Source organism: Nymphaea colorata, chromosome 1, assembly GCF_008831285.2.
Source record: "Nymphaea colorata isolate Beijing-Zhang1983 chromosome 1, ASM883128v2, whole genome shotgun sequence".
NCBI lineage: Eukaryota > Viridiplantae > Streptophyta > Magnoliopsida > Nymphaeales > Nymphaeaceae > Nymphaea > Nymphaea colorata.
The window spans coordinates 33,296,799-33,536,668 of NC_045138.2; the positions used below are offsets into that span (position 1 = coordinate 33,296,799).

The window sequence follows — 239,870 nt, forward strand, 5'->3', positions numbered from 1 at the left end:
CTATACATTCTTGGAATTCCATGTAACATGTTATCGGTACATGGGCATCCAACTTTTTACGTGTGAACGATAAAATTTGCTAGCATCTTAGCGTGCATGTTGATGTCGATATCTCTATCAGTGTGTGTGTTGCTTCTACTTATCTTATCTGGATGCAAGACTCTTTATTGCTATGCACTTTATGTGAATTTTGTCGTGCATACGTGTTTGTGTGGACCTTGTTTGATGTGTCGTCTCTTAAAATTTTATGATTCTGAAGAAGCCGGTTACTGCATAAATTAAATGGCACAGGGTTAATTTCTGAGGAGTACAATCACTGTAAATCTTCTGTTCCTGAGCTTTGCATGCGCTTTTGCTTGGACGTGTCGCATCTAAAGAAACCGCATTTCATTGAAAGCAATGTGTCGTCTGATCAATGTCGAACCAGTTGAAAAGCAGCATATAGAGTGCTGTATATATCTGCACCTGTCATCAAAACAGATGTTCGCTTAAATAACTCTGTGTTTATGGTTGGAATGCCAAAGCCAGAATGATAAATAACTCTTGTGTTTATAGTTTTCATCACCCAGCATCTAAATGTGCCATAGTTGGAATGATTGGTTAGGTATACTTAGCAGAAGTTAAACGTGACCTGGCAAATGGGGCTGTTAACATGGTGTTCTCGAATATCCTTTAAGTTGGCCTACCCAGATGCATAAAATTCATTTCAGACTATAATGATTAATGTGCATTGAAATAATGAATTTAATAAAGTAGGTCTACGTTAGTTAGATTTTTCCTAACTTCAACTACTTGCCATGGCTTTTGCATGGTTGGCCACGAACATTGATTATTAGGCTGACTTATCTTCTTCCAAACTTCTGCTGTGGTTTTTTAATCAGTCAAGATTGATCAGAATCAAGTTTTTTATTTTTTTATGTTTTTCTGCTGAGAATAATCAAGGGTCTGATAACTTATTATATATCTTTATGGATGACAATATTCGAAGTCAGACCTTTACTTCATTGCATTTTTTGTCACCTAACTCAGCGCCCCTATTCCTATTGTCCGTTCCACTGCGATAAAAAGTGATATCTCCTGTTCAGCTTCATACAGCGTTTGGTAAAGGGAAAACAACCTGTTAACAAGTGTTCGATCAATCTACCCCTAATAACAAACTTCTACTAAATCGTGTTCGTGCCCCTTAAGTTTACACTTACTGTTGTACCTCTATTTTTAGCATTCTTTTAGTATAAAGAGTAAAACTATTATCATTATTTTAAAATTGGATTTGCAAGTCCAGTCTCATTCTTATGAGTTCACTCATTTTAGGTTGGGGACAAGGGTGAAAAATATAAACATAGAAAGTGTTGGAGAAATTGACAATTGGATATCTATTGAAATAACTCAAACATTATTTATTTACTTCTCTCTTCTCATTAAACCGTCAAAAGAAGCCAAATACTACTAACTATTTTCTTTTTAGAATTTTTCATTCAACTTCTTTTTATGAACTTTCACCATTGATCTGTGTTTCTATATTGTAATTACACATTTCTATACGATTGCAAATTGACTGTCTACCTTTTTGCTTTCACAATAGTAAACAGTCGTTTTTGTAATTAAAATCACTATAAAAGCTCGAAAATTTCATTCACTTTAGAGTCATGGCAAAACCCTTCTGTCCCTTCTCGGATTCAGACTTACATCGTGGCATTTTCCTGTGAACAAACTGGGGCTCGACAGAACTCGTCAGGGTCCATATTAAAATGCTGATCTTGGTAACTGCAACGCGATCTTGAACAATAATTCTTGTTTTGCAGCTGAGGCCTATAGTTCGCAGTTGTAAACATCATAAGAAAATTCAGAAACATGAGATCTGTCGGATCGAAGCTTACATATAGGACGTGGATTCAGATGCTCCGGATATATGAATAAATTGGAACACCAGCGTAATTATAGTACGCTTAACTCTTACAAGAACCTACGGAAGCTAAATCTCCAACTGTTCACCTACTTATCCTGTTTGATTTGCCTAGCTTCTTGCAGTTCTTGTGAGAATCATTATAACACCAGCGCAATTATTACTGCTCTTAAAAGAAGCTATGGAAGCTAAATCCCCAACTGTTCACGTTGTTATCCCGTCTGATTTGCCTAGTTTGTTCCGTTTTATGTGAGAATCTCTTTCCCACCCGAGGAATGAAAGGCTGGAGATAAGATTAAACCGGGAAACCTTACCACCAATGAAGTGAAACGTACGTAGGAATCCATTCTCATTATTTTGTGTTTTTGGGGAGGTTGAAGGCTCTAGGATAGGGCCTCTCATGGAGAGAGAGAGAGAGAGTCTGAATCTTCGATGCTTTAATACTGACAAAAAAGAAGGAAAATTGGTTTTGCAATTTCCCGAGATAGAGGTCAAAATTCCCACTTCCGGCGATGCTATGGCCTGCCCCCTTGCCTGTGTGACAGCGACAGCAGATGATGCCCAAGATCATCCGGGATTCCATGGGAATCCCAACTTCAACAAAATCCTAGGGATTCAACTCATTTGTCCCTCACTTTTTAATATCCTGAAACCGCCAATGACACATTAAATAACGCAAATGGACTCCTCCCAAGTCCACGGCAAAAGAAAAAGGAAAGCGCTAGCTGCCTGGCTGTGACATGAAACCAGAAGTTCTTAAATGGTAGCTTTTACTGGAAAGAGTTATCAGCTTTGTGGGGCTCATAAAATTTCTCCATAGTGTTTGGTCAAATCATCACAATGGGTGTGAATGGTTTCAAAGAGGCAAGCTACACTGGCCTATAAATGTTGCCAATTTCTTATCATGGTTGAAAATAGATGAGGATGAACATCAATCACATGCCCATCTTAAATTTGTCAACTGAGTACATGATAGCTAACAAAAAACTATTCTATATTGTAGTCATGATTCTCATTGCCATAAGTATCTGTGGTGTGTTGATGTGTAATTTGGGAAAACATGAAATTGGTTTTTCATGTGAATCAAGTTGGAATGTGGACATATTTACTAGCAGATTGCTTCCAATGGTTGTGGTGGCTCAGAAATCTCAGCTGTTTGCAGAGGACATGATCTTCTTCAGCTAGCTACTAAACCCTATTCTAGCCTCTAAGAAGCATATGCCTAGGGCTGGTTAGGTTAGTGGAGATGCAACAATAGGACTCTCATTTATAGATTTAGCTGGTGGAGACCTCAACACTGTAAACAGATGATGCCCATAAGCTTATGGGTTTGGCTGCGGGGGACTTGCCTCCCGGAAAGGTTCTGCACTACACTGATCGGATCGGGTAGGCTTACATGACCTGATCCGTACTGAAATACTGTGCGTCACTTGGATACCGATATTGATGAGTTTGGAGCCCCTTACGAAAAGTTTATATTAAACTTTCGCAATAAAAGAAAATCTTTTAATGAAAAATAGCACTCAAATATTTCTGTGTCTGTTTTTCTTAATTATGTGCATTTTCTAGTAAGTAATATACGAAATATATAAGTTCAACAACGTTACAATCTCATGGATGGGAAATGCAGTTGCTCCTGTGCTCGTCCGATAAATTGATTGCGTGGATATTATATGAAGTATTAAGAGTAAATTTATTTTCTTTAAAATCAGACGTACTAATGAACATCTTTTTTCTTAGTGAAATTATTTTACTCAATAAACATTATAAATGATTAATCCAATCACTCAAGGGGCATATAATTTATTTGCAAGGACATATATATATATATATATATATAGCTATCAGTCCTTTATATGTATGCCATATTTTAACTTTGAATCCTATCCATCATCGATTTTAAAGAGACCATATGATAGATATTAAGTTGAAAAAGATGAAACCAAATTGTAATTTTTCAAATTCTTAAGCTGTTCGGATGGTCGCTTAACTTGCAGCTGGATTCACATATGTAGAACCATACGTCTTTGCACTCAAGGGCAGAGTTAGCACTTTTTTTATTTCAAAAGTCCAACTACAGTTTCAAATTCTTAAAAAGGAACCAAAATATAATTTTTCAATTTTTTTTATATAAATTAAAATAAATTTTTTAAAATTTACATGTAAAATTTTGATTTTTCCACGGCATTTGGAGTATTGAGTAACAACCCCAATGGAGAGACAAAGGGAAGGGCTCCTCCTTCAAGATATCTCTCCCCATCAAGAGGGGGTTGAGAACGGATGTCAAATTTGAAACACGTTTGATCTGCATTTGCAGTATAAGTAACAACCGCATTTATGACCACGGAGATCAAATTGCTGCTAGTGAGTAAACCTGGAACTGTGTGAATTTAACTGGGATAACACGTGGAGACGAACTTAACATCTTAATACAAAAATGAGCCCACGGTTTATGGGAAAAAGGAGATCATGATTTTAATTTTTAACGACAGCTATATGTAGAGCATGACTCGGTGGCGGCAATCCGTGGTACTCTCTTTTAGAATATAATTTAGTACAAGATGATTTACCGACTAAGAATGTGTCAACTACTCGATTAGAGTACAGGCCATTAAGATAAATAATGATAAAAAGCTATGCCCAGTGGAATGTGGATGACTTTGAATTTCCTACTATTCACAAAACCAACCAATTTCCTTGCAAGGTTGGTGTTACAAGAAGCTCTCAGTGGCTTCCATCGGCTAAGGAAAGACTGCCTCAGGGCTCAGGTCTCTCTATACGGCAAACTTCAGGTGACTTGGTAGTCAGCACCGCTGGAGTTTGGCGGAGTTCAAAAGAAGTACCAGTGCCTGCTCCACTACTTCCTATGCATATTGTGTCTCCTCTGCCATGCCAAGTTCCATCTCTAACATTGTTCAGATTCAAAGTTCTGGTTTCCTGGAAAAACGAGACATTCAGAAACTGGAAGTATTTTGTCAACATATGGAGGACCTCAGGTTACCACAGCAATCTGATCTGTCAGAAAGTAGCTCCTCAATCAAAAACTTCTAAAGGAATGGCAAATACGATTGACTTGCGTTTCTCATAAGGACCACGCATTTCACATTAGATAGAAAAGCATAGCAAAAGCTTTTATAAGAAATTTGTCCCTTCAAAAACCGCACCAACTAGCCACTCTCTCATTTGCAATTGAAGAAGAAAATTGCCAGGGAAAAGGTTGTCAGCTATTAGCAACGACCATACAAAGTTCATCTTCTCAATCCCACATTAATTGGTTAGGCAATCGTTTTGTTTCGATCGTAGTTCCATCATGCATGGACAAGAAGCAGCTCCAGAGACTCACCTGGCACAGTGTACAACAAGGACAAAGAAGATGATTCAGGCAATCGTCCACTGGACTGTCACTACCCTGCAAGTATATCACTTCATAATATGAGAACCGACTGATAGGTACAAAAAGCACAAACAAGAGAACTGACATACAGATAATGTGGACACAACCACCCAAGAATTCATGCAATAAATATGAAGTGCCTTGTGATTTATCTGGAAATGGAAGGCAAGCTGCGTTATTATAGAACCTATGGATATTGTTTCCTCAGAGACTTTGTGCACAAAGTTGCTCACCGCTGTAAGCATTTCAAATAATCTAGCATGGCAAATGCAACCATATGAATAGAAAATAACGGTCCAAATTTCCACGCTCAGGAGGGTGTGGTGACCGGCGCTGGCAGATTGGAGATGATGGTTTTAAGCATAATCAGAAAGCTACTTCGGGGTTTGAATTCTTAAAACCAAGACTCTCATGTGCAGTGGGCCCAGATTAGCCATTTCATAAGTGAACCAGGCTAGAAATTAGGACAGTATCTAACCATGTTCTTAGTTCCCGCTATAAGATACTGATTAAAATGCATATCACATATCAAGAGTTTTATTCTACTCTCCTGAATTGGCTCCTCTAACAGAATATCAACACCCAATATATCACAACTCAGTGACTCTGATTTCTGCCAACTGTTTGTACTGCAAACTTTACTTACATCTGGCATGATTAGCCCACATGAAATCTTTGTGTCACCTTTTATCTTCCATGTCATCAAATTGCAGGACCCACGATAAACAGAAGAAGGCAATTTGTTATCAATTAAATTAGAAGAACAAAAGTTTATAAACAGCAGATATCTTGGGCCATCAAATCCATGAAATTTCTTCTAATCCATGAAACAAAATTGTTGAAAAATAAATGTGCAAATAAATGGCAATATAAACATTTATAGAGCAGCCGCGTGGTGAGCACAGAGCGAACCATTCTTTCGCCTTTTATAGAGGCAAAGCTTGGAAACAAAGAAACTTGTGTATTTTTTCAGAGATTGTGAAAATTGTACAGTAGATGTTGTCTAAACAAAAGCATGTACATACATACCCTGATATTGAAGTGTTGTCGCATTTTTCGTCGAAAATAACCGAGATATAGTGAGACTGAAATGGTCAAAGCAATAGCTATATACAGAAAATAGTATTGCCTGGTGACGCCGAATGCAACATAAGCAAGGAAAGCTGCAACAGAAAGGAAAAGATGCATGGTTCCCTGCACAGGCGGAAAACAAGTCTGTAAGTTTGTTATTAGGCGTGTAAAACAGAGTTTCGTAAGTCAAGCAATCATTTTTTACCAGAGAATGGCGGCTTCCAAAGAGGGCCAGTTAGATAAGAATCATAAGATACAGTTGGCTTTTATTCGTTCATTTTATATGCAGCTAAAAGATAGACAGAAGTTGTCAAAATGAAATCAAATGATTAGCAGGCCAATCTGCCAAACAGAACAACCATGTATTTTTGGCCGATGCAACCACAGAATACTAATTCTACTTTACATGATTCTCCAACCGGTATGGCAGTTTGCAACCAAAAGCACGATAAGGAAAAATGCAAAACTGGTTCCTTTTTGAACTGCATAGAAAAAGATTATTTCAATCAGAACGTTTGACAATATATACAAGCTGAACTACGAAACCCCTTATAAATTCTCACACTTGAATATCACCTCACTGTTGCAAATTAACCAGTTAATGGTATCAAGAGTTGTTTTCTCCCATGAACTAACCAAATCACCAAAACAAATTAAACAGATTCAACAAGCTCAAACTAGTTCAACAGAATTCAAAGAAAACGAGGCAAAATTCACAAACTTCCGAACGCAAAAATACTACACCTGAAGGAGACATGAGCCAAACCCCGTCTTCTTCATGTTCTTCCCAAATGTACAACAAGGACAACTGCCACCCCAAATAAAGGCACATGAAAACCACAGAATCGTAAAAATAATGATCCCAGCAGATCAAAACTCAGAAACAAAAAGAAGAAAGAAAGAGAGATAAGAGCAAACCAGAAGGAGTCAATGGCGATGCGCTGATCCTGGAAGCAGTCGAGGACATCGCCCTCCCACATCCTTTGCACACCTCCTCCTCCTCCCCCTTCTGCTTCCCATGCTTTTCCCCCTTCCCCCGGTGCCGCCAAGAAACCCCGCGTCTGTAGCGCCACTGTGGCACAGAGCATGTCAAAGTCTATCACCGCCATCTCTTCGAGTAACCTCTCCTCTTCCTCTTCCTCTTCCCCTTCCTCCTCCTCCTTCCTCTCCCTCAGCTCCGCCATTTCTCTCTCCCTCTCACTTTTTAGGTCTCTCTCTTATTAATAAGCCACTGGTTAAGAGAAGAGATGCCGGGTGGGTCACCAGACCTCCAAACCAAAAGTGCTCACCGGAGGGGAAGCGCAGCGGCACCATGATCCCCTGAAAAAGAGTATTAGGTGGGCCCCACCTTCTTCCTACCACCGCCCACCGGCCAACCAACCACCATCTTTTGGTTCATGGATGATGCACTGGAAATGTGGGTATTAGTTGGCTTCGGCGAAGGCCCGCCACCAGTGGGCCAGTAGGCCGCCGACTCGTCGTCAGGTGGATCTCCGCCGCCAATGACGGTCAAGTGAGGCGGCCCCGTGGTGCCGAGTTGGCTAGAGATTCTCGACCGGCGGCGCTTCCATTGCGAGCTGCCATTCCGGTGCGTATCGGGCTTCCCGTAAAGAGGGTGTGGACTAAAGTGGGGCTCGTCTTGAAATTCATGGTTCATGAAAAGCACGCATTTGGATCCCCATACGTCTGAAATCTATGACTTCACTCAAGGGAGAAAAGGAGTGACGTGAGGTGCATGCATTTTAAGATGCAAGGAAACCAAATTCATGATGATTTGGTTCATGCATCTTTCAGACGAAATACTTCAAATCCTTATTAAAAGTAAAAAATATGAACCATCATAATCTACGATCTTCAAATCTCATTTTACTTCAAATCTTAAATCCAAGGCAATTAAATACCCTTTAAGAACCCAAAACGTGTTCTATTCCAAAATAAATGAGCAGACTCAGGCTCAACTCCTATAAACTTGGCTCAAGCTCTACGCGTAGACCGACTTGCAGAATAAACATGTCTAGATCGAGTCTGTAGGTGAGATTTCTATGGTTAAAAAATCGAGTTAGAGCAAAACCTAACTTGAGCTTGTTTAACTCAGACTCGCCATGAGCAACATATGTGTGCTATTTTCAGTCTTTACTAACTGAAAATTGGAATAGTATGCTGATGCCTTTTCATTTTGGAAAGCGGAGTGTTGGTTTGAGTTATTATGGTCTCATTTACATTATGGTATGGGGCAGATGCATGGAGCAAGAACATATTGTTACCCAAACATCCCCTTGGCTAGTAGTGGACAAATTTTTTCCAAGATAAGGTGCTATAGTTTGTACCGGACTCAAGATGAGGTGAATGCCTATTGCAGGTTTAGTTAAACTAGTTTCATCAGGTCATTTGAAATGAAGCTTTTTGGTTTAAACTGAAACAACACTATGGAAATATTTATGAAGGAGGCAAAAAGTTGTTTAATTGTGACAAGAATCGGATTCTTTGTGGTCTACAGTTAGACGTAGACCCGGTTTTACATGTGAAAAGGGAAGCCAAGTGCGAACCCCCTAAATCAGAACTATTTAGTGCGTGAAACTAAGCTTTCTCAGCACTGACTGAATCGTCTGTGAGACGATTCGGCTGAGTTGACGTTCTGATGAGCCGAGTCGCGAGAAGGAAATTGTCGAGGCCCCCGGAGATTTCAAACAATCGCAAAAATATAGTTGAAAAAAAGACAGCAAGGGCTGCTGACAAGAGAGTGTGGGCCGTCGCGTTCGCCGGTGGCAGTTCGGATTAGGAAGAATGGCCGGAAGTTGAGGTGGTTGGTGGCATCACGGATGACGATGAGAAAACAAGAAAAAGAAAAACAGACGTTGGGCTACACGATCATTCTTGACGGCGAATCAGTTGCGGCTGCTGTCATTTTTTTTATACCGTTTTCTTAAACTGGTCCATTACTCATGAGCAATTCACGTATTCGTGCTATTTTGGTAGGAGGTCCTACACGATCTTATTGTCATACGCTCAGGAGGGCGAGATGAGCTTCCCCTTCGAATTTCACCAAAAAAGTATCATGTTCTATGCGCATGAGAGATTAATTTAGTTAGTCTAGTCTAGTCTACTGTTAATGCATAAGAATTAATAAGACGAACAAACAGCCAAACACAGACGAAAGATAGAAATCATATTTCTTCTGAAGTCTAACCATGACATCTTCGGCTCTCCATTTGCAAGTTTCAGTTAAAAATTGGATCCTGAAATGACTCCAGAAATAAATGAGAGATATTTTGGAGTATCAGGCAGATAATGATACGTGTCCGTAACTGAAAATATCGCTTAAAAGAATGAAAAGGAGATCGCAAATGCAATTTCCTGACCTGCAAGTTAATGCATTAAGCATGTAGGTGCTCTCTTTATTTTCACATTGAAGAGATGGAAGTCAATTCCCCTGTTCAAGATTCTTTAGCATACGAAATGCCTATCATCATGTATTTCAGGACCGAGAAGTATACGCTTCGATTAATTTATTCAGCAGTCTAGATAAGATCTAAAAATTCCAGAAAATCCTTATAGAAACATATTTATAGAATTTAAGAGTAAAGGTTTAGTTTTAGAACATAGAAATTACATCTGCATTGTTGGAACGTTGAAAAAAATATGTGCAACTTTAATTTCTCATGAGTAATTTGTGACGTTACACGCACACAGTATGCTCATTGCTTGTGCTTGAGAATCTGAGATACATTCTGCTGGAACGGAAGCAATAGACGCAAATAAGGCATGTGCACTAAACACTAGACTCAAATGAACATCACAACTATGTAACAGAGATGATCACGTAGGAGCGACCAGACCAAATTGACGAAACAGGAACAGATCATATCCTGTATAATTTCTACTTATATTTTAACAAGGCACAGATTCTACAAACTTCAAAGTATACATTCACTAGTTTGCATGCACTACAACTTACTTTGATAGTATAAGAACCTAATCTTCCAAGAACATGGACATTTTTTATTTACAGCATAATCTGTTTATATAATTACAACCCTGGCTAGGAAGTCTTTAAAAACGATGAGACAGAATCATCAGTACCACATAGTCAACAGGCTTTTAGCAACATGTGGGCCAGAGAGAAAATTGGATGCTGGTCATACTGAAAAGGAACTTTTAGCCTGACAAGTGCTCGAGTCTGTGGTCTGCAGTTTAGAACTTCTGTCAGATCCGTCAGAGAAGAAGACAATGTTTTCTTGGTGGCTCACGAGAACCTGAAGAGACCTCGGCACAGGTGGCTTGCCAAACTCCAAGAGTTTCTCAAAAACCTGAACTACTTGCCCCATAGAGGGCCTAGAATTCTCTTCATCCTGAATACACCATATAGCAATTCTACAAGCTATGGTGAGCTCTCCCACATCCGCTTCACCTCCCAATCTAGGATCAAGCAACGCAAACTCTTCGCTCTCAAGAATTTTGTTCGCAGCCCAAGTAGGAAAATACCCGACCTTCCCATCCTCAGAGTGCTCCACATTTCTCCTCCCTGAGATCAACTCTAACAGCATCATTCCATAGCTATAAACGTCAGCCTTAGCCGTAATTGGCAAACCGGAGAGCCATTCTGGTGCAAGGTAACCCCTTGTGCCTCTGAAAGTTGTCAAGACCCGGCTAAATTCTCGACCTAAGAGCTTGGCCAACCCAAAATCAGCGACCTTGGGGCAGAATTGAGCATCAAGAAGGATGTTTTCTGGCTTGATATCACAATGTATGATGCAGTCTCTACATTTTTCATGAAGGTAGCTTATTCCTCTTGCTGTCCCAACTGCAATTTCATATCTTGTTCTCCAATTTAGTGGTTCAGAATTGAAATTAAACAGATGGAAATCCAATGATCCGTTCTGCATGAAATCATAAACAAGCAACCTTTTCATACCTTCTGAGCAAAACCCACGAAGGCGAACAAGATTGACATGTTGGATTGTCCCGATTGTGCTGACCTCAGTTCTGAATTGCTTCTCCCCCTGCCTCGGGCCTTCTAGTTTCTTTACAGCAACAACTGATGAATCAGGCAGAGTTCCCTTGAAAACGGAGCCAAAACCGCCTCCTCCCAACTTATCTGAGAAATTTTTTGTCGCAGTTTGCAAATCTTTATATCTAAAAGATACTAGCATTCCCTGCATCTTTGAATCCTGAGAGCTTGAGAGCTTTCTGAATATCCAAACCAACAACCAAATGATCACTAGAATAGCCAGAACACTGCCTACCGAGACTCCAATAATCACAGTAGCAGCATTTTTCTTATTAAGCACTCTGTCGAGCGTCTCCAAATTAGAAACACGAACATAAATACTGTTTTCATTACCAACAGACTGCTGCCGGAGATTCAGAAGGCCTCCTTTCCATATTAAGCACCCACTATTTTGATAAGAGTAGGCAGTACATGAACAATCTTCTAGGCAAGCTGATTTACAACCCTCGGCATTGTTCACTCTCACTGTACTATTATTTGCAGGAGAGTTCAGCCCCGGTTGCAAGGAAAATTGATCTCTCTCACACTGCAATGCGACCTTTCTCCTGCAACCTCCAGACCAATCCGACAATCCCCAGACTTGAGGAGATGCTGGTTCAAACCCGTCAACGCAATTGCAAGGATTCTGCTTATCCTGATCACAAACCCCAAAATCTCCACAGAGACCATATACTTCACATTGATCTCTTGGCTGTGCCCAGAACACGATCCATTGTTGTGATTCTTCGACCCATGTCAATTGCTTGATCTGCCCAGATAGGTCTATGACAAACTTTGTCAAGATGCTGCTATTGTAGACCGAATACGTGAAGTATCTAGCTGTGTCATTTTCAACAAAGCTGAAATTATAGAGGTAGTTGGCTCTCATCTCTGGCACTCCACTGAAAGTTTGATTGTTCCAAACTCCGCTGGTCCAGTACTGCTGGGTCCTATTCCAAACTATAAAATATTGAGCAGATCCATTTGGGTCGAGCTCTAGAGAGAATGGCCCAGGAGAGGGATCCTCTTTATTCTTCCACGAAGTAAGTAGTTGATTTTCATTTGTTACCTTATTAAGTCCCAGACTTCCACCAGGCAACCAAGTATGCGTCGGGTGACTGAAACTGTCCCACAATTTGTCAGAAGAATTAGCATCTCTCAGGACAAGATTACCACTGTCTTCAAGGACAACAATTCTTGAAGGTGAACTTGGAGTTGAAGTCACGTTCGTAGACCAAGAGATGACTTTTGATTGTGTCAGAAGGACCAAGTTGCCATCTTCTGAGATCTTGAACTCCGCTGTGTTGTCCTGGAGAGGTTTGTCTCTATTGGCTACCCACACCACGTTGTCGGTTGGAATTTGCTTGTACCGGATGCCCAGGTAGTATCTTTTTGGGTTGCCAAGGAAGACGTACCCCAACTCAAATACGCCTTTCGAGGAGGTAATTGTCTGGTTCCCCGTGAGAGCTTGGCCTGAAGAGATAGTGTTTGCTGCAAAAATTTGACTGCCGTAACAGCAGAAGAGCAGGGAACAAAGGAGAATTCTGAGCCATGGCAGCAACATCCAAGAACCCATTGGGCCTCCTCACGGTCTGCAAATGGTAACAGGTAGTGACCTCACAACACCGACTTAGTAGCCACCAAACCTGCATAACAACAGAGAGTTTACCATAGCAGTCTATGAAATGGTCAGCAGGTAGGAGGAGGCCGTGGAAAAAGAAAGAGATTCCAAGAAATATCTTAATTCCAACAATGACCTCATAATTTCTATTTCTTTACAAGAATTGATCGTGTTCAATTCGGCCAAGTCCACTATCCATGCCCATTTGTCGGTTAGAAATAAACCAATCGCTGCACTTTCAGCCAAATCTGCTTGTAGAATCGATTCTTTATCGGGTTCAATCTCATTTACTTGAGCCCTTCCATAACTTCACCCCATTCAAGTCAAATCTATTAGGCAACAAGGGTTGCATTCACTAGGACTTCCAACTTGAAACAGGTTACGAGTTCAGTAAACAGAAATGTTTCTCTCTTGACATAATCTAGTAAGGGAGTGTCTAACCTCAGATTGCCTAACATCCAAAAGAGATTGGCCAAAGCCAACTGCCACGGATTTGAGTGTCTGTAATGAACCACAAAACAAAAGTAATCTCGAGTTGCGTGTTGCAGACGTCTATAGGGCGATCACCAGTAGACCAATTATGGACAGGGGCAATAGGATAAGGCAGAGCATCATGGTTGGTGAGTGATTGAGGGTCGGAAGGACGAGAGATAACACGGTCGAAGTGGAGGAGGCAGCACCGCTTCCGGTTTTTCCGAATGGCCATCATCGACCAACAAGACCACCCTCAGGTGTGAGAAGGGGTCTGCCTTGTGGTGAACAACAGTAGCCACGGTCGAGGGCCGAGGAAGAGGGGCCGAGAGGGCATTGGCCCTTGAGGCCAGAGTTGGAGCTGAGGGGCTGGCCAGGCCGTGGGACCTGTGGTGCCAGTGTCGACGCTGAGTCGAACTTAGGTCGGCAAGCTGGGAGTGCAGGACAGCCTCCCTGCCAATTCAAAGATTGTGCAGTCCAGAATGATGCCGATCGTTGCAGGAGCCTCCTACTTCTACGACAAGAGGTCAAAGGAAAGTGGGACACTCGGCAGCTTACCTGGCACGACCATAACCAGCCAGTGCAGACGGAGCCAGAAATTTTACGGTCAGAGACGCCAATATAGTAAATAAAATAATCATAGATCACGCAAGAACAAAAAGCATTTAGTGCACGAGACACTGCTTTGCGTTGTTACAGACGCGAATTGAACTACACTCACCACCGATATAACCTTTAACCTCAAGCATTTGAATGGCCCCATAATCCATTTGCAACAGGTAGAATCAACATGAAGGAAAACTAGAACAGCCGGAATGCCTTTCAAATTTGCAGTGCTTACCATGTCAAAGTTTACAGCTACAAGAAAAAAACAAAGTTTCGACACCGAAAATCCAGAATAGCTGCATGCTTTTAGTGTTCAAACTGGAGAACAAATCCAAGACATACAGTTTTGCATTCAAGTGGCATATATAGCCCAACTTTTAAGGGCATCAACACGCCTGAATGACCTTCACAGTCAAAAGAAGTAGTTCCCACCCATTATTTTATAAGAACTTTCTAGACCTCTAGTAAATAACACCTACACAAGCATCTAAAAAATAATATTTTTTACCATGTCTCTAGTGCTCATGCAAAAATTATTATAACAGAAAAATATCATCATCAATCTCACCAAGTAAATAACTAATAACGGTAATTAGTTTTAAACGTAGACAGCATAAATGTCAAATTACCATTAAATCAAATTCTCCATGTTTCAATAAGAAGCCAATGACCATGATTAAACGTTCTTCTAACCAGAACTTCCATCCGGTAGGTATGTTCAGAGACCAGGAAAGGTGTCTGTAAACAAATGCGTAAAATAATGGCGCGTACAGTTGAAAAACAATTGAATGACACAAGCAAGAGCAAAAGTAGAACCACCAAAAAGTCCATAATAAATGAAGAAACACCCAAATAAAAGATCCTAAAATGGCCAACTTCCCCAAATCAAGAAGAAGAAGAAGAGACAGAGAAAGGTTACATGGGTAGGAGGTTGGCACCCATTTTATGGAATTTCAGGACTCCGACAGCGAATTGAGTGGTTCTCAAAGCGGATTATGTGCCAATTTTCATGAAATAGGAAAACTGAGATTCCTACAGGCCGGCTCGGAAATTTCAAGAGGAAGGGAGAGAGGCTCTCACACGGCAGGCGTCAGGTGGCCAACGGTGGGATGTGGTTCATGGAGGAAAGGAGGGAGGGAGAGAGAGAGAGAGCGCGAGAGAGAGAGACTCACGTTGTGGCCGACGGTGGGACTCCTCAAGCTCGTTGGGCAATGGCAGGACTCCTCAAGCTCGACACTTCATGGCGGTCTTGGGACGATGAAGCCGAATGAAGCAGTGGCGGAACTAAACGAAGCAGCGGAATTAAGCGGCGCCGGAACTAACCGAAGCAGCGGAATTAAGCGGCGCCGGAACTAACCGAAGCAGCGGAATTAAGCAGCGCCGGAACTAAACGAAGCAGCTTGGGGCCGGCTCTCGACCCAGGTTACAAGTCAAGCAAGTGCCAAAGAACAAGAGAGGCACAAGCAGCACGGGCTTTGACATGCTGTCCATTCCCTCCATCTTTGGCCGCCAATTTTCAAGATTTTTATTTGGGAACGGACCAGAAGGCGAAGCCCCAAACTTTTTCTGTACAAGTCTACCTCAACACCGTCTTCTGTTTACACTTAACCGAGATCTAGTTTTGGGTAAAGTTCAGTTAAACTGATAAAGACCAAGACTTTTTGGCGGTGAAACTTGGCTAACATAATTTGGCAACTGTGTTAGATCCTGGGACACTTATCACGCGGAATTATCGCGATGTAGGACCCTCTCCCCTTCGACTCACGTAGCTCCTGGAAGAAGCTCTCCCCAGACGATTTATTGTCTTGTCAGAAAGCAAGACTGAATTCCAACTTCCCAAGTGATTTATGTGGACATACGGGAGGAAGAACGCAAGAATGGGTAATCTGTCAATGGTTGATCGCACGCAGGTCAAGAGATATTTTTTGCAAGGGAGAAATGTATGCCTTATAAAAATTGCGTGCCGTATGTGGTACTCTCTTTACAGGTCTTTAGGAACTGTTAGAGTCAGTCAGCCTATCAGCTTTTACTTAGTTCAAACCGGCTCACTTTAACTCAAGACAACCCATTGAACCAAATCACCTGTTCTTTATAAATCATCATGACATCTTTAGATCTGACCAAGCTCACGCCATGATCGCCTTAGTGCAACCTAACTTAAATCTAAGTTACTTCGAGTTACAGGATCCAGATTTTTCAATTCATTTTGGTAGCTTTCTTTCGCCTAGATGAAAACTACGTGTAAGTTTGCTTTTTCGAGCAGGCCTTTCCTGGTCTTGACAAAGGCATGACAAATGGAGAAAAATAAATTTAAAAAGGTCGCTTTATTCAAGGAAACATCGTGAGTTATCTCTCTTTTTATTTAATGCATTTCCATTTTGTCCGCACAAGTGGATGTCGCGGACAGGGCGTTCTGTAGCACAAAGGAACAGGATCTTGGCGTCTCTTGTTTTGCACCTCCTTCCACCTGCATGCCCCTCCGGGTAAGCACGCAGGTGTTCCTCACCAGCTTGAAGGATATCAATCAAACGTCATCTAAAGCCACAGTGATGACGACGTAAATAAAACATATTGGTCTCACAAAAATTCTTATTAACCGTGCACCTCTCATCTTCCACATTTAAGAGGACAAATAAATGAACATGAAACGGACATCTCCACCTGAGGTCATAATTTGCTGGATGAACTACCAACAATTAATATATGATGGAAAGGTAGTTGAGATTGCACATCCTTCATAACTACAGCTGATTAAATTTGTAAGTTTGAGCATCCTATTTAGGACACAGCGCTTCAAATAGATCGGATCTAATTCAGGTTGAACCCGAGTCTAACCTTTAAGCAAAATGGGTCTCAGTTTACTAGCTTCTCCAGGAATGAGTCCAAAGAAAACGCTTTAAGCAACCATACTTTCAAACCTGGATGTGCACATTTTTTTTTGTATAAAATAAGGTATATTGAATCAACAAACTTTAAAAAAAAAAAGCCAGCGAGCTAAACAAAAACAGCTAAATAGGAATTTTTAAAACAAGTGATTTTTGTTTTTTTTAAAATATGATGCTATTCTTAAAATTGTTTCAGCCTTCAGAATCTGATATTTGTGAGGGTAGCCAACAACAGAAACGACACCTGGAAAACCTACCTAAGCGTGTCAAATCAAGGCCCAGTTCAACTACCATTCAAGTCCTGTGAATCTAGTTTAGCAGTTGATGGATTTCAAGTTAAAAATAAATTAAATTGGTTAAAGGGAAAGCATAACTGGAGTCATCTGTTGAAGTCCAAGTTATTTGTCAATTCAAGTAACATTGAAAATTCTTCGATTTACTGGTAGGTGCAAGGAGATGACGGTCTCGAGCGAAAGCGTTGTAATGTTCAATTGCCTTCAGGACACGACACTGAAGTCCTCCAATCAGAAACCTGAACAGTTCTTCATAGGGATGCAGAAATTGGGAACTTGCGGGCTTCGCTAGATTTTAGTTCACAACTTTCTAACTTCCTTATATTACTTTATCAGTCAGAGAGCAGATATTCAAATAATGCCAACCTTTCAGCCATCCTGGATTCTAGACTTCTGGAGAACAAAACCAGTGATCAACTTGGATCAACAGAATACATCCTACACCACACAAACTTCTTAATTTTCTTGTCAGACTCCTCTGAAATACTAAATCTTTCAGTGATGCAGACCATGCTTTTACAGCCCTCTTAACTCTCCAGATATATGTATCTGTTCATCAATCTCATAGGCCTTACGACATCTAAGACTGATTCAGATTTCCAAGTCACAGATAGGCCTAAGATTTCTCTTGAACCATTGCAGGAGAGGTCGCATCATTGGTCTTCTTTGCACACAAGTCCCAAGTTGTTGGGATAAAATGGATTGGACACTAGTTTACTAAAATAATTCAACAACAAACTATAGCCCAATAGATCATGCAATAAACAACGAATCAACGACCAAGCACTCCAACCAAACGAATCACAATCACAAACTGCACGAGAAATTTTTTACGTGAAAAAACCTCTCAAAACAATGAGGGTAAAAAACCACGGGGTACTACGACCCAAACTCAATCCACTATAATCAATGATAGAAGTTATTCGACGAGGGGCTACAAAAAGCCAACCCTCAAACAATAATATCTCATCAAAACAATATAAGATAAACAAAGAGAATATCACCGATGGAATGCAGAAATCGTGGATTGAGAGGAGATGCATCTAGCTTCCTCCTCGATATCAAATCTTGCTCAAGCCAAATGCTCGCACTCTTTTCTTCCTTGCCTTCCTCTTCTCCTTCTCTCCTCTTGTTGTGCAGCCACAAGATCTCCCCTTTCTTTTTTCCCCAAAAGAGAAAACCTAAGAGAGAGAGACGTGTGCAAGATGGGGGGGCACCATCAGGTGCCCTCCCTTTTCCTCTGCCCATCACTTAAGTGACGGGCCGGATCGGGTCCTCTCAGGAGGCTGGACCCGACCCAACAAACTCCTCCTCTAGCCTCAAGTGAGGGAAAATACCTGCAAAATGAACAAAATTAATATACTGTCTTAAAGACAGTCATCTCAACTAAGTCTCTACACATATCATTTTCTTTTTAGGTAGAGACTTTGTCATCATATCTGCAGGATTATTATCTATTTGGATTTTATCAAGAACAAGCTGCTTCGACTCTAAAACATCACGTATCCAATGATACCTCACGTCTATGTGCTTTGACCTTGCATGAAAAGCAGAATTCTTTCCAAGGTGAATAGCACTCTGACTGTCACAATAAAGCACATACTCGTCTTAACTAAACTTAAGTTCCTGCATGAACCTCTTCATCCATAGTAACTCCTTGCTTGCCTCTGTAGCTGCAATAAACTCTGCTTCAATAGTAGATAATACTACATATTTTCGAAGACTGGATTGCCAAGAAACTGTACCACATGCATATGTCAATAAATATCCAGATATAGATCTTCTCCCATTAATGTCTCCTGTCATGTCTGAATCTATATAGCTAACAAGAATGATTTTTTTACCCCAAAACAAAGTGAAAAACTGCTAGTCCCATGATGATATCTCAAAATTCATTTTACTGCTTCCCAGTGTTTATTTTCTGGATTTGAGACAAACCGACTAACAACTTCAACTGAATGAGCAATATCACGTATAATACATACCATAACATACATCAGACTACTTGTGGTTGAGGCATAGAGAATCTTCTACATATCTTTCTTTTCTGAATCTGTCATTGAACTCTGCTTGGTGCTCAACTTGAAATGCACCGCAAGAGGGGTGGTAATAGGCTTTGCCTTGTCCATGTGAAATCTTTGAAGTACCTTCTCGATGTACTTCTCCTTAGATAGCCATAACTTCTTCGACTTTCTATCTCGCGTGATCTTCATACCCAAAATCTGACTAGCAGGTCCCAAGTCCTTCATAGCAAAAGATTTGCTCAACTCCTTTTTCAAGCTTGAAATTCTTGATATATTATTGCCAACAATAAGCATGTCATCAACATAAATCAACAAAATGACAAAATCATTACCTGAGAATTTCTTCATAAAGACGCAGTGATCTGAGGTAGTCTTAGTGTAGCCATACTCCCCCATAAATGACTCGAACTTCTTGTACCACTGCCTAGGTGCCTGCGTCAGACCATACAAACTTTTCTTTAATCTGTAAACATGGTTTTCTTTATCTTTCACAAGAAAACCTTCGAGCTGCATCATGTAAATTTCCTCATTAAGATCACCATGAAGAAAAGCTGACTTCACATCCATCTGCTCGATCTCCAAGTCAAGACTGGCTGCCAAACTGAGAACAATTTTGATAGACGACATCTTGACCACCAGTGAGAATATCTCGTCAAAGTCAACTCCCTTTTTCTGTTAAACCCCTTCACAACCAACCTAGCTTTGTATCTTGGGTTTAGAGAGCTTTTATCATGCTTCACTCTAAAAACTCATTTGTTTCTCAATGCCCTCTTGCTTTGGGGCAACTCTACAAGCTCGAAAGTGTGGTTGTCGTAAAGTGACTGTATCTCATCTTTCATGGCTTCCATCCATTTTTCCTTGTGCACATAATGTATAGCTTCTTCATAGCATTCAGGCTCACCACTGTCAGTCAACAAAATATAGTCACGTACGAGATATCTAGTTGAGGGATGCCTCTCCCTCGTGGATCTCCGCTGCCGATTTGCATCTGAGGAAAAACCATCCAAATTCTGATCGTGATCTGAATTAGGAATATCTGGCATGTTTATTTATCCTTCTCTATCATGTATCTGCCCAACAACATCATCTGGCACTGTTTTTGGAGTATTCTGCAAGAGAATAGGTTCCACATCAACTAGCTAATAGCTACTATAAGAAAATCCTTTACTGCTTTCTGAATATTCTCAATATTCTGATCTTCAGCAAATACCACATTCCTGCTTCTGACAAGCTTCTTTTCAACTGGATCATACAATCTGTAACCAAATTCATCATGGCCGCAACCCAAAAACACGCACTGCCTGCTTTTTTATTCTAACTTCGAACTCTCATCCTTTGGTATATGCACAAATGTCTTGCATCCAAATACACGTAAGTGCTCATAGGATATATTCTTCCCATACCAAACTCTATTAGGAACATTACCATCCAAAGAAATATGTGGAGACAAGTTAATCACATAAGCAGCAGTATGTAAAGCTTCACACCAAAAAGAATAAGATAACTTAGCTTCAGATAGGAGACATCTAACTCTCTCCATGAGTGTCATGTTCATTCATTCTGTCACGCCATTCAACCGAGGAGTCTTAGGTGAAGTCTTTTGGTGTCTGATGTCATGAGATCTGTAATACTCATCAAATGGACCAATATACTCTCCCTCATTATCGCTGCGAACACACTTCAGCTTCTTTCATAACTGTCTTTCAACCAGTGCATGAAAGTCCTTCAAAATACCAAGGACTTGGTCTTTCCTCTTCAAAGAATAGACCCAAAATTTTTTAGAAAAATCATCAATAAACGTGACAAAATAAAGTGCACCACCATGTGAACTTACTTTCATATGACCACATACATCTGTATGAACCAACTCAACTGCTTCTGACTTTCTGGAAGGTGGATGACTCTTGAAAGAGACTCGCGTTTGCTTCCCTGTAAAACAATGACTGCATTTATCAAGTTCATCCTTCTTTACATCTAGGAGAAGATTCTTCTTGATCAAGAACTGCAGTCCCTTGTCACTCATATGTTCCAACCTCTTATGCCACAACTCAATAGATTTCTCATCTTGTGTCATATGCACAATGTCTTTGAAAATCGATGCCTGCATAGTAAAAAGATTATTGCTGCATTTCTTGCCTCGAGCAATAATCAAGGAACCTCCGGTAATCTTCCATTGGCCATCACCAAAAGTATTGTGGTACCCTTCTTCATCGAGTCTTCCTGCAGAGATAAGGTTCAGATGCATGTCTCACTTCTGTCAACTTCAATAGGGCTCCATTTGCATTCTTCAGAATAACGTCGCCTCTGCCTATAACCTGAGACAAAGAACCATTATCCATTTTCAAAGTGCCAAAATCACCAGACATATATGAAGAGAAAAAATCCTTATGAGAAGTAACATGAAGAGCTGAACCACTATCAACAAGCCAACAAGTATCATATCTGGCAATATTAACCATGTCAGCATCACAAACCATGAACATTTCATGTTGTGCAGCAATTGTGACATTATCATCTCGGTCATTTTTCTTCTCTTGTTTCTCTCCAATTCTAACTCATTCTTCAGTTGAAAGCAATACTTCCTTATGTGCCCTTTCTTTCTATAGTGGTGACATTCCAAATTCTTATATTTGGATCAGGACTTGCTTCTGTTTTTATCTCTGCTCCTGTCACTCTTGAATTTACTCCTCCCCTTGTTCTTTGTGAAAAGAACCTCTGTCTAAGAAGAACAGACCTGAGATTTTCTTCTCATCTCCTCATTGAGAATACCCGACTTAACAATCTCTAAAGAAACAACCACATTAGCTGCAGAATTAGTAAGCGAAACTCTAAATATCTCCCACGAATCAGGCAAAGTAGCAAGCAATAATAATCCCACAATCTCATCTTCAAATTTAACACCCATACTGAATAACTGACTGGTGATCCCCTGAAAATCATTTAGAAAATCTGACATTGAACTGCCCTCTCTGAATATCAAATTCATCAATCTTTTCAGAAGAAATAGTTTACTACTTCCTGTCTTGGAGGCATAAAGATTTTCTAATTTTATCCACAACTACATGCATGATTTTCATCTTGGATATGGTTGTAAACATTTTCATCCACAAATTGTCGAATGAAACCACAAACTTGTTCATGTTCAAATTCTCATTCCTCATCAGACTCAAAATTGGGCTTTTCTTTGGAAAAAACTGGAAGGTGCATAGCCTTCACATATAAGAAATCTTTCATCTTATTTTTCCATAGACTATAATTAGTCTCATTTAGGTTAATCATACTGCTAGTACCAAAATCAATTTTGTTATCCACCATGTTGGCTCTCATACCACTTTGTTGGGATAAAATGGATTGGACACTAGTCTACTAAAATAATTCAACAACAAACTATAGCCCAATAGATCATGCAATAAGCAACGAATCAATGACCAAACACTCCAACCAAACGAATCACAATGCATGAGAAATTTTTTACGTAGAAAAACCCCTCAAAACAATGAGGGTAAAAAACCACGGGGTACTACAACCCAAACTCAATCCACTATAATCAATGATAGAAGTTGTCCCACGAGGAGCTACACATAGCCAACCCTCAAACAATAATATCTCATCAAAACAATATGAGATAAACAAACAGAATATCACCGATGGAATGCAGAAATCATGGATTGGGAGGAGATGCGTCTGGCTTCTTCCTCGATATCAAATCTTGCTTAAGCCAAATGCTCGCAGCCTTCCTCTTCTCCTTCTCTCCTCTTGTTGTGCAGCCACAAGATCTCCCCTTTCTTTTTTCCCCAAAAGAGAAAACCTAAGAGATAGAGACATGTGAGAGATGGGGGGCCACCATCGAGTGCCCTCCCTTTTTCTCCGCTGACGGGCTGGATCGGGTCCTCTCAGGAGGCTGGACCCGACCCAACACAAGTAACGGGGTGGGTTGATTACAACAAAAAACTGAAAAGATGCCACTCATCCTGAAAGAATTGTCAAACTCGAGAAACAATTCATCCCTTCCAAGCATGAATGCTCCCAGTAGGAGACAGCAAGAATATACTGGTGCAACTTTCTTGGGGAATTGTATGCTTCACTTGTGTGGCCAGTTTCAGCGTAGATTTTATTGTTTTCCTTCTATCATGGCATCCATTAACTGCTCAAGCCTTTTTTGCTCAATTGATTTTTTTCCGACGGGAAAACTTTAGGCAACGTCCATTAGTGGTTCCAACCGTGTTTAAAGGCTCAAATGTTATATTTTAAAGAGGGACAACTCTCACACGAGTAAGGCAAATTTTCATAGTGAAGGAATCCTTGAAGGTGCATCAATCGTAACCGTTTAGTCCTTATCTTTCATTTTTCAAGGAGCAATACTAATGCTCAATCTTCAGTCCAAAAGGCAGGAAGAGAGGACAACAGAAAATATCAGACGACAATATCCAACTGTTCAGGAAGAAAAGACTGTCAGACATTGTGCCTGTGAATGAACTGCATATAACCAATTTAGTGATAAAATGTTATACAAAAAACAGAACGAACTCGGATACATTAGAGAAGCCAGATAAGCAAGAGATTGGTAGTCCAGTCGAATGCTCTGAGATGGGGTAACTGACGCAAAATCCATAGTGTAAAAACCAGCCCTTATTTCGGGGCAACACCAAACAACTGAATGTGGAACTTCCTGATTGAAAGACGATCTGTGAATGGAACTCTGCAACTTTGAAAGCACCCAGTTGTTATGGAGAAGAGGCAAGTAATGCATGGGCAATACCCACTAGATTCAAATGAGTGTCACAACCACGCAACCAAGATCACCATGTAGGAGTCGAGCACACAAAATTCACAAGATAGCAATAGACCATATATTGTCTAATAATTAACTTCCATTTATATTTTAACACAAAGCACGGATTCTTCAATATATAAACTCAAATGTTTGTATATAGTTCTACTAGTATAAGAATCTACAACAACGTGAAGCTTTTTTTCTTTTTTTTTTTAGCATAATCTATTTATTAGAATCCATGGTAAAAGGGAAATCATTAATAATGATGAGACACAATCATCAGTACCGCTACCACACAATTGAAAGCATGTCGACTAAAGTTGGTGGGTGGTCATACTGAATTGACCGATGAGCTTTGAGCATGAGAAGTGCTTGAATTAATGGTCTGCGGTTTAGAACTTCTGTCAGAACCTTCAGAGAAGAAGACAATGTTTTCATGATGGTCGACAAGAACCTGAAGAGACCTCGGCACAGGCGGCTTGCCAAACTCCAAGAGTTTCTCAAAAACCTGAACTACTTGCCCCATGGAGGGCCTAGAATTCTCTTCATCCTGAATACACCATATAGCAACTCTACAAGCTATGGTGAGCTCTCCTAAATCGGCTTCACCTTCCAATCTAGGATCAAGCAACTCAAACTCTTCGCCCTCAAGAATCTTGTTCGCAGCCCAAGTAGGAAAATACCCGACCTTCCCATCCTCAGAGTGCTCCACATTTCTTCTCCCTGAGATCAATTCTAACAGCATCATTCCATAGCTATAAACGTCGGCCTTAGTCGTAATTGGCAAACCGGAGAGCCATTCTGGTGCAAGGTAACCCCTTGTGCCTCTGAAAGTTGTCAAGACCCGGCTAAATTCTCGACCTAAGAGCTTGGCCAACCCAAAATCAGCGACCTTGGGGCAGAATTGAGCATCAAGGAGGATGTTTTCTGGCTTGATATCACAATGTATGATGCAGTCTCTACATTTTTCATGAAGGTAACTTATTCCTCTTGCTGTCCCAACAGCAATTTCATATCTTGTTCTCCAATTCAGTGGTTCAGAATTGAAATTAAACAGATGGAAATCCAATGATCCGCTCTGCATGAAATCATAAACAAGCAACCTTTTCATACCTTCTGAGCAAAACCCACGAAGGCGAACGAGATTGACATGTTGGATTGTCCCGAGTGTGCTGACCTCAGTTCTGAATTGCTTCTCCCCTTGCCTCGGGCCTTCTAGTTTCTTTACAGCAACAATTGATGAATCAGGCAGAGTTCCCTTGAAAACGGAGCCAAAACCGCCTCCTCCCAACTTATCTGAGAAATTTTTTGTCGCAGTTTGCAAATCTTTATATCTAAAAGATACTAGCATTCCCTGCATCTTTGAATCCTGAGAGCTTGAGAGCTTTCTGAATATCCAAACCAACAACCAAATGATCACTAGAATAGCCAGAACATTGCCTACCGAGACTCCAATAATCACAGTAGCAGCATTTTTCTTATTAAGCCCTCTGTCCAGCGTCTCCAAATTAGAAACACGAACATAAATACTGTTTTCATTACCAACAGACTGCTGCCGGAGATTCAGAAGGTCTCCTTTCCATATTAAGCACCCACTCTTTTGATAAGAGTAGGCAGTACATGAACAATCTTCTTGGCAAGCTGATTTACAACTCTCGGCATTGCTCACTCTCACTGTACTAGAATTTACAGAAGAGTTCAGCCCCGGTTGCAAGGAAAATTGATCTCTCTCACACTGCAATGCGAACTTTCTCCTGCAACCTTCAGACCAATCCGACAATCCCCAGTCTTGAGGAGATGCTGGTTCAAACCCGTCAATGCAATTACAAGGATTCTGCTTATCCTGATCACAAACCCCAAAATCTCCACAGAGACCATATACTTCACATTGCTCTTTTGGTTGTGCCCATATTGCGATCCACTGTTGTACTTCTTTGCTCCATGTCAATTGCATGATCCGCCCAGAGGGGCCTATCACAAACTTTGTCACGATGCTGCTATTGACCCAGTACGTGAAGTATTGACCTTTGTCGTTTGAAACAAAGCTGAAATTGTAGATATATTTGACTGCCATTTCAGTCACCCCAGTGAAAGACTGATTGTTCCAACGTCCAGTCGTCCAGTATTTTTGGGTCCTATTCCAGAACAAGAAATATTGGGAAGCTCCATCCCGATCAAGCTCTAGAGAGAACGGTCCAGGAGAGGGATCCTTTTCATTTTTCCACGAAATGAGCATTTGATACTCGTTTGTTACCTTATTTAGTCCCAGACTTCCACCAGGCAACCAAGTATGCGTCGGGTGACCGAAACTGTCCCACACAATATTGTTAGAAGAATTAGCATCTCTCAGGACAAGATTACCACTGTCTTCAAGGACAACAATTCTTGAAGGTGAACTTGGAGTTGAAGTCACGTTCGTAGACCAAGAGATGACTTTTGATTGTGTCAGAAGGACCAAGTTGCCATCTTCTGAGATCTTGAACTCCGCTGTGTTGTCCTGGAGAGGATTGTCTCTATTGGCTACCCACACCACGTTGTCGGTTGGAATTTGCTTGTACCAGATGCCCAGGTAGTATCTTTTTGGGTTGCCAAGGACGAAGTACCCCAACTCAAATATGCCACCGGAGGAAGCAATTTTCTGGTTCCCCGTGAGAGCTTGGCCTGGAGAGATGGTGTTTGCTGCAAAAGTTGGACCTTGGTAGCAGTAGATAAGTAGAGGCCACAATAGCAGAATACGAGAACCCATAGCCCCACCCCAAACCAACACCGCCTCCAAGTAGCAAATAGGTAGTTATCTCTGTATCCAGACTTAGTGGACAGCAAACTCCAACTATCAGAGGGTTTCTCACAAAAGAGTAGGAGTTGCTCAACAGGAGGGGAGGTTGGCAAAAAGCAAGAAGTACAAGGAATGAGTTCCACCTGATTTCAGTAGTGCCCCAAATTCTATATCTTGGCGACAATGTACTGCTATCAGTTTGGTCAAGTCTACTACCCGCAACCCACGCCCGTTGATCAATCTTTTGTTAAGTCCCAAGTCGACTAATGTTACAAATTGCAGGTCAAGTGATATTCTTTTGGAAAGAGAAGTGACTACATCAAAATTGCCTGGCGTAAGGGTAATACGGTACCTTGTGGGGCCAGTACCTCAATGAAATCCGATACTGAGCAATCAAAGGCTTTGGTATGTGTCGCTCCTCGGTCTCCTCGTACGTCATCTGCCGTCCATAAAAAGGAGTTATAAATTTTCCATTGATAAACATTTATTTATGCCGCGTATCATTATTCGTGGCTTTTATTGTGGGATGCTTGACTCAATTACGTAATTTTCTTCTAATTAAATTGGCTAGATCCGTAAAAAATTAAAATGTATGTGTTAAGACGTTCAAAAGCAGGCTGTCCCAGTTTTCGTACAAATGGTAATGAAAATAATAAATCTAAAAGGTTGTTTGATTCCACGGAACAGAAACGGACGACCTAGGACACAGTCTTCTCTTCCACAGTTCCACTGTCCCACCACCGTTTGAGTGGAGGTTGCCTGCAAGGCGTTGTGTAGGACAAAGGAACGCGATATTCGCCTCTTGTTTTTCACCCCAACCCTATGTAAGCTCGTAGGTGTAAGGTGAGTATTCCTCAACCTCACCTTGGATGATGCCAATCAACGTCAAACTAAAGACGGAACAAAGATAAGGTCAATAAATAGCATAGTTGTAAGAAACTTTTGTTCACCACCTCTCGTCTCACATTTAAGATGACAACTTATTGAACATAATACTGACGTCTCCGTTTGAGGTCATAATTGCTCTGGATCGATAACGAATAACGTCAGTCATCAGCATATGTTGAAACATAGTTGAGATTGCACATCCTACACTAACTACAGTAACTAAATTTGCAGGATCGGACATCCAATTTAGGATATGGCACTTAAAATAGAGCGGATCTAATCCAAATTGAACCCAAATAAAAAATTTACGTAACATCGGCCCCTTTGAGTAACTTTTCAATGTCTTGGAATAAAGTAGGACCGTCAAATGAAGGTAGCGTCCCTCATATTTGTCTAACTGTGTTCGGAAAAGAGAAAAAAGACAGATTGCTTAGAAAGCCCTTATGGCCAACACATAATGGTCTATTTGGTGGTTCATGTGAGACAAACGGGGACACAGGCCAATGGACTGGAGAATACATACGAACAACAGGTGCCCAAAGATCTAGAAGTTTAAAGGAACCACACTTGCGGACCTGGATGTTCACTGTTCAGTCTCCTTATAATATATATTACATTAAAAAACAAGAAAAAAGGGCCGCGAGTTATCCGAAACAGCTAAATAGGCATACGAATTTTTAAAACAAGTGAATTTTGGAAATATCATGCTATGCATGAAACTGACTCAGCCTATGGATAATTGCGACGCAGGTTCAGTCGAACATATGAACCAGAAACTAGAGCTGGAAAACCTAACCGAGCCTGCCAATCAAAAGTCAGGTTCATCTACCGCTCATCTCATGTCTCGTCAATCGTGCTTAGCAGTTGATAGATTCCAAGTTACTAAAAAATAAATTAAAATGGTGACTGGGAATTTAGTGTTGGACTTACTTGTTGAAGTCCAAGTTATTTGTCAATGAAGCACATGTGAACTCGTCGATCTGCACTTCTATACGAGGCAGTAGAAGTTACCGGTAAGTGCAAGAAGACGACAATCTTGAGCAAAGCATTGTTCTGTTTCAAGCATTCAGGACACGAGTCAACTTCTTTAGTAATTAGTGAGGAACATGCCCAACATGCAGAACCCAAGCTTCTATAAACTGCATGACCAACTACTCAATCTTTCACAATTTGAGTCACTGCGATGGAGCTCAACATCATCGTGCCATGTTGCAAGACGATAGAAGCTCAGGTCCTCCAATCAGCAACCTCAGCTCTTCATAGGGCTGCAGAAGTTGAGAATTTGCGGCTTCACCAGATTTTAGTCCATGAGTTTCGTCTGTTACCTCATCAATCAGAGAGAAGAAATTCAAATAGTGCCAACGTTTCACCAGTCACCTGGCTTTTAAACTTCTATGCACAGGTTAGAGACCAGGTTGTATCAATAGAAGTTATCATTGTGGTCAATCTTCACACCACGCACTCTTCTTCTTATTTTGCTTATCATGCTCCTCTGGACACCCAATACTTTTGGTGAGTCGGCCCTTAGTTTACATCCCTTCAGTAGTCCAGATATGTTTATCTGTTTATCAATTCCGAAGGCCTTATCGCACTCTAAGACTGATTCAGCTTTCCAAGCCACAGACAGGCCCAACTTTCCCCTTGAATCTTTGCAACAGAGGTTGTCTGACTCGTCTTTGCACAGATGATCCAAGTAATGGCGTGGGTTGATGCAACAGAAAGCTGAGGAAACGATGCCACTTATCCTGGAAGGATTGACATACTTAAGGAACTCTTCAATCTCTTTGAAGCATGAATGCTCTGAGTAGGAGACAGCAAACATATGCTGGTGCAACTTTCTTGGCGATTTAAATATTTCACTTGAGTGGCCAGTTTCAGCAAAGATATCACTGCCTTCCTTGCATAATGATACGCATGAATAGCTCAAGCTTTTTTGGTCTAAGAATTTTTTTCCCCATGGAAGACCTGTAGGTAGTATTGCGATAGTGGGCCGCACTGTGTTCAAAGACTCGATGGTTTCAAATGTCAGACTGTAACGAGGGACAGCTCTCACACGAGTAAGGCAAGTTTTTGTAGTGAAAGCATCCTCGAAACCTAGAAGGTGCATCACTCGCAAACGTTCAGGCCATACCCATATCTGTGATTTTTCAGAAAATGCATGTTTTCAGTCCAACGGCAGGAAAGTAAAGGACTAGAGACACCGAAAGATAACAATATGCAACTGTTTACAACTGGAAGGACAGGCTGCACCAGACATTGTGCCCACAAATAAACTGTACAAATCAATTTAATGATACATACAATGGCGATCAACCCAGATATGTTAGAAAAACCAGACAAGCAGGAGAATCGTAGGTGAGTTGCATTAAGTGGGATGCAGTAACTGAGACAGAATTCAAAAGGGCAATAAGTAGACTCTACTTTAGGACAGATCAAACAAGCAAGACAACCTCAGACCCCTATGAGCAGCAATCAAGCTTATGATGGCAGAACTTTCCCATTTCCAAACAATTGATGTGTAACTTCCTGACCCAAAGATGGTTCCTGAATAGAACAACTTTGAAAATTGAAATTACCCAGTAGTTCTAGAGGAGAGTTTGGGCTTATTTGTGAAGTGATCCGCGTGGGGAAAAAATGTATATGCATTCAGGGGAGAATGGAAACCAACCTTTGTGTTTAGCATCTGCGAGATGTGAAGCAGCAGGTCCTCTTTACCAAGATTATCAACACCAATGACAAAATCATGATGAGGGTGGGACGTCATGATATCAACTACCTGTTGATCACCAGAGACCAAACCACCATACACATGGATTATCCATCGAAAGATAAATTTATCAGCAGTTTGCAATTAGCAAAAATGTGTTCACCATCCTGTCATGCATTATACAGATAATTTCAGGAACATAAAGTATCAAAAGCAAACAAAACAAAATTATCTGTGACAGGCAAAGCTAATCGTTTTGAATTGTGAAGTAAAAAGTGATATTTTGATTAAATAACCAAGGCAGAAATATAACATATACCAACGGAACCATTAGAAAGACAAGACCTTGATTTGACAAGTGCTCCATGAGTTCATCTGGGGATGACAAACACTCATAGGCATGGGCAATAAGTAGGAAGCGAGGTTTTTACAAGCACATGAAGCAACAATTTTTCAAGTGAATATCGAAACTTCTTTTTTCTGCTATTACATGGGAAGAATTTGATCACAAGAAACCTGTTGTAGGAGAAGACACTAAACAAAATATACGCAACTCACCAAAAAAGAAATCATGTTATAACTCAATGACTTAGTCAAATTTTCCAATAGCACAACGTTTAGACTTCACCTCTTGTAAACTTTCTTTACAATGATAAACAAAATAAGGCAAGTTTTTTTTCTAATAGTAATAGTCATCTTGGGATGCAACTTCCACATTGACAAAATATCAATCCAAATTATCTGTGCTCTTAGTAATCTTATCAGCCGATGTAGGAATGCAACCGTATATCAAATCACTAAAGAATAAGAAAAGAACAGTAAAGAATATTTTGTTCACATTAAGCAATCAAATATATTATTATCTTCAAAAGCATGTCAGATTCTATGAAGTATGATCGCACCTGCTGAGCTGCAACTTTACGAGGGGGAAATGAAAATGATGGATTGCAATAAGTATTATCCATGTAAAGAAGATCCAGTTTCTTATCACCAAGGGCATTAAGGAGAATATTTTTCCCTTCAACAGCCTTCATATCTCCGATCTCCCAACGAAAATCACCAGTGTATAGCACAGAACCAAATTGTCCACGAAACAAATACATTAGAGCACCTGCATAATCCAGAAATTATGCAAAGAAAATACAGTTACATGTTTAACAAAATAAACAACAGCTGTTTTCAGACGTAACACAAAGATCAAACCCTACATAAGACCAACCAGGGTACAAACATAACTTCATATATGAAAAAGAGAAAAAGAAATGGATGGATGCTCGAGCCTATGCATCCTTCAAAGCTGCTTCGTAAACCTAACGCTTCTGAACATGACAAATGAAGCTTCATATGGAAGCAGCAAAACTTCCAAAATCAAAGAACGATGACCACTATAGAAGGAACCACACTTTCTGACGTAAAATACACACATGAACATGTCTCTCTACACAGATTCACATGAACGAGCGTATGCACACTGCTCACACCACAAAGACAAGCGTATATATGCGCCCACACGTGTACACAGAGAGATCGCATGAACATTACTTTAATTGGTAAAATTATGACATTTTTTATTAAGTTAAATGCATTATCCCACGCGAACTTCTACCAATTCCCAAGCGGTAAAATTTCAAGTGAACCGACCATGACCATTATCACAAATATCATTTACTGCGTTTTCTCAGGTATAATAAAGCAAAATTGAAAATCTCGGCAAGTTTTCTTTTTAAATAAATAAACCTAAAAATAAAATGTGAAAATGTGAAAAGAAGATGCAATAATAAGAAATGCGAAAAAAAATGCCAAAAAATGCGAAAAAAAATGCCAAAAAAACGTGAAAAATGCGTCTGTTATTTTTTTAGCGTCTTTTTTAAAAAAGACAGGTTGTTTCGATTAACCTATTCTTGAAGTATAAAATAGGGTTTTCTAAGAAGAAGACAGTTCTATGTGACAACGGAAACGACTACAAGGCCCACTATCACGTGAAGATCCTAGTAAATTTGGGAATTCTTGATATCTTCGGTTATTGTCAATATATGCGAATAGGATTCTCTATAAACACATTCAGCAATCTAGTTTATTATCCTCACTCGTAAAACGTACTGAACGAAGCGAAATATATGGGTGTCAGATATCTCTTCCAAAGGAAGACTGCTTTGGCACCACAAGCTCCACGCGTATTTAACCGGGACTATTCCCACTTTGAAACGCATTCCCACTTTGAAACGCATATCACACAAAAACAATATATGCGCCTAATTTAGATTATCGCCAATCCTCAAATCCACGACAGGCCCCAAGTTCCACAGAAATGATGATCACAGACGATTAGGTCATAAAACGGCGAGATGAAGAATCGTGCACCTGGGCAATGACGAGCATCGATAGCAGTTACTTCAACAAGAACCTTCGAATGTGAGCTCCTCGATACCAGAGTTAGGGTCTGCGGTTTACCGGCCTCAAGAACGCGAACCAGCAACATATCGAAGCCCGGAAACCTCACCGGGAACAGCCTCGCGGTGATCGGGGAGCAGTAGAGGGGTCCCTTGCTCCATTTTGGTGTCAAACCCTGGGTGTGATCCGAGTGAAGGTGAGTGAGGAAGTAAACCTGACTCACCGTCGTCCATTTGTCGACGGAGATCAACCCTTCCTCCATTTATACGTCTGAATCCGGCGACGGCATCAGCAAGTCGCCATGGGGAAGAAGCCCGTCGGATCTAACCGCTCTGGCGGGAATGGCGCTGCAAATGGCATTAGAAAAGCGGAAAAATGGCGGGCTGGGGTTTGAATTCTGATTAATCTGGCCTTTTATAGGACCGCGAAAACAGAGAGCCCCCCCGCCAACTTCCCTGCCGCCGGCGCGCCTTCAATGGATCGAATCACTGTTTGTCAGAACCGATTTCCGCATCCTACCTACATTACCGCAACCAGATCCAATCCGTATCCACTATCGAGTACCATAATTATGGACCATAAACCCACCACGCATCGATCGGTACCCAAACCCATAATAGATTCAATTTGATCCGTGTATTACTTCGAATTATGGTGCTTGGCCTACCTGTCCAATGAAATATGCCGGACTCTGAACCAAATCCTAAACGTGGTTTCGAATAAATTTCGAATTATTGAAACTTTATCAGAAGTAAAATGCACGCACATATCTTAACATTTTAGTTGGATCTAATAATACTACAAGATCCCATCTTATCCAGGTTTATGTCGGAGACAACCACGGGTCCCGTTGTATATAATACAGATTTTCACATGATCCTCAAAGTCTTTGCGGGGATGAATACGACTAACCTAAAATGGATCCAATACATAATCCCATAGTAACGTTGGGTTCACAGACGGACTGGGAAGGTCCCCACCCGAAACCCAAATCCATTTACTGCGACCTACTTCTTGTCATTTATGACCATGTTGGCTGAAACCGGAGGTGTTATTTTTGTCGTATCGCCCGCGAGGAGGGGAGCGGGCGGAGGACAATTTTGTCATTTCGTCAGCCTCTAGATAAGCCAGACACCCCGCCGCGTCCTGCCCGGTCCAAATCCTCCCCTCGGATCTGATTCATGCTTCCAACAAGAAATCAAAAAACTGATCCATAAATTCGAGGTTTGAAGTGCTTCCAATGAAGCCAAATCCACTTGGGAGCATCTGATTAAAAGACCTTATTAAAATTAATTCTTCTTTCGTACTTTTGCTTCTTGGAGACAGGAAAATATTGCTTTCGGTAAAATTTTAGAGGCAAAAGAAATTCTAAATCTGTGGGTAATTACTGAGATCTGAAACTTGGTTGAATTTGGATATTTGACCCGGTTTACATGTGGCTTCATTCTTTTGTAGATACGGGTTGTTAGTAATCCAGACCCGAAAAAAGCAGCGACGTGAACGGGGGACGGACGGCAATTTTGTCGTTCATGAAAACAGGAGGGGGCTTTCGGTCATTTGACAGGAGGCCTTGCGTTTCCGCCGCGGGAAAACCTGCCCTTCGTGAGCGTTAGGGGCAATCAAGGTGGGCGGTCAAGAAAGTCAGAACCCGAAACTCCCGGAATTGTACCCCGTGGATTCCCCTGTCATTTTCCCCCAAACTGACGCTCGGAGCGAAGTGGGAGAGCAAAGAGGGAAGGGGACAGGAAGAAGGAAGAAAGAGGAAAAAGAGAGTGAGGAAGGAGAAGTATCGCGCACCGGAAAGCCGAATAGAAACTCACTTCGACGACCGCGGGGATTCAATTTCGCCCTTTGGTTTTCGCTTGTGTCGGTCTGATTTCTTTCTCTTTCCCAGTTTACGTTTCCGCGGTAAATGCATACCCCGTCGGAAGCCGACCGATCGCCTCGCTCCCCAAGGGCGCCGTTTCCCGGAGGTCTCGCCGTCGTTGGGGCCACCGGACAGCGAAAGATCGCGATCGCCGTCGATCTGAGCGACGAGAGCGCGTACGCCGTGAAATGGGCGGTCCAAAACTATCTGCGACGGGGGGACACCGTGATCCTGCTGCACGTGCGGCCGACGAGCGTCCTGTATGGCGCCGATTGGGGCTCGATCGACCTTACCGTCGACACAGATGAGGAGTCGCAGCAGAAACTAGAGGACGACTTCGACGCCTTCACGACGACGAAGGCGTCGGACCTCTCGCAGCCGCTCGTTGAGGCGCAGATCCCGTTCAAAATCCACATCGTCAAGGACCACGACATGAAAGAGCGGCTCTGCCTCGAGGTCGAAAGGCTGGGCCTCAGCGCGGTGATCATGGGCAGCCGGGGGTTCGGAGCCTCGAAGCGGACCAGCAAGGGCCGTCTCGGCAGCGTCAGCGACTACTGCGTCCACCACTGCGTCTGCCCGGTCGTGGTCGTCCGCTACCCGGACGATAAGGAGTGCGGAGGGGCAGGCGCTGCCGGGGAGAAAGCGACGGCGAAGAAGGAGCCAGAGTTGCACCCTGTCCCGGAGGAAGAGCCGGTGTGCCTTCCTGCTTCCGACGTTCACAAAGGTTAGGGCTGTCTTATTCTTTGAATCGAGTCTGCCGTTTCCGGCTGCTTTTGTTTTTTCGTTAGGGTTTTTTGTGTTCTAGTTTGTTCAATTCATGTATATGACGAATTGCAACGCCACAGAAATCTAGGTCTAATACCGCATTGCGATTCTTCTGCTTCTTTTCTTCCTTTTCGTTTTGGTGCTCGTCTTTTTTGGTGTCATTCTTCATTATTGGTAACGTGCAAGTGTGCAACGCCATTTGTGGGAATGACTTGAATTGTACAATTTGCATGTGTTCTATATTTTGGATTTTTAGTGTTATCTCAGTTGTTATTTTGGTTCTTTGGATGTAGAAATGCAGTAGAATTTGCTATGTCTTTGTGAAATTCATGCTCGATTTGGTGTTTTATTAAGGATTGGTCGATTGAAGGTACCTGCTAGTTCCAGAAGATTGAGATGAACCACGGTTTGTGATTGTTTTGCCAAATTGGACGTTCCAACTTCCCATTTATATGAATGAAATGGCCTCTTCTGGAGGCGCCCTAGAGTATCCTCTTTCTTGGACTCTGACAGATATTTGATAGGCCAGAAAGATCGGTTCACTTAATAAAGTTTTCTGCATTAAACATTTTGTCATAAAGATGAATGAGATGAATTCAGGGGCAGTTTTGTAATTGATGTTCTTGTGGAGATTAATCCAGAAAATGATACACTATTCGAGTTCTTCTGTATCTTTCTAACCGTCAATTTCAGCTTTCTTTCGGGCTTTTCACAAAGTAGTCATTCATTCATTCGCCATAACCTATGATGAATATGTTGAATCAGCGACTGTTTTTATCATTAACTGTTCATTTTTCTACGCCAATGTAGTTCTTAACCTTTTGTGGCATGGATGGCAATGTCATTATGTTGACATTTCTTTCAACTGTGGTTTCTTTCACCCACTCTTTTCTATCTCTCTCTTGATTACTTGTTAGTTGCCTTCTTTTCATGTAGGTGGTTCACTTTAAGGTGATGTTTGATTGAATACTTTTTCTTTGTGTTGGTGCAGCACTAGCAGAGGTTTGTTCAGTCTTCATATTGTAAATACTATAAAATATTGCCTATTGGCCTGAGTGTCATGATTTTCTGGGGAAATTAAGAAAGACGGTGGCATGCTTCCTGGAAAATGAAAAGTCGATCCAGTATTCTTCTCCATTTGGGAAGATTCTTTGCTCATTCATTTTGGTTATCCATTTTATTTTCCCAGCAACTGCTTAAAGCAATCTTCTCCTTTTGCACTCAATGTCACCGTTATGCTTTCCCTTTCCAATACGTTCTTCAAAACATCCAAGATATAGAACTCAGTTGTTTGTGACAAAATTCCTGATTCAGTGAGAAAATATATGTTATAGTATCATTATTATTTATTATTTAATCATTTTAGACCAATTGAAGGGAGTATTATGTGATGGATGATGAATTTATTCTTTTCATGGGGGAAGACCCTGTAGGGACTGTTTAGCAACAAGAACACATTGTTACTATCCTAAGCAATGTTGTAAAAAGTGTATCGTAAGTCGTATCGGTCTGGCTTTAAGATACGCTGTATCGTAAAATATCGTGACTGTATCGTTTTTTTTTTTAATAAATCAGAAAAAATAGGAAAAAATTCATAAAAAATCAGTAAAAAAACAAGAATAATATGTTCTTCATAAAAAACACATAGATTTATAAGTCATAAGGTCCATAAGTCTATGAGATACCACATCAAAAAACAAGTTTTAGATGTTATGTATTACATCACAAGATGCTAATGAAATTGTGAAAATGTTCAATGTCAATACATATAAAATGAAAGCACTCTCAACTTTCATTCATAATATTCATCATATTCATTCTCATCCTCATCTCCATCTTCTTCTTCATTTTTATCTTCACGATTTAAAAAAACCTCTTTCCTCTTAACGAGAATCAGCCACCCACGCACAAATCCATGGTTTAATTGATGATTTCATTTTGAAAATCGATGATTTAACGATGGAAATCGATAATTTCCCTCCACGGCAGCACAATTTCTAGGTTAAAAATGAAGAAGGGCCGGGTTTTTATAAAAAAAAAAACTCGAAAAGGGGGCTTCCAGCTCCCATTTTTTGAAATCAGCCCGTATCATACGATACGGGGCGTGTATCGTATCGTATTTTATAAAATATACGTATTATATCATACGTATCGGCCCCGTATCGTACAACACTGATCCTAAGAATCTGCCCCAAAAAATGGGGCAGCTTTATGCCACCCTACAACACACTTTTCCATGAATCTATCCCATTTCTTACAGCAGATTCATTGGACAATAACAATGTTTTACTATTGCCAAACAGCCCCTTAGAGTAACATGATTTTGGTTATGGCATCTACTTTTTGGCATCTATGTCTTCGCATGTTAGAGAAGCCCACTTATATAAGGAATATGCCAAACAAGTTCGGATGCATGATTACTTAATGTTGCTTGGAGGGAAGAGTATGTGGTTCCAGCTTAGTTTGAAAGTCTAACATTTTGTTATATCATCTGCTATTCTCGAGCTAGTTTTGTTACTGAAGTGAATTCTGATTATACAATCTTTGTGGTGGGAATAGCTGTTTTCTCAAGCTTTCTGTTGAAGTGTTCTTGAACTGCCCTTGAATGCCTTGCATTTTCAATGAGATCATGCTTTGCTTTTTTCCTGATATGCCTTGAGATCATGGATTATAGCAACGCAAATTTTTTCTGGAATATAACTAGGCAAGCTACTAATAGTATGCCCTGATATTACCGCATGGGAAGTTTGATTCATGAGTTAAATCCGTGTTTCCAAGGTATTTTGTTAAGGATTTCTGTGCAAATTTTGATTTTAAAATTGATTTTTGTTTCTTTTTAAAATCTATCCATTTAGTGAGATTATTTAGCTATGTAACAAGCCTAAATAGTTGTTGTTCAAAAAGTGGGACAGGGGTAGTTGTTGTGTGAGGTGTATTTTGAACTTTTGATTTTAAGAAATTTGATTTTCTTTAGCGATCTTAGAGGCATGGGCTGAATTTATCATTTCCCCTTTTAGGCATGGAATAAAGTAAAATTATGTACAAGTTGAAACTTTGTTACAAAATCGACCTAAAGCTCAACATGTTGATTGATGAGGTCAGTCTTGGGGATGAGTTCAGCTCCTCGATCAAGTTTAGTTTATGTGGAGGAATGTGAGTTGTGGGACTTGAAGAGCTACTGAAGGATGGCTGAAGGAAATACATTTTGCTAGATTTGGTCATATTTTTGTAAATAATCCAGTAACTATCTTGTCTGTTGGGTGTGCAATTCACATCCAAAAGTCTGAGAGTAGGTTGCCTAGTAGCAAATATATTAGTTACTTGGAATAATAGCATCTCTGGGATGAAAGTTGTTTAGTTACAAAGGTTGGCTATGTTATGAACATATTGTCAGTTAAGAGCAGTCCTCAGCACGGCTTTCATTAGCTTGCAGAATTGTTTATCCATGTGTTGTAGTACAGCATTCTTGTTTTCAAGAAGATATGTAAGGGAAAAGAAGGAATCATGTAGGATAATGGATCCTTAACTAATGCCACCAAGTCAGAGATTTATAATTATGTAGATCATGGTTTTGAAGACTGACAACAAGATCAGGTCATCTTCTGGAGAATCATAAAATGCTTTCACTAATAGATGTCATACTAACAAGATTTCAAGTTATTGCTAAATGAAATTTTTTCATTTTTTTTTTCAAAATTTTTCATATTTTTGTCACTATTTTGAAATATGAAAGAACAACTAAGTCACACGGGTATGGGTTTGAGTACATGTACAGAGACATGGGCACAGGCACGGCAACTTTAGGAAACGCGGGTATGGGAGTATGGCTGGGTATACATATGTTTATATGAAAGGTACCACAAAAGGTTCAAAATGAAAATAACATTTAAGTAAACAAGTAATATAAATAAAAATAATACATGCTAATTACCGATAACTTGTAAAAACAGAATGAAAACTAAGTTAGAAACAAGCTAAATCAGGTAAAACAAGCAGTTTGGATCAATTTCGATCCAAAAAGTACTCAGTTGTGTCTGGGGCCCTTTTTGCCATGTCGGTACGACAACACGGGTATGGGGACCTTATTAAGGTACCTGTATGACATAGAAGAACAAACACTACTATCAAAAGCAATGATGCCATGCTCTCACATGTGATCACCTTATCTGTGGGAAACTACAAAGTTGACGGCATGACTCTTGACTTAATTAAATCTATTGTATCCATCTCCTTATACCTGCAGAAACCATGTATCCTCTACACAATGTTTAGTATTGGTGAAAACAAGATCAGCAGATACCTTTGTAATTAAAAGTGCTAGGCTGTGTTACTCCAAAAAGGCCTATGCAGCACCTAGGCAGAAAAACATTATGTGGAAGGACAATGACATGGAAGAATGGGAAGAAGGAGAAGAAAAAGGAAAAGAAGCAAGCTTTGTGAGTTCAAAAAAAGTAAAAGTAAAAGAAAAAAATAGGAGTTTTTTTATTTTTTATTTTACATTAGTGCTCAGGTGGCCCAGCTTAGTTGAATAGATGGGCGCCTAGACGTGCTTTGGCTGCTAACGGCAGATACGTGAAGTGGGAGGCCTTTCAGTAAGCAGCAAATTAGTCTTCCTTCTTGATCTGCAATAGACTCCAAACTCAGAAAATATGATTTTGTGTTTTGGACTAAGTTAAAAGTTCTTTTGGACTAGATTAAAGGGAAAATAGGATTTACATGCTTATTTTTTCTGGACTAAATTAACAACTTGCTTTTAAGCTGGCTGTCGTGACTGGCTTCCTTAGTAGCCACCAGCCATCTCTTGTATATTGAACTAGTGTTGCATGTATTAGTGTTTAATTGCAAGTATTAGTGTTTAGCTATTATGTCTGACAGTACATTATGCTTGTATTGTCCTTCATCGAAGAAAATGTACTTCAATCTGGCCGATTTTTACCACATTTTACCACACTACAAATCAAATATCATTACTAATTATTGGATTAATATGCAGTTCATAATAGACCACGAGTACATTTTTGTTTATGTGGTTTGACAGTATCATTTGCCCTCTTAGTTCTTGTTTGGGTCACATTGCAGGAATGTTTGGTCAAAATCCTATTGGATTTGATAATTAAAGTAGTCATGCTTCTTAGTTTTCTGGTTGTTATTTTCAGTGAAGAGGGGTTCTGGTATATCTGGTTTTTCATTTCTGTAGTTCTGTTGAACTTCCAGTGCATTGCGTGTCTCAGAAGATTTGTGGGTGTCCTGCAAATAAATCCTTTAAGGAAATAAGTCATACTTTCCATTTTGTCTGGTAGGCACTGTTGACGAAAATGTTGGCTGGTGCATAATTTGATGCTTCATTGAGTTTATGTCTTAATATGAATGTCAGATTGACCATATGTGACCACAGTTTGTGGATCAAAATGTGGAAACTGGAAACTTACATAGAGATTGGCTTTAAACATCGCTTTGCAGCATGCATATTGGTTATTTTCTTGGATGGCTTGTTGCATAACCCTTAGTTATTTGTCAATGCATAATTGCATATGTTAATGGATATGGCAGCAGGCTCAAGGATGCAGCAATTTTTATGGAGCTTTACAACATGACTGGTGTATAACAAGGGTGGCAAAGGGGAGTCAAAATGAAGAATCCATAATGATATGAATCCATATTGATATTTCTAAGTACTTGATTATGTCCTAAGAAACGTTTGGAATGACTCATAAAAGACCTATTTAAGATAGAAGTTAGTAGGGAACTGCAACACCGTCGAGTGGTCATTCGGTCTTTAATCAGATTTAGGGTTTGAGGTTTCTTGCTAATGTATGTTCTTCAGTTGCTCTCTTTCTGCATGCATAGAAAGTAAGATACAGATTTCTGCAATGTTGAGATGCTAAGATATGTATTTGTTCTTAAGAATTTGGGATCCTTATTGCTTTCTATGCTTGTTGGTATAAAAGGGGTAGCCAGGTAGCTAATGTTGCTTTCTAATTCTTCTATCTAGTTTATGACCGGCATTGTGTCAATTCCTAACACCAGCTCATTCCCCTCTCCCCTGTGTCTGTGTGTATATGTTTGTTATGTTTGTGGAACAAAATGCATGTTTTAGTTTAGTTGGCTAGTAGAATCTTGTTTTCCTTGGTGCTAAACTTTTTTCATATTTCACCTGGTTAAATTTCCGCTTCAGTTTGGTCTTTTTAGGCCATTTCCATTTGAAATGTGTCTGTTGTGCTGTTCTACCGATAATGGAGTGAGCTGCGACTGTCATTTTCCCTTTTTTTATTCTTAGCTCTTGATTATTGCGAAGCCATGATGAATAGTATGAACTTCTGATGATGATGGTGGGCTCTTCTTTTTTTTTTTTTCCTTTTACAGAAAAAGGGAATTGAGCTCACATTAAGTGATGCTTAGCCTGATCTTCGTCGGTTAAATCACACGTGGAGTTATGAAAGCGTTGCATCTTGGTGCTGTTTGATGTCGATGCTGAACTTTGGATCAAGTCGTGGGTAGTTTTTGTAGTCTCAAGTTCTCAACTGCACATCAATTACTTGTGGTTATGAAACCGGAGGCAACGATGCTGTTGATGTATCTTGTTTGGATTAGGTTTTCCTTTGATTCTCAGTTCTAGACCTTTTACAGTTCCATACATGTGCCTGGTTGGTTTCCTGAGTTCGCATTCGTACTCTCTCTTTCTCTCTCTTTATATATATATATATATATATATATAAGCTGGTATTTCGGGCTCATTTTTTCTACACATTCAACACTAGATGTGGTGCGTTTTAGCATCAATGGCTTTCTTCAAAAAGGAAAAAAAAATATGATGCTTATGTAAATAGCCGTTATCAGTTGCTTCACAGGCAACTTGTAGGCCTACAAGACTATAAGAGTGGTGAGGAGGGTTGGGCAGCCCAAGATAAGACGGACTATTGCCTTTTGATGGCAATAGTTAAATCCTGAGTCTTGATATCCTAACTGCTTCCACAAGTTTCCTCCCAGGGGCCTAATGTCTTGTTTGAAAAGGATTTTTTTCAATTCATTTCTTGTTTATTTGAGTTGATTTTAAAATTCTTCAAATGTGTGGTGGAATGAGTTAAACACTTTCCTTGTTCTGAAGGTATCATTTCAATGCAACGGACGAAGTTTTTCATGTCAAAGTGTCGGTAGTGGTTTGTCAAATCGGCGGCCCTGGACAGCCGATCCCGGTAAACGCCCTCCCATTGACATCATCGCGATGTGCTTGTCGAAAAGTTGAGGTAAACCGTAAGAACCACCTCACTTTCTGATCATGCTCAGGCCAAGCGTGCAACTTGGCTAGTCATTGATCAGCAAAAGTTTGACCCAACTAGGTCGAGGTTAGAAGTGGGAGGTTCCTGCCGTCAAGCCTGTTTGATCCATTTGCCCCCCTAGGTGCCCAAGTATGTGAACATGTAACGTATTTATAGGCTCATTCCATACTTGCAACTTTGCTAGTTTCTGATTCATATGACTCCGAAGCAAGCAGGTACGTTACAGAAGAACCGGACTCGTGCCTACCCAAGTGAGCCAGAAGCTTTTTGTGATCCTCTGTTGTCACCAGGTAGGAGTATGTGGAGAATCAAAAGATTGTCGTGTTGGTCCTCGTGCATATAACCATACCACTTCGTGAAGAGCAAAAAGGGGGATCGTCTGAAAAACGAAAAGCTGGGATATCAAATGCTTTCGCAATAAAAACCTAAACAGGGGAACATGTGAAGTGCCGTCCTTACTCAATTTCACGAGTCACGAACTCGTCTCTGTTGACGTCTTCACATGCAGAAAACATCTTGCAAAAATACCTTCTTCATTTCATAAATCCTGTAAATATGTGAGACGAAAAGAGTGACATGTATAACTTGGCATCATATATGCATCTTTAAAAGCCAATTGGTTTGAAACCATATAGAACACTTTCGCGAATTTGAATGACTATAAATTGTGAAGAAAAAATTATACAAAAAGGCATGCAACTAAACAGATCATGCAAAATTGTAAGCGAATTATTAAATGCTACTATTGCTTGCGAAGGCCCCTCGTACCCACTGATTAACACCCAGTTGATGTAGCCGTTTGATCTAGGAATTGATTAATTCGAATTAACAAAAGAATAAGAATGGTCAAGCATTTCAACGGCGGATTTCTTTCAACTCGCATTCCTGAAAGGAGTCCGGCTTCTGATTCCAAACCTTCAGGCTTCAGCCCTCCGTACCAGTTCGTTACCTTGGCAAACTAAGATGCAAGCATATTTTTGAGCGGATTTGGGCTTGGATCCTCGAATTATAACTCTTTGAACTGCACTTCACGTCTAAACGAAGTCATACGGCGCAAACCTCACCCCTTTATTTGTTTCTTGCCTGAAGACCGGAAACTGAGGATCGGAACGAGTAATATAAAGTGCAAGTTTCCAGAAACCAAACAAAAAGGTATGAGACCAAGGCGTGCTTGGGAAGACGCCCAAAACTAAATTTAGGAGCCTATGGAAAGATCAGCAAGAGACACGAACCAACGTTAGACAGACAATGTAAGCTGATTCAAAACCTAGCTAGACTATTTCATGAACATATTAACTCCTATAGCAAAACCATATTAAAAGTAAATAGCTCAACAGCCCACAGGAGCAAACTCAATGCCACTCTCAAGTCCCTCGACAACTTATTTTAAATCGACCACAAGAACACACAACGGACTATCTAAATCTGTATCCGTCCATACGCTCATAAATGAAATACTTTGGAGGCTACTAGATGAAAATCAATGAAACTGAATGAACATGTTCCGAAGCTGCTTCGCATGACACGACAGCCACTTTGTAACTGCGACTACAGAATGTTCATGGTTCCTTCACTTCTGCTGCGACGCATAGAGCTCGTCAGTTGTAAACCAATGAGCCTGCTGTCCGGGTTCACCTGATGATGGGTTACCTTGGATCGGCTCGGAGGAAGACGCCCATGAAGATGGCCTTTGGACTGCTTGGATGAAGTCACCGCCTGAATCAGAGCACCATTTCCAGAAGCCTTGATGAGAGAACTATGGCTTGCTTTCCGGGCAATCTTATGATCAGACCTTGCCCCTCTTTCAAACTGATGCATAGATACAGATCTAGAAGCACGGTCACTAGCTTCCTTTGAAGAGCTCGCCTTTACTGGCTGGCGATTGAGGTAGACCAGCTGCGGAAGGAGGCTCATGAGAGACTTCTTTAGCTGCTCGTCTCCTACATTTTTTTGGGCAGGGTTACCCTCCATGTTAAGCACTTGTAATGAGCTATAATTAGCTGCGAGTTGGCCTAGACATTTTGCTGTTGAAATCTTATTGTAACTGAGATCAAGAATGTTCAGTTTGAGAAGACGGTGAAGGCCTTCCACTTCACTTATCTTGTTCCCAGCTAGATACAGCTCCTTCAAAGATGCACATGAAGCCAAACCTATGCAATAGCAGAGAAATATTAGAAAAAACCAACTTTACCTTAAATAAGAGAAATTTAATGCTTCCATGGATCAGGACTGAGATCACGAAATAAAAGGAAAAATTCCTCTTTCTTATCAAGATATGACAGTCAAAGAAGTAATGCTACAATTCATTATCTAATTTTTAAAGATCATTACTGTAGAATGTAGATAAAATTAGTTATGACATACCACGTCCAATTCGAAATATTCGGTTGTAGCTAAGGTCCAAGACACGCAGGCGTGTCAGCTCACGAAGACCTTCAATCGTGGAGATATAGTTCTTTGATAAGTTCAAAACATGAAGGCCTTTTGGAAGAGCTCCTGCAGCTATGCGCACTAAAACACAAACAAAACCAACAGTCATTACATATAACAAATTGTTGTTCTTTAGATCTAAAGAATACATATCAGTTACTTAAAATACATACCTATTGCATTCCCAGAGAGATTGACGACACGAAGACTATGGAAAATGCTAAGTTGGGGGATCACAGGCAAACCAAAATTTGCCATCTGTGCTGAAGCAGATGAGGTGCCCAATGTGGAGATATAACGATTTGCCACTTGCACCACATGCTGAATTCTACTGTCCAACTTGCCAGAAGATCCACCAGTTTCAGTGGAATCCTCTTTGGCCTCAGGAGAGGCAGTCGAGCATTCCCCAACCTCATCTGAAGAGTTGCAGTTTTCAATATCTATAGTGTTAACCCAGTGTTCAATGCGCTTAAGGTTGAACTCTTCAGAAGACAGTCCATCCCACCAATTTCGTGGATACCTCTTACAATCGTGAGTTTGTGTGTCTTCATTCTCAAGTTTTTCCATATTCTCTGTGCTGATTTCCTGAATGATCATGTCATCCTTGAGAGATGAAGCTGAGCGTCCATCATGCAACTGATTTTGAGCATCAAAGTTCCCGCCATCAGTATGACCTTCAATATGACCAATTACTATGCCAGAATTATCACTTTGAACAGAGTTTGCACAATCTTCAGCTTTTTCTTCAAACATATGCTGGTGTCTTGTCAATGACACTGCATCTGATACATTAGGTAGAGACACATTTCCTGATTTAAGAGAAGCAGGCTGAGAACAATACCCACTATTATCATCAACAAATGCCTGTTCACTTAACTCTAGAGCAAGCAAATCACCATAAGATCTAGAGCGGCTCCCAGCTGGTCTTTGACCTAAAGTAGTTTTTGCTCTTCGTCTATTATCTTCTATATCAGTTGAGTAAGAGGGTCGCATGATAACATTTTTCTCAGATGTGTTGCTTTCATCTACATACACACAACGGTCATCTTGATTTGAGCCCATGTGCATTTTACAGGGTTCAACATTTTGGGCATCCTCATCATGTTGACTGAAGCCAGATAAATCATCCAACACATTCTCACGTTCTTTGTTTTCTGATGATTCTGCAGAGTCATTGTGGTCAATAGTTGAAAAAGTCCTAGGAGGGTTAACCTCATGAATGTTTTCACATGACAGACCTTGATCAATTTCATCTTCTGTATCGCAAACGTCAACAAACCTCCCCTTCCTATCTAGTGCACTGCCCAAAGACTTACTTTTCTTAAGACAAGAAGTATGCAGACGTTTCTTGAGACACAATGCATGCGAACTGTCAACCTTACTAGAATGAATATGTACCGACTCTTCAAAACTACTTCCACTCACAAGCTTTGGATCAGGCGACATAACAGCTGATGCAGTGACAGGCATATGAAAAGAAGATGAGCGAGTAAGCTTTTCTGCATGGCTGCTGGCACATGGATTTTTTGATAACCTTGCATGTGTAGCATCTGAAGTAGGAGAGTGGCTGGAACCCCCTGATACCAATTCTTGAGAATGGTCCTGAGCCTTTTTATGCATGCATTCAGCAGAGTATTGAAATACTTTCTGCAAGATGGGCATGGGATATCCTATTCAGCAAACCATTGTGAAAGACAGTTATAGAGAAAGAAGAAAGACGCAGTTCAGAAGAATCCTTTGTGGCTGTACCTTTGGCTTATGGCAAGGGATGTGAGCCGGAAAGCAAGAAAACAAAACCATGGTGATCAAAATAGGGCACCTGAAACTTCAACACATCACCAGCAATGCTACATGAAGATATTCTAATCCAAAAGCAGTACTCTTTTACTAAGCTTTGGAAACTTATAGCTAATCAGCAGAAACCCAAGTTCCTGCTAAAAAGCTTACATATCAGATTTCTCCCAATCTTAGCCGTAATCAACTGATAAGCCTTCCAAAATGCGACATAATCTCCAAATGTGAGAAGACTCTGATCTCCACAGTGAACATAAAATAATTATCACTTCATAATCGCCCCACACCCACCTAGAGGGGCGAGAAAAGTGTTCTTCTGTTATAGCGGCCAGAGTGGAAGGAAGCTTTATCAACTAAAAAGTTCCAATACAGGAAGTTTGGTGTGCGTCCTTGCCTGCAACAAATAAATTTGATACAATAATTTTAGAAGATAAATGATATAACCATTTTGACATAAGCACTTTTGTTTTCGCTTGCAAAAGTAAACTGATATAAGTACCAAATTTGGAAGGAAAGAAAACTGATATAAGAGTAGACTAGTGGGCTTGAACATAAAGTCAAGAATGAGAGAATTAGTTCCGGAATGTCCCTTAGTCTCCTATCTTGATGTTGTACATTCACTTCCTTTTGCATCTAAGAGACCTCCCATCAGACTTCTTCCTAACACTTAACAAGACAAGGCTTGTCAAAATGGTTAACATATTTAACATCTCCATTTATGTTCATATGATAAGAACCATGTCATAGCATGAATGTGAAAAGGCAAGCTGGACGGTTCCATAAGTATGATACCAGTATAAGCAGAAGCCCAACCACGACCACCACCCACCCAAAACTTCTCTCTTGCTTTCGTTGGTGTACCTTTTATTCTCTTAATAGTTAAAAAATTAATAAACAATTCGAAACACCATGAAAAATAAGCAACCTAACCCTCCTTTGCATGTAGTTCGAGGAAAATACAGTATTTCTCTTTCAAATTAGGATGCAGCTCATTCCAAAACAACTTTTCTCCAGTTGCTGATGTTCCTTCCGCTGTCATGCTTCAAGAAGCCAGCAATGCACTTGCGAGGGTGCGCTACTTTTAAGAAACTGTGCAGACATGAGATATAGGCATCCATTATCGAACTACTCCAAGTTTATAGCCCTTTAATCTGGACCGTAATATTTCCATCACTCCTGTTCCTTATCCTTCTTTCTGTTGGGTTCTGGAGCATTTTGGTTAGAACGAAAAGAACTGTATTCTATCTGTGGATATAACGCAAAATAATATAAAGATGAAGTCCATTCTACTTTCTAGCCTTGCAGGAAAGCGAATATTAAAAATTTTGATAAGCAAATATAACTGAACATCATAACTTCGAGAAGGATAAGAGCAGTTCCTAAGAGGCGCCAATCAGTTATCCATATTTTCGAATCACGCACGAAACCAAGAAGGAACTGAGAATATGGCAAGCTTTGCGAAGCTAAAGGCACATAAAAGAAGGAAGCCAATTCAAAAATTAACCAGAAGCAACCAAACATCCGTATGAGAAAAAGATCGGGAAAGGCGGTTAGTACATAATCCCGTCTCCCAATAGACCTATTAAAAAAAAGTGCAGAAGGAAAAACTCAGAAAAGAGGCTTGAATTTTCACATACAAATTATGCCTCCACTTAAAGTAAAGAACAAGAGAGTTCAGTTTCAATCACGAAAAACGACAAAATGAAAGACAGTGAGCAAATTCATAAGACATAGGTCAAAATCCAATCTGAGATTGATAGCATCGCGTCAAAGAAAAAAATGAAAGAGAAAATAAACAGTCGTTTGAAGAAACCACAAGACTTGCCAAAAAAAACGAAGGACACAACGTACAAAAAGAAGAAGAAGAAAAGCCGTCTCCGTGTCCGTACTCGCTCAAAACCAGACGAGATTCACAAGAAAAGGAGGAACAAAGTAATTACCCTCTCGTCCTCTAGAAATTCATCCACGCAAACCTCGACTCGCACCCCTAGACGCCCTCCACGAATCTCTCATCAGAAAACACAGATCCAAGGAGGAAGTCGATATCTCACCTTCTCCCGGCCAGATTGGCACGAAGCGCAGCTCCGTCAGCGATCTGCAGCGGTGGAATCTGGCTGGAAAACGTCGTCGGGCAAAGAACCGATCGGAGTCCGGAAATTGCGCACCTCCTCTGCGTGCTTCAAAATTTCCCCTAATTCCTTAGTTTTTCTTCTGCCAGACAAGTGGCGCGTCGATTGCTGGATGGCTGGGAGAGAGAGGGCGGCTCCGGGGATTATATAAGGGCGGAGGAGGAGGGAGAGGGTAGGCGTGAACGCAGGCGCCACCGCCACCTGCGAGATTTTTGACCCCCCAACTTTATTTTTTTAGGGTTCGCGAAAATAAATGCAAAGATTCGACCTGCTTGCTGCAAATTTAACACACACTTGAATGAAAAGATTTGAAGAGAGAAGGTTCTACCCCTGCGATGATACAAGTTTTTACGTTCCAAAGTACGTAACGAGAGTTTTCCGGTTTAAGCAACGCGTTGAATAAGAAATGATATATGTTTTTTTGAACTATACAAAATAACACGGTCGTGAATTTACAAATTATGTCGGCCATATTTGTAGGGCGAAAATTATTGCATTGAACAGAAAAAGGTGGAAAACATGGAGTGCAGATCATATTTTTGTGAATAAAATCTGATTTATGTGTGACATGCAAATTTTTTTATTTCTTATAGATTTTGACTTTTTTGATATGGCTAGATTCATTGAAACTCATTTGGTGCTGGACGCAAAAGCATGTCAGCCTCATAGAAGAAAAATTATATAATATACATTGTATTGTATATATATATATATATATTTTTTTTTTTTAAAAAAGAAAAAAAAAAAGCAGCTGCCCATTTGATTAAGAAAAATGGGTAGATAGCTCGTTTTGATGCCCAAAACGCAATGCCGTAGAACACTATTCCAGTGTTGCATAAATCCGTGATAAACTGAGACCGATTTACGAACATAATGTTATATGAATCTTTGAGACAGATACTGTGTATATATATCAACAAGTATCGTATTTATTGTCTTTCCTATGTGAAATCATTTGCCATTTATCACCCATTACAAATGGATGAGCTGTTCCAGTAAATAGAAAAAGAAAAAGAAATAAATATGAGAAGATATTGTTGACATTATAGACTGTATTTTTCTTTGGAAAGATGCACATTTCAAGGGAGGCAGACATGTAAAACCAAAGGCAGTAGCACATGGGAAGGGTTTGAGACTTGAATGGCTTACAATTCGTGAAGCGAATCACCCCTAGTGCAAAGATAATTACTTTTTATTTTGGTTTCTTTGAAGATCGATCACATCTACGTAAATCAACTTCGAGTATAGCGAGTGGTACGTAACATACACTAATTAATGTGATCAAAAGGGTACTCTCTTCTTCAGGAAACCAGATTTTATATTCACGTCATTTCATCTACTTGCTACACATTGAGTGTTCAAATTATCAAAAAAGAAATGGGAAGAGGTTGAATAAAGCACTGCTTTCAATTTTACTTAAACAAAAGTTGAACAACTGCTAAGTCAACTGCAGAGCTACCACACTGTGGGCTGTGAATTTTAAATGGAAAATAAACTTAGGTCCTAGCTCCAGCCATATGAACTGCCCCGGAAGAGGGCCTGCCCTAGTGAGCATAAACTTCTGGCTGTGCTACAACCAACCACCTTTCTTGTGCAATTATGGGTGGGCCTAGTTCAGCTCAAGCTCGGCCTGATTCAACCTCCACCAGGCCCCCAGGCTTGGGTTGAACCTACCCCCGGACCGGGCGGCCAACAGACCCCCGGTCCGATGCTTACCCGTAATTGCAATCCAAAACTATTTGGTGGCAATGGCCTAGAAGTTCACCTACTAGGCTGGATCTCTCTCCGCATGTTGCTTGGGGCTTTTAATGTTCATCAAGGGGCTGGTTGCAATGGAGGTTGACTTTGTGCTATGCACTTTCCAGGAAAGTCATTTAACAAGAAATTTCATACAGTTTAGGTCAACTTGTTAAGAGGCATTGAGTGGTGGAGCAAATTCTAAAACATTATAGTAGGCTTAATCTTGCAACTGTTCAAGGCAAAGTTGCTCTTAAGTGCTCCTGATCTTTCTTCAACTACCGAATGTTTAGCTTCATTTGGACATATATTTTAAATACAACCTATGAAAAAGGATTCTCTTCATCGGAAGAAACTTGAGGCTTGTTGGACTACTTTTGAAGCCAAGGTATGGCATTTAACCAAATTAATCCAAGTTGACGATGGCAAGACAAAAGTTTTCTGATTAAAAAAACAAGTCAATGGATTGAATCTGCTTGAGCATGTAAACCCCCCCCCTGTTTTCGCACCTAGATTCGAGGTTGTGTTAATCAACCCTAGCTTAATTGAAACATCTACAAAGAGATCTGCCTATGTCATTGGAGCCAAAGACCATGTCTTAATTGCTAAATATTTTTCTATTGAACATGGAAAAGCCATATTATTTTTTTCTTTTGTCAAACTTTGTATATAGTGACATCAAGCAAACTATGGGTCAAAATGTTCCTTCAAGGTTTCAAAAGACAGATCATAACCAGCAAGGGCATAACTAACTTTTCCAAATTTCACATAAATGAGGGTAGTAGTTGCTCCTTAGATCAATGTTAAATGGGCAAGCACATAGATCCGAAGTTTTTGAACGTAGTTCAGGACACCGAAAGCAGAGGGAATGAGAGGGCCTTTGGGCTTCTTTTTTTTGGCGACAGAAATGAACTTTCCGCTCGTCCAAAAAAAAAAATGTGAAGCAAGACGCGCACTTTATGTAATTTAAAAAGTGACAGGGAGAGAATAGTGAGTGTGGAGTTGAAGAAGAACATCTTAGGTTCATTCAACAATATCGAGACACTCTTGGTTAGCAACGCCCTGCGCATTACTTTATATAAAGCGATTATTCTTTTGAATGTGATTCGAAGAAAAACGCGCCTCTTTTTGCTCATTCCTTGCATAAGCATCCAAGTAACATCGATTAACAAATGCTCCATGCGTAAAGCAGTGGCTCTTGCATCTCCATGGAGCATCATTATGCTTAGGGTTTGTAGGAAAAGGACGTGTGATGCAGGCCGACGTTTTCAAGTTAAAAAAAAATATATATATATTCGGACAAGGACATAAAGATATGAAATTTTAAAATAATAATAATAGTAGTTAATAATAGGGTTTTAGCAACTTAATAGCTAGAGCTATCATTATTCAAGTAGATTTATGATACAATACCACAATGTGTTCCATGCATCTCATCCAATTGGCAAACGAGCCCTAATCGGATCATATGACTCATACTTACAATGGCGTGCGACCGGGCAGCAAAGATTTTAGGTCGCGATAAATTAATTTCAAAATATGTTTACATGTTCTTGTTTTTTAAAAAGATACTTATAATAATAATTTGTCATGGAGCCATAACTGATTCATTGGATCACCAGCTGGACTCGAATTGATGAGTTATGTTTACCCACGCAATTCACTGAAAGAACTACAAAGAAGAAGGAATTCAGATAGAGTTTACTTTTGGTTAAAAAATTTAGAACTATTAGAAAGGTAGAATGCCTGAGCACGCCCGTGTCTGGTCTTCCAAGTGACACTTTTCACTGTGCACTTATATGGAAGAAAAAATGTTTGGTTGGTCTTGGGCGTTATAGTTTCAAATGATGCTGCTAAACACTCCCACCACATATAACTCCACCTACTTCTCTTATGTGAAAGGAAAGGACGAGAGAAGACGAAGATACAATGATCCTTTTGAGAACAGTAACACGTGTATAAATGTGTTGCTGTCTTATGAATCTGCTTCAAAAAAATGAGACAGGTACATATCATATAGTAAACTCACCCAGAGTATGCTGGATGACTTCTTGGTCGGCCTATTTCTGGCCTTATATAAAGTAAAGTCAAATTTAATTTATCAATTCATTTAATAATCTACACATGTAAAAAAGCTTGAATATATAGCACCCACAGGAATTCAACTACCAATTTGTCTTTTAACCAAACCAAGTATGTCATGCCCCTTCAAGCAAAAAAAAAAAAAAAAAAAATCTTTTGTGCCTCATTTTTTTTAGGGTTTAGGGCTTCAATACATTTTGTTTGTATCAAGATGCCATGAAAACTCAGCCCCTTTCTGCTTGAATGGAATAGGGGTGATAGAGAATGGCAGTGGTAGAATGAAGAGGTCCAATGCAAATCTGCTAAGAGAGACTGCTCCCATTTCCTTTTATTGAATCAAAGGACTGCTAAGTTATAGTTTATACAAAACTTTTTGGTCATCCATCTACCGGTAGTAATATTTTATTGTCTCATCTTTCCCTTCAAGGTACTAGACTCGCTTTTAGTGTCTTAATATGATCACATTGCAATAGTGGAACCAGAAAATTTTCATAAGGAGAGCCAAATTAAAGTTTTTAAATTTTGATTTGAATAGAAATATCATTTTTCAAAATTCTTATATCAAACAAGTAAAAATTTTCAAAATTCTTATATCAAACAAGTGAAAATTTTCAAAAATTTATCTGTAAATTTTTTTTTTTTTAAGGTAGGGCCATTGCCCTTGCTCGCTCTACCCTGGCTCCGCTTCTGCTGCTTTATGCTTCGACTTATATATTGGTGTCCCTATGTACTAACTCTTTTCGAGATCAATAACCCCCCTTTGCAATAATAGAAACAACCCCCCATTTGCAATAATAAAAACAACACCTGAACTTCAATTTAGAGAAAAGAAGAAAGCATTGTTAGGCCTTTTTTTAGACAGTATCTTAAATGTTGGAAATGACAAAAAAAAAAAAAAACTATAGTTGTAAGACCCGTAAATTTTTTATATTTTTGAAGCTGCAGGTTTCAATTTATGGATTTTGTTTCGTGGTTGTGAGGAAAAAAAAAATAATGAGACCGGATTTCAGAACTCATGTTTTGTGTATTTCTATTTTTTGTAAAATGTGATTTTCTCAAGTTCTGCTTTCCTCTTTATTAGAAGGGGGGGGAGGGTCTTCACTCTTCTGGTTTACTATCAAAGGCATCTTTCTATTTCAGCTCTGTAACATACAGTCTCGCTGTTGGGTAGTAGAAAATAATGCCGGTATTAGAATATTAAAAAAATTACGATACACTTAAAATTACGTAAGAAAGGGTGGTCCGGATCGAAATTTTTTGTGGCTGCTTTCTTTTTGGGGTTTTGGGGAGGCACGTGGCCGCAAGGGTTTTGTGGCTTGTTTTGTGAGTAGTTATTTGGAGGCAGAAATTTGGCGGTGGATTTCCCGCGGAGCTGTACGGTCCCACCGGATCGATGCTCTTCTAAGTTTTCGTATGCCAATACTTCTCCCTCCTAGCTCCGTCCCTCTGGGATGGCCGCTTTCGTTCCGTCTAGGCTGATCCGGCGGCTCCCCCGACCGATTCGTTTCCTCCATAGGTGCCTTCCCTCCGTCTCTTTGCCTCATGATTCGTCCAATAGCTCCAAATGCGTCTCGGAGAGACGACCTCCACCTCCGGGCGACAAGCGGATCGACTTCTCGACATTTAGGGCAAACTGTAGGGTTTTCTGCAGCAGACCTGCTAATTCAGGGAATTTGCAGGCGCCGGCAGCGATCGACTACAGGTGCGGGCGGTTCTTCCGTTCCTTCCCCCCGTTTTCCTTTTTCTTTTTCTAGTATATATGGATCATGTCGCCGTGCAAACGTTGTCGGAAATGGAGTCCGTGCTATATTTTGTAGCTTTTGGTAACTTTTCTGTGAATCTTCTGTCGGCGGTCTATGTTCTGACTTCTGGGTAGATTCTCTCTATCGGTTGCTTCGTGTGTACCTTTTTCTCCTGGCCTTTATTTTCGTTTTCATGTCGAGAAATTGCAAAGGTGTCATAAAACCTCAATGGTTGTGCATTTTGTTCAACGTTTCAGTATTTGGATCAATGAAGTTCCAGGTTCCTGTTAGTACATTTCTGTTGTTATTCACGATCGCTGAACTCCGTCCAACGTGTCCTTGTTTTTGTTGATATCGAGTATCCAAACTGTGGAATGTCGTAGTTTTGAGTTATTTGATAGCAGGACAAGCTGTTGCTTAATTTGAATTTAGCCTCCTGAAAGCGGTGAAGTGAGTAAGTTTGAAAAACTGTTGACTGGACAACGGTAGAGGGTCTTGCATAAAATTGATGATGTAAAGCTCGTAAAAGGCACTATTTGAGTCACATTATTGAGTTGTTTCCAGATTATTGTTTCAAGAAATAACAAGAGATTTAGAAGATGCATGAAGAGTTCAATATGTTATTTTGTTGCAAAACTGATGCTATCGTGGTATGTACTAGGCTAGACTCTAGAGATAAAATTAATTAGTTAGTAAGCTGGCATATGATAAACAATGGACAGTGGTGATCTCTTTGATGAGAGGCAATAATAATTGTGCTATTATTTGTAGCAAAAGTTTTACCTACAAAAAACATGCTATATTATGAGGAACATGGACAGTGATTTTGATGAGGTAATTGTCCAGTAGAGAAATATTTCTCTATTGGACCTTAAATAAGTCACAGCTTGGTGCATCATCGAACCTGTGTAGGACATAATAATAGAACAAGCTAGTGATGGCACAAGTTCAAGATTTGGCAAGTGCAATTATTTATGCATTTTGAACAGTTGATCTCAGTCTGTTAGTTTGTGACTATATTCTAAACGACAATATCAGTGACAGCAAGTCCATGATGTAGTGAAAATTGAAAAAGATAAGGTGGCAGCACTGCAAGGTTGAATTTTGTAGCAGTTAGGAGGTATGTTAGTGAAGAGGGAGAGTTCTCTTAGATAAGGTACAATGCCCATCTTCATATTCTTTTAGACTGGTACCTGTATTTACTTTATATTGTTGTTAGGGTTATTTTGATTCGTAAAAGAGAGAAATTAGTGAAAGTGGGCACAAGAGTGATTTCTTATAGTGTCTAGCAAGTAAGGAGGAGGCAAAACAAGATATGTTCTCAATGCCTAGTCTAAGTCTACGACTCTACATATATTGCTATGGGTCAATATTTTCTGTCATTGCGCAAAATGAGGTGAAAGATGTTTTGCATGACAATATTTTCTGTCGTTGTGCAAAAATGAGGTGGAAGAAAACTAAGTCACACGGGTGCACCAAATATGGTGGTGCACCTATGTTGGTGCAGATGTGGGTGGAGCCCTACATGGCACCCAACCCGGTAAAACGGAATTAGATGCTATTGACCGCACCCGTTCTTCTTTTCTCTTGTTTTTTTTTTCATTTTTTTCCTTCTTCTATCTTTTTCTCTTCTTTTTTCCCTCTTCTCTCTCTCCTCCCCTATTTTATTTAGTAAAACTTTGAATTTTGTATGAGATTAAGGTAACCTTGATAAAAAAGAAGTTTAAAAATATAGACAAATAAAATTACTTAGATAACAGATAATATTATATATAATATATATATATATATATATATATATATATATATATATATATATATATATATATATATATATATATATATATATATATATATATGCTCTCGCTGCACTCCACCCAATTTTTTTGCCACATCCCGCAGCGGCACCCTCAGAGCACCTGCACCCTGCACCCACGTATAGAAGAAAATAACAGATGTGGTTTTGGTAGCATGATTTTGGTTGGATTTTGGCTGGATTACATATTTACCAGATCTTTTCTCCAATGTAACCTTATATAAGTAAATGATAACAGTTAGCTTTTGAGTTCACTGACATGCCCATGAATGTGGTATGTTTTTGTTGAAAAGTGCATAGAGTTAATCATGATGTTTTCATAGCATTTTTGCTGTTTCTGGATTGCTATGATATTGCAGTCAGACTAGGCCATCTCTTGAACTGCTTAAATAGTGATCTTGTGCATTGGGGTTAGTTTTGTCCTTCAATTGGTGGTGGCATCAGGCATGGCTTTAGTAAGTTCAATATGGAAGATCACAGCAAAGAAATATTCATCTTTGATTTAGATTATCACCATGTAGAATCTGTATCCCTACGACAAAGGGTAATGGACATACTTTAAAACCACAATTTATGAAATGTGAAGACCATTGTGATATGGATTTCCAGAGGAGAAACATAACTTCAATAGCTATGCAGATATGGGTGAGTTTTATGATGAGAGACATCTAAGTAGTTTGACATATTGTGTCTCCTTTCTGGTTTGGCCTTATATTCATTGTACACCTGAGTGTGCATCTTCTCCGTGAGGCAGCATTGGTCTTGGATACTCATCTGGACAAGTGGTAAGTGGGTATCTTTGCTCATATTTTGGTGATAAATTTCTGAGATTTTTCTTAAGCAAATGCCTCAGGCCGTCAACTATAACACTTCATTTTTGCCAGCATGCCATAGTCTTTTTTGTTTTGTCCTGCTTTGGCCTTTGGGCTTATACTGTATAGAAACTTATTTGGATATGTCTAATAGTTAATGTTGCCTTTCAGTTCTTTATTGCAGGAGGATGAATTTCATAAGTTAGCCGATGCGACAATCCATGCACTGCAGGAGAAGTTGGAGGTAAGATTCCATCCCTGCTATAGTAGGAGGCTTTTCTTTTTGTGATTGAGGTCATGCATTCTTGTCTGAATTCTCCTGCATCAACTATTTAGGGTGCAAATCATGCGTTGCATAAAACTGGTGTATACTTCAGTGCCTTGATGTTGTCCAAGCATCACTAAGTCTTGCTAGTCTTTTAGGGAATTTCAAGATGAATATGACTGTATGCTTATGGGTATTCAAATAATATCTTTTGAATACAAAAAATATCTCTAGAATTTGATAGTCGTCGCAATGCATTCTTATCTCCTAGATTCCTAATGATGTGTTATATATTTCAGTTTTCTTGTATGCAAAAGTTAGGTATATATCACTATCTCTTATGCTTGCCTGTGTTGGTAACTTTTAAACTTGAACTTGAGGAGAGCTTTCAAAGCTGAATTAATATGTTAATTATTAAACAGAATTTATTCATTCTTATCAAGTCTTCTTGTGGTGGTTAATTTTGTGTAGTATTGACCACTGTGATCTTCTCATCTAATTGGTGTAAAGGCGAATTGTATTTCACAATCTTGATATGCATAACAATTTCCTGTATATGTATATGTATCATTGTATATATAGATGTGATGAGGTATGTTCTACTCTTAGTGTCTTGTACTCTTTGTCCAGAGGGTCTCTCACTTTTTTCTGGCCTGTAGGTCCCCACATATGTATTATTACCCACTTGCTCTCTGTACACCATCTGAAAATATTATGGGCGGAAAATCTACATGGGGACAAAAAGAAGTGTGGTCTCTTATGTTTAGCTGTGAGTGGAAGTGAATGGAGAAGTATGATCTTTTTTATATAATGCAAGGCACAATTGAAATTGAGCATGATGGTGCAAAATGACGAGATTACGGTTATCTTCTGTGACTACTGCATTTGGATAGAAACTAAACCACTATTTCAAAAAATCATGTCATTTTGCTATCTGAGAAGGGTTTTAGATCTTGCAGCAACCAAAGCTTCTTTTATGTCATGATCTGAAAGATATTTTTCTTCTTAATTTGTCTTTTGCAATTAACATCTTCTATGTGTACTTAACCATAACAACCTTTCGACAGGAATATGGTGATGGCTGTCAGATAGATGGTTTTGATGTAGATTATGGGGTAAACTTCCTACTTCTGACATTGCAAACTTCTTTTGGTGTTCAATGTACAGTTCTTTAATTATTTTTTGGTTTCATTCATTTTGCAGAATGAAGTTTTGACCTTAAAGCTTGGGAGTCTTGGTACCTATGTGATAAACAAGCAAACTCCAAATAGGCAAATATGGTTATCCTCTCCAGTAAGGTATTCCTGATGAAACTTTTTATGAACAAAAAAAAGTTCTACAGTTACTGATTATTAATGTATTATTGGCACACTGTTTATAGTTTACCACTGTGAAGTAAAATTTCCTACATCTTGAGTAGTTTAGTTCTGTTGAAGGATAAACTCTTGCCTTGTGCTTTGCACACATTGTTGTAGTTAAGTTGGGTGTTCATATGTATGTGTGCGCAAGTGGCCTTTGTTAGTGATTAAGGAAATTTGAATGCTGCCTAATAAGTAACTGAAACACATGAAATGAGCTCCTTGTAAGCAGTTTCGTGATTGCAACATGCAAAACTATGCATTTCAGTGTCAAAACTCTTTTTTGAGGCTGCTTACCAGCTCCACAGGTTGAAACTTGATGTTTTGAGTTTGTTTGGCTTAAGAAAACTTCAAAGTTCTGGTGAGTTGGGAACGATTTTCTGGAGACGTGTATTCAAGGGTGTACATTGATAGTGAAAGGAACTCCATTTTTACCTCAAGTGCTGCCTCCAAAACAAAAACATTATCAGCAAAACTATCTGTTTTTACCTGTTATTTTTTTTTAAATCTAGTCACTTTTTCATAGTTGCTTCGGATGTTTAGACTGTTTTGATCTTCCGATGTCAAGTTACATCTTCCACCATAATTGCTTAACGTCTTTTGCTCGTCATTTTGCTCACAATTGATTTACTTGCAGTGGGCCATCAAGGTTTGACTGGGATCAAGGAAGTCATGCATGGATTTACAGGCGAACGAAGGCAAACCTGTTGTCTCTTCTGGAAAACGAGCTGGCTGAGCTCTGTGGTGAACCCCTTAGTCTTTCATAGAAACATTGAGACATGACTCAGCCAGGTATTTAGCTGGAAACTTATGGCTCTTCCACATATGACAACATCTTTGGAGCTGCTGCCTGAAATATCAGCCTTGGGCTTCCTTGATGTGACTGGTCTCTACCACTTGATTTATAACTGAGCTTGGTGTTTTAGCTAGATAAGATTTTGTTTGTCTTTCTGCTTTCCTGATTGTAAAGGAATTGTCGTGGAGTGCAATTGGTTGGCAATGAGATAAACCTGCTTTCTGATATTTAAATGCTGCAGTTGGTGCTTTGGATTCGTGTTACATGATGTTCATTGGCGTAAGAGGTAATCATGTGGATGCAGTACCAAACCGTTACTCCTCAGGTCGTGGGACACGTCACCATAGCCCACTTTAGGAACGGATGGCTTTTTGGAATTGGAGGGAAAGAAAAAAGCCATTTTCAAGTCGTGGCACCCACTTGGACGGTCTTCCTTTGGTGTTTGCCATCCATCCACTTCTCAAATGGCTGCTGGGTACCCAACTCCAAGGCTATCTCTACTTTGTTCTTCTTCCCGGCAGGCAATTTTGTATTCTTTTTTTACCACTTTGTTTCCTTTTTGTTTTTCTCTCTAGTTGTTTGGTTGTGGTGTGGTTAATTTAAAAGCCGTCGGGGACAGAAGCAGGTTTTAAAAATCTTGTAATTTTCACTAAAATGTTTCTGGGCAAAAAGAAATGTAAAGGACCTTCTCAAATCTTATTATCATCTTATATTTCTCATATATTTATCATATATTTATACTTTAATATCGTCTTGTTTGTTATAATTGCATTTAAAAATTTGAGTTAACTGCGTCATTATATTCCTGAGAATCTCTTGAGAATAATATGCATGGTTTTGAATGATTGGTAACGAGACTTGTCTATCCCTATTACTCCATACTATTATTTCGTAGCCCGTGATGCTGCGTGCAGTTGTGTTCCATCCACCAGGTGTGGCAATCTGTGATATATCCTGAAATTTATTGTAACTATGAATAATCTCCCTTTTTTCCGAAGGGTTAAGGTGAACTGTAAGGATAAATTCTCATTTCAGGCTATTTTTCCAAAAAGGCCTGTTATATATATTAAATTCCTAACATATCGGTGTTTTCCATTTACACGGTTCGGTCCTTATTGAGTCCATAGTTGAGTGTATCGTTGATGCGATATGCTGGTCCTTATGTCGTTGTTTTCTCTGGGCACGGTACCTAAAATAAGTAGTGGTAGTTTTTGTGACTTGAAAAATCTCATGTGAGTTCCAATAATGAAAACAAGTGAAGTTTGCCGTGCAACAAACAGTACTATCTTTGCTGTCTTTTGTTTTACGTCAAGAGGGATACGGATTAGTTGCTAAGTCACTATGCCTACTAAAACTTGCACGCTTTTGAACCTCCTAACGCTGGTTGGTGCTTTTACTTGTTTGCCTTTATATGAATGTTTTGTTATATTTCACTGTTGTCAAACAACTCGTTAAGACCGATGGATATTCTAATGGACCAATGTAGCAGTTGGGCCCCTCAATTTGTTGTGAAGGGTGCATCCATTATGCGTTTTAAAATCCACGCTCCATTTTGTCCATGCCTATAAACTATCAATTATTTAAAAAAAAAAGTTCGTTTTGAGGCCCACCAGAGCTCCGCGCAAACAGCTATGTGATGCAGTCAAGGAAAACAAATAAAGAGAGGTGTAGAATTGAAAAGACGAAACCGAAGTGAAGAGAAAAAGATCGGATAAGATCTTTGGAGATGGTCTACTTGATTCTTTGAATCCAAAAGTTTCGTTCTTCATGGGAATTTAGGGCGTTTTAGGACAGCATTCTTAAATAGCATTTCGAAGACAAATGCCATTTGAACTTCAAAACATCATTTTAAAGCGTCTTTGGGTGATTTATTAAAATCCAGTTTTACTAAAAAAAAAAAAAAAGCTTTCAAAAGAAAGCGAATAACTTTACACCGCTTTTGGGCTGTGATCCAAACACAGAAACCAGGTTTCAATGACTACTAAAAACGACAAGCTTTTTAACAGAATCTAATATTAAAAAACAAAAGACATTTTTTTGTAAGGTATCATCCAAAAACTACTTAGGCCTTTCTTTCTAATGAAGCAACCAAACCTTGGGTCTTTATTTCTTTTTTCCAAAGATTTTGAAGGAAAACCTTTTTCAAAGAACCGTTGCCAAGAGGTGCAATGCATCTCGGAAGTTTCAAAGTCAAAATCATATGCGAGTTGCGTTCTCGCCGGAACCTTTGTTCATTTCGGTTGTCATTATTGAGAAGTATGCAGACAACTTGCCCAAGTCGGCGGAAATCGGGGCATTACGCTTAGGAGAGAGTGGCTTTCATGGGCGAATTGCCGCTGCTTTCATTGACCGTTGCGGACTCCCTTGGAATTGCTTTTTTCTCACGTTGATGCTGTGTTGAGAATTGGATAGAACATGAAGACGCCTTTACTTGTTGCGGAGGCAAAGCCATGGAGAAATTGATTTTCCCAATTGGCAGAGAAACAATCTTCACAGGTTTTACAGCAAACAAGAAGTTGTTTTGCCAAAAAATGGTTCATGCTGAAAATTAACTCTCAACCAACTGATTGGGCGTTGGTTTCCTTGGCAAATTGAGGAGAAAAGTAACCAGGAAAACAAAAAAAAGATTGGGAAGCCAATTCCTTATCAAAAAACGGAAACCAGGCGAGCCAGACAGTGGGGCAAAGTTAAAACAATAAGTGCTGCCCGAAATAGCGGAAGGCGCTCGGCAATGATGGACATTTTTTTACATTAATTTACCGGGAAACAAGGAGGAAGCATTCATGAGGTTAATTATTGAACCATCATATGTTTTTTTTTTTGGACTAAAATTAAATTGGAGTTGCAAATTTTATCAGCGGAAAGAAGCCAAGATGGACCAATTTTGTGGCTGTAGTTGCTCGAATTTGGATAACCTAAACATATATTGGAAAGCAAAGATATGGTCGAAGTCGGTGTTGCGAAAAGAACAAATAAAGTTTGTTCACATCCTCACCTGCCACTCTCTTTGCGGTGAAAAAGTAGCCCAAGAAGAGGTTTTCAAAATGTCTACAATCACGGCCGAAATTCTTCTACTCAGTGCAGTTTTACTTTTCTTTGCTTCTCATGCCAAGCAGAAGTTCCGTTCTCCTAATTCAATTATTCTGAAGCCGCATCCCAATTATCATTGGATGCAGAAGATGCGCCACCATGGATCTTTTCATAATCGTTTTAGTAATTACAAAGCCTGTTGGATGCTTTAAGATATCTAGAGAGAACTTTGTAAGGAATTTTATCAAAAATTATAGATTTACTAAAAACCAACAAAACAGCAGCATCTGGCTGCCTATAAGCTTGTAATCAGGAACACTGCCAAATTCATGAGTTCCACTAAAATAGCCGCTGCCTTTTCTTTTTCCTGCATTTCCCCTTCGTTTGTGTTCTTTTGGTGTCCTTTCAGTGAGAATTAAAATGAGGAACTCTAATAACTGCGTCAGTAAGACCCAAGCCAAGTAGATCTTCGACCTACTTATGGCCGTCTTCATATTACTTGCCGTTGCTCGAGTAAAATTAAATTGGTTGAAGGAGCCTTCACATCAAAATTCATTGTTATAAACGCGACAGTAACTTCTCAGAGAAATCTTACTCATTTTTGTTCATATACATATCGTTTGTCGAATTGTCTCCTTCTCTCTAACTAGAGAGAGAGTGAAGTGGCAAGCAGAGTAGGTATAGTAAAATGCATTCAAGTCTGAAATTAAATTCATCACACTAAAAATTGAAAAATCCTCAGACCAGATACAAACCACTTGCAACTCTTGGAGAAAGCAAAGGACAACAGCTTCATAAAACCCGCATTGCTTGGCCGCATCCACAGGCTCCTGGCCCCCCATGCATCTGTTATCATGTCGGTCATAGCCACACCAGCGAGCTGAAAGCTCCAGGACGCAGCAGTTTTTAGCTTGTGGAGGAGCTCAAGCTGATCAGTTTGTGGTGGCTCCGCATCTTGGGCTCCACCAACGTCGGTCCCCTCTTTTTGTTGTTCAGTTTTGGCTTTCATCATAAAGAAGAAATTATATGTCAGTAGGCTGTGACCCACAACTTGGATTTCCAGAAAGTTGACTGGTTCACATTCATCACGGCGTCACCGCCGAATCAAAACACAGAAGCAGAAGATTTCTCCCGCAAGAATCAGGCCGGGCTGATCTCTATCTATATAAATATCTATGGGTTCCACGAATTTCTCCATTCCATGCATGCCCCTATCGATGTCATGGCAGAAACAGCGAGAGTGAGGTGTACAAGGATGGATATCCATATTTCCTGTGCCTTCAATGCTAATGAGTTCCACGCGATCGGCTTTTCCTGTTTGAAATTCCTTTTTAAGAACAGCCGCTGCACCTTGTAATTGCATTTCTTTCAGTTCCGTGATCAATTTGCTTCTCTGTGGACTATAGCCAATCCGTTCTTCGAGTTTATCCAACGATAAAAGCAACCATAAAGTCCTTCCGATGGCCGATTTGAATTCAAATTCTGATTTTTACAGCAGTGGGGCCTCCAAAAAAGATGCGCTCGGGAATCAAGAAAAGAAAGATGATCATGAAAAACAGGTTATAGAATAAGGAGAATTATATATCTTGGACGATTTCTCGGTGCGCCAGTTGATGTTATTGCATCCGACCACAAGGGGCCCAGCACCACCAATCTAGAGCGAGGTTGGCTTCATGGTTCACATGTAGCTCTTCATCCTACTTGAATAAATGTTTATTAACATGTACGTGTGTTAACATTTAGCCACATGATTCAGACGTGAGCATGTGCTCATGGTGGGTTCAGACCTCAATTAGGCATGCACTCAATAATTGAGAACGTTTGATGTTCTGCATAATATTCTTTGGCTCATATATAGGACATGCACATGTGAAGAACACAGGTGAGATTTGTGAGTATGATCATAAGGCAAGGCAAGGACCCATGAAGCCTTGGTCTTCAGCATTAGGATTATGGGCACGGGAGATTGCATGGTACGCTTGGAATTTCATGATCAGCATGGCCCAGTGGTGGAGCTACTACGTTGTGGCTAGTCTGCCCACACCATCAGCCCACAAAATTTATTATATATATATATAATCTTAATTTTCAGTTTTCTACATATGAAAGTTTGAAATTTAAACTTAAGAGTACTCCTTAGCTAAAAATTTCTGGCTCCGCCATGACTGGTTTGCTTTCGTTGAGGAAATATTAGCCCCTTGTTGGTAGGAGGAAAAGAAACTGATATGATAACATACAGCCATGGGGAACATCACCACATATATTTACTGAATGTTTATATCAACTTTTCTTTGGATCTAAAATTCATATACAGTATCCATACGTATGAAAATTATCCATATACTCTTAGAAATGATAATTAGACCTCACCCAGTTGACCACAATTATGGATCTGTCCCGCAGAACGAAATGTATAAATTGATTACAAGACACGCAGACACAAAATTAGATTTGAAGTAGTCATAACAGTGATTTTCAACCCCTGAATTTGGTATGTGATAAGCGCTTATCGAAAATTGTGAATCTTCCTGCCGGAAAAAGAAGAAAAGTTGCAGATCCGGCGGTCCTTAACTTTCAAGGGACACATATCCTTGAGAGACGCATACTATACTTTAATCGGCTGTATATTTGTGCTGGGGATAAAGTCTTAGAAAATGTTTCAAGTGTCTCCAAAGTATCTCCTTCATTCATATGCTTTCTGCAGAGAGACAGAGAGAGAAGCTAACAGAAATAGGAAGCTTAGATGTGGAGCAAAGCAAGGAAGGTGGGAGCACTCAAATTTGCACGTCTCGACAAGCAAACTTTATCAAAGGAGAAAAAAGGACACGGCAAAAGAGGGTAGATGCTGTTGTGGGACAATGGCTACAATAAAATTTACTGCCCATCGCTCAGGCAATGCCAGCACACGTTACGGAAACCTACCATTGAGGCTCTCTGCAGGGCCATCTGTCAAACTTAGGAATTAATCAAGATCTTTTTCTAGTCCCATCATAGCTATCATCCACAGTCAAGCCCCCTAGATGAATAAGCAAAGTCTTGAAAAGAAGGTGAACCACATACCTAACTAGAATTTGTGGCCACAACTAAGATGTCCGGACCAAGTTGGTCAATAGGGCCAAGCGTAGGTCCACAAGATGGTGGTTCCACGAACCAAGCAGTCGCCTATCGCTTCATGTCCAATGAACACAAGCAGATATGAGGGCTAGTTGCAACGAATGTAAGCTGCCAATCCGTCCAACTTCCCCCTTTTGAGCATTAAAAGTATCTCAGAATTGGTGGTGCTTGATTTGCATTGAGGAGACAGGAATAATATTTTAGAACAGAAAGAACAAGGCGAGCCACATGGTAGTGAGCCCACATTCACATTTTTATTTTCTTGCATCTCGTTCATTCACCATGTTTAAGAAAGTTATCATTACAAGGCACTCATCGTGGCTGGAGAAATGAGCAGCAAAGCTAAACGGGCGAAGCCAAATATAGACGATGACACGTCCCTAGGTTTGTGTGACGAGTTGCAATGTTTGTCCAAAAAACTGGAGAGGCCGATGCATTTCTTTTGTTCACATTTTTAATCAGAAAACTATTGTAGTTGCACCGTTCTTTGAAGCACTGAAATTGAGCAAGGATTCAAAAATAGTGACTCAATGTATCCATGATCTGTTCTTGTAAGCATGGGCGCAGCAGAAATCTATGAGAGGACGAACACCATTTAGATACATGTTCATCTTTTCCCTCGAGAGGATCTTCGATCGTTTTAGCAATCTCTTAACCAGGGGCCTAAAATAATAAAATTTATTAATCTTTCTGGAAGAAATGGTATCATCCCAGAGAAAGAAAAAATTGTTCAAGTTGATCAGTTTAATAAGGGAAGCAACAGTACCAGTTCTTAATATCAGCCACAAGTTTTTCCACGGATTTAAATAACAAGGGACAAGTGGTCAAGGGCTGTCATACTCTCTCCCTGCCTTTTAAAGGGCATCTTAGGATCACTCATTTTCTTTACACATACACATATGCTTCTGTTTCCAATTCGTACAATAAACATGTAATAAAAGAATACTTTTTTTTTGAGGCCCAAGAGATCAGAACTAGGACTCGTATATATATATATATATATATAACTGTGTTGTTTGACGGGATAAAATATAAGAAAGGAAGAAACCAACGAGGACAAAAATATTCCAGTAGATGAGCACCAATTAAACAATATAATTTTTCCTTTGGAATAAAAATAAATCCGTGTACTAAGGCCCTAGCTTTACAGTTCCTAAACCGGCTTCAAATCCGAGTCCAAATTTACCGGGCGAAAGCAAATGCTCCACAGAAACTTAAAGGGAATAGACAAATTTTTTACTGGCTGAATAGAAACACAAAAGAATTCTCCCGCCGAAGCCCTTAACGCCTAACGGTTCCAGCTCCTGCCCTCGTCGCCTCAATCATTAGATTCTATAGAAAAAACGCATGGTTCCCATAACTCCAGGTGGCCTCACCCATACTTTTTAAAAAAGACGCATCCCGCATGCGTCTTTACGGCGCCCATACGGTTTCTGAAAAAAAAAACTGTAAGCAATCTTATCTCATCTTAAGGAAAATAAAATTAATTATTAAAAGCTTGGATTTCTCCTCATAAAATGGACCCTCTTAACCTAAAACCAATTTATCATGGATAAAGCCACTAAACCGAAGAAAAAAAAATTCCAGAAAGAATGAAAATTTTGAGGGACCACGAAAGCCACGACGATAGAGGAAGAAAAAAGAAAGGCTTCTCAAAAGACGCGATCTAAAATCGTACGCTAGACAGCAAAAACAGAAAAACCATAAACCGAGACAGCCAAAAGCATCCGTCGCTCATTTCCCAGCCATTTATGTCAAATCTCAAAACCACGATGACATCAGAGTCTCGAACATCCCACGAAACAACCAACAGCTCCTCGACCGAGTCAGACCGAACCTACCCGCCTACATTACGAATTTTACAACTTAGCAACTCCTGAAATGGACAAGCCAACTGCTGGAGCGAAGAAAGCAAACCACGAATTGTCCCGACTCCCGAATGCCACACAAAGACGAGGATGGTTTGCTCACAAATGAGAGAAACACAGACAGAGGTGACGTGTTCCCGCGAAGACACACGAACATTTAAGGGGGAGAGAGAAGGGAGGGAGCAGTCAATAAAAATCACCAGTCTGGCCCATGATATAAAATCGAAACAGAGCGAGAGGCAGGAGACGGAAGGTGCAGGCAAGTTGTGACCTGAAATCAGTTCAAGAATCTACCCCTAATTTTAGCGACAGCACCAATCCCACCACCAAAACGGACAAAAATTAAAAGGAGAAAATGTGAGCCACATTCAGAGGCCTTCACTTTTTCACCCCCAGTGAGCAAAGACTACTCACCTAAAGAAGGTTAGGTAGATGGAGGTTACTTCCTCCGTCCTGCTTCAAGACATTTCAAAGCGATCAAAGGCCCACAAGGGACCAGCTGGAACAGCGGCAGCCACATCCTTCCCACCAGAGACATGCCTCACCTGCAGGACTCGGCATTTACTGACACTGACAAAAGAGTACCCACTTGGCTTCAAAGTGCATGCATGAGCTGCACACTGCAATATTTCTCTCTCTTTTGGCTGGTGGAAGTCGAACTTGAGATCTCGCTTTCCTCAAACTTAACTCTCAATGCATGCACAGTCAAAACAAGTGAAGACAGCAAGGAAGATGATGTAGAACAAGAACAAGAGGAATGATCACTAATTCTTTTCAAATTCTTCTTGATAATATCAAACTTGGCCGCAAATTTACTTTAACACTGTCAGTGGTAATGAGTGAGGTTAGATATCGAAGACTTAATAGCAAAAAGACGAAGGCGAATGCCTTCCCCTTTTCCTTTTTTTCTAATTTTTAGGTCTTTTTACATCGGACGACTTTCAGAGCCATCGGAGACCAGATCGACGGCGGAAAGTGATTCTTCTCTGCGACTGCAGGTGCCGACCGCGCTGCTGGTCCTTTCGACTCTTTTCCACCTCTCGTTCTGCGTGATTCTCAGAGTGCCCGCCAGCTTAGTCCTCGAAACAGTCACCGCCTCTCTCTCGCCGGAAGTTATCTTCCGATCCTTCGGCGCCCTAGAAGGAGTAGGAGACAGCTCACCATCCTCACTTGTGTCATAGTTAGCCTGAGACGATGAGCGTCCGACCTTTTCCTGCAGATACAATTTCTGTCAGATAGACGTCTATGGGAAAATCTCAGTGAATTCCAGATTGTGATCAACAATCTCAACAAATCCAGCATTTCCAACGCGACTTACAGAATACGAATAAAGATCGCAACGAAATGAGCACAAAAATGAGGTAGAGAAAGTAAATAAAAATATAGGTTTTCCTTCTTCCTCTAAGGCCCAAAGGTAGAATTGAACTTGAAGACAAAAGCATCCGAAAATGACGAAATCAGGAATGATAGTCAAAATCGAACGATGAAAACCCCTAATCTCCACAAAATCAATCTATCCATCGTCCATCATCCACTTCAACTTCCAAGATCTATGATCGAAAATGAAACAATACAGAGATAAGTACGAACCTGATGCAGGAAATCCTCGTCCTCACGCCTCCGTTTCATCGAGACGGTCGTAGAAGTCCGGAAGTAGCCCCGACCGTGGCCGGAGGACTCGTCTTCACTGCTAAGGCTTCCTACCGGTCCGGAGAGCGACAAAGACGGCGTGGACGTCCAAGGCACCACCTGGTTCTCCCCGTCCTCCTCCTCCTCCGCCTCGTCCTCATCATCGTCGTCGTCGTCGTCGTCGTAGTCGTAGTCGTAGTCGTCTTCATCCTCGACCGTCTCTATCTCATCCGCCCTGCCGATCGCTCTTTCCCCGCTGTCGACCTCGACATCCGACGCTTGCCGTCGGCCGCACCTCCCGACGCACTTCTGGCACACGGAGACGGTCGGACCGAGCCGGGCTCCGGCAGCCCGCCACGGCGTGGGCGCCTGGCAAGCCTGGCACAGGAGGCTCCTAGTGTGCCTCGCCACGAGGAAGTTCGCCGAGTGTACCTTGGCGTCGCAGGTCCAGCAAAGGCTCGCCTGATCCGACTCGCAATACATCCTCGCCGGTCTCTGGCACAGCTCGCACTCCTTCATCTTCCCCGCTCTCAACTTCTCACTCCGCTCAGAAAAACCCTTACCTCTTGCTCTCCCTTCTTCTTCTCCTGCTTCTTCTTCTTTCAATTCCCCCAAAAGAAATCCCATCCCCGTTTGTTTATTCCTGTTTGTTTCCCTATTTCAAAGAAAGGACTCCGCGCTGGAGAGATGGTTTCCATTTAAGGCCAGGCGCGGAGCGCGGCCTATCAGGCTCGGCGTCCTCGGGTGTCCACGTGGCAAAATCGGCAGCGTTGGTGTGGAAGTCTATCCAACATCCCGCTGATCTTTTGTTTTCTTTCTCGGGTGGCAGTGACGTGGCGCCCAGCTGGGAGAGAATGATCGCGCGGTCCGACGTGGCCGTCGCTCGTCCACGGCAAGGCCGGAGCACGTGAAGTGCGCATGGGAATTATCGTTGTTGCGGCTGCTTCTTTCCTTTCAATATTCTGCAGGCAGGCACAGGCAGGCAGGCATGCTTAGTTTGTTGGAAAACAAACTTCGCCTTGATTTCACAAGTAAACCTCGAGTCTCTGTATTATTGTTATTATTATATGTATACAAGCTGTAGGAACGCACCAGATGCGTGAGTTGATCCAAGTCTGGGCTGGGCGGAATAAGGAAGGGAAACAAACGGTCCACAGGGTTCGTGCGGACGGAAGCTTAGCTTAGGGAGCCGCAAAGGTGGGGCCAACAGGGCCGCGTGGCACGAGGAGCGCCAATGGTTGAGGCCTTCAACCCATGTGAAGGCTCGCCGCTCCGCTGGACTCCACACCCCCCCCCCCCCCCCCCCCGCCTTCTGATGACGTGGCATGCCTTACTGGAGCGAGACTATTTTACTGAACCGCCCCGGGTCTTAAGTTTCTGGAACGCAAGCGAAGGCGACAGCTGAGGTGAGGCCTCTTCTCTTCTCGTCGTTCAAAGTTGTGAGAAAGGGGAGCATATCATATGGGTTGGACAAGTAATCCAGAAATGTTGAACGCAAAAACGTGGCTGCTCCCAGAATGGTAAAACTTATCACCATGAAAAAAATTCGTCACCCATCCCTGTATAACTGTGGATGGGAACATGGTTTTTGTTTTCTAGTGAAATTTTTTCGTGTCGAGAAGTTTCCGGCAATCGCAAGGTCGTCAGGGAAAATACATGCACATTTAGCCTCTCGAGGGTCTGAAAGGACGAGACTCAGAGTACGCCACCAAGAAACGAGTTGATGATTAGGTAGGTGCGTTTCTCGGCAGGACGCGCAAGGGGGACTGTTTCCTGACCGGGTTGCTTCTTCAAAGCCCCGCCGATAGCGCACCTAGAGCCATCAAGTTGGTTGGCGGGCTCGAATCCATGAATAGACTTGGGAAGAGTGGATGTAATCTTCTCCTAGACTTGGACCATAAACGCCGTTCCAAAGATACTTCGTTCAAAGCATATGAACATCTGCACCTATAAACAAAAAAAAAAAAAAAGTTGTGTTAAGTCTCCATTAGTTCAAGACACTGCTTGTCAAATAATTGCTACTAATCGAGCGGTGGCATACTTTAGTTTTGACAGCAGCGATGTGACTGTGAATCTAATTTAACACAGCTCTGTTCATCATGGTGACTTGAAGCTTAAGCCGGACCACGAATCCAAATTATTATAAGTTTTTTTTTCTTTCCCTTAGCTAATGTGCACCAAGTTTTAAATATCTAGACAGCTGCCACGGGGATTCAAGAGCTAGAAGCAGCTGCCAATACGAAGGAGAAATACGTTAAAAGATTAAAGCTGAAAACGAAGGGCTTACGTAAGGGTTAAGCTACTTACCGTCCGGGAGATTTTTATTTTTTGCCAGGCAACAAACGAATAAAAATGGTAAAAAAATTTTTGGCTGAATTTGAGTTGACGTATCGTTCACGTCTCGGTGGTTGTCGAGTGTACTCCAAGCGGTCGATGGGGGCCTGCTTTGGACTGAAGCTCAATCAGACCAAGCACTTGTCCAACTCAAGTCGCACTAGACGGAGACTAGGGACGCAATTTTGCTCGCTTGTTTTTTCTTATATACTTCAACATCCTTCCTTACTTCCACTTAATATGGGCAGAAAAATTCAATTAGCAGCGGCTCGCCCCTTGTTTTCTGACCTTTGTTTGATCGATTACTAGATGTCCGTTGTTTCGACTGCTCCTTCAGGTGCGCAGCGTGGCGTTTGCTGTGGACCTCTGTCACAAAGGCATGGGCACCCGCCGCTATATGCTGCGATATCATCCAAATCGGGATAAGATTCCTCAATTCATTATTTATTTTCACATTCAATGTGATACATATATATATAATATTTTTGATTGTCGACACTTGATAATAGATCGTTTTGTTGAGCTAAAAAGGGAGTAGGATTAATGTCAAATAGATGAAATATGAAAATTCATGCCTTGAACTCGTAGCTAACTTTTATGACATGATACAAGAGATAGGTTATCTTACTCGAATCGAGAGGTTTGAGTATCTACCTTTGAATCACAATACTCCATCCGCTATGGAGTGCTACGCTTGTACAGGAGTAATTTGCATAACTCTGGTTGAGTCAACTCTGGTTCGACTCAAACTCGCTTGAAAAAACTTAGCTCGTGCTCGACCCGTTTAGAAACAAGCTGAGTTCAAACTTACAAAGATATTCGAAAAGATAAACAAGTTCGTTTATATTCGATTCCACTTGCAAACCGGTACTCTATATAATCTTTATCAAAATCGATTCATTGGTTTTTTTAACTTTTAGGGTAAAAACAAATTTTCACAAGTAACAATGAATTAACGCTTATACGAGTTAACGCTAACATGAGTTAAAATTCAACCATTAATGCCTAAATGAGTTAAAATAGTTACACGAGTCGAGTTCAAGTTTAATTTTATTTAGTCGAGTCGAGTTCCAGTATGTTATAAAGAGCTCAACTTGAGTCAAGTTCAATCTAACAATGCTGGGGCTCAACTGGTCTCGTGTGCAACCTCGGGCAAATAAAAATTAAAGTGGTTGAATATGGAGAGTAGGAATAGAGTAGATGTGAGGTAAAAGAGAGACAGTCAATCTCTCGCTGGTTGAAAAGAGAGTAGGAGTAGACGTCAGGTGATGGCATGGATACTGGAAAGCGACCAGTCTGCTCATGGCAGCCAAGTTTTTGAAGGCCACCATCCGTCTGAGCGTACATGTGCAGCAGCAGATGACTCTTCTCTTTGAACCTATCGTTCAAAAGCAGCCGATCGAGATATTATTTGCCCCTTGTTTGCTTGTGGAACAAGCATGACTTCGCGATCTACCCACAATAAGGGTACTACGTGCTGATCATGAAATCACTTGGTTGAGTTGCACAAAATTGCCAAAAATCAAACTAAATTGGACCAAGGCAAACTAAACAGAACCACTCATTTCGAACTAACTATATATTCTTCATATATTATTATCATTCTTAATAAAATATAATATCCCCTTGGCAAGAAGAACTTAAACGAAGAGGATGCTTGACAAGAAGAAGATTGTGTTTTTCTAATGCACGTTTACAGAATACGTGGTTTAAGAACACCAAGGTCCTGTTTTAAGAAATGTAGTATAATCACGACCAACATTTGATTTTTGAATCTAAAAACAACATCCATATTCAAAAGGAACTCTTTCCTATAACAAAGATCATATGCAACACACTATTCATTTTACCAACTTCCATTTGAAGGTGCAATATCACATATTTATACAGGTTTCCAATGACATTGAAACTTTAGGCATACTTTTTACTATCACTATAATTTATTATTATTATTTTTTTTAAGAACATACATGTAAAGTTTTCTAAAACATGCCTCTTGCGCTTCTCTAGAAGCTTCGCACTGCAACACTTTTCATTGAAGGCCACGATATAAAAACAAGTGTTGATCATGTGATATTAGAATGGACCCAATCATGTGGTCAAGAGCGGAGATTTATTTATTTATTTATTTATTTTTTGCAATTAAAGCAAAGGGGTTGAGACTTGTGGCAAGATGTGGTTGCTAGTGATCCAATAGTCATATAATAAAGATGGCACATAATATATGGTGAAGGTCCCATACATATCAAGTGGGTGGAATTAAGTAATCATATAAGTAAACAAAAGTTAGGGTTACAGGCGCACATCGATGATCACAAACGTAAAGTATGAAAATCAAGGAAGAGCTGCTGATGATGTCCCTTGCAGTATACCGCAAGAAAATATTTTTTTATGAAAGGAGATCTCATGTGGCAAACTGGGGACATTTCTTTCACTGTCAACGTTTCATAGGCAAATGCCAAGATGACGATCTATGGAACAAAAAACAAGTGGTCGTATATGGTTGCTGTTGCATTAGTTGCAGTCTTGGTGCATCAAAAAATTTTTTTTTTTTTCCATTTTGTATTGTTTAATTTTATTTTTCATGGTTGAAGTGTGGCTGGAAAGGGGAGACCGATTGAGACATGGGCGAAAGTTTTTTCTTGTTGCTTATAGACAGCATTTTCATTAATTAATTATAGATGGGTGGTTCGGACATGTTTGTTTAATTTATTCTCTTTTAAAATATGGATCATTGGTAGTTGTTTCAATATGTATATTGAAACTTCTAGGTTCTTAATATTATTATGACTTGTTCCAAGGAAAATCATTTAAAGTTGGAATTGATAAAAGGGAGTGGGACGAGCCTCCTTAGCTGTCAGATAAGGGCACCAGTGGCTCGACGCTCATGAGCATCGCTTCTTTATCAAACAAAAAGCGGGTTCGAACCTTCTTAGATCGGGAAACTCTTGGAGGCTGTCGATCACTATGGATCTAACAGCGACTTTTCCATATTCAATTGAAAAACAAAACGCAAAAAGGAAAAAGAAAAGGTGCAGAACATTCACTTTTCCATGGCATGGTTCTCCACCAGAAGCATAATTCTCAAATTTCGGCCGCATAGACTCTAAATCTTATGAACAATTCGACAAAGAAGCTGGCGCTAGAAGAACATGGGCACCTGACGAACTTATTTCAAACTTCACATAGAAATGCAATTTGGCTCGTCTTCGGTCTTAGTCCACTGGCACTACTAAATTGGAAACTTGTGCTGATGAAATCTGACTTCAAAATCTGTTGCTTGTTTTTTCCCTCTCTTTCCTTTATCACCCGGAAGAAGGCAAAACCTTCGCCAACGATATCTCTTCAGGAATTTGCTACTTAGAGGTTTAGAGTTCATACGTGGGGCAATTTTCCTGGCTATCAATCTCAGTCAAGCTTCAGCTTGACGACAGAAAAAGGGAGTATGCAAAGGAAATGGCAGAGTCGGATGAGTATTTGTTTTTATGCATAGATTCATCGTTCAAACCCCATCAGCATCGCCTCCATGTGCAAGCCGATGCTATAACCATACAACATGAGGTCCAGAAGAACATACAAGCGGTTTTCATCGCTTCTACCAAAAGCATCATAGCAGAGTTCGCTTCATCTCATTGGAGACATTAAAAGGAGAACTGCCCGTTAAGTCTCTCTCTCTCGCTCTCGCGATGTCATTGTTGAATTCGCTAGACATTTCTCAACATATTCCACCATTTACTAGCTGGACATTGCAAATGTTTGATGTTTCGAGATGGCCCAGATGGCATCTGTCTCCCTGCTAGCTCATGATATGTCGCAGCATCTTCTCCTGATGCCTAAATTTGATTCCTTTGTGCTTCCCCTTTGCTGTTTTTCTTTTTTTGATTCATCCACGTTATGGACAGGAAATTCAGTTTAGACTCTTTTGTGGACATGAATTCTGATTGAATTTTGAATGGATTCCTTTTTAATCTCCCTTAGGGTAAGGGTTGGTAGCTGAGTAGTTCAGACATCGACTCCGCTCCCAATGAGTAGCCTGTTCAATTTGCTCTGGTGTTTAATATTTCCAAAAGCTGTTACCACAACTGTGGAATTAAAATATTGTGCCATTGAATTGTTCCAAAGCAAAAGTTAAGACAAATTGTTCAGATGGTAGGATCGTCAATGGTTGTGTTTGTGTCAGCTTACAGCTTTCTCATGTCTTCCAAGCAACAATTTGTTGGGTCTTGGAATTTGTCTGGTGAAAAGGGCAGCCAGGGTAGTGCATTTAAGATTAAAAAAAAAATATGCATATAAAATTCAACGCCAACCAGATCGAGTCAGAAATAACCGAGAAAAATGGCATGCCAAACCAACGCCTATATATTATCAGGTTCAGTATTAGAGAATCTGGCTGATGTCAAGATCAGAATAAAAACAAATTCATGGCTACTCTCAAGAGGAGTTTTATGCTAATACCATGGGGATTATTGAGAGGGGATCTCCTTTGAGTTTGCCTTGAAATCCTATCCATTCAGAACACTGAAGTCGAAGACATTGTCGTTTTCAATATTGACTGTAACAGGGTTGTCCAACTCACATTGAAATTCTGGAATAACAACCTGCTGCTAAACCTGCATTTGTACAAGCCTTTGGTTAGAATTTATGTGTTAGAGCGTGCATAAATTCTATCTACACCTGGATTAGTATCAGCAAGCATATTCTATCTACACCTCGATTAGTATCAGCCAGCATACAGCTATTCAGGAAGTTTAATTCACTAGATCATGAAAGGGGCAACTCAAATACAGCAACTGCAGAACACACTCAAACACATGAAAGCTCCAGATTTACAGTGTAGAAGGCTGTTTTACGACCTTCGATCCCAACTCATCTGAGATGCCTCCCATCTTGAGATCATCAGAAAAGAAAGCCCGAAATTTCATAAAAACAAATACCAACCAGATATTAATCACAGAATTCTTGACATTTCGATGGTTCTGTACATGCAGCAAAGGACCAATTCATGCCAAATGCATTACAACTTGTTACGCGATGAAAGTCACCTGCTTGACAGAAGCCATACAGAATTTAGATCATCATTATCATCTGACAGCCTTATCCAACTATGTGCAGTTGGCTTCACGGGTTCTATTTCTTCACAGTTTGCTATGAATATCATCCATCCTTGAGTGGCAAAAGTTGAACTTGTGAGGACGATGCGCCAGACTTTTCACTTTCGCCGCTTCAGTTGAAACGTTTGTCATCATCGAGTTCAATAAAAAAAGAGTCAGTATATCACAAATTAAATTCCACACTAGCAAATCACCAAAGACAATGAGTGTTCATTTCAGAAGTTAATATTTCCATGAACATGACTTTTGCAATAATTGATAGCCAGGTTGGAGAGTAACCCTCAAGAGGTTGAGCTACCGCCTCTAGCTCTTCCTGTCAAAGATCAAATGCCGAGAGCTAATATATACTTGGTTATTCTTTACGCTTTGCCCAAAGTTTTTCCCATCCTCAACTCCGTCAAGAACTCGCACTACTTGAGTGTGTGTAGACCTCAGTCTGTAGTTTAGTCTGTCGACAGTCATAAATGACACTATAGAGCACTCTGTCATGCCAAGTAAAGAGAGTCGGTGGCTTCTAGTAAGTGCTTTAGGTATGCTTGAAGAACGTTTGCTTGGACAACAACTCTACACAATCACCATCAGAAACCAAAAAGGTAAAAGAAGATCACTTCAGGCATCTTGGGTGTGAGAAAGGAGGAGACCTCCATGCAGTACAAGGTTGCTCAAATTTAACCATCTTATATCCCTATAAATCCCCCCTGACAGATTTTTCGTTCTCCAGTATTGACACTATCGGCAATTATAGTACAGTGTACTAAGAAACCAACGAATTTCATCAAAGAGATAGCAGTTCAAGAAAAAGACCGACCAAAATCTCCGCTAGCGATTTTTCAAGAAGTAAACAGGATGACATACAAGAAAATTATGGGAATGGTAAGATGTACTAGTTGTCTGAGCCAACTGAATGACACCCAAGCAAAATTCTTCAGAAGGTTTATGTACTGTGGTCGCAAGGAGGTTGGTCTTCTGTCCTATGGACGATGTAGAAGGAGAGAGACAGGAGGAGCCTAATATACCGCGCACGAGGCGGAGGAGCAGAGAAGCTGCGGTCTGTCATTAGGAGAGTCTCGAAGCTTCACTCATTAGGTTCTTCAAACTAAATATGAACCTTTTGACAGCCAACTTTGTTACCGTGCATTTCTTCCCCCTCAAGTGATTAGACTCCTTGAAACTGAACAAATCTGTGAAATAAGAAGACCAATCTAGCAGTCTCAAAGTCCCACTATCCATGTTTGTTGAAGTACCAGTCACTTGATCAATCCAATCTAATTCCTATATACCGAAATTCTATCTATCTCAGATTCCCATATGGTTATTTTGATTTCAAAGAGCATAGCCCCAAATTTGTCCAAGTAGAAACAACAAAAAACTGAACTAACAAAGTAGAAAACAGAAAGAAGAAAAATATGGTCTTAAAAAGAATGGATTTCATATAATTTTTTCCGTTCTTCCCCTTTTGGCAACAAAAGGAAAAACAGAGAGATGTACAAAAAAAGAATCAGCTACTCGTAGTCGAATTCGAGGTTCTCTTCCAGCAAGCTCCACGAGTACTCCATCAATTCGGGGCTTAATCTGATCATAAGGACACAAAACTCCATTTGATTGAGCGCTCCATCACCATCCGTGTCCCCTTCCCTCAGCATCCCCATCACCTCCTCATCGCTCATCCCCTTCAACCCCAGCACCTCCGCGTTCCTCTTCAGGCTCTCGAACGTGATGACCCCTCTCTGCGGGTCCATAAGCAAGTTGAACCCATTGCATAGCTCGTCCATCAGCCCCTCCGCCCCCAACTTCTCCGCCATCACAGGCAAGAAATCCTCGAAGTTCTCGACCATGTTTGAGGCCATTCTTGCGCCGCAAATGATAATCAGAGGCAGTGGTGTTGGACAGAAAGAGGAAGAAGGTATAAAATTAATGAGAGGTATCACCAAAAATTGAGGAGGAGGAAGAGTTGATGGGGAGATGGGGAGGGGAAGGGAGGGGAATATATAAGGAGGGGTGTGAACCCTGTGAAGTTCGAGGAAGGAGAGAGGTTCTTAGATGCCAACAAGGGGACAGAAGGAAGGAGCATAGCTGTACAGTGTTGAGCTTGTCTCCCTCCCCTCGTTCCTTCCTTCCTTCCCATCTTCTGCGAAGGGTCTGGCGCGTGCTGACCTCCGCAGGAATCCGATAATTTCTCCTCGCAGCGAAGTACCAATAACGCCCCCCTCTTTCGTCAGAATTCATCTGCGGCGGCCTTTTCTCGGTCTTCGTCTTTGATTTGGTCAGAGAGGGCCGTTTGGCGATGCGGCGTTGAGGGGGACCGAGTTCATGAACTTCAGGCTTTTTGACGGTCCATTCGCGACCAAGTTCGTGTTCCGAAAATAATTATTAGGAAACCTGTTTTTCTTGATTTTTTTTCTTCTCGGAAAGTTCCCTACCCACTTCACAAGGCTAAAACATGGTGCCTGTGCTTGTCGTTTTAGCTTTCACATCAGCGCTTCTCTCCATTTACTCGTGCACTATGTATGGTTTGACCGGTCTTATAAAAAATCGAACCGGCTAGGCCAAGTCGGTGCATCAGCCGATTCATTGGTTCGGCTGACCACTTTTGTGAATCATTTAATGGTATTATTGAATTTACTTTTTTGTAAAAAAAAATAAATACGAAAAAAAACCATGTAAGATGATTAATTAAACATAAGAAAAACCTTAAAACATCAATAATAAACATGAACTGCAGTGGCACATAACATCCCTGTGATGACCAATGAATTCTAACGACCCTGGTCTTGACATTAGATAGTTTACCAAGTTTGGCTAAGTCTGGTTTTGATGCCTACCGGGAAAGAGGTCTCTTGAGAAGGGATTCCGACCAGAATTCAGACCTATTTAATAACATTTGGTCAAATGAAAATATAGTCAAACGGTAATCAAATTCAGATTCACTATGTGCATCGGATATAGTTTTGTGATTGAACCTTCATCGGAGTTCGAGATTCAACAAAGCACGGGACCTGATCACATGCAAGTGTATGATCTGATTCAAACTACGTTTAAAAATTCATGCCCGAGTCTTATCTGGCCGTCAAATATGACGCAAGAAGATGTGAACTGAGTGAGAACCCTAAGCATGCATGGAACGTGAACAAGTTCCAAACGATCTCAACTCGCTTGCCGGTGGAAACCAGAGCAATTTCTCATCCGCAGACGTTTACAACGTGAATGATATATTGTAAGAAAACGACCACATGGAGATCTTAGTTCTCTTTGAGAAGATGATCTCTTTGAGAAGGGTGATACATGTGCAATTTGAAGCAGTGGGGGTGGATCTGGCCTTGTGCTCTGTGCCGAGGCAGCCAGGGACAGCCTAGAGTTCTAAAATGGACAGATAAACAAAACTTTTTTTGTTGGAGATTCATTCTATTACTTAATTACTTAATGCAGAAGAGTGGCTGCAAATTTTATCAGGAACAGTGAATGTGGCTGGCTGGAACTTGGTTCTGCTCCTCCATCACGTTCCCGATATACTAACTATTTTAGTGTTCATTTGCTAGCTGGTTCTAGCTGCATCGTTCCGTCTGGTACTCCTCAGAATATTAAAATCCTGAGATCTGGCCTTATTGCCTCTACGTTTGTGGACAGGTCGGAATTGTGTCCGATCAGGTTGCCTTCCTATTCATTCATCAAATAACAGATATATCTGCTAATATCTTAATTTGTCTTCTTTTCTTTCGATTCCCAACCAATTGCAAGAGCCAGAAACACATTAATCAGTCGGCATCTCTCTTCTTTTCTTGTGCTTGACACAGATAAGCCAGTCTGGAGTTGAACTGGCCTGATAAAAATAAGATCATTAATCTTGAAATTCTTACGAGATCTGCTTATGTATGAGATTTTCGTGTTCTCTTTGATACTCATGTTTATGTTTAGAAAAATCGATGAACATGAGCAAAGTGGTAAGATGGCTGCAGATTTGTTGAATGACGGGGGACATGCTGAAGTGGGAGCAGCATCTAGGGGACAACACTAGCACGTGAACAAGCTAACTCGCTCTGCTGACACGAATTTAATAGTTAAGATCTTTCAATTAGTTAAAGTAGCAAATGAGATTGTTTGCTGGTTGAGTTACACTTATCTTGCAGCTCTGTACTGGAAGATGTTAATTTAAAATGACTTCTCCCTGGTGTCCAACTTATTAGAGATTTTATATAGTGACGTCACAACTGATCTTTATCTTTTGAAACAGTACCTGCTAAACTCGGCTTTCCAATTACTTTAATTCATTTTGGCAGACCAACACAAGATAAGGTCGAAGCGGAAACCAATCGAATTTGAATAAGATAAACTGGATAATATCGTTCTAGATTAAAAGCTAAAAGTTTCCGGGGTAGAGAGTTAGAGAAAGATCATCTTCTTGTTCAAATAATATTGTAAAAAGCACCTCTAGAACTTGGATCTTGAAGCAGCTCTAGAACCTGGATTTTGAAGTAAAACTTTGGCCTCTTCGAAGTACCTCCAACATATTAAAAAATATAAAAAATGATGAGTGAAACTTGCACAATATCGGCAACTTAATAAAATTGGCCGATTCAGCCTTCATTTTTATAGAGTTGGCTGCATTGTACACCTGGGTAGGTGACTGGAGCTCATGGAGCCGCTAAGCTTAGGGAGGTCCACTGCTCTTAATACCCGTGGAATACAGTCACATCTGCCGTTCGTAGCAGACACGCGACTTCTTTGACAAGACAGAAAGAAACTACAGTACCGTGGAATGAGTCCTCCTCCCTAGCAAATGCGAAACTTCTTTGACAAGACAAAAAGAAAACTCCACAGAAAGAAAGTTGAGAACTACAGGACCATGGAATGCGTCCTTCTTCACAGCAAATGGGGGACTTCTTTGACAAGACAAAAAGGAAGACTCGCGTGTAAACTTTTCATTGGCAGAGCCGAGGAGGAGGTCCGTTGGTTTCTGCGTTCCAGTAGATATGAAAGTTTTGATTTTTCTGATAATAGTAGGTACTGATTTGAACTTGTGTTAGGGATGGGTTCTCACTGAAATTCGATCAATCGAGTGCCGGGTCTCCGTTTTTTCCAAAGCAAAACAATGTTTTTGAAATTATAAAGCATTGCCATTCTTCTTGCATCACGCAGCATATATGAACCTTTTTTAAAAAAAAAGGAGGCGGTAGTTTAAGATTTTTTGTTTTTAAATGTTCTTTTAGACTTTTAATTTTTTTTCACTACATGTTTGTCTTTACAAAGAAATGTTCCCCTTTTTATGATCAAAGGTATTATGATCATTATGTAGGATGGTGCAAAATTTTTTGTGCAGCAGAAGGCACATATTATTAATGATCCCTTACAAATGACCATGCTTTATGGGTTAGAAAGGACTAAAGTATTTTTATTTAAGGGGTGTTTGATGGTTTGGAACTTTGGTTGAAGAATCAAAATTTTAGTATCACAATTCTTCCTTAAACTGGAATAAAATCAAAATTCCAGGTTTCAGTATCTTAATTCTAAAACCAAAAATAGCTCGTTTGTTTAATAATTCCAATTTCTTAAAAAATGCACATTTTGAGATTCTAAAATGACATGGTTCTAAATAAGTCAAACGTCCACTTAGTTAAATGGAAGACTCTCTCCATAGGTGTGAAAGTGGGAGCAGAAAAGTTTCCTTATCAAACTACCATGATGCCTTGACGTGTCCTCGGCTGCGCCACCAATTGTGTCACCAGAGCTCGACTTGGGCTCAAGCTGTATAAGTTTGGCCTCAGCTAGCTCAAGCCTTGCTGATCATATTATCATAAACGAGTCAAGTTAGACCTATTATATTGATCTCCATGGAGTGGTTAATAAATCGAGCTTGAGTTGCCTTTTGCAATAAAAACTAGCTTTAAGTTCCACTCCACGCAGATTTGTGCATCTTTCTCCAGAAATTTTTCTTTCTTCAAATTCAGCTCGAGCCTTGTTCAGCTCTATGGAACCCAGCTTGAGCCGAAGGCTAAAGCCCAGCACGAGCTCGATCGGCTTGCGCTCAGCCAAGCCAAACCTCCAAGTATGTCCCGATCTCAATGGCCGGAACCTTCACGAGTCTTGGTTTGGCTCTGTTGTGGGTCCCGTATTGCATGTATCCAATCAAAAGATTTTGTAAATATTCAAATCAATGTGTGGCCGAACGCATAGAAAAGTTCTACTGCACAATCCATTGGACCAGCACGTCTCTTAATTATGAACATGACAAAGCTGAGCGCGTTTTTAGCAGGACTAGTTTCACCAACATTGTTGTAACACGCCGTATGTCTGCAAACAGTATAAGATCTTGACGTTTTAAATATTGGGATATGAGCGAAAATACATTTCAACTTCTATGTCCTTGTAAAATCATGTAAGCACATCCATATTTTTGTAGCCATGGGGATCGAGAATATTATATTTATTTTTTGTTTTAATGAGATTAATTCAGAATATATTAAAAATATGGCGATATTAATTCAGAAGTGATACTACTTCTTTGGAACCAGATCGAAGTGTAGACAACTGTGTGGATCGAAAGCGAGACGTGAATTGGAAGCACGCGTCGATTCCAAGATTGGCACGTTGCCGTGAAGGACATGTGTCCGCGTGGGGACTTTTCAAATATCTTTGTCAACCACCAAAGTTGGTCGAGAATAAGGTTTGAACTTAGAAACTTCAAAGATCAAGTGGAAAATAACACCACTGTTCTTGATTTTTCAAAGCCCGAGTGGAGACGTTCAGATTTCGACAGCCGTGCAAATCGATCCTGGATTGGATTTAACAAAATATCTGCGTCCTCAGATGTGTTTGGATTTGGACAACCTCTTTACAATTGGTTTGGTCTGCAGCCACCTTTTTTTCATCAGACATAATATGTTTTTATAGCCACACTTTATTAGATCCAATACTATTATAACCTTTTTTTTTTAAAAAAAAATCTTCGGATTACATCAGAGTTAATGGTCAGATTTTCTGGATTTGGTTTGAGATTCGGCTGAGGTGATGGTATATTGGATTGGCTCTTTGATCTATCTGTACAAAGCTTTAATATATTTTATTTTCTGATGACGCCTCTTTGAACAACGATGACGTAGTTTTTAGGTGGAGGCCGTCTTTATTTTCACCAACTCTAAGTTACGTACCCCTCGACTTGTACCCAATGAGCGAACATGACTCTTGGTTAAGTTGAAGATTCGAATTATAATTCAAACGAAATGCTTCTGCTCGTAAAACAATCCGGGAACTGCGATCCCGCGGCCACAAATTCTGCAGGAAATTCCATTATATCCAAGAGAAACATGAAGTCAAATAGGAGACGTGTGACCAAGAACCGAGTTTTTCGGTAATCATGAGTCGTTGTCATCTAAATTGGCCGCGCGGATTAACCTCCTCCTACGGCATTCATGTCTATGACTCTATATAACTCTTTCCCACCTGCAGATGCAAACCTTTTTTGTGCAGAGAAGAATCAGCCTCAACAGACTGCACGCCTTGAGAAGAGATCGATTTCCTCGTTTCCCGGTGCTTCATTTCATCAAAGAGATTGAAAATGGGAAGTACAAGAACAACCACCGTCAAATTACGGGCAGCTTTGGTTCTATCAGCGCATTTCTTGATTCTGTCATGTTCAGCCTTCCGTCTCTGCTCTGCATCAAGTTCCATCACTCCTGGACAACTCCTGAGAGAAAACCAGACCTTGGTATCAGAGAACAAGAGTTTCATCTTGGGGTTCTTCTCCGGTAGCTCCGGGAACAGATACTTGGGGATATGGCATGTGCAGAACTCGATACAAAGGGTCATATGGGTGGCTAACAGAGAACGCCCACTCACGCGGAATGACTCAATTGGAGTTTTCAAGATCGATGACAACGGAAACCTCTTAATTTTAGATGGACGGGGAAGGACACTTTGGTCTGCCAGGTCTTCGTCGTCGACGCCGCCGCCGGCTCAATATGAGAACTGGATTGCTCTTCTGCAGAACTCCGGAAGCTTGGTGGTGAGTGGCGGGGATGGGAGAATTGTATGGCGGAGTTCGGACCAACCACCGGAGCTTGCCGGCGCGGGCCGACTGGAGAACGGCCGGTTGCATCTTTCTCGTCGTTTGGCATCTGCAGGTTAGTCTTATCTATCCGTAAGACCAAGTTCTTCAGCAATATTGGTTCTGTAAAGATGGCTCAAATGTTTTGATTCCTCAACGTTCAGGCCAAGGACAATAAATGTTTGTTTCATCAACTTGGTTCAACATTTATGAAAACAAATTCACGATACTGAAAGGAAAAGCAAACAATCACCGCCTCCGAAAACGTTACGTTCCTGCTGTGATATTCTCCGAGAAATTAAACATTTCGGGGCACATCATATTCCATGTATTGTTCATATGTTTCTGCGGTTTACGATTTTAGACGATTTAATTTCAAAGGGAAAAAAGAAAACCCACAAACGAGGAGGTCTTTACACGCAGATACATTCAGAAAATCGAGATCTCCTTTCAGCTGTGGAGCTCGTAGGGACGACCTTAGCAGTCTATTTCTGCTGCCATTTTTTAGCGACACATATGGATACCGAAGCCATGTTAGGTAGGAGGTGCGAAAAGGAACTAATTATCCCCTAATTAAGTAAACGATCGCCTTTCTAGAAGAATATCACACCTGGAACTTAACATAACTTTTTTGTTTGACTCTGAAAAAAAAAGGACATATTATGCATTGTTATTTGTTATACTTGAAGTCTTTAGCCTTGGTGGGTTCATGCAATGACCTTAACTGGGAGGTTGTTTAATACCTGTGACTTGCATTCTGAAAACTAAGAACTAATACGAAATTTGTGAGTCTTCTTACATATAGAGCCTGCGGTATCCTTGAATAATTGATTTTCGTTTGTTCATTCTTCATTTTTGGTGTTCAGGAAGTACGACAAATACAGGGAAGAAGATAGCCATTGCAGTGGTTGTGCCCTTCGTGGTTGTTGGCTTGGGAACACTCTTCCTCTGCTTGTGGTGGTCCAAACGAAGAGAAAAAGGTATCTATTATATTACTTGTAAATAGTTCTCGCCATTGCTGACTCAAAAAGGGGGCAAGAAAAAGGAAATTTGGTCTAGGAAAGAGTTTGTCTCAACTTTCAATTAAAAAAGAGAAAAAGGCAGATAGTTTGACTGTCTACATCTTATTAAAACATCTTTTACAATCACACCGTGGAAATAAGATTGTGTGCTTGGAAGATATATTCCAAGAACACAACATTACTCTTGTCATATATAGACCCTAGTTTAATTAAACATTTGTGTTTCGACCATTCAATACATCCCCGCACGAAGCAACAAGAGTAGTCAATGCTGCCAAAATTAAATTATTCCTTCTCTCTCCTTTTGCAAATTTGTTCTTTTCATACCTTATCATTATTATTGGTGTAAATGGTCGGTTTGTGGATATCTTAAAGAGAATCTAGAACTAGTTCTTGCTGACGCATAGATAGAGATGTAGTTGTTAATAACAAATTAAGTATATGCGAGACTACAATGTTATATATTATACCCTTCATCAGACCCAAGATGATGGATTTATACGAAAAGCCGAAACTCCTTACTACGATTGTTTCCAAAACCAGATTAACTTTAAAGCCACAACACGGTTTCATGAACCATTCACTAATCAACTTAAGATCAGTTTGTAAGGGAGTTCATGAGATCGCAACATCTTGCTGGCCATGTCTGACCATATTTGGAAGCCGGTTCGAGTCAAACCTTGCACGATATATGTGGATAGTTTTCATATACCAAACCCGATCGAGTTGACCGGGTGCAATTGGCTAGTCACCTAACACGGGGCAGTTAAATTGCCCAACAAGCACACAAGACCACATCCCTCTCTGCCAAGTCAAAACTGAGATTACTAAATGATGGGTGCTAAGCTGCCAGCATACACCATTTTGCCCTGGCCAGACAGAAGGCAACACCCTTAGTCCCAAAATCAACACTCCCCAATATCATTAGGATACCATGCTTTAAGTATCTCATAATCTCAAAGTCAGTGCTTCTCAATACCATAAAAATACAACACTTCCATACTCAAAGCGAGGACATGGTTACTACATGCCACCCAGCTTGATTGGTTGGTTGTCCTATATATATATATATATATATATATATACATAGTGGAGAGAGATAGAGAGAGAGAGAGCAAATGCATAAAAAAAAAATCGCAAGTGGATGAATTTATAGGATAATCCAAGAAAAGCAGGTCGATGCACTCACAAGAATCAGAAAATTAGCCACATGCACATGCCATTTCGGGAGACTACGACCTTGTTGATCAAACCATATTTAGCAGAGAAATCAGCAGCTGAAGAAGTTAAATTTACACAATGTGGCAAGCATATGAAGGTGACCAACTTGCCCATGTTGGAATTCGAGGAAGTGGCTGCCGCAACCAACGGCTTCGCAATTGAAAACAAGCTTGGTAAAGGCGGCTTTGGCATCGTTTATAAGGTAACATTCCTCATTCATTTTCTTTTTATGGACGTTATATCGTTCTAATTAAAACTAAATTAAGGTAGACTGTGTGGCACTCGCCTCGTATATAATCCCGTCTCCCACATTGAGAACAAGGCCCTAAAGCAGCAATCTTGTGATCAGAAAAGGCTCTAAAGCAGAAAAGACCCTAAACCAAACATAGAATTGACCATCTCTTGTGATCAGTATTTTTTACTTTTCTTTTGTTCTTATGCTTTCGGTACTGTAAAAAGTTTTTACAAATGCCTTTTGACTGATATAAAAGAAAGCTTGTTAATGTAGGGAATGCTACCAGATGGGCAGGAGGTAGCAGTGAAGAGGCTTTCGAAGAGATCATGCCAAGGTCTAGAGGAGTTCACTAATGAAGTTCACTTGATTGCCGACGTTCAACACAGTAATCTTGTCAGAATTGTCGCCTGCTGCGTTGAAGAGGAAGAGAAGATATTGATCTACGAGTACATGCCCAACGGAAGCTTGGACACACATCTCTTTGGTCTGTACCCAGTCTCTTTTTTTTTTCTTTTTACAGTAGCTCAAGCATTTGTTTGTCTCTTCGTTTATGCTAATTAAAGGCATGTATATGCAGTTGGGGAATTTTCTATATCGTTGTATGGAGCTTATTTATATTGATTTACGTTGTTCAGATCCAGTCAAACGTGCACAGTTGGACTGGCAAACGCGGTTGAGGATCCTCTCGGGGATCGCTCGGGGGCTTCTTTACCTTCACTGTGGTTCTGGATCGAGAATAATCCACCGGGATCTGAAGGCTAGCAACGTTCTGCTGGATGCTGAGATGAACCCCAAGATTTCAGATTTCGGGATGGCAAAGATTGTGGGCAACCAGTTGGAGGCTGATACAAGGAGAATAGCGGGGACTTTGTAAGTACCACCTCTCTCTCTCTCTCGACTTTTTGTCAGCGATCATGTGGAACTTTGGATTTGGGATCTTATGTTCTTCTTGTTCATGCTTCTATAGTTGCTGATCAAAAGATATATCCATCTTCTTTCATGTTTGCATGTGGAAAAGTGGGTACATGCCTCCAGAATACGCGAAGAAGGGCGTGTTCTCGGAAAAGACGGACGTGTTCAGTTTCGGAGTGCTAGTGCTTGAGGTTGTGACGGGCAAAAAGAATTCCACTTTCACTGAAAGCCAGAACTCCTTGGATCTATTGGGACATGTGAGTATGACTATCCTGCGCTTCTTGGGCTCAATTGTGTATATGTTCCTCTTTGTCAATCAACCCATCAGATGAGCCTCCATCTTCATCTGAATACGTGGAACTAAGCAATAGACCTTTTAGTAGCTACCCACCCTGGTTCAGTCAATTAGCAAGAAGGAATCTTACTAATGATAACATCCGGTCTAAACAAGATCGCAGAAATGGCTCCCAGTATTTTTCATGTTTCACTAGTCTTGCACACGTAGACAGATAAAATTTTTTCGCTTTATAGGGTGTTCTGTAAGTGGCAATTGAATACTTTACTTCACGCAATGGAGCAGGCATGGGAGATGTGGAGCGCAAGGAGGGGAATGGAGCTGGTTGATCCATTATTAGGAACACAATGCAACAAGGCTGAAGTTGAGAGGTGCATGCAGATTGGGCTCCTCTGTGTGCAAGAAGGATCATGTCAACGGCCTAGTATCAACGATATCATCGGCATGCTGCAGAACGCCGATGGCTCGCCAGTGCTCCGGCAGCCAAAACGGCCGGCGTCCTACCTCGGTGATGCGCTGCCAACACCCACCTCGTCGTCCAGGCCGATCGATCAGACCTGCTCGGTGAACGACATCACATTGACGACTGTCGAAGCTAGATGATCATTTCCATCAGTTTTCACCCAATCTCCTGCCTGATTGATCTCCCGCTGTTGGGTTGGTATAGATAAATGTACTTTAATTAGATGAAATCAGAAAACGTGGATAGAGGTAGTGCATGCCCAAGATTTGAGTTTTTGTCGTCATATACGTTCCGGAAAGTAGATTTGTCTGAAGATATGAATGCATGGTTAGTTTCATAATTTTTTTGTTTTTCTCTTTAAAATTTGGTTCGGCACATGGTTTATGGGTTTATTATCTGATTTTATTAGTCAGTTTCAGACTTGGGTTTTCTTTGAGAAAATTAAGATTGGACTCGTAACCCATTCATCATGTAGAAGGCTTCCGTTGCGATTTGTTCTTCAATTATTTTTCGTAGGTAGTTAATTCTAGTTTCAAATCCTTATAGCATCAACCTTTTATACTGTAAAAAGAGATGTATGCATTGCTTAACTGAATCAATTCTTCCCTCGCCTCTGTTTTAACAATTAGATCAATTAACTCGACGCAGTGCTCTGCCATGACCCTTGAAGATTCCTTTCGTCACATAGTTCTGGTGAATAGCTAGCCCGTAAGGCAAAAGAGAATGATGAAACTGCTCTAGAATATGCGAGCTTGCTTTTGCATCACACATCCACGTACGGGCACTTAGCCCACTGTTTTCCAGTACTTAAATCGAAAACTTTTTATAGAGACAAAAATAGAAATTTAAAAAGTAAAAAATTATAAAGGACATTTATTTTAAAAAAATTACCAAAATATTTTCCAACTAAGATAAGGGGGCATACATAATTTGCATGCGCAATCCGTTCTGAATAGAAAGCTTGATTATATGCGTCATAATATACATGAAATTTAGTCGCAACTTCCAAAGTCTCCTTCCTTCGAATAACGACTTTTTTTTCCTTTCTTTATTACTTGGAAAACCAAGTTACCTTCCGGGGACTTGATGTTAAGGATATTGCCGATAGTAGATATATAATATAATGTGATATTCGATTAGTTAGGAGTTTTGAACTTCAGTACTCCTCATTATAATAATAACATTAATTTTTTATTTATGATTAGATTTACATTTAACTATGCTTAGCTTTGGAAATATAGTTTTCATCAGATTTTGGTTGTCATGCACATCCGACTATAAAAAGGTTAGATATCGTTGCATAAGTTTTGTACTCAAATTTGAGTCTGACTTCAAGATAAATGATGCATTAATACCCAAATAGCCTGTATCTGATCTCAATTCAATCGTCCTTAACCCAGCTGACATTTTACGCCTGGAAACAAATCCATACTTCAGTCTAAAATATTGGCGTATGTTGCAATATGATGATAGCACAAAGCTAAGTTGAGAACTTAAATTAAATGATCTGCTCATGTTTACAACGAATTTCCTGTGGGCGCTGATAAATTAAATTAAGTCCATTTAATAAGACGCATGGTATTCAATAGGAAATTTGGTGGAAAATAATCAAGTAAGAAATAAAGATAGTCAATTCTAAGAAGCGAGCTTCATTTAATACTTTAATATTTAACACCTGAGATATCAAATCTAAATCCCTCTTTGTAACAACCTTTTTGTTCTCTTGTTTTTCCCAAGAGGCATAACAGCCAATGAGCCAAGGGAGACCGTCCCCGGCGTTCTGCACAGGCTGCTTTCTTTTTTGTGCTCAAGCTTCTGCCATGGAGGGAACGCACTTTCCCCAGGCCAAGCTCCTAAGGATAATGACATCATTACCTCCTCAGGCGGAAACTTTGCCCTGGTCTTCTTTCCTTCACGTAACTCCGGTACCTCACAGAAACGGTACGTTGAAATATAATATGGAACGCCGTCATCACCCACCAGACCGTTGAATGGGTGGCTAACAGGGAGAACCCGGTTCCTGCAGAGGACGTCTCCGGTGGCTCTTTGGAGCTCTCCAGCACGGGAGACCTTGACTTTCTGGAGAGGAAAGGAACGATTCTTTGGTCCACGGACTGTTGTTCGATCAACGATTCTTTTGCCGTTCTTGAGGACGAAGGGAACTTGGTTCTGAGAAGCAATTCAAGTGGCGTCGCCGTGGACAAATGGAAAGGTTTCGACAACCCTTCAGATACGTGGCTGCCGGAGATGGAGCTCACCTTCGACCAGCAAAAAAAAAAAAGGGTGACTCCTCTTCAGATCATGGAAAAGCGAGACTGATCCATCGGCTGGGATTTTCATGTTTGGGGGAGACTAAGAATATCCCCTCCAAGGCATCCTCAGGAATGGGTCGTTGATCCCGGTCTGGCGTACTGGAATATGGAAGAATCGGTCTTTCTCCAGCATACTGGAAATGTCCCAGATCAATAGAGCAACCTCTGGGTTCTTCCTTAATCCAATTGAGAACGAGATAACCGAGTCCTTCAGAAGCCCCTCCTTTCTCAACTCTGGGTACCACAGGTTCGTTGTCAAACCACAGTGGCAGTTCACTCTGTCCTTCTGGAGCAAAAGCAGCGGAGGGTGGCAAGGCGCCGGCTAACGCATGCGCTCACTATGGCAGATGCGGTGCGTTTGGTCTGTGCAGCGAGGGGAACGTGAAGAACGAGCCCACCTGCGGCTGCTTCCGTGGGTTCGAGCCCACCGGGTCAGGTGGGTGCGCGAATCCAGCTGAAGTGTGCCACCAACGCACCGGTTCAAGTGGAGATGGGTATTGTAAAGGTGGGCAACGTGAAGCCTCCGGATGGGTTGTGCCTTTGGTCCACTAGTGACATGGAATCTTGCGAGATGTTTGTTCGAAGAACTGCACATGCATTGGGGATGCCTATCTTAAGAATTATGGATGCATTTTGTGGTTCAGACTAGCTAGATTCATAAACCTCTACCAGATTATGCGAAGCCTAAAAGCCCTGGGTGTTGTGTTTCTGATGTACTCTAACTTGAATAGAATGTCTTACGGGCGATGGTAGGCAAACCTTGTGTTGACTTGTAAATTTCGAGCGCAAATCCAACATTACTATGAACTTTTCATTGACTTGATTTCTGTTTTCCGTTAAAGAACGTAAAGGGGGAAGATCGGCAATCATATAGTTACCCTGCTGTTTTGCTGCTATTCTGCTTCCTGTATGCGCCTTTCTTTTGTGGAGACATGAAACCAAGGCAAGCGGCATGTATGCTCTCATTAATTTTTTCATTGTTTAACGAAAGCATTGAATCAGATGAGAGATAGGCAGAGTTGTAAGGGTTGTCCCACGTATGGTTTTGTGTGCGCGCGTGTCCTATCTTTTCCCAATTTTGAAGAAAGCAGGGATTTCGCTGTGCTCTGAAAAAATGTTCTCTAGACTAAAGTGCAAAGGTTAAACTAAGTTATCATTTTCTTCTTGATGCAATTAGAGGCCACGAACAATTTGTCTTATGCAAACAGGATTGGAGAAAGTGGAAACGTCCCTGCCTACATGGTAATGATCGAACAAATGAGTTTGTCAAATTTACTTCATTAAGATCTGTTTGCAGTGGGTCTTTAGTCAGAATGTTTAAAAGATCAGTTTCTAAAAACTATAAGCATTAATCTGACGGCCAGATGCATCAAGAAAAAGGCAGAGGAAATTGAATCGGCCTTTGAGGTTTAAATAATTGATTCAGTTACAGTTCAGCAGATTTTTCGAAGTGTTTTAAATAAGAGTGACCTAATGGGAAGTTGATTTTGTCTACGGTGGCCCAATTTATTACACTTTTAAGTTGAACAGTTTCGTTGGCACCGAGCGAAGACTACACAGTTAGCCGGAAGAGGAAAAATGATGGGAATGACGGCGGAGAGAGGCCGCGGAGCCCGTGGCGATGAAGAGGAAGAGGCGCGAACTAGTGATTAGCGACGACACAAATGCCACCGTCCAGGAGAGCGCGTAACTGACTCCATCCAGCTGGGGAAATTGCTGCATGTACCTCTCTTAACTGTTCCAGCCTCCATAATCTCTACCGTCCAAGTTTCCACGTCTGTTCAGGAGCTTACCAACTGACTGTGTAGGATGAGTTTTCAGAATTTCAGCCTTCCGACCTGCTGTTTCAGACCTTGTCATCGGTGTGGAATCATTCTTCTACCTTTGATCATGCAGTTTATACGTCTACTGCAGCCCTTTATTATAGATGATAAACTTTCCGCGCCCTTCCCTGCATCTGTGATCTTCAAGCCAACCATTCAACGATTCCATCTCCGCCGAATCGGAGCCTTCAACAGCCTTCCGAGCACTCCACTTCAGCTCTTCCTGTCCCAACTCATACCATACTGCCATGCCAGTGACATCGCGACGCCTAAGAGAAAGTGAGCTTATGGTCATCCCTGTTTCCTTGTTGGCAGCGATCGACCTTCACCGACTAAGAATTTGAAGAACGGGACCAAGAGATTCATGTGCAATACCCTCAGACGGAACCTTTAGTTTATCTAAAGTATTAATGCTTCTGATAATAATTATTAATAACAAAGAAGATAGAGATGTTAAAGCATTAGTTCATGACGCCGTAGAATTCCATTCAAGTCCGATGAATCAGATGGGATATGCCCATGACATTCTGTAAAGATAAAATAAAAGATAAATAACAAATAATGACAGTCCATGACGGGCATGCTCACTTAATCATCTTCTATTCATGCCATATCTTTTCGTTGACTTTGACAAATTTGATGCCTCAGATCTAATTGATTCCAGCTATATATTTATTGGTGCTCCGTTTTGGCGCAAGAACCACATGAATCAATGAGCCAAAGGAGGGAACGGTTGATGCTTTGTGTTTGCGCTGCCCTTCTTTGCCCCTTTCTGTCAAGGTTGTGCCATGGAGGGAACACATTATCCCCCGGCCAAGCCCTCAAGGGTAACGATGCCATCACCTCATCAGGAGGGAACTTCACCTTGGGCTTCTTCTCCCTACCTACCAACAACAGCAAAACCACCAGTCCTTCACAAAAGCGATACCTCGGAATATGGTACGCAATAATCCCCGAACAGACCGTCGTGTGGGTCGCCAACAGGAACAACCCGGTTCCCGCCAACGACTCCTCCGGCGGATCCTTCGAGTTTGCCGGCGACGGAGACCTCGTCGTCCTGGACGGAAAGGGGAGGGTCCTCTGGTCCACAAACTGTTCATCGACCAACGACTCCATTGCCACCCTTGAGGATAACGGCAATTTGGTTCTCCGCACCAATTCCAGTGGAGCAATCAAATGGCAAAGCTTCAGCAATCCTTCAGATACTCTGCTGTCTGGCATGGACATCACTTTCGATTTCGAAAAAATGACTGGCCAACTCTGGAGATCGTGGAAAAGCCGCACAGATCCATCATCCGGCTCCTTTGCTTTTGGTATGGACCCAAAAAACGTGCTCCAGTGTGTCCTATGGAATGGGTCGGTCCCGGTCTGGCGTACCGCGCAGTGGACCGGACAGTCCTTCTCAGGCATACCAGAAATGTCTAACAGTTATGGCTGGGCCGAGGGGTTCAGATTCGTCCCTACCCGAAACGGGACTAGGGTTGAGTTCAGAGAACCTTCCTCGGCCAGTGTTGGGTACACGAGGTATGTGGTGAAACCGCAAGGTCAGCTAGCGTTGTACTCGTGGGAGAACGAAACCGGTCGGTGGGTACAGGACTGGGCCGCGCCAGTGAACGCATGCGCTACCTATGGCAGGTGTGGCCCATCCAGCGTGTGCAGCGAGGGTAGCCTGACTCAGTTTGCCTGCAATTGCTTGCCTGGGTTCAAGCCCAGCGGGTCCGGTGGGTGCGTCCGGTCGGTCCAGCTTGGGTGCGGTAGAGACGACGGTTCGAGTAATAAGGATGATTTTAAAAAAGTGGCGTCGGTGAAGCCTCCCGATGGGGTACTTCGGTTGGTCCAAGTTGCTGACGGCCTGGACGAGTGCCGGACGATTTGTTCGAAGAATTGCTCGTGTACGGGACATGCTTTAGTTGGCGAAACTCTGTGTATGATGTGGTTCGAAGAGGACTTGGTGGACATGCAGCAGTTAGCGAGTGGAAGGGGCGTGGACTTCTATGTTCGTGTGGCACCCGATGTACCGAGCCCATCAAGTAAGAGGCTAATTGGTTGGTTCTTTGCCTTCAAGGGAAGACAAAGGCCCGCCGCCCTTACTTACATAGCAACCATTCTTTTAGTTTTTTCCCGCTAATAACAACTCTTCTCTGATCATGTTTTGGAAGATTAATGCTCTATGTTGGAAGGGCAGATGCGATTCTGCATGTAAGACTATAACATAATATGCAGCGTGTAACTTGATGCAAGTTTCTGTTGGGGCGTCTTCTTCACATAATTTAAAGATAATTTATATCAATGCGTTACGTTTTATAGATTTGATAGAGTTGGCTGGCTTCCCTGCAGACCATCATGTGCTTTTGTTCAGCATCACTCACTAAAAACAGCCGTGACTTTAATCTCTGGTCTTTCTGCTTCTTTTATTTCCGGTCATACATTTTAAAGAAAATGAAGAATAAAATCTTGAAGGAATCCGTCTTTTATCCTGCCTAAGGCCTCACCCTTCTTCCTTTGCTGTTTACAGCTAAAGAACGCAGGAATATATTGGTCATCGTATTATCATCAGTAGGCTGTTTGGGTGCGATTTTGTGTTTGGTATGCATCTACCTTTTATGGAGACGTCAGACCAACGCAAGAGGTAAATTTTCATTTTCAAAGGAATAATGCATTTAAATCCAGGATCAAACTAAAACTAAAATTAATGGTTATATATATAAATAAAATCTAATACATTCTCTTAGTATATGAGATAACTATTGCCGTTCGGACTAGGACTGAATGGAGAACTCTTGGAGGACCAGCCGTTTCATGCAAGTACCATCCAAGAAGTAAGAGACTCTGAGTTGCCGTTATTCGATTTGAAGACGATAATGGCCGCAACAGACGATTTTGCCACCACAAACAAGCTTGGAGAAGGTGGCTTTGGGCCAGTTTACAAAGTAACTAGAAAGTCACCTCTGTTTCTCTCATTAACATTGACATAAGGAGAACAACTTTACTGCTGTTTTATTTAATTTCCATATGCAGATGTGATGTAAATGGTAGGCCCATGAAGTTTTGTGGTTGCATGATTCAGGGGGTACTGGCAGGTGGACAGGAAATAGCAGTGAAGAGACTGTCAAAGAGTTCAAGGCAAGGTTTTGAGGAGTTCATGAATGAGGTGGAGGTGATTGCTAAGCTTCAGCACAAAAATTTGGTCAGACTTTTGGGGTGTTGTGTACAAGGGGAAGAGAAAATACTGGTATATGAGTATATGCCCAACAAAAGCTTGGACTTTCTATTGTTTGGTTTGTCTCCCTCTCTCTCTCTGTTTCCTTTTCTCTCTTTTTGCTATTTTCATCCATAGGCAACGTAACTGGTAGGCAGTGAAAGCTTCGTTGAAAGATTTGTGGGTACTTATTTCAAGGGCTTATGATATCTCCTGCTACAAGCTAAACAATGGGCCACACTAATTTTTCTGATCGTGCAGGCCTCAGTTTTGCCGACAAGCAAGGGTTTACTTTCACCTTGCACTACAGCTCTATAGTACTATAAACCCAAGAGAAATGATATCCTTTTGTTAGGAGGAAAGGGCATTCTTTAATATAAAATGGACGCTGTCTGGCGATTCGGCTGTGCTTTAGATGTAGATTGGCCAACCTCCAAAAAATTGACACTTCTATAAGCGTTGATCTTTTTGGTTAGTTGAGAGATGCACCAATGTTTAAACATGTATAAAGGACATGCTGACGAAATAACTTATCTTGTTGACATTAGTTTGAGTATTCTTTATCAACACTTGAAATCAAATAGTCAAGCACGCATTTATAAATTAATAAAACGCAGACACATTTTAAAGATTTTTCAGGCATTTAATTTAATTGTTGTGGCTTATAGGCTTCATACGTTTATTTGTTCTTTTGAATCCTCTAATAATTTAAGACCCGACGGTTAGCGCACCATTGGATTGGGAGCGTCGATTCCAGATCGTGATGGGGACAGCGAGAGGTCTGCAGTATCTTCATCAGGAATCAAGGTTAAGGGTCGTCCACAGGGACCTCAAAGCCGGCAATATACTGCTTGATGAAAGGATGAATCCTCGCATTTCAGACTTTGGCCTCGCCAGGATCTTTGGGGCTGATCAGACTCAAGTCAACACCCACAGAGTAGTTGGGACTTAGTAATCGACCTTCTCTCCCTCTCACCCTCTTTCTCTCCCCTGGTATATGATTAATGATTTCCTTCCAATTCTAACACTACATTTCGTGTGGCTTAATGAGATGCAGCGGGTACATGTCTCCAGAGTATGCCTTGGAAGGTCGGTTCTCAGCAAAATCAGATGTCTTCAGTTTCGGCGTCATCGTGTTGGAGATCTTGAGCGGTCAAAAGATGACGAGTTTCAGGCACAAGGAACTCTCCCTCAACCTTTTAGGACATGTAACGATCATGAGACCTGTTCTTTATTATAACTAGTTCTCTTCTAGCTACTAGATTTTCTCCTCCTTTTGGTTCTTATTTTTATCTTCCATATTGATGGTGGACTTTATAGGCATGGAAATTATGGAGGGAAGATCGAATAATAGACTTCCTTGATCCCACTTTGGGTGGTATCTGCAATTCGGACCAATTCCTGAGGTGCATAAACGTGGGCCTTCTCTGTGTTCAAGAAGGCACAGCAGATCGACCATCGATGTCCTCCGTGGTTCTAATGTTGAGTAGTGAGCTTACCAACTTGCCTCAACCAAAGCCACCTGCTTACTCTTTAAGAACGGCTCCTGGGGATTCTGATCTGCCCAGCTTTCCCGACCATGAAGATTCAATCTGTTTAGTGAATGATGTCACGGTTTCTAGTATGGAACCTCGTTAGAGTTGGAAGAATTATGACATGGGAGAAGCCATCTCAAATTAGAACCAAATTTAATTTACTTCAACGGTCAGTATCTCTAACGCAACTGCAAAAAAATTGTGGGCTTATCATGTTAAGTAAAGCCGATGTTCTGAATTTTTCTCAAACTCAAAGTGAAGTTTATGTCATGATGTATTCTGAAATGCACTACTACCAGGTTACTAGTCAGAGACCTGCCTTGGGCGGGCAATGGCTTAGCCATAAACAGTACTCGATCATCTTATTTTTGTGAAACAGGTAAACAATGCATATTCATATTATATTTTCAAATTTCAACACTAACACAGAGAATGAAACGAACGTTCACCCTGTGAAGTTGAAGTTCACATTCCTGGTGGATCTCCCCATCACATAAGATGCACCCGGAAAGAGCAACCCCACTTTGACATAAGAAAAGTGAAGACATAAAATACAGTGGCATAAGAAAAGTGAAGACATAAAATTCAGTCTTTCTCATGACCTTAGTAGCACCAAGAAGCGTTGGAGTACACTAAACATGGCCGAAGGTCCAACACATTCACCGTGGTTGCAATACTGAGATAGTGATATCATTTGTTGAAGAATTTCCAAGCACATTTTCTACAGGAGTGGAGCCTCCATCAGGAGACCTGGCCTTGTGAGAATAAGCTGGTTTCTTAGGTGAGGCCAGGTTCGCAGAATCATTGCTGAGCATGAGAACGGCGGAGGACATAGTTGGACGCTCTGCTGCATCTTCTTGGACACAGAGCAGCCCCACATTGATGCACTTCAACACCTGATCCAACTTTTGTGGCGTTCCCAGAGAACGGTCAAGAAATTCCGGAACCTTATCCTCGTTCCATAGCTTCCATGCCTGCATTTTGCCACTCATCCAAGAGACACAAACGGTTACCAGGAGGAATGCATGATCACATTTATCATCAAGGCTTCAGTTACCCACCATCTGACATGGTCGAATAAGCGAAGCTCTACATCTACACAAGCAAACCAGTCCTAGATAGATGCTACTGCTGGTAAACAAGCTAGCGAACAACCTGATGCTAAGATAACAAGACATAAAGCGGAAGGTAAAAAGTGGCAGAATGGAAGCCCATCTCGGGTCTTCACCACTTCAAGTATTATGCTTCCCCTGTTACTAATATATATGGGAACTGATTCTCTACACTGGACTCTGGAGTATAATAAATATCTTGGTGCATACGATGAAGAGTCACCTTAGTGAGTCTAGATGAACATCTCATGCTCATGCACATGTATCTATAGATTCAAAGAAGAAGAGTGTGAGTTGCCCACGAGCTGAACAAGCTGAAAATGTGATCTGCGCTACTGGACCTCACAAGCTCTCGCAATTGTGAGGCAAACCATGGATTGGGTCCATGACCACCATAGTTGTTTTACTCTAATCATCATAAAGTTCACACACCCCACACAACTGAACCTTTTAGCTGCAAACTTGCATGCAATTGCGCAAAAGTTAAAGAACTGCACAACTAGACATAAGGATTCTACTCGTCAAGTTTCAATGGTTGGAAGCTCACATGACCAAGAAGGTTAAGGGAGTATTCCTCATTGCGGAAGCTTGTCATCTTCAGCCCACTCACGATCTCCAGGACTATGACCCCGAAACTGAAGACATCAGATTTGGTAGAGTAACGTCCCTCCATTGCATATTCTGGTGGCATGTATCCACTGCATTTTCACCACAGACTTGTGTGAACAGATTAAAGATTTTGTAATTTTTAAGCATTAGCAGATTGGCTTGCATTCGATGAATAAACTATTAGGAGGCGTTTTCCTTCAAGTCAAACTTCTTCAAAGTTAGTTTCACATGGGTAACTTACCTCTGCTTTGAAGGTGAAAGTAGGTTCCTCTTTCTGCTGGGTGAACTCTTCCCCTCATTTTCAGGGTAGCCAGGACGAAGAGACAAGGTCTGGTGAAGAGTTTCATGTTCGTTTTTTGTTAATGACAAATATTCCTTCCGGGATAATACTATGGAAAAACTCAATCTGCAGATGGCAGGACTGGAAATTCATCCAGTCTTATCGCCCTCCCTACAATTTGTTTACCACCTGTGGTGGTTCAAGTGAAAACACTTTTGAGTTGAATTTTACTCATGGAGAAATTCCTGCCTTTCGCCCTCGAGTACTTGTAGCAGATAACTTAATTTGTTGGTGAGGTGCATCCATTAGTTCAATTAATTTGTAAAACCGTTCCCTGCATCTAACCACGCCCTTGAAGTACATGTAACATATAGCTTAAATGAGGCGCATCGATCAGTTGAATTAATTAGTGTACACATACGCAGGCCACACACACACACACACACACACACAGAGCTTACCAGGTCCCTGCAACTTTATTGGTACTGATATGACTCTGTTCATCACCAAAAATCCTGGCAAGTCCGAAGTCTGAAATCCTGGGATTCAGCGCGGAATCCAGCAAAATGTTGCTAGCCTTGAGGTCTCTGTGTATCACTTTCAATCTTGATTCTTGGTGGAGGTACTGAAGCCCACGAGCAATGCCTGTCACTATTTCCAAGCGTTTGTCCCAATCCAGTTGCTTGCGCAGAATTGGATCTGCACAGGATTTTCAGATACACGGACTAAATGGGACCCCTTACTTTCACCAATGCGGAAAGAAAAGGAAATCTTATGTACAATTCATCAATACCTTGTTAAGTGAAACATTTTCTTGTCAGTAAGTACTCAAGTTTAAAGATGGAATATTTGAGCTTTTGGTTCATAAAACAGAAAAATATAATCCAGGGGTTGCTTCCTACAATATTGGTAATGGAGATCGCGTGTGCTGATCAGACGGAAAGATGCACTCAAAAATATGAATTGGAACAAGGCGTTCCCAATTTTCCTTAATCAAAACTCCATATCCACTAGTGCTTTCTCATGAAACTAGACCCAAGTATGTGCTCATTATGCTCAAAATTCTTGTAAAGGGTCTCCGTTATGGGTCTTTAGTGACTACTTACTATTGCATAACTCGGTTTTGACTTCAGGAATTAGCGGAAGTCAGCTCCACTCTACGAAAAGATTAAATGCGCAATGGTTGGCAAGAAAGTCAGAAGAGCAAGAGAACTGAGAATGACAAACCGAAAAGGAAATGATCCAGGCTTTTGTTGGGCATGTATTCATAGATCAGAATCCGCTCTTCTCCTTCAGCGCAGCACCCTAGCAGCTGAACCAGATTTACATGCTGAAGCTTTGCTATTAATTTCACTTCATTCGTGAACTCATCAAGACCCTGCTTTGAACCCCTGGACAGCCTCTTGATAGCTACTTCTTGTCCTCCTTGGAGCTCGCCCTTAAACATATAACATGCAAGCATATTACTTAACTTTCATTCCAGTCTAACTACAAAGAATGAAGGGGAGAGAGAGCGTATACTCTGTAAACTGGGCCAAACCCTCCCTGTCCAAGCTTATTCGATTCTGAAAAGTTGTCGGTTGCTGCCATGATATATCTTAACCTATAAAATGGCAGGTCGGGGCCTCCGTTTTCTTTCCTTGCTTCTTGATGCAGACGGGAAGCATGCCCCTGCTTTCGTGCGCCTGCGCCCATTTCACACCACATAATTTGATGAGCTTACTAGGAAGATTATGGTACATGTAAGAAGGGTCGAAATTCTAGTTTTCATAGTCTGCTCAACCTATCGTGCTATTTCTTTTTTGTAAATAAAAGCAAAAACATGACAGAAAAAGAAAAGTGACTTCTTCGATGCATCAGTAATATCGTGACTTGGAAGTTGGTGAAATACTCCTGTAGAAATGGCTGGGGAAGAGGAAGAGCACTAACCTGCATTTTTGCCCTTCGACTTCCAGAAATAACAAGATCCGGCAGCAGCAAGAAGAATTACGAGCGAAGTAACCGTAACCACGATTATAACTGATCGTGAGTGTTTCTTTCCTCCACCTGTGTTCAAATAAAATGGCAATCTCCATTATCTCTGTTCTAAATTATTTCAAGGTTCTTTCAGTGTAATTGGGCAATTACAGTTCGGAAACCTCTTAGTTTCCTCCAAAGTAAATATTCTAATTAAATTTTTCATTCCATGCATCAGCGCTTCTGTGGTAATTAATCTACCTGAACAAAAACCTAAAATTCATGCCTGCATCTGTGTTTTTGGTTGTTCAACTAGGATTTTTACCTTAGATCTTGTCATGATATTCAAGAAGGCTAGCTAGTTTAACGATTTTTCTTGGTTCCTATCATGTTTTGGTTACATCTCCACCATGGGAACTTTTGGCCCCATCCCTCGGATTTCTAGATTGTAGATGCTTACCTATTTCCAATCATCTAAGATCTATTCAGCCAACAAGTCGAATGATTCCAGAGGCCCGAGAAAGGTTCGGGCCCCTCGGAGGCGGCCAAGCAGTCATATAAGGGGCCAACTTTTATCCCTTTCCATAAAAGCAGGGATTTCTTATCCCGTTTCGAAGGAAGGCGTTATTTGACCTTTCTAATTGGGTCATAGATGGGGTTATTATTTTTATATCGATGAAATTTCAAATTTAAAATGAGGGCATTTTCGTCATTAGACTTACATCTCAGCATCCCATCTCAATTCAATTCAAGGGACGTGTCTTCCAAGAACAAGGTAGGCCAATTTTTCAGCCATTAATGCAATATCTTCCTCGAGGCAGTTGAGTGTTCGAAACTGGTTCAGTGCACACTATTGTAAATAGAACATGGTTTTATAGGCTGCTATGCATATACCCATTTTTTAGGGCTTTAAGATTTGAATTCAAGTTGCAATGGAAGCTCTTGTTCGATGCTTCACAGATCAATGCCTAAATGACATTGAGACATGGTTCTTTAGACGCCATCCCCATGGAGGGACATCGTTGAAGGTGGGATGGGCTAGGCGATCTTCTGTATATGCAACGTGAAAGTAAAATTAACATTGAAACACCTTTATGTGCATGCAGTTTGTTTGTTCAAGCAGGCCATGTATTTGTTACCTGAGCTTCCGGGACTAATCGGGACCCGAACAAGTGCACTGTGCACTGCAGTACCACCAGTAGTTTCTTTCACGAGGTTCAGCAGACCGCCTTTCCATGTGGAACACGTACCATCTTGATAAGAATAAGCTGTGCAGGAGCAGTTTCCCAAGCAAGCCAGTCGGCAACCCTCGGCACCTCCGCTGATCGTCGCACTATCCGAGTGATTACTTGAACTTTTAACTGATAACGAAATGAACCCATCACCTTCACACTGCAATCCGTTCTTCCTTGTGCATCCTCCCGACCAAACATTCGATTCCCATTCTTGAGCAGATGCAGGGTTGAACCCATCCAAGCACTCGCAGATGTTCTGGTCAACCTGATTGTTGCAAACTCCGAATGGTCCGCACAGAGCATAGATGTCACACTGATGTATGGGCTGAGTCCAGAAAGCGCTCCAGGTTTGTGTCGCTCTCTGCCACGTTTCTTGCTTGATCTGCCCATTGGCATGTATCTTAGTCTTTGTCAGCATCGTGCTGTCATGGAGCATGTAGGTGTAATAGCTACCATCGTTGGTCTTGACAAAGCTGGAGTTGTAGAGGTAGTTGATGCTTCTCATTTCAGGTATCCCAGTAAAGAACTGGCCATTCCAAACCCCTGTGGTCCAGTACGCGTAGGTGTTATTCCAGTACAACGGGAGCTCGAGCTGTCCGTCTGGATTAATTTTCTGCGAGTAAAAACCAGAAGAAGGGTCATCTTTGTTCTTCCATGAGGTGATCGCTATGTCTTGCTTGGTGACATTGTTTCTTCCCAGTCTTCCACCAGGCAAAAAAGTGTCGGTGGGATGGTCGAAACTCTCCCATACAGCAGCGGCGCTGGAAGAATTTCCATCCATCAGAGCAAGATTGCCATTGTTCTGAAGAACAGCAACTCTTGCTGCAGGGTGAGATGATGGAGTTGGTGTCGAGTTTGTCGACCAGATCAGGGAGCCAGATTTAGTCTGAATGACCAAGCTGCTACCATCTTCTGAGATCTTCAATTCCGCTATGTTGTTTTGGAGAGGCGTGTCTCTGTTGGCCACCCACACCACGTTGTCATCCTCATCCTTGACCTCCGTGTACCATATGCCTATATAGTATCTGGCTGGACTGCCACGAAAGAAGTAACCCAATTGAAAGATCCCACCTTTAGAGGTGATTGTTTGATTTCCTGCTATAGAGTGGCCTGCAGAGATGGTGTCTCCTGAAAGACATGGATGTAACTGCAGGAATATGAGGCAGAAGATCATCAACAACAAGTAAGGCCGAAAGAAAATTCTGGGACGATGCGGCTGCAGCACAAGCTTGACACTCTCCATGCTCTCCATAGCAGCAGACAAAAGCTTTGAGGAAGGGAGGCAGGAGAAGTAGTGAATGAGAGGATCACATGAAACTAGAACCCAATGAGTGAATATCTTGCCGCGGTGATTTTATAGAAGTGGATTGAACAATCTCTTTGATGAAAGAAGTTAGAGATTTTTTAGCCATCTGCAAGCCATCAATGATGCTTAAATACCCCTCAACAACCTTGTTGCTATGATATCTGGCTAAAAAAACATAAAAAAAAAAAAAAGTAGCTGAAACCCCTTTTTACAGGGTCCACGGAGTAAGCAACACCAAATTTCGGATACGTAAAAAAAATGAGGATTTGAAATGCTCAATATATGGCCAAAACCTCATATTTGAGGTATGACGGGAAGGGGTCTTGCCACTACTGGTCCTGTCTTTCAAGTGATTGCTATTTCCTAGGGTTTCTTTTACGGCCGAGACTTCACTATTCAACTCTCCTCTGCCGATGGTCTCACATCTGCAGGACTTTCCGTCCACGGCTCCCAGCATCTCCCCCGACAGCCTTGGCCCCATCGGTGATTGCTGCATTTGGCGGAGCATCCAAAGATTTATAATCAGCATTACAGACTATAGTTCCTTGATTTGTATAATATTCTTCAACTGTTCCCTTCGATTCATGGTGAGCTTCATTGTCGTGATACTTGATCCGTCACATGCAGTAATTTCAAAGCATAAGTCTCAAAATTTTCTGTTCGTTTTGATTCATTTTGTACTCCAAGAGTCTTAAGATCGGTTTACAAATTTTGAAAACAAGTTTTAGGTTTTAACCCAAAAAAAAAAAAAAAAAACTAACAAATCGATCGGATGATTAGGTTTGGAATGATTTTAAATCAATAACCGACAAAAAACAAAAACAAAAACAATCAACTAGATGTTGGGGCAAAAAAGAACGCTGTTACCACCGTCGGACTTTTCTGAAAATCCAGGGAAAATTTTGAAATTTCCAGCATTACATCAGTCAATTTTTGGTTGGTTTATCTCTGTTTAGGCATCTCCAGCATTTTAGAACAAAGCTTCGTGAGTTTTCGCGTTGATTTCGTCCAAACATTTTGTTGTCCCTCTCTGCTCGAGTTAGGCTGGAGCCTACTTTATCGGCAGGGAAGGGCGTGCTCACCTAATTCCACGTCGCCTATCTACTGTTCCCAACGTGTGAATCAAGACTTGGAAACGACAATGTCCACATTAATTGAGATGCTGCTATCTATTGCCTGTATGATTAAATGCTTAATTTGTCTTGGGCAAGCGAAAGTTCTTCTGTGATTTGATCGATTTATAATATTTCACTTCCCCTGATTTCCTTTCTCCTTTATTATGAATACAACTTCGATTTTTTCTTTTTTGGATCAGGGAAACACCACTTGAGGTGGGTGGGAGACTTATCCACGCATGGACATGCCAAAATTTAGGTCCCTCTCACATTTTTTAATTGCCTTAAAAGAAGTTGGTGAAGTAAGGTCAAGTTGCAACTAGCCGGATTGCACCAGCAACGGGGGTGCAATTAAAGGCTGGACAATTCTTCGATCGGCACGACCGGCCGCATAGTTTCAACTTTAGCTGCTCCCTGTCAAATCCAGTGATCCATTGGTTTTAAAAGACATACTTATTATAACGCTATATTTAACAAAAAAAGGTTTAGTTTTGTATTTAATATTGTGAAAGATTTTGAATGTCTTAAAAATAAGCTGGTTAAACTATTGTTTTGATTTCTAATCTTTTTGGAACTGTATCTGAAGTTGCTAGATACGGATTGGGAAAGATAGGCAACAAGGTTGTCTCATATAACTTATTTCTCTTGTTAAGTAAATTATAAAAATATTCCTATATGGTTATTCTCCAAAAAACATGTGAAACAGCGTATTTGAAGGCGTCAGAGTCCGATATCGACCGTGAAATAAGTGAGATGCATAATAATTGACTGACGATTTACTTTAGCTAGTGAAAAAGTAACCAAAATATTCTTTTATGAAGAAAAGTAAGCAGAATTTCTTCACCGTGCCATCCAACTAGCCTATTTAATGGAGTGGACATCCCCATGTGCTGATCAACCCTAGGCAAAGACAAGTCAATAAAGAAATCAATTCTGATGCTATCTTTTTACTAGCTAGAGTGATAAAACTCTTTACAGATTTTGTGAAGAAATCTAAAGTTTCAAGAGTGCTGTTCATGTACATCAGCTTTGTTATCCCAATTGACAGGAGTGAGTTTTCTCTTCGACTACCCTACCAGAACAAGAAACGTCCATTTCTTATGCGTTCGCCATAAAAAAGCCGGTTGGTGTAGATGGAGCAAGTCGCCGGAGGCATTATTCTCCTTCCAAAATGAGATACCGATCCAACCTAGTGATCTCTTGCCCGGACAAAGGGTTGTATATCCTTTGAATTTTGCCACTTGGAGAGTTCATCTGAGATTTACCTTGGCCTTTGAGCAGCATTTCCATGCAGTTAAAGTTAAGTTCTATTAATTAATCTTCTCCTATGTCAGTATTTAAAGGATATCGCATCTGCAGTTTGGGAAGTTACTTGACAGATTAACTAATTTTCATGTAAGTAGATATTGATCTCTCGCTCACCCCTGAAATATGGTGTCACAGAACATCTATTTCATATATGCAGCAATCCCTGTTTCTAATTACTTTTGCATGCAAACATTCAACAGCGAGTTTGGTGCATGACTGGCAACATTTTGGATATCTAATTTAGCCTGTTTTATCGTTTAAGTAACCCTGTAAAAATCTTATAAATATAGTTATCCAAGGAAACTAATTTGGCAATTTTCTTGGTTTGTATCATGTCCACCACACCTGCACCTTTAACATATAATAAAGAAAAAAAATTCTAAATTCCATTACCTGATCCGCTCACGTAATATCTGTTCAACAAAGTTGAATAAGTCTCAAAGCCCGACAAAGGCCACATTTCTTGCAACATTCTGAGATTTTCTGGCTTTAATAATATTTAACTTATTAAGTTTAGGAAACGCATGGTTTGCATCATACAACCCACATAAATCGACTGATAGCTACCAAGTAGAGTCTTCAAAAATATGTCGTCTTTAATTGGATTTGGTTCCTGTACCACCTCTCCCTCTCTCTTGGGAACTATATCTATATGGCAGTCAATATGTACGTCTTATGTAGGGCCAATACTACTCAAGAATTTTTGGCACCTCTTTAATTCCGCTTTGCACAACTCTTTATCACCTTTCGCTTTCTAATATATATATATATATAACACGAAAGATTGAGAGTTGGTTTGACTGATAAGGCGGGGCTAAATCATTCATTCAACCAACGGTTTTGCCATTACTACCCACCTTCGCCCATTGAATCTCTCTTGCACGTTCCTTTCATGTCAATTAATTATCAATTAACTCACTCTCATCGTGTAAGCCTCAAATTTAAGGCCGGCTGGCCGCTGTGGGGCTGCCGTGGAGGTTGATTGTAAACGAACTTCCATCTCTGTTTATTTAATCTTTTTCTATCTGATGCCCACCCGCGCACTCAACCGTTCAAATTCACCTCCGGGGTGTCTCTCTCTTTCTCTTTGTTCTTGTGTTTAAGAGATTTTTAATCCTCAAATTTTGTTATGCATTTCTATTTTATTAGTTCTTTCACTTTTTCTCTTTCACTGACTTGATCTACCAGATACATTGACCAGTTTAAAATTGAGGACTTTTTCAATTTAAGATCAGAGTGAAAAGCCTATAGTCGATCGTCAGAGTAAGGAAGCTGCATTTTTTAGATCGTTAGATGCGGTAGGATATATTCTCCATGCAACATGCAAGAAAAATAAAAATAAAATCAAATTTGAATTTGTACCATCATGCGCAAGAAGCAGGTGACGTTACCTGATTTTCCGGAACTTGCAACCAAGAAAAATATGCTGTCTGCAGTACTATCAGTGGTTCCTTTCACGAGATTATTGGGCACATCTCCTTTCCATGCGTGGAACAGGTACCATCTCGGTAAGAATAAGCTGTGCAGAGCAGTCGGTCATTGAAAACAATGGTTAGAAGCACGTTTAATTGACAGCTTACTGCTTAGTAAAATAATCGCCTTCACATTGCAATTTGTTCTTCCTCGTGCACCCACCGGAGCAAGCGTTTGATTACCACTCTTGGGCTGATGCAGGTTCCAAACCGTCCAAGCGCTCACACATCTGCATGTTCTGCTTAGGCTCGTTATTAAAGACCCCGAATGTTCCACAAACAGCATAGATATCACACTGTTGCGACCAGAAAACTTTCCAGCTCTCAGTCGGTTTGTTCCACGTTGCTAGCTTGATCTGCCCATTCACATCTATCTTAGTCCTTGTCAGCGACACATGTTAAAACAAAGGCTTTACATGAAACGGCTGAAGGTCACGGTGAAAAATCTCTTCCTAAAAATAAACAAAAAAGAAAGAATTCTTTAAGAGTTGCCATGTTTATCTAAATCAATAACCATCATTACTGGACCTTGCTGTAACTCAAAAAATGCATCAATAAAGAACTCTTTCCTTGGAGAGAGAAAGAGTATTCTCTTTAGTTTAGCAGAACCGGGTTAATTGTTTGTGGTATCAGAGCTATCTTTGATTCATCATTGTGTTCATCATGCCATGGTGCAAATTCAACCACGTCTGGCTCAGCCGTCAGAGCTATCTTTGATTCATCATTGTGTTCATGGTGCAAATTCAACCACGTCTGGCTCACCCGTGGCTCTGCCCCTAATCCAAGAACTCATTGAAATGCATTTATCTTTGATTCATCATTGTACGTCTGGCTCAGCCGTGGCTCTGCTACTAATCCAAGAACTCATTGAAATGCATTTTTCAGCTTAGTTTCTGTCAGATTGAATAAAAAGCATTTTTTGTTATCGTGCTTTCTGATCACCGATGTGATGAAAAGTCAAGCCTTACATACAAAGGTACGTTAGTGGTTTTATTGATGCTCTCCCTGTGAATATCTTGATGGTGTTCAATCCAAAGTATGATACATGGGAACATGGAGACCGGTTAGCCTTGAGTTGGATTATAACAACTGTTCGAACTTATTTTACCTTAGCTAATTTCTTACACCAAGGTTCTTTTCAGCCTGTGTGCTCTTGAACAAACAATATGTCTCACAGTTTAATTTCAGTTGACACATGATTTACGAAATGTGAAAAAAGGTGACATGCTCACGACGGATTACTTGAATCAAGTTAAGTTTCTGCAGGACTCATTAGTTATTGTCAATCATGTGACTTCTGATTTAGATCTGATTCTTTATACTTTTAATAAATTATCTAGTGAATATGAAGCATTTATGACCAAAGTTACCACCTTCAAGCAATTACCAAGTTTTTTGACATGCTGGTCACTTAAAAGAATGGTCTTAGCATTTTTGCGTAACCATCAAACACTAACAGTGACTCCCATGTTGTAGCCTTTGTGGCCCAACGTAGGTGAGGCCGAGGCAGCTTCAACTATCAAGAGATAAAGGTGGTAGCTGTGAATGGTGACCGCAGCCATAATAATAATAATAATAATAATAATAATAATAATAATAATAATAATAATAACAGTGGCCATAGTGGGCGTAGAAACAATAATTCAATGGCTCTTGCTTTGAGACGGCTTGGCATGCTCCTTTCATGTCAACTCATTCTCATTGAACTCCCATGCAACTCGACTTGTATGTAGAAAGATATAGAAGCTCGGCCCCTTTCATTATCTCGGATATTGGGGCTGATTATATATATATATATATAAACATACAAGTTGACTTTCCACAAGGATGTTCTCAAGGCGTTGCGGGACCATAGAAGCCCACGAGCATTGTCATTGCACTCCAGTAAATTACATTTCTGAAAAAAATCTATAGTAGAGTTTCCACACATTCCAGTCAAAGTAAGAGGCCAGAAGCCCAAAATAACGAAATGCAGTTATTGAATTGGGCGTTGTAAATTATTAATTAATTTGATCAGCTCATAAATGCAAAAGCTTCACGTGCGGTATGTTTAATTTTACAAAATTTTATAAAATAATTTTCTTATGTTTTAATTTTTTCACATATTGTTTCATTTGCTTTTTTTTTTTTTTACTATAATATTTTCTAGCCGATTTTTTGCCGATTCAGTTACATTGCCATCACAAGACTTAGTGGTTAACGCAATCGACACTCTGTGCCTAAATTGTGATATTCTGAAAAGGTCGATTAACTTTTATCAAGTCATGACTTCTAGGAATGTACTAGTTTAGTTTTCCTGTTTGTAAGAAAACAAGATTTTTCAGCGGGAGAAGATCATGCATGCACCAATTCCTCCAAATCAACTCTGACCATCAAAAGCATAATCATCTCATCAGTTAGAGTAGTGTCCTAATTTTGGTTTATTATGCACTGCAGAATCATTAGGAGGATGCATGTATGTATACACTGTAGCGTAATAAATTTTCAGAAAATTAACCCGCCCGCTTCCACTTATTACGTTCTTTTATCCCGTTTGTGTGGCTTTAAGTGGTGACCTAAAAATGGGTTTGACATAGCCTTGATCTGCCCATTTCAATCGCATACGTTGTTCATTGATTCCATTCTCCTATTAATGCAGAGACGTCGACATGTATCATATGCTTACTTCCTTTTAAGAAAAAAAAAAACGTTAAATTGTGCTAAATATTCTTCGTTTAATTTGTGAACTCGATATATATAATATTTAATTAGCCCTCAAATTCTTTTTACTTTTTCATATGTTATTTATTTATTTTTTTTAACATGATCTCCGCTGTCGATTCAGCTTGAGGTTGGAGGAGTACACGGCTAAGAACAAGTCGTCACGTACGGTAGCAACTCGCATCTGCACTTTTTCAAATAATTGTAATTTATCAACTTTCAAAACATTTTTCTTCTGCATATCATGATATGTTTTTCACATCAGAGCAAAAATTAAAACTGCTGTCCCAATGATTCTTCACTTTACTCCTGACTGAACACAATACACATTGGAAAAGTGTATGCTTTAGAAGCTCAATAGTTGTTGGATCGATAAAATTTAAAATTCGTCACTCAAAAGATCATAAATCATTGTCTAAACCATCATAAACTGTTGCAAGTTGACTCTCTCTCTTTCTCTCTCTCTCTAATTAGATTTTTATCTGTGCAGTGCCTGGTGGCCTTGGCTTTGTGCAGTTTGTGGATCCTTTAAATTTTGCCATGATTCTTTAAATTGGCGGTTGCGGCTGTGCTTGTGTGTGTTCTCACTTCTCAGCTTTCAATTTCACAAATTACTTTGTGTTTCAGAGGAGTTTCAGGATATGATGGTTGGAGGCCAACTTATGATGGGAATGCGGGTGCCACCCTATTGACGTAACAAGGTCGCTCACGCTGGTTTCAAAGCTCATCGACATTTGAATTTCTTCTACACGTTGTACCTCTATTTTTTGCGTCTTTGAACCCACAAAAAGGAAAAAAGAAGTCTTAACTTATTAAAGCCTTTTGTTTTTCTGTAAAAACGTTGCTCTGATTAGAAAGTTTCCATGGCCATAAACCTGCTCTGGCGGATCTTATTACCATCACCATCAGATGCGCCCTTCGACACCAGGAAAGTTAGGCAAATAAAGTGCATAAGTCTATTTCATGGCCTAAAAAGATCAGGCCTTACACATAATTTCAACAAGAAGCTTCAAAGTAAACTATGCAAGAACAAAGGAACCCAATCCCTCACCGTGGTTGCATATCAGAGATTGTGATATCATTTGTTGAAGAATTACCAAGCTCAGTGCCTACAAGAGTGGAACCTCTATCTGAAGAATAACCAAGCTCAAGTAATTCCTCAATCTTATCTTCGTTCCATAGCTTCCATGCCTGCATTGTGTCATTCATCCAAGATCACAAGGTTAGCTTGCAGATCACCAGTATTAATGCATAATCACATTGTCACCAAGGGTTCAGTTAGCTGTGCCATCGACACGATAAAATAAGCAAATTTAAAGAGTCCGATTAAAGAGTTACGCGAGATCATTCTTTCCTCCACCTGCATTCCATCAAACAAGACAGCATAGTTAAAAAAAGGCGCATTTTTTTTGAAAAAAATGCATTAAAAATGCGAAAAAGAAATCAGTCGAATAAAACGATAAAAAAAATACTAAAAACGAACAAAAAGTGTTTTCCCCTTTTTTCTTTTTGAGCATTAATGGCAACTCTTTGGGTTTCATTTTAAAATTCTTATCTAAAATGGATGGATAATAGACGTCAGATATTTATTGATGACTAAATCTAAGCATGGATCCAGTCCAAACATGACACACTATTTACTTAAATTCAAGTTCATATTTTGTTATCTTAATCAGCTGATGTTAATGTTTTTTTTTTCTATATCAACATTTCAAAAGCAGTCTAATAAGACGGTCAGTCTGAATTGGACTTATTGGCATCATTATCTACCATGTTCCCATATATAATTTCTTTATGAATGGGCACAAATGACATATATTTCTTATAGAAAAATTAGTGGCATACATGATAGGTGTCAATTCGCTGGTGACTGCATTATATCCCTACAAATACAACAAAGGATAGTCGATCATACTAAATACAACTAAAAAATACTGATCCGGGTTCAAAATAAATCCATTTTCTATGTTCTTATTGTTCACCGTAAATCGAGTCAGTGCCTCGCAATTTGTGTGCACATAGTTTATACGTTCGACATCTCCTCTTTCTTTGACACGTACATGACAGCCATCGTTTTATGTAAAAGAAAAGAAAAAGACTACCTCACCCCCGATATAGGTACAATCTTAAATTGTCCGTTATCATTCCATAAATTTAGCTATCTACTTTACCGTCTTCATCTTGTGATAAGGAAAGCTCTTAATCAGCTTGGTCCTGTTGCTGAATATTTATTGTCGAAGGACCATTGATGTGGGACAACTCTGGGCATCTTGCGTGAGGTAACACTGCATTATGCGGAAGCCGAACAGCTTAACCATTCTTTATGTGATGGACAACTGGACAAGGGCTTAGTAAAACTTGAATGACTTCCCACACAGCCGGACGTATTGGTCTTTCAAGTTAATTTGTTTCATATCTAATCACTTGATAACAATTTTTTCTCAAAAAAAAAAAATTATAGGACATGCTCAACTTTTGAGGTTCAACAAAAACAAAATTAAGTTTGAAGTTGTTAAAATCAATAGAACAAGTTCATGTTATACCACCAAAAGTTGAGCTTGTTTCATGAGCCTTAATTCATAATGATAATCGCTAGCCTCATTTTAAAATTACTCATCCCCACAAATGATTCTGACAACATTCCCCACTATCTATTGCTTAGTGGTATTCATTTGAGTTTGGCTCCACCAAACCCACCACATATGGCTGCAGAAAAGAAGCGTCGGAGCAACTCGAGGGGCATTTAATTACAGGAATACTGTTTTTTTTTTCCAAAAAAATAGCGTTCGATAAAGGTGTCCCTTTGTAAAACACATTTTATTGAATACCACGTTCTAAAAATGCAAACTTTCCTGTTACCAAATGCCCTCTTTAAGGGTAGGTAGGTTGCAAAACTAAGTGACCCAAATATTGGAGCAGATTATAGTTGCTTAAAATCAGGTTGGGATTGATCAAACTTAATAAAGAGGACTGGGCTGGACTCGCTTTCAGAAAAAACGCACCAAACCTAAGCCGACCAACTTGGTAATAGTGTAAATAATCTACATGAACCTAACGAATTCTTATTAATTTTATCTATTTTTTAATTAATAAGTGTTAAGCCTTGGTCCAATTACTGAATCAGGGTAACAGGACCAAAAACAGATGCCAGAAAGAAATGCAATATACCGTATCCAACAAAAAGGACTTACAGTTAGCGTCGTCGTCTGATAGGGCCCATGCCTTTGGGCTTCCGATTACTGAACTGCATTCCCACCGGCATAAAATATTAGGTTGTTAATAGATGCTGTTAAAAAGATGTCATGACAAAAATACAAATATATCCCGGTTGAATCATTGAAAACGCAATCAAACAATTTGAATACAGAAGTGTAGTATATGAATCCATCAACCTGCCCATGAATTAGAATCAGTCCCAACATTTGACGAATTGAAGGTAAAGACTAAAGAACAAGTGAGCGAAGAATCTAGCAGAGAACAGATACATTAAGAAAGAAAAGAAGCTATCAAATAGCATAGCACTTCATCATCAACACAAGAACATTTAACTCTGGAACTGGAAGGATAGAGCACATCTATCAAGGAGAAACGTATTGTTGAGGAGCCCGTTTCTTGTCAATTCTGCATATTTTAAGGGGCCGATCAGGCTGTTTGTCAGAAACCCACAGTGAATGTATTGCTTGTAACCTTGTTTACGAGCCAACTGCTAGTCAGAAAAGAAAATCGATAGTTACACACAAGTACTTTAATTGTCCAGATATCCGTGCAATACCCTGACCATAAGATTATAGTGCACATTTCTAAGCAATTGGAAACACAGAAAAAAAGTTATAAACCTTTAAATACAAGGCAAAATATTACTGGGCACTAATACATAATGAACCAATTTATGTGGGTCTATATACCCAATGGCATACACTATGCCCACGAATAGCTCCACCACTTTAGAATCAGGAACCTAGTCAGACTGAGAAACACTATCCCAAAAAATTTAAAGCATGTATGAACGATCACTGCCAAAAAAAGTTCTATGAAAACTTTTTTTGCCAAAAAGGTAGTTCTTTAATCATTTTTTAAAAATTGATTTATGTGTTTTCGGGGGAAGGGGATGGATATTATTCAAACCCTTTTAAAAACTAGGTTTTGATAAAATTGAGTTTTTCTCAAACTCATTTTTTAATGTCACCTGAAAACTATAAAAACTCCACTTTCAAAAGAGTGTCAATTGAAACACGTTGTTAGGGGTGGGCAGATTTCTTTTAGGTGTATTGTTGCCATCAAAGTACTCTCGTCTCATTTGAGCGGAAACAATCACTTTAAAAGGGAACGATAAGATCATGCACAACCAAACAAGAGAGAGAGAGAGAAAGGTGGCAACATGAGTTTGAGATTACCTTCATCCAGATTGGAGAGTACATCTGACCTGCACTTGATGACATCGTCACCACCATCAGCATGAGCAACACTTGATCACAACTTCACCACCACCAGCACTACCACTCTTGATTTATCCACTGCATCAACTGCAGGGAAGCATCTTCTAAAAACATGAGCAATGGTAACAGGGGCAGATCATGTCAATAGGAGTTAACGTGACTAGAAAGAGGAAGCTGCCAAAATGCAAGACAAAACATCAAGCAAAATTTCTAGTAATTTTAGTCTTTTTGGGTTTAGAAGTTTTTCTAGCACAGTAAAAAGGAAGGCACATCAACTTTAACTAGGTTGCTTTCAAAGGAGGACTAAGCATCCTGATAGAGATGAGTGCGTTTTGCTAACATTTTGAGAAAGCAAGCACGTCCACTTCAATAGACAGTTTTTTTCACGTTTTATATGGCTGACTGTTTCAGTAATAATTCTAATCAACGTTACCTAGTACAAGAATTCCCAAAAACACCCATTAACATCTATGACCCTTGTCTGCTCTTTTTTTTCTAGTTTATTTCGAATAATACCCTTTCTGCTACACGCATGCATATCCCTCACACACTTACATTTTACAATCTTCTAACTCGTTCCTAATCCAAAAACTTCATATTGTCTATGGAAATTCACAGTTGATCACCACATATATGTACATAGTCCAGAATTACCCCTTATAATAGGTAACAATTCCAATTTACACGTTATAATATTTACTCTTGTATTCATATGCATTTTAAATGCATAAATACCTATTTTTAAGGCTCCTTGGGCACAAATTCTTTTCTAATTACCCCTAGCCACATGAAATTCCATTTTTACCCTAATTTATAATTAATAGCAAAAAGATCAGATTTTTAATGGAAAAAAGCCACGTGATATCACATTTCTACCTTCTTGAAAGAAAAATTCATCTGCAGCTTTAGATTGCAGCTTTCTTTACAAAGATGAGGGTAATTCTTTTCCATGTCCAGCTCCAGTCCATCCTAGGCCTCCATAGCTATCCATGCAAGCCTCCCATACAAAGCTTTTAACACAAGGAATTCCTCCAGAGACCCAATGATCTTGCAAGTTCATTTTTCTCACCTTCCATGGCTGCCAACAAACGATTTTTGAAAGGTCATGTTCCAAGCATTTTTTGAAACAGGTGGAGGATATTCTTATGGCGCCCAAGTGAATCATAATCTCCTCTGCAACTATTGTCCATGGAATCCTTCTTGTATCATACCTACCCACCCAACTCCAAATCGACTTCACCACTGGACAAGTGAAGATTACATGGGCATTTTTCTCCTCCGCTCTTCCACACAGCGTACACCGATTGGGTAATTGCATCCCCATTTCTTAATCCTATAAAACGTGGAGAGGTGATTTTGGTAGTAGGTGAACCAACAAGCTCTAGGTAGAGCCTTTTGATTCCACACCTTTTTAAACCAGTCATGAGTGGTGTCTCTTGTTCACAACTCCTTCCAAATTTCTCTACTCCTCAACTCAGTACAAGCTTTGGAGATTCAGACTAACTTATCTCTCTCAGCTGAAAACTGAATATGATTCAGGAACAAACCTGGGACCGTGGTGCCCATACTGCTGTACTTTTCTTAGGTACAATTCTCTATCTCTTCCCCCCCTTGCTGAATAGATCACCACTTAAATGGGCAAATAAGAATCTGGTTTGACCAGCAGTTCATCCAAAATTTAATCACATAACCATTAATCACATTACCATCTCCCACTTGCCATCTAACCTTCTTTTCTATCCATCGCCAGCCCCAGATTAGATTTTGCCAACCCCAATAGCGCCTCCATGGCTTTCTCAAATCTCACGCACTCTGATGTTGCAAAATTATCAGGATGCCCCTGGTATACAAAAAGTAAAGCCCATCCTTAAGGGCAAAAAATTAGAAAATTAAAAGGGTAAATTTACCAAAATATTTCTTTTCCCCAAATTCCTTTCAGTGGATATTTTTGTAAAGCAACAACCACCCTCCACTTGGACAGATTATTGATGGCATCCTCCACTTGGACAAAATCTTACATTGAGTCGCTCCCATTCAACCCTCCGATCACATGTTTCCCTTTCCATGACCAATTATCGCTACAAAGCTAATTAGAAAATGAAATAATGTGCAAAAACCAGATTTTTCAAACTGGACCATGTAACCGATTTTCAAGTTACAAAATCCTGGTCAAGAATGAAAATGAGGACTGTTTTTCACTTGTCATTCAATACCTAACATGCAATTAAACCAATGAAAAAAAAGGAAGAGAAACTAGCTGACTCAAGGTGAGCTTCTTTCTTCACACCCCCCCCCCACCCCCATCACTCACTCCCATTGCAGCTTCTCCTTCTTTCTTTTTCCTTTTTTTGCTCCCACATAAACTCTCTGCTCCATTCCCTTCTGTCCCTCTCTTGTTCTCTCTTTCTCTCAATCTCCCTCCGTTTTATTCAGCCTCTCAATCTGTCGCTGTCTCCGATCCACAGGCCTTTCTCTCTCATCTATCCCCCTTTTTAATTTGGATGGAACATGAGAGTTGGTGGGTGAGGTTGAGTTAGTCTGGACCTTTTGGTCAAACTCAACTCCCCTCCCTCATTTCGCTTATGTATGCTTTTTAAGAAATAACTCTAATCAACATGAACTAACACAAGAATTCTCAAAACCACCCTCTTACATCCATGAACTTCGGTTGCTGCTTTTTTTCTGGTTTATTTCCAATAATACCCTTTTTGCTGTACACGCCCATATACACATTGTACAATCTCCTAAGTTCTAACTCATTCCTGACCCTAGAATTTCATATTTTCTATGGAAATTCAGGGTTCATCACCACATATATGTATATATTCCAGAATTACCCTTTATGGAGTTATGGTAGGTAACAATTACAATTTACACATTATAATATTCGCCCTTGGATTCATATGCACTTCAGAAGCATAAATACCTATTTTTAAGGCTCCTTGGGCATAAATTCATTGCTAATTATCCCTAGCTACATGAAATTCCATTTTTACCCCAATTCATAATTAAAATAGCAAAAAGATCTGATTTTTAATCAGAAAGCCACATGATATCACATTTCTACCTTAATAAAAGAAAATTTCATCCTCCATCTTTAGATTGTACCATTCTTTACAAAAGATAGGGGTAATTCTTTTCCTTGTCCAGCTCCAATCCATAGGCACATTCTTTGCGGAAATGGTGTTGCTAATCTACTCTTGACTAACCAAATCCGCTTGGTCTAAAGCACATGTTTTATTCTATCCACAATCCTATGTGCTTATCTTCAATTGTTATGTCATCATATATCTGAATATCCTTGAAATTTACTATGTATTTTGAATCTACCACATATTGCAGAAACATAGATACATGGAAGACAGGTGTATACTTGACTGAACTTGGGAGGTAGTGCTAGTCTGTAAGCCAGTTCTCCAATTCAAGATCATAAATTGTTCATATAGTACATCTTTTCCCAAATAGTCCACAATCAACATCTCTAACCGTCAATCATACGTCCCAACATTTATTTGATGAAAAAGAATATCATAGAAATGATAGAAGATGAAATGTGGAAATTTGGACCAGAGGTCTAATCTAACCCAGACAAGGTGTTGAACTCGGATTTTAAATCTCGATATGAATCATAAGTCTAATCCGACTTGGCATAAGTGTTGAATTTTAGTTTGCGATCAATACCTTGGGTTTGGACCAGAGGTGTTATTGTCCGTCTTTAGGTGTTGGAATTGGATTTTGCAAAAACAGTGTAAATCACAAGTCTAATATGATCATATTTAAATGTACTGCTTTGATTTGCATTTAAGTATAGGATCGAGTCATCGACATGTACGATCCACTTTTCGACATCATGTGGGTGATCTCCTAAGCATCCCAATAAACAAGGTGAAAGGACATGAGTAATGAAAAGTATCCTTGTCCAATTGATCAATATTTCAATCTTTTGAATATCCTAATCCATGATTCAAATATTTATACCAATCTTCTTGACAAAATAATCCAAATAATCATTGAAGATCACAAAGTTTTCATATAGTATACTTCTCATTTTCTAAAATAGTCCACAATCAACTTCTCAAACCGTCAATCATACGTCAAACATTTATTTGACGAGAAGGAATTTCATAGAAATGATAGACGATGTCAAATGGCAATTTGGACATAGGTCTGATTTGAACCGGACAAAATGTTGAACTCGAATTTAAAATCTCGGTAAAAATCAGAAGTCTAATCCAATCCTGGCATAACTGTTGAATTATGGTTCGGGACCAATGATTTGAATAAGACGCTTAACCTGATTCCCATCTTGGGTCTGGACCAGAGGTCTAATCTATCCTCCTTTAGGTGTTGGATTTGGATTTTGCAACAACAGTGCAGATCATAAGTCTAATATGATCATATTTAAATGTAGTGCATCGATTTGCATTTAAGTGTAGGATCGACACCTACGATCAAATTTTCAGCATCATGTGGATGATCTCCTAAGCATCCCAATAAACAAGTTGAAAGAACCTTAGTAATGAAAATGATCTTTGCCCAATTGATAAATATTTCAATTTTCTATGCATAATTATAACATACGAAATATTCAATACAAGATCTTTGAACGAGGAACATCAAAGATAATTATCCAACATTGGAATATCCTAATCCATGATTCAAATATTTATATAAATCTTCGTGACAAAATAATCCAAATAATCATTGAATATCACAAAGTGTTCATATAGTATACTTCTCCTTTTCTAAAATAGTCCAAAATCAACTTCGCAAACCATCAATCATACGTCCAACATTTATTTGACGAGAAAGAATTTTATAGAAATGATATAAGATGTCAAATGACAATTTGGATCAGAGGTCTCACCTGACCCGGACAAAATGTTGAACTCGGATTTAAAATCTCGTAATGAATCAGAAGTCTAGTCTGATCCGGCATAACTGCAGAATTATGGTTTGGGACCAAGATTTGAATAAGACGCTTAACCTAATTCTTATCTTGGGCGTGGACTAGAGGTCTTATCTGTCCGCCTTTAAGTGTTGGATTGGATTTTGTAACAATAGTGTTGATCACAAGTCCAATATGATCATATTTATATGTAGTGCATCGACTTGCAATGAAGTGTAGGTTCGACACCTCCGATCCACTTTTCAACAACATGTGGGTGATCTCCTAAGCATCCTAATAAACAAGTTGAAAGAACATGAGTAATGAAAATGATCATTGTCCAATTGATAAATATTTCAATTTTCCATGCATAATTATAACATACGAAATATTCAAAACAAAATCTTGCAATGGGGGACATGATAGATAATTTCAAGGTTGAATTATCCAAATATGGTTCAAATATTAATATCAATCTTCTTGACAACTGTCCAAAAATAATTGAATATCATAAATTGTTCATATAGTACACATCACTTTTTCTAAAATCGTCCACAATCGACTTTTCGAACCACCACTCATACATCCAATATTCATTTGACGAGAATGGATATCATGCCAATGATACACAATGTCATATTGGCACTTTGGATCAGAGGTCTGACCTGACCCAGATAAGCAATTGAGCTCGGATTTAAAATCTCGATTGGAATCAGGGGTCTAATCTGATTCGTCTTCGGTGTTGCTCGAATTTAAAATCTCGATTTGAATCAGGGGTCTAATCTGATCCATCTTAGGTGTTGGATTTTGATTTGGAAAAAATGATTTAGCCTATAGGCCGAATTTGATTCAATTAAGATGTTGAATTTGGATCAGGTGTCTCATCTGATCCGGTATAAACGTTGAAATTTAGATCATAGGTTCGAAACCAGAGGTGTGATATGTCCTGCTTTAGGCGTTTGCAACCAAAGTCTAGATCACAAGTCTAATATGATCTTCTTTAGATGTTGTACTTGGGTCTGGAAATGCTCGTGATCTACATTCCACTTTTCAGCATCATGTGGCAATCTCCTAAGCATCCTAATAAACAAGTTGAAAGGTCAAAAGTAATGAAAATGGTCATTGTCCTAAGATAAGGATTTTAAATTTCCATGCAGAAATAAACAAGTTGAAAGGTCAAAAGTAATGAAAATGGTCATTGTCCTAAGATAAGGATTTTAAATTTCCATGCAGATTTATTACATATGAAATACTCAATACAAGATCTTTGAACGATGAACATCAAAGATAATTATCCAACTTTGGAGTATCCTCATCCGTAGTTCAAATATTTATACCAATCTTCTTGACAAAATAATCTAAAGAATCATTAAAGATCATAAAGTGTTCATATATTATACTTCTCCTTTTCTAAGATAGTCCACAATCAACTTCTCAAACCGTCAATCATACGTCCAACATTTATTTGACGAGAAAGAATTTTTTAGAAATGATATAAGATGTCAAATGGCAACTTGGAACAGACGTCCCATCTGACCCGGACAAAATGTTGAACTCGTATTTAAAATTTCGTTATGAATGAGAAGTCTAGTCCGATCCGGCATAAGTCTTGCACTTTCGTTTGGGACCAATGACTTGAATAAGAGGGTTAACCTGATTCTTATCTTGGGCGTGGACTAGAGGTCTTATCTGTCCGCCTTTAAGTGCTGGATTTGGATTTTGCAACAATAGTGTAGATCACAAGTCTAATATGTTCATAATTAAATGTAGTGCATCGATTTGCAATAAAGTGTAGGATCGACACCTACGATCCACTTGTCCAATTGATAAATATTTCAATTTTCCATGCATAATTATAACATACGAAATATTCAATACAAAATCTTGCAATGGGGGACATGATAGATAATTTCAAGGTTGAATTATCCAAATATGGTTCAAATATTAATATCAATCTTCTTAACAACTGTCCAAAAATAATTGAATATCATAAATTATTCATATAGTATACATCACTTTTTCTAAGATCGTCCACAATCGACTTTTCGAACCACCACTCATACATCCAACATTCATTTGACGAGAATGGATATCATACCAATGATACACAATGTCATATTGGGACTTTGGATCAGAGGTCTGACCTGACCCAGATAAGCAATTGAGCTCGGACTTAAAATCTCGATTGGAATCAGGGGTCTAATCTGATTCGTCTTCGGTGTTGCTCGTATTTAAAATCTCGATTTGAATCAGGGGTCTAATCTGATCCATCTTAGGTGTTGGATTTTGATTTGGAAAAAATGATTTGGGTTATAGGCTGAATTTGATTCAATTAAGATGTTGAAGTTGGATCAGGGGTCTCATTTGATCCGCTATAAACGTTGAAATTTAGATCATAGGTTCGAAACCAGAGGTGTGATACGTCCGGCTTTAGGCGTTTGCAACCAAAGTCTACATCACAAGTCTAATATGATCTTCTTTAGACGTTGTACTTGGGTCTGGATATGATCGTGATCTATATTACACTTTTCAGCATCATGTGGCAATCTCCTAAGCATCACAATAAACAAGTTGAAAGGTCAAAAGTATTGAAAATGATCATTGTCATAAGATAAGGATTTTAAATTTTCATGGACATTTATTACATATGAAATATTCAATACAAGATCTTTGAACGAGAAACATCAAAGATAATTATCCAACTTTGGAATATCCTCATCCATGGTTCAAATATTTATACCAATCTTCTTGACAAAATAATCCAAAGAATCTTTAAAGATCACAAAGTGTTCATGTAGTATCCTTCCCCTTTTCTTAAATAGTCCACAATCAACTTCTCAATCCATCAATCATACGTCCAACATTTATTTGATGAGAAAGAATTTCATAGAAATGAGAGAAAATGTCAAATGGCAAGTTGGACATAAGCCTGATCTGAACCGGGCAAAATGTTGAACTCGGATTTAAAATCTCGGTATGAATCAGAAGTCTAGTTCGATCTGGCATAACTCTTGAATTTTTGGTTTGGGACCAATGACTTGAATAAGACGCTAAACCTGATTCTTATCTTGGGCATGGACTAAAGGTCTTAACTGTCCACCTTTAATTGCTGGATTTGGATTTTATAACAATAGTGTAGATCACAAGTCTAATATGATCATATTTAAATGCAGTGCAACGATTTGCAATGAAGTGTAGGATCGACACCTACGATTCACTTGTCCAATTGATAAATATTTCAATTTTCCATGCATAATTCTAACATACGAAATATTCAATAAAAAATCTTGCAATGGGGACATGACTGATAATTTCAAGGTTGAATTATCCAAATATTAATATCAATCTTCTTTACAACTGTCCAAAAATAATTGAATATCATAAATTGTTCATATAGTATACATCACTTTTTCTAAAATCGTCCACAATCGACTTTTCGAACCACCACTCATACATCCAACATTCATTTGACGAGAATGGATAACATACCAATGATACACAATGTCATATTGGCACTTCGGATCAGAGGTCTGACCTGACCCAGATAAGCAATTGAGCTCCGATTTAAAATCTCGATTGGAATCAGGGGTCTAATCTGATTCGTCTTAGGTGTTGCTCAGATTTAAAATCTCGATTTGAATCAGGGGTCTAATCTGATCCAGCTTAGGTGTTGGATTTTGATTTGGAAAAAATGATTTGGGTTGTAGGCTGAATTTGATTCAATTAAGATGTTGAATTTGAATCAGGGGTCTCATCTGATCCGGTATAAACGTTGAAATTTAAATCATAGGTTCGAAACCAGAGGTGTGATATGTCCGGCTTTAGGCGTTTGCAACCAAAGTCTAGATCACAAGTCTAATATGATCTTCTTTAGATGTTGTACTTGAGTCTGGATTTATGTCTATGATCGTGATCTACATTCCACTTTTCAGCATCATGTGGTAATCTCCTAAGCATCCTAATAAACAAGTTGAAAGGTCAAAACTAATGAAAATGATCATTGTCCTAAGATAAGGATTTTAAATTTCCATGCACATTTATTACATATGAAATATTCAATACAAGATCTTTGAACGAGGAACATCAAAGATAATTATCCAACTTTGGAATATCCAACTCCATGATTCAAATATTTATAACAATCTTCTTGACAAAATAATCCAAAGAATCATTAAAGATCACAAAGTGTTCATATAGTATCCTTCTCTTTTTCTAAAATAGTCAACAATCAACTTCTCAAACCGTCAATCATACGTCCAACATTTATTTCACGAGAAAGAATTTCATAGAAATGATAGAAGATGTCAAATGGCAAGTTGGACATAGGCCTGATCTGAACCAGACAAAATGTTGAACTCGGATTTAAAATCTCGGTATGAATCAGAAGTCTAGTCCGATCCGGCATAACTGTTGAATTTTAGTTTGGGACCAATGATTTGAATAAGACGCTTAACCTGAATCTCATCTTGGGTCTGGACCAGAGGTCTAATCTGTCCGCCTTTATGTGTTGGATTTGGAATTTGCAACAACAGTGTAGATCACAAGTCTAATATGATCATATTTAAATGTAGTGCATCGATTTGCAATGAAGTGTAGGATTGACACCTACGATCCACTTGTCCAATTGATAACTATTTCAATTTTCCATGCATAATTATAACATACAAAATATTCAATAAAAAATCTTGCAATGGAGGACATGATAGGTAATTTCAAGGTTGAATTATCCAAATATGGTTCAAATATTAATATCAATCTTCTTGACAACTGTCCAAAAATAATTGAATATCATAAATTGTTCATATAGTACACATCACTTTTTCTAAAATCGTCCACAATCGACTTTTCGAACCACCACTCATACATCCAATATTCATTTGACGAGAATGGATATCATGCCAATGATACACAATGTCATATTGGCACTTTGGATCAGAAGTCTGACCTGACCCAGATAAGCAATTGAGCTCCGATTTAAAATCTCGATTGGAATCAGGGGTCTAATCTGATTCGTCTTAGGTGTTGCTCGGATTTAAAATCTCGATTTGAATCAGGGGTCTAATCTGATCCATCTTAGGTGTTGGATTTTGATTTGGAAAAAATGATTTGGGTTATAGGCTGAATTTGATTCAATTAAGATGTTGAATTTGGATCAGGGGTCTCATCTGATCCGGTATAAACGTTGAAATTTAGATCATAGGTTCAAAACCAGAGGTGTGATATGTTCGGCTTTAGGCGTTTGCAACCAAAGTCTAGATCACAAGTCTAATATGATCTTCTTTAGATGTTGTACTTGAGTCTGGATTTATGTCTATGATCGTGATCTACATTCCACTTTTCAGCATCATGTGGTAATCTCCTAAGCATCCTAATAAACAAGTTGAAAGGTCAAAACTAATGAAAATGATCATTGTCCTAAGATAAGGATTTTAAATTTCCATGCACATTTATTACATATGAAATATTCAATACAAGATCTTTGAACGAGGAACATCAAAGATAATTATCCAACTTTGGAATATCCAACTCCATGATTCAAATATTTATAACAATCTTCTTGACAAAATAATCCAAAGAATCATTAAAGATCACAAAGTGTTCATATAGTATCCTTCTCTTTTTCTAAAATAGTCAACAATCAACTTCTCAAACCGTCAATCATACGTCCAACATTTATTTCACGAGAAAGAATTTCATAGAAATGATAGAAGATGTCAAATGGCAAGTTGGACATAGGCCTGATCTGAACCAGACAAAATGTTGAACTCGGATTTAAAATCTCGGTATGAATCAGAAGTCTAGTCCGATCCGGCATAACTGTTGAATTTTAGTTTGGGACCAATGATTTGAATAAGACGCTTAACCTGAATCTCATCTTGGGTCTGGACCAGAGGTCTAATCTGTCCGCCTTTATGTGTTGGATTTGGAATTTGCAATAACAGTGTAGATCACAAGTCTAATATGATCATATTTAAATGTAGTGCATCGATTTGCAATGAAGTGTAGGATCGACACCTACGATCCACTTGTCCAATTGATAACTATTTCAATTTTCCATGCATAATTATAACATACAAAATATTCAATAAAAAATCTTGCAATGGAGGACATGATAGGTAATTTCAAGGTTGAATTATCCAAATATGGCTCAAATATTAATATCAATCTTCTTGACAACTGTCCAAAAATAATTGAATATCATAAATTGTTCATATAGTACACATCACTTTTTCTAAAATCGTCCACAATCGACTTTTCGAACCACCACTCATACATCCAATATTCATTTGACGAGAATGGATATCATGCCAATGATACACAATGTCATATTAGCACTTTGGATCAGAAGTCTGACCTGACCCAGATAAGCAATTGAGCTCCGATTTAAAATCTCGATTGGAATCAGGGGTCTAATCTGATTCGTCTTAGGTGTTGCTCGGATTTAAAATCTCGATTTGAATCAGGGGTCTAATCTGATCCATCTTAGGTGTTGGATTTTGATTTGGAAAAAATGATTTGGGTTATAGGCTGAATTTGATTCAATTAAGATGTTGAATTTGGATCAGGGGTCTCATCTGATCCGGTATAAACGTTGAAATTTAGATCATAGGTTCAAAACCAGAGGTGTGATATGTCCGGCTTTAGGCGTTTGCAACCAAAGTCTAGATCACAAGTCTAATATGATCTTCTTTAGATGTTGTACTTGAGTCTGGATTTATGTCTATGATCGTGATCTACATTCCACTTTTCAGCATCATGTGGTAATCTCCTAAGCATCCTAATAAACAAGTTGAAAGGTCAAAACTAATGAAAATGATCATTGTCCTAAGATAAGGATTTTAAATTTCCATGCACATTTATTACATATGAAATATTCAATACAAGATCTTTGAACGAGGAACATCAAAGATAATTATCCAACTTTGGAATATCCAACTCCATGATTCAAATATTTATAACAATCTTCTTGACAAAATAATCCAAAGAATCATTAAAGATCACAAAGTGTTCATATAGTATCCTTCTCTTTTTCTAAAATAGTCAACAATCAACTTCTCAAACCGTCAATCATACGTCCAACATTTATTTCACGAGAAAGAATTTCATAGAAATGATAGAAGATGTCAAATGGCAAGTTGGACATAGGCCTGATCTGAACCAGACAAAATGTTGAACTCGGATTTAAAATCTCGGTATGAATCAGAAGTCTAGTCCGATCCGGCATAACTGTTGAATTTTAGTTTGGGACCAATGATTTGAATAAGACGCTTAACCTGAATCTCATCTTGGGTCTGGACCAGAGGTCTAATCTGAACGCCTTTATGTGTTGGATTTGGAATTTGCAACAACAGTGTAGATCACAAGTCTAATATGATCATATTTAAATGTAGTGCATCGATTTGCAATGAAGTGTAGGATCGACACCTACGATCCACTTGTCCAATTGATAACTATTTCAATTTTCCATGCATAATTATAACATACAAAATATTCAATAAAAAATCTTGCAATGGAGGACATGATAGGTAATTTCAAGGTTGAATTATCCAAATATGGTTCAAATATTAATATCAATCTTCTTGACAACTGTCCAAAAATAATTGAATATCATAAATTGTTCATATAGTACACATCACTTTTTCTAAAATCGTCCACAATCGACTTTTCGAACCACCACTCATACATCCAATATTCATTTGACGAGAATGGATATCATGCCAATGATACACAATGTCATATTGGCACTTTGGATCAGAAGTCTGACCTGACCCAGATAAGCAATTGAGCTCCGATTTAAAATCTCGATTGGAATCAGGGGTCTAATCTGATTCGTCTTAGGTGTTGCTCGGATTTAAAATCTCGATTTGAATCAGGGGTCTAATCTGATCCATCTTAGGTGTTGGATTTTGATTTGGAAAAAATGATTTGGGTTATAGGCTGAATTTGATTCAATTAAGATGTTGAATTTGGATCAGGGGTCTCATCTGATCCGGTATAAACGTTGAAATTTAGATCATAGGTTCAAAACCAGAGGTGTGATATGTTCGGCTTTAGGCGTTTGCAACCAAAGTCTAGATCACAAGTCTAATATGATCTTCTTTAGATGTTGTACTTGAGTCTGGATTTATGTCTATGATCGTGATCTACATTCCACTTTTCAGCATCATGTGGTAATCTCCTAAGCATCCTAATAAACAAGTTGAAAGGTCAAAACTAATGAAAATGATCATTGTCCTAAGATAAGGATTTTAAATTTCCATGCACATTTATTACATATGAAATATTCAATACAAGATCTTTGAACGAGGAACATCAAAGATAATTATCCAACTTTGGAATATCCAACTCCATGATTCAAATATTTATAACAATCTTCTTGACAAAATAATCCAAAGAATCATTAAAGATCACAAAGTGTTCATATAGTATCCTTCTCTTTTTCTAAAATAGTCAACAATCAACTTCTCAAACCGTCAATCATACGTCCAACATTTATTTCACGAGAAAGAATTTCATAGAAATGATAGAAGATGTCAAATGGCAAGTTGGACATAGGCCTGATCTGAACCAGACAAAATGTTGAACTCGGATTTAAAATCTCGGTATGAATCAGAAGTCTAGTCCGATCCGGCATAACTGTTGAATTTTAGTTTGGGACCAATGATTTGAATAAGACGCTTAACCTGAATCTCATCTTGGGTCTGGACCAGAGGTCTAATCTGTCCGCCTTTATGTGTTGGATTTGGAATTTGCAACAACAGTGTAGATCACAAGTCTAATATGATCATATTTAAATGTAGTGCATCGATTTGCAATGAAGTGTAGGATCGACACCTACGATCCACTTGTCCAATTGATAACTATTTCAATTTTCCATGCATAATTATAACATACAAAATATTCAATAAAAAATCTTGCAATGGAGGACATGATAGGTAATTTCAAGGTTGAATTATCCAAATATGGTTCAAATATTAATATCAATCTTCTTGACAACTGTCCAAAAATAATTGAATATCATAAATTGTTCATATAGTACACATCACTTTTTCTAAAATCGTCCACAATCGACTTTTCGAACCACCACTCATACATCCAATATTCATTTGACGAGAATGGATATCATGCCAATGATACACAATGTCATATTGGCACTTTGGATCAGAAGTCTGACCTGACCCAGATAAGCAATTGAGCTCCGATTTAAAATCTCGATTGGAATCAGGGGTCTAATCTGATTCGTCTTAGGTGTTGCTCGGATTTAAAATCTCGATTTGAATCAGGGGTCTAATCTGATCCATCTTAGGTGTTGGATTTTGATTTGGAAAAAATGATTTGGGTTATAGGCTGAATTTGATTCAATTAAGATGTTGAATTTGGATCAGGGGTCTCATCTGATCCGGTATAAACGTTGAAATTTAGATCATAGGTTCAAAACCAGAGGTGTGATATGTTCGGCTTTAGGCGTTTGCAACCAAAGTCTAGATCACAAGTCTAATATGATCTTCTTTAGATGTTGTACTTGAGTCTGGATTTATGTCTATGATCGTGATCTACATTCCACTTTTCAGCATCATGTGGTAATCTCCTAAGCATCCTAATAAACAAGTTGAAAGGTCAAAACTAATGAAAATGATCATTGTCCTAAGATAAGGATTTTAAATTTCCATGCACATTTATTACATATGAAATATTCAATACAAGATCTTTGAACGAGGAACATCAAAGATAATTATCCAACTTTGGAATATCCAACTCCATGATTCAAATATTTATAACAATCTTCTTGACAAAATAATCCAAAGAATCATTAAAGATCACAAAGTGTTCATATAGTATCCTTCTCTTTTTCTAAAATAGTCAACAATCAACTTCTCAAACCGTCAATCATACGTCCAACATTTATTTCACGAGAAAGAATTTCATAGAAATGATAGAAGATGTCAAATGGCAAGTTGGACATAGGCCTGATCTGAACCAGACAAAATGTTGAACTCGGATTTAAAATCTCGGTATGAATCAGAAGTCTAGTCCGATCCGGCATAACTGTTGAATTTTAGTTTGGGACAATGATTTGAATAAGACGCTTAACCTGAATCCCATCTTGGGTCTGGACCAGAGGTCTAATCTGTCCGCCTTTATGTGTTGGATTTGGAATTTGCAACAACAGTGTAGATCACAAGTCTAATATGATCATATTTAAATGTAGTGCATCGATTTGCAATGAAGTGTAGGATCGACAACTGCGATCCACTTTTCAACATCATGTGGGTGATCTCCAAAGCATCTTAATAAACAAGTTGAAAGAACATGAGTAATGAAAATGATCTTTGTCCAATTGATAAATATTTCAATTTTTCATGTATAATTATAACATACGAAATATTCAATACAAAATCTTGCAATGGAGGACATGATAGATAATTTCGAAGGTTGAATTATCCAAATATGGTTCAAATATTAATATCAAGCTTCTTGACAACAAGTCTAAAAATAATTGAATATCATAAATTCTTCATATAGTATACATCACTTTTTCTAAAATCGTCTACAATCAACTTTCCGAACCACCACTCATAGAGCCAACATTTATTTGATGAGAATGAATATCATGCCAACGATACGCAATGTCACATTGGAACTTTGGATCAGAGGTCTGACCAAACCCAGATAAGCTATTGAGCTCGAATTTAAAATCTCGATTTGAAATAGGGGTCTCATCTGATCCGTCTTAGGTGTTGGATTTTGATTTGGATCAGGGGTCTCATCTGATCCAGTAGGTCTGATATGTCCGGTTTTAGGTGTTTGCAAATAGAGTCTAAATCATAGGTCTATTATGATCATATTTAGATGTTGTACTTGAGTTTGGATTTATGCCTATGATCGTGATCTACAATCTACTTTTCAGCATCATGTGGGCAATCTCCTAAGCATTCAAACAAACAAGTAGAAAGGTCATAAGTAATGAAAATGATCATTATCCCAAAGATAAGAATTTTAATTTTTCATGCACATTTATTACATTGAAATATTAAGTAACAAATCTTTGAATGGGGAACATCAAAGATAATTATCCAACCTTCGAATATCTTAATCCATCATTCAAATATTTATATCAATCTTCTTGGGTAAATAATCCAAAGAATATCATAGAAATGATAGAAGATGTCAAATTGAAATTTGGATCAGAGGTCTGATCTGACCAAGAGAAAGTGTTGAAAGTTGTACTTGCAAAATTTTTAAAAATGGAATAACATTTAAAGCTTTTGAAATTTTTTTAAGATTCTACTTATGAAATGTGCGGGTCTACAAAACTCGTGAAATTTGTGGGTTTGTTAATGAAAAAAAGTTTGAAATGCATGAGCTTTCCAAACTAGAAACTTTTTATGAAGATCTCACAAATTTCAAAGAGTGCAAAAGTTTAGCCAAAAGTTTTAAAAATGTCATACCTTCTAAAATCCCCAAACAATTGTCAAAGTCATCAAAATGTTTAGCAAATTTTTGTTACAAAAGCGACACTTAAAAATTTTCAAAAATTGAAGAATATATCAATCTCTTGAAGATTGAAGACTTTACTCATAAGATGAGGGTCGCAAAGCCTGTGAAGTCATGAGCCTTGTAAATTTAAAACAGTTTGAAAAGTGCTTAAAATTTGTTTCACTAAAATTTGTCAAGTTAGTAAAAAAGTTTATCTCCCTTGTAAGAAGTTTAAAAAATGCAAGATTTTTGTAAAACGAGAAATATTTTCAAGAGACACTTGAAACTTTTTTTAAGAAATTATCGAATGGCTACGCTTTTAAGAATTTCAAACAATTTAAAAGTTTCACAAAAAACGGTTCAAAAAAGGGCAACTTATAAAAGCTGAAACCATTGTCAAAATCACACAAAGTGTTCAAAAATTTTTTATAAGTTAGAAACAACATTTGAAATTCTTTCAAAAATAATCAAGTTATTGAAATTTCCAAAAAGTGTACTTTGAAATTCATCAAAAAATTTTCAGTCATTATAAAATATGTAAAAAAACTTGTAAAACAAAAATAATTGTTATCATGTTTAGAAAAAATAATGCAAAAAAAAAACTCAAGATAATGGTAGCTTTAAACAGGCCGAAACAATTGCCAAAAGGTCTCTAGAAGACAAAAATTTTACAAGTTGAAACAATACTTCCAAAATTTTTAGAAATTGAATGCGTTAAGCTAATTAAATCTTCATGATTTTACTTGTAAAATGTCAGAGTTTACAACAGTTGTGAAAGTTGTAAATTTTGTAAATTAAAAACAGTTCGCAATGTAAGAGCTTTGTAAACTAGAAAAAACAATGATGATCTTGAAGGTCTCCTTTCCAAAATTGTTCATCTGAACGATGAAACAAATGTAGAAGAACTCATTAAAGTGTTTATAACGATCCTCATGAGACAACCCATCAAAGGATGGTAACATTTGAATCAAATGGGGTTCAACCTCAAAGTTGTATGTTGCAATCTTAGGTCTTCTGATTGCAGGATGCATGAACAAAATATTCTTTGACTGGATGGATCTAGGGCCATGGATTTTGTGTGAATCTTAGCGTCACATTGTTCCCATTAGTAGCAACACCTTCTTCATCCTTGTCTTGTCAGGACACTTTTTGCTTCCCATTTAAATTGATGAAGAATTCTTCCTAAAGTTTTTTGTCGTAGCATACACTGCGAATACCCTTGATGTATGGCCCAGTTCCTACTTATGGCTTCTAGCTTAGCCTACCTCCTGTGAAAGGACAAGCCATAGTCCTAACTCAGCGAGTTGACAACAAAATAACTTTCACTGGCCATGAACAGTGCTAGAAATACTACAAATGAAAAATACACCAAAAGCAAGCAAACAGGAAATAAACAGAGTAAAGATTTTCACCTTCATGACAAGTTCTGATAATGCAACAAAATTACAAAGATACAGACGTCCTAAATCCACCATAAATATGAAACAAAAGATAATTCTCCTAAAGAAAACAAGAGAATAAAAAAAATCTACAAAAAATTAAAAATCAAGGAATTTGATTTAGAGAACAGGGAAAACATAATTTTGTTTTTACAGAGAAGAAACAAGGATTTTGCCAAAAAATTCAATCTCTCTCTTTCTGCAACTCCACAAATTACAAACTTTTTGGCATACTTCCCACAAGTATTTAGAAAGTTACTGACCAAAAATGAGCCCAGAATTCTAACTTCAACCTTCAGAAATGTGTTCAGAAAGCCTCTATTCTGTTACATCGACAAGATTTCTTTGTTTTTGATAGTTTGAAATCAACATGTCGAACTACGGATTCTTCTGAAAATATTTTCCTTAAGTAGCCTTTGGTCTTTGTTTTAAACAAATAAAATATGCCCAAATCAAAAGTTAGAAATCTTCAACCAGATTCAATATTTTTAAATGAATTTAATTCTCAAACAACCTTCTGTTGAAGAATAGAATATGTAGGTTGGAAACTAGAGCTTTTCTTTTTTGTTTTTTACGGCTAGAAAGATGCACAAGCTACTCTAAAACATGCAAGCACTCAGGAACAAAAAAAAAAACATACAAATAAACTTTAACAAAATGAAAGCTCAAAAAATTAAAACAGAACTAACACTTACCTGTCCACTCGCCCATTTTCACGCAACCACCATAATAACTCAAGCAAGTAGATAAGTGAGCCTAGAAACATGATGTATGTGAATCTACATGTAACTAACTATATTCAAAACCTATATGTAACTAACTAACTAATCGAACCTTAGAAAGCAATAAGAATATCAATAAAGCCATTCTAAGACTTGGAAGTCCAAATACAACAAGCTTCACATATGATAAAAAAAGCTTTAAAAAAAAAAATTCAGATCCAAACAACTTCACAACAATCAATATTGAGGCATCAACAAATTCAAAAGTCTATAGACAGGGACCAGACGACTTCATATATGGTCTGAGACTGAATATTTCCACGCAAAAAAAAGGAATTGAACACTTCACCTTCCAATAGCGTGATCTTCTACAACACTTACGATCAGACCCACAATAGATCTCCTCCACCACACCCACAATCAGACACACTTTTGATTTATTTTCCAGCACAAATGCTCTGATCCCCATCTGAGTTTTCTAACAGCAACGCATCAGATATGTGCCATTATACACGATGTCCACACTCCACAAGTTTTAGATTTACCTGAGCAATCAAGAGAAAGAGGCATTGCTGCATTGTGGTTGCAACTGATCAGATCCAAGATCGTCAGATCACCTAGGATATCAATAGATTTTAGTGATTAACACATCCAGGAAGGAGACTACGACAACTAGAAAACACCCACAATTGAGATACGTTAGATCACATCTAGAGATGGTGTCAGATGGCCTTAGATTCAAGCTACCCTTGATTCCGTGTTGACAATGAAGGAAGAGAATCAAAAAAAATGTCCTTTATTAACTCTAAGACTAGTCTGATGAGACGAAAGAAAAAGGTTCAAGAGAAAAAATAGCAAACACCATGAATAAGATGGAAACGTGAGAGAGAAGAGAAGGGAAGAGTAGTTAATTTAATGGTCAGTGGTTTGGGTATGCAGTAAAGAAGGAAGAAACAAACAATACCTCAAAACCAGACCCTCCAATGGCTGCCAAGGAGGCGAGTAGGCTCCGAAGGGGTTCATGTGAGAAGGTTTAGGGCTGCCGATCAGCGGATCTTCGATGGCCTTCGCCGGCTCGGAGCGATTCGAGATTAGGTTCGTCGGATTCGCAAACCCAAGAAACCTGTCCCCGGAGCCCGAAAAGTTCGTTGCATCCACCGGCTCTGCCTCTGCTTGAAACCACAAGCCCCAGCCACGACAACGACCAGTGCGGGCTCTCTCTCCCTCTCTCTCTCTCTCTCGCTCTGTGGCTATCTCCTTCTCCCGCGGCATCGGCTTTCAAGAAAGAGGTCTTCCGCTCCCACTCTCCCACGGCATCGGCTTTCAAGAAAGAGGTCTTCCGCTCCCACTCTCCCCCGCGAAACATTCAAAGATTGCCGTTCAACTTCGAATTCAGTAAATAAAATAAAAGGGTCCCGCTACAGCTGTCCGTCCAAAAAAAGGAAACATGCCAAGTGGTGGAATGAAAAGGCGGTTAAGTCCAAACTAGCGTGCTCGTTAAGATTAGCTACGAACTTTTAAATTGGAACCAAAATAACTCGCTTTCCATAAAAATGAACCATCCTGATTGCCTGGTCCGTGAAATTGGTTGCGCTTCAGTCAAAAAAAAAAAAAACTATTGTACGTACATTATGAAATATGAACTGAAACATATCATACTCTTACAATGTCCACGCATTCACTGTAGTATTCTCATGGTATCCATAAAAATTGAATATGTTGGGGTTTTATGAGCCTGTGTGCTTTTATTAATCAACAAATTCAAAATTTTCGGTTCGTTTTGATTCATTTTGTTCTCCAAGAGTCTTAAGATCGGTTTACAAGATTTTGACAACAAGTTTTAAGTTTTAATCCAAAAAAAAAAAAAAAAAACTAAGAAATCGATCGGATTTTCCTCTTTTCTGGGAGCAATTTATGAGTTTTGATGCAAAATTTTGTGGGTTTCCACCTGGATCAAATTGAGGCTTGTTCTTGCAAAAACGTTTTAGGATTAGGTTTGGAATGATTTGAAATCAATAATCGACAAAAAACAACAACAATCAACTAGATTTTGGTTATTCTCCAAAAAACATGTGCAACAGCATATTTGAAGACGTCGAATCCGATATCGACCGTGGAATACGTGAGATGCATAATATTTGACTGACGTTTTTCTTTAGCTAGTGCAAGAGTAGCCAAAATATTATTTTATGAAGAAAAGTATGCAGAATTTCTTCACCTTGCCATCCAACTAGCCTATTTAATGGTCATGTGACTCGTTCAGGCATTATTCTCCTTCCATAATGACATACCTAGTGATCTCTTGCCCGGACAAGGGTTGTATTATCCTTTGAATTTTGCCACTTGGAGAGTTCCTCTCAGATTTTACCTTGGGCTTTGACCACTTCCATGCATTTTAAGCTAAATTCTATTAATTAATCTTCTCCTATGTCTGCAATAGTCGTATTTAAAGCATATCGCATCTATAGTTTGGGAGGTTACTTGACAAATTAACTAATTTTCATGTAAGTACATATTAATCTATCGCTCACCCAATTCAGGAAGAGAATAAAGTAATGGACAGCATAGCTGAGATTGACAATGGGGTTGCCACCCTAACAAGGTCGCCCACAAAGAGAGAATGAGCTCGTTTCAAAGCTCATCGAGATTTGAATTTATTCTACATGTTGTACTTCTATTTTTTGCTTCTTTGAGCCCACAAAAAGGAAAAAGGAAGTCTTAAATTATTTATCTAGTGTAGCCCTCACTGTCAATATCTTTATGCTATTAATGCACAACTATCGAACAACGCACTATTTCATTTCTTTCTTTCCATTTTTCGTAAATTTATGGTTTCGGTTTAATCAAGGTACAAGTAGATGAGACGTACACGGTGTATTTTAGTTAAACAAATTTTATTGCACTACACACAAGGTGTAATAATGTATGTAGATAGAAGTTGCATCTGGAAAATATTATCTTTTTTTTGGGTAAAAACTTTTCTCTGATTGGAAAGTAAATTTCCATGGCCATAAACCTGCTCTGGCGGATCTTATTTCCATCAACATCAGATGTGCCCTTCGACACCACGAAAGTTAGGCAAATAAAGTACATAAGTCTATCTCACGACCTACAAATATCAGGCCTTACACACAATTTCAACAAGAAGCTTCGAAGTAAACTATGCAAGAACAAAGGAACCAATCCCTCACCGTGGTTGCATATCAGAGACTGTGATATCATTTGTTGAAGAATTACCAAGCTCAATTTCTACAAGAGTGGAACCTCTATCTGGAGACCTAGCCTTGCGAGAATAGGCTGGTTGGCTAGGTGAAGCCGGGTTAGCAGAATCACTGCTGAGCATGAGAACAACGGAGGACATAGTTGGACGCTCTACTGCATCTTCTTGGACACAGAGCAACCCCACATTGACGCACCTCAACACCTGACCCAACTCGTGTGGCGTCCCCAGCGAATGATCAAGTAATTCCTCAATCTGATCTTCGTTCCATAGCTTCCATGCCTGCATTGCGTTACTCATCCAAGATCACAAAGTTAGCTTGCAGGTTACCAGTATTAATGCATAATCACATTGTCACCAAGGCTTCAGTTAGCTGCCATCGACATGATATGATAAGCACAAGTTCTACACGTACCGAAGCAAGCAGTGCAAGATTAGATGTTACTGCTGGTAAACAACAACCTGATACTAAGACAACAAAATGAAAAGCTATCTCGGGCCTTCACCGGTTCAACTGTCTTGCTTCCCGTGTTACTACCTGCTTTCCAACTGCGGTGGAATGTCTTTTCCGATAAACATGGGAACTGATTCTGTAAGCTCGAGTAAAAAAAAATGTAGTGGGTGCATCTGATGAAGAGTCACCTCAGTCTTTATGTACATCTCATGCTCATATACGGGTACGTGTATCTGTAAGTTTGAAGAACCACACGCTCAGCTTGTTTCCTGAATAGGCCAACCATGAATTTTTAGTTGCCAATGAGCTAAACAAGCCAAAAAGGTGAGATGATTTTAGTGTAGCTCACAAAGGTCTCTGTTCTAAGCTAAATAAACCTAGAGCAAGAGCAAGCCAGTTTACAGGCACACACCATCTGAAGTCAACCATGGATATGGTCGATGATCACCAGAGTTGCTCTACCGCTGTCGTCGAAAAGTTCAGACTCACCCCACCCTTTAGAACAGATTTGTTCTAAACTTGCAATGCAATTGCACATCAACTGCACAACTGTGCCTTAGAGTTCTACTTGTTAAATTTCCATTTGAAAATTTTAACCATATCGAGTAATGTTTCATGGTTCAAAACCAGAAAATCCACTTGACTTTGTTGCATTGATGGTTAAACAGGATTTTGCAAAGATTGTAAGTTCGCCAATTTAAATCTTTTGAATTGTCATAGGTTAGAAAATCTTGTTGAAATGTCTATATGGATCCATTTAAGAGTGGATTAGTTTCTTGGTATCAAATCATGAAAATCACATCCAACAGTTCAATGCAAACGCTTGTAAAATGGATGCACCAGTTTGGTGAAGAGGGTGATTGGATGCTCACATGCCCAAGAAGGTTGAGAGAGTACTCCTCGTTGCGGAAGCTTGTCATCTTCAGTCCACTCACGACCTCCAGCACTATGACTCCGAAACTGAAGACATCGGATTTGGTGGAGTAGCGCCCTTCCATTGCATATTCTGGTGGCATGTATCCGCTGCATTTTCATCACAAATTTGTGTGAACCTATTACAGATTTTATACTATCGAAATTTTTTCAGACGGCTTGCGTTCACAAACTATCAAGAATCTTTTTGTCTCCAGTTAAACTTCTTCAAGATGGGTTTCACCTTGATTATTTATCTCTGATTTGAGAGTTGAAGTACGTTCCTCTTTTTGTGGGATCAATTCTTCCCCTCATTTAATCGGAACAAAGGGACATGGTTTTGAGTGAAAAACTCGCTGCAGATCCCTCGACTGGAACTTGATCCCAAGTCTTCGACACCCTCATTAACATCTGCTCCCCACAGGTGCTGGTTCAAGTGAAAATTTCATGATTGTGGTCTAGGTATACTTAATAGAGGAGATGACATTACCCCCAGTACAAGCTTTTCGTCCATATATGCACGGCGTAGAAGCAGTTGTAATGGGCAACTCAATTAGTAACTATGTCACCATAGTGAAAGGTGTGGGTACCGGTGCCGGTGCGAATGCTGGTGCCAGTGTGGGTGGGTGCTTGCACATCCTAAAAAAAGCTTGCACATCCTAAAAAAACCTAAAAAAATTTAGGTGCCGTGATTATATTTTATTATTATTATTTTAAATTTATTATGATAACAGAATAAACATATTATTACAATTTAGTTATTAATATTTTATTATTATTATTTTAAATTTATTATATATATAACACAATAAACATATTATTACAATTTAGTTATTAATGTATATAACATATTTGAATAATTGTATTGAATAGGAAAATATCAAAATAACATATATTCTTTAAGTAATTTAGTAATATGATATTTTAATTGGGCTCAGGTGTGAGTCAGAGCTGCCCCCATGTCCGGCCGACTCGATGGAGACTCCTCGATGCAGACTCGGGTGTAACAGCAGTAAAGGGTCTGGAGGCGCATTCATAAGTTCAATTAATCAGTGTACCATAGAAAGAGAAAGAAAGAAAGACGCTCACCAGGTCCCAGCAATTTTGATGGTGCTGATATGGCCCTGTTCGTCACAAAAAATCCTGGCAAGGCCAAAGTCCGAAATCCTGGGGTTCATCGCCGCATCCAGCAAAATGTTGCTAGTCTTGAGATCTCTGTGTATAATCTTCAATCTCGACTCTTGGTGGAGGTATTGAAGCCCTCGAGCGATGCCCATCACTATTTCGAAGCGTTTCTCCCAGCCCAGTTGCTTGCTCAGAATTGGATCTGCACATGATTTTAGGGTGAAGACACTAAATGGGTGCCGAAGGAAAAGAAGGGAATTCTTGTGCACGATCCACCAACACTTTGTTAACGACAAGTTTTCCTGTCAATAACTAATCAAATATGAATGTGAGGTATTGGGTTTATATATCAGAAAAATGTAATCCGAGAATTGCTTCCTACATTCTCGGTCGTGGAGAACGTCTTCGTAAGATCAGTCGAAAGCAGATGAAAGAGTTGTCCACCAAATTTTGCCTAAATAAGACTTCATATCCCAATGCTTTCACGTCAAATTAGTACGGAAATATTAAATGCGCATGCAAGAAAGTGAGAAGAGCAAGAGAACGGAGAATGACAAACCGAAAAGGAAATGGTCGAGGCTTTTGTTGGGCATGTATTCGTAGATCAAATCCGCTCTTCTCCTTCAGCGCAGCATCTGACCAACTGAACCAGATTTGTATGCTGAAGCTTCGCTATCAGCTTCAGCTCGTTCATGAACTCATCGAGACCTTGCTTTGAAACCCTGGACAGCCTCTTGATAGCTACTTCTTGTCCTCCTGGGAGCCCGCCCTTAAACATAACATACAAGCATTTACTTACCTTTCATTCCAGTCTAACTTCGAATGAAAGGGTATACTAATCTGCTGAAGGCCAGAGAAAGTTGCAAATATGAAGCGACACTTAAGCTTTTTACGTTTGCAACAATGATGTATTTCGAATAGAAGCTCGTCTTGCACAGGCTTTGTTAATTCGCATGGAAATGTGCACCAAAAATGCCAGAACTCTTACATGCACCAGATCCGGCTCATTTGCACACACGATCAACATCAATTTAAGAACCAAAAAAAAAATGTAGATGGAATGGATCCAGATCCATATGAGGGAGTAAGAGAGAGAGAGAGAGAGAATACTCTGTAAACAGGGCCAAAGCCTCCCTGTCCAATCTTACTTGATGCAGAAAAGTTGTTGGTTGCTGCCATGATATCTCTTAACCTATAAAACGGCAGGTCGGTGCCTCCGCTTTCTTTTTGTGCTTCTTCAAGAAGAACTCCCGCAGAGGCATCTCTCTGCTTTCGTGCACCTGTGCCCATTCATTTGGCATCACAGAATTCGTCGAGGTTAATCGGAGAAAGAACAATAAAATACATGTAAAAATGATCGACATTAATAGTCTTCATAGTTTGTTCTACTTATCGTGCTATTTATTCATGATAAAAGAAAAGCAAATAAAATATATGTATGCCTGAAATTACTGGCGTGCAATATTGTAGATATCTTTTTCACTAACACGATGTCGTTTGCATATGCGCATAAACTATAAAGCAAAAAAACAAACCTGCAGCTTTTTTCGCCTTGGACTTCGATAAATAACATGCTCCGGCAGCAGCAAATAGAATTACCAGCGAAGTAACCGCAACCGTAACCGTGATTATAACTGGTGGTAAGTGTTTCTTTCCTCCAACTGCATCTGCATGCCATCAAAGAAGACAGCATAGTTAAAAAAGGCGCATTTTTTTAAGAAAAAAAATGCATTAAAAATGCGAAAAGGAAATCAGTCGAATAAAACAATAAAAAATACTAAAAACCAACAAAAAGCGTTTTCCCGTTTTTCTTTTTAAGCATTTTTTTTCATTTTTTTAGTGGCAACTTCTTGGTTTTATTTTTCTATTTTTTATTTGTTACTTATTTATTTATTTTTTGATGTTGTCTTATTACTTTCTCATATATTTTATTTTTTCTAATTTTTAAAATTTTAGAATTTTCTAAAGTTTTACCATATTTTTTTCTTATTTTTTTGAAGCTGGGTGTACTCAAAGACCCCCATTGTAAAAAACGAGAAAACTATATTTTATAACTTCCATTATTCTTGATTCAAAGAATATTGAAAGTTCAAATGTTATTTCCACCACTCAATGGATGTTTTTCACCGTCGCTCAATTGAGGGTTTCTGAAACCCTTCCCAAGTGAGGGTTTTCGTTGGGCAAGGGTTTATCTATGAGAGTTTGTTTCAGAAGCCCTTTATGAAAGGTAAGGCTATCTTCGATTTGTTTTTGTTTTTGTTTTTTTTTAGATTTTCTTATGTAACTGTTACTCTGATGCTCTGCAGAACATCAATCTTCACTCTTCAACCTCTCGTGCATAACAGCAACTGTGCAGGGCCAGTTATTGCTGAATGCCTGATTGAAATGGAAACGCTTCACAGCAGTCGGGGGTTACAATGTAGCCGAACCTCCGTGATGAATGTTGCGTGATGATTTTTCATTACAATTTACAATTCGTCATTATCTTTTGTCTCTTTATATTTCAGTTATGGGAAGCCAATAATACAAAACCTCTATAATGAGATTCGGTTGCTTCACAGAATCACACAATCTTGTGGATGGTGTTTTGTTTTATGAACTTTTGATCAAAGAACTTCATTACGTTATAAATAGACATTTTTATGACGGTGTTTTGTCACCGTAGAGCTCGTTTAAACGAGCTCCAAATGAGCTCGACGAGTCGAGAAGAATTTGAGATAAAATATATATTTTTGAGTTAAAAAAATGCAGTAGCTTACGAGCAAAACGAGCTCGAGATCTCGAGCCTCCTCTGTTCAGCTCCAGGTTTTTTCAGTGGAGCCGAACTCGAGCCTTTTCTGTTGAGCTCGATTGGAGTTCGAGCGAAGCTCAACTCGAGGTCGAGGTTTTTTCAGCTTGAACTCGTCTCAACTCATGTTCACCTGGTACCATTTGCACCCGTCCTTTACTACCACCACCCCGATAAAGGTGAAGCTGGAACATGAAAGGGTTATTTGGCAATGGAGTCGATTCATGAACACTTAGTTTTAGAGTAAGCTTTATTAGCATAGTGATAACTTTATGAAAAGCTTGCAGAATGTTTCAAACTACCAAACAATAACTAAAAGAACATGCCACCAACCATTGTCATCCCGCCACTTATGTCCATTTAATGTAGTCTTTCAAACTGCCAAACAATAACGAAAAGAACATGCCACGAACCATTTTCATTGCATCACTCATATATATAGCTTGGCATGCTCCTTTCATGTCAATTCCTTATCAATTCAATCATTTTCATTGTACACGCTCATATTTAAGGCCGGCTGACCGCTGTGGGGCTTCCGTGGAGGTTGATTGTAAATGAACTTCGATCTTTGTATATTTTAACCCTTTCCTATCTGATTTCCACCCTAGATCACGAGTACTCAACCCTTTCACTTCACCCCCGGCGTCTCTCTTCGATCGTTAAATGGGGTAGTTGATCTCCACGCAACACGCATGAAAAATAAAAATAAAATGAAATTTGAAAGAGTACATCATGTGCATGAAGCAGGTGAAGTTACCTGAATTTCCGGAATTTGCAACCCGGACAAATGTGCTGTCTGCAGTACTATCATTATTTCCCTGCACGAGATTTGGCACATCTCCTTTCCATGTGAAACACGTACCATCTCGGTAAGAATAAGCTGTGCAGGAGCAGTCGGTCATGCAAGCCAATCCACAACTCTCACCCGTTCCACCCGTCGCGTTACTACTGTAAGGGTCAGAAGATCCTTTAATTAATGTCTTAGTAAAACGATCACCTTCACACTGCAATCTATTCTTCCTCCTGCACCCTCCGGACCAAGCGTTTGATTCCCATTCTTGGGCTGATGCAGGTTCGAAACCGTCCAAGCACTCACACAAATGCATGTTCTCCTTAAGCTGGTTATTGCAGACTCCGAATCCTAAGCAAACAGCATAGACATCACACTGATCTGCGGGCCGCCACCAGAAAACGTCCCAGCTCTCTGTCGATTTTTTCCACGTTGCTTGCTTGATCTGCCCATTGACATCAATCTTAGTCCTTGTCAGCGTGCTGCTGTTGTAGACCGAGTAAGTATAATAGCTCATGTTGTCGTTGACGATAAAAACTGGCGTTAAAGCGGCTGCTGGCGATTCTCATCTCAGGCATCCCAGTAAAAATCTGTCCATCCCAAACCCCTGTAGTCCAGTACTCGTGGGTGTTGTTTCAGTACAACGGGAGCTCGAGGCTTCCGTTTGGATTAATCTTTTGAGATAAAAGACCAGAAGAAGGGTCGTCTTTGCTCTTCCATGAGGTGATCGCTATGTATTGCTTGGTGACTTTGTTCACTCCCACTCGTCCATCGGGCAGGAACGTATCGGTGGGATGGTCGAAACTCTCCCATACAACAGCGGCGCTGGAAGAATTTCCATCCATCAGAGCAAGATTGCCATTGTTCTGAAGAACAGCAACTCTTGCTGCAGGGTGAGATGATGGAGTTGGTGTCGAGTTTGTCGACCAGATCAGGGAGCCAGATTTAGTCTGAATGACCAAGCTGCTACCATCTTCTGAGATCTTCAATTCGGCTATGTTGTTTTGGAGAGGCGTGTCTCTGTTGGCCACCCACACCACGTTGTCATCCTTGACGTCCGTGTACCATATGCCTATATAGTATCTGGCTGGACTGCCAAGAGAAAAGTAGCCCAGTTCAAACTTCCCACCTTTAGAGGTGATTGTTTGATTTCCCGTTATAAAATGGCCTGCAGAGATGGTGTCTCCCGAAAGACGTGGATGGAACTGCAGGAGTATGAAGCAGAAGGCCAACAAGAAAGGCCGAAATAAAATCCTCCGGCCATGCGGCTGCAGCAAAAGCTCGACACCTTCTAAAGTCTCCATAGCAGCAGGCAAAAGCTTTGAGGATGGCACGCCGGAGAAGTAGAGGAATAAGCGGATGAAATGGAACTAAAATAATCGCAATGTTATTGCACCAACGCCATCATGCTTTATTACCACATCGCTATCCAAGTAGGTTGCGTCTATATCTTTGATGAAGGATATACTTACCTCCGAGTTGTTGGTGCTCGCTGATCTAGAATGATGTTTCCCAACACCATGACGCCAAGCTCAGGCGAGTAACCCCACCTAATTTGCTTGTCAATTATATATATATATATATATATATATATATATATATATACTTTTCACGTCTACCACTTATTTCTTTTGTAATCGGTTAAGCACTACCAGTTTTTGGAGCTCGATCACCAAAGCATTTGTTGTATACTTTTCAAATGAACATCGACCGCTCAGGGATGAGAACGACTTCCATTCAACCGAATTGTCAATCCTTTGAAAGCACCTCTCACATGCCACCACCTTGGAACGGCCTTTCTTAACTATGGAACATAATTAAACGTAATTGAAAATACCTCTTCCATACCAAAGGAAAAATGACTTTTACCATCAAACGTAATTGAAAATACCAGTCCAAATTATATCTTCACAAGCATCGGCCTTTCTTAACTATGGAACATAATTAAATAAGCTATCTACACGTACGGTGGAACTCAGATATTTCTGGTATAAAACTTAATATATAAGATTTTACATCACCTGCAATGACGAATCGATGAAATCTCTCTGTTTTAGTGGCATAGACTCAGAATGTGTCCACTGTTTTCCATTTGTACAAATAAAAAAGAAGAGTAAATTAATGAACTATCGACTGACCAGTGGTCGAAGGCTGATGAATCCTACTTTTCAAAGCGTATGAGTGATAGCCAGGGCGTCCTCACCTGGACCACCAATTTACATCGCCTAGAGACACCCAGACTGGGGCCGATGATTATATATAAACATACAACTTGACTTTCCACCATGATGTTCTCCATGCGTTGCGGAACCATAGGCAACAAAAATTCCAAATTAAGATGCTGCTAGCTTTTGTCTGTGATTAAATCATGAATGCTTTACTTTATGCAAGCTAAAGTGGTGCGTTTAGATATATATTTTCTTTGGTGAGAATAGATTTATAAAATTTCATGCTCATAACTATGAGATTTGAACCTGGAATCCTTTGAGTGTCAGCCACCTTTACCTTTACATTACATCTCTTGAGTCCATGAAACAGCTCTTGAGGTGGGAGACTTAAATTATTCACGTTGCTTTAATTATCTGCCAAACTTCATGTCCCTCTCACATTTTTTAATTGCATTAAAAAGGGTTGGTGAAGGAGGATAAAGTTGGGACTGCCTCACAGGCTGCCATGTTTCGATGACACAGTCTACCCGGTCCCCACTTCTACCATTTTAGTGGGGTTCGATCAACTTTTATTGCGGTTCAATGTTGGGTACAGTGAACATTCTGAACGTGTCACAAGCAAAATAAATTGGACAAAGAGATAGATGACATAGTCAAAGATCCATATCCTATCATCGGCCTGCTGGATATCTAATATATCTTGCTATAACCCTGCTGGATATCTAATTTATCTTGCTATAACCTGGCTAGATATACTTCATGCCATCCAGATTTTAAGTCAACTCATGGATCAACCAAGACTACCTCGTTTGGACATCGCTCATAGAGTACTTCGTTATTTAAAGGGGACACCGGGGCATAGAGTATTGTTGCCGTCATTTAGCAAGATCGATCTTGTTGAGCAATGTGATTTAGATGAAGCATCATGCCCAATTTTGTAGAGATCAAAAAGCAAATGTTGTGCGTCTATCAATAAAAGTTAAATACCAGGGAAATCCAAGAAAACAACAATTGAATCAAGGCCTTCGGCAGAAGCAGCGTATAGATCTATGGCAGCAGGTTGCTGCAAACGTACATTGGATTCAATCACGATCGACTTATGGTTTTGCATTGTGACAATCAAACTGCTCTTCACATAGCAGTCATTCAAGTCTTTCACAAACGTACAAAACATATCAAGAATACTTGTCACATAATTAGTGATAAGGTTCAAAATACAAAGATTCGAACATGATTTGTGTCCAGACAATCTCGGGAAGGCACTAGGATGTGCATCACTTGCAAGGATGAGAAGCAAGTTGGGATTAACAGATGAAGGAGATCCAACTTGAGGAGGGGTGTGGAAAGTCGTCCTTGCTATGTGGAGGCATGCTCTCTTTCCTTCTCTATATGTGCTGCAGCCGTCTAAATGAACCCACAAAAGAAGAACGAAAGTTTCTTCAAGTAGGAAGTTGTACATTTCCTGGTTGTGCCATGATTGTTTTTGTATGGCAAGTTGTGAGATAAAAATTGTATACATTCACATCGATGTGTGCATGATAAGAAAATAGCTCCTTTATTCCCCACGTTTGCAGCCTTGTAATCTAATCTTTTGTGTTACTTCCCTTTGCAGAGAGAACTTGTATACTCAAGTTTACCGGGACTCCAAAGCTGTAATTGTGACTTCACTTGTGGAAGTCTTAGTGTCAGTTTCTGCATTAGATGAACTTTCATCTGAATGTTTGACTCTGTAGGAATAGGCTGGTCTTTTAGGTTTAGGGAGCACTGCATAATCACTGCTAAGCATAAGAACAATAGAGGACATGGTGGGGCGGTCAGCTGCATCTGATTGAACGCATAGAAGACCCACATTGACGCACTTCTTCACCTGATCTAGTTGGCTTGAGTTGTCTAAAACTGGATCAAGGAACTCCAACCACCTCCCCTCATTCCATAGCTTCCATGCCTGCGCAGCACCAATCACCAGTACATCAAAGTGAATCATCAGATGAAAGAACTACCGTGTGATATCATTAACATCTATTAAACAAGGCGAGCAACATATGCATCGTCAACCACATTTGAACCTTCCATGTCATGCCATTTTTTCAGGATTCTAAATGCACAGAGGGAGCAAGGTTACCAACATGTCCAGAAAGGTTGAGAGAGTGCTCCACATCGTGAAATCTTGCCATCTTCTTCCCACTTACTATCTCTAGAATTATGACTCCGAAGCTGAAGACATCGGATTTGGTGGAGTAGCGACCTTTCATGGCATATTCTGGAGACATGTATCCACTGCATTTGGTGTCAAAGACATGCAACTTTCAAATAAGCAAACTCTTTAACCGTTTTTGCATCAGAACTTATTTATATTAAATGTTAACATATATAGTTTCCTATACATTTGTAGGCTAGTTGCGCTAGCTCCTTCTAGTAGAGTTAAGCAAAGCCGGATAGGGCTAAAACTCACATATCTGAAACAGTCGCATCTTCTTACTGACTTGAACAGCTTAATACAACATATAGTTAAATCTAGAAGAAATTAAAGTTTACAAACCCCAAGTATGTTCACCCAAAATTGTAGTTGACAATCATACGAAGTTTCCTTGGTAAGCGTTATCCATTTCTCTGTCACGGTTAGATGTGCTTCTAGAGAGATAAAATTATGGGGTGTGTATGTGTGTGTGTGTGTGAGAGAGAGAGAGAGAGAGAGATTACTAGGTCCCCACGACTCTCTGGGTATTCCCTGGTGTTTGGTCACTAGCAAATGCTCTGGCTACGCCAAAGTCTGAAATCTTTGGTCTTAAATCACCATCGAGCAGAACGTTGCTGGTTTTAAGATCCCTGTGTATCAATTTGACACGTGACTCTTGGTGGAGATACTGAAGCCCCCTAGCAATCCCGAGGATGATCTCAAAGCGCTGCTCCCAAACCAACTGCTTGCTCAGAGCTGGATCTGCAGACAATTTTTGATTCATCAAAATGTAAACTAGAATAGCCTAACATCCTGCAAAAGCAAAGTACTTTCTGTTTTCGCGCAGTAAGCTCTCAACTACATATTTCAACCTTGCAACTAGGTCTAGTGACAAACCGAAAAGAAATCTATTCAGACTCCTGTTGGGCATGTATTCATAGATCAATATTTTCTCTTCTCCTTCAACGCAGCACCCTAAAAGCTGAACCAGATTTTTATGCTGAAGCTTGGATGTTATCTTGACTTCATTCATAAACTCTTCGTATCCTTGTTTTGAGAGGTGGGATAACCTCTTCACTGCCACTTCCTGCCCCTCTGCTAGCGTGCCCTGCAGAAAATATAAACATCCATGTTAATTAAAAATGGTTCATTTGAGTATGCATCAAGCAAACCGATTACGTACTGAAGGCCCTGGTTGTCATCTAACTTGAAAGAGTCAAGTTGCTAGAATACTGATACCAACTGCCATAGTCAACAATTGATTTTCGACAGTCATAGCAGCATGAGCTGCAGTGACTATGTGAACGCGGTGACCTCAACATGATCCAGAGCAATCTGGGGAATCCAGAAACCGACTTAGTAAAACCAAGTGACAGCTTCGCAGCATAGACCTGGTCAATTAAGTGAGAGATTGTCCACAACAATCAGGATTTTGACAACAGGAACCTATCTAGCACATTCCATTGGTGTGCTTCTGAACTGGTGTTCTCTATATACAAAATGAGGTGGGGGTTGCACATAGTCTCTGAATTTGATCTATATCCAGAATACAAATGCGCAGACAGAAAGAGAGATGGTCCGTCACCTTATAAACAGGACCGAAGCCCCCCTGACCAAGCTTATTCGATTCAGAAAAGTTGCCGGTTGCTGCCATGATAACCTCTAGCTGAAAGAATGGAATCTCATGGTTGTCGGTTTCATCTATTGCTGTTCCAAAGTTAGCTGCAGCTGCATCAATTTAAGATTTAAGAACCTACGGACATGAACTGGAGCGCAAATTTAAGATCACGATATTATTGTAAGGATAAGTGAAACATGGATGAACATGCATGTCAAGTAATTATTTACATTGAGCTATAAAACTTGGTACTTCTCAGCCCATCCGCGTTGGATGAAGAACAAACAGGACACAGGATCTATGAGAAGGGAGGGCACTTGGAACGTTGGTGAGTTCAGGTGAGTAAAAACAACGGTTCTGCATAAGCTGCCCTGCTTGTAAACAGACAGGAGTAATCACTTTCAATATTGAAGCTTGGGTGGGTTTGAACAATAATTAGAAATAAAAAGAAGGTGGGAAATGGGCAACTCCCCTTTAAATTAGGTATTTGTTGAACGCCTTAAGCTAAGCACATTGAAGGATTTCAATGTCTTGTTAGAACATATGACATTTCTCTGCAAGGATATATTCCTCTATTTACAGCAAGATTATGCTTGAATATATGGCCTTAACACTCCATTAGCTAATCTAGTTGAAACTCCTAGGTTATTGTCTCTTGGTCTGAAGTTCCAATTCCTAATTTAATGAACAATATTGTTCCTCAACCAGGAATTGTAACTGCTGGCATACGGGATGGCAACCTGAATTCTTCAGGCTACAGAGCCAGACCATTGGATTTGCAGCTTCGGGGGATTCACAAATCCACGAATTTCTGACTTTTCTTTAGTCCATTATAGTCCTCATCCGCATGGCAATCAGAAGCTATATCAAGATTTATCATTTTAGTCGGATGAAATAAAAATGCTGACCTGATGCTTTCGCTTTCCACCTCCAATAACAGTAGATTCCGATAACAGCATCGAAAATTACTACGAGAGTAACCGGCAAGACAACTTTCAGCAACAAACTTCTCTTTCCTGCACCTGCGCCAAGAAACACCTGTTCTGATTACTTTTTTTTTTTTTCTACTGGAATGAGCTTTGTCTGCATTCAGTTATTTGGTTCATGTCTTGGCTAATTCAACTAAAGCAAGATCGACTAGCATGGATGTTCCAAAAATAATGACTTGTTACTTGATTTTTATTGAGTAACAAAAATAAGGTTCAACTTTTCGTTTCATACGAAGAAAAATAAGACCAACTAATTTCTTAAGCAGAGTTAAAAGTATAAGAACACTCATGAAAATTACTGGATACAGTGATGATAGTCAACCATGCCTGAATAACCTAGCTCGTTTCCGTCGAACACATTCCCACCCTCAATAATGGAAGAAATTCGATAACTTGTAAAAACCCCCATTAAAATTTTCACCAGTTTTAGGTCGCAAGAAACCACTTCTCTTCACTCCCTTTCACGATCGTCAAACCTCCACGCCCTGTTGAAAAAAAAAAAAAAGAAAAGAAAGAAATGGCCACACAACCGTCGCAGGCGTTGAAGCCATGATAGAAAGCTGAAGTGTCAGCGTCGTGGGCATGAATTTAGTATTTTTGTGTTTTGGAACGCTCACTTTTTTTTACCGTATCATTCTATGTTTTGTCCATTAAAAAAGGTGTCCATGCTTTTCTCATCCAGGGCTTGAGCTCGGTCAGAATACCTGAGCAAACTGCTTCGCCTCCTTATATGTGACAACCAAATTTTTTGAGAGAATCTGCGTTGATTGGATCTTCCTTCAATTTCTTCTGTTTCCAGGATGTTTCTAAGTCATTACAAGTGTTCTATGCAGATTTCTCTTCATCACTCCAACAACAGGGCTAATAAAGAAGATTTAGTTGCAGGGGTTGTTGATTAAATATGATCCAAGTGCTTTCTTGTTTCAGCTCTTTAGAACTCAGAAGATAAAGAATCAATTCGACAAAGAAGAGAAGGGGCTCATGAATAACATGGCGAAGCTCAACAGCCTGAATAGCACCGCCTATCTTGTCGCCGGCCAGGTTCTCGACGTTCCTCTTCCCCTGCAAGCTGCCAATCCGGCAACTGCTAACGGCACCAGTGGGTCCTCCTCAAGAGCTGGTACCCGATCACTTCTCTCTCTTCTCCAGTGCCTTTCCGGGTCTATAGTCCACCAGTGCCTCGCAGGTGCCATCGGTGGTGCACCTAAACCCCGACCTCACAAAAGTTGTAGACGAACAGCACCAACAGTAGAGGCCGAACCGACGGAGACAATGGCGGCAGTTTCACCACTCTCTCTCTCTCTCTCCGCAATCATAACTTTAAAGGTCCAAAGAAGATATGTAAACTTATTCAGAGAATTTAATGTGGTGGGTGGTTGGATTGACTGGAATAATCTTACTCACATGGCTGGATATGGCTGCAAGCAAGTTGTGTTTGGGCCCCAACACGAGAATGATTAGTGCTGATCTTGCTTAGAACTGAATTAAACTACCTTTAAAGGCAGGAAAAATAAAACAAAAAGATGAAAATAGATTCGCCTACTCAGGTAGTTGCTTGGAAAAGATCGAACAGCACAGTGCAAGTTCGACCCTGAACACTCGCCGCAGGTGGCGGCCATTGGTGGATTATTGTGACGTAAGTTTTTCCTTTGGCCCTACATGTAATCTTTCTTTAGCCTTGCTTTGTATTGTTGTTTATTGGTCTTTTCCAATATTTAATTTCACACCTTATGGTATTTTAACTTTGTTTTTCAATATATATATAGCTACTTAAGTAGATGCAAAATGTAAAAACATATAAATTTTAAAAAAAATCGTGAAAAAACTGATACGTAACATAAGCATGTTAAGCTTTTCAAAATAAAAACATGTTCTTGAAGTATGTGTGGTAGAGGCATGTATTGAGAGAACACAATATTCGTTTGGGCAACAACAGCAGGTCAAATCCTGCTAATTTTTGGCTAATTTCGCTTCTTCTTTTTTTTTTAAACTTTTGGGGAAGGTTTTCCTTTCCGTCTTTTGTCATCATTAGGAGACCAAACTTCTCTTTTTGACTCTTGAAGAAAGAAAAATGGTTTGTTGACATCTTTTGAAAATAGGTTGACTCAGTGGAATTTGCGGGTACCGTCAATCTCGGCTGTAGTTCAGGAAAGGATCTAACGGAATGTATTATGTTGGTTTTAGGTCAGATTTTTCCTTGTCTTTCTTTTCCAAAACTTTGTTGTGTTCTTAGAAAGCTAATCCATTCTTTTTTCCTTTTAACCTTCCATTTTATCCTTTTGTGCTTATAAACAGGTGTCCCTGCTTATCTAGTTTAAGGATATGCTAGATATTTTTTGAGGAGGGAGCTCGGTCACAGTACCTGAGCAAACGTTCTCTCTAATAACAGCACAATAATGTGGTGATGGCAGCACTGCTAAGCGACAGGACCCAGCTGCCGTGTGGGCGGTTGGCTGTTTGAATGCGAAGAAGAGCCGTGGAACTGCTTCTCTTGATCGCTTCCTTATGTGACAACCAATTTTTTTTTTTTTTTTGATCGGATCTTCCTTCAATTTCTTCTGTTTCTAGGATGTTTCTAAATCATTACAAGTGTTCTATCTCTTCGTGACTCCAACAACGGGCCTAATAAAGAAGATTGAGCTGCAGTGGTTGTTGATTAAATTTGAACCAAGTGCTTTCTTGTTTCAGCTCTTTAGATCTCAGAAGATAAAGAATCAATTCAACAAAGAAGAGAAGGGGCTCATGCATAACACGTCGTGAAGCTACCCATCACTGCAATAAGAAGAAGAGAGAGGGAGAGGAAGAAGTGATCAGTTACCGGCTCTTGGGGAGGACCCCTTGGTATTGTTAGCAGTTGGTCGATTGGCAGCCTGGAGGGGAAGAGGAACGTCGAGAACCTGTCCGGCGACGACAGAGCCGGGGTTGTTCAGGTTGTTGAGCTTCGCCAGTTGGGCCGCGGTCGTGTTGTACCGAGCAGCGATAACATTCAAAGTGTCGTTCTTCTGGACGACGACCGCGTAATGCGTCACCTGAGCGCCGTCGACACGGTCGCAGCTACAGGGCAGCGGAATCCAGAGTATGGCGCCCGGCTTGATCCTGCTGCCATCGGGGACATGGCCGACGGTTGCGAGGGACTTGGCGTCGACGAGGTGCCCGAAGACGGAGTTGGCGATGTAGTCGAGGGTGTCCCCTTCCTTAACGACGTAATATGGGCTGATCCCGTCGCAGTTGCCCGTCCCTTGCTCGCAGCGGCAGGTGAAGGGGACTCTGACCGTCTGATTGGCGGGGATGGCGAGGGTCAAGGGAGTGGTCGGTGGGCGAGAGTTTATTTCGAGAAAGTCAGTGCGGGAGGGAATTTGAAACAGACTGATGATTTGCTCGATGGTGGTCTCCTTTTCCGGTGTGTAGCCCACCAGCGCCTGGCAGGTGCCGTCGGTGGTGCATCTGAACCCCGATCCCTCCACCACGACCTCACACACGAGCAGCCCCAACAGTAGAAGCAGAGTCGCCGGAGACAATGGCGGCAGCTTAACCATTCTCTCTCTTCTCTCTCTCTCTCTCTCTCTCTCTCTCTCATCTGTGTCACTCCGCAGGCATAAATTTAAGAGACAAAATAAAAGATGTAGACTTATTGAGAGAATTTAATGTGGTGGGTGGGTTGGATTCAATGAAATAATCTCGCTGACATGGCTGGGTTTGGCTGCAAGCAAGTTGTTTTGCCTAGAAATTACTTAGAGAAACAAAAATTTCAAGGATGAAAAAATAAATCAACAGTAGTGGCTTGCAAGAGGCCGAACACAACAGTGCATCTTCGACCTTGAGTATTCGCCGTGGGTGGTGGGTTTTGGATCGAGTTGCACGCAATAAGTATGCATCAAAAAAGGTGGAGGGTATTTCATAAATTTTTTTAATTAAATTTTTTTAATAAAATAATGGGTAGTATAGACTTTTTAACTTTTTCACACCCCTTTTTTACTTTTTTTTAAAAAGTCTTTTTTATTTTAATAAAAGTATTTTAATCGTTATACAGTCTTGTGCATAATTTTTTTTTATTGTGCACATAGCCGGCTTGGGGCTACCTTGGGTGCCTTACTTGTTTCCTCTGGCCCTAACTGTAGTCCTTTTCTGTGCTTTTATTGTTACTCTTAGCAGGGGCGGGGCCAGTACTTTGCTCTTGGATATCGAACTGTCATGCGACATAATAAATATAAATTTTTTTCGGACCGAACTACCATGCGCTGCAATAAATATAATTTTTTTTTTTTTTTTACTTTTCATAAAGGCTAACGCATACTTTTCAAAAGTATTAAAGGGTTCAAACATACATTTTGAAAAAAAAAATTAACGAGTAAATTTTAGTTTTTCAAAATAAGCATCCAGATAGACTTGATGGACAGATTATTGGCGATATGAGACTTGATCATTGTTGGGCTTCGCTTCTCATATATTGAAACTTGTTTGTGATGCCTAGAGTGCAACCACGAGTTGCTCACACTCTTCCCCTTGTTGCTATTCAATATTAGCTCTTGAACTTGAAGGTCTCGTGCCTTTTTCGTTGGGCAGTATACAGGGGCTTCGTTTTTCAACCCAACTTTCATGAGTAGACTATGTACTTGAGACTTTTTCTTTGGTCCTTGGACTTTAAACTAATCCAGGAGAATGCTTCCTAATTTTTGTCAATGCATATCATAAAACACATGCATGCATATATATGTGTGTGTGTCTTATTTTGATTGTTACTTATCCAAAGTCAACGACAAAAGGTAACAAACATCAATTTTTTTCTTCAAGATTGCTACTTTAACCGTGCTCATATATAAACCATTTACTCCTGTTTATGAAACTTATGATGAATGCACGACAGACTCCCAAACACATCGTATAGTGTTTTAAATTTTCTTTGCAATATAGCTACGTAAGTAGATGAAAAATATAAAAACATGTAAACTTAATATATATATATATATATATGAAAAACTGATACCATGTTATGCTTTTCAAAATGAAAACATGTTCTTGAAGTGCGTGTTCTAGAGGCATGGATTTAAAGATCAAAATACTCGTGTTCTTAAACACTGTTGGACAAGGACAGCAAGTCAAATGCTGCTAATGTTCGCCTAATCAAGTGCTTTATTTTTCTTCTTTTAATTTTCGGGGAAGATTCTCCTTCGGTCTTTTGTCGTCAGTAGGAGACTAAATTCTTTCCTTTTTGACTATTGAAGAAAGAAAAATGGTTTCTTGACATATTTTGAAAATGGGTTGATCAGTCTTGAAACGGTTTGGGGTAGTGGGAGCAAGTAGCGGATGTCACAAGAGCAGTCGTGGTCGACTCTTGCGGGTATCTGTAGTCTCGTCTCTAGTTCAAAAAAGGATCTAACGAAACCAGTCAGAGACGGTCAGATTGTTCCTCTTTCTTTGCGAAAATTTTATACAGTATCCACATGTTCCAGATGATTGAATACTTACAAATTCCAGATGAGTGAAGCGTCGTATGTGTAATAAGCATCTCACTACTGCCAAAAATTTTGAATGGTTTAATACTCTAGAGGTAGTACAAAAGTCTATTACAAAGTCAAAATTTGTGCTGAATCTCGTCCATGAAATTGCTTGTTTACAGCGAAGATGGTCAAATACGGTTCGTAATTTCGAATACCAGGCCAAAACAAATCCATGGAAATTCTTAGGTAGGGAAGTTCAAAGTTTCAAACCTTCTCACCAAATAAAAAAGGACAACAGTGAGGGGATTCTCCATTTCTCCCGGTTGTAGAAACAAATACAGTACATCTAAATCAGCCACTAAAGAAAACCAAAAAAATTAGTGCCACCTCCATGAAAATTGGAACAAAGGCGAAAGCTGTACTATAAACAGTTAACGAAGAATTACAGCAAATGCCTTTCAAGTCCAGATCATCGAAGGTGAAGGTCCTCAGTGCGCGCTCTTCCATCTATTTGCCTCATTTTTTCCTGCTTCCCAGCATAACGAACCTCCATGGTCGAGCCCTTTTTCCTGTGAATAAATGCTTCTACAATCCGACTCTATACAAGCTGAAGGGTGAACAAAGTAATTTCAACCAAAGTTACATCAAGCACCTATCTTCCGTATTTGCTCAAGTGGCTGGTCGCAGTTTTATTGGTCTACTCCGTTCTAAAGAATGAGGTGAAATGTATAGGAGAGTTGTGTTCACAAGTTTATCGAGCTTCCAACACTGTTACTGTCAGTTCACTGCCTGTGTATGTCTTAGGATCGCTTTCTATGGAAGATGAACTCGCTTCCAAAAGTTTGCCTCGGTAAGAATAGGCTGGCTGTTTCGGTTTAGGCAACACTGCCAAATCACTGCTCAGCATAAGAACAATGGAGGACATAGTGGGGCGGTCTGCTGCATCTGTTTGAACACAGAGAAGACCCACGTTGATGCACTTCATCAACTGATCTATGTGGCACAAATTGTCTAGTATTGGATCAAGCAATTCCACCCCCCTTTCTTCATTCCACAGTTTCCATGCCTGCACAGAATCAATTCACCAGCAGCTCAAAGGTCATAACCATAAATTATTCCTACAACATCAATTAAACAGGATGCACATCGTGTGGACAGACAGCACCAACTTTCCTGGAATGATGGTGAAAACTGATGGCTCGCAGACCCAATTCTATCATTCCTATTCTCATCCATTCATGCTCTACTGATAAATAATTCTACCAAGTGACTTTTTCTACTAAGTCTGTACTTGAATCATCCGCTTTCAGAAGAAAAGGACAAAATTATGACAATTCATATGACGAAATCCACTACATGCAAATTTAGATCACGACTATGGGGTCTAATTTGATAAAAACAACCAGAATAACAGCAGATATGGCCAACGGGAGGGGGAGCAAGGTTACCAACATGTCCAAGAAGATTAAGGGAGTACTCCACATTATGGAAGGTTGTCATCTTCTGCCCACTCACTATCTCCAGAACTATGACCCCAAAGCTGAAGACATCAGATTTGGTGGAGTAGCGACCTTCCATGGCATATTCTGGAGGCATGTACCCACTGCATTTGAATTATAGACATGCATCCTTCAAATAAGAAAACTTTTAACAGGTATTGCATTATCATAGCACAACAAATGAACATTTAGCTTATGCATACACTTTTATGCAAGTTCTGCTATTTGATTTTAGTAGTCAAAGTAGTTTTTCACTTAATGCTTGCAGTTTGCGACTAAATCAGATCATCATGATAAGATGGCTAGAGCTTGATATTCCTGAAACAGTTACAACGTCTCTGACCTACTTGGATGTGTCACACAAGTGCAGGTGCAACGTGTAGATGTATATATACGTATATGTACACAGTCATAGACAATAAAACTAAAGATTAAAAGGTTATCAATCTATCACTAATTCTATGAAAAAGAAAGCAAATTTTGTCAGTTGGACATGTTGACTCAGGTGTGGCAGCCTCTTTGAAGAGTATTTTGTCAGTTGGACATGTTGACTCAGGTGTGGCAGCCTCTTTGAAGAGTCTGTGTTACTTGGACAGACAAAATGACATATGCTTTAACATGATCTTATAGTTGACACAACCTAATCATTTTAACACGGGCTCATAGTTGATAATCCTAAGTCGTTTACTTGTTAGAAAACATCTGTTGCTAGGGATGCCTTTAACGAATAGATGTGTTTCCAGAGCAATCAAAAAATTATTTAGTTATCTGACATGAATTTAATATACACCTGCTCAGAATGGTCAGAAGTGCTCTGCAACACCTCATCAGATAAATTGACTTGAGCAATTCACGCAAAATGACATCATCATTTTTTGTACATGGGGTGGATGTCGTTACTAAGTTACTACAATGCCAAAGCAAAAGAGACTTTTTGAATGAATATGGGAGGGTTACCATGAGAAATTGTAGATTACGGCTACAGCAACAGACCTCAGACAGCATGTCGCTTTTGGCCAGTATTAAGGACATTTTGAATCAGTGATGACTCTCCCTTGAAAATTAAAGTTAAATAAATGAATATTGCCTGTCCTAATTTATTAATAGTTACATGCAACTACCCTTTTGCAGAGTTAAATACAGAAGATAAATTCCTTTATGGCCATTGTTTTTTGCGGATACAGACAAATCCATACCCATATGCGCACAAACACATACATTACATATTGGCATGAGAGGGAGAGGGAGAGCTCTTACAAGGTCCCCACTACTCTGTGGGTATTCACTTGAGTGTGGTCACCAGAAAATGCTCTGGCTAGGCCAAAGTCTGAAATTTTTGGGTTCAAAGCACCATCAAGCAGAATGTTGCCGGTTTTGAGGTCCCTGTGTATCACTTTGAGGCGTGATTCTTGGTGGAGATATTGAAGTCCCCGAGCAATCCCAACCATGATCTCAAAGCGTTTCTCCCAAACCAACTGCGTGCTCAGAGTTGGATCTGCAAACAATTTTTAATTGAAAAGTTAAACAGGACACATACAATTCTGCAAAAGATGGTAAAATTCTCCTGGCTAGGGGTGTAGGACTACGAAACTGTCAAGTTAAAGAGTTTGTACCATGCACAAACTGGTGGACTCTCTCTCTCTCAACTGCAGATGTGTTTAATTATTATTTATTTAGGATCCACGTGCCATATAATTCAGAAAATACTTCTTCGTATCATTGCATGCTGTAAGCTGCTACAACTACATTTGCCAAACTTACAACTAGTTGCCATCAGAAAGATAGAAAGGACAAATTGTAGAGTGATAGACAAACCAAAAAGAAATTTGTCCAAGCTTTTGTTGGGCATGTATTCATAGATCAATATCCTCTCTTCTCTTTCAACGCAGCACCCTAAAAGCTGAACCAGATTTTTATGCTGAAGCTTGGCTATTAACTTGACTTCATTCATAAATTCCTCATAGCCTTGTTTTGAGCCCTGAGATAGCCTCTTCACTGCCACATCCTGCTCCCCTGGTAGTGTACCCTTCAGAACATATAAACTTCCATATCAGTTAAGAATTTATGTTCATGCATGAATCAAACAAAAAAATCAGAGACTGGATGCCTTGGGTGACAACTAACTTGGCTGACTTAAGTTGGTATAGCAGTAGCACCTTTGGCATAATCAAGAGTCGGTGTGATGACAACTTATTAGTCCCTGATGAATGCCACCACGCATTCCATGCTGACATGTCTAAGAAACAAATTTTGGAGTGATTCCCAAGCATGACCAAGTTCTTTTAGTACTTGTCTAAGGATTCATTTTTGACAGAAAAACCTACAGAGTGACATGGTCAAACCAAGTTTCCAAGTGACAGCTTGCTGGCATGGAATTAATCAATCAAGTTATACAACATCCAGAATAATAAAAGGATCCAGATAATGTCTAAGCAAAACCAAGAGATAGGTATTGACAACATATGATAGGATCAGATTTTGTCTGTATCCAGACAATATATGCATGATCTGGTATATTCACATTGACACATACACACACATATACGAAGGGAGAGGTGATTCCTTACTTTATAAACAGGACCAAAGCCCCCTTGTCCAAGCTTGTTTGATTCAGAAAAGTTGTTGGTTATTTCCATGATAACTCCTAGCTTAAACAGTGGCAACTCAGGATCATCACTTTCATTTGCTCCTTTTCCAAGATAAATCGTCTCAGAGTGATATCTTTCTTGAGCAGCTGCATCCATTTCACACATCGAAAACATGTATTAAAGCACAAACATAGGACATCATTATTTTAAAGCACATACATAGGATATCATGATATTTTAAAAATCTGAAAATTCAAACCCCAGCGGGCCATCCCCTAGGTCCCACACTTTCTGAAAAAAGTGAAAATATTTTAAAAATAAAATTCAAATATAGAGCACATGCATGTGATCCTAACATAATGAACATCTTTCCTTATCTAAGCCAGTTTGCTTCCATCATGTGGAAGGAACAGGATTCTTCAAGCCACACACTAGATAAAGTGGGTCCAAATTTTTGCCGAATCTACTTACTTTTGACCTTTCTATAAGTCCATTATGGTTTTAGCCTTTTAGATGGGCATGGCATTCAAAGCTTAAGCGCCATTTTTATCAGAAGAAATGAGAAATAAATCCTGACCTGATTGTTTCCTTCTCCACCTCCAGAAACAGTAAGTCCCTACAACCGCACACAGAACCGCAACTAAGGTACTCGGTAAGATGATTATGAGCTGTGAGGCTTTCTTCCCTGCACCTGCACTAAGAAGGTAATACGTTTTGATAACTACCTTGCTTACATATTACTTGTATACAAAAAAGAGACCGAACGAATAACATGAATCTTCTATGAGAATATAGAGATGGGAAATCTCAATTATTGATCCCAGGAAGTAAGCTCATTGGGGCTTGTTACTTAAAGTTTCAGGGGAAACAAAGGCAAGGGTCAAAAATATTTTGTACCATTCAAAGCCAAAGACGAGCTAACATTAGAGATTAGACAACAGCCATTTTATTACACTAACAGGACAATTAATCCGCATAATGACAATAATTAGAAGATGGGGGATTCCCACTTGATTCTCAGATGGAATCATGGGACCGTTCCAGAAAACTTTGACTTTCCAGTTGTAAGCAGGAGTCAGGCAGACTTCGACCAGATCTGCGAAAGAAGTGGACATCGCTGTTGAACTCTTGACCTCAGTTCAACCAGAAGGTCACTTGGGTCAACCAACCATGCAGATGGATAGAACAGATTTGTTTCTAACTCCAAAGAAACTGTCACGCCGATCTATGGGAAATACTGGAAGTTCCCGGCCTCCTCTCGGGTAAGTAATACATAATTACCGACTAATATTTGAAGATTTTTCAGACAGCTGCTTAAATTTAATAATAGTCATCATCATCTCCATCTTCAAAAATACGCTTGACTTGATCCTAGAACTTCAACCATGTCTCAGAGCCTAAGCTAGTCTCTATTGAGCACAATTTTACCATAAAAATTGGAGGAAACCACCATACGTCATGGCTTTAGTTCGCCGGATACCTATTCTTCATCCCACATGCATGCTTACCGGAATCCCCTGTCTCGGTCAAGAAAATGAACCCATCCAGATGGCTACATAGAACAAACATCACCCCACGGAGAGCCTAACGAAGCAGATTTAGTTGCAGGGAAAGAAAAATCCACAGAGAAACAGGATACACCAGTTACAAATTAAGCTTGATCCTGATCCGAATTCTTTGTCTATTTTTTGGTTCTCAAGGTTTGGTCTCAATCGCAAATAAGGGGGCGCAGCACATCGGGAAGGTACTCATCATTCGGAGGAGGAGGAGAAAAAGGTTACCTATCTATACCCGTTTCCCGAGAAACCTCAGATCTTTGGAACTAAAGCGATGCAGAACGTGGAGCAGCATCGAACGGCAAAGAAAGAAGAGAGAGAGTCCCTTACCAGTCGAGGAGGTCCCGTTGGTAATTGTCGAGTTGGTATCTTGTGAAGGAAGGGGAACATCGAGGACCTGTCCGGCGAGGACAGAGGCGGTGTTGCTTACGTTGTTGAGCTTCTCCAATTGGGTCATAGTGACGTTGTACTCGGCGGCGATTCTCCTCAGAGTGTCGTTCTTCTCCACGACGAGTGCATAATGCGTCACCGGAGAGCCATCGACGCGGTCGCAGCTGCAGGGCAACGGAATCCGCAACACCTGGCCCGTATTCGTCTTGGAGGGATCGCTGCTGCCGCTGACGGCCGCGAGGGACTTGGCATCGACGAGCCTCGAGAAGACGCTGGTAGCAATATAGTCGAGAGTATCGCCTGGCTTGACGATGTACACGGGGCTCTTGTCGGAGGTGCCGATGCCGTCCTGACATCGGCAGGTGATGGGGACCTTGATCGTCTGTTGGGCGGAGACCGCGTGGGTTTGGGGCGTGGTCGAAGCGAGGGAGTTACGCGGAAGGAGGTCAGTGAACGAATCTATTTGAAACCGGGACGAGATCTCCTGGAGTGTGGTCGCATTCAGAGGTCTGTAACCCACCAGAGCCGTGCAGGTTCCGGCGGTGGCGCACCGGAATCCCAACCCCTGGACCGTGACCGCAGACATGCTGAATCCCAACCACTCGACCACGATCACAAACAAGAAGACGAGCAACACTACCTCTGATCGCAGAACCGGCAGCTTCACCATCTCTTTTCTTGTATCTCTTCTAATCATGGCATCCTAGAGCAGGCGTTTCAAGTCTGATTCAGACCCATGATATGTCGAGCCGCCAGGAGAGACGGCCGCAGTGACGGCGCTTGGCACGCAACTGCTAGAAACACCAATCGAGGGGCGTTTTTTCTCCGGCTTTTTACCAAGTCAAGTCGTCCAAGAACAATTTACTTGAAAGACTATTCGCGCATCCAAACAAGCTAAACATATGAGATGGGAGGCACGCAGCCTCGTTTCACATCAAGTGCAATCACCACTTGCAAGAGGGTGAAAATTGATCCCATGTATGAGGTAATACAAAGATAACAAAAAACATGGTAATAGTATCAGAAATCTGTAGTTGCTGCGAAGACCTTGCATTAGAAGTCACTGATCACTATTTCCGATGCATGCCAACATGCCAAAGTACTATTGGAGAACCACAAACTGGTTGCAATTATATCAGGAATTTCAATTTGTCAGGCTTTTGCTTGAATTGTCATCTTGTAGATTTTCGGGACAAAAAGGCTTACAACCTACAACTTACCAAATGAGGCAGCCTCGAAGTGGCATAAAATCAATTATATCAGGAATTCCAATTTGTCAATCTTAGAAAATTTATCCTGTTAATTTGACTCAGGATCAGATCACAAGATGGAGCACGTTGCATCGTGCTTTAACAGTTTGACGCTGATGATATTACTCCATTAACAGGCTCTTTATTTTCCTCGTGGCCGCCTTCTGCGGTTCACCATCTCGTCGACGTTGGGTGGTGGCTTTTCAACTTGGGTGCTGTTCATGATTACATGGGAGAGCAATTTGTCACGCGTGGTAAGTTTTCCTGATCATAACCGAGAAGGTGCTGAAAGAAAGGTGCCGAACCTGGTTTCTGCCCTAAATTGGGTTCGGCAGCAATCAGCGGTGGTCAAGTTGATCAGCCTAAAAGCATTCGGCAAGTTGCTCTACCAAAAAACCACTTTAAATTTGGGTTACTTCCCTCCCAATTCATGAGAGCAATAGCACAAATTTGAATATGAATCCTTCGGTTGAATCATAATGCCCCCAAATTCTCTATTCTTGTTTTTGGAGTTTGCACAATAAAAGGCGCACCTATCACTACCGCCCCTACCATCTGCCAAACAAACTACGACATAAAATATGTCTATCTTGAAGACGAGCTTTCATGATTTGCAGCAGTTGGTCCACCTCGACCAACGTCCACCCATTCTTAGTTGGAAGTTGGAAGGTGGTCCTTGTGGTTTTTTGTGCATTTTACCGAATCTTTCCAATAGAAAGTCTTTCCAATAGCAAGCCATTTTGGCTTCGGCCCAGCTGAACAACAAGAACCGTGCTCATATATTAACCATTTACTCTTGTTTATTGAGAAGGTTATGATTAATGCACGACAGACTCCCAAGCACATCTTATGGTGTTCTAATTTTTTTTTTTCCAATATAGCTGCGTAAGTAGACGCAAAATGTGAAAACATATAAATTTTTAAAAAAATAATGAAAAACTGACATAATCATGCTATGCTTTTCAAAGTAAAAACATGCTCTTGAAGCACGTATTTAAAGAACACACAGTATTCGTTTTCTTAAACACTTCCTTGGGCAACAGCAGCACGTCAAATGCTGCTATGTTTGCCTAATCAAGTTGCTTCATTTTTCTTTTTTAAATTTATGGGGAAAAGAGACTAAAATTTTCTTTTCGACTATTGAAGAAAGGAAAATGGTTTCTTAACACTTTTCAAAAATGGGTTGATGTGTCTGTCTTGAAATGGGATGGTGTAGCGGAAGGCAATAGCGGCTGTCACAAAAGCAGCCGTGGTTCGGCTCTTGCAGGTGCCAAAAAAGGATCTGACGGAAGATATTAAGGTGGAAAACAGTCATAGATGGTCAGATTTTTCGTATCTTTCTTTTCCAAAACTTTGAACAGTATCCATGTGTTCCATATGATTGAATACTTACCAATCCAGATGAGTGAAGTGTCGTATGTGTAATGAGCAGCTCACTGCTGCCAAAAATTTTTGAATGATTGAATATTCTAAAGGCAGTACATACAATGTCAAATTTCTGCTGAAGTCGAGCTGCTCGTCTATGAAATTGCATGTTTACAGCAAGATGGTTTAAGTACGGTTCGGAATTCGAAGATCAGGCCAAAACAAATCCATTGAAACTCTTGGGCAGGGAAGAGCAAATAAGATTTAAGCTCCAAAACTCTCTCTCACTCTCTCTCTCTCTCTCTCTCTCACTCATTTTATAACTTGGTGATATTTGGTCACCGTTTCCTTAATATACTTTCCATTTTGTTGACCCTCTTTCACACATACATGCGCGTTCATGTGCTCAAGTTGGCAATAAACAAAATTTATTTCAACTTTCTTAAGGTCGCATTCTCATTAGAAGTTTAAAGGTTCAAACCTTCCCACCAAATAAAAAGGACAACAGTGGGGGGATTCTCCAGGTTGTAGAAACAAATACATTACATGCATAGACCTAAATCAGCCACTAAGGCAACAAAAAAATTAGTCCCACCGCCATGAAAATTGGAACAAAGGCGAAAGCTGTACTATAAACAGTTAACGAAGAATTACGGCAAACGCCCTCCAAGTCCACAGCATCGAAGGTGGAGGTTCTAAGTGCGCGCTCGTCCATCTATTTGCCTCATCTTTTCCTGCTTTCCAGCGTAACGGACCGCCTGGGTGGAGCCCTTTTTTCTGTGCATAAATGCTTCTACAGTCTGGCTCTATGCAAGCTAAAAGGTGAAACAAAGTCATTTCAACCCAAATTACATCAAGCACCTATCTTCTGTATTTGCTCAAGTGGTCACAGTTTTATTGGTCTAGCTCGTTCTAAAGAGCGAGAAATGAATAGGAGAGTTCTGTTCACAAGTTTATCGGGCTTCCAACACTGTAACTGTGAGTCCACTGCCTGTGTATGATTTAGGGTCGCTTTCTATAGAAGATGAACTCGCTTCTAAAAGTTTGCCTCGGTAAGAATAGGCTGGCTGTTTCGGTTCAGGCAGGACAGCCGAATCATTGCTCAGCATAAGAACAATGGAAGGCACAGTGGGGCGGTCCGCTGCATCTGCTTGAACACAGAGAAGACCCACGTTGATGCACTTCATCACCTGATCTATGTGGCACGAATTGTCTAGTGTTGGGTCAAGCAATTCCACCACCCTTTCCTCATTCCACAGTTTCCATGCCTGCACAGCACCAATTCACCAGCAGCTCAAGGCCATCAGCCGTAAATTACTCCTAAAACATCAATTAAACGAGATGCACATCGTGTGCATTGTCAAGCATTTTTGTGAAACCGCCAGACAGCACCATCTTTCCTGGACTCTAAACCTACCAACAATAACATCGTGGAATGATGGTGTACACTGATGGCTCACAGACCCAATTCTATCATTCCTATTCTCATTCCTTCATGCTCTACTGAGACTTCTACCAAGTCTGTATTCGAATCATCTGCTTTCAAAAGAAAAAGACAAAATTTTGACAATTCATATGACAAAATCCACTAAATACAAATTTAGATCACGTCTTGACAAAAATAACCATAATGAGATCTGAGAGGAGGTATAAGAAGTAGAATAATTTAGTCATTATTTAATGACAGCAGCTACGGTCATGGGGAAGGGAAGCAAGGTTACCAACATGTCCGAGAAGATTGAGGGAGTACTCCACATTGTGGAAGGTAGTCATCTTCTGCCCACTCACTATCTCCAGAACTATGACCCCAAAGCTGAAGACATCAGATTTGGTGGAGTAGCGACCTTCCATGGCATATTCTGGAGGCATGTACCCACTGCATTTTAAATTATAGACATGCATTCTTCAAATAAGCAAACTTTTAGCAGCTTTTACACTATCGTAGCACTTATTGTTTTCTTTGACACCACATTTAGTTCTCATACATTTTTATGCAAGTTTTGCTATTTGATTTATTAATGCTTGCAAGTTGTGACTAAATCACTTCATCATGATGAGATGGCTAAAGCTTGATGTTCCTGAAACGTCTTGGACTTACTTGGACGTGTCACACAAGTGCAGATGCAAGTGTAATGCGTAGACGTATATATACATATCTATGTACAGACCACAGAGAAAAACTAACAATTAAAAAGTTATTATTCCATCAATAGTTCTATGAAAAGGAAAGCGAATTTTGTCAGTTGCTGCAATCAAGCTGCATTCAGGACACACCTAAGACATGCTGACTCAGGTGCGGCAGCCTCTTTGAGAGTCTGTGTAACTTGGACGGACAAAAAGACATATGTTTTAACATGAACTTATAATTGATACAACCTAATAAATTTAACATGAACTCAAAGTTGATAATCCTAAAAACATCTGTTGCAAGAGATGCCTTCAACAACTAAATGTGTTTCCAAAGCGATCAAAAAACTATCTAGTTATCTAACATCAAAGTTTAATATACACCTGCTCAGAATGGTCAGAAATGCTCTGCAACACTTCATCAGATAAAATGGCTTAAGAAATTCAAGCAAAATGACCATTTCAATTTTGTGCATGGGGTGGATGTCCTACAATGCTGAAGCAAAAGAGACCTTTTGAATGGACATGGGAGGGGTAACGTGAGAAATTGTACATTATAGAGACAGAAACAGGCCTCAGAGAGCATGTAGCTTTTGGCGCCTGTATGCAGGACATTTTGACCGAGGGATGATTCCCCCTTGAAAATTAAATTTAAATAAATGATAATTGCCTGTTCTAATTTATTAATAGTTATATGCAACTACCCATTTGTAGAGTTAAATACAGAAGCTAAATTTCAGCCACTATTTTTTGTGCATACAAACAGATCCATACCCATATGCGCACACACACATTGTTAGCCTGCGGCTAACAAAGAAATCAACTCACGCACTCTTCTCCTGTGAAAGCCCAGCCTCCACTGAAAATCCACTAATTCATTCGTAATTAGGGTTAACGACTAAAACACTTTAAGTACTACTTAGCTTGGGGCGGATCATCGACTCCTAATATCCACCCGATCCAACTACTAACATGCGACTCCTTATTTATTTGGACCCATAACCCACCGGGTCCAACCCTTAACAGACATACATATAAACATTGACATGACAACAAAAGAGAGGGAGAGAGAGAGAGAGAGAGAGAGAGAGAGAGAGTTCTTACTAGGTTCCGACCACTCTGTGGGTATTCACTTGAGTGTGATCACCAGCAAGTGCTCTGGCTAGGCCAAAGTCTGAAATTTTTGGGTTCAAAGAACCATCAAGCAGAATGTTGCTGGTTTTGAGGTCCCTGTGTATCACTTTGAGGCATGACTCTTGGTGGAGATATTGAAGTCCCCGAGCAATCCCTACCATGATCTCAAAGCGTTTCTCCCAAACCAACTGCTTGCTCAGAGTTGGATCTGCAATCAATTTTTAATTGAAAAGTAAAATAGGAACAATACAGTTCTGCAAATGATAAAACTCTACTGGCTAGAGGTGTAGGACTACAAGACTGTCAAATTAAGGAAGTCAACAGTTTAGTACCATGCATAAACTGGTGGACTCTCTCTCTCTCGCTCGACAGCAGATATGTTTTATTATTTATTTAGGATCCACAGGCCATATAATTCAAACAATAGTTCTTTGTTTCATGCTGTAAGCCACCTCAACTACATTTGCAAAACTTACAACTAGTTGCCATCAGAAAGCTAGAAAGGATAAATAATAGAGTCATAGACAAACCAAAAAGAAATTTGTCCAAGCTTTTGTTGGGCATGTACTCATAGATCAATATCCTCTCTTCTCTTTCAACGCAGCAACCTAAAAGCTGAACCAGATTTTTATGCTGAAGCTTTGCTATAAGCTTGACTTCATTCATGAATTCCTCATAGCCTTGTTTTGAGCCCTGAGATAGCCTCTTCACTGCCACATCCTGCTCCCCTGCTAGCGTACCCTTCAGAACATATAAACTTCCATATTAGTTAACCATTTCTGTTCATGCATGAACCAAACAAGCAATCACAGACTGGATAAACTGGTAATAACTAACTTGGCTGAGTTATGTTGGCGTAGCACTAGCACCCTTGGCACAACCAAGACTCTGTGTTATGACAACTTATTAGTCCCTGATGAATGCCATCAAGCATTTCACGTTGGCATGCTTAAGAAACAAATCTGGGAATGATTCCCAAGCATGTCCAAGCTTCTTTTAGTAGTTTTGTCTAAGGGATGATTTTTGACAAAAAAACCTACAGAATGACATAGTCAAACCAAGTTTCCAAGTGATAGCTTACTGGCATGGAATGAATGAATCAAGTTATACAACATCCAGAATAATAAAAGAATCCAGATAATGTCTAAGCAAAACCAAGTGATAGGATGGCAGCATAGAACTAGTTAATCAAGTGAAAACGGTTTCCAAAACAATTTGGAGCACGTCGCAATGCAGCTTCAAATATGGTTGTGCTGTTTTAAAATCGAACTGAACCAATTCTAGCACACTCAATAACCATGCTTCTGAACTGATGGTATCTACCTACAGAACAAGGTACGGAATACACATGATAGGCTCCGATCAGGTCTGAATCAGGAGAATATATGCATAATCTTGTATATTCACATCTACACAACACACACACACATATATACGAAGGGAGAGATGATTCCTTACTTTATAAACAGGACCAAAGCCCCCTTGTCCAAGCTTATTTGATTCAGAAAAGCTGTTGGTTATTTCCATGATAACTCCTAATTTAAACAGTGGTAACTCAGGGTCGTCACTTTCATTTGCTCCTTTTCCAAGATAAATTGCATCAGAGTGATATCTTTCTTGAGCAGCTGCATCCGTTTCACAAATCAAAAACATGAATTAAAACACAAAACACAAACATACAACATCATTATTTGAAAGCACAAAATAGGATACCATGGTATTTTAAAGATATGAAAATTCAAACCCCAGGGGCAGCCCCAAGGTCCCGCACTTTCTGAAAAAAGTGAAAATATTTTAAAAATAAAATTCAAATATAGAGCATATGCATGTGGTCCTACATATTTAGGACTAGACGAAGGTACAACACTATCTCTCACACCATGCCATAGACATTGAACGAAGAATGAACAGAATACAAAAGAACAGGAGGAAAAAGGCCAGCTAGTCTTTAGAAAGGTCAGGGAAATGAACATAAAAGTTTTGCATAACTTGCATGTAACAGAGTGGCCTAGTCTCCTTAAAATTGGTTAAGTAGGTCTCAACATTAAATAGATGAAATAAGAAAGAGGTAATGGGCAATTCCACTTTTAGTCGAGTATTCCTTTGTAAGGGTTTCCTGTCCCTCTACTTACGTTAAAATCATGTTGAATATATGGCATGAAGGCTCCATTTAGATGGAATTCCTAGGTTATTGCTTGTTGGAATGTAAACATCCAATTTGATTCTTTTGTTCTTTGTTCTGACAATTCCTAACATAATGAAGATCATTCTTATCTAGGCCTCCTTGCACCTGTCGTCAATGGGGGGAACCGGACCATTCAAGCCACACACTAGATAAAGTAGGTCCGACATTTTGCCCAATCCACTAACTTTTGACTTTTCTAGAAGTTCATTATAGCTTTAGATGGAAGCACCACTTTTATCAGAAGAAATGAAAAAAAATGCTGACCTGATGTTTTCCTTTTCCACCTCCAGAAACAGTAAGTCCCAACAGCCGCACACAGAACCACGACTAAGGTACATGATAAGATGATTATGAGCTGTGAGTTTTTCTTCCCTGCACCTGCATTAAGAAGGTAATACGTTTTGATGACTTCCGTCTTTCATATTACTTGGAGCACGTCTTGTCTTACACAGCAAAGGCCTGACTGAGTAACATGAAATTTCGACGAGCATATAGAAATAGGAAATGTCGATCATTGATCCCAGGTAGTAAGATCACTGTGGCTTGTTACTTATAGCTTCATAAGAAACAAAGGCATGAGTTACATATTTTGTTCCATTCAAAGCGAAAGACGAGCAATTCATTTGTTAAAATAAACATAACATTAGACAATAGCCCTTTCTCTACACTAATTAGTGAGCATAATGATAATAATTAGAAGATCGAGAGATGCCCACTTGATTTTCAGATGAGACGGTCCCAAAAACTGTCATTTGTCAGTTGTGAGCAGAACGCTGCAGGAGTCGGGCAGACTTCCACCGGATCATGCTAAAGAAGTGGGCTTCAACTCTTGACCTCACCAGAAGGTCATTTGGGCCAACCAACCTTGCAGATGAATAGTGCAGTTGTGTTTCCAACTCATAAGAGACTTACGACTCCGTGGAACAGAGTGGAAGTTCCCGGCCTCTTCTCGAGTATGTAATACAGAATGACCGACTAGTATTTAAGATTTTTCAAATAGCTGCCTAAATTCATAAATAATAATACTAATAAAATAAATATTATTATAATAATCTCTAAACATCTACTTGACTTGATCCTAGAACCTCAACCATGTCTCAGAGCCTAAGCCAGTCTTAATTGAGCATAATTTCACCATAAACATAGGAGAAAATTAAGTAGCCGGAAAAAAACCACGATCTGTCACAGATTTAGTTCGCCGGAGACCCATTTTTCATCCCGCTTCAAGGATTACAGAAACCCTTGTCTCGCTCAGGAAAATGAACCTTTTGGATGGCCACTCAGAATGAACATCACGAAGGAAAACCTAACTAGTAGATTAAAGATTCAGTTCCATGGACCGACAAATCCACAGAGAAACAGGATACACCAGTAACAGATTAAGATTGATCTTAAACCAAGTTCTTGGCCCCTTTTTTTCACCTCTTCTAGCTCTCAAGGGTTGATCTCAATCACAAAGAAGGGGGTACAGCACATAGGGAAGGTACCCATCATTCCGAGGGGGCGAAGGAGGAGGGAAAAGGCTTCCTATCTGTACCCATTTTCCATAACAACCTCAGCCCGACGACTGTTGGAACTAAGGCGGTGCAGAACATGAAGCCGCATCAAGCTATAAAGAAAGAAGAGATAGAGAGTGCCTTACCAGTAGGGGAGGTCCCGTTGGTAATTGTCGAGTTGGCATCTTGTGAAGGAAGAGGAAGAGGGACATCGAGGACCTGTCCGGCGACGATAGGGGCGTTGCTGCTCACGTTGTTGAGGTTCTCTAATTGGGCCATAGTGACGTGATACTCATCGGCGATGCTCCTCAGAGTGTCGTTCTTCTTCACGACGAGAGCATAATGCGTCACCTGAGAGCCATCGACGCGGTCGCAGCTGCAGGGCAGCGGAATCGACAGCACCTGGCCGGGGCTCGTCTTGGAGAGATCGTTGCTGCCGCTGACGGCCGCGATGGACTTGGGATCGACGAGCCTCGCGAAGACGCTGGTAGCAATATAGTCGAGAGTATCGCCTGGCTTGACGGTGTACTTGTTGTCCGAGTGGCCGATGCCGTCCTGGCATTGGCAGGTGATGGGCACCTTGATCGTGTGTTGGGCGGAGACCGTTTGGCTTGGAGGCGTGGTCGAAAGGAGGCCAGTGTACGGATCTAATCCAAACAGGGACGAGATCTCCTTGAGGGTGGTCGCGTTCAGGGGCCTGTAACCCACCAGACCCTTGCAGGTGCCGGCGGTGGCGCACTTGAATCCCAACCCCTGGACCGTGACCGCAGATATGTTGAATCCGACCCCCTCGACCACGATCACAAACAAGTAGACGAGCGGCACTAGCTGTGGTCGCAGACCCGGCAGCTTCACCATCTCTTTCCTTCTTCCTTTCTTCTCTTGTATCTCTTCTAATCATGGGATCCTCGAGCAGGCGTTTCAAGCCTGATTCAGGCCCACGTTGGGTCGAGCCGCCTCGGGAGACGGCCGCAGTGACGGCGTTTGGATGAGAGGCGTGAACGCAACTGCTAATGACTTTTAACAACTTTAATTTGATCTGAATAAAATTTTTACAAAATATAGTTCGACTCGGGCTCAGATCACACAACATGAAGCAATTGCATTGGACGCTGATGATATTACTTCATGAACGGGCTCTTCATTTTTTCAATCAATCAATCATCATTCGCTAGAATCACGATGTCACCAAATTCTATACTCAACTTTGGAGCTTGCGCAATAAAAGCCCATCCTATCACTTTGGAGAGTGATTCCATATTCCAGCCATGCTACCCGCCAAACAGACTGCGACAAAAATACGTCTACCTTGGAGACGAAAGGGCCACCATCACCATGTGAAGCTCCGACGCCAAACCTACTCATGGTCTGATCTGCGGCAGCTGGTCCACAGGTCGATTGTTATCGTCGACTTGCGTTGGCCACTCTTGGTTGAGAGGTGGCTCTAGTGGGGACGGAGTGGCGGCTACAAAAGCACCACCCTAGTTTCTCACCCACCCACCGTTGAAGATAGGAAGCACAAACTCTACAAACATTTTGAAATTTTGGCTTTTATTTTTTTCACACCGGTAATATTTTAATCTAAATTCATGAATGTCAACTGTTTGATATTTGTGCTTTTCGGCTGGTCTTGCTATATAATATTTCAAATCATTTCATACGGAAAAAAGTTCAGTATTATTCGAATAACAGGGGATACTAACATATCCAAGGAGGTTGAGGGAGCAAAGCCTGGCACTAGGCCATACATAAATTATCGGACCATCCTAGGTGGGCCCGATAATGTTTTTCTAATATATATTTGATTATTTTTTATATATAATTATAATATTTCATTAGATTAATTATATTTATATATTATGTTATATTAAAAACATATATATTTTTAATTTAATTGAACCGGGATCTCGGGCTGAACCCCAGGCCCAGGTTTCGAGTGTTAGGCCAGCCCGAGCCTGACTCGTGCCGGGCCAGCCCGATGCCGAGACATAGAGCATACTTGTCATCCTCTTCCCGCTCAAGATCCCTAAGCCTATGACTCCTAATATGAAGACATCAGATTTGGTGGAGAAGCTGAAATTTTGTGCAACAAACAACCATACATCCTTCAGAGAAATTGAAACCACAACAGCATTTGCATCGATTTAAAATGTGCCATACGTTTCCATGAAAACTTCCGACGTTGGCTTGTCTCACTAGCAGTTGAGAGTTGTTCTGTGCTCTTAAATAGAGTATTTTACATCTTTGAATTGTAATTAAAGTAACACATCAATAATAAAATGTCTTAAATTCCATATATCCAAAAGAGCCTCATCTCTTAACCGGCCACAACTGAAAGAATGTGTTGCAACGTTTGCTTAACCTGAACTTCTAGATATACTGTGATAATCAAACCATCCAGAAGAACGTTGCTGGCTTTAAGATCTCTCTCTATTTATATCTAGATCACAATTTCTATCTCAAAGCGTTTCTCCCAATCCAACTGCTTGCTCAGAGTGGCATCTACTATGTTTCCAAAGAAAATGAGTTTTGCATACTCTGAATAAGCAGGAAATTTGTTCAATTTTAACTTCAGATTATCCTTTTTGCCAGGAATCATTCTTAAATTGTGTTTTTTCTATGTCATAGATCAAATGCTTATTTATGTTTTATAGTGTTTGATCGAGAAAGAACTGGGGACTTTATAAACATAGCATTTAAGTTTGTATTCACAAGCGTTAGACCACTCGTGAGATACGTGGGATGGCGCACATACGTGCAGATTTGTACATGCCTCGGTGAGCTGCATCTAACAAGATTGGCCGGCGATCTTGTGCAGATTTGTACATGGCATCTGTGCTACTTGTCACTAAAAAAAGAAAGGAACTTCCAATTGTGGAAACAATAATTGAAAAGACACTTAACTTTCGAACACATGCTGTAAATAAAAAAAAATGTTCAAAAATATCAATATAAGAATAAAAAAAAATTTGAAGTCCAAGTAAACACTTTGAACACATATGCCGCACCAACCTCGGCCCCTGGTTTGGCATGAATAATATTGTGCCCCTGGTTTGATATGAATAATATTATAAAAGCACTTGAATATTACATCAGATACAAATCAAAATTTAAATAATACTGCATCGCTTTTGATTTAATTTTGAACTTATAGCCAACATCCGTTTTGAAAGCCGGTTTTTAAATAATATAAAAATGTGGTTCCGATTTGTCATCCATTATTTAGATTCTGTATGAATCCAAATCAATAGTTTTTAAAAACTGGCAGAAATCTGATTAATCCACTACTGAAATGACATAAAGGGTGATAAATAGTGGACTTCTCAAAGGCATGATGACATTGTCTCATACAGGCTATTTGAGGCTTATGAGAATTCAAATGCTTCTAGTGGACAATCTGCTTGTTGGATTTCCAGTCATTGACGAAAAGAAAAAACAGATAGTAAGTTCACAGTTTTGTGATTGAAAAGGTATGCTGGAAGGAGAGCAGGAAGTAGCGGTCAAGAGCCTACCCATGGGGTCTAAAGGAGGCACCATGGAGTTCATGAATAAAGTGAGATTAATAGCAAGGCATCAACATATAAACCTGGAACAGCTTATAGGCTGCTTTGTTGAAGAGGAAGAGAAGAGAAGAGAGGATTTTGGCTTATGAATACATGCCCAACAGAAGCCTCGACATATTCCTGTTTGGTTTGTTTCTCTTGCCTCTGTTTTCATGCCTTTGTTGCAATCACATTTAGATGTTGCACTGGACATGATTTAAATGTAAAACAATGAGAATTAAGGTCAAGTAATTGGTTTCCTAAGTCAAATATTGGAAGCTGAGAAAGGCAGCAACTGACCAATACACTGAATTAAATTTCACAGATCAAACAAGTTAAGAAAACCAAAACAGGATGACATCCTTATTTATAAACAATACTAACAGATCAATGCTGTCATGTCTTGTGAATGTGAAAAAAATATAATTACGAGAACTTACATCAAATTTGAATGGTAATAGGCATATTTGAAGGTATGGGAATCTTGTATTTAACTGCCTGAATTATGTATAAAAAAGAAGCCGAACGAAGCACTTCTAATTCAAGCTAGTTCTTCTTAAACAACAAGAACGGAAGACATGCTTGGCAAAAAACCACCGTTATAGCTCAATAGCGGCGACAAAGACTACCGGTATTAGTCTATACCGGTGCATTTCTTCGACGCTATACCTACTTATAGCGATGATAGGTTCCCCCGCTAAATCGGTCTTTTACCGGTGTTGGTTGTCGCCGTTGGAAGTCTTCACCGCTGTAGACCTATAACGGTGATATATGCCACCGGTATACGTCATTAAAACTAGTCACCCAAACCAACTGAAAGTACAGCCGGTGTTATATGGAGCGCACACCCCCAATCCGCGAAGCGTGCACCACAGCCCTGGCAGACACACTAGGTGTGCACCTAAGTGCCAGCCTAACTCTCAGCTCTCTCTCTCTCTCCCTCCGTCTTGTGATTTAACACTTACACCTTTGATGCTTAAACAAATTTATCTGTTTAATAAACTATTTATGAAAAATCGACTTGACATGTTGATTTCAGCACTGACGGTACTCTTTCATACTATAGTTTGTCATTCTAATTGTGGCTTCATTGTTCGAAACCTGCAGTCCACATTATTTCCTATTTCAATTGTTCAATTTCCTTTAGCATTGAAATTATGATTATTTAAGTATGTAGAATCTTGATCAGTTACCTCTACCTCTACCTGACACTTGCACTCTTGACTTCCTAACAGGGGATAGTTTGTCATTGTAATTGCCTTCATTGTTCGAAAGCTGCAGTCCACGTTATTTCCTATTTCAATTGTTCAATTTACCTTAGCATTGAAATTACGATTATCTAAGTTTGTAGAAACTTGATAAGTTAACTTTACCTGACAAATGCAAAGCGCTTGGAGGACTTCATGTCGAACATGGGATTTTCTGCGGGTGTTTCTCGTAATATGATTGCACAGAAATGAAGGAAATGTTTTGAGGAATCGACCTAAGTTTGAAGCTTGAAATCTTGGATGCCTGTGGCATTGCCAGCCTGATCATTCTGCAACCAATGGAAGTTGGGACTTGCTTCTGAGGTTCCTGAGATATCCTTCACAACAAAAGCGCGCACGAGCAATCCAACAACAACCACCATTCACCTTTGGCAGCTATATCATTGCCCTTCTTCATACCGTTGTTCAGAAGCATCTTGGTGTTTGCATGAAAAAATTCCATCAAAATTAATTCCCCTCTAGGAAACAGAAAGGTCTCTGCGACAGATAGATTATAGATCTAAAACCAAACATATAGTGACCATGAACCACAGAGATTTTTACAGAGACCAACATGAGTATGTCTAATATTTGAACAGTTAACCAGAGTTTAACATGTGAACTAAGAACAGACTAAACAATACAAGTCTTGCTCCCAACCAAACTAGTTCAGATGATTCCTTGTTCCCTTCTGGTTTATATTACCATGTACGCACAATCCTCATGAACGAAGTTCTGCTAGGAAACCTAATAAGGATTAAGCCAGTGGACTTAACCACCCAGATTTTCAGTCCCTTTTGTACATATCTCTAAGTCCCACTCAGGGCCAAAACCCATCATTGATAAGCAAAATACATCATTAGCAACCACAATCAAAGAATGGAAGTTGCAATAATGTTTGATTCTAGAATGTCTCAATCGAAATAGAACCACCAACATAACTAGATGGTTTTAAGACATTACTGCCGAACGCAACTAGCTGCATCAATTGGATTATGATGGCCTATTCAGTGAGCATCGTCAACTTATGGACTAACAACAATTTTTTTTCAAAATCAAAGCCAGAACCTTACCAAGTGTAACATTATCCACGAGTTAATGTAAATGAATTATGAAACAAGATCAATTGTAAATTCTCACGCATCCTTCCAACTTCATCTTTCCTCAATGTTATAAATAACACATAACTGCGAATGATCAGAGAGCTTGCATGATCAGATATGGACCCCATGTTTTTTTTTTTTTTTTCTTACAGTGCTGCACATGGATCTAGAAGCGACTATGGTACAGGAAACGTCCCATGACAAAATCAATGCATCATCTATCAAATGGATAAATAGAATACGTAGTCTACCTTGATCTATGATTTCAAAATTGCAAAAACAAGAGATTTCTTAATTAAAAAGTTAAACACTAAACAGACAATTTAATATATATATTTATATAAAGACCTTGTCATTGTAAACAGAGGTTCATGAATTGAAAAAAAAGTTGAAAACAAATGCAACTGAATCCACCGGGTTCTGGTTCCTGATAGTTGATATCCAAAACACGCATAAAACATTGCCAAATTGCATAATGTAGGTTAGGTTCAAACTTCAAAGTTGCATCTGAAAAATAGGAAAAATTTCTCTCCATGGACATCCATAACAAGTAATGCTGCCTATGCTACTACAGAATGCAAGGTTCCATTAAAAGAATCAGAATGACCAGTAAAATTACTCTCAATACTTAACAGTTATCGAAACAAATAAGTTCTTATTATGTATGCTTACTCCTTGGAATCTTCAAATAATTTAATCATAAAATTTGAACTTCTATAAAATCTTTGATGACAGATAAAGACCAAAATATACCCTGGAAGTTCTGTGTTAGTCTACATGAAGTCATCCTATATTTTACCTTCCGCTTTAAATGTGTAATTAATGTCTTTCAGTATGCAGAAATATTATAAACATTTTAGTAGTTTAACAAGAAAATATTATCAAAAGCTTCTTAATATTAGCCATCTCGACCCTTTCTTTCTTTCAATTTATTTGGGTACTTTTCTAAATTTTTATCACTCGTGGACTCACAAATAACTAGCTCCTTGACATATTCATAGATTTTTGGTAGATTTTAATGGCCACATATACCAGATTTTCACGCAATCTTATGTTTTTTTCATAATATTTTTTGCATGAATAAAATTATAAATACAAACTACGACTGAGGTTGAGACTTAGAGCAGTCATAGAAATCCAGGGGTATTTCAGCCACTTCAAGAAAATAAGCTTTAAATTTTCAGCTTGAGGTAATCTGGTTCCTATAATGCATCAAAGTATATGAAGAAAATGTCAATCAGCAGGCAAAACAAAGGAGTTTATTACTTGACGAGGACGAAAGGTAAAAGTAGAACCAGGGGCAGAGGGCTTGTGAGAAAGCTGATGATAAGGTCAACCAGCTCTTGCTAATAAAAGAGTTCATGCAAGAGGCTTTGGCACGCTAGTTTGGTTACCTTCCCTCACTGACTACTAACACTATAATGTGGATGATGATAAGGAAAAAAACGGCAAAGAACGGACCTGTGCGAAGTAATATTCCCAGTGTCAACTCTCTCTCCCTTTATTCGAGTGTGCTCACATCTATAGTGAAAAATAATGACGATCGGAAAGTAAAACCTCTCACCAAAAAAAAAAAAACTATGGAATTGTTCAGACGATGAAAATTCTTCACAGCGATAAAATCCTATGAACAAGAGAGAATGAGGGAGGACCTGATTAAGCAGTTCTGCGGTGAGGCTGTGGCCATCGTCGAGATTCGCTTGGATTGAAGCATACTCCTCCAATGGGATCTCCCTTTCCTGGCTGAAGTTAATACATCAAAAACTTTTAAGGGGCAGTCCATATGTAAACAACAAAATGACTAAGATACCAATGTCAAAAAGAGCAATTTTATGTGGGCTGGTGTCGGCAATTGCCCACACCAGCTTCCATATACCTCTGCCACTGCCAGCAATACAAACCATTCTTGATCCAGGCATGTGGAAGTCTCGCTTCTTGACTCTCTTTTTCTTTAGGACTTGAAGAAATGAAAGCTGCACCTTATTCAATAATGCAAAATCAACTCAAAGAAGGAAAAAAATGAGCAATTGTATCTTATATTGATGAGAAACATTTTCTAACCATTTTTATAATATATATAAGCTTTACAGAATATCTGGAGCCAACAAACATGAGAACTATGCAGATTAATGTGAGCCGTCTAATCCTTTTACATAAGAGTACCATGTGTAAAGTAATCTTTTCGAAAAGATGAACGACAGTATATATTTTGACTTTGGAAAAATAACTTTGCATGTAACACCTTGTGAGCAATCAATCAAAACAATTACAAGCATTAAATCAATTTACTTAATTCTCATATTTGCTCGTATGTGTGTCTGTCTGTTCGTGCTTGTGTTTTTGTGTTAAGTGTGAAATATGTTTAACCCAAAGCCACAAAGCAAATACCATTCTCGCTTATAAGAAAAGAAAAGTGTCTCCATTTTTGTCACTATTAAACCAAGGGTGTTCCTGAAAGGGCAGAAAGAATGTCTCAGAAGACGTTCTCTATTTCCATTTAGGGTGTTTAGTCCAAAGAGCAAGTCTGTAGTCCAAGAGATAGTGGAGCGGCAAGGAGATGACGCACACTATCCCAGTTAGGAAAACACTCAACAAGTGCACCAATGCCTTCCAGAGTTAACACCTTGAGGACACATTAAGGTTTGAGGGAAGGGTGATTGATAGTCCCCCTGATATGAAGTCTTGAAATGTAAGTGACGATAATATAGTATGACTAAGAGTAGGGGACCTGGATCCACTTATTATGAGGTTCCACTTGTATCACCCTTCATATATATATATATATGTGTGTGTGTGTGTGTGTGTGTGTGTGTGTGTTAGGGTGATCCGACTTTTATGAAAAAGGTAACGAAAGTAATCCCCTTGTTGGTGTTGGGGTTTGTCCTAATTTGGTGGATAATCACTCTTTCTTCTTCATTTCCCCTTTCTATTCTCGAACGCAGCTGGGCAGAGTCGAGATAGTAGAAGGAAAGCGAGAGAAGCTACCAAAGTGCTTTGAACCCAAAATTATGTATGCATGAAATCTACTAGAGAGGAAGTGCGCATGCACGAGAATTCAACCATGGGCATAAAATTGATTCATATGCAAAGCAAAGCACTAACTTGTTATTAGAAAGAGAAATTTATGTTTTCTGCGCAATGATTTGAAAAAGTTAGAAAGTCTATATAACACTCCAAAAGCAGATAAAATAAACCGCAAAATGGAGAAAAAATTTGCATTACACACTGCATATATGCCTAAGCTATTAGATGATCCAATTTTGGAACCTATAGAATAGAAGTCTGATTTTAAATGGTCTAGGACGTTGCATTTTAAACTTTTATATATGATATGGATTAGAGGTCTCATCCAATCCCCTTTGGGATGTTGGATTTGGGATTTCGACCAAATGGAATTTGGGATTCCATCCTAAGATTTAAAATAGAAGTCTGATTTTAAATGGTCTAGGACGTTGGATTTTAAACTTATATATATGATACGGATTAAAAGTCTCATCCAATCCGGTTTGGGATGTTGCATTTGGGATTTCAACCAATGGTCAAGATCAGAGGTCTCACCTGATCTGGTCTGGGATGTTGGATTCAAGATTTTGTATATATATATGATACGGATTAGAGGTCTCATCCAATCCGGTTTGGGATGTTGGATTTGGGATTTCGAAAAAATGGTCAAGATCAGAGGTCTCACCTGATCCGGTATGGGATGTTGGACTCAAGATTTTGAACAACCAGCTAGAACATAGATCTCACCTTATCCGGACTAGGATGTCGAATGTATATTTTGAATGTGGATGTGAATTTTAAAATATTAACCCAAGTCTAGACCACGTTTAAAATCGCTTTGAGTATACATACAATCCAATGGAATTTAGAAACCTAAAAGTTGAAAGGTGCATTTAAAAACTTGAGAATTTAGCAATGATTTAAGAGAAGTGCTAAATCAAATCCAAAAAAATTGAAGATATCTGGTGAAATTGAGAAAATTCCAAGAAAATCAATAATAAGAATTTGAAGTCAATTTACAAAATTTTGGAAAACTTAGAGAGTGGTTTCAAAGATTTATAAAACAGGAAATGATTTCAAAGATTCATAAACCTTTTGTATCAGTTCAATGACGTTTGATTTAGGGTTTGAATCTAAGAAATAGATCAGAGGTCTAACCTGATCTGGTATGAGGTGTTGAATTAGGGATTCTGAGCTAATGTTTGAATAAGAGGTCAGCACTGATCCGGTCTAGGATGTTGCATGCAGGATTTAGACCAAAGCTTTTGGATTTTGAACTTTAAAACTCGAACCTCTACTTTACACCACGCTTAAAATCATTTTAAAAATTCATTCAATCCACTATAACCAACAAACATCAAAATGGAAAAGTGCATTGAAAAACTTTGAGAATTTGACAAGCATTTAAGAAATATTTTAAATCAAATACAAGGAATTGAGAAGATTCGAAGATCTATATAGACAAAGTAATATTCTTCAAGTGATTTCAAAAACTCCTAAGGGATGTGAAAAGAATTTACAGGAAATCAAAAAGCCACCCATCTGTTTCATGTGATCAAATATATGAGACGGGATTTGAAATTTTGATATAAGAGATAGATGAGAGGTCCGATCTAGTCCGGCTTGCCAAATGGAATTTGGGATTCCATCCTAAGATTTAAAATAGAAGTCTGATTTTAAATGGTCTAGGACGTTAGATTTTAAACTTACATATATGATACGGATTACAGGTCTCATCCAATCCGGTTTGGGATGTTGCATTTGGGATTTCGACCAATGGTAAAGATCAGAGGTCTCACCTGATCTGGTCTGGGATGTTGGATTCAAGATTTTCAATATATATATGATACGGATTCGAGGTCTCATCCAACCTGGTTTGGGATGTTGGATTTGGGATTTCGAAAAAATGGTCAAGATCAGAGGTCTCACCTGATCCGGTCTGGGATGTTGGACTCAAGATTTTGGATAAATATATGATACGGATTAGAGGTCTCATCCAATCCGGTTTGGGATGTTGGATTTGGGATTTCAAAAAAATGGTCAAGATCAGAGGTCTCACCTGATCCGGTCTGGGATGTTGGACTCAAGATTTTGAACAACCAGCTAGAACATAGATCTCACCTTATCAAATCGAATTTGGGATTCCATCCTAAGAATTAAAATAGAAGTCTGATTTTAAATGGTCTAGGACGTTGGATTTTAAACTTATATATATGATACGGATTAGAGGTCTCATCCAATCCGGTTGGGATGTTGCATTTGGTATTTCGACCAATGGTCAAGATCAGAGGTCTCACCTGATCTGGTCTGGGATGTTGGATGCAAGATATTCAACATATATATGATACGGATTAGAGGTCTCATCCAATCCGGTTTGGGATGTTGGATTTGGGATTTCGAAAAAATGGACAACATCAGAGGTCTCACCTGATCCGGTCTGGGATGTTGGACTCAAGATTTTGGATATATATATGATACAAGATTTTGAACAACCAGCCAGAACATAGATCTCACCTTATCAAATGGAATTTGGGATTCCATCCTAAGATTTAAAATAGAAGTCTGATTTTAAATGGTCTAGGACGTTGGATTTTAAACTTATATATATGATACGGATTAGAGGTCTCATCCAATCCGGTTTGGGATGTTGCATTTGGGATTTCGACCAATGGTCAAGATCAGAGGTCTCACCTGATCTGGTCTGGGATGTTGGATTCAAGATTTTCAATATATATATGATACGGATTAGAGGTCTCATCCAATCCGGTTTGGGATGTTGGATTTGGGATTTCGAAGAAATGGTCAAGATCAGAGGTCTCACCTGATCCGGTCTGGGATGTTCGATTCAAGATTTTGGATATATATATGATACGGATTAGAGGTCTCATCCAATCCGGTTTGGGATGTTGGATTTGGGATTTCGAAAAAATGGTCAAGATCAGAGGTCCCACCTGATCCGGTCTGCGATGTTGGACTCAAGATTTTGAACAACCAGCTAGAACATAGATCTCACCTTATCAAATGGAATTTGGGATTCCATCCTAAGATTTAAAATAGAAGTCTGATTTTAAATGGTCTAGGACGTTGGATTTTAAACTTATATATATGATACGGATTAGAGGTCTCATCCAATCCGGTTTGGGATGTTGCATTTGGGATTTCGACCAATGGTCAAGATCAGAGGTCTCACCTGATCTGGTCTGGGATGTTGGATGCAAGATATTCAATATATATATGATACGGATTAGAGGTCTCATCCAATCCGGTTTGGGATGTTGGATTTGGGATTTCGAAAAAATGGTCAAGATCAGAGGTCTCACCTGATCCGGTTTGAGATGTTGGACTCAAGATTTTGGATATAAATATGATGCAAGATTTTGAACAACCAGCTAAAACATAGATCTTACCTTATGAAATGGAATTTGGGATTCAATCCTAAGATTTAAAATAGAAGTCTGATTTTAAATGGTCTAGGAGGTTGGATTTTAAACTTATATATATGATACGGATTAGAGGTCTCATCCAATCCGGTTTGGGATGTTGCATTTGGGATTTCGACCAATGGTCAAGATCAGAGGTCTCACCTGAGCTGGTCTACGATGTTGGATTCAAGACTTTCAATATATATATGATACGGATTAGAGGTCTCATCCAATCCGGTTTGGGATGTTGGATTTGGGATTTCGAAAAAATGGTCAAGGTCAGAGGTCTCACCTGATTCGGTCTGGGATGTTGGACTAAAGAGTTTGGATATATATATGATACGGATTAGAGGTCTCATCCAATCCGGTTTGGGATGTTGGATTTGGGATTTCGAAAAAATGGTCAAGCATGTTGGATTTGGCATTTCGAAAAAATGGTCAAGATCAAAGGTCTCACCTGATCCGGTCTGGGATGTTGGACTCAAGATTTTGGATATATATATGATACGGATTAGAGGTCTCATCCAATCCGGTTTGGGATGTTGGATTTGGGATTTCAAAAAAATGGTCAAGATCAGAGGTCTCACCTGATCCGGTCTGGGATGTTGGACTCAAGATTTTGAACAACCAGCTAGAACATAGATCTCACCTTATCAAATCGAATTTGGGGTTCCATCCTAAGAATTAAAATAGAAGTCTGATTTTAAATGGTCTAGGACGTTGGATTTTAAACTTATATATATGATACGGATTAGAGGTCTCATCCAATCCGGTTTGAGATGTTGCATTTGGGATTTCGACCAATGGTCAAGATCAGTGGTCTCACCTGATCTGGTCTGGGATGTTGGATGCAAGATATTCAATATATATATGATACGGATTAGAGGTCTCATCCAATCCGGTTTGGGATGTTGGATTTGGGATTTCGAAAAAATGGTCAAGATCAGAGGTCTCACCTGATCCGGTCTGGGATGTTGGACTCAAGATTTTGGATATATATATGATGCAAGATTTTGAACAACCAGCTAGAACATAGATCTCACCTTATCAAATGGAATTTGGGATTCCATCCTAAGATTTAAAATAGAAGTCTGATTTTAAATGGTCTAGGACGTTGGATTTTAAACTTATATATATGATACGGATTAGAGGTCTCATCCAATCCGGTTTGGGATGTTGCATTTGGGATTTCGACCAATGGTCAAGATCAGAGGTCTCACCTGATCTGGTCTACGATGTTGGATTCAAGACTTTCAATATATATATGATACGGATTAGAGGTCTCATCCAATCCGGTTTGGGATGTTGGATTTGGGATTTCGAAAAAATGGTCAAGGTCAGAGGTCTCACCTGATTCGGTCTGGGATGTTGGACTCAAGATTTTGGATATATATAAGATACGGATTACAGGTCTCATCCAATCCGGTTTGGGATGTTGGATTTGGGATTTCGAAAAAATGGTCAAGATCAGAGTTCTCACCTGATCCGGTCTGAGATGTTGGACTCAAGATTTTGGATATATATATGATACGGATTAGAGGTCTCATCCAATCCGGTTTGGGATGTTGGATTTGGGATTTCGAAAAAATGGTCAAGATCAGAGGTCTCACCTGATCCGGTATGGGATGCTGAACTCAAGATTTTGAACAACCAGCTAGAACATAGATCTCACCTTATCAAATGGAATTTGGGATTCCATCTTAAGAATTAAAATAGAAGTCTGATTTTAAATGGTCTAGGACGTTGGATTTTAAACTTATATATATGATACGGATTAGAGGTCTCATCCAATCCGGTTTGGGATGTTGGATTTGGGATTTCGACCAATGGTCAAGATCAGAAGTCTCACCTGATCCGGTCTGGGATGTTGGATTCAAGATTTTCAATATATATATGATACGGATTAGAGGTCTCATCCAATCCGGTTTGGGATGTTGGATTTGGGATTTCGAAAAAATAGTCAAGATCAGAGGTCTCACCTGATCCGGTCTGGGATGTTGGACTCAAGATTTTGGATATAAGGTCAACGCTGATCTGGTCTAAGATGCTGCATGCGGGATTCAGACCAAAGGTCTAGATTAGAGGTCTAATCTTATACAATCTCAAAAGTTGGATTTTGAATTTTAAAATGTGAACCTCTACTTTAGACCATGCTTAAAATTGTTTTAAAAGTTCATGCAATCCAGTGTAACCTAAAAAATTCAATGTTGAAAAGTGCACTTAAAAACTTGATAATTTAACAAGCAGTTAGGAAATATAACAAATCAAATACAATAACTTTAAGGATCTAACATGAAATTGAGAAAAGTCAAAGAAAACCAAAAGAATTTGAAGTCAAATTGCACATGTTTGGTAATTTGGACAATGATTTCAAAGATTTATATAGACAAAGTAATATTCTTCAAGTGATTTCAAAATTCCCAAGGGATTTCAAAAGAATTTACAAAAAAAATCAGAAAACCACTCATTTTTTTATGTGAACACGTGTATGATGTTGGATTCTGATCTAAGAAATAGAACACAGGCATGACAGTCTGCCAAATCGAATTTAGGATTCTATCCCAAGATTTAAGTTAGAAGTCTAATCTTATCTGGTCTAGGATGTTGGATTTCAAACTTATATTTATGATATGGATCATAGGTCTGATCTGATCCGGTTTGGGATGTTGGATTCGGGATTTCGACCTAAGGTCTAGATCAAAGGTCTCATCTAATTCGGTTTAGGATGTTGGATTCAGGATTTTGAACTAGTAGCTAGAACATAGATCTCATTTTAACCAATCTAAGATGTCGAATGTATATTTTTAATGTGGATGTGAATTTTAAAATATTAACCCCAGTCTAGACCATGTTTAAAACAACATCAAATTACATTTTCCAGTTGAATGAAAAACAGAAAACCATAAAAGAGGCCAGGCTTCACATAGTCTTCCTAATGCAACGACAAATTAAATTCTATAACTAAATATCAAAAATTCAGAAAACCATAAAAGAGGCCATGCTTCACACAGTCTTCCTCATGCAACGACAAATTAAATTCTATAACTAAATATCTAAAATCAAGTTCTAAGATTAGAGATACCAAGCAGCTACAGAGAGAGCAAGCATATGGCCTTCAGAAAAACCAAACTACCAAGAAATTGGGAACCCAAGTCTTGAAAACCTTAGGTCATGAGTGATTATGAAATAAATTGACAATATAAGAAATGAATATATGATTATTCCTTTTACTCAGGAAAGATAACCAGTATCATAAGCATTAATTTTAGCTGATAAATGATAAGCGAACACTTGTTTCGTCCATGTTGACAATATCTCATGATAAAGTCAGTGCCATAAAGTATAAACAACAATGACAACATACCATTCCTCCAATATATTAATGCAATGGGTGTCAATAAGAATAAAAAATGCACAATTCTGAACAGAAGTTGAATATACATTAAAGATTTCTAAGAATGAGTCTAAAAGCCTTGAAGGATATGAATCAACCAATTTGTATCCATTAGCTTACAGAGAAAAACACAAACTGCACATGCAAGATGTACTGTCAGAGTGTCAGTGCAACCACTGCAGGTGTTTGAGGGCAATCCCTTCATGGTTTTATTTGAACCGTCAGGGATATTCCAAGATAAAATAGTATTCCATCGGCTTTAGCAACTTAGTTTCACAAAATGGCTTAACCTCCCTTTTGTGACTCAATTTCCAAATATGTTTTACAGCATGTAGTTTGAACACCATGCAAATTTCATCAGCTTCTTTTCACCTTTATGAAACAAGTTTTACTAATTTTCTGCATAACTTCTCCATCCAAATATCCACTTTATTCAAGACTTACTAAACATGAGATGTACGTGTCCAACAGTAAGAGACACCTACATCTATGCCCAGAGTAACACAGGAAGCAACATATTACATTGTGACTATAAGCTGAAGTCAAATGCATCAAGTATTCTAAACGAAAAAACAATATGCCCAGACTAGATTCAAACAACAAATAGAAATATAGCATATAATCGTATAGAAAAGAAACTACATGCAGAAGATAGAACGTAGCACTTTAGGATAAAAACACGCTGACCTGGTTGGCACTATTATGCAGTGAGACCACCAACAAACCAAACAGAAATGAGGCAGTAAATCGTGAGTATCAGGCATGTTGCAGAATGCCCAACAGCTTGAATGCCCACCTTCCCCATCCATGAGAAATTTAATGTTCAAAGCTGATATTGCAAACACATAGATAAAAGGCATTGTCATTCAAGAAGGAAACAGGAAGAACCCAGCAGCCAAATCATTACCAGAAGAGACCCAACCGCAATACCTGACAAAACACCCAATCTCTGTGGACGGGCTGGTTGGAATTTGAATAGCCGCACGCTAGATGCGATGAATGCACAACAATAATCATAGCACCCAGCAGTCATCTCGACAGTGACGGCCCAGCAACAAACCCAAAGACGATAATGGCGATCTAGCAGCAATCTGAAGCGGTTGTCGCGACTCAGCAGCAAGATCAACAAAACGGCATGCCCAAGCGACAGATGTCAAGAGTGACACAAGTGGCAGACCCAACAGCAACCTAAGGGACGACGGAAGGCGGTAGACCCAGTAAGAACGGCAGCAACGACCTAAGCGGTGACCCACAACCGAACCAGCAGGGACCCAAGCGGTGGACTAACCAAAAGCGAAAGCGGCGACCCAAGTGGTGACCAAAGCATCCGACCCAATGGCGAACCAAATGTTAAAAACCAGCAACAACCTCAACGGAAGAACCCAACCAAAACCTCAAAGAAAACCCCAGCCCAGTGCCTAAATGAAAGACCCCAGCCTGAAATGATAAACCCTACGGACTATAGAGAAACCCCAATAGGAAACAACAAACAAAGACAATTGAAGGGTGGAGAGGGCTTCGAACAACCATCACACACCGGCGATGGCTGCCGGCCAAAGGAGGACGCGAACGGACGCCCTCAAAAGTGAGAGAGATAGAGATGTATCAAGCCCAGCAAACAATAGCAGGACGCAGACGGTCCTTTTCCGCCCTCAAAGGAGTGAGTGTATCTTGCCTGCCATGAGTGAGAACCGAGATAGCGGACGGTCCTTTTCCGCCCACACCGATGAAATGCCGCCACACCATCTTCTCATCGCCAGACGTAGAAGCATTGCCCTGCTTCGTGGGTGACATTTCTTTCTGTAATCGAAGACGCAGACGGCTTTTCCCTTTTAGGCGCCATAATATGAAGAACGAGAAACCGCCATAAATCAAGAAAGAAGAAACCGCCATAAATCAAGAAGAAAACGGGAAGGAGAGATGGCGCACGCTCTTTGGGATGCTTTCCGGCTACCTAATACGGAAGGAGCTGGCCCCATCGCAAATCCACTTTAAACCCTCTACATCTGGCGAGACCCCGACGCGCACGCCACGCCCTCCGGTTCACCGGTGGGCAGTGAAACCCGTCGATGCAAAACGAAGAAAAAACATATATGGTTAATAGTATATCGTATTCAATCCATAACGTCGCTACATGAGTAAAGTAAAATGTTCGCACCCTCTTCGTAAGATCTGCACTGCCATGGTTTTACTTGTATTGGTGACCGTTAAATTTGTCAATTTATCATAATTTTGCTACATTTATGTGAAATAATTAGAGTTATTATAAGAAAACTTTGGTTTATTCACATCACATCGAATAGTTTTGTTATGTAGTTGCACAAAATAGTGGGCAAGTTAGGCTTTATTATCCTTCTTGTGAAAGTGAAGCTTGGAATGTGACCATAACGTATATCTATGTATGTCATATATATAGAAACCTAACCATGTCTCTGGCATTTATTTGTTTGTGTTATTATTTATTTTACAAGATAATTATTTCATCATACATAGATGAGAGCTCATGCTCCGACCTAATCTCTTAAGTGACATACTTTTGGTGTCTCGAATGTTGTTCCTATGACACTTCAACTTTACTGTTAGTGTGTGCCTTTGTTTGTAGCACAAGAAAATTGACACATCAATTATTAAAACAAAAACTGACCGCCTAATTTATATATAAGTATTTTTATTATAGTTTTAGTTAAAAATAACTTACATATCAAATTTTTGTATTTTATGATCTTTTATTAAAATCAAGTCGGGCCCAGGTGGCAGGAGCATGAGGCAAATTGAATCAAAACCAACTTCATTTGGATTGGCCAGGCCGGCTTGATGCACAGCCCTAACAACGCACATTTGTAACCTACATGAGGATGCATAAGCGGGTGCAACTGCAAGCTGATTGGGCTAGGTGAGGCTGCAGATACATTGAACAGGCTGCGCTATTTGAAGCCAAGAGTTGGTTCAGCGCGGACCATTCAAAGACCAACTGGGTTATTGCCTTAGAGTGAAGAAGACCGCATGAAAGGATAACAAGATCGTTGTCCTCCTTGGCATCGTAAGTGGGAAACACTATCTTTAAGGGCCCATTTGATGGGAAGGATATTTCATGTAGCATTGGAAATAAAATCTAAATTTTTTAACCGTTGAGCTCTCAAAGTATTAATTAATCCAACGATTCTCTTTTTTCATCTTTTATTCCTATCAAACTAAGAAATTTATTTCCTCAAACATACACTCAAGTCCAACAAACACAAAGGGGGTTTTGGAAATCTAGATTTTGTTTAGATTTCTTTAATTCCTTAAATAAGTTTTTAAAAACTTATTTCCAACTCTATATTTCTAATGTATCAAACGGCCTCTAAAAGAAAAAGAAAATTATAAGCAGTGTATTTCTTTTTTTTTATTGCAAAATGAAATTATTTATTTTATTTAATGCTTGACAATTAATTTAGCTGAATCCCTAAATCGGCTAATATAAAAAAATTAACATCTGATTAAAAAATTAACCCAAACGTAGATTTTTGAGAATGATGTACAGGCAAATCCAAATTTGGTTTTAAACAACCATCAATATACCAAGTTAAATTTTCTTATATTTAACATCCATACATTTTATAAAAGTCCATAATTCAAAAATTCATTTGTAAACTTAAAACTTAAAAGTCGGATTTAGATCATAGTCGAATTTTAAATTTCAGATTCAAAAACAGGATAGTTTTTTTTATTCATTAAAAAAAAAAACAACTAAAACACATGAACATCCGATAAATCGAATCTGGTAAAATGGGTAGATCTGATATATGATCTATTTAAGCATCCTAGCAATGGTTTATATAAATATATTTATATATATTTTTATTTTTTTGATAGCAACCTTAGGGAGGGAATATTTGATGAGAATATGTTGGCTCCATTGATTTGAACCTCCTTCCCTATCTGTCATGATAGTTTACTTCAGCGGCCAAGAACTTGTTTCGTAGTGAGAAAAATGCAAAAAATTTCCAAAAAAAAAAAATTATATCATAAGATTGTGATTTCTTTTCTGCATATGCCAGTTTCGTTTGTCTTCATTTGCCTACTTATGATGCTCCCTCTTTAAGATTGAGAAATTTATTTTTTGGAACATAAACCCAAGTCCAGCAAACACGAAGGGGGTTTTGTAAATCTGGATTTTGTTTAGATTTCTTCAATTCATTAAATAAGTTTTTAAAAACTTATTTCCAAATCTATATTTCTAATGCATCAAACAAGAAAATTATAAGCAGTGTATTTCTTTTTTTTTTTTGCAAAATGAAATTCTTCGATTTTATTTAATGCTTCACAATTAATTTAGTTGAATCCGTAAATCGGCTGATATATTCACTGAGTTGGCAGCTCATGGTAGCAACCAACAAATTCTCAGAATCAAACAAGCTTGGACAGGGGTTCTGTTACTTTTGCAGCTCCATAATTCTCTATCTCTCTCTCTCTCTCAGCAATGATTTATTTCAAGTAATACCTAATGTCGCAAACTAATGATATGACAGTGGAATCAGCGCAGGGGCTCGAGGAATTCATGAACGAAGTGAAGTTGACAGCAAAGCTTCAGCACTTAAACCTCAGTTTTTTTCCTTAATCAGGGAAACATCCAATCTTGAGATTATACTCTCTAAAATTGTTAACTGGAACAGTCAAATTTGATTGAACTGCAGTTTTGCCGCAAAGATGGGCTTTCCATCATGGAATGCCGAAGAACAAATATCAGGAACGCAAAATACATAGATGCAAATGAATTAGAAAAGCGCTTTTGCGCTTATTGAAGTTTTATCTGTAACATGGATTAATATTAAGCTTTAGGGGCTTTTCGCAAGAGATTGCATTTCCACAATTAGTTCCACGGCAAGAACATCAAGAAATATGAATACTGTTCTTCACGAAACCACTGTTCGGCCGATTGACGTGAACTCAATTATGCTTGTCCATCTATATTATATAGTTCAATCTTATCAAAGCAAGTTCCCAATTTTCACAAGCTGCAGGAAACATTTCCGATCTACTGTCCACGTGTAAACGTGTATAGCAGCAAGACTCTATGACTTTGTTTTTGAATGTTCATCCTCAATGAACTGTTGTAAACAATGTGCAGATCAAACACTGGACCCGCCGTTGAACTGGGAGAAACGCTTTGAGATAGTGATGGGGATCGCTCGGGGCTTCAGTATTTCCATCAACAATCTAGGCTCAAAGTGATTCACAGGGATCTCAAGACAAACAACATTCTGCTCGTTGGAGGGATGAACCCAAGAATTTCAGACTTCGGACTGGCCAGAATGCTTGGTGGTGATCAAACTCAACCAAATACTGTCAGAGTTGTAGGAACCTAGTAAGTGCTCTTGCTCAATGTTATGAGATGGGTTCTGCTGTGTCTCCCAACACTCCCCCAGCCTGATGTATGACTCTAAAATCGTTGATTAAAATGTGTGCAGTGGGTACATGCCACCAGAATATGCATTGGAAGGGCGCTACTCTGCCAAATCTGATGTCTTCAGCTTTGGAGTCATAATTCTCGAGATTGTGAGTGGGAAGAAGATGACAGGTTTCCAGGAAGTAGAGGACTCCATGAATCTATTAGGACATGTAAGTATGTGCACCCCTTTTCCTCTCTCTCCCTGTTTACTAAGTCGCGAATAGGCATAATGGTCTACTATGCAGTGTAAAAGCACATAAACTGTTTGCTCATATAGACCCAACAAATGCAGGAGAAAAAGCTTTGAGGATCTATTTATAAACCTTTATCAATGAGTTGAAATCATACATGGTAGCAACTCCCTTTTACCTTGCAAAATACATGCATAGATACCTACTAAAAAATTTGAAATTCATGATCTAGATTTTTCGGCTAGTATGTCCCTCTCCTGTAGTAAAAGCTTGATTTAGGATGTGATAGAGGTATTTGGCTGGAAGAGCTATATATATAGAGAGAGGTGTTTTCAGAAGTGTAAGAACTTCTAATAGATGGATTTAGGATGGGCCGGTTCTAATTTCTATTGTAGTGAACCTTCGGCCTGAGCATGGAGAAGTTCACTTCCTTGTGATTTTTGCGGAGTAGCATATTTTTTTTCTGTTGGGCAATGAGTTACTCTCTTTTTTGTAATCTCTGTTACTCTTTCTGCAAAACTTAATAATCGAAACATCGCAAAGTTAAGTAGACCTCATCTCAAAATGCAAAACCAACAACACCACTTAATCTAAACGAATTGATAATGTCAAACCAAATCTCAAAAAAGAAGATAATGAAAGAGAAGGGAAATTAGTTAACCAGATTCAAGAAGAAATTAAGAAATAGTCAGATAGGAGTAGGACGCCACACTTTGGTCCATATGTGCATGTATCCTTTCGAAAAAACAAGAAAAGGAAAGTTTTTTTTTTAAAAAACAAAAATTGGTTGTAAAAAATGTACTCCATAAATAAAGGGAAAATTTTCGTAACTAGAAGAGCAGGGGCTTGGGTCATGCTATGGAGGATGAGAAGCATCGTGTCAAGAAAAACACAGAAAGTCAACAAAAACATGTGTAGTTGGCTTAAAGCTATCCATGCATCAACTTTGGTGCATCTGATCATTCATATTTGAAATTCATGAATGTGACGTGGATTTAATGTTGCATGTCTTTGCTGATGTGATAAGATTTCTTGTAAAATCCATGATTCATCAAATTAGATTCAAGCTTGAAATACTTTGATATTAAGAAAAGGTGTGATGCAAGATTGGAGGGGGACAGTTCTCAAACCTTGAGAATTGTAGATCAAATAAAACCAAATGCTCCCTCACAGACATGAGGGCGACTGATTGCCTCAGGTCTAAAATACCACAGGTGATGTGAAATTTTGAAATTTTAGATCTCAAGATTTTAAATCATTGATTGTAACAAGGACTTGAAATTCAATTGAAATTAAGACGCAAAAATTACATTGTGAATATAGAAGGTTGCATCTTGAATCCTCCCAGAGTTGAGAATCGTGCCAACTTGAGGAACAAGAGATTTTACATTTATGGTTCTCACATCAAAAATTTGCCAGAATCATGAACGTAAACTACTGCGGCCGTGAAATCCGAAGTCTAGAAGGAAAATCTGCTTTTAAAGACCAGATTTTACACCAGTATTGTTTCTGTTTGGATAGAGGATGTAATGTCATAGGGAGATCAGATTGGACCACTGCAAGTGCCTCTGCGGGTTCGAGCCTGCATTTTTGACAGATTGGGACCTAAATGATTGGTCTGGAAGGTGCAGCAGGAAGAAAAAGTTGGGCTGCGAAACCGACCAGTTTGCCTTGCAGACGGGGATGAGGCGTCCTTCCAATCCCAGTGTTGTAACAGTAGCGGAAAGCACCGAGGGATGTAGATCGGCTTGCTCGAAAGCTTCCTCATTGTTCTTATCAGCACAGCAAGTGTTCCCTGTGGAAAGGAGATATTTTCGATCTACAACAGTTGTCTGATGGAAGTGTTGACGATATTTACATTCGACTAGCAGAGTTTGAGACACCCAACAATGAGCCCGCTTCCCTGATCAATGGGTCAAAAATTGGAGGTAATTTCAGGCTAGTATGCGTCTAATTAAGAGACAGAACGAGAGAGAGTTGCCCCCAATGGCCTAATACAGCTTGCTGTTCACGCATCTCACCTGATAGATATTTGATTTGCATGGTCCCGTTCTTGAAGCTAGTGAAGAGAGAAGCAGGATAAGTAACCATGGCCGTCATTGTCAAAATATTGACCATGACAATGTGTTGCCGACAGCCAAAAACCCAAGGAAAAAACAATCTTCTATTTAGTTCGCAGCAATTTCAGATCCTCGTCCGTCCTTAAAAGGCAAACCATTTTTGTGAACCTGCATGAGAAATAAAAGATTACAAGACAAACAAACATAAAAGAGAGAATTGCACAAGAAGAAAAACAGACAAGTTTTACTTTCTCACTATTCAAACTAAGGAGTTTTCGAATTCTCTCAAGCTTGCTTCTGTCTAAGACACTCGCCTATATGAGGAAGTAGAGATTGCCAAGTTCAGTTTCTTTTTTGGTTAGTCGCGGGAAGACAAATCTGAATGGTTGTAACTCTATTTACTGACGATGGTGATGTGTTTGAATCCTTGACACATCTTTTCATTGAACATGCAGGTTCTATCGGCAATGGAAGCAACACCGACTCTCCCACAAGCATGACAAGAACGGAAGACATGAAATGGCAAAACCCACCGCTATATGTCAGTAGCGGGGAACAAATGAATCGGTATAAAGCTATAGCAGTGAGTTACCTCGCCGCTAGACAAACTTATACCAGCGATTGTCTTCCCCGCTATATCCCACTTATAGCGGTGACAATTAGCCTCGTTATAAATATTCACCGCTATAGGTCTACAGCGGTGATGTTATGCACCGGTATATCATATTATAGCCAATTTTACAACCAACAAGAAATACAGCCATTATCATTTGAAGCGCACACCTCAATTATGAGGCGTGCACCTCAGGTGCCGGCTCACCTCTCTTCCTCTTTATTTTGTGATTAATGCTCATCATATTTCATAATTCTTTTGTTTACTTTTTGGTGCAACAATGACGAATAAGAAGGGGATTGCTAACATATCCAACAAGGTTGATGCTTATACAGATTTATCTGTTTCATAAACTAGCTACTAAAAATGAACTTAGCATTTTGATTTTTGCACACACACTCTGTTCATACTGAGAGTTCCTAATATTGGATATTTTGTCATCCTAATTTGCTTCATTGGTCAAAAGCTGCGGTCCAACATCATTTCCTATATCAATTATCGAATTTCCTTTAACAGTGAAATTACGATCAGTTACCTCTACCTGACATATACAATGCAAAGTGCTTGGAGGAAATCGTGTCGAACATGGGATTGCCTGAGGGTGCTTCGCACAGAAATGAAGGACATGTTTTGAGGAATCAGCCTCAGTTTGATGACTAAGATCTTGAATGTTTGTGATCAATACCTGCTTGTGAGGTTCCAGAGATATCCTTCACAACAAAAGTGTGCATGAGCAATCCAACGACAACCACCATTCACCTTTAGTAGTTATATCATTGTCATCCTTTATATTGCTGTCCGGAAGCCTCTTCGTGTTTGCATGAAAAAAATACAACAAAATTATTTCCCTTAAATTCCCCTCTAGAACAGAAACGTCCCTACAGCTGATAAATTATGGATCTCAAAACCAAACATATAGTGACCATGAACCATAGAGATTTTCACAGAGATCAACAAGATTATGTCCAATAATTGAAGTTTTGAACCGTTAACCACAGAGATTTTCACAGAATAGTGTTAACTGACAGTGAGGTGCTATACAGGAAAAGATAACTGTAGTGAGGAAACCGAACAAAAAAAATAAGACCGAAACACTGGCGGCAAAAGCAAGTGGCTCGATTCTCATTCAATTGTTGATTTTCCTAAATCCGATCCTTAAAAACCAGAACAAGTCAAGGTCGGAACCCTAGGACATCCCCACAACAATCATGCACACTACAAGAAGACCAAGTACGACTAAAATCGAAACCCTTGTGATTGCTTCTAAAGATCCGTTGAAATCAAACCCTCTTCTCCGTTTGATGTTAAATTAGAACTTTCCTATTTCAATTAGGTCCATAATTTGACAAAGGCATGAACCTTAATGAGCAAGCCACATAAGATCAACGACAGACAACACAGAATTAGCGAAGACCAAAGCCTAAAAAAGCTTAACGATCGCGCCAATGCACACAAATGAGAGATTGGAAGCGTAAAGAGTTCAAATGCGCGTAAATAGTTAAATACAAGGTATTAACTATTCCATGGCACAAAAAATCCAAAAACAAAAACCAAAGAGTTTCTAACGGACAGAATGCATAACTCGGTTTCTAATGGACAGACTTTCTGATGGGAGAGAATGCATAGCTAAAGAAAAAACAAAACAACCAACAAAAAGCCAAGGCACAATAAACTAAAAAAACCAACATAAATAGACTGAAAAATCCAATGCAAACAGACTGAAAAATCCAATGCAAATAGACTTAACATCATAAACCTTTCATCTTAAGAAAATCATAATTCATAAATGATAAAATCATAAAAGTAAAACAAAGACAACTGAAAATAAGGCCTTAGCTGAATAGCTATGCACAGCAGCATAATATTTATTCACCAAACATTGAATCTCACGTCTATAAATTATGAAATACGAACTATTATTAAGTTATAGTGTAATACTATACAAACCCCTTCTATGGAAACAAAATATGAAGCTAAAACATCAGTCGTCAGCCGAAGAACTATGTACAAAACATGGATTCCACAGCAATTAAAAAAAAAATCAGAAGTACATGTAACGCATCAACTATTACACAGCACAGAAAATCTAAAAACAAAAACCAAAGAGTTTCTAACGGACAGAATGCATAGCTTAGTTTCTACCAAATAGAGCTTCTGACGGGAAAAATGCATAGCTTAAAAAAAAAAAAAACCAAAACAACCAACAAAAAACCATGGCACAATAAATTAAAAAATCCAATATAAAAAGACTGAAAAATCCAATGCAAATAGATTGAATAATCTAGTGCAAATAGACGTAAATAAAAAATCTTTCATCTAATAAAAAATTATAATTCATAAATCATAAAATCATCAAAGTAAAACAAAGTCAACTGAAAATAAGGTCTTAGCTGAATAGATATGCACAACAGCATAATATTTATTCACCAAACATCGAGTCTCACGTCTATAAAGTATGAAATACTAACTATTATTAAGATATAGTGTCATACTATATTAACCCCTTCTATAGCAACGAAACATCGAAGTAAAAGATCAGTCTTCAACAGAAGAGCTATGCACAAAACATGGATTCCACAAAAATAAAAAAAAATCAGAAATACGCATATAATTAAACAAAAATTATAAAGTTTGAAACACTAACTATTATTAAGTTATAGTGTAATACAAATTAACCCCTTCTATGGAAACAAAACATCAAACAAAAAAATCAGTCTTCAGCCAAAGAGCTATGCACAAAACATGGATTCCACAGAAATTAAAAAAAAATCAGAAATACACATAAGGTGTTAACTATCCCATGGCAAAGAAAATCCAAAAACAAAAACCAAAGAGTTTCTAATGGACAGAGTTTCTGATGGGAGAGAATGCATAGCTAAAGAAAAAACAAAACAACAAAAAGCCTAGGCACAATAAACTAAAAAACCCAACAAAAATAGACAGAAAAATACAATGCAAATAGACAGAAAAATCGAAAGCAAACAGACTGAAAAATCCAATGCAAATAGACTTAACATCATAAATCTTTCATCTTAAAAAAATCATATTTCATAAATCATAAAATCATAAAAGTAAAACAAAGACATCTGAAAATAAGGCCTTAGCAGAATAGCTCTGCACAACAGCATAATATTTATTCACCAAACATTGAGTCTCACATCTATAAAGTATGAAATAATAACTATTATTAAGTTAAAGTGTCATACTATATTAAACCCCTTCTATAGAAAGGAAACATCGAACTAAAAGATATGAACAAAACATAGATTACAGATAAATTTAAAATAAATAAATAAATCAGACATACACATAACGCATTAACTATTTCACAGAACAGAAAATCCAAGAACATAAACCAAAGAGTTTCTAACTGACAGAATGCATAGGTCAGTTTCTAACAGACAGAGCTTCAGACGGGACAGAAAGCATAGCTAAAAACAAAAAAAAAAACCCACAAAAATCCAAGGCACAATATATTTAAAAAATCCAACACCAATGCAAATAGACTGAAAAATATAATCCAAATAGACGTAACATCATAAATCTTTCATCTTAAAGAAAATGATAATTCATAAATGATAAAATCATAAATGATAAAATCATAAAAAGCAAAACAAAGACAACTGAAAATAAGGCGTTAGCTCAATAGTTATGCACAACAGCATACTATTTATTCGCCAAACATTGAATCTCACGTCTATAAAGTATACTAACTATTATTAAGTTATCGAGTTATACTATATTAACCCCTTCTATAGAAACGAAACATCGAACTAAAAAATCAGTCTTCAGCCGAACAACAAGGTACAAAACATGGATTCCACAAAAATAAAAAGAAAAAAATCAGAAATACACGTAACACATTAACTATTCCATGGTAAAGAAAGTCCAAAAACAAAAACGAAAGAGTTTCTAACCGACAGAATGCATAGCTCCGTTTCTAACAGACAGGGCTTCCGATGGGACAGAATGCAAAGTTAAAAAAAAAAACCAAAACAACCAACAAAATGCCAAGACACAATAAATTAAAAAATCCAACACAAATAGGCAGAAAAATCCAATGCAAATAGACTGATCCAAAAAGACGTAACGTCATAAATCTTTCATCTTAAAAAAAATGATAATTCATAAATGATAAAATCATAAAAGCAAAACAAAGACAACTGAAAATAAGGCCTTAGCTGAATAGCTATGCACAACAGCATAAACAATCCAGGCTCTAATACCATGAAAACATGACTGATACCAGTCACATACACAAACCCAAAACAATCTCACAATGATGGGCACTAACGCCAAATCACAAAGGAAATGGAGAATGAGAATAATGTAATTGAAATCCGACGAAGCTGTAAAAAAAGAATATTTACAAAAAATATCATGGTCTATATATACATCCAAAAGAATAAAAAACAACGAAGTATGAGAAGAACCACCCACTGGACTAGCTCCAACTCAGCTGAAAATATAATAATACAGAAAAATAAAGAATCTAAAAAAGTTACATATATTCACTTATACAGTATGCATATTAAATGTACACCCATCCACCCACACACACATATGTATATATGAGGCTTTCATATGTATTAAACACAAAAAAGATCATGCATAATATATATAAGAAAAACTGTCAATCCTAGTGATTGTTCAACTGTTTTCACAAAAGAACAATACCTCCTAATAAAAAATTTTCCATATTGATCTTGAAAGAAGTCCATGAACCATCCACATGACCTGCTGCCCATGACAAAGTAGCCTGGCAATGGTAAATGTACAAAGGTCAATCGCGGGTTAATTACTGTAAGGATTTGAAATACAAGTAACGCGTTAACTATTCCACGGCACAGAAAATCCAAAAACAAAAACCAAAGAGTTTCTAACGGACAGAATGCATAGCTAAACAAAAAAAAAACAAAACAACCAACAAAAAACCAAGGCACAATAAACTAAAAGATCCAACACAAGTAGACTGAAAATCCATGCAAATAGACTGAAAAATCCATCGTTTGTAATCGAACCCTACCGCTGTGGCTGCTTCTCGCCGGTCGGAGATCTGCTGGGTGCCGGAAAACGCACCGGTCCGTAATCAAGTACCACCTTTGTGGTTGCCGCTCACAGGAAATCGGTCAAGGGAGAAACGCCGCTGAGTCTTTCCATCGGACTGGCGTGTTGGAAGTCGGAAATTTGCAAATCCCTAAATGCCGACGAGTTTTCCTGTTTAGACTTATTTCCTCTCTGTCGATGAAGGCTTTTTAACTTTTAACTTTAAAGTTTTATAAAGTTTATTCCGCATCTATCATTAAAATCGTTTTAGAATTACAAATGATGCCACCGTGGGCTCCAAACTGAACAAGCGTAAAAGAAGACGCGAAGAAAACGCGTTGCAAATCAAAATCTCGCGTTTTTTATTTTATTTTCGAAAATACAGCGGTTTTTGTGACTTTTTATCAAATTCTGAAATGAAATAGCAGATAATTCATTTGATAATCAGTTCTGTTCTTGTGAGCATAAAAACTGTGTATTATCTTGTCATTAAAACATAGAATCAAAGCAAACAAAAAAAAACGCACTACTTGTGAAGCCTGGTAACAAGCGGTCTCTTCTCGAATGAAGAAATTCAATGTGCTAGAATGGTTTCATGCTTTCTGACTGAAATTATACATAGGTTTGAAGTGGGCATAGATTCACTTAAAAAAGCACGTCAACCTGCAAATATTCAGTATGAAAAAAAAAGAATTCAGGCTCTAATACCACTAAAACATGACTGATAACAGTTACATACACAAACCCACAACAATCTCACAATGATGAGCACTAACGCCAAATCACAAAGGAAATGGAGAATGAGAATAATGTAATTGAAATCCGAAGAAGCTGTAAAAACAGAATATTTACAAAAAGATATCATGGTCTATATATACATCCAAAAGAATGAAAAACAACGAAGTATGAGAAGAACCACCCACTGGACTAGCTCCAACTCAGCTGAAAATATAATAATACAGAAAAATAAAGAATCTAAAAAAGCTACATATATTCACGTATACATGTATGCATATTAAATGTACACCCATCCACCCACACACACACACACACATGTATATATGAGGCTCTCATATGTATTAAACACAAAAAAGATCATGCATAATATATAAAAGAAAAACTGTCAATCCTACTGATTGTTCAACTGTTTTCACAAAAGAACAGTACCTCCTAATAAAAAATTTTCCATATTGAACTTGAAAGAAGTCCATGAACCATCCGGACCACTAGTTGCCATCACATGACCTGCTGCCCATGACAAAGTAGCCTGGTAATGGTAAATGCACGAAGGTCAATCGCAGGTTAACTACTGTAAGGATTTGAAAGACCCATTTCTAGCTATAGACAACAAGAAATAAGTGAGTTGCACACATCATGACAAAAAAATTGGCTCTGGTTCTGTATACAAATTAACACTTATGTCCCACACACATCTTGAAAGTGGCTTTGGTTCTGTATACAAATTAACACTTATGTCCCTCTCTCACTTTCTCTCTCTCTCCCCCCCTTCTTTAGATGTGTGTGGGTGTAAGTGTGCGTGTGTATATATATATATATGAAATTTGTGCTCCATTATTTAGATTCTATATGAATCCAAATCAACAGTTTTTAAAAACTGGCAGAAATCTTATTAATCCATTATTGAAATGGCATAAAGGGTGATAAATAGTGGACTTCTCAAAGGCATGATGACATTGTCTCATACAGACTATTTGAGGCTTATGAGAATTCAAGTGCTTCTGGTGGACAATCTGCTTGTTGGATTTTCAGTCATTGACGAAAAGGAAAAACAGATAATAAGTTCGCAATTTTGTTATTGGAAGGGTATGCTGGAAGGAGTGCAAGAAGTAGCGGTCAAGTGGCTACCCATGGGGTCTAAAGGAGACATTATGGAGTTCATGAATGAAGTGAGATTAGTAGCAAGGCATCAACATATAAACCTGGTACAACTTATAGGCAGCTTTGTTGAAGAGGAAGTGAAGAGAAGAGAAGAGAAGAGAGGATTTTGGCTTATGAATACATGCCCAACAGAAGCCTCGACATATTCCTGTTTGGTTTGTTTCTCTTGCCTCTGTCTTCATGCCTTTGTTGCAATCACATTTAGATGTTGCACTGGACATGATTTAAATGTAAAACAATGAGAATTAAGGTCCAGTAACTGGTTTCCTAAGTCAAATATTGGAAGCTGAGAAAGGCCGCGACCGACCAACACACTGAATTAAATTTTACAGATCAAACAAGTAAAGAAAACCAAAACAGGACGCCTTCCTTATTTATAAACAATACTAACAGATCAATGCCGTCATGTCTCGTGAATGTGAAAAAATATAATTACGAGAACTTACATCAAATTTGAATGGTAATAGGCATATTTGAAGGTATGGGAATCTTGTATTTAACTGCCTGAATTATGTATAAAAAAGAAGCCGAACGAAGCACTTCTAATTCAAGCTAGTTCTTCTTAAACAACAAGAACGGAAGACATGCTTGGCCAAAACCACCGTTATAGCTCAATACCGGCGACGAAGACTACCGGTATTTTTTTATATCGGTGCTTTTCCTCTCCAGAAGATGCTCATAATATTGTTGTCAGAGAAGTAGCCTACGTTTCTTGCTTATTAGCTGTATGGTCAAATGAAAATTGCACTCTTACATTTACCTGAACAGTCTTGAAGATTCTTTTTTCTTCTCCTTAACTTCTTTTGTTATTGGCAAGATTTACCTTTTCTCTTTCGGTTTTTCACTTATCCTTTGCTGCAATGTTCCTCACACGATCAGCAACATTATTCTGATGCATTTCTTTCTCATTTCTCTTTTGCCTTTCTTCAATTTTCACCGTCTTTGTTAGCTCTTATATGACCTTGCCCCCACCAACAGAGCTATTACCAAATGATAATAGATCTTCCTCCATGCTTGTCTAAACAGACTTTCATTCGTTTAAAGTTATAGTTACAAATAATGTTTGAGAGTTTTAAATGGTGAGGTTTTTCTGTGAGCTTAAAAAAAAGAGAAATATGATACATTTTTAAAAATTTTAAAAAACTAAAAGTGGGAGAAAATAAAACAAATGAGAAATTAATAACACAAACATCAAAAAATAAGTAGATTTGCAACAAATAAAAAATAAAAAAACTATTTGACATTTAAAAAAACTGAAAAATGAAAAAACTAAAAAAAAAACTAACAAATCGCATTAAAAATGCCTTTATTTCGTTTTTAATTATTTTTCAAAAAAACACATTTTTTTAGTTTAAAAACGACCACTTAATTTATCGCATTTTTTTCGAAAAAAAGCGTTTTCTGTCACTAGGCTGACTAACTAAACTCCTCCACAGTTGGGAATCTTTTGTTACATCACCACGAAGAAACATATAACTTATATTTGTTTTGAAGTCGGTTTTTAGTATATCATCTTGGGCTATAGCGGTGACTAGTCACTGCGGTAGATCTGGCGGTCGTCGTGTCCACTCCAGAGAAGCTACTTTGGTGTTGCTTTGTTAAGTAGTGCATCTATACCGGTGATGCATTCACCGCTTCATAAAAGTGAGTTGGTTAAAAGTTGGAATGAGATGAGATTTTGATTGTGATTAAAAGCTGATATGACATATGTTTTCCACGGTTTATATTTGATCAAAGATCAGAAATAGTGAATCTGATCCAATCTAAACCATTGAATGTGATGGAATTGTCACTCATGTCTCTCTAAAAATCAAATTTCTGTAATTAACTTATGATTAAGCAAACAAGTTGGCGCATCCACTTAATATGACACAACTTTGATGAGGTATGAAATGTCTTTCATCACATCTCATTAATTATATAAAAGGACAATGGAAACAAATAAACTTTGCTATGTAGCAACTATAAAATTATTATAAAGGCACTTACAGTGTGCAATTTTATAACTTTTCAATATAAAAAAAGGAATAAGGCGCTAAACATGGTAATAGCAAGACAGAAAAATACAAAGTTAACCCAATCAATGTAATCTGAAAATTATAACTCAATTGAAAAACAAGCTTCTTCTTTCGCCGCTTTATGCCATTTCTTACATACGAATTTTTTTTTAAAATTATTTAAATTAAATAATTACTTAGTATTCATTTTGAAAAAAGAATGTCCATACCCATTAAACGTTTCTTTGGGGCAAATCGAATTTCTTTTTTGCTGCCCATTAAACGTGAGTTGAAGAAAATGTCCGTTGGACGATTTTTCCGCAAACATACTTCCGGAAATTTCGGATCCACTTTCCTGTTCGATGAAAAAGACCGTTATGGCTGGCATGGTGAGCATCGGCTTCTGCCGCAGCCGCCGTCCTCCTCCTTGCAGCTTCCTTCTCTCTCCTCTAGTCCTGCAGCTTCGTGGGTGAGCGGAACGGCGTCGGCGGTAAACAGTTTTCGTCCGGCGACATCTGCTCCGTGTGGCGGCTGCCGTGAAGGTCTTCAAAGCTCCTCCGGAAGCCTGCTTCGAAAGGGACTGGTTAAGAAGGCGCTGGAGCTCTTCGTGTTCTACAAAGGTTTTGTTACTTTCGTCCTATTCTTCACCAACGGAGAGCTCCGAGATTTCCACCGACTGCAGGTTCCTCTCCCTCCCCCCACCTCTCTCTCTCTTGCGATGAATTAGATTGTTGTGTTCTGTCCTGCTATTTCCCTGTCATATTTCTCCTCTCTTACCTTGTTCAGGTTGGATAGATTTGAGCGATCTTTTCCTCGCTCTCATCTTCGAAGTTGAGGGTCTTCTATTCCTGCCTCTAGTCGCTGATTATTTTAGTCCATAGGCATCCGGTTTTTTTGTTTCGTGAGGTTGAGATTCCCTGATTTCCTTTGTTTTGTTGTTTGGCATGGTCGTGTTTTTTAAGGGCTTTTATTTTCTGACCCGAGAATGGTGTTTTCGTTTTCTGCCGACCGTTTAGGGGCTTACACTCTGTTCCATGAATGAAACCCCGCAGCGTTTTCTTTTAATAGAATTTGGCAGCAGAACATGGTTTGGCAGTGTCTCAGACATGAGGCGATAAGCCATGTTTTGCCATACTTGAAGCACTGTTGTAAGGACGATTCCTAAATCGAAAATGCAGGCTGTTTTATGGTGAAATCGAGTAATTTTATGAGAATTTTTTTACATTGAAGGTGCGGTTAGGAGCTTGGCAGCACCGTTGATACGTTTTCTTGTTTCAAGTTCTGTTTTACGTTCTGACGGTCATTAGTGAGATAGGTTTAGAACGACAGGTTTTGGACTTTCAATTTTTCTTTTTTGCTGACATGAAACTAAAACCATGTACACCTGGTTCTAACGTCAAAATGAGCGTTTTTTGAACTAGTTGTGATGCTCAAAAAATATTCGGTAACATGGATTTGGCATCACTCAAGCATCTTAAAATTTTAGCTATGGACATTGGTGTCTCGAAGTAAAGAAGAAGAAGGAAAATGAAGGCCAACTTCTTGGGAATTAATTGACAGGAACTCGAGTTTCAAACTCTGATACTGCAGCGTAGATGGAATTCTGTCTCTGTATTAGAGTGGTGTTGCATTGTTTTATGTGATATAAATGAGGGGGTCTGACTAACAGGATTTGTTTACATGCTCAACTTCTGAAATTTCACCTTGACAGTAGTTTCAGATACATTTTTCACTTCAGTATGGTCTGAGTCAGGTGTTTTCTAATTCCTGTTAGTGGATTTCTGCTAATGAGATGACCACTTCAATGCTCGACAAGGATAAGCTTGCAGACTGCTCTTATGTTAGATCTTTCATATGTGTGTATATGTAGATCTTGTGTTTGCCATTGTAAGGAAGCTTTTTCCACATCTTTTGGTGATATTCAATTATATTTTTCATTCTTTATTTTCTTGGTGACTTGGCATTGGTGCCTTTCATTGAGTTTCATTGTAGTTTACATATGACACTATTGTGACTCACATTTTTATGGTATAGCTCTGGTTTGGTCTTTGATTTGCTGATTGTGGATACAGCTTTTTTGTTGGCTCATAAATGTGGTGTTCACCAACTCTTGGTGAATTATTGAAGCTACAAGTTGTCGATGGGCCAAACTTTTGTGCAATCTAAACCTAGTCGTTTGTTTAGGGAGAGAATGTGCTTTACCCAATTGTTTGAAACTTCCAATTAGTTGAGGACCTGACACTTATGAGAACCCTTCACCCTTAAACCAAGATTTTGTGTAGAATACCCTACTTTTAGAGGAGAGTTGATGTAGTTCATTCTTCTACCCAACAAATCCATCTGGTTTCATAGACACTCCTCTCTTTAGGCAGATGAGTTTCTACTTCTGGGTGATATACCATTTGATGTCAAGAAGTTTTTTGAAAGTGAAAATTTTTAATTTTACCTAAAAACATTTTTAAAATGTTTTCTCACATAATGATATACCTTCATCTTATTCCTAATACCTCATCGAGTAGAAGGAAAAAATTTCATGTTTTTGTTGCCAATCATTAGAAAAGGAAATTTGCAAAGATCCTGGATATGAGCAGTGAAGAAAAATTCAATGAAGCTGAGAAAGTCAAGACTATGAGAGGCTATTGACTTAAGCGATCAAACGTCTGCAATGATTTATCAGGAAAATATCTTAGGAGAGAAGCCATAATGCCTTTTAAAATATTGGCAGGTAGCAAAATGAGAGTTGAGAGATGGGCTCGGGGCTTGTGTGGTCGTTCCTCTGGGTCAGTAATCGAGAGTACCGGGTGGGCATAAAGGTGATTTATGTCTATACCGCGAAGATGAAGACTTATGAACTTTTGACATGTTGAAAACCCGCAAGGTGAAACGGGTTGGATACATGAAAAAGCTACACATAACCACTAAAATGGTGGAGTTCCGTAGTAGCCTTTGGGGTGGTGAGGGATTCCCTCAAAGGTGAAGGTCGGCCTAAAGAAAAAAATCAAAAGCAAAAAAAAAAAAAAAGAAGCGGCAAATAGCCGATTGCAAAAAAAAAAAAAAAAGAAGAGGAAAAAAAGCAAGAAAAACAAAAAGGTGCCTGTCAAGGTATGAATGGCATGAAGGCTGAACTCCTAGGAATTGAATGTGAGTTTTTTGTGGATGCACGAGTCTTGAGTCAATAGCCATTCCTCTTTTTGACTTTCTAAGATGTTGAGGATGATTCTTTTATGTTCATATTTTGAAAATTTAAAGATTTTCCTTTCTAGAGATTCAACAACATTGATGTGAAATGAATCCTAATGCTTGTACAATATTGAGGGTAAATGAAGGACATATCATTCGCACAATGAGCACTCAGAGCTTATGATTTAAATCAATGATTTATGAGCTATTTCAAAATAAAAACTTGACATCTTTTGTTATGTTTCCTAGCTTCTTGGACCTGTGAGGAACTCCCAACCCCACTTTGTTCTTCAATGATGTCGTTTTCTTGTTACCAAAATGGCTACCCATCAAACATATTTCACTCATATCGAGTGTAATGAATTTCCTATAGTGTGTTTGCAGTGTAAACAATTGTTTGTTTGTGTTTTTTGTTTATTGGCTTGTCATAATTTGGTAGGAAACCAACTCTATGCCTGTACATTTGAGAGCTTGAAAACCACTCCCAGAACACCTGAAATCTCCGCAGAGATGGTGTTGTTGTTGTTGTAAACTTCTATTTCCAAAATTGCTGATGTTTAGGTGACTTTAACCTTTGATAATTGATTTGTTTTGCTTCCCAAGACCCGTTATCCCTTGGGTTTAGCTTATTTGATTGCAGGGAATCTGATTTGACCCAGTGATTGCAAATTTATATTGAAAACAAAGAATTTTTGCTATAAATTTGTGAGAAAATTACATATATGTGTAGAAATTAGATTGCTTGCAGCAACCTGACAAGTTTCTAGTAATCAATTGTTTGGCATCTAGAGAATCATGCATTTTTGAGTCCATCTTAGTATCTATTTGTTCCCCATATTCGATACGAACTTGCCACTTATTGGACTTTGGTTATAAATTTAAAATTTGGTGTATGGCTTTCACTGGTTTTTATCAAAAATATCATTTCAAAGAGATTTAACATAAAAGCCACACCAGATTTTTGTTGACATTCCCAGAGCATGGAGAAAGTATACCAAAATTACTTCTATTGCCTCTTAGTTTGAATCTGCAACATTGTTTAGTATTCAAGCGGAATCTTTCTCATTAACCTTGTAAGCCATTAGTGGAAATGTTTGTACACTTTGTACTATTGCCTGCTTTGTTGATTTGGTTTTTCCTTTTTTTTTTGTGCGTGTGGGAGAGAGGGGGATTTTGTATCTGGTAGTTAATATGCATAGGGTTCAACTTAGTTTGTGAATGTAGGATTCTTTCTTCATTTTCTTGGTGTGTTTTTATTCCAACTTTTTTGGCTTGAATTGTTGAATTATCGAGCTTAAAGTGCAAGGAGAGATTAGACAGGTAGGGATAGAGTAGAAGTCTACTTGTGTTTGATGGTTTAATTGAGTGTTTCTTTCTTGATTTTATTGCGGCTCAGCAATGATGGTTTGTGGAAGAACAAGATCTTGCAAAGCTGGGATCCTAAAATTACTTGCTTGAAAAAGAAAAAGCGAACTTTTTTCATATCTTACTCTAAATGAGAGAAAGAAGGGTCACACTGTTTGTGAATAATGTGTTATTTACTAAACTTGCGTAGATAGTGAATAATGGGTGGCTTTTTTCCTTAGAATTAGTGTGATCGTTTTGCAGTTACAGTGGGGCTATATGTTGATCAAGCATCGAGAAATTTTCAAGACAGCTTCAGTGTATAGTAGTCAACTTTGCGTCCTAACTGAATTTGACATGTTTACCCTCCTCCTCATCCTAATTCTTCAGGCACCTTAGTCACAGCAGCAAGTTCAACAGTCCCTACGTTAAGATGCCTAAGGAGGTATTTCACTTGGCTGGATCTTTGGAGCTGAGCCCTGACTGCCAGGGAATTTTAGTTTATCAAAGGGTTTCTCTATATGTATCTGTAGTGCATTTGGAAGAACCGAAAATTAGATGGTTTAAGTAGTTTGTCTCTTGACCAAGGTGGCAGCAGTCTATTGATGCTGTAATGGTTTGATTTGGCCCTTCAACTTAGATTATAATATTGAGCTATCTAAAGTTAAGCAGAAAGGATGTCTTAAGAGGCGAGCGATGGTGACATGTTAAAGCTCTCATAGGTTCCTTTTGTAGGAGGCGTACCTGATGAAATTCACATTGAAGTACAGGCGGCTCAGCCACAATTGTTGTTGGCCTTTTCAACGGGACAGAGTTGGGAGTTTTTCTAGAACTTGTTGAACAGCTTGGAAATTCTTTGGTGTTGCGAGGCTGCTGGGCGTTTAATTGTCAAAGTGTTAATCATTGGGTATAAAATTGGAAGGGATCACCAAGAGACTGATTTTGGCATTGGGTATAAAATTGGATGGCATCCCCAAGTGACTGATCTAGTAGTGATTTTATATATGGTGGACGACCTCAAGTGGAAACCACCACAAACATTGAGAGTCTGGCCCTCTGGCGAGAGAGGACCCTAATTGGGGATTAGGGCTGAGCGTGCGGGCAATATTGGGTTGGAATGGGTGAGTTAACAAACATACCAGAGGAGTGTTGATCGATTCCAGCCAAAAGGTAGCCGGTCTCAGTTGATCATCCAGGTGCCCAGGTGCCGCTTCAGCCATAAGAAATTCCTCATGGCTATTTGCTACTGCAAATTGGGACTGAGCTGTATGGCCATGCCCTCGCGTTTGTTTTGGGCTATGGCTCCGGTAGCTCTTCCTCTTCCTCTTCCTGGTCCGGGAGCGTTATGAGATTGCCGATGTTGGCTGAAGAGTTTCGAAGGCTAGACAATGGCAATTGGTGGTTGGTGTGGTATCATAATTATAACCTAAAACACATGATATGGCTCTGTATCGTATGGCTCTGTATCATACGGCTCCGTGTATGCTACTACGTACAACACTAGTTTTAGGGAGAGTTGGAAGCCGACTGCAATTCCCCAGACGTTGCTGGGCCCGGGTGCTGCCAAACCCTACCATACAAGTGAGCAGCAGTCCCTTACCAGCAGCAAACTGCAAACCTTCCACCACCGCTTAGTATCGAAGATCAGTGCCTGCCTCAGTGACTGCATCTCCTGGCTCAACGGAAGGCTCTTCTCTGGCTCAACGGAAGGCTCTTCTCAGACAGCAAATAGACAAACGAGTTCCTCCTCACTAATAACATCTCCCTACTCATGCAAGCCTTCAAAAGCTCCCATTTGGTTAGGGAGTAAATGCTGAAGGAGACAGCATCTTTATGGCTTTGAGACTCATCAAGTGGTTCCAGAAGTTCCATTAATAGTTTTTGACCAACATCTGATGCTTTAAATTTCTTCACGAACTGATCTATAGATACATATGCATACGGTTCTGATCGGTACCAATACTGTGCTTGATCCTTTCTAGATATTACCTAAAAGTTTTCCAGAAAAGTTGCAGTTAGACTCATGAACAAGCACCGACAATAACATCATTTGGCATAACAGGAAAAAGATAACTATATTCTGCAATGCAGGTTGGCTGCAAGGGTTGCCAATAAGCCTTTGTCTGCAACATGTCACCTTCTAAGAATTTTGGTAGTATCATTTCAAGATTTATAATCTGTTATCACTTCTAAAGGAAAACCTGTTATAGTAAGAATGCCTTGTATTCTTCAAGTAAAACTAACAGATGCCTTTGCTTTTATAAATGACTCCATATCATTGCTAATCTCTCTCTATGACTCATATGTGGAACAACTACTATGTAAATATATTAAGAGCTAGTAACTGCAGACAAGTCACAAAAGTTTAAAACATCAACCCTCAACAAAGAAATGAGGCATTACTTATGTGCATATTTTAAAGGAGGGTGGAGGGAGGGACAGGTCTCAATTGCAAGTTGAAGGAGATGAACCCAGTATATACCTCTTGAAGGAAATCAGCAGCACCCTTCCTTTCTGGGCACTTGAAACCACAATCCTCAAAGAACTGAAGAGCATGGACAGAGGACCATGGTAAACAATCTTGCCCCCTGCCATCAATATGAGATCATCAAAGAGGTCAAATGTCTCTGGTGCTGGTTGGAGCAGAGATATCAACACCGTGGCATCTGTGATGTGTACAAATTGTTGAAGACATGTGACTTTCTGATATGTAGTTGAACTATCCAATCCAGTTGATATCTCATCCATGAAAAGAGTCTTTGTGGGCCCCACAATCATCTCCCCTGGTAAATAGACCAAGACAAAATCAATTGGGCAAATTGTGCAACTCTTCTAGACTGCTAATCAGTTATCACTTCTAAAGGGAAACTTGTTTCAGCATGAGTTCAATACCCATATTTGAAGTCGAAGTCAGTGTTTCAAGATAAAACCTATCAAAACCATTAAAACTTCAAAGCAATCACAAACAATTCCCAAGATCAGACCAGGAGGTAGAAACGATGAGTTTCCACATATATATGGTTTGCATATTGCCAAGCCTACCCAATTCTAGCAATGTGCAAAGCTTCAGTCCAGAAAGATCAGTAGGAAGTGAAGTGGTTTATGGTAGCCACCTATTAATTTGTGAAGCTACAAACTTGTGTGAGATAAGCCAGGAACTATCAGTATATTTTGAAGCATAACAAGCAAATTCACAATAGTGACCTCAACAGTATGCCTCACTTCACCTGTGGTTAACCTTTTTTTCTGTCCACCAGAGATGCCGATTCTCATGGCATTGCCCACAATAGTGTCAGAGCATATGTCTAATCCAAGAATCTGCGTCAATAATTTAAATATCAGCACCCAAAAGCCATGCAGGTTTATCATTCAAGTTTCAACTGAAGGGAGGGCGGGTGCCATAGATTCCATAAAACCCCTAGATTGTAACTCATGACTTATATTTTGATGAACCACTTAGATCTGGAGAGTGTCCAATTTTTTTGTGATTGATATATCTGTAGAGCTCCTAGGACTAGGCACTAGGAAAATGGCCCTTGCAGTAGACCAGCAGAAATTTTCTTCTCTTACCAAACAGGGTAATGCTTTACATGGTGCTCTTAACTCATCCAAGAAGAGAAAAATGTTGAACCTAGTACCTACACTATGAATATTTGTCCAGTGGAGAGGTTCAGAGTCCATGAGGTACGGGAAAATTATGGTTCAGACTCTCGAGTTTGTTCAGATTTTCACTTTCTCGTGCACTGATAGGTCTTTATAAGGGGAGCATGATGTGAATGACAAAGTATGAACAAAAGTCAGAACCATACCTTCAAAATGTAATCCGTTTGAAGACTTCTCTTCAATCCCGCAATTGATGTAGCCTGATAGGATCATTTTCTTGTCATTAACCAGAAGGATAAGACAACAAAGATGTAAAAATAACTCACTCTAAACCAAACACGCAAAGGGAAATCGGACACACATATTTTACCTTCATATAAATGTCTATATCATGATCTGGCATGATTCCAGCTTCTTTTTCTTTCTTATTCAGTTCCATCATCATCTCTTCATGTTCAAAAGCACTAATCAGCAAATTTGTAATTCAAGTGCACACAATTAGTTGCATAGGAGCATGATAAAATTACCAGTTTTTTTTCCCACACCCTGGCACCTGGCAGAAAAATCAAGGGTTTCTCTCACTGTCATTTCTGGGATGTGAAGGTCGTATTGACTTATGTAAGCAGATGTCTTTTGTGGAACAAATTCATTTAACTTATACTCGTTGTATGAAATCTCACCAATCAACTACAAGCTAGAACATTTTTCAGTCCATTAGTGGGTTTAGAATTAGTAGATACTACACAAATAGGGAATCAAAAAGCAAGGAGAGACCTGTAGCGATTTATCTAACTTTCCTGCAAGCAGCAAGGTGGTCTTTCCACAGCCAGGCGGGCCCATGAGAAGTGTTAGTCTGCGCATAAAACGAGAAGTACAAAAGAATTTAGAGATAACATGACAGATTAAAAGCCAATCTCCCCGAAAATGGTCAGGTGACCTCATATTTTATGGCATTAAAAGCAATCAAAGTCTTGTTTGAAGGTTGCAATATCTCACGTTCACCTGGTCAGACATTTGCTATAGTGTCAATTTTGCATCCCAATATATGCAGCCTGCTCCAACTATAAATGCAGTTGGTGAAGCCGATTCTCCTCCACAATAAGGGCACCTTATCTTACTGCATTCGATTTATCTCCAATAAACCCCCTCAGGTGCTCCTCCACTCTTCGAAATGCCACAGGATATTGTGTCCGTTTTAGAGGAAATTGTGCTTTGTAGACCACTAACGAGCAATGCACGTTTAACCCCTCCAGCTCAAAAGCCAAATGTTGAACCCTATCATCTACCACTGTTCAAATCTCCTAGGTTGCTTTTATTCACTGCGTCCTTGGAATTTATATTGATCAGCCCCCCACTCCTTATTGTGATAATATGTCAGCATTCTACGTGTCGGCTAACCCTATTTGTAACAATTGACCTAAACCTATATAAATTGATTATCATCTTATCCATGAAGGTTGCGCAAGCAACTTATCACTTGATACATTTTATGTGTTGTTCAAGTTGATGTCCCTAAACTGCTCACAAAAACTCGTCTTTGTTGATCTTGAAATCAAATATGGTTTATGCTCTCATTCACCAGCAGTTCTGTAGGGTGGAACAACAATATCACCATCACAAATCGTAATAGCCATCCGTCTCACGTTGGTGATGGCAAAAATCACGCTGATGGCAACAACGTTGGTGAAGATATAGATGAACAGAAGAAAGAAGGATATTAGACAGTTTGCGAAGAACATGCTGATAACAAGCCAAAAAGAGAAGAACCAGTTGTTCAGGCTAATTCTATGAAGGATAATTATCCACCAAAGAGGCATAAGTCGAGATATAAGGAAATATACAAGGAAAGAACGTCATCTTGTAAAGGAAGATGCAATTGGTATTATAACTGATATTGCTGCCATATATGTGTGTTTTCAATGCTGATTGAAAATAAGAAAAACATGTTGCCTTTCTCCATGAAGGTGGCTCAGATCGGCTGAACCACACACATATAATAAATATAACATGAGAACCTTAATTTTGGCGAAACCTTGTGCGAAACATGAAATGCGTTTCATGGAAGGGTTTCATCAGTGGAATAAGAATCGGGTGTAGACCAGCCGTGACAAAGGCCGTTACCAAGCCATTTGTGTTTGCACGGTGATCTGTGCTCCTTGCCACGCTTACGGTCACTGATCGGGAAAAGAAAAGGGACCAACAACAAATGGAACCTCGGCGAAGTGTCGGCTAATTCTTCGCCGTCCGGCTTGTCCAATTTTCCCATCACGGCTCCAAATTCCGGTGATCATGTAATATTTTTACACTTATATAAAGCAAAAATGAGGAAATTAACGGCATCTCGGTCGAGTCCTGTCCATCTTGACGGAACGATGGATCTGCCCGTCAAAAGATGGAGCTCTGTTTCCGGCTTCGCGCACATTGCACGGTTAGTTCTAAAGCAAATATCAGGTTACTAATGCCAGATCTCGCCGAGTTTCTGTCCATCTTTCGATGGAGTCCTTTTTCTGCCATCGCGGATCATGTTTCCAGAGATCTTGGGCGGTATTCCACCCTCCTGCCTAAAGCAAGAATCAAGAAGCCGACGGCCGATCCCACCGAGTGTGCCTTTCCATCATCCGTCGGAATGCTATGGATTCGGTCGATTTTGCGGCGACGCTCCACCTTCTTGTATAAGCAAGTAACAGGAAACTAATGACCGCTAAGCGCCTTTTTCTGTTGCATCATGAGAAGGAATTCGATTTCCTTGTCGCGATCGCCGGATCCTGTTGATCTCACGTCGAAGTCCCTTCTTCTCGGAAGCAGAATGCGACAAGTCTTTGTAAATTCTCTCATGTTGCATGACCCAAAGAACTCTCAGGACTTTTGAAATTTCATCGACACGGAGGCCCGGGACATCCCGTTCGCCGGACTAATTGCTCCTCGCCCTTGGCCTTCGTCGGGAACTCCTCCCTCCCGCCAAGAAATCGCCACTGAGTAGTCATCGACGGCCGCCAGACTATGGCCAATGCCGAATGATCCGCCGATGAGAAGCCAGTCCATGACGGTTTCTCTCCGGCGTCTCTGTGTCGACTTGGATTTGGTAGAGACCCCACTGTCGGGTGAAATTTTCGGTCGCCGAATGAGGTTTTGCGCAATTCCCTTCCCGCCAGTTAGGCGTCTTTCGAACTTTGGCGGGACCGTGGACGATCGTCATGTGATATTTCTTGCGGACGGACATCGTACTGTATACCAATCAGATCCAGATCCGAGACATGACCCGTTTAATGACCTTTTGGCGGGTCGGGTCTGCAACATACGATCAGCCTCAGTGGCTTCTTGGTTTGGGTCGGACATGCCAAGAGATTGAGATCCGAGTGAAGATTCGTTCACGTGAGAAACTGTTTTTTAAATTATAATTGCTGTTCTAACTTCTAAGCGGATCAAATGCCAAAACATTTCCGTCTGAACCAAGATTGCTTGAATTTTTAGTTATACCAAGTTTGTCTTTAATCGTTCCGATACTAGTTGCATTAACTATAATTAACTTTTATGGAATAATTCAAAATTTGTTTTGTGACTTGAAAAACACAATAGATTCCTAATCCAAGATCCAAAGCCATGAAAAGAAACTTAAAATTAAGCAATAAATAACTTCACGTGGGCACATCGAACTGATTCGAGCCCGAGTTCGGTCCCTAAAAAAAGGGCAGCGGGTCACTCCGAGTGGGCTCGATAATATTTTTTAATATATATTTTATTAATTTATATATAATTATAATATTTATTATGATTAATTATATGTATGTATTATTTTATATTAATACATATATATTTTTAAGTTTAATCGGACCAAACCAGACCAAGCTCAAGCTTGAGTTTTAAGTGTTGGGCCGTGCTGGGCTAGCCTGACCCAATGCGCAGGCTTAATTAGCACTATTAATGCGACCACATAAATTGCTAGGTTGCAAATAGTGTCAAGTACAGTATTCAAATTGAATGCATACCTCAAAGCAAAGTAGAAAAGGTACCACCTTGAAATTTTATAACAAAGAAAGTTTCACTTAAATAGACATTAAAAAAAGACATTTTAGTTTTTTTTATATGCAAACAATACAAAACTAAATAATCATAAGCTGCATGAGAATAAAAAATAAACGATCTCAAGTGTTACTATCAATTGTTAAAAAATATATTTGGTTTGGAAATCATTTTTTTAATTTTTCTACAGTGGGTCAGGCATCAATTGAAGCACTTTCAATTAAACAATCAACTATTGATCTAATTTATTAGCATCAAGAAAAGCATTCTCGCTGAGATTTAACTTACGCTATGGACTACCAATAAATAATTTGTAATAACAGCGGCACTCTAGGCTTTGCCGGCAACGGGTTGGGTGGCAGGGAAAGGGAGGAGAGGGGTTCATCTTCCCCTTTGAACAAATTGGGGGCGCATTGCATGGCATCTTAAAATGGATAACGGAACGAAACTTCTTTTTCTTGAATATTTTCACACTTCAGATTGATAGTAGGTCTCTAGGGGCGCATAAGCCTTTCGAGTCTCCCGAGTGCGTTGAACTGGGTCGGGTCGGGCCAGGTTCGATTAAAATTTTAATTATATTTTTTATAGATATTTCTTATATATATATAATATTAATTTTTTTATTAGAAATAAATTTGGTCGGTTGGGTTTGATAAAAATTTTAATTAATTTTGATTATATATATATACATTCTTATAAGTATATATTTTGAATTTTTTATTAAAAATAGACCGGGGAGCCAGCCTTGCCCGATGCCCACCCCTACCTTGAATCAATTAATAAAATAGTTTAGGTAAGATTAGTCATCCCGCTAAACTAGGTTGAAAACCCAAGAGACATACATTGACTGATGGTCTTGCAAACTTGAGATGATTTTTACAAGCAGCAAGGATAAGCCTTTTACCACATCTTCATATAAGTAGTAAAAAAAGAAGATCGACATACATGCTGCCAATATTATTAAAATTCCACTTGGTAACACTTCCACGGTCAAAGTTGGAGAAAGAGTAATTTGTTGTTAAATTCACTTACTGTGCTAATGGTATGAAGTTATTGTGATTTTTTTAGTTATACTAAAATTGATTTTAATCGTTTACATTACAACACTAGTTTGCGTTAATTATATTTAACTGTTTTTGGTTCACACAGAATTCGTTTTGTGTCTTAAAAAGTCCATATTGACGTCATTCAAAATTTTCAATAAACTCTAGTTCCAAGATCCGATGCCATCAAATGTGACATAAAATTAAGCAATAAATAGCTTCACTTGAGTTTACCGATACTTTAAACTCTTAAGTGTCATTATCACTATTAATATTAACACACTAATTGTAATTATTCTTTTGGGTTGCAAAAGACGGCGAGCACTGCTTTCAAGCTAAAGGTTGTATTGAAGATTTACTCATCCCTCGAAGAAAGTCATAACTTTAGAGACAGAAATATTGTCTTGAAGTAAATACGTTAGTAAATATTAAAATTGGTTTTTTTTTCGTATGCAAATAATATATAACTAAATAATCATGAGATCCATGGGAATCAAATAAATAACTCAAGTATTACTATTAATTGTTAAAGCTTGGTGGACCAGCTAGGATTTTCAAGATATAATTTGGCAAACTCGAAAAAAAAAATACAGTAATTTTTTAAAAAGAGAAAACTAAAATGAAGGAAAACAAAATAAGTGAAAAACTAATAATACAAGCATGAAAAACAAATAGATTTGAAACAAATAAAAATAAAAAAACAGTTAGGCGTTAAAAACAAAAAAATAAAGAAAATGAAAAAATGTGAAAAAACCGTTTTTTGGCATTAACAAAATAGGGCATTTTTTACACGGTCATCTATTTATCACCTTCTTTTTTGCATTTTTTTGGGGAAATGCGTTTTTTTTGTGACAAAGGTATAAAAATATAGATGAGCATAGATTTCACAGTAGCAATGCACCTTAATGGCTTGATAATCCCATGACATCTTTGATGACGCTGATAGTTGCCTCTGGTGGCTTTAGTCCTGCGAGTCTCACCAAAATCCTACAACTAATTAATGCCCTAAGACGATTACGTTTTTACTTATAAACTGAACCTAATTTCTTGATTGAAACCTGCCAATTACATTCGCCAACAAAGATATATTTGATTTGGAAATAATTTTTTGATTTTTCTAAAGTTGAAAATAATTTTTTGAAATTTGTGCTCCATTATTTAGATTCTATATGAATCCAAATCAACAGTTTTTATATTATTTTAAGTTTATTAAAAATTAGAGAGTCGTAAGAGATTGTCGGATTTTGAATTTTTCTTTTCTGATCACTTTTAGATTTGAGCCTTTTGGTTTGGTTAGTGGAGTCAGATTTTAAAAACTGACAGAAATCTGATTAATCCACCACTGAAATGGCATAAAGGGTGATAAATAGTGGACTTCTCAAAGGCATGATGACATTGTCTCATACAGGCTATTTGAGGCTTATGAGAATTCAAGTGCTTCTAGTGAACAATATGCTTGTTGGATTTCCAGCCATGACGAAAAAGAAAAACAGATAATAAGTTCGCATTTTTGTGATTGTAAGGGTATGCTGGAAGGAGCGCAGGAAGTAGCTGTCAAGATGCTATCAATGGGATCGAAAGGAGGCACTATGGAGTTCATGAATGAAGTGAGATTAGTAGCAAAGCTTCAACATATAAACCTGGTACAGCTTGTAGGCTGCTTTATTGAAGAGGAAGAGAAGAGAGGATTTTGGTCTACGAATACATGCCCAACAGAAGAGCTGCGAAGCGAGGATAGTCGCGAGTTTCCTTCTTGTTCATCAATCGGAAAGAAAGACAAACCGGGCACTACGGTGAGACATGAAAACACCCAATCCCATTCCAACCTCGAACTGTGGAATCGTCTTGCGCCATATGTACTGAGATTGTTCGGGAGACATGGTTCAAGCCCGGGGAATCAATGAAAAAGCAGAAGCAAAAGAAGAGTGTGAGACCGACACTCGCAAGCGAGGTGTAGCGCATCTGTTTTGGGTACAGAGGGCCATAGGTTCGAATCCTGTCACCTTGATGTTTTGTCAGCCTATCGACACCCCAAAGAATGGACGAGAAGCTGCAAGAATTCGACGCCAAGCAACTTGACCTCGATGACAATCTACTTATGCCTCGACATATTCCTGTTTGGTTTGTTTCTCTTGATGCCTTTGTTGCAATCACAATTAGGTGCTGCACTGGACATGATTTAAATGTAAAACAATGAGAATTAAGGTCAAGTGGTTGGTTTCCTAAGTCAAATATTGGAAGCTGAGAAAGGCAGCAACTGACCAAAACACTGAATTAAATTTTACAGATCAAACAGGTCAAGAAAACCAAAACAGGACGACTTCCTGATTTATAAACAACACTAACAGACCAATGCCGTCATGTCTCGTGAAAGTGAAAAAATATAATTACGAGAACTCACATCAAATTTGAATGGTAACAGGCATATTTTAAGGTATGGAAATATTGTATTTAACTGCTTGAATTATGTATAAAAAAAAAAAAAGCTAAACGAAGCACTTCTATTCAAGCTAGTTCTTCTTAAACAACGAGAACGGAAGACATGCTTGGCAAAAACCACCGTTATAGCTCAATAGCGGCGACAAAGACTACCGGTATTTGTCTATACCGGTGCGTTTCTCCGACGCTATACCTACTTATACCGATGATGGTTTTCCCCGCTAAATCCGCTTTTACCGGTGTTACTTGTCGCCGTTGGAAGTCTTCACCGCTGTAGACCTATAACGGTTATATCTGCCACCGGTATACGTAGTTAAAACTGATCGTACACACCGGCCGAAAAATACAGCCGTATTTGGAGAGCACAACCCCAGTACGTGAAGCGAGCACCACAACCCTGGCAGACACACTAGGTGTGCACCTAAGGTGCCAGCCTAACTCTCAGCTCTTTCTCTCTCTCCCTCCCTATTGTGATTTAACACTTACATCTTTGATGCTTAAACAAATTTATCTGTTTACTAAACTGTTTATGAAAAATGGACTTGACATTTTGATTTCTGCACTGAAGGCACTTGCACTCTTGACTTCCTAATCTGGGATAGTTTGTCACTGTAATTGCCTTCATTGTTCGAAAGCTGCAGTCACGTTATTTCCTATTTCAATTGTTCAATTTACTTCACCATTAAAGTTGCGATTATTTAAGTTTGTAGAATCTTGATAAGTTACCTCTACCTGACAAATGCAAAGCGCCTGGAGGAATTCATGTCGAACATCGGTTTTTCTGCGGGTGTTTTTCCTAATATGATTGCACAGAAATGAAGGAAATGTTTTGAGGAATCAACCTAAGTTTGATGCTTGGAATCTTGGATGCCTGTGGTATTGCCAACCTGATCATTCTGCAGCCAATGGAAGTTGGGACTTGCTTCTGAGGTTCCTGAGATATCCTTCACAGCAAAAGTGCGCACGAGCAATCCAACAACAACCACCTTCACCTTTGGCAGCTATATCATTGCCATTCTTCATATCGTTGTTCAGAATCATCTATCAAATGGATAAATAGAATACGCAGTCTACTTTGATCTACGATTTCAAAATTGCAAAAACCTTGTCATTGTAAACAAAGGTTCATGAATAGAAAAAAAGTTGAAAACAAATGCAACTGAACCCACCGGGTTCTGGTTCCTGATAGTTGATTGAGCTGCGGTTCAGTGCAATTACTAAAATCATTAGACAAATGATAAAATCATAAAAGTAACACAAAGACTGTTAGCGTATGGGGATCGGGTCTGTTCAGACCCGATCCATTCTCCTTATATCCACACGCCTAAATTACTAGGCGGTGGCTCTCTTGTAATATTTTATAATTTTATGTACAAATCTGTTGTAACCTATTAGGGTTATTCTTTTAATTCAAAGATTAAGGAACGCAGGGCTGGGTTAAGCCGGCTGCTCCCTTTCCTCCATCGTCTTCTTTCATCCTCTCCTCTCAATATATCTGTTTTGCATACGGAGAGACGAGTACTTTGTGAAGATTCTTACATGGTATCAGAGCCAGGTTGCATCGTCTTCCGGTTTGATGTGATTAGCCCTAATCTGCCCTAAATTCTTTCTTTTCTGGCGTGGTCATCCCTCTTTTCAGTTTCTGCCCTAAATCTTGCGTGATTTGCCCTAATCGTTGTGCCCTATTTTCTCATCGTTTTGCCCTAATTTATGTCGTTGCCCTAAATCAATTATGGATCAGCCGACTCCCTCTCTTCTATCTTCTAGCTTTCTCTCCCAACTTATTTCTCAAAAGCTGAATCATAGTAACTATTTGACTTAGAAACGTCAAATAGTCCCTTTTATTAAAAGTCATAGACTCTACGGGCATATCGATGGGACCACTCCAGCACCTCCTATGTATATTGACCGTGAAGTGAAGAAGACCGTAGTGGGAGATCAAGCTGCTGCGGCTGCGGCTATGAGTGAAATCAGATTTGAATATGAAACCATTACTGAAAATAATCTTGAGTATGAAGCTTGGCTAGCTCACGACCAGTCCCTTGTTGCCTATATTACTTCTACTTTGTCAGAGGAAGTATTAGGAGGTATTGATGAAGATTTAACAGCCCTAGAGTTGTGGTCTACCCTTGCCACCACGTATTCTCAAGTATCCGAAGCACGTTTTCTGTAGTTAAGAAGGCAATTTGAGGACATCAAGCGTGGGACGCGTACTGTTTTGGAGTATTTGAATGAAATTAAAAGTGTTAAGTGATCAACTTGCTGCCATTGGACATCCCGTCAGCGACAAGGACAAAGTGCAACAAGCCTTGAGTGGACTGGGAACAGATTTTGATATTTTTTGCACAGCCTTGGAAGTCCTACCTATTCTTCCATCTTTCGAAGATCTCAAGGCTAAGTTATTCCAACACAAAGCTAGTCGTGTTCAGCCATCTTCCTCTGCTCCACCACTTCCATTAAAAAATCAGGCGCTAATTCTACAAGTGTCCTCTCCCTGCAAGATTTTCTAGGGAGATCCTCCTCTCAGCTACTGAGCTCACAGAGACTGCCGGAGCAGGTCGGAGTAGACAAACTTCCGGCCACCCTCTCTGTCCCTGTTTCCTGCGTCCCCTGTTCGGGCATCTGAACGAGCAGTCGTGAATCCTCTGCTTCCCCAGACATCTATTGCTAGGACTCTCAACCGACCGATTGGTAAGGTCTCCAGACAAAAACTTATCTCAGTTTATATTATTCTCTGCAATCGTCCCAGCGAGAGTCCAACTGGGGAGCGACGGAAGCAGTGCGGCCTCCCCCGACCGGTCTCCAGATAAAAACTTATCTCAGTTTATATTATTCTCCTGCAATCATCTCAGCGAGAGTCCAACTGGGGTGCGACGGAAGCAGCGCTGCGGCCTTCCCTGTTCCCGAGCCTCCCTTGTCCATCCTCTACTCCTGCCTTCCTGGCAGAGACCCTGTGGGGGAGTAGTTGAGAGAGACACCCCCCGTTTGATCTCAACGGGAAATCTGTCCATCCGGTGAAGTGCACAACCATCGCAATCCCCTGTTTCTCCCTCATGACTTGATTTCTCTGTAACTTACCTGCTACGAGGAGAACCATTTCGGCTGAGCTGCTCGTCCAGCCAGTGGAGGGCGGGCATCTTGGACTGTTCTTGGTGGACAAGCATCCTTCAAGCTTCTATGTGTGTATGTATGTTACATGAATGGTTTCATGATTGATTAGCTACTTATGATGAATTGGTTTTGAATTCTAGTATGAGTTATTAGTAGAGACGTTCACAAGGCAACTTCGAGGGATAGAGAATCACTTTATAGTTTATACTCACTGGTTAACATGGTATATCTAATACAATTTGTAGCACATAAGATTGTAGAAAAAAAAGGAAAAAGAAAAACAGAAGGAAGGCTTCAGCTGAGAAATCTATATTGCAGCTGGTTGACTTTGGTTTTTTCAGCATATATCAGTTCCTTTTCTTATTTTTTTTGCTTTTTTTATAATTTCAAATGAAGAAATTCTCTCTCAACACAAAGCCGAAACCAACACCAGAGGATGAATTCCAAGAATCAAATGTAAAATTTGGTTGAACTTTCAATGAACAGGCAACGAGGGTTTTTTTTGGCCGGGCATCTTCAACCTTCTTCCTTTCCATTCTTTGGCTTAGCTTGAGCCTTGTTGTACTTTTGGAAATACCGATGTGAGTGGAGGATGTGTGAAAAATGCAGCTGTGCAGCTTGAAGACCAGAACCTATCCTCTCATCTCCTTTCTTAAGAACATCGGCTGCACTTCCATTCTCATCCCCATCTTTAGGCATATTATTTCTATGTTCAAAAATAGTGCATAAAGATTGCTATATCCGTGAAGGAATCCCAAGCATAGGATAAATTTAGCTCTTACTGTATAATGCATACCAAAAGAAGTCAATCAGCAGCACATTTGATGAAGGATTTCTACATGGTTACTCGTTTGGGAAACTATGTCTACTACACAATTCAAAGACCGAGCTACAGAATATCAATCTTTAATATTATACCTCTTCTGTGACGACGCCATTTTGGACAAAGTATTGACAGCCATTGATAGGCCAGCCTCCATCACAGCCACCTCCACACATAGACCCACAACATGCAAGAACATTGTTAACTGACAGTGAGGTGCTCTACAGGAAAAGACAACTGTAGTTAGTAAACCGAACAAAAAAATAAGGACCAAAACTGTGGCGGCAAAAGCGAGTGGCTCGATTCTCATTCAATTGTTGATTTTCCTAAATCCGATCCTTAAAAACCAGAGCAAGTCAAGGTCGGAACCCTAGGCACATCCCCACAACAATCATGCACACTACAAGAAGACCAAGTAGAACGAAAATCAAAACCCTTGTGATTGCTTTTAAGATCAAACTCTCTTCCCCGTCTGATATTGAATTAGAACTTTCCTATTTCAATTGTCCCAACCCAGCTGTCTTGAGGTCATAGTCCTTGAGATTGTGAGTGGACAGAGGATGACAAGGCCAAGGTTCCAAGACATCGAGCATCCCAGCCCGAGAAACCCTAACTTACTTTTCTCCTGTTTGAGGTAGCCATCCCCGACTTTAACATGAGCGTCTGGAGACAAAGAAGTTATCGACTGTGATCACGTACTGGCTCATCCGTCTAAGGAACGCATTAAGGAAGAACCAATGGGGGAAAAAGAAAGGGAGCACCGCTCAAGGGCAGACAGTCTGAATCCGTTGATGCACAAAAACGCCATATCCTGCATCAACGATTTCCATAAGCACCACAAGAATAAGAAAGAAATCTGTTAAATTTCCCATGTTTGAATTATCCAGAAATCCAATGACAAACGCAAAATAAAAAAATAAACACTGTTGAAACCTGCCCTAGAAATCCTAACTCACCTTTCCCCTGTTCGACGTAGCCATCCCCGACTATAACACGACCGTCTGGAGGCGACGCTCAAAGAAGTTATCGACTGTGAGCGCGTATTGGCTCATCCGCCTAAGGAAGGCATTAGGGAAGAACCAATGAGGGAAAAAAAGAGGGAGCACCTGCCAGGAATTCACCTAGATCGTGTCTCTTCCTCTCCAACGTGCCCTCTGCCCAGTGGAGCTCCCCTAACTGCCCTCTGCCCAGTGGAGCTCCCCTAACTGGGCCTCAGCCCGCCTTGTTGCCCCTCTTCTTGCTGCTGAGGATTAGGCCCATTCGGCCGTGTGCGGTGCACTTGGTGGTTCGACCCTCTTGCAAGCTGCTGTATTTCTGCTGGTGACCACACCAATGGCCGCAAACCCTTCCGAATGAGACTCGTGGATGCCCTTGGCAGCGAGGTTACCTCTTGCAGAAGCCCCCAAAATTTTTGGTCCTGCGCACCGCTCCCCATCATAATCAAGGTTCTCCTTTCCATCAGTAAGCTCACGTCACCGGATACAGAATCCCCGACTCGCTGCGGTTCCATCGAGCCATATCTTGTCGCCGGAGGAAGTCCCCACTAGAATAGTAAGATTTCCAGCGCCCCTGATTTAACTGCACACCACCGCCGACGCGGGTCTCCGCTGGCCCTCAAACTGCTCAGACAGCACCGTGGGTTAGTGTCGGATCCAACAAGCCCAACCTGTAGCATCGCCCGAAAGGTGCGGATCCAACGGTCCAGTGCTCGACTGGAACCGGTGCCGGAGTTTGCTGGAATCAGGCGATTTTCGATCGCCTGTTCTGCCATCTTCCTCTGCTCCACCACTTCCATTCAAAAATCAGGCGCTAATTCTACAAGTGTCCTCTCCCTGCAAGATTTTCCAGGGAGATCCTCCTCTCAGCTACGGATCGAAAGAACCTGAGCTCACAGAGACTGCCGGAGCTGGTCGGAGTAGACAAACTTCCGGTCACCCTCTCTGTCCCTGTTTCCTGCATCCCCTGTTCGGGCATCTGAGCGAGGGAGCGCAGTCGTGAATCCTCTGCTTCCCCAGACATCTATTGCTGGGACTCTCGACCGACCGATTGGTAAGGTCTCTAGACAAAAACTTATCTTAGTTTATATTATTCTTTGCAATCGTCCCAGCGAGAGTCCAATTGGGGAGCGACGGAAGCAGTGCGGCCTCCCCCGACCGGTCTCCAGACAAAAACTTATCTCAGTTTCATCTCAGCGAGAGTCCAACTGGGGTGCGACGGAAGCAGCGCTGCGGCCTTCCCTGTTCCCAAGCCTCCCTTGTCCATCCTCTACTCCTGCCTTCCTCGCAGAGACCCTGTGGGGGAGTAGTTGAGAGAGACACCCCCCGTTTGATCTCAACGGGAAATCTGTCCATCCGGTGAAGTGCACAACCATCGCAATCCCCTGTTTCTCCCTCATGACTTGATTTCTCTGTAACTTACCTAATACGAGGAGAACCATTTCGGCTCAGCTGCTCGTCCAGCCAGTGGAGGGCCTTTGGAGGCCACCAATCCCTACTCAGCTACTGCTGTTCTTCTGCCAAGCGAGCTCGGCATAGCAACGGACAGGGTGCTACACAAACAAATTTAAACAATTTTGCTCTTGATGCATAAAATGGAAAAGGTACCGCCATCGATTTACTTGCTCATTATTTTCAAATTCCCTAACAATAAAAATTGCATCCTGATAGGCTAGTCAGGCATGTCTAACAGAGGAATCGCTTTTGAAACCGCATATATTTGTTACATGTTGTAGTGAAACTGAGATGCATCCTCAACCCAAACCGCATATATTTGTTATTTGTTGTAGTGAAACCAAGATGCATCCCCAATCCAACCCGGTTCTTGATACTTAGATGCCTCCTTGATACTTAGATGCCTCCCCAACCCGATTTTTGAAATCGAGATATTGTTTTTGAAACCGAGATAACTCCCAACCCGGTACTTGAAACTGAGATGCCTCCCCAACCGGTTCCTAGAATGTCTGAGATGCCTCTCCAACTCGGTTCGACCTCTCCAACCTGGTTCTACCTCTCCAACCCGATTCTTGAAACCGCACACGTCTCCAACCCGTTTCAACTTCAATTTTATCCAACACCAACCATAGGAGTTTCTTGAAGCACAAAATACTCCTTACCAGGTCTAACATGGGCTTCATCACCTCTCACATGCTCAAGGGGCTGAAAATACAGCTTTGGGATTCTCCTACACTTCTCGAGCTTCCTCTTTCAGTGGTCACCAGCCCCTCACATGCACTTCAAGAAGAAGCCACCCACCCATGATGTTACCTACCCTAAGGGATTTGAACTAAACAAAATAAGCTTTAGAAAGCTAGAATTAGGGAAAAATCAGGTAAATATCAGAAATTCCAACTCCAGGCACCCAGGTAGCAGAAAACAGAGTTTAATAAAAATTTTAAATTCTATAACATCAAATCATCAGGTCCAAAAGTTCTGAAATTTTGAGGGTGTAAAGTTGAGTTCAATACCTAACTTTGACCAAAAAATAGATAAAGGTGGAAGGTGGACTTTCCTTCATTTTCCTTTCGCTTCTCATCCCCTTGTTCTTTAAAGAATCCAATATGATTCTCGTTTCTGACTCTCTCACTATAGGATTGCTATTCATCATGTCTCTAGGACGAATTGTAAGCATCCAGAGCATCAACCAAGGCTTCATGTGCAGCAAACTGAACTGCTTCAGCATCCATTATAGGGGGCAGCAATGTAAGCAATTAACCAATGCACTCTCCCCAACTCTAAGTTAGGCCAGAAGAAGAGTCTCACCCAGAGGTAAGCCTCATTAAGTTTTTGTGTAACCCTAAAGTCTCCAAGGGTATCTATGGAGCGTGAAGATTTCTGGGGTCAACAGCATCTCGATGGTGGCCAACTGCAGGAGTTCTTTAAGCTCAAAATACTCCCTAAGAGGGTTAACATGGGCTTCATCGCCTCTCACATGATCAAGGGGCTAGTTCTAGAGAGTGTCTCTTCATTAAACATGTTATAAAACTTGACTTCTTAGAGAGTTCACGTCTCATAAAACTTGCCAACAAAAGAGACCTAGTGTGAGAAGGCCTGTCGTTTGTCGAATCCTTGTGTAGGCCGGTAGTTTCTCAAATCCTTGTGCCTTCTGTCATTTCTCAAACCCTTGTGACACCTGAGCTTGTCCTTCATAATGGCACCAGTGCATCATATGCAAGAATGTACAGTGATCAAACAAAATAATGGCACCAGTGCATCATATACAAAAATGTACAGTGATCAAACAAAATGAACACACATCCTTCAGTGCGTGAAAATTTCCTCCAATTAAACTTCAATTTTATCCAACACCAACCGTAGGAGCTCTTCAAACACAAAATACTCCTTGTGAGGTCTACGCTTACATGCTCAAGGGGCTGAAAATATGGCTTTGGGATTCTCCTACACTTCTTGAGCTTCTTCTTTCGGTGGTATCCGCCCTTTGCATGCACGTCAAGAAGAGGCCATGCAAGCACAATGTTACCTACCCTAAAACTCATTCCTAGACTAGCACATGATTTACTAGACATGATTTACTAGACAAAATAAGCTTTAGAAAGCTAAAATTAGGGGAAAATCAGGTAAATATTAGAAATTCCAACTCCACGCACCCAGGTAGCAGAGTTTTATAAAAAATCTGTAATATCAAATCTTCAGGTCCAAAAATTCTGAAATAGGGCGTAAAGTTGAGTTCAACACCTAAATTTGACCAAAAAATAGATAAAGATCGATGGTGGACTGTCCTTCATTTTCCTTTCTTCTCGTTTCCCTTCTCATCCCCTTCCCTTCTCTTTCTTTCCTTTTCCTTTACATCCATTCATTTCTATCCTTCCATCCAAACAAACAGTGGGTAAGTTTTGACAGTCTCACATGCATGTAATTTTTGTGGGAAATCAAGAATAACAGAGCTTACACCTAAAAGAGTGATGGTAGAGCTGGTGACAAAGAAATTAATCCACAAAAGATGGAAAGAGAATACCTGAACTGCAAGGAGAGGCAGAAAGTAATCATCAAAGTTGATCATCGTGCCATCAACCAGTGGCAACAAGGAATTGACAATGACTTGAACCTCACCAGCGGACATCAACTTCAACACACCGACCCAATCGGCAGCAGCCACATCAAACCATACACCTTCGTCACAGCAATCAAACACATCAAACCATACACCTTCATCACAGCAATCAACGAAGTTGGTAGTCTCACAAGGGAAGTGCAAGAGGCATCGGGAGAGGGATGACTTGAGGCGGCGTTCGGTGGTGGCTTCCAACAGCCTAGAGGATTTGTAAACGTAGCCCTTTTTGTATATAAGAAGTGGATAGCATTTCCAAATCCCAAGCTGTTAATTACAACTTTCTCCCCTCCACCTTGTTGTTGTTCTTCACCTTCAACTCTTAATGTAGTGCACCATCAGTAGTTCCAGTTCCTACCTCTAGAAACCTAAAACTAATGAAAATAGATATGCACTATTACACAAAACAGCAAGACTTAAACTCGCAGTTGACATGCTGACCCCTTAGATGCGATGATAATGTCATCATAGATATTCAGCCAAGCAACCTAAAAACTTAAGCAATGAAGTATGCAATTCAAAGTATCAAAATGCGACACAACAACCAACATACCCCTTGATCAGATTTTATTTATCAAAAGAATCGAGTAAATACATTGAAAAATGAAAATCAAACAACTAAGTCAACAAAGCTCCTAAACAAACCCATTTCACAATGAAAGTGAAAAATAAACACTACAAGCTGGAAAACCACTAAGTAGACAATAAAAGAAAAAATTGAACTACCAGAAAATCAAACCAACAATGGGTCAACTCAACAAAACTAAAATACTCTATCTAAACCAGAATGTGATCTTGAAAACAAATCAAACCAATGACCTTGACCTATGATGGACATGTACAATGCTTAACTAAAGCATCTATTCGACTAACAAGACACGAAGAAACTGAGTACAAACCTGGTCTAAAACCATGACGGACCCAGGGACATAATGCAGCTTCGATGGATGGAACTTTTAAAAATGTAACAATTCAAAATCGACTAATTCTTTTGAAAAGAGATAAAAGGCCTTCCATGACAGACTCAACCCTAAGTCTGGGTTATGTTGAATACACTCAGTTAATGATCTGTGTCTCCTGAGACAGAGGAAATGATAGAAAATTCATCACACTCAGCATGAGTGGACTAGGTTTTGAGGAATTTCATCTATTCCATGAATGGACAAGTGGTTTGGTAATGAAATGACAAACATCTTTCAAGACCAACGAGAATTAGTTAGTTCATCCTACGTCTAGGAAGCCTACAAATATAACAAGAGATGTCAAGTTTTCACTTTGAAATAGTTCAAAAACAATCAATTAACTCATAAGCAAGAGTGCCTGTGTTGTGCAAATAGTATGACCTTCATTTACCCATAGTACCGTACAAGCATCAAGATTCATTTTGCGTCAATGCCATCAAATCTCTAGAAGGATGTCTTTCAATTTCCAAAATATGAACATAAAGGAATCATCCTCGGCATCTTAGGTAATCAAGAAAGAGAAGCAGATATTGATCCCAACATCGCACATCTATGAAAGATTGTCACATTCAATTCATGCGAGTTCAACCTTCATGCTTTTCATCACTTGGCAGGCACTTTTTTTTTCTTCTTCTTTTTTTTCTTTCTTTCTTTCTTTTGCATTTGGCCTTTTGGCTTTTCGATTTTTTTTTTCTTGTTTTTTTTTTTCAAGGCTGACCTTCACCTTTGAGGGAATACCTCACCACCCCAAAGGCTACTACGGAGCTCCACCGCTTTGGTGGTAATGTGTAGCTTTGTCACGTGTCCCACCCGTTTCAGCTTACGGGCTTCGATGAGCCAAAGGTTCATAAGTCGTTATCTTCGCGGGACAGACATAAATCACCTATATGTCTACCCGGTACTCTCGATTAACGACTCAGAGGAACGACTACACAAGCCCCGAGCCCATCTCTCAACTCTCATTTTGCTACCTGCCAAGATCTTACAGAGCATTATGGCTTTTCTCTCAAGATATTTTCTTGTTGAATCCTTGTAGATGCTTGATCATCAGAGTCAATAGCATTTTCTAGTCTTGACTTTCTCAGCTTCATAAGTTTTTTCCTTACTGCTCATATACAGGAATTTTCAGCTTTCCTCTTCCATTGATTGACAACAAAAACTTAAAATTTTCTCCTTTTACTCGAGAAGGTACTAAGAATAAACCAAAGGCATATATCATGGTGTGAGAAAACAATTTTAACAATGTTTTTAAGTAAAATTTAAATTTTTTTCTTTTATAAAAATTCATGACATCAAATGGTATATCAAAAGGAGGAAGGAACTATACTCCCTAAAGAAACGACAAAATGAAAAACAAGATGGGTTGGTTGGGTAGAAAAACAAACTTCACCAATACTCCCATAAAATAGTGTCTTCTACACAAAAGGCTAGTTTAAGGGGGACAAGTTCCCATAAATGTTGGGTCCTTAACTGATTGCAGGTTTGGCAAATGGTTTGGGTTAAGCTCTTCACATTCCTTAAGGAAGAACAAAATAAACCAATACTACGCGGCAAGTTTTCTAAAATCATCAGTTAAACCATAATGACAACTACAGATTTGGACTCTGTTAGACCCCGAATGGTATGCCAAACTAAAGACCATGCACCTTGCTAGATAGCACAAATAATATTTGCTAAAAAATGACTGTCTAAGCAATAAGACAAAAAAGATATGCATAAATCAAAGCAAAATACCATACAAGTCTGCAGTTCACAATATAATACCTAAGCATTCAGCCTATGATCAATGTGCAAGAAGGTACAGATACAACACTAGTTATAAACCATATAAAATCTAAATCCTACCTATCTTACAAACCAAAAAAATAACTTTGAGATATTTGGAGATCATGCACCAAAAACAAGACCGACAAATCAATCAACCAACCTAGTATAACCATTGAAATACAAGTTACCACAATTAGCAATAATGATTTCAATGATTACACAAAGTGGTGCCACAACAATTCAAGTGTCCATTACAAAATCACAAAAAACCATTAGTCCACAATTCCCCAAACCTAACTATTTTTTTAGATGTGCCTATCTTATAGATGTGCCATCATATCATATAAGAATGTCCTTTCACTGTTAATTTCTGTCATGTTGTACTTTTTGCAAATTTCAGCTGCTTTTCCTGAAAGTTTCAGCTTGCATTTCCTGTGATAACCATAAACATGGAAAGTAGCTACCTACCATGTTGCAACAGTTTCATGCAAGACTTAAAATGACAGCAAGTGAATGCCAATCCTTTAGAAAACCTATAGCTGATACTATCCAAGCAAGGGCTACAAGATCACAACTAAGCTGGCAAAACTAAAACAACTTCAACATAACATAGCAATCCTTTTTAGACATAATCTCAATGCAATTACAAGGCAAACAAATAACAGTTAAATAAATCTAAACTAGAACAGAAAAATAAGAAATAATTGCTATCAATCTCAAGATCAAGAAGTATAAATAAGCATCATGTTTCAATAGAAAAAAAATACAATTTACTTAAGGAACTAAGGTAACTAGGAAAGAAAACCTGCATACCAGGTGTCACAAAGAGAGTGCCCCACACTTGCAAACTCATGAGTTCGACCAGAACAAGGGTTAGAGCGTTCAATTACAAGACGTACCTTTGGAAACATACATGCATCTTCTTCACGTTTAAAAAAGTTGTTGATACGACCATTGAAGCACAAGAAGCAATAGCCTTTGATAGACAGCCTGTAAAGGTAGAAAAAGAATTAATTTTCATGAAGAAAAATGTGCATGTGCATCATGAGAAAGAAGCAAGTTACTCTGCTAAGGAAAGGAAAGTGGGGGATCCAAGTTTCCTAGAAATAAAACACAATTATGATGATACATTTTTTAAAAGTTTCGAGAAGCTAGTAAACTGGCTGATGCAAGAACATACCTCTGGACTGATATCTGGGTCAAGCCTGAACTTACAATTTAAGAGATTGTTGGCATCCTCTTTAGAGACCATTCAATTAACTAGACTGCTCTGGTTCTCTGACATATCTAAAGTTGGATACTAGCTCAACAAAAAGGAGATCCTTTTAAATATGAAGTGTATTGAAATACTCTTCTCTACTTTCTTTGATGGAATCAAATATTGTGAAGTGTATTATGTTGGAAATGGTGCTTCTATCCAACATTGCACCAAGTAGCTTTTATACCCAAACATTTTGGAGTGGAAAATGGTTTAAATCCATAGACATCTGAAAATTGAGGTGCATGGATTAGGAGGTGCAACGACATCTAATGGCCAAGATATCCATTGACCAGTAGAAGACACCTCCTCTCTTCCTATTCAAACATTATCGAGAACGTCGTAGCCCGGACTGTCATTTTAAAATTTAAACACAACAATAGATACTTGGACGACCTCGTTTACACTTTTTGGCGAACGGTTGTTATTATTATTATTACGTGTTTTCATTATAATACTAAAGAGGCCAAAAGTTTTTACTTTGAGAAAATCTAAATATCTGCTTCTGACGATAAGCTCATGTATTTTCTGTTTGAATGCCATTAATCGTATAATATATATATGTACATATATATATATATATATATATATAATTTGACACACGCCTTCAGTTTAATGTTTTGATCGAAATTACAATCTAAACATGAAATTTTAAGCACATTGTAACGAAGTAAATTCTTTGATGAATTAACCAATTACACTGACCAATATCTAAGGTCAGACCTGTTGGGTTGAACGATGAAGAAAGATCAAGTTGACAGTCGGATGTTTCCGACAGATATTTGTAAAGCACACTTACAATACTCTGCTCTACTTTCTTCAATAGTAGTGACACGCATCCAAGGTGTACAAGGAAATGTGAAGCACAAACACTTAAAAATTATCATTGTGTCGTATTTAAAGAACAAAGAGGAAACAGAAACAGGCCAAACGTGATGCAAAGTGCACATGCGCGTTCATGCCATATGGCAAAAAATGAATGAGAAAGCATGTAAAAGAAAGTTTAAAAGTTGAAACAAGCATGCGACCGCTCACTCAGTAAGTGCGCCTTCTCAAGATCTCAGCGGGTTCTTCTTCCATATTAATTTTCACCAAGAATCTGCCATTTCCTGCTATAGAAAACTGTGGATTTTTGTAACCCTGCCCATTGTTGTTTCAACGAAAAAGGGCATAGGCCTAGTCCGTCCCTGGTCTGCTCCTTCCCCCAACAAGTCCCGCCACTGCCGAGAACCTGAGGGGTTCATTCAAACGCTTCGTTGCCTCATGGGAGAAACGAATCACTGGAACCTTGCCATCGAAGGCGACCTGAGCATCTTCGACATCCATCAGCTTCGGCTTCTCTTGCTTGCTCATAATCGATACTCAGGAACGACGAGAAGACTCTCCTTCCTCCATCGTGACTTCTATTGGGGGGCCGCAGCTGACTCCTTGCCGCTGTCTTCCGCCCCGGGAAAGAGGATCGACCATCGGGGACCGGCAGCCATAGCCGGACTCGTTCCCACTGCTCGTGGCCAGGCGAACCCTAAGCCCTCTCGCACTACGCTCACCGAACTACGATTTGGTTGCTTGCTAATCATAATTAATTTCACATTACTTGTTGCTTTTTGGTAGGTAATCTAACGGATCGGACACCATAATTCTATTTATAGATGTTCACGCATTCGAATTCGAACTCGAATATGGATGAAGAAATTTCTATACCATATAGAAATCCAACTTTTTAAACTTGTTGAAAAATTTAACCCAGAGCTAGTTTTATGCCCGAGCAATCTATCCCCGATTGACTATGCCCGTTGCGGATGCATGAAAACACAAGGAAACTCGCATTGTGATTCTACTTCTACAGTTTGAGAGGGGCAAGACAAATGAGATGACCAACAGGAATCAACAAATAAAGGAGAAGTAATGAGAATGACAGAGATCAGATCGGAGGTCTAACCTGCTCAACCATGCTGCCCAGAAGGAGATGCCTTTTCCAACCCGAACTATGCTTCTTGGCGTCCAACTCCTCAACCCCAAAAGCCATGATGCCTCCTCCTCGACTCTCTCTCCTCTCTCTTTTGGCGTTCGACGAAGAAGGATGGGAGGGTTCCCCAACGTCTATTTTTCTTCTACCGTTTTTTTAAATTCTGGAACCTAATAAAAAGGAAGGCGAGAAGGGTTGCTATTTTTAAATAGGAACCGCAACTTCCATGTTACTTTTTAAATTTGACTTTTTTGAGACTTTTCAGTTTTCTCAATAAAATCCTATTATTTCACTTTCTATGGACGCCCATGATGGCTTCTGCTTGCCTTCTTCTTCTTCACGTCGACAGTTAGATATGAATAAATCCCTCTTTTTCCTGAAACCAGATGGGGCCTACAGGTGCCCGGCAAGTGAGTTTGCAAGGATACTCGGATCATATGCAATCGGCTGAATTGGAACCTGCAAATTTATTATGTCTTAATATTAACTATTTATCACGTTTTTATCTGCTTGCTTAGGAAAACAAAACTATATCAGATGCAATCTATTTTTGTAAGACTTGGTCTGTCATACATCTTTAATAGAAAGCATTGAAAGCATTAGCCCATGCATTTCATATTTAAACATCTAAAAATTACTTTGTCTATCCAAATGTACAAACCCAAAATATATACTTTTAGATTTATACAAGGTGCTCACCAATTTTGATTTACATTAAAACCAACGGGTTTAAATTGATTGAGAATTTGAGGGGCCATAAAATCCAATCGACACATTATTGAGTTTCCCATCCTTTTTCAAACTCAAGTTTGACCGCCCGAACTCATCAAGTCAAATCAGAAAACAGAGGGTGGGATCTGGTCAAACAATCATAAAACTCGTAGAACGTCGGTTGGCCGAAATACACACACATCCGATATTGTTGATAGTTGAGGTCATTGCCATTGTTTAGCTGAAGCTTAGGTACCTAATCTTCTCAAAGACAAGAATGTAAGCAGTCGAGCTGTTCTATATTAGCTGAGATAAATTGAGTGAACATAAATCTAATCATCTTCTCTGAAAATTAAGCTTAGATATACAATAAGCAAACAAAGAAGCGAAGGCAACACGGTATGCGATGAGAAAACGCCACAACGCCCAACTGATCATGCGGAAAGCCAAATAAATCTTTCAGGACCAAACTAACTGCCTTCTTTTCTCCAAATACGTCAATCACCTTGTCTATGTCACCATACTGTGATGTAAAAAGTCCACGGATAGTCCAATTTGAAGGGGTCATCCAGTATAGCCATATCCACCACTTTGGAATTGCTGTATCAGAAAAGAGTTGACCTCATTAGTGAATATTAGCACAATCCCATAACTATTTTCTTTCTTAAGGTCACATCCGAGGTTAATTAGTTACTTGTGTAATTAGTCAGATAAACATTAGTCATGATGGAACATATCCTGCACCAGTATAAGCAAGCTTCAGGCTTTTGAGGCTATTCTCAGTATGCGATTGTTTGCCTGATGTGATGAGGTTTCAGATGATCTTCTACAAGCATCAAGGAGCAGCCTTTTTACCCTACCACATCTTAATTGCTTCACCCATCATGCATGGGTTAGAAATGTCTTTTAGCTCATTCCTTGGATCAAGAGTGATCTGCCACCTAAAATAGTTAGTGAAAGCATGTCCTTTGATTATCACTAGGTTGGGTACTCTGAGTAGATGTTGGATGCATTGAATACGATGCAACTCTGAATGACTACTTCCTAGAGTACATGAATTTGCTGGTGCCCAAGATAGAACGAGCAATAGTTGTTATAGATCAAGCTCTACTGGAGCATTTCCAGACCCTTTTCAGAAAGCAAACTAATTAATGTTGAGCAAGAATCCAGAAGTATTCTATAACGACATCCAGAAAAGCAAAAGCACAAATCTATTCTTACTTTTCCAGATATCAGGAAGCCAGAAAAGAGAGTCAGTAATGTGTTGAAAACAGATTGCAGGATAGCAGCAATTTGAGCGTTTGGAGTTAATGAGACCACCAGCATCCCAAGATGAGCATAGAAAATAGCAAAAAGATGTACCATAAGATCTTATAAGCAGACCAGTAATAACCAACTGAAGGGTATGTGATAATCCAAAATGTAACAGCTTGGATCAATGCACAAGGAATTTCGATGGCGACCTGCATTCATACAGATGAAATAGAAATTCAGTTGAAATAATTTTTTTTCTTGGTATTTTCCTGCATCTATTTCCACCACTATGGATAAAACGTTAGATGTTATCTGATGTCCAACTTGAACCCAACTTCGAATTTTCATACTCAAGAAATTCATTATATGGAAAAAGTGATCAATCGCTACCATTTGTACAACCATTTTATCAAATCAGTGGATCTTCAAAATCAATTATATCAAGCAATTGGATCTGATAAAATTATGTACATTGAATCCTTTCGAGCAATTGGATTTGATAAAATTATGTACATTGAATCCTTTATCTATGACTGACAGCCTGTTCCTGACTAGTTGGATGAGGCAATAGCTACATCTACTGTATTTACATCTGTACCCCAACCCACCACCAGGAATACAAGTGATTCTTAAACTGAAAAACATATGATTCTTGGAAGAGGTGACATATATGGGCATAACAATAAGATTTTAAACTAGAGTAGTAATTTTTTCCAACCTGTGCCAGTGAATAGGCACGTGCAGAGTACATTCCGGCAAATCTTTCCCGATACATGACTATCCTCAGTTGCTACCGGAATGAATAGCTATGCACAACAGCAGAATATTTATTCTTCAAACATTGAATCTCACGTCTATAAAGTATGAAATACTAACTATTATTAAGTTATCATGTTAACTATTAACCACTTCTATAGAAACAAAACATGGCACTAAAAAATCTGTCTTCAGCCGAAGAGATATGTACAAAACATGGATTCCACAGACATTAAAAAAATATAAAAAATATACATAACGCATTAACTATTACAAGGCACAGAAAATCTAAAAATAAAAACGGAAGAGTTTCTAACCGACAGAATGCATAGCTCAGTTTCTAACGGACAGGGTTTCTGATGGGACAGAAACAAAACAACCAACAAAAAGCCAAGGCACAATAAATTAAAAAATCCAACACAAATAGGCTGAAAACTCCAATGTAATAGACTGAAAAATATAATCCCAATAGACGTAACATCATAAATCTTTCATCTTAAAAAAAATGATAATTCATAAATCATAAAAGCAAAACAAAAATAACTTTGCATGTAACACCTTGTGAGCAATCAATCAAAACAATTAGAAGCATTAAATCAATTTACTTAATTCTCATTTTGCTCGTATGTGTGTCTGTCTGTACGTGCTTGTGTTTTTGTGTTAAGTGTGAAATATGTTTAACCCAAAGCCACAAAGCAAATACCATTCTCGCTTATAAGAAAAGAAAAGTGTCTCCATTTTTGTCACTATTAAACCAAGGGTGTTCCTGAAAGGGCAGAAAGAATGTCTCAGAAGACGTTCTCTATTTCCATTTAGGGTGTTTAGTCCAAAGAGCAAGTCTGTAGTCCAAGAGATAGTGGAGCGGCAAGGAGATGACGCACACTATCCCAGTTGGGAAAACACTCAACAAGTGCACCAATGCCTTCCAGAGTTAACACCTTGAGGACACGTTAAGGTTTGAGGGAAGGGTGACTGATAGTACCCCTGATATGAAGTCTTGAAATGTAAATGACGATAATATAGTATGACTAAGAGTAGGGGACCTGGATCCACTTACTATGAGGCCCCACTTGTATCACCCTTCATATATATATATATGTGTGTGTGTGTGTGTGTGTGTGTTAGGGTGATCCGACTTTTATGAAAAAGGTAACGAAAGTAATCCCCCTGTTGGTGTTGGGGTTTGTCCTAATTTGGTGGGTAATCACTCTTTCTTCTTCATTTCCCCTTTCTATTCTCGAACGCAGCTGGGCAGAGTCGAGATAGTAGAAGGAAAGCGAGAGAAGCTACCAACGTGCTTTGAACCCAAAATTATGTATGCATGAAATATACTGGAGAGGAAGTGCGCATGCACGAGAATTCAACCATGGGCACAAAATTGATTCATATGCAAAGCAAAGCACTAACTTGTTATTAGAAAGAGAAATTTATGTTTTCTGCGCAATGATTTGAAAAAGTTAGAAAGTCTATATAACACTGCAAAAGCAGATAAAATAAACCGCAAAATGGAGAAAAAATCTGCATTACACACTGCATATACGCCTAAGCTATTAGATGATCCAACTTTGGAACCTATAGAATAGAAGTCTGATTTTAAATGGTCTAGGACGTTGGATTTTAAACTTATATATATGATATGGATTAGAGGTCTCATCCAATCCCCTTTGGCATGTTGGATTTGGGATTTCGACCAATGGTCAAGATCAGAGGTCTCACCTGATCTGGTTTGGGATGTTGGATTCAAGATTTTGAATATATATATGATACGGATTAGAGGTCTCATCCAATCCGGTTTGGGATGTTGGATTTGGGATTTCGAAAAAATGGTCAAGATCATAGGTCTCACCTGATCTGGTCTGGGATATTGGACTCAAGATTTTGAACAACCAGCTAGAACACAGATCTCACCTTATGCGGTCTAGGATGTCGAATGTATATTTTGAATGTGGATGTGAATTTTAAAATATTAACCCAAGTCTAGACCATGTTTAAAATCGCTTTGAGTATACATACAATCCAATGGAATTTAGAAACCTAAAAGTTGAAAGGTGCATTTACAAACTTGAGAATTTAGCAATGATTTAAGAGAAGTGTGAAATCAAATCCAAATGCTGGATTGGATTTTGAACTTTAAAACTCGAACCTCTACTTTACACCACGCTAAAAATCATTTTAAAAATTCATTCAATCCACTATAACCAACAAACATCAAAATGGAAAAGTGCATTGAAAAACTTTGAGAATTTGACAAGCATTTAGGAAATATTTTAAATCAAATACAAGGAATTGAGAAGATTCGAAGATCTATATAGACAAAGTAATATTCTTCAAGTGATTTCAAAAACTCCTAAGGGATGTGAAAAGAATTTACAGGAAATCAAAAAGCCACCCATCTGTTTCATGTGATCAAATATATGAGACGGGATATGAAATTTTGATATAAGAGATAGATAAAGGTCCGATCTAGTCCGGCTTGCCAAATGGAATTTGGGATT

At 39.4% G+C, this 239,870-nt stretch overlaps 17 protein-coding genes, 3 long non-coding RNA genes and 1 pseudogene across 41 annotated transcripts; 4 read left to right on the forward strand and 17 right to left on the reverse strand.

Annotated features, from left to right (window-relative positions):
- Positions 1–4,424: 4,424 nt before the first annotated feature.
- On the reverse strand, positions 4,425–7,999 carry LOC116251156 (uncharacterized). Its single transcript, XM_031625261.2, has 5 exons — positions 7,287–7,999; positions 7,113–7,176; positions 6,327–6,491; positions 5,247–5,312; positions 4,425–4,840 (listed from the first exon to the last, which is right to left on the reverse strand). Exons 1-5 carry the CDS (start codon positions 7,550–7,552, stop codon positions 4,661–4,663), a joined length of 741 nt encoding a protein of 246 aa, XP_031481121.1. The 5' UTR covers positions 7,553–7,999; the 3' UTR covers positions 4,425–4,660.
- Positions 8,000–10,208: 2,209 nt separating this feature from the next.
- Positions 10,209–27,051, reverse strand: LOC116262299 (G-type lectin S-receptor-like serine/threonine-protein kinase At2g19130). Of its 5 annotated transcripts, XM_031641549.2 has the most exons (3): positions 15,226–15,857; positions 14,683–14,791; positions 10,209–13,001 (listed from the first exon to the last, which is right to left on the reverse strand). In XM_031641549.2, the coding sequence occupies exon 3, from the start codon at positions 12,929–12,931 to the stop codon at positions 10,505–10,507; it is 2,427 nt and encodes an 808-aa protein (XP_031497409.1). In that variant the 5' UTR covers positions 12,932–13,001; positions 14,683–14,791; positions 15,226–15,857; the 3' UTR covers positions 10,209–10,504. The 5 variants fall into 5 exon arrangements, with proteins under 5 accessions (XP_031497409.1, XP_049935130.1, XP_031497393.1 ...); XM_050079173.1 differs by lacking the exons at positions 14,683–14,791; positions 15,226–15,857 and adding an exon at positions 24,639–27,051 and having other exon boundaries at positions 10,209–10,776; XM_031641533.2 differs by lacking the exon at positions 14,683–14,791.
- A 1,512-nt stretch (positions 27,052–28,563) lies between these two features.
- LOC116244818 (uncharacterized) lies at positions 28,564–33,250 on the reverse strand. The gene is made up of 4 exons (XM_031616673.2): positions 32,762–33,250; positions 31,303–31,511; positions 30,362–30,469; positions 28,564–29,830 (listed from the first exon to the last, which is right to left on the reverse strand). Exons 1-4 carry the CDS (start codon positions 33,051–33,053, stop codon positions 29,114–29,116), a joined length of 1,326 nt encoding a protein of 441 aa, XP_031472533.1. The 5' UTR covers positions 33,054–33,250; the 3' UTR covers positions 28,564–29,113.
- A 1,241-nt stretch (positions 33,251–34,491) lies between these two features.
- On the forward strand, positions 34,492–42,080 carry LOC116264435 (universal stress protein PHOS34-like). The gene is made up of 2 exons (XM_031644658.2): positions 34,492–35,382; positions 41,787–42,080. The coding sequence occupies exons 1-2, from the start codon at positions 34,704–34,706 to the stop codon at positions 41,798–41,800; spliced, it is 693 nt and encodes a 230-aa protein (XP_031500518.1). The 5' UTR covers positions 34,492–34,703; the 3' UTR covers positions 41,801–42,080.
- Positions 42,081–43,855: 1,775 nt separating this feature from the next.
- Positions 43,856–49,365, reverse strand: LOC116259186 (uncharacterized). 2 transcript variants are annotated; one of them, XM_031636868.2, is made up of 5 exons: positions 48,976–49,365; positions 46,880–47,318; positions 45,304–46,777; positions 45,065–45,211; positions 43,856–44,850 (listed from the first exon to the last, which is right to left on the reverse strand). In XM_031636868.2, exons 2-5 carry the CDS (start codon positions 46,928–46,930, stop codon positions 44,249–44,251), a joined length of 2,274 nt encoding a protein of 757 aa, XP_031492728.1. In that variant the 5' UTR covers positions 46,931–47,318; positions 48,976–49,365; the 3' UTR covers positions 43,856–44,248. The 2 variants fall into 2 exon arrangements, with proteins under 2 accessions (XP_031492728.1, XP_031492737.1); XM_031636877.2 differs by having other exon boundaries at positions 48,865–49,365.
- Positions 49,366–54,240: 4,875 nt separating this feature from the next.
- Positions 54,241–60,407, forward strand: LOC116250613 (frataxin, mitochondrial). 2 transcript variants are annotated; one of them, XM_031624380.2, is made up of 6 exons: positions 54,241–54,574; positions 57,414–57,486; positions 58,575–58,622; positions 58,711–58,805; positions 59,503–59,657; positions 59,966–60,407. In XM_031624380.2, the coding sequence occupies exons 1-5, from the start codon at positions 54,324–54,326 to the stop codon at positions 59,630–59,632; spliced, it is 597 nt and encodes a 198-aa protein (XP_031480240.1). In that variant the 5' UTR covers positions 54,241–54,323; the 3' UTR covers positions 59,633–59,657; positions 59,966–60,407. The 2 variants fall into 2 exon arrangements, with proteins under 2 accessions (XP_031480240.1, XP_031480230.1); XM_031624370.2 differs by having other exon boundaries at positions 54,242–54,574; positions 59,903–60,407.
- Positions 60,408–68,411: 8,004 nt separating this feature from the next.
- On the reverse strand, positions 68,412–69,978 carry LOC116247851 (zinc finger protein CONSTANS-LIKE 2). Its single transcript, XM_031620261.2, has 2 exons — positions 69,264–69,978; positions 68,412–68,886 (listed from the first exon to the last, which is right to left on the reverse strand). Exons 1-2 carry the CDS (start codon positions 69,927–69,929, stop codon positions 68,599–68,601), a joined length of 954 nt encoding a protein of 317 aa, XP_031476121.1. The 5' UTR covers positions 69,930–69,978; the 3' UTR covers positions 68,412–68,598.
- An 8,176-nt stretch (positions 69,979–78,154) lies between these two features.
- LOC116246341 (calcium-binding protein KRP1) lies at positions 78,155–78,859 on the reverse strand. Its single transcript, XM_031618172.2, has one exon. It carries the CDS (start codon positions 78,592–78,594, stop codon positions 78,250–78,252), a length of 345 nt encoding a protein of 114 aa, XP_031474032.1. The 5' UTR covers positions 78,595–78,859; the 3' UTR covers positions 78,155–78,249.
- Positions 78,860–84,189: 5,330 nt separating this feature from the next.
- On the forward strand, positions 84,190–98,178 carry LOC116246241 (G-type lectin S-receptor-like serine/threonine-protein kinase B120). The gene is made up of 18 exons (XM_031618006.2): positions 84,190–84,861; positions 85,652–85,765; positions 87,073–87,230; positions 87,537–87,747; positions 87,899–88,133; positions 88,282–88,432; positions 88,756–89,064; positions 90,917–91,216; positions 91,395–91,492; positions 91,617–91,681; positions 92,423–92,487; positions 93,733–95,098; positions 95,584–95,697; positions 95,832–95,998; positions 96,136–96,346; positions 96,981–97,218; positions 97,325–97,475; positions 97,588–98,178. Exons 1-18 carry the CDS (start codon positions 84,297–84,299, stop codon positions 97,903–97,905), a joined length of 4,836 nt encoding a protein of 1,611 aa, XP_031473866.1. The 5' UTR covers positions 84,190–84,296; the 3' UTR covers positions 97,906–98,178.
- A 4-nt stretch (positions 98,179–98,182) lies between these two features.
- On the reverse strand, positions 98,183–104,523 carry LOC116255758 (G-type lectin S-receptor-like serine/threonine-protein kinase At4g27290). 2 transcript variants are annotated; one of them, XM_031631731.2, is made up of 7 exons: positions 102,899–104,466; positions 101,733–101,849; positions 101,325–101,488; positions 101,031–101,241; positions 100,265–100,502; positions 99,462–99,612; positions 98,183–98,776 (listed from the first exon to the last, which is right to left on the reverse strand). In XM_031631731.2, the coding sequence occupies exons 1-7, from the start codon at positions 104,244–104,246 to the stop codon at positions 98,462–98,464; spliced, it is 2,544 nt and encodes an 847-aa protein (XP_031487591.1). In that variant the 5' UTR covers positions 104,247–104,466; the 3' UTR covers positions 98,183–98,461. The 2 variants fall into 2 exon arrangements, with proteins under 2 accessions (XP_031487591.1, XP_031487599.1); XM_031631739.2 differs by lacking the exon at positions 99,462–99,612 and having other exon boundaries at positions 98,554–98,776; positions 102,899–104,523.
- Positions 104,524–112,197: 7,674 nt separating this feature from the next.
- Positions 112,198–135,211, reverse strand: LOC116255846 (uncharacterized). Of its 3 annotated transcripts, none has more exons than XR_004172979.2 (6): positions 134,823–135,211; positions 134,404–134,475; positions 134,208–134,327; positions 115,290–115,435; positions 114,087–114,598; positions 112,198–112,255 (listed from the first exon to the last, which is right to left on the reverse strand). It is a non-coding gene; the product is annotated as an uncharacterized LOC116255846 (long non-coding RNA). The 3 variants fall into 3 exon arrangements; XR_007572307.1 differs by having other exon boundaries at positions 112,199–112,255; positions 115,290–115,505; XR_004172978.2 differs by having other exon boundaries at positions 112,213–112,255; positions 115,290–115,418.
- Positions 135,212–136,932: 1,721 nt separating this feature from the next.
- LOC116255810 (cysteine-rich receptor-like protein kinase 44) lies at positions 136,933–143,665 on the reverse strand (annotated as a pseudogene).
- A 117-nt stretch (positions 143,666–143,782) lies between these two features.
- LOC116255829 (S-locus-specific glycoprotein S13-like) lies at positions 143,783–144,451 on the reverse strand. The gene has a single exon (XM_031631873.2). The coding sequence runs from the start codon at positions 144,449–144,451 to the stop codon at positions 143,783–143,785; it is 669 nt and encodes a 222-aa protein (XP_031487733.1).
- Positions 144,452–146,490: 2,039 nt separating this feature from the next.
- On the reverse strand, positions 146,491–153,704 carry LOC116255797 (G-type lectin S-receptor-like serine/threonine-protein kinase At4g03230). The gene is made up of 7 exons (XM_031631822.2): positions 152,917–153,704; positions 150,018–150,131; positions 149,077–149,219; positions 148,389–148,599; positions 148,016–148,253; positions 147,442–147,592; positions 146,491–147,260 (listed from the first exon to the last, which is right to left on the reverse strand). The coding sequence occupies exons 1-7, from the start codon at positions 153,632–153,634 to the stop codon at positions 146,949–146,951; spliced, it is 1,887 nt and encodes a 628-aa protein (XP_031487682.1). The 5' UTR covers positions 153,635–153,704; the 3' UTR covers positions 146,491–146,948.
- Positions 153,705–155,818: 2,114 nt separating this feature from the next.
- LOC116255772 (G-type lectin S-receptor-like serine/threonine-protein kinase At4g03230) lies at positions 155,819–162,549 on the reverse strand. 3 transcript variants are annotated; one of them, XM_031631763.2, is made up of 7 exons: positions 161,510–162,451; positions 160,201–160,314; positions 159,603–159,769; positions 158,851–159,061; positions 158,293–158,530; positions 156,989–157,139; positions 155,819–156,602 (listed from the first exon to the last, which is right to left on the reverse strand). In XM_031631763.2, the coding sequence occupies exons 1-7, from the start codon at positions 162,264–162,266 to the stop codon at positions 156,288–156,290; spliced, it is 1,953 nt and encodes a 650-aa protein (XP_031487623.1). In that variant the 5' UTR covers positions 162,267–162,451; the 3' UTR covers positions 155,819–156,287. The 3 variants fall into 3 exon arrangements, with proteins under 3 accessions (XP_031487623.1, XP_031487640.1, XP_031487632.1); XM_031631780.2 differs by having other exon boundaries at positions 160,201–160,319; positions 161,510–162,071; XM_031631772.2 differs by having other exon boundaries at positions 156,432–156,602; positions 156,985–157,139; positions 161,510–162,549.
- Positions 162,550–164,595: 2,046 nt separating this feature from the next.
- LOC116255783 (G-type lectin S-receptor-like serine/threonine-protein kinase At4g03230) lies at positions 164,596–172,337 on the reverse strand. 3 transcript variants are annotated; one of them, XM_031631792.2, is made up of 7 exons: positions 171,273–172,328; positions 169,895–170,008; positions 168,904–169,070; positions 167,976–168,186; positions 167,416–167,653; positions 165,910–166,060; positions 164,596–165,452 (listed from the first exon to the last, which is right to left on the reverse strand). In XM_031631792.2, exons 1-7 carry the CDS (start codon positions 171,982–171,984, stop codon positions 165,138–165,140), a joined length of 1,908 nt encoding a protein of 635 aa, XP_031487652.1. In that variant the 5' UTR covers positions 171,985–172,328; the 3' UTR covers positions 164,596–165,137. The 3 variants fall into 3 exon arrangements, with proteins under 3 accessions (XP_031487652.1, XP_031487668.1, XP_031487660.1); XM_031631808.2 differs by having other exon boundaries at positions 165,298–165,452; positions 165,906–166,060; positions 171,273–172,331; XM_031631800.2 differs by having other exon boundaries at positions 165,310–165,720; positions 165,906–166,060; positions 171,273–172,337.
- A 3,727-nt stretch (positions 172,338–176,064) lies between these two features.
- Positions 176,065–188,504, reverse strand: LOC116255836 (uncharacterized). 7 transcript variants are annotated; one of them, XR_007572314.1, is made up of 5 exons: positions 187,768–188,504; positions 187,525–187,666; positions 178,895–178,991; positions 178,671–178,757; positions 176,065–176,351 (listed from the first exon to the last, which is right to left on the reverse strand). It is a non-coding gene; the product is annotated as an uncharacterized LOC116255836 (long non-coding RNA). The 7 variants fall into 7 exon arrangements; XR_007572311.1 differs by having other exon boundaries at positions 176,066–176,351; positions 178,671–178,761; XR_007572313.1 differs by lacking the exon at positions 176,065–176,351 and adding an exon at positions 176,364–178,539.
- A 3,591-nt stretch (positions 188,505–192,095) lies between these two features.
- Positions 192,096–195,792, forward strand: LOC116246250 (G-type lectin S-receptor-like serine/threonine-protein kinase At1g11280). Its single transcript, XM_031618018.1, has 5 exons — positions 192,096–192,184; positions 192,288–192,438; positions 194,240–194,387; positions 194,975–195,102; positions 195,664–195,792. The coding sequence occupies exons 1-5, from the start codon at positions 192,096–192,098 to the stop codon at positions 195,790–195,792; spliced, it is 645 nt and encodes a 214-aa protein (XP_031473878.1).
- A 14,674-nt stretch (positions 195,793–210,466) lies between these two features.
- LOC126409707 (pleiotropic drug resistance protein 3-like) lies at positions 210,467–213,293 on the reverse strand. 3 transcript variants are annotated; one of them, XM_050075625.1, is made up of 6 exons: positions 212,729–213,275; positions 212,572–212,648; positions 212,408–212,461; positions 211,826–211,916; positions 211,081–211,381; positions 210,467–210,587 (listed from the first exon to the last, which is right to left on the reverse strand). In XM_050075625.1, the coding sequence occupies exons 1-6, from the start codon at positions 212,787–212,789 to the stop codon at positions 210,584–210,586; spliced, it is 588 nt and encodes a 195-aa protein (XP_049931582.1). In that variant the 5' UTR covers positions 212,790–213,275; the 3' UTR covers positions 210,467–210,583. The 3 variants fall into 3 exon arrangements, with proteins under 3 accessions (XP_049931582.1, XP_049931581.1, XP_049931580.1); XM_050075624.1 differs by lacking the exon at positions 210,467–210,587 and having other exon boundaries at positions 211,017–211,381; positions 212,729–213,054; positions 213,198–213,293; XM_050075623.1 differs by lacking the exon at positions 210,467–210,587 and having other exon boundaries at positions 211,017–211,381.
- Positions 213,294–223,113: 9,820 nt separating this feature from the next.
- Positions 223,114–228,810, reverse strand: LOC116255844 (cathepsin B-like protease 3). Its single transcript, XM_031631910.2, has 3 exons — positions 228,609–228,810; positions 223,733–223,858; positions 223,114–223,595 (listed from the first exon to the last, which is right to left on the reverse strand). The coding sequence occupies exons 1-3, from the start codon at positions 228,711–228,713 to the stop codon at positions 223,593–223,595; spliced, it is 234 nt and encodes a 77-aa protein (XP_031487770.1). The 5' UTR covers positions 228,714–228,810; the 3' UTR covers positions 223,114–223,592.
- A 34-nt stretch (positions 228,811–228,844) lies between these two features.
- On the reverse strand, positions 228,845–234,669 carry LOC116255858 (uncharacterized). Its single transcript, XR_004172984.2, has 3 exons — positions 234,628–234,669; positions 232,330–232,420; positions 228,845–229,075 (listed from the first exon to the last, which is right to left on the reverse strand). It is a non-coding gene; the product is annotated as an uncharacterized LOC116255858 (long non-coding RNA).
- Positions 234,670–239,870: the final 5,201 nt, after the last annotated feature.

What these genes read in the sequence shown, in the direction of transcription:
- LOC116247851 (XM_031620261.2), bottom strand. Translation starts at nt 69,929, where the DNA reads ATGGGATTTCTTTTGGGGGAATTGAAAGAAGAAGAAGCAGGAGAAGAA. An exon ending in ACGAGGATTTCCTGCATCAG is followed by an intron (nt 68,887 to 69,263) that starts GTTCGTACTTAT and finishes TTGTATCTGCAG; the next exon opens with GAAAAGGTCGGACGCTCATC.
- LOC116262299 (XM_031641533.2), bottom strand. Translation starts at nt 12,931, where the DNA reads ATGGGTTCTTGGATGTTGCTGCCATGGCTCAGAATTCTCCTTTGTTCC.
- LOC116255797 (XM_031631822.2), bottom strand. Translation starts at nt 153,634, where the DNA reads ATGGTTAAGCTGCCGCCATTGTCTCCGGCGACTCTGCTTCTACTGTTG. An exon ending in GGGGTCCTCCCCAAGAGCCG is followed by an intron (nt 150,132 to 152,916) that starts GTAACTGATCAC and finishes TTCTTGGCGCAG; the next exon opens with GTGCAGGAAAGAGAAGTTTG. An exon ending in CTCTCAACCTTTCTGGACAT is followed by an intron (nt 147,261 to 147,441) that starts GTTGGTAACCTT and finishes GGTGCTGCGCAG; the next exon opens with GCATGGAAGCTATGGAATGA.
- LOC126409707 (XM_050075624.1), bottom strand. Translation starts at nt 212,789, where the DNA reads ATGACAGTGAGAGAAACCCTTGATTTTTCTGCCAGGTGCCAGGGTGTG. An exon ending in GGGTGTGGGAAAAAAAACTG is followed by an intron (nt 212,649 to 212,728) that starts GTAATTTTATCA and finishes TTGAACATGAAG; the next exon opens with AGATGATGATGGAACTGAAT. An exon ending in AAACGGATTACATTTTGAAG is followed by an intron (nt 211,917 to 212,407) that starts GTATGGTTCTGA and finishes TTATTGACGCAG; the next exon opens with ATTCTTGGATTAGACATATG.
- LOC116255829 (XM_031631873.2), bottom strand. Translation starts at nt 144,451, where the DNA reads ATGGAGACTTTAGAAGGTGTCGAGCTTTTGCTGCAGCCGCATGGCCGG.
- LOC116251156 (XM_031625261.2), bottom strand. Translation starts at nt 7,552, where the DNA reads ATGGCGGAGCTGAGGGAGAGGAAGGAGGAGGAGGAAGGGGAAGAGGAA. An exon ending in ATCGCCATTGACTCCTTCTG is followed by an intron (nt 7,177 to 7,286) that starts GTTTGCTCTTAT and finishes TTGGGGTGGCAG; the next exon opens with TTGTCCTTGTTGTACATTTG. An exon ending in TTGGCTCATGTCTCCTTCAG is followed by an intron (nt 6,492 to 7,112) that starts GTGTAGTATTTT and finishes CCGCCTGTGCAG; the next exon opens with GGAACCATGCATCTTTTCCT.
- LOC116255844 (XM_031631910.2), bottom strand. Translation starts at nt 228,713, where the DNA reads ATGTCCGCTGGTGAGGTTCAAGTCATTGTCAATTCCTTGTTGCCACTG. An exon ending in TGCCTCTCCTTGCAGTTCAG is followed by an intron (nt 223,859 to 228,608) that starts GTATTCTCTTTC and finishes CTTTTCCTGTAG; the next exon opens with AGCACCTCACTGTCAGTTAA.
- LOC116255783 (XM_031631792.2), bottom strand. Translation starts at nt 171,984, where the DNA reads ATGGTGAAGCTGCCGGGTCTGCGACCACAGCTAGTGCCGCTCGTCTAC. An exon ending in GTGGAAAAGGAAAACATCAG is followed by an intron (nt 169,071 to 169,894) that starts GTCAGCATTTTT and finishes AAACGGATGCAG; the next exon opens with CTGCTCAAGAAAGATATCAC. An exon ending in CTTGGACAAATTTCTTTTTG is followed by an intron (nt 167,654 to 167,975) that starts GTTTGTCTATGA and finishes AATTGATTGCAG; the next exon opens with ATCCAACTCTGAGCAAGCAG.
- LOC116246250 (XM_031618018.1), top strand. Translation starts at nt 192,096, where the DNA reads ATGAACCCAAGAATTTCAGACTTCGGACTGGCCAGAATGCTTGGTGGT. An exon ending in GTCAGAGTTGTAGGAACCTA is followed by an intron (nt 192,185 to 192,287) that starts GTAAGTGCTCTT and finishes AAATGTGTGCAG; the next exon opens with TGGGTACATGCCACCAGAAT. An exon ending in CCATGAATCTATTAGGACAT is followed by an intron (nt 192,439 to 194,239) that starts GTAAGTATGTGC and finishes TGTTCTTATCAG; the next exon opens with CACAGCAAGTGTTCCCTGTG.
- LOC116255772 (XM_031631763.2), bottom strand. Translation starts at nt 162,266, where the DNA reads ATGATTAGAAGAGATACAAGAAAAGAGATGGTGAAGCTGCCGGTTCTG. An exon ending in CAACGGGACCTCCTCGACTG is followed by an intron (nt 160,315 to 161,509) that starts GTAAGGGACTCT and finishes TTCTTAGTGCAG; the next exon opens with GTGCAGGGAAGAAAGCCTCA. An exon ending in CCCTTAATCTTCTTGGACAT is followed by an intron (nt 156,603 to 156,988) that starts GTTGGTAACCTT and finishes GATTCTGTGCAG; the next exon opens with GCATGGAAACTGTGGAATGA.
- LOC116259186 (XM_031636868.2), bottom strand. Translation starts at nt 46,930, where the DNA reads ATGGTTTTGTTTTCTTGCTTTCCGGCTCACATCCCTTGCCATAAGCCA. An exon ending in TCCCTTGCCATAAGCCAAAG is followed by an intron (nt 46,778 to 46,879) that starts GTACAGCCACAA and finishes CCCATCTTGCAG; the next exon opens with AAAGTATTTCAATACTCTGC. An exon ending in AATATTTCGAATTGGACGTG is followed by an intron (nt 44,851 to 45,064) that starts GTATGTCATAAC and finishes GCTATTGCATAG; the next exon opens with GTTTGGCTTCATGTGCATCT.
- LOC116250613 (XM_031624380.2), top strand. Translation starts at nt 54,324, where the DNA reads ATGGCCGCTTTCGTTCCGTCTAGGCTGATCCGGCGGCTCCCCCGACCG. An exon ending in CCGGCAGCGATCGACTACAG is followed by an intron (nt 54,575 to 57,413) that starts GTGCGGGCGGTT and finishes GTTGCCTTTCAG; the next exon opens with TTCTTTATTGCAGGAGGATG. An exon ending in CACTGCAGGAGAAGTTGGAG is followed by an intron (nt 57,487 to 58,574) that starts GTAAGATTCCAT and finishes ACCTTTCGACAG; the next exon opens with GAATATGGTGATGGCTGTCA.
- LOC116244818 (XM_031616673.2), bottom strand. Translation starts at nt 33,053, where the DNA reads ATGGAGGAAGGGTTGATCTCCGTCGACAAATGGACGACGGTGAGTCAG. An exon ending in GTAAAGTTGCAGCTCAGCAG is followed by an intron (nt 30,470 to 31,302) that starts GTGCGATCATAC and finishes GGTGATCAACAG; the next exon opens with GTAGTTGATATCATGACGTC. An exon ending in CGCAGATGCTAAACACAAAG is followed by an intron (nt 29,831 to 30,361) that starts GTTGGTTTCCAT and finishes GAAAAATCACAG; the next exon opens with ATATGGGTATGGCCTGAACG.
- LOC116246341 (XM_031618172.2), bottom strand. Translation starts at nt 78,594, where the DNA reads ATGGCCTCAAACATGGTCGAGAACTTCGAGGATTTCTTGCCTGTGATG.
- LOC116246241 (XM_031618006.2), top strand. Translation starts at nt 84,297, where the DNA reads ATGGGAAGTACAAGAACAACCACCGTCAAATTACGGGCAGCTTTGGTT. An exon ending in GTTCGAGCCCACCGGGTCAG is followed by an intron (nt 91,682 to 92,422) that starts GTGGGTGCGCGA and finishes TGATGCAATTAG; the next exon opens with AGGCCACGAACAATTTGTCT. An exon ending in CACAGAGTAGTTGGGACTTA is followed by an intron (nt 97,219 to 97,324) that starts GTAATCGACCTT and finishes AATGAGATGCAG; the next exon opens with CGGGTACATGTCTCCAGAGT.
- LOC116264435 (XM_031644658.2), top strand. Translation starts at nt 34,704, where the DNA reads ATGCATACCCCGTCGGAAGCCGACCGATCGCCTCGCTCCCCAAGGGCG.
- LOC116255758 (XM_031631731.2), bottom strand. Translation starts at nt 104,246, where the DNA reads ATGGAGAGCATGGAGAGTGTCAAGCTTGTGCTGCAGCCGCATCGTCCC. An exon ending in GTCGAAGGGCAAAAATGCAG is followed by an intron (nt 101,489 to 101,732) that starts GTTAGTGCTCTT and finishes AAATGGGCGCAG; the next exon opens with GCGCACGAAAGCAGGGGCAT. An exon ending in AATAAAGTTGCAGGGACCTG is followed by an intron (nt 99,613 to 100,264) that starts GTAAGCTCTGTG and finishes GTGAAAATGCAG; the next exon opens with TGGATACATGCCACCAGAAT.